Source organism: Dermacentor silvarum, chromosome 7 (genome assembly GCF_013339745.2).
Source record: "Dermacentor silvarum isolate Dsil-2018 chromosome 7, BIME_Dsil_1.4, whole genome shotgun sequence".
NCBI classification, from domain to species: domain Eukaryota; kingdom Metazoa; phylum Arthropoda; class Arachnida; order Ixodida; family Ixodidae; genus Dermacentor; species Dermacentor silvarum.
In genome coordinates this window covers 50,490,676-50,772,807 of record NC_051160.1, presented here as the reverse complement: position 1 = coordinate 50,772,807, position 282,132 = coordinate 50,490,676, and the positions used below count along the sequence as shown (strand labels likewise).

The 282,132-nt window shown below is 44.2% G+C and overlaps 5 protein-coding genes across 13 annotated transcripts; all 5 read left to right on the top strand.

The window, feature by feature from the left end:
* The first annotated feature begins 41,971 nt into the window (after positions 1-41,971).
* LOC119458016 (uncharacterized) lies at positions 41,972-252,500 on the top strand. Of its 6 annotated transcripts, none has more exons than XM_049670632.1 (13): positions 41,972-42,084; positions 44,662-44,751; positions 52,884-52,988; positions 56,156-56,257; positions 60,908-61,012; positions 62,746-62,847; positions 65,796-65,870; positions 66,195-66,296; positions 67,309-67,410; positions 70,397-70,471; positions 249,515-249,619; positions 250,705-250,806; positions 252,380-252,500. In XM_049670632.1, the coding sequence occupies exons 3-13, from the start codon at positions 52,946-52,948 to the stop codon at positions 252,406-252,408; spliced, it is 942 nt and encodes a 313-aa protein (XP_049526589.1). In that variant the 5' UTR covers positions 41,972-42,084; positions 44,662-44,751; positions 52,884-52,945; the 3' UTR covers positions 252,409-252,500. The 6 variants fall into 6 exon arrangements, with proteins under 6 accessions (XP_049526589.1, XP_049526588.1, XP_049526590.1 ...); XM_049670631.1 differs by having other exon boundaries at positions 66,192-66,296; XM_049670633.1 differs by lacking the exons at positions 249,515-249,619; positions 250,705-250,806; positions 252,380-252,500 and adding exons at positions 70,791-70,895; positions 73,574-73,675; positions 78,937-79,590 and having other exon boundaries at positions 66,192-66,296.
* On the top strand, positions 88,075-105,041 carry LOC119459515 (insoluble matrix shell protein 4-like). The gene is made up of 5 exons (XM_049670637.1): positions 88,075-88,183; positions 88,613-88,694; positions 93,913-94,329; positions 101,943-102,044; positions 104,766-105,041. Exons 2-5 carry the CDS (start codon positions 88,619-88,621, stop codon positions 104,864-104,866), a joined length of 696 nt encoding a protein of 231 aa, XP_049526594.1. The 5' UTR covers positions 88,075-88,183; positions 88,613-88,618; the 3' UTR covers positions 104,867-105,041.
* Positions 110,010-149,997, top strand: LOC119458014 (keratin-associated protein 10-4-like). Of its 3 annotated transcripts, none has more exons than XM_049670627.1 (14): positions 110,010-110,151; positions 111,964-112,052; positions 114,199-114,291; positions 117,405-117,506; positions 119,652-119,705; positions 121,411-121,503; positions 122,734-122,835; positions 133,063-133,128; positions 134,914-135,012; positions 136,622-136,723; positions 142,009-142,080; positions 142,696-142,779; positions 145,296-145,397; positions 149,858-149,997. In XM_049670627.1, exons 2-14 carry the CDS (start codon positions 111,971-111,973, stop codon positions 149,860-149,862), a joined length of 1,056 nt encoding a protein of 351 aa, XP_049526584.1. In that variant the 5' UTR covers positions 110,010-110,151; positions 111,964-111,970; the 3' UTR covers positions 149,863-149,997. The 3 variants fall into 3 exon arrangements, with proteins under 3 accessions (XP_049526584.1, XP_049526585.1, XP_037575731.1); XM_037719803.2 differs by lacking the exon at positions 110,010-110,151 and adding an exon at positions 111,426-111,507; XM_049670628.1 differs by lacking the exon at positions 133,063-133,128.
* LOC119459514 (kielin/chordin-like protein) lies at positions 155,644-200,510 on the top strand. 2 transcript variants are annotated; one of them, XM_049670630.1, is made up of 11 exons: positions 155,644-156,235; positions 157,304-157,392; positions 159,833-159,928; positions 163,789-163,890; positions 166,202-166,255; positions 169,332-169,424; positions 170,056-170,157; positions 175,221-175,286; positions 175,618-175,716; positions 189,862-189,957; positions 199,665-200,510. In XM_049670630.1, exons 1-11 carry the CDS (start codon positions 156,228-156,230, stop codon positions 199,739-199,741), a joined length of 882 nt encoding a protein of 293 aa, XP_049526587.1. In that variant the 5' UTR covers positions 155,644-156,227; the 3' UTR covers positions 199,742-200,510. The 2 variants fall into 2 exon arrangements, with proteins under 2 accessions (XP_049526587.1, XP_049526586.1); XM_049670629.1 differs by lacking the exons at positions 155,644-156,235; positions 166,202-166,255 and having other exon boundaries at positions 156,922-157,392.
* A 5,432-nt stretch (positions 252,501-257,932) lies between the features above and the next one.
* On the top strand, positions 257,933-277,757 carry LOC119458012 (uncharacterized). The gene is made up of 5 exons (XM_037719801.2): positions 257,933-258,073; positions 258,609-258,694; positions 259,402-259,551; positions 268,577-268,678; positions 277,650-277,757. Exons 2-5 carry the CDS (start codon positions 258,619-258,621, stop codon positions 277,688-277,690), a joined length of 369 nt encoding a protein of 122 aa, XP_037575729.1. The 5' UTR covers positions 257,933-258,073; positions 258,609-258,618; the 3' UTR covers positions 277,691-277,757.
* The last annotated feature ends 4,375 nt before the right edge of the window (positions 277,758-282,132 follow it).

Sequence of the window (282,132 nt, the reverse complement as noted above, 5' to 3'; positions counted from 1 at the left end):
TTGGAAAAGAACAGTGGATGCAAAGTCGCTCACGTCTTCGGGAGAAAGCACCAGGCTTGCGCATTTTCGATAACTTGACTGCGATGAACAAAAGGCTTTTATGGCTAGCGCAAACGAAGGGAAAAGAAATGAAGTACCGCTTCGTGTGGCAAAGGAATGGCCATGTTTTTGCACGAAAGAATAGTGGCGACAGCGTCATTCGAATTTGCCAGGAAAGTGATCTCGCGAACATGGTTTAATGTTACCGCTACACGTATTGTTTTGATAAGCTTTATTCCTTCCCATGGCGGTTTCATTCCTAAAGTCTTCTTATCTCGATGCTGTTTCTTTTCGTGATTTTGCTTTTGAGGAGAGTAAGCGCTCGAAATTCTTTTCCTTTTATCATTTAAACGTGCAAAGTTTACGGAACAAAGAGGACCAATTAAACACATTCTTTATGTCCTTAAGCTTTGAGTTTGATATTTTGGCCTTTACGGAAACTTGGTACAATACCGTCCAAGATGTAATCCAAATCGATGGTTACAAACCTGAATGCTTGAGCAGATGTAATAAGAAAGGGGGTGGGGTTGCTTTATACATAAAAAACGCTGTTCATTATGACGTAATGACTGAACACTGTTCTATGTCGCCCAACTACGAACTTCTTTTTGTCAGATGTAGAACTTTCGTAATTGGCGTTGTTTATAGGCCTCCGGCTGGCTCGTTGGTATAATTTTTCCGTAGATTTGAAACATTGCTTGATTCTCTATCGTCTATGATAATACCTGTTGTAATTTTGGGTGACTTTAACATTGATTTGTTGCAAGCTGGTAACACATCAGTTAATGAATTTGTCGACCTGTTATCAATGTATGGCTTTTCAAACAATATTGCTCTGCCTACTCGCGTCTCTGCATCTAGTGAAACCTTGATTGATTTGTGTCTGACTAACCATGATGAAAGTGACGTGAAAGCGGGAGTGCTTTTAAGTGTAGTCAGTGACCATTTACCTTTGTTCTGTTTCATTCCTAAGCGCATATTTCCAGAGGTTATCTCAGAACACTCGACAAAATCTACGCGAGTGATGACTAAGCGCGCAATAGATAATTTTCGTCAAAAAATTGCGTCTGTGAACTGGAATGAAATTTTAGATACAAAAAAATCAGATTCAAACCTTTTATACAACAGTTTTCTCGAGAAAATTATTGAAATTTACGAGTATTCGTTTCCTTTGGTAACTGTTAGAAAATTCAAGAAAGCCAGAAAACCGTGGATTACGCACGACCTTGTGAAAAGAATCAGGGCACGAGATAAGCTCTTCGGAAACTTTCTGAAATATAAGGACACAGAAATTTTTATACAATATAAAAAAAAGTCAGAAACCGGTTAAATGCCGACATAAAAAAGTCACGTGTTGATTACTATGCTAGCAAATTTACGGACATTCTTTATGACCCTAAAAAAACTTGGCGCACACTAAATGACCTATTGCGGTACACCAAGAACAGCATTCCCCAGGAACTTACGTACGGCGTCAAAGTGCTAAGTGGTAAATCCCTCGCTGAAGTGTTCAATCAGCAGTTCTTGTGCTTTGGATCTTTTGACTCGAAAGTTAGCAACAACTTTAAGGACTATATTAACACCAGTTTGCAGAATACTATGTACCTTCATCCTGTTACACCTGCAGAAATAGCACACATTATTAGCAATTTAAAGAACAGCTCCTCTTGTGGTTATGGTGGTATTAAAGTAGCACCAATTAAAGCAGTCGCGGATTTATTATGCAATGTTCTTTGTGACATAACAAACCTTGTGTTTTCTACAGGCATTTTTCCAGATAACATGAAAATTGCTAGGATTGTCGTCTTGCATAAAGGAGGCGTCACTGATTGCATCACTAATTACCGGCCGATATCCATACTTCCAGTTTTTTGAAAAATTATTGAAAAAGCTTTAAATTCTAGAATAACTGGATACCTGCAAAAGCATAACCTTATATCCCCGAATCAGCATGGCTTTCAAAGGGGTAAATCTACTGAAACTGCGCTACTTGAAATACGTGATAAAATTGTTGCCAATATAGAAAACCAACAATACACAATAGGCCTATTTTTAGACTTTAATAAAGCATTTGATTCAATTAAACATGACATACTTTTTTCTAAATTACCCTTTTATGGAATCAGAGGCATTGCGCTAGACTTACTGCGTAGCTATCTATCACACCGCTCCCAATTTGTCGAAATCAACAGCATAAAATCAGATTTAGCAGATATTAAGTACGGCGTCCCGCAGGGTTCAATTTTAGGTCCTACGATTTTCCTCCTTTATATCAACGATATCGTGGCAATACCAGAAACACCCGATATTGTATTATATGCCGACGATACAAATGTTTTCTTCTCCTCTGATAACATCTCTAGTCTAATTCCTCTTATTAACAACTGGTTAAATTCCCTTTCAATGTGGTTATCGGCAAATCAGCTCAGCCTAAATGTTAAAAAAACAAAGTATATTGTTTTTACTCCTATTAACAAGCCAGTTATGCTCGCATCTTCTTTGATATTTCAATCGCAACCACTTGAAAGGGTTTCCCAGTATAAGTTCTTGGGTGTACTCTTCCATGAAAATCTACGGTGGACGCATCACGTAAGTTATATTAAACGTAGCATAGCACAATCCATCGGTATGCTGAATAAGCATCGCACGTTATTACCTTTAAAACTTAAACGTCAGCTGTACTTTGCTACTATTCATTCCAGACTCCACTATTGTCTACTTATCTGGGGCGTCACTTCTAAAGCTAACTTGGAAACTCTATTCCGAATGCAGAAAAAATGTGTTCGTATTATTCATAACTTACCGATGTACGAACATGCCTCTGAATACTTTCACCAGGACGGTATTTTGAATATCAGTAGTCTATATAAACAAAAATTATCCGAAAAAGCATTTTTAGAATTCATAAGTAATCGTGAGAACTTTTTTTCTACATACACTAATACCACAACTAATTATTCCTTAAGAGCTAGGAACATTATTAAGGTAAAAACCAGAACAAATTACGGCAATCAACTTTTAGTGTGGCAAATTCCTAATTTACTTAATGATGAGCATGCTTTATTTAATATTATGCAAGATTCCTCAACCATTTCAGTATTCAGAATGAAATCGAAACTGTATTTTCTCACAATTGACTCACGTTTTTTTAAATTGATTTTCCTGCTTTCCAACTGATATGTTGTCATGTGCTGCAATACTTTTTTTTCCATTTGGCTTTGGCCTTTCTGTACCTAATTTTTCATTTGCATTATTTATATTTATTGTACTGTATTGACCTATTGAATGTTTAATTGCATCATTTGTATATGTACAAGTATGTATATATGTCTGTATTAGGTGTACATTTGTATCCATTTTTTTGCACTGTTATCTGCTGTGCTCGTGGCGCCAGGAGCCTAGTCAGGCGTGCATAGACTCGCCTTTTGCTCCGGCGCCATGACAATCTTGTATTGTCAAAATCATAATAAACTTCAAACTTCAAACTTCAAGTGCAGACCAATAAACAGTACAATGTTCTGGTAGCTACTGTGTGGCGTCACTTCAACAGCTACCAACCCAGCAGCATTCAGCGGCCGGCCGAAACACTAGAAAATAGGCTTAGAAAGCTTCGCTTTAAAATCACTACAGTGCAGAATATAAGTGAAATGAAAGAAAATATGCGTTGTGCACATAACACAATGTTGTGCGTATGTTAAAAGAGAACAACTGGATTTAAGAGTTTTTCATTCGCGTGTGAGTAAGACAGTGTTCCCAGCATATTGCCTGTTCATTTCATTGGATTTCAAAACTCCCTAATAAATACGGCTGGCCATTAATGCAAAGCATTGATCAGCAAAACTGTACATCTGCGTATTTTTCTATATTTCGGCAGAAACCTGAAAGGTGCACTTGGCTGACGAAGTGACGGATACCTGTACCCCTGGATCCACTGCACTCCGCATTGCTGTCATTATGAAGCCTGACAACAAGCCTGATTGTAAAATTACACTGGTATTTACACCTGTCGGAGGCCGCTGCTTACAGTGCAAGGCACTATTTGTTTCGAGCAGCTCTACAAAAGGGACAAGCCATCGTTTTATGCACTGGGCATTCTACTGTGAATTTGCCAATGGCAAATCTTACAAAATCGAAGCGTTCATAAACCAGGGCCACCTTGTGCCTTGCATGAGACCTGCTGGAAGAAACAAGCTTCCGTGTGACAAGGTGAGTGCGTTCGTTCCAAGAGTCGCATATCTGGGCAGTGTATATAAAAATGCCAGCATTTATGTACACGCGTTGTACAATTTCACATCTGTATCCAAGGTTGGCATACTCGATTAAGAGTGCACTAGCACCCCAAAAGAAGCGATTTCTTCCATCTGGCTGAGCTGTGCCCATTCTGTTCAGACGACACAATAATAGTAATAAACTTTACTGATCTCCAGAAGCAGGAGGGCAGGGATCAGGCGACGTATTTGTTCGGCGACGTCCTGCCAACGATGCTTTCCAGGTCAGCCGAGCCTTAGACTTTTTGAAGATTGGCTCCTTGATGGGACAATTATTTTTTTTCGGATTCAGACGTGGATTCCTGCATGCAAAGAAAAGCAATTTAGAAGTAGTGTTCACCCTTATTCGAGTGAATTTTCAATTCCTATTTCATTGCGATAGCAATTATATGGACACTCCAAAGCAGATTTGTGCCGTCGGCGTCGCCGTCGCCGTGAGGTTCCGTATGACGTCAATGGAGATGAAATCGTCGCCGCGCGCCACCGAACGCTGTATGTGCGAGTGAAAGGGCGCGAGGGACGCGCGCTTTCACGGGGAGTGAACGCACGGCGGAGAACAAACGCGCGTTCTGTGCCGTGCTCCCTTAAGGGCTGCAGAAGTAGGCGTCTCTTTCCTCCTTTACAATCACCATATATGTAGAGCAAACGCGCCTTCTTCTGACGCACGAAAGGCCGTGGGGGGGGGGGGGGGGGGGGAAGGGGGGCGACGTTTAGCTGCGGCACCAAGTGCCTATTTATATCAAAGGCTCCGGCAACAGTCACCAACGCTGCACGCGTTTTGAGCGAACTCGGGCAAAACGCCGACGGCGTCGACAACAGTTCTGCGTGTTGCCGGCGCTGCTGCATGTCCAAGTTTATACAGCTCATAAAGCTAATATCATTACTCCGTATAGCTCTCTACTAAGTTGCTATCGCAATTGATGCTTCACCTTTCAGGTGAAACTGCGACAACTTTTTCTTTCTCTTGGAGCACCCTCTCTTTCACAGAGTCACAGCAGAGCTTGTCTAGCTATTGAATAATTTATAATTATTTCAAAGCAATTGACTTCTTAGATTCCTACTACTTTCTGTGTTTTCTTATTGCTTGGATTCTTCCCCAAATATTTCAGTTGTTTTCTAGTTAGTGCTATACGCCTTCTTCTAATGGCGCCTGAATCTTGATCAATCGTCCATATTTAGTATAAGTCATCAACAGAGGGCAAACAAAGGAACAAGCAGCAGGCATCCGTGTTCTCTGATGCTTTGCGAAATCTTCGGAAATTCCTAAAGGCTCGGCTTCTTCTCTTGCGGCCATAGACACGGAGCCTTCCGCCAGCCCCCCTGGCCAAAAACCATCGCAGCAGTTCTCCACTAGTAAGACGACACATGGCTGTAGGCTGTGACGAGTGATGACTCTTTGGATATATTCATGTTTGGCGAAAGGTGTCAGAAAGAGAATAGTCAAGGCGAACATATTGGCCCCAGCGAGCACGGCTTCTCTGAAACGAAGGCATGAATGCCGGCCGCACGCCATCACCTTCGCGCAGGAGGAATAATCGAACAACCTCTGAATGTTGAACAAGCAAGCACGATCACGTTTCCTTTAAGGTATCGTGCCGAATGGGATTCAAAACATCCGGATAAATGCGCCAAAGAATGACTTTCAAATTAATGCTAACTATGGAAGTGTGTTCGGAAAACTGCAACAAATCGCAAACATTCGGTCCATGTTATTGGTCTAAAAAATGCTTCTCTAAACCCCTTCACATATTGTTCCAATGGGAACCTGTGATTTACCTGAATACATAAATAAATAAACTTTCCTGCTTCGAAGTCGGCAGCATTTTTTCTATGGACGATGCATTTTTCCTATGGCGCTGATAATTGACCGCAAAGCACCAGCTCCCTGACGTTATTATGTCTTAATACGCGTAGCATTATCAACAAAGAGCAAAATTAGAAAAACTTTTATTGCTCTACTCTCCACACATCATGGCGACCACAGAAACCTAGCTGAACCCCGGCATTCATGACTCTGAAGTCGTTCCAGTGGCTTATAGTCTCCTTAGCACAGAACGTGACGGTCGCGGTGGGGGCGTAACCCTAGTAATCAAAAACAGTATTTTATATCAAAAACACCAAGGCATAGCTGGTTATGAAAGTGTCTGAAATACCGTTAACGTGTGCGGCATGTCGGTTCTGATAGGTGGTGTGTACAGGCGATCTAACGCATCTGTCGAATACATGATGCAATTGCACGATTTCTTTCACACCAAGGTAAATGCCAGAACTAAGCGGACATTAACCGGCGATTTCAATCTTGCAGGAATAGACTGGGACAACATAACGTTTGGGACTAGGGAAAAGGAAAGCTGTGACCTATTGGTCAAAATAATGTTTCGCTTTTCATTAACGCGGTTTGTTAACCACCCAACATGACAGCAGGGAGACGCCGCGTCAGTCCTGGACCTGGCATTTGTGTCGAACACTGTCAAACCAGAAACTGGCACAGAAGATGGCATTTCTGGTGATAAAATGCTTTTACTGACCTTTTGTGGGTAACATCACAGGCGGGTCACAAAAACTATCCTTACATTGATTTGAAAGATTATAGAACAGGAGATGATGCCAGCATCATAGACTATTTAAATACTGTGTTTGAGGATTTCACAGTGCTGCCTTCATATGGTGTTAATAGTTTGTGAGCAAAATTTAAAGGTGCCATAAATCATAGTGAAGAATATTTTACTCCTACAATAGGTAAACGAACAAACAGAAAGACACCCTGGATCAACCGCAATATCATGCACTCGAAATGAAAATTAGAAAGGATGCGTAGAAAAAAAAACGATTGGCAATCGTGCCTCTGTCAGTTGCGCTAAAGTTAGAATTAAAAAAGGCGAGAGATAACTTTTTCTGCAATACTCTGACGAACTTCATGCACAATCAATCGCAAAAATTCTGGCGCTATCTGTCAAAACTTGAAAACCCAATACTGCAAACTGAAATCGCGGGATCTCTCACACATTATGCATACGCTATTGCTAACGCTTTCAACGCCCATTTCCAATCTCTGTTCATACGCTCAAGTCCAAGTGACGTTTCGTTTGCATCTGATTCAGGGATGCCCGCTGTCGTTATAACTGAGCCATGTATACTGAACCTGCTCTTGAACAATGACACAAAAAAACGCCTAGTCTCGATGATATTTCCAATGCTTTTCTAAAACTATGCGCTGCCCAACTAGCTCCGTTCTTACACAGGATTTTCACGGTGTCGCTTCAAGCAGCGACATTACCTTCAGACGCTCTTTGTAAAAGTAATGCCTATTCACAAAGGTGGCAATTGGTTGCACATAGACACATACCGACCGATTTCTCTAACAAGCTGCTGCTGCAAATTAATGGAGCACATTATTAACAAATCCATTAATGGTTACTTAGAAAGCAATAACCTGATTATTAACGAATTTATTATTACTTAGAAAGCAATAACCTGATATACACTAAACAGCATGGTTTCAGGAAGGGCCTTTCCACGACACAGCTATTGGAAACTTCTCATGACTTCGCAGAGAAGCTTAATTCCGGACTTCAAGGAGACGCCATATTCGTAGATCTCTCCAAAGCCTTCGATCGCGTACGTCACTGTGAACTGATTGAAAAACTTGAAATAATTGGCATTGAATCAAACACTGTTGCATGGATAGCGTCCTATCCCTCACTCAGATCGCAGTATGTATCTGTAAACAATGCTGAGTCTGAGAGCCTTGAGGTTTTTTTTTTTTTTTTTGTGTGGCACAGGGGCCTGTGCTGGGGCCATTGCTCTTTCTTGAGTACATCAACGACCTCCCATCATGCATTGAGCCTAAGGCAACAGTACGTCTTTTCGCAGGTGAATGTGTTGTCTACACAACTTCTTGGTCCCGGGACGATCAAATTAAACACCTCAATAAACAGCATTGCAAATTGGTGTGAAATGTGGGGAACGAAGTTCAACTTCAGTAAAACAGCATGCATCACTTTTACTAATAAAAAGGTACCTGACATATTTACTTACGATATCAGGGGTACAGCGATAATGAGATCAGATATTGTAAAATATTTGGGTGCGACATTCTCGAGCTCGCTCAAATGGGACACTCACATTCATAACACTTGTGCAAAGGCATTCAGGCAACTCAATTTCTTGCGTCGGAAATTGGCTACAGCACCATCCAATGTAAAAATTACCGGGGTGAAGAATCCTTGTTCAGACGATACTTGAGTATGCCAGTACTGTACAGTCTTATATAATTGATAAACTAGATAGAATACACCGCATGGCACTCCGTTTTATTTACTGCAGATACCCACCGTATGACAGCGACACTGTTCTACGTGATTAAGCAAACATCTCGACACTAATATCAGGACGGCGTATAGCTGTCATGAGGCTTCTTTTGCTTCGTTATCACGGCCGCATGATCATAGACAAAACAACGCACATCAGGCCATCTTTCCAACATTCTGAACGAACAAATCATGATAAGTGCACAAGACATTTATTTCCCTGCGCCATAGCAACACATTTAAATATTCATTTTTTTCCATCTGCAATTGAAACCTGGAACCATTTGCCAGAAGAAATTGCGCATGTTCACTCTGTCGAACAATTTGAAACCAAAACACGTGCACTTTTCTATGAGTAGGTCTGCTTGCGATTGTTATGCTGCGCAATTATTTTTTTATTGTTTCATCACCCAGTCTGCACTTTTCGCAGCTCTTCCCCCTTGCCTGTATTACCTGCCGTGCACTGTTTTTTTTTATCTGTTCGTTCTGTTTGCATCTCATTTATTTGCACTGTAATAATTACCGCATTTCATTGCTTTCTCCTGTTTTGGACCACAAGGCTTTATTTTATTTTTCTTGTGACCCACTCCTGTATGAGCCTGTGAAGGCTTGCAGTATTGCTAAGTAAAAAAAAATTCACAGTGAATGTAATTTATGATAATAATGTTCTGATTTCTAACGCCCGTTTGCCCCTTCATGAAGCCGACAAATGGTGGGCCTGTAATTAGCAATTGTGCGGACTTGATAGCACGCGCTGCGTGAAATTGGCTTTAAAGGAAGACTATGCCATCTCATGCGAACCAAAGTAGGCCTCTTGCAGCATTCTGCTCTGTCACGGATACCGCCACTTTAATGCCACCATTTCTCTAGCTTGAACTTGTCAAGGCCTCTAGAGTTCGTGCCGGAGTACGTTTACCTAGGTTAGCTAGGTCAATTACTCGCAGGGAACCCTGATCATGAGAAGAAAATGAGAAGAATGAGAGAAGACAGTTCAAAATTTCGCTAAACTCCATACGGCGGACATTACCAAATCCTGACTGCGAGCTTACCACTTTTTTTGAAACGAAAAGTCTACAATCATTGCATTCTACTGGTGCTAACAAATGGGGCGGAAACTTGGAGGTTAACAAAGATATTCGAGAACACACTAAGGACCACGCAAGCAGCGATGGAATGAAACACGTTAGGCGTAACCTTAAGAGACAGGAAGAGAGTGGTGTGGACCAGAAAGCAAACTGGGATAGCCGATATTCTCGTTAACATTAAGACAAAAATATGGAACTGGACAGGCCAGTTACACAGTGGGTGCCAAGAGAAGGGAAGTGCAGTCACAACCAGGTAATATGTCCCCGGTGCGCTGAACCACAGGCGGTCATACACTTACAGTGTTATTGTTGTAAAGCGCGGTAAATTTATTGACTATTAAGATGTCTTGTTCAAAGGTTCCTTACACAAAGGAGCTCGTGGTTTTAAATCAAATTGTGACAGAGAACTCCTCCAACAGGAACACAACAGAAACAGCCCATCATCGTCGTTACCAGGCGTCCTCAAGAAAGACGGCATCTGGAAAAGGCAGTACCTCCTCCGCCGCGATGCCTATTGGCTGCGAAGACATAACGTAGCATCATCTTCCGAGAACGTGCCGCTGGCATAGTCTAACGCTACGTTACTAGACTAGGTTCTGTTTTCAGACTTCTGTAACTGTGTGCCCCCCCCCCCCCTCCCCCTACAGCCCGGCGTGCGGACATTTCAGATCATTCTCGTGAAAGCAAAGCGAAGACACTTCGTGATTGCTATCCTGTAGTGCTTGGTACCGAAAACTGAGCTCCGATGGAAACAGGTCGTTACTCTTCATCATCAGCATCATCAGCCTATATTAATGTCCACTGCAGAACGAAGGCCTCTCCCTGCGATCTACAATTACCCCTGTCTAGCACTAGCTGATTCCAACTTGCACCTGCAAATTTATTAACTTCATAGCCCCACCTAATGTTCCGCCGTCCTCAGTGGCCCTTCCCTTCTCTTGGTGCCCGTTCTGTAACTCTAATGGTGCACCGGTTATCCATCCTACGCATTACATGGCCTGCCCAGCTCTATTTCTTGATCTTATTATCAATTAGAATATCGGCTATCCCTGCTTGCTCTCTGATCTAAACCGCTCTCTTCCTGACACTTACCGTTAGGCCTTGCATTTTTCGTTCCATCGCTCTTTGTGTGGTCCTTAACTTGTTCTCGATCTTCTTTGTGAACCGCTGGCGAGGCATGAAACGCGCCATCTTGCTTCGCCCGCAAGGCACCGGGAGATGGGGGAGGAGGGCTTCCTTTTCCGGCGGTGGCTGCCTATTGCGTGGCCGGGCTGGCTCTGTGTTGAAAGAAATCCGCGATACGCACAAAGTTTCGGCCCAGCGAGGGCTGATAGCTTCGTGTGTGCCGTGTTCTCCCCGCTTATTCCGCGATGAAGTGAGAGGCGACTCAAAGCTCGGTTCACTCGCTGCTGCTGCCGCTCTTGCTCACGCACGCGCTTTGACAGCGAGTGTCCGCGGTCATCGAGTGAGATGTGTTCATATCTGCCTGTGCGAGCAAGACACCATGCTTGTTTTTTTTAGTGATTAAGCGAATATTTACAAGTTTATACGGCCGATAAAACTAATATAAATAATTCGTATACCTATTTATTAAGTTGTCATTTGATGTAAAGGAGTACGATTATCCAGGTAAATTAGTCACAGGTGACCCTGATCAAGTTTAGAGAAGAATTAAATTGGGTTGGAGTGCATGCGGCAGGCATTACCAAATTATGACTGGAAGCTTACCACTGTCGTGGAAAATAAAATTGTATAATCATTGCATTCTAGCGGTGCTAACATAGGGAGCAGAAACATAGAGGTTAACAAAGATTAACAAGTTAAGGTCCGCGCAAAAAGCGATGCAACGAAAAATGTGAGGCCTAACGTTAAGAGACAGGAAGAGAGCGGTGTGGTTCACAGAGCAAACGGGGATAGCCGACATTCGAATTGACATTAAGAGGGGGAAATGGACCTGGCCAGGCCATGTAGTGCGTAGGGTAGATAACCGATGGACTACTAGAGTTACAGAACGGGTGCCCAAGCGAAGGGAAGCGCAGTCAAGCACAAGAGAAAACTATGTGCGGTGATGAAAGGAAATTTGCCGGCGCAAGTTGGAATCAGCTAGCACAATACAGGGTTAATTGAAGATTCGAGGGAGAGGCCTTCGTCCTGCAGTGGACATAAATACAGGCTGATGATGATGATAATGATGATGATGATGATGATGGATTTGCTATCGCTATCGATGCTTCGCCTTTCCGGCGAAAGTGAGATTTCTTTAATGCTGCCCACGCAACCATCCTCACTTTTTTGGTACCTACAGCCACCTAATTATTGCGTGCCTTACCATTTCAGGCATGGCGAATAACGCTGATGTGTCGTTGATAGCTCTCAATCAGTGTGATCTGTTCAAGTGATATAAGAATATCACACGTATCACGAACGACGGTTGCTGTAGACATAGCTCTCTGTATGACTCTTTACTTCAGAATGAACGATATACGACCTACTCATCAAGCACTTCTTCTTGCAGGTATTTTTGGGAGTCTTCAAACGCAGTTTCCAGGATGTCTCTAACGCCTTTGATGCCTTGAGTGAACTCAAACAGTATCATGTTGTAGAAAACAACTGCCAGACGTGGATTGTGGCTTTCCTTGAAGAGCTTAGAATTCCGGTTCCCGAAGAGGTCAGGACAATTGCCAAGACGGTAAGTAGTGCTGTGCTTGCAAAACACTGCTATAATGAAGAACTAGGCGAAGATCGTCAAGAGCGAGCTAGAGTGGACGAAATCAGAACGTTTAATTTCTCAGAAAATACTGCACTTAGCCTACGAACCACTAAACGAAACAATGTGTATTACAAGCACGCCTGCCTATCATCACGAGTCGGTTACTCGAATGCATAGGGGAAATGCAGGGGGGCCCTTGCCCCCCCTCCCCCCACTGTCAAGCGTGGGGGGGGGGGGCAAAGTATGCCATTTGCCTCTCCCCACTTTTTAAACCGTGCACTTTCGGCTACACGCTGGAAAGCCCAACAAAACTACAGCTGAAGCAAAATTTTCTTTCTTGATAGAGTGATCACCTCAGTAATGCAGTCCTCCGTTTCTTGAACGATGTTATACTACATGTTATTAGCCCAATAAGTTCGTAGCGCATCCTCTCTCCAGAGGATGCTGCTGTGATAGTAAACTTTTAATGCACATGCCTTCATGTCCCTGTGTTTCAAGGCCTCTGTTTAGGCACGTGTGCTTGTGGCCAATTCTGGCATCTGTTATATTTTGTAAATCGTATCATTCTTCCTCAATGCATTCTTTATTTTTATAGCACACCTAGTGAACCATCGTGAACCATAGCCATTGCCATGATCTTAATACATCTATACTTTATGCACTTTACAACGACAATTTTAGGCCCCTTTACAGCCACCCCTCATGTACTTCTCAGAATTCACCGCTCCACTGCAATTTCACAAACATGGCATGGCGCTCTTTGGACATACTTGGCCCTTGCGCCATTAAATACCATACATCATCATCTTCTACAGGGTGATAGCACTACACGAGACAGAGAGTTGTTGCTTATGCTAGTCGCGCATTAAAGGCTGCCGAAAATAACTACTCGATAACAGAGCAGGAATGCATCACAGTAGTTTGGGCCATACAAAAGTTTCAACCACATCTTTATGGACGCCACTTCACAGTCATAGCCGACCACCATGCCTTATGCTGGTTGTCGTCAATGAAAAATTTGTCTGGACGCCTTGGTCGCTGGGTGGTCTGATTACAAGAGTACGATTTTGACGTTGTCTACAAGTCTGGGAAAAAGCATCAAGATGCCGACGCTTTGTCTCGCTGCCCCCTGCCACTATTATCTTCCAGCACGTCTCTCCATTGCTCGCCACTTAATAGTGAGACTAAGTTTCCACTTACGTTATTACCTCTAGCGGTTAGTGACACGCCATCTTCTAATCGCGGAACTCAGTTCGCCTCGTGTCGACGTTCTGATCCCTACTGCAGCAGCACCATCCAACGCCTCCCGCAAGGGCACCTTGAGTATCAAGGTGATGGTGCTTGGCGCCACCACGGACCCTTAGCCCCCATACCGAAGCTGTCATCCGCACCATGGCGAAAGGTTTTGAGGTGAAGGGTAGAAACCATGAACGGTGGCGGTCGGGGCCATGGTCAAGCTCCGGCCGATGGGTTCTTCATCTGTGTACCAGGCAGCGAGCCCCGGGACCTTCCTGTGAATAAGACGGTGAAACACAGGTGACATTCTAGGAACCGTCGGCATATCCATATCGCATGAGTACTTATTCTTCCAAAAAACCCGATCGGTCCCTGAAAAGGGGCCGCACCGAAGACATGTTAGACAAAACTCGAACTCAATGTGATCACTTCACACGCTTCCTGATTATACACTCTCTAGTAGACAATGACTCCGTTGCTGCAATGTCCGTTTTTGTTATCACTAGGACCCTTGAGAAGCTGATAGGCAAAAACTATGAAGCAAAGAAACTGTCATCCGGTGATCTTCTTGTTGAAGTGTCAAAGAAAGATCATTCCGACATCCTCCTCAAGCAAAAGCAGTTCGCCCACTTACAGGTTGTCCGTTACCCCCCATCGCAGTCTAAACACAGTTCAAGGCGTCATATCAGAACGTGATCTGATCCGCGAAACGGACTCTTACCTCCTCGATGGCTTCAGAGATCAAGGTGTCATCGCCCTACGCCGCATCCCCATAAGGCGAAACGGTGAAGATGTAGTGACACCCCATATCGTCTTGACGTTTAATCGTTCCCGTCTACCAGACGCTGTGAAAGCAGAGTTCATTCACGGCAAAGTCCGCCCCTATGTCCCAAACCCGAGAAGATGCTTCAAGTGCCAAAAGTACGGACACGGATCTAACACATGTCGCGGAAAACTCACCTGTGCAAAGTGTGGTGCTCACGAGCATCCAACCGTAAGTTGCAGTGCCACTCAAACAGAATGTCCCAACTGTCATGGGCCGCACGCTGCGTACTCGCGAACCTGTGAAATGTTCCAAAACGAGAAAAAAGTTATTCAAATCAAGGTAACCGAAAACTTAACATTCCCTGAAGCCCGGAAGAAGCTCTCGCTTCTCTCCGCAAGATCCTACGTTGACGCAGCGCGCCGGGGGGCCGGCCGGCGTCTAGTTACGGTGGGCACGCAGTACAGCTTTGCTGATGCGCGCCTTTCTCGGCCCCCCAGCAAGCAGCCATCGGCTGCACCAACCTTCCAAGTTCCAGAGGTCAACTTCTCACACTCCTCTGGAACAACACAGACAACTGAGAGGGAGTCTACCCTTCTTGACAAACCCTCATCCGCTTCCGAGTCTCCGCCGGAAGCAATGGAAGTGACCCCGGGATCCTTGGTGTCTCCGACGCTGAGAGAGTCCCCCAAAGAGAGGCGGAGTTTTCTAGACCGCCTCAAACAGAAAAAACATCCGCCAGTCAAGCCGCCTAACAAAGGCGGTGACACTTGAATAACCCGTCCCCTTACACTCGCAAAAATGGCTGCTGAGAGCATTATACACTGGAACTGCCGAGGGCTACTGAGGAATCTGGATGACATATATGAAATACTTGCACACTACCAACCAAACATACTTTGCCTACAGGAAACACACTTAAACCCAACACGCACAAACTTTCTCAAAGAATATGCAGTATACCGGAAAGACAGGCAAGGCACTGCCCACTCATCGGGTGGCGTCGCTATTGTTGTGCAGAACACAATTCCCTGTCAGAGTATCACACTAGTTACCGATTTAGAGGCAGTGGCAATACGGGCTCTAACTTTTGGTAGAATAATACCTGTATGCTCCCTATATATTCCTCCGGACCATCACCTATCCGTCCAAGAATTTGAAAAACTTATTGACCAGCTCCCGGATCCATTCATGTTGGTTGGAGATTTCAATGCACACCACCCACTATGGGGATGTTCAAGAGTTGATTCCCGAGGTGCACTAATCGAAAAATTTCTATTGTCCTCCGGTTCCTGTATATTTAATAAAAAAGACCCAACATATTTTAATTTAGCACACAACTCATACACAGCAATAGACCTTGCTATTGGCTCTCCGGTGCTCTTGGCAACCACTGAGTGGGCTGTTATCGACAATCTGTACGGAAGAGACCATTTTCCTGTTTGCTTAAAACACACAGGAAACATAAATATGGTTGTAAATAATCATAGGAAATTTAAAGAACAGGCTGCTGATTGGAAGAAGTTCCGAGAACTCTCAAAACTGCCCAGTTCTCCAATCGTAGACCTAGGGATAGACGAATTACAATCCATGATCACTCTGCATATTATAGAAGCCGCACAGAAGTCAATCCCACAGACATCAAATAAGACACAAAACAAACGTAGGCCATGGTGGAATGCGGAGTGCAAGAATGCCCGTGAGAACCAAAACAAAGCATGGTCAAAATTCCGCAGGTATCCTACAGTTAACAATTTAATAGACTTCAAGCGTGCTAAAGCAAATGGCAGGCGTATCCGACGTGCATCCAAACAGGAAAGCTGGCGCTCATTCCTTTCCTCTGTAAACTCCTACACAGATACACATAAAGTGTACAACAGACTTAGAGCACTTCAAGGGCGCAGTGCTCACCCAGTGTCCCTGGTCAGCACTGCTGGTGATACACTGGAACACCAAGCAGATGCAATAGGAGCACATTTTGAATATATCTTCAGCTCAGCACATTATACAGACTCCTTCATGCGACACAAGCTAGCGGAGGAACGGAAACCTATCCGTGATAAAAGGCCATCCACAGGAGGGTACAATAGCCCTTTCACTGTGGAGGAATTGAAGGCGGCTCTGGGAACATGTGGCAAATCAGCAGCAGGCCCAGAGAGGATTACTTATGGCATGCTCAAGCACATACATGAACACACCCTTATAAGCATCCTCTTCCTGTTTAATAAGATATGGTCCTTTGGGCGCCTACCCAAAGCCTGGAAAGAGGCTGTTATCATACCAATCCTCAAACAAGGAAAGGAAGCCACGCTTGCAGCAAGTTACAGGCCCATTGCCTTGACTAGTTGCTTGTGCAAGGTGTTTGAAAAAATGATAAACCGCCGCCTCGTTTATTTCCTTGAATATAACGGCCTTCTTGACCAACGTCAAGCTGGATTCAGGTCTGGTCGGTCGACAACTGACCAGCTTGTAGCATTTGAATCTTATGTCAGGGATGCCTTTATCCATAAACAACATTGTCTTTCTGTATTCTTTGACCTGGAAAAAGCTTATGACACGACCTGGCGTTATGGCATTCTCCGTGATCTGCATTCTCTTGGAGTCTCGGGAAACATGCTCAATACTATAGAAAGCTACCTCTCCGAACGCACCTTCGTGGTTCGTCTTGGAAATGCTCTATCGAAGCGGTTCATGCAGGAGAATGGCGTTCCCCAAGGTGGCGTTCTCAGCTGCACGCTTTTCATAGTTAAAATGAACTCTCCAAGCAGTGTGTTGCCCAAAACTATCTCTTACTCTGTTTACGTTGACGATGTCCAGATCAGTTTCAAGTCCTGCAACTTGGCCATCTGTGAACGGCAAAGTTCAGTTGGGGGTAAATAAACTCTCAAGCTGGGCAGATGAAAATGGGTTTAAATTCAACTGTGGCAAAACCGTCTGTTTACCTTTTTCTCAGCAGCGTGGCATTAGGCCAGACCCCAACATCACACTGAACGGGCAGACCATAGCCGTTAAACAAGATCACAAATTCCTAGGCGTTGTGGTAGATAAAAAGCTCACCTTTGTTCCACATATAAAGCAGTTGCGATTGAAATGCTTGAAAGCATTGAACTTACTAAAGATCCTTTCCCATCAGTCATGGGGTACAGACCGTGACTGTCTACTGAACCTTCTTAATAGCGTTGTCCTATCACGTATTGACTATGGTTCGGTAGTGTACGAATCAGCATCAAAGTCTGCGCTAAAGATGCTTGACCCCGTGTACCACCTTGGGCTCCGTCTGGCCAATGGTGCTTTCAGAACTAGCCCAATAGCCAGCCTCTATGTTGAGGCGAACAGATGGTCACTGGAACGACGAAGGCAGTGCACAAGCATAGTGTACGCCACTAAGGTGCTCTCTCATGCAGAGCATCCATCTGGTGAACTCTTGCGTGACACAAGCAACACCCAATTGTCCTTGAGACGACCATCAGCAACGCCACCATATCCTGTTAGAGTCGCGTCACACATTGAAAGCCTGCAGATACCGGCCTCCAACCTCCAGGTGGTGTCCCACAAAGACGCCATTGCGCCCTGGGAAATACACGCTGTTCGCTGTGATATGTCATTTCTTGAGGTGGGCAAACATGGGCATCCGCTCGAAATAAATCAGCACTTTATGTACTTGCAGGCAAAATACAGGTGTGCAGAGTATTACACTGACGCCTCTAAGTCTTCAGCTGTCGCATGTGCCGCACATGGCCCTCAATTCTCCGAATCGAAAACAATGAACGAACATACAAGCATATTTACTGCAGAATGCTGTGGCATCCTCCTAGCCGTAAAGCACATCCTACAGAATAAACAACCACCCTCCATCATATATACAGACTCCCTCAGTGCAGTGACTGCGTTGTCATCCGGTAAAAAGCATAAAAATCCAATAACTAATTTCCTTCTAAAATGTCTCATGTCGGCTCACAAATCTAAACTTAAAATCACACTGTGCTGGGTACCGGGGCACTGCAACATAGCTGGAAATGAGGTAGCTGACAGACTTGCGCAGTCAGCTGCTCTCCGTAATTCTATTGACATAGATAATATACCCTACGAGGACCTCAGGCCACAGATTAGAAACAGAATCCGTAGGCAATGGCAAGAAGAATGGGATGGAGCAACTGAAAACAAACTGCACACAATAAAGCCATTAATAGGAAGATATGCTACCGAGAAACGCGACAGACATAAAGAGGTTGCACTATGCAGGCTTAGAATAGGACACACACATGCAACACATTCACATCTGCTAAACAGTTCTCCAGCACCGCACTGTCCAAAATGTGGTGATCGACTGTCCGTCATTCATGTTCTAATCATGTGCAAGAGGCTAGAACCAGATAGGAGACGTCACTTCCCAGAACTGTACAGAAACCAAATACCTCCGCACCCGTCCTTCTTTCTCGGCGACTACGAAATGTTTTCATTAAAAAGAGTTTTTAAGTTTTTAGCGAGTGTAGGCTTCCTACGTGCGATTTCCTATTTCCATTGAACTCAGCCTTGTCTCATTCCTGAGGAAATGGCTGAGATTTCTTATCTCACATGTCAGGCACTCCGCACTCCTTGTCCTGACAAGGACTGTTGCTGAGGCTGCCGTGACCTTGTAAATGTCGTACGCTTTGCCCATAATCATCAAATGTAATCCATTACTCAATTATTTTAGGCCCTATACACCACTGTTTCTTATCCTTCTCTTTTACTGCCTACTAACCTGAGTCGACCATCAACCTTGTGTTTGGCGCTCTTTGGCCTCAGTTGCCCTTGCGCCATAAAAATCTACCACTAACTAACTAACTAACCACTGACTGCAGCACCTAACAGAACGTGAAGTATTTGCTGCAGAGGAACAGTGGCGTCGACTGGCACTGTGAAGGTGAAACCATAGGGTATGGATGAAACAATGCAAGTGCTAGGTTTTCCTCTTTAGTGACAGACGGCACTGTGGTTCTGTTTCCGCTGTTTCTACGCTTAATACTTGGTAAATAAGTAGACGATGGGTATTCTGATTTGATCTGAATGAGACAAGCTATAATGGATCCAAATTAGGGAATTAAGTTATTGCCGCTCGAAATGCTTTGTTTGAATATTGACCGTTAACGAACGAGCAGTTTAGCAGAAAGACTGATGTATACCAGACACTCGTTTAACTAACATAGTGTGGATCTTCGCTAGGCCACCTTCATTTCGCAGAAAAAGACACAGACAGGAAACCAGTGAATAAACCTGTTTTAGAGCAGTAAGTGCAGTATAATTACTCGTAGACAATTTTATTACACAAATCTTACGCACGCAAACCTAAAGTGTGCGGGTTATAAGAAAGCATTCTACATTTCCGATATCCAAGAATTACGCAATAAACTTTGCGGATATACTTAAGTGCACCATGCTTACGTGGAAGCGATACATTCAGCAAGACGAGTTTCCGAGACTGACCGGCAGCGCATCAACGCTCAGTGCGTGACAATGTGAGGTAATCAAATTTGGTGAATTGCTCTTGCTTGTACATGCAGAGTGCGTAGAACGAATGCTGCAGGGTAAGCATGAATGCTACGTTAACACACGGCAAACTCAAACCAATTGAACAACTCCATCACATGCAATGCACACCACCGACACGGTCACTTTAAAGCAATCGGCTGCTTTAAGCACATGGAGGCCTATCGCTACCACCGAAGCGCTGAGCCATTTCGTGTTTTCCAACTCAAACCTTCCTCACCTCACCGTCAGAGCAGTCCCGTACACAAACGTATGCACATAATGCAGCACTTTTCTCACTCACAGGTCACAACCCAACAGCACAATTGATAGACAAGAAAGCTGGAACAGGACACAGAGACGCTGCGTCGAGCTCACGTCCACTCTGTTTACATTCATTGACCCGACGACCATGCTGCATGGAAACACTCTTTCGTTGCTTAATATATCTCGTGGAAGAGACGGCGTAGAAATCATCCCAGTGTTTTTGGTCATCGAAAGAAAGGCTTCCAGTTGGAGTGGGTGTGGCGAACGGACACTGAGGTACAAAATACCTTGCGGCGACTGACGGCCATGTTGACAGGGCCATTTGTTCCCCAGCATCCCTAGCCTCGGCAAGAACCTCACTGATTGATTAGTCGGAAGATGTCGCACAGGCCGATAACGTCGTAAAGGCCAATGTTTCTTTAATCAAGCAGTTTAAGCATACTATGTATCGCGACATCTGTTGCTAAAAATGTTGTCCAAAGTCTTGGTATATGTAGTTTTTTTTTTTGCAAAACTTGCATTGGTTCTTAGTCCCCCCGCGGCGATATCGCCTGTTCATTCTAAAAACCTTGTCACCCGAGTTTCGCAATATTGTGCATAGGAGGATGACCTTTTGAAGTGAAACTTACCGTCCAATATTTTTTTAAGCTGTTGGCTAGGTACAAAGCGGCGATGATCTAGCGAGCGTTTAATAACGTGTTAATAAATCGTTAATATGTTTGTTATTCATGCGAAAGTATTAGATGACCCATTACTCGACAATCCGCCAGCGTCGGCGCAACCGAAAGGTAGTACCAAAAATGGCCGATGCCGCCAACAGTAAATACACGTCAAAAATAATCATATATATTTCATATTTCTCAGGGAGTTCCCGCAAACGAAGCAAATGAATGGCTTTGAAAAGCAAATTTCTTACATTCGTCGGAACACGAAGTTGTAATACACAGATGATCTTGGGCTCAAAACAATTAAGAAGGACTAATGTGCAAAGTAAATATCGTCAAACGAAGGTGGAACTCGCTTCATGAGATTTTGCTAGGAAAGCAACACCATATCAGATCATTTTTTTCTCCTTGACTGACGGCAAGGTTGCGTTTAGTAAGAGGTAATTTTAGCTAAGAGCCTACCTTCTTTGTGCAATTCAAATACATATAAAACTCAGAAATTCTTTTGTTAGGCAGCCGGTGTACCTTTGTTGCATTTCAAAAACTAATATAGTAGGTTCAAAGCAAAAAAGCAAACATTTGCAATGAACGCTTGTGCAAATAGTTACGAAAAGTAGGCATGGCACATTTTAGAAAGTCCTAACTTTGCACAAGAACACACATCGTAGCTTTATAAGCAGCTTCTTTTAAAGTTGACACATGGGATATATGTGTTGAGAACTTGTGGAAGATGTGGAAGATATATGTGTTGTGAAGATGTGGAAGTATTTCCGAGTGTTTCGCGATCGCCCACACTAAAAATAAGTAATGTATTACTGACAGCAGTATGTTCTCTTAACTTTCCTGCTTATGCTGCAATACTATATTCCTTTTAGATAATTATTATATTGGTTTTGTTGGTGTGGTTAAAGGTAGTAAACCGGATGGTTCTACTTCATAAAAGATTTCGCGATTGTCAAGAAGTTTCCTTCAGTAGTACCTATATTTGGTATGCTTATTTTCGACAAACATCATTGAAATCGGTCCAGAGGTTGCCCAGAAAATTGATTTTTTTCGGTAGCGGTGCATCTTAAAACTATATCTCTCCAGCTAAAGCTACCTCTTAAAAGAATATTCTTGCTGCGAGCTTAAGAGACACGTAGACACTGAGTAGCCTAAATTGGCTTAATCTTACTCGTTTGTAGAGGTTCATGATCTGTCAAGTGCTTTCAACGCGCGAATATTTCATGCGCCCTTTGTGTTTGCGAAATGAGAAACATCACGTACTCAAACATCCCAAAAAATTTGAAAACTTTCTTTTCTAGGGTGGACCTGTCTCCCTGTGCGTATCTCTGCGTGCTAAAAGAATACATAAATATGTATTTGAATTTTTTTGTCCAAGAAGCTATTAGCTCATTCGATGCTTTTAGCATCCAATTAGCATCCTTTGCAGTCGAGATAATGGTGTATCTTTTATCTTATAGGCAACACTGATGACGACGACGACGACCGTGAAGACGGTGACGATCAAAATGACAAAGATAAAGAGCACAACAACAATAATAGTAATAACAACAAACGTGATAAAAACAGGAACGACGATAACAACAATGAGAATAAACTTGTGAAAAACTGTTCTACACTTCCATGCCAAAATTACAGGAAGACCTGTTGCATGGTGACATCGCAGGAATGCCACTGCAAATGTGGTGGTGAGTATTTCAACTTTTGAGTTAAGAGTGAATAGGAAAGTAAATTTAGAACGCTCTTGTAGTTGTGTGTTGAGCAATGTAGGCTCGCTTTTGGCGGAAAGTGTCAATATTGACTACTGCGCAAAGGTATTTTGTCATTATCTGTAGTGACAATATGCAATTTGCTCATAATTGCAATTACTTGTTCAAACAGCCAGCAGAAAAATAGTGGCAGAAAGATTAAGCTCATCGTCCCTTTTCTTCATCGCATTTTTTCTACCATTCGTCACATCTTCAGGAAATCCGTTTCTCTACTCGTTTTAGGTTCAAACACATTCTTGTTATAAAAGTTCAATATTTTTCCACAACAATGAGCTATGATGAAAAACTGCTGAGAAAACACCAGCCTTTTCCTACAAATGTATCTTATTTGTTTCTGTCCCCTTTTCTCTATTGTTACCGAGTTTCTTTAAGTCTATTGTATCGTAAATTTATATTCCTGATATTTTCTCTTAGCCAATATGTTTCTACGGAGGCGTGGTGCCCACGGCGATGTCAGATAGATACGATGCAGAAGACCCTTTATTTCCTTCATCATTTTGTCCTTACTAGAACAGGCTAACACTAGCACTGCTTTTTTTTTTCTTTTGAGTTTTATTATTATACTACACAGGGCAGGTGTTTTATTGCCGCGCTAAGTTTTAAAGAGGAATATTCATTGGAAAACAACTGTAAACAAACGTGCGCTTTCTTGACACGGTTAAGCTATAAATTATTGCTGGGCATTCTGCAGTGAAACTCTAGACATGTCCAGATATTGAATTAGCTTCAAACTTCATAAGCTGCATGCAACTGTTATGCATAGTTGTACAAAAAAATCACCAGCCCTTCCACTGTCGAGAAAATTGGGGTAAGGAATGCTTGTCGTGTGTGTACCTGACCTACTACTTTTCCTTCCCTTTCATACTACTCATCCTTCCCTTTCGTACTAATTGTCCTTCCCTTTCCTTCTAATTTTCCTTCCATTTCGTGCAACTTTTTCTTCGGTGAGATTGTAAGATTCTCTGCACGTCGCTGTTGTAGCTTGCGTTCGACGTGTCGAGTTTCATCAGTGGCGTGGTGAGCAGGATTCGCCCGCCATTGCCGCTTGCGATTCTTTGAAAATTATTTGCTTCAAAATTAAATCTGTCCATCTCCTAAGACATTGAATGAATGATACCCCCTTAGGCAATTGCTCATATTCTCATAAACATGGCCTTCCCTTTACGACGACAGAAGAGCAGTCAAATTCTAAGCTGGATTGACGAGCTGCAAGGGAGCCCGCTGGGGAAGTAGACAACGACGACAAATGCGCGTGCTGGGCACGAGCGCCACCAGAAGGGCGGCACCCATGGGCCTTCTGCGGAAGAAGACGACGATGCTCGAGCCTATGCTGCGGATGATAGTTTTCCGCATACGCCGACCCCGACACAAGGAAACCAATAAAACTTTGCATAATATTACTTGGAAACATATTTAACATCTTTCAGAAATACATGCATCAATAAATGGGCTACCTGAGATATTTTCTCTGGTTTATGCTGTGACGTACTGCATAAACCCTGTTCCTCCCCAACGCACGTGTTATACAGTCTTCCAGCAAGGTGGCTGAGCGGCGCTGGGATTCTTCTGAAGATTCTGATGCGTGTTACTTAATTGTAATACCAACCTCTAAACATAGAAGCTAACTTCACTAAAACTTTCCTCTTGTCATGCAGGGGAATTCAGGGATGTTCTAATTCTCGTTTCCTAATCGTTACAGCTCATACAGAACATGGACAATAAATATCGGCAACGTAAAGCATTAAGAGTTGGCAGTATCAGCCGCTGGGTGAAGGGTTCACAAAGATAGCAAGGCTCAGCCTGGTGCATTAGCTCCTCGAAGGGCACTGTTACTAAATGCGGGTGCCAGATGGTGCGAAACAGCAAGCACAGAAATTGTTGCTGAGCACGACGAACGGAGCCCTGGTCGCTACAAGAAATCTCACAATTCGGGCTCGATGAGCAGAACCGTTTTCACCGTTGAAGTAGTGCACCTTGGTGGCAGACGAGATGAGACTGCCGCAAAACCATCGGCGTTATTCATCACATTGTGAAATATTACGCAGCGGTAGCTGGACGGTAGCGTCCTCTCCTTCGCCCGACTTGCCGTTGGGCCCTTCTGGCGACCACTCTGCCAAGTCAGACGTTGGAGGCTATGAACAATCATCGCGCGAAGAGGATAGGGCAGATAGACTGACGCCGCCATCCAGCGACGCGAGCCGTGATGCTGTCTCGCGCCCACCACCTCATCCTGACTTTCGCGTCGTGCCCGCTTTGGAGCTCGCCAGGCAACATGACTCGGCTGCTGCTGCTCCGGCTGTGCTAGATTTTCGACAACCCGCACCACTGCCATCATCAAACGTCTCGTCGCACGTCGCACGTCATCGAACGTCGTCCGACGATGCCTTCCAGGCCGGCTCGAGGGCCACTCCCGTGCAAGGTCGTTGACCATGGTGAGACCGAGACTTCGGCCGGTGCGTGCCGGACCCTCTTCTAGACACACGGGCGGTGTCGCGCACAGCAATCTGCAGCTTCCGACGTCGACAGCGTGTCGGGCAAGACCAGACCAGTGCGTGACCAAGCTGAAACTACCAGAGCTCGCGTGTGCGTGAGTATGACGATCTAGCTTGTGGCTCGTCGTGTCCACCACTGACAGCACCCGGTCACCATTCGTTTGACACGGCTTGCGTGAACTGCTGCAGAGGCGTCTGCTTTCACCCTCTCTGTGCCGGTGTGCTGCGCACCGCTCGTCCGCAGCGCCATTCGCAGCCTCGTCCACCGGAGGGTTTGCTAGTCCCCTTCGCCTCCAACGGACTATCTACTTAAACTGACCGCGGACCCTTTCGAACCTCGCTCCTGTCATTTGCTCTATTGTCGTTCCGTCTGCGCGGGGGGCCCTGTAGCGCCCACCAACGCCACAGCGCGGAGCGCTGTGGTCGGCGCTGCAAACAGAAAAAAAACTACGGATGCTCGGTAGACCCAGTGTCGTTCTGAAATCGAGCCACGCTGGTCGTCGCAGCCGCCGCTCGGCTCGCCGCCGTCGCCCTTCTGAGTAGGGACGACGGCACGGATCGTTCACCGCCGTCACGTAATCCCACAAAGTAATTGAATTTCTCCAGGGAAAATGCGTCAGAAAATTCCTAGAGCATGGCTTACACTTTAGTATACGAATATACGAGAAAAAAATTCATACGAGGAAACTCAACAAAACCCCTTTTTAAATGCGGAGCACTTTAGGACCTCACCTGATTGTAGGTTCCACGTGCTCACGTTGCTCCTCCGCGCGCCAGTACCGATATCAGTCAAGGGAGGGCGCCACTAACCCACAAGCAGAAGATTCCATTCAAGTCCACTAGGGCGCGCCTCGAAACAGCTGCCAATCAGAGCACGCCAGCTCTTTCCCGCCATGTACGCCGAACAAGCAAGGCGTATGGAGCGTAAACGGGCGCTAGCCAGGCAGAGACAGCGACGCCGGCTGGCAAATCCGGAGGTGAAGGCGAAGCGAGCAGAAGCAGCACGTCTACGAAGGCAGGAATGTTCCGGTTTGGTGAAAGCTGAAGTTTCAGTGGCACGGAAACGCTGACAAGAAAACCCGGAGGCGAAGGCAAAGCTAGCGGAGGCGAAGCGTCAACGGAGGGCCGCAAAGCCTGAACTACGTAGGCAAGCAAGCACGGCTCAGCGTCACCCGAGGGCAAACCGGGAGGTTCAAGAACGCGAAGCCGAAAACCGAAGACAGCATCGTGAGCTACTTGACACAGGAGGTGCGGACGCCAAATTCACGCAGAACCTGTTGGATCGATCACAAGGACACAGATGCCAAGTGTGTGATAGAATTTGGTTCCACAATGCGTTAATGAAAGTGGGCAACATCTGAATCCTCAATCGATAGCGAACGCTATCGAGGTTAACGAATGGGTATACTTACTCTCGCAAGCGAGAAACGTTGCTGCAAAATAATTTGCAAGAACACGTGCAAAACACAAGAGAAACACAGGGGCCTGGCGTGCTTAGCACTTCATCAGATTTCACGTTAGAGTGAAACTGCCTTACATTTTTTTCTAAGTGCCGTTTTTCGGGCAGGACACCTCGAGAAATCCTGGCTAACTAGAGGCTAACACCTTCCCTGTGAAAGGGAAGTGCGTGTTTTGCGCCTTACACAAAATGCTATGACTCGTCAACTCACGGCAAAGCTAGTTTTTGTTTGTTACAGCACAAGTAAGGTTGACGCACAAGTAAGGTTGACGCTATAGGGAGAAGCAAAAGTCTATTTTAGGATGTCTTGTAAAAGACGTACCACCGTTTCTCTATCAACATTTTCCTGTTATATGGTTCTCATAGCTTGAAGTAGGGTCTAGCGTCCACTTCTTTTTTAGAAATTGCCTGATTGATATGACGCTAGAAAATCTCAATAAATCTAGTTGTGCGATTTTTTCTTGTAAGATTTATTTTAGTTTAGACCTGCGGTGAATTTTCTATATGCATTTTTGCTGGTATCTCATGAGGCTGGAGGCCATTAAGTTATTAATACCATTTGATGTATTTTAACAGTGGAGGTATTGTAGATCGAGGCTGCACCTTGCGTCTGTCCGCCGGAGTCACGCAGGGGCAGGTTCACAGAGCCAACGCTACGGGCACTACGTTCAATCAGAACGCAGTCATCAGGAAAAAAACAATTTCCAATTCCGATTTCCAATTTCTAACAATCAGCAAAAAATCTATAACAAACAATTCATGATAAGTCAAAGGGAAGCTCCTTACTTTTCGAAGCGAGATCAGGATGCCTTAGAACACATAGTTATAAAGCGAGGTACATCAAGGACGAAGACGCATGTGGTTTCTGTGGTAAAGCTGGAGAAGCGGTTGAACATGTTTTATTAGAATGTAAAGAAATCTACACAACTGCTGGTCTAGGCTCCTTTGACGTCCTTGAAGCCCTTGGGTTCAGGGATAGCAGGGCCAAAGTAAACATGTCCACTAGAGAGATTAGTAAGAGGCGGTTGGAGGTCTGGTGGCAGAAAAGTAGGGAGACCACAAACAACGAAGACGTACACAAACAGAGTTCCCAGTAATGGTTCAAAAAGGTTGATGCTTGGAATTCTTCGTATTTGTGTGTTTCTCAAAAATAAAGGTAGGACATTAGGCAAAATAATAACAAAAGCTTAGTGGCGCAACCCACCACCCCGTTACAAAGGGGACGCTCATAGAATCCATTTATCCATCCATACACGCGCCGGCGGAGGGGGAGCGCGCACCCTTTCTCGCCATGTATTCCGCTAGGCACGAGTGGCTGCGGGAGCTCGCCCGAGAGCGCCAGCACCGTCGCCGGGCGAATTCTACGTTTCGAGTACGGGAATCGGCAGCGAAACGACAGCGGCGGGAGGCTAATCGGGAGCGGCGCAAGAGAGAAGCTCAAGCCAGACGTAACCACCGGGAGACCGCTACCAACGAAGACCGTCGGCGGGAAGCGTACTTGGAGGAAAGCGAACCACGATTTGTCCCAGAAAGAGGCAGAACAAAGACGCAAGCGCCAAGCGATCCTTTTGAGAGACGGTGCTAGAGATTTCCTCGAGCGGGAGTTAGCGAACAATGTTTAGCAGTAGAAGTCAAAACATCACCCATGATTGCACGAGAACCTCTTGAAAACAAACATAATCACAGAAACTCACACACAATCACAGAAACCCAGAGTTAATCGCACAGAAACACAAGAGAACCACAGCTCCGCTGTTTCAGCAGATTTCACATTGGGTGGAACTGGGGTTACTTTTTGTGAAGAACGTTTAGGGAATTGATGCTGGTGTTCCTCTTGTGATAAACTTAATACACGAAGAATAGTTAGTTCCAGTCGTATTTGAATAATAATCCTCTTGCTAGAAGGTCTTGCTTGCAGGTTTAAGCCATGTCACAAGACTCATACATTGGATACAAGCATAATATACAGCACAAAGGCCGCATTTCTCCTTCGCATACTTTCAAGCGAGCTTTTTTATGTCACCCTTATCGCTTCAAGTAGTTTTCTATGTTGTTAGAAGGTGCACCCTCATTGGCCGCTTTTGAGCCGGGATAACTATAAGTGATTTCTGTCGTTAGCTCAGTCTAGTGCACTAGCCTTACGTCAGCAATGTCATGAAGGGCTGCCTGTTATTGATCATATCGTTTTTATCCCTTTTGCAGTTGGACCCGCTTTGCTGTGCCAGACCGTTTGGCTAAGTATATGTCACCTACCTAACACTACCAGTTGCGAAAACAAAGGAAAATTCGATGAGTGCACTTGCAGTGAGTCCAAACATATTCATTTTGATTTATAATTGCACGAAAGCGGCTGCATATATATGCTAATCGTTATTCTTGTGTAGCTAGAAATTCTTCTAGCCGTAACCCAACTGTGTTAGGTCTCATTTCGACGAGCAGGTGGGCTAGTATCTAAACCGCTTAGCCTTTTTGTTTCTGGAAACCTCCCTACTCCTATCCACGCGTTTTCTACACTGATCCCAGGATATTATTCTGATGAGAAGCGTTCAAGCAGCATCCGAAAGAAGCCAGTTTTTTGTTATACACTTCCAATTGTCCAGACACTAGAACCTCACGCGCACTTTTTGACTATGAAGTAGCGCTATGGTATGGCATGTTTTAGCACCTTTCTAGCGTTAGCGACCGTCTTTCGTGACGCCATTCGTCCTACGCCTACACTGCCAAGAGAACCAGCAGCAGAGAGTCGATGCTTGATGCGCCCTATTGTTTGTGTCATTGCCTAGCCACGGCTAAAACATTCGGTTGAAGAGATTTTATGATAAGCTCGAACTGCGCAAAGCAACAAAAAATGAATGGTACGCTAGCACGGGGTCGTCGAGGTCCACCAACTTGCTTTCGCAATATAAAAAACTAAACGGGCAGTATATCTGGAACCAGTGACTTCTCAAGATTAGTGGGTTTAACATAAAAGCGCGCAATTCTTATTGTTAGGACATTTGTGCTGAAGACCATCATTTATACGACAACTGACTGCATGTCCGAAAAAAAGAATGTGGCTCAAACTCAAAATAAAAAGCATACACTCAGAACTATGTTGTTTGTGGAAGAAAAATCTATCTGCACATGTACAACAGGTGAGTGACCAACGCAAACATTTGATAATTTCGCACAGATACCTACAGCCACTTGCATGCACAATCACTGACACTTTTAGTGCATAACAATGCACTTACGGTGTGTGGTTCCATAAATCCATTTCACAAACCATGCCCAAAACATTGGACAAAATTAGCAGAGCGAGTCATTGCAATGAATTTTTGTGCCTCCTTTAGCGCCCTAAAATCCCGCACCATGAACTGCAGCTGTAAACTACGGCATTGATAATCAACACCGTAATTTATAATATACACGGCAAATGCACGCACGAGTGTCGATGCGGAAATGTACGAAGATACATCCTCCCGGATTTTTAATTCATGTCGTGCGAACAACGTTCGTATGGCATTTGAGCGCGTTATAACGGTGAGAAGCGGCGAAATAACTGATAGTTTGCCATGTGCACAAAATACACTCCTTTGCCAGCATGATTCGCCACGCATTCCACTTCGGCAGGTCACAACCTACGAGGGTTACTTCGGCTGTCCTGTTAAAAAATAAAAATGACAAAACCATCTCAGGATCACTGTTGACGTTAGGGTGAATAGCATTGAAGCAATCTGAGGCATGCCGGATTGCCGTCCACGAAACACGTCATATATGAGGCGTTTGTAGTACAGGCTTTGTCATCTAGAGAGAAATGACGGAAGAATTTCTCTAGAATACGCAACCTCTTGGTACGTTCTGATGATGTCGACCAGCTTGGCCGTAGTCTGCGCCAGCACACGATCGCCATAATATGTAGCGAGAATGCGCGTAAACGCTCCCGGTAATTTTATCACCAAAATGGAAGCAAGCTCAAATTCCCAAAAGGCCGTCATGGCGTACCCTCAACTATATTGCAACGTGGGATCTTCAGGATTATGTTTGTTGTACTTTAGCTAATACAATGTGTGAAGTATACGAAAAAATGACGCAACCCTCCACAGCTTACAAACAAGCACTTGCTATCTAGCACTCAACATTTCATTCATATCGTTCAGCTTCTTTATGCACTAACTGTTGCACTGGCTAGTTTTACACAGATAAGGGTGATTACATGCGAAATCGGGCGCGTACATGGGCAACATAGAAACGCAATGTCTAAATTTTCTCCTAAAAAAGGTGAAACCAGTACCAGAGCTACCAGAGAAGATGTTAATCTGGTCGCCTTAAACGAGAATGCTTTGTCGGGAATTGTTTTTTGAATTGTAACTTTTGCAAACCGTTCCTTGTCACGTATAGATCCATCAAGGCTCAACTTAAAGCTGGCAAATCCTGAGAAATTGCAGCAAGTGTTCTCAGTACTCAAAAATGTCATTCCGAGCATTCCTGGCATTCCGAAACATTTTCCTGGTAAGGACGTGCTAAATAAATTTTTAATCCTTTATGTTTCGCTGTGTGCGTGTTTTCTATTATTTTCATTCCCTTAAGTGCCGTTATCACTTAAATGTACCAAGGCAGCGGAAGAAGTCACACCAAATGGTTGGAGGTGGGGTGGAAAGAATAATCAGGAACGGTAACATGAGGTTTGATTCATGTATTTATGATGCATATAATAAGGCAATACACAATGTGGTACAACCGATGTGTGAGTGATAATGTCAGTGCCTTTTTTGTGGGTCTGGGGCAATGACCATGCGCTAAGGAGCTAATAAAAACAAGGTGATTGTCCAGTCGACCTTCGTGCGGACGCAACAATAGGTGAGCTCCCGATTTAGTTCTCTACCCTGCATATGTGTATGCATGTCAACTTGTTTGTCTGCGTTCTACGAAGGTGAATATCGCCATTGGCATTATTGAACCAATTAGTACTCAAACTACTCTTCGAATGTGCAGTACCACGCCATATTGCTACGTGCTGTTCGAAGATGATATTTACATCTCGATGTAGTGGGACGTCGCCATAACCGGTATGTGGCTGATGTGAAGACGACGACGGGTCGTGTTTGATGTCGGCTGGTTTCCATGTTGGGCAGTGCTTGCTACACCTTGTAAATGATTTGCCTACTGTGCTTCCACGTAACATTTATTTGGTGGAGGTTACGGGTACTTCTTCCGAAGACGGAGCTTCGAAGCGGACGCCACCTCGAATCTACCACCATGCCGCCCGGTGATGGCACGTGGCCACCAGCTAGGCCTGCGATCACTACCCAGTTTGTCGCCCTCTCACAGCCCCGCGATTCCGGGACCTTTTGCGGGGCAAACAGCGTTGACGTTTATTATGGCTCAGTATGCATGATCGGGTCAGTAGACAGAATGGACATCCAACTATAATGCTAGTCAACGTCATATTTTACCTCGGTGGAACCTCTCGCGTCTGGTTTCGGACCCACGACGACGATTTCACCAGCTGGGACACGTTCAAGCAGCAGCTCCGCGACTTTTTCGGCAACCCCTTTGGTCGACAGCTTGCCGCCAAGAAACAACTGGTGGTACGTACCCAGACGTACGTATCCACTGAACCGTATTTGTCGTGCATACAGGACGTACTGGCCTTCTTTTTACAAGCTGACCAGAAGATGTGAGAGGCTGACACGATCGCCGAGATCTTGAAGGGTATCGCAGACGACGCGTTCAATCTACTCATCTTCACCAACGTGACCACCGTTGACAGTGTCATCAAAGAGTGCTGTCGTCTAGAGCAAGAGAAATACCGACGCATCTCGCCTTAGTTCGAGCATCTACCGAATACCGCTAAAACGTCGTCCAGCGAGGCAACTCTTTGTCCACAATCCTAATCAGACGTTGGAACGCGCCGTGTGCCGAGAACTCAAGGCCGCATATCCGGCTTCTATTAAACCCAAGGTATCCAAAACCTCGACGCCGGCTGTCTCCTTGATCTAGGCCGTTGTTCACTAAGGATTTGCGAACGTTAACCTCGTCTCTACTGTTTGCACCATGAACACTCCTGACGCCGTTCGATTCTCCGCTGACTGGCCTCGTCATGGACCGTATGCCCTTCATCGTTCCAGAAACACGTCTGAGCGGGGAACAGCCGACGATAAGCCGATATGTTTCCACTGCAGGCGAGCTGGGCGCATTGTCGCTATTGCCGCAGCCAGTGGCCATTTCACCCCACTAGCCCATTTCCCGCTTACTATGGTTCGTTCCGTACCGCCAGCCGCTATCCGCACCGCACCCAATCATCTGCACCTAATGTACCTGAGGAAGGTAGCCGCTACGCCAAGTCGCCCCCACCGCATTGCCGTCCATCTCGTTCACCGATTCACCTCTGCTCTCCGTCGCCGTTCTTTCAGCGTCGCATCTCAGCGGAAAGCTAGACTGCGCAGCTTCTGGAGGTGAAGCTGCCCTGTCGACGTCGACTCAAAATCCTCTGTTGCTCTTACGTGCCCATCAGAACATTCTTGAAGTCCACGCTGACGGCGTCCCTGTCACATCTTTTCTTGATACTGGAGTGCACGTCAGGGTCGTGACAGTCGGGCGCGCGTCACTGTCGTGACATGACACACCTAAGCCGTCTCCACCACCTCCGGGCAACAGGCCTTCGGCCTGGCCGCCCACCCGACCTTGAACGTTGGATTAATGGACCATATTATCGTTCGCTTATAGATATTTTGCATGATCGAGTCAAGTATGTTCATGCATTTTTGACATGCTTTGTATTATGCCTAAGGGCAAGGTATCGAAATTAAAAAAAGACACTATGCTGCTCAGTTAGCCCCTTTCCTATCAAATATATTCACGTTATCATTGGAAACAGCGGTGTTGGCTGCTGACTGGTTGTGCGCGAAACTTATACTTATCCATAAAAGTGGTAACAAACAGCTGATTGACACCTACAGACCCATATCTTTAACAAACACATTTTGTAAGTTATAGGAGCATATCATAAATAAAGCGCTCATGAATGACTTGGACAATAACAACTTGCTTTACCCCAACCAACGCGGTTTTCAAAGGGGGTTTTCGACCGCATCGCACTTCTACAAATTACTCATGACTGCGCTACAGCTACTCATTCCGACTGCAAACAGGTGCAATATTTATCGATTTCACTAAGGCATTCGACCGCGTCCTACACTCGTTACTCATAGAAAAACTATAATCATTTGGCGTTAATACAAAAATTGTATCTTGGATGGCAGCTTATTTCGCGATCCGCCTGCAGTATGTCAGCTTTCATAGTGCTGAATCTGACCGTGTTAAGGCGTTTTCTGGCGTACCACAGGGATGTGCACTAGGACCAACACGGTTCCTCATTTACGTTAACGACATTTATACTTGCATGGAAACAGGCGTTACAATGAGGCTCTTTGCATACGACTGTGTAATACCCTGGCTAATAAAGCGGAATAAAGCGGACGACATTGTTTTGGTGTTGTCGTCCATGCTTACAATGTACTATGCTTTTTGTTTTTTCTTCTTCATTGACATGGAGCCCTCTTTACCTCTTATGCCCTCTCCAGCATAGACCTGAATAGGCCTACAGTATTGAATGAATAAATAAAATAAATAAAGTCGTGTCTTCTCAGGCCCAAGCAAGAAATGGTCACAATTCTCTGGTTTTACGCCCCGAAATTCGGATCTGATCATCATACATGCCATTGTGTGCAACTCCGTAATAATTTTCTCTACCTGAGGTTCTTCAACCGGCATCGATTGCACGGTAGACAATCGTTTGTGGACTCCGCCCCCGTCAAAATACACCCACCATGGCGGAAATGGAAGCCGCGCCCTCGAGTTCAGCAGCACAATGCCAAATATAAGGGGCTACTACAGACTATTACAGGTGGCTTGTCAAATACATTTCACGTTTTGACGAGCCACTGATGCATCATATAAAGTCAGACGTCAACTTCAAGTACGAAACCACGCAGGTGAAAGCATTCCAACAGCCTTAACAAAGTCTTCATTCACCGGAGGTGCTCTCACACATCCACCAAGATGCCAATACCGGAATCAGATAAAGACGCAATAGCATACGATATAATAACTCGGCGCCATGCTTTTCTATAGAAAACATGTACATCAGTGGGTGATAGCTTACACTAGTTGGTCATGTCGAAAGCAGAAGCCAATTATGCTACCACTAAGAAATAAGGCCTTGCCGTCATCTGGACTACTGTGAAATTTTAGACATACCGACACCACACGCCCTTCCACCTCAGAAGCAACCATCACGCCTTGTGTTGGCTGGTAAAATGAGGACCCTACAAGCCACCTTGCAAGTTGCAGTGTGCGAGTCCAGGAGTTTGACATCAACATAATCTACAAGTACGAATGGATGCTCTCTCATGCCGACCGCCTCTCCCGCGTACATACTCACTTGCCACCGCATGATAAACAGTACGATGACGCTTTTCTAGGAACAACAAAAGCCGACGACATCGTTGAGCAGCAGCGAGCAGAACAGAGCTAAGAAGCCTTGTCGAGTACTTAGAACGCATGATCGACGTTGTGCCTAGAATGTCTTGGCAAGGACTGCCTTCAATTTTCTTAGAAGATCACGTCATTGTAAAGAAGGACATCTAGCCAGTCCAAGCCCAATATCATCTCGTGCTGCCTTCAGCTCTGAGGCCGGAAATGCGACACTTGCTTCAGTACAATAAATTGGATTCTCCCGCAAGCTTTCGTGTATTTAGAAGTGTTACTGATCGCGCCAGAACGCTGACGCTGCACATTATGGTAAGCCATGTGGAGACTGTCACCGACGCAAGACGCCACAAGCAAGGGCTGGGGGATGGCTACCAACAATGGAGCCTCATTGCCCACCGTTCCAGCAGATCGAAATAGACTTACTTGGACCGTTTACGTCGTCAGCATCTGTGAATAAGTGGATCATCATCGCTTCCGACTACCTTACCCTCTACACCGAAATAAACACTCTGCCTAAAGTTAGGGCAGTCAAAGTGACAAAATTCTTCATTGAGAATATCCTGCTGCGACATGGTGCCCCGGAAGTCCTCATCAGCGACAGAGGAACATCTTTGACCACGGAGCTTTGACCAAGTCAGTGGAGCACAACCACCTCGACGAATTATCTTACGGAACAGCTAAACAAGACCATCGACGACATGCTAGCAATGCACGTCGATGTCGGACACAAGACCTGGGATGCCGACCTTTGGTTTCAACACGGCAGTGAAAAAAAGGACGTAGGTGACGCCGTTTAAGCTAGTTGATGCAAGGAAGTCGTCGAAGCCACTCCACGCCATGCGGCCGCCCATCACCGACGAAGACCACTTCGACATCCTGTTTTATCTTCAGCTCACCAAAGAAGCTCAGCAGGTCGCCCGGCTGAGCATCAAGAACCAGCAAAGAGCGACAGCCAACCCAAGCTTGGGTAAAGCGACGTGAAATACGAGGTCTGTGTGTTTGGGTTGGGACCCCAATAAACCAACTTGTGTTTAAAGAAAATGTACTGCAACGTTACTTCGTACCAATAAAAATCTTCAGGCGTATTAATTCATTTGACTACAAATTTTCGCCAAACCCCAATTGCTATCTCTATCTCCTATCTGTACAATTGCTTACAATGCGCAATGAACCAGCCAATACGAATTTTATAATGATTAATTTGATCCAGCCGTTCTCTAACTTCGACATCGTTATTTAACACACGTCTGCCTCCTGCTTCATAAATTACGCAGAGTCACTGTTGGCAAATACCAGTTGCGTGGGTGAAACTGTGCAGTAAATTTAACGTTTGAATGCGGCGAAAGAAGGTGGGAAATCCACTTTCTTACGTGAAAATGACATGCGCAGGAATTTAAAAAGACAATTAGTAATATATAAATACTCGGCTGTGCCTTGAAATTGCTTGTGCCATGCTACTTAGACACTGAACTCTTAACATTAGACAAAAGGGCTCATTGTGTAGTATACCTGTTTCGTCGAATGCGACAGACATTTTCTAACTTCCGGGCTATGAATTGTACATTACTGTGTTGTACAGGACTTTTGTCAAACAAAGCGTTATAATTCCACTTTTTGTCAGACATCCAGAGCATCAGTCAGACGAAAGCGAGAAGCGCACGTAAGAATAAATTAATAATTTAGAGGGGCCGCGTTCCCTAAAAATTGCAACCGTTCATCATGTTGCGTATGTGTGCAGGATTCAGAATACTCTCGTCATACCTAGGCATAATTAATCGTTTCTATGCTGCCACAGTATCCAATTTTTCATTGTGCATTTTGTAATTGGTTTAGAGTGGCGGTAGAAATTTTATTTTCCTGACTGTTGAGGATAAGTATATAGGTTGGAGTGCGCACAGCACATACGTAAACATGTTTCAAGTACTTTGTTGAGACAGCCGTTGTCGTATTGCACGTGGGCTAGTAAATATTTTTTCGGCACCACTGCACTTGTCGCATGGTGATTGGCAGTCGGACAAGCCGCCTAGAAAAATTGAGTGCACATTCGGATGGCAGGTGTGATAGCCAGCTATCGCCAGCAGCATGCTCAAATGTAGAGATGAGCAAATTTTATTTTGGCGACTACGCATCTAAGGCGAATAGTCACAACATAATATCTAATATGATATCGAATATTACCGCACAGATGGGTATACTTGGAGATGAAATATTTACTTTGGAATAATTTTTTTACCACTCCTGTGAAACAAGTGCAAGAAAAGCTACCATACAATACAGAGGATCAGTTCTGAATATATGATCAATTTTGTTAGAAAAATTGGCTACTGCGTGAATAGCTTTCCGAAAGCACTAAATGGTTGATTGCTGAAAAAGAAGGAAGATGTAAAAAATCATGGTGTTAATGGACTTTTGTGCCGTAGACAAACGTGAAAGGGCCAGTTTGAGGGAACATGACAGGATGTAGAACAAAAATTAAAACTCCTGCATGATTTAAGTGCTAACATCCTAAGTGACAATTCGCCATCATCATCATCAGCCTATTCATGTCCACTGCAGGACGAAGGCCTCTCCCTCTGATATCCACTTACCCGTCTTGCGCTAGATAATTCCAACTAGCACCTGCAAATTTCCTAACTTCATCATCCCATCTGCTTTTCTTCCGACCTCGACTGCACTTTCCTTCTCTTGGTATCCATTCTGTAACCCTAATGGTCCACCGGTTATCCATCCTACGCATTACATGGCCTGCCCAGCTCCATTTCTTCCGCTTAATGTCAACTATATTATCGACTATCCCCGTTTGTTCTCTGACCCACACTGCTCTCTTCCTGTCTCTTAACGTTAGTCCTAAGATTTTTCGTTCCATCGCTCTTTGTGCGGTCCTTAACTTGTTCTCGAGCTTGTTTGTTAACCTCCAAGTTTCTGCCCCATATGTTAGCACGGGTGGAATGCAATTATTGTACACTTTTCTTTTCAACTACTGTGGTAAGCTCCCAGTCAAGATTTGGCAATGCCTGTCGTATGCCGTCCAACCCAGTTTTATTCTTGTGTAAATTTGTTTCTCATCATCAGGGTGCCTTGCAAGTAATTGACCTCCATAAACGTACTCCTTTACAGACTCAATAGGCAGATTGGCTATCATGAATTCTTGTTCCCTTGCGAGGCTATTGAACATTATTTTTTGTCTTCTGCATATTATTATTCAACCCCACTCTTACACTTTCTCGGTTAAGGTCCTCAATCATTTGCTGTAATTCTTCCCCGTTCTTGCTGAATAGGACAATGTCATCTGCAAATCGGAGGTTCCAGAGGTATTGCTGAGGTTGCTGAGGTATGCTGAGTTTGATCTCGAGCTTGTTTGTTAACCTCCAAGTTTCTGCCCCATATGTTAGCACGGGTGGAATGCAATTATTGTACACTTTTCTTTTCAACTACAGTGGTAAGCTCCCAGTCAGGATTTGGCAATGCCTGCCGTATGCCGTCCAACCCAGTTTTATTCTTGTGTAAATTTGTTTCTCATCATCAGGGTCCCTTGCAAGTAATTGACCTCCATAAACGTACTCCTTTACAGACTCAAGAGGCAGATTGGCGATCATGAATTCTTGTTCCCTTGCGAGGCTATTGAACATTATTTTTTGTCTTCTGCATATTTTTATTCAACCCCACTCTTACACTTTCTCGGTTAAGGTCCTCAATCATTTGCTCTAATTCTTCCCCGTTCTTGCTGAATAGGACAATGTCATCTGCAAATCGGAGGTTCCAGAGGTATTGCTGAGGTTGCTGAGGTATGCTGAGCTTGATCCTCACTCCTAAGCCTCCCCAGTCTAAGAGCTTGAATACTTCTTCTAAGCAGGCAGTAAATAGCATTCGAGAGATTGTGTCTACTTGACTGACCCGTTTCTTGATAGGTATCTTTCTATTTTTTCTTGTCGAGAACCAAAATTGCTGTGCAATCCTTGTAGATATTTGCCAATATATTCACGTATGCCTCCTGTACTCCTTGATCAGGCAATGCCTCGATGACTGCTGGTATCTCTACCTAATCAAATGATTTTCACCATCTATGAAAGCCATATAGAGAGTGACAAGTACTGGATAATAATGTAACCATCTGCCACAAAGCCCGAAGCAAAGAGCAAATTATTACTGCTGTTTCTGCATTGCTCACCAAATTAATGTTGTTGTTCATTCCTGATCAGTTGCGATACTTCATTTAGCGGAAGGGGCACCATTACAAGAGTTTATTATTTGGTATGTGCGAAATATTTTCTTGGTTGTTATTATGTGAGTATTCCGAATAGCTTCGTTTCAATTGCGAATAGTTAATGTGTAGCACTTGAGTGTTATCTGAAACTAGAAAATATTCGCCTACCCCTAGTAAATATCAGACAATGTCAACCTGGAAAGTGACTTTATCCAATGTCAATGTAGACTATGTCAGAACGACAGCACCAGATAACCTGGGCACATATGGTGAAAGACCACAAGGCGGGCGAGTTGGTTATGGTTCACTGTACGTAGCAAAGAAAGGCAAGAGCAAGCAGAACACGACAGCAGGGTGCTGACTAACAACTGATCTTTTATTTAGGAAGTTCACACACACATATATAGAAACCGAAGTCCAAAAAACCTGACATTCGCAGGACACGTGGTACGCATCGATAGGGTAGTTATTAGGACTGATATGTTGTATTGAATTGACTTGAATTTATTCTTCAACTTCAAAAACGTTGCGAGGATGACCAGGCAAGACGCTGCAAGTAGCAGATTGAGGGGAACCAGGCCACCTCATACACAGGACAGCTTCACAGCGGTTAAACAACAGTAGATGTTATACAGAATGCATAACCTTCATATTGAAGGGAAAAAAAACACAGTCAGAACTAATAAAGAAAGTATCGCGGAAACATTTCGCACAGCTTTAAGAAAAAAAAAGGCATAGTGATCGAACAATGAAAAAAAGAATAATAACATGAACTCACTGCGGCAGCAAATTCTATCACACAAATATATAGCGTAGCTTTATTGAAGGCAGGATGGAGATATTGAGACCACTTTTTTCTGTGTTGGATTTAACAGTGTCGGCAAACAAAACTGCAGCATTTGGTCGCCATAGTTCTGTGCATGTTAACATTCCAAGGTTCTAGTTAAATAGCGTAAATAGCGAAATGCTTTCTCGTGAAGGATTACCGATGGTTCACTTATGAATGTGGTCCTCCTTATGTTCATGTTGGATGCTTCTGCTATTTATCTTGCTATCTGGCTTTCATGCTTCAAGTTAATGCTTACGTTTGCACATATGTTGCAAGCATAAGGGCTATCGCCACAAGTTTTCTGGGGTATCATCAAAAGCATTATTGCAGTTTAACCCAAAAGACGAAGCATCAATTGCGATAGCAAATTTATAGAGAGCTATACGGAGTAAGGATAGTAGTTTGATCAGCTGTATAAACTTGGACATGCAGCAGCACCAGTAACGCGCAGATCTGTTGTCGACGCTGTCGGCGTTTTTCCCGCGTTCGCACCGAACGCGCGCAGCTTTGGTGACTGTGGCCGGTGCTTCTGGGGGCCGCTCGGAGGTTTTCCACGAGATCAGAACGGGACACTCGTCGAGCAGCGTCGGAAGTGTTTAGCACCTTCTCACCTCGCAACGTTTTTATATAATTACGCATTTGGTGCCGCAGCTAAACGTCGCCTCCCCTCCCTCTCTCCCGTAATGGCCTTTAACGCGGCGACAGAAGTCGCGTTTGCTCTCTATATATGGTGATTGTAAATGAGGAAAGAGACGCTTAATTCTGCAGCCCTTCAGGCAGCACGGCGCAGAACGCGCGTTTGCTCTCCGACGTGCGTTCGCTCCCAATGAAAGCGCATACATACAACGTCCGGAGCGCGGCGACGATTTCATCGCCGTTGACGTCATAAGGAACCTCACGGCGACGACGACACCGACGGCAGAAATCCGCATTGGAGTGCCCATATAATTGCTATCGCAATAAAACCATCGTACATGACTGCGCCAGCTGCGCTAGCGCATTCAGACTTTCAAACTTCATAGTAACTTTTTGGAAAATATTCTATTATGCATGGGATGTAGACGGCCGTCTGTGCTTCATATATTAGCCTATAATAAATATAGCGTCTGTGGAATGTAATTGCGAAGATACACTTTTCCTCGCTGATGAGGCGCGCTGCCTACAATTTAACGCGTGTTTTGTACAGGAGAATTTTGTTCGAGCACTTGTAAATCATTTTCACATGATGAGGTAAATGTTGTGCACAGGATTATCTATCGAATATTTTTGAAATATGACCTGGAAAACAAATGTTGACATTTGTTTATATTAATACCACATCGTTCATCTAATGACAGCCCTACAGGCATTTGAAATAAACAAACCAACAAGGAAGCCCCGAATGCCTTGCTACCTGAGCGCTCAGTAATATTGGCTGTATAATTTCGCTATTGCTCTGCAGAACGTTCAATAAGTACTCTCTGATGAAGTTAAGTACATGGTTTCGTTCCTTCGCACTAAAGATTTCCGTCGTGCTTCCTTCTGGTCATAATTATGTGCATAAAGGTTTCTGTTCAATTTTCACTAGCAGCATAGTCTACATGGCACAGAGACACGCAAAGAGCGACAGGAAGAAGGCTGGGACACACCACCTGAGTTTTCACAACAGCAATATGTCGGTTGACGCATTTCACATTGCTTGCTCCGATATTAAATGAAAGAGAACGTACGCTGGTACGTTATATAGAAGCATTATACAATATGCCTGTTTTCAAAGAAATGTCACATTCGTAGTTGAACGTGTACATGTACGAATCTACACTATTGTTCAGAGTATGACTACATGCCTTCATGCGCAACAGCTATTTGTCTTGCTTTCATGGCTGTATTCTACTTTCCTGTACACGGGACAATTGCACATACGTGCAGGTGATAAAAGTGCACGAGAAACTAGAACAGAACTTCGTGATCGGGTCCACGGCGTTGAAGAAAGTAACCTTTAAAGCGAAGTGAATCTACACAGGTAAGAAGTATGACCTTGTGGTTTTAGCCCCCACCTGGCAGCTATTTTAGGAGCAACTACTTTCGTAAGGTAGTTCGTAAGCACAATAGCTTGAAGTGTATTGAACAAATGCTCAGAATAATGCTTTATTACACACAGGTGCTGCGGCATCATTAAATAATGACACCGTTTTGCAGCGGAGAACATGGCGAATAGCGCAGACAGCATGGCACGAGCTATAAGGAAAGGGCAGACGCTTTTATAGTGAACTGGCACTTATTGCAGATTTTAAAGCAAAGTATTTATTGCATCTTGCCCTACGCTGAGAATATTGCTGCAAGTGTATCCTCGAGTAGAAAACTTGAGCTGGTGGTTATGTACCGCTGGGTGCGTTTCCAAATAGACAAATGTTTATTGGATGTTGTCTTGGTGACCAGAAAACTTCGGCCAAAGCGCTTTTTCGCGAACTACCTAACTGAAGCTTCTGTATCACTGCAAATATGTATTAGCCACTAGGTATGCGTGCGTTCAAGGTAAGGTGTGTACACTGAAAGATAAGCCGGCCAATGTCATCAGCAATTTTGTCGATATAGTGAAAGAAGAATTCTATACTGACGTGCAGTGCTCAGAGAAGCCACACTAACTTCATTCGAAGTAGTAAGAAACAGGACACACAGGCTACTTCTATAACTAGCGCTGAAGCTAGAAGGGCCTTCCAAGACGTGACCTAGTGAAAAGCAGCTGGAGAAGATGGAATAAAAGTCGATTTAATCAGATAGAGGAGATATCAGGCTTGAAAAGCTAGCGCTCCTTTATATGCAATGCCTTACGATATGAAGTGTACCAGAGAGCTGGAAGAGTGCCAACATTGTAATAATCCAAAAGAAGGGAAACGTTAAAGAACTGGAGAATTATAAGCCCATTGGCTTGCGTTTAGTATTGTACAAAAAATTCACAAAGACAATTTTCAGTCAAATTAAGGTAACACTTGACTTCAGTCAGCCAAGAGAACAGGCTGGCTTCAGGAAGAGATATTCCCCGATGGATCATCACCATGTCATTAATCAGGTAATCGAGAAATCTGCGGAGTACAATCAACCTCTCTATATGGTTTTCATAGATTCTGAAAAGGCATTTGATTCACTACAGATACCAGCAGTCATAGGGGCATTGCATAATCAAAGAGTACATGAGGCATACGTGAATATCTTGGCAAATATCTACAAGGATTGCACAGATACGTTGTTTCTCCACAAAATAAGTATAAAGTTACTTTTCAAGAAAGGGGTCATGCATGTTTAGAAGAAGTATTGAAGCGGTTAGTCAGGGAAGGCTTAGGAGAGTGAGGATCAATGGCGAATATCTCAGCGACTTGAGGTTTCCAGGTCACGTCCTGTTCGCAACCCTGGATTTGAATTGCAGCAAATGATTGAGGACCTTAACCGAGAAAGTGAAAGAGTGGGGTTGAAGAATAATATGCAGAAGACAAATGTAATGTTCAATCGCCTAGCGAAGGAAGAATTCAGGATCGCCAGCCGTCCCCCATAGTCTGTGCGGGAGTAAGTTTATCTAGGTCAATTCATAACAGGGGATCCTGATCGTTGAAAGGACATTTACCGAAGAATAAAAATAGGTTAGAGTACGTACGGCAGGCATTACCAAATCCTGACTGAAAGCTTACCCCTGGTGTTGAAAAGAAAAGAGCGAAATCATTACATTCTACCGGTGCTAACATAAGCTGCAGAAACTTAGAAGCTAGCAATGAAGCTAGAGAATAAGTTAAGGGTCACGCAAAATGTGAACGAACAAAAAATTTTTGTAACAACGTGGAGAGACAAGAAGAGAGCGGTGTGTATCGAGAACAAGTGGGGATTACCGATATTCGAGTTAACATAGAGAAAAATATGGAGCTGAGCAGGCCATGTAATGCGTAGGGCAGATAACCGGTGGACCATAAAGTTACAGAATGGGGGCCAAGGGAAAGGAAGCGCAGTCGAGGACGGTAGCAAACTAGGTGGTGTGATCACATTAGGAAATTAGCAGGCGCAAGTTAGAATCCGCTACCACCAAACAGGGTAATTGGAGATGTCAGCATGAGGAATTCGTCCTGAAGTAGACATAAAAATAGGCTGCTGTTGCTCATGATGATGATGATAATGAAGCCGAAAAGAATACAAAACTGTAATAATGTCCTGCTCCGCCGTATTTGCAAAAATTCTTCGACAAGTGACAGGGACCCTTTTCTAGACATTTATTTGGTTAAATTTTGTATTTAGCAATCGTTTGATGGTATGGAGGCTGTTCTCGAAATTCTGCATAGCAACGAAACTTCATAAAACGCAATTTATCAGTGCCGGGTGTAGTAGAAACTAACACAGTAATGTTTGAAGCCACTTTTGCGACTAAATTACGTTGGAAACCAGGGCAGCTTGATCGAATCTGGGACAATACCATAACGATTTGCGTTATACAAATAGTATTGGCTGACGTTGTTATAAGTCCGCTTAAGACACGTAGTTCTACTTGAATAAAACTTATTGACTTGAAGGTTCCCGCTAATCACATGCGAAAAATATGTGGGTCTCATGTTCTGTGCAGGAAAAAAATGCCAAGCAATTTATTGCATCTTCAGCATCGTGCTGATTGGTTTCGCTACGGCTGGTGTAACAGATCAAAATAATCAGACGGGTGCGTATACATCAAACCTCCACACATTGTGCCACATATACGCATGTTGTCGTTGGTGATATCTGCGCCTTGTGCCTCTCAATTTTAGGGTTTACTGCGCATGATATCTGGATAGCTGAAATACTTCTGTGGCCAAATTCAGGTTGCACGGCAATCGAAATTTGTCACAAAATTGAACGTGAATCAAATTACTACGCTTCTACGTTTCTAGATTGCCACCTCACAAAGAGCAAAATAACGAACTCACAAATCATGCGATAGAATGCGTTGACTATGTTGAATTGTGGGTTGACAGGAAAAGAACGAACTATGGGAATTCCTTTGATCAAGACAATGATAGAAAGAGAGAAAAAAAATTTATTGTCCCCACTTAGTCCAAGGAAATAAGGAAATACGAATGACTGCTAAAAATCTTGTAGGAATTTGTAGGAATGACTGTTAAAAGGCTTGTAAGATGTACAGTCTCGGCCACTATGAGCCGCAACATGGTGCCCATGTTCTAACGGGCCCCACGACTTCACGGTTGTGTTAACATACACATAATAGGAGAAAAAAATGCCGTTGCACTTACTAGTATTTACTATATTGAATTTTTAATATGTTAGTGTCATTGTACTGTACAGTCTCGGCCCTCTTTTGACATTCGCACCGTGTTGCAGCTAATATGCTTCATTTATTATAACTTTTAAAAACGTCACAGGCAGTCTCCTGGATAAGGACTTTCCATTGGCAAAATAGTATTATTTTTTTATCTTCAAACTTCAGTCTCCTGAATAAAGACTTTCTATTAGCAAAATAGTATTATGTTCTTATCTTCAAATTCTTTTATAGTGGTAATAAAACAAAGATTATATCAGAACTCATTGTACGATAAATGGAGATGTCAGCCCAATGAACACCTATGGAGCCAGGGTCGAAATTCAAGAGCGTCAGTGTTCCGTGCATTTGGTGCACGTTAAAAAAGCTAAAGTGGGAAAATAATTCTACGGTATGCCTCATAATCATATCGTTATTATGGCACGTAAAACCCCGCCTTTTATTTTTCACACTGAAGCAATATGACGACCCATCATATTGCCAGCGCAGAAACGCGTGATGTAGAAGGCGTGTATGCAGCCGAACTCCTCTCTCGCACTCACCAATGGATACACTGAGCGACCTAGCGGTGTCGCCGAGAATTCTGTGCGTGGCTGGTGTGAGTACACATCTTCGTTACATGATGTTATAACGTATATACGCGGGTTCAATTGGCCCTGTAATAAAAATTGTTTCATTGTTTCTTTTTTTAAATTGAGGAGAAGTACATAACCAGTGACCCATAAACAAAGATCCAAGTTGGCGTCAAAATGATTCATCGAAGATTCGCGCGTATTCAATGGCGCATACCTAATGACCTAAGTTGGCCCGAAAGACGTTCATTGAAGAGCAGTGCTAGCCCATAGACACATACTTCATTACCCAAGTGTACCTGAAAGATGTTCATTAAAGCGTGGTACATACCCAGGACCGTGTACCCAATGACTCAATTTGACGGGAAAAATTTTCATTCGTAAGCGTCACATGCACCGTGTCAGATACCCAGTGACATAAGCTAGATCGACGGTGGGTTTCGAACATGCTTCCCTCAGTACAGCAGCGCATTGCTGATTGATGGAAATTCCACCGGATATCCGAGTTGGTGGAAAAGCTGGTCACAGAAACAGGCAGCCATATAGACGCCTGAATGTGGGTGCAGTATGCTAAGAATGCTTTCGAAGTAAAATGGTGAAGAGAGATGTGGAATTGTATTATGCTGCAGTGCCCTACGGAGGAGCCAACGTTTTGAAAGGCAGTTTGTCTCATCGCGAACCACAGATAATTCTTTTGCAGTGTTCATAATATGGTTTCCTCAAAGAGAAAAAAGCAGAAGCAGTTTATTACATCGCTCATGCAAAGACTGAATAAAGAAAGTCGAAATGTTAAAAATGAGAAACTATTTGTGTAGTAGTACTTACGCCTTCCGCATATCTTAAACAAGAAAACAAAGCAGCAGTAAGCAACTTCCAGAAAAATAAGTACCATTGCGCGCAAGCAACACATAAAAATATCCACTTCCGAGAAAAAATATGTTACGAAAACGTTCTCATGAAATTTATTGCATCTTCCTATCATGAAAAGCATACAGCTACATGAGCGATTGTTATTTGGAAAATTTCAAAAAGTTTCAAGTTCCAAGAAAGTCAACTGCACACGAGGATGCCCTACAGGAATGTTGAATAAAGAGTCATCAACAACGTTATGTCTAGCACACATGAAAAACACCTATTGAGAGACTTCAAGAATATTCCGGATGCAGAACAAGGTCACAAACAATGAATCAAGTGACCCCTTACACTATGACATATAGACACCAAGAGAAAATTCGACAGTCTAAATTCAAAATACTTATGGTAAACACATCACAAATATTCGAACTTCCAGCTCATTTATTCTCAGAAATGTTTAAAATGCATGCGATGCGTTTTGAGCATTTTCTGCATCAGTGCAATTTTATTTCATGCCTTTCTGGCTGATAGATTTGTGCACGTAGCACTTGCAGTGAACACTGTTGCATAGTTCTGCCTGTAAAATGAAATTTAGTAGCAACATAAAATACACAGGTGCAGAACGTCAAACACAAATTTATATAAAAAATACATGGAAATCTTGCATTAGGTATTGAACAAATAATGAGTATCACCTGCATAAATTACGTAATGAATACAATGTAATGTCTTCTTGACCGAAAATTTAGCAGGTGTATAACTAGCAGTTAAGGACAACTGGAAAATGCAATCAAGGAAAAGTGATGCATTAAGAAAAAAAATCAGGAAACATTGTTTTTGAGGCGAATGCCTATTGTAATCTCTGTTATGACCACACAAAAGTACAAATGACTGTGCGCATCCTGATAATAGGCATATAATGGGTTCTAGAGCTCTCAATGGAATATTTTGATCATTCTATTTGATCCAAAAGTATGTAAAACGTCTCAACACACGGATAACAGCTAATCCTTGCTACACTAATTACTACCTCTCGAAGAGTAGGTCCTCTTAGCTGATTTCACACAAAGTTGGCATATCGGCGTTTTCATCAAGAAGTCTGTTCCGAGAGCTGATAAAATATGCGTTTAATGATAAAACATGTTCACTTGTACGCACAACTAGCACTGTTGTGTCTTTGCAAAATTATCTGGGCAGCAGGATACAGAACATTGGAATGGGAAGATGCTATTGTATGCCTTGTCTCTAAACAGGAGAAGAGTCATTTTTTGTGTCAAGCTACCGTTCTATTGCATTATCGAGCTGCCCATGTAAGCTATAGGAAAATATGACAAAGCGTTGATTATTACACTTTGTGAAACAAATTGCTGGACCCGCACAAGTGCGCATTTCGTGAAGGCCGATCCACGACCTTATCTCGTAAGGGTGATGCGTCAATTCGCGAGGCTTTTGTGTCTGCGTCTCTTCTTTTGCGTAGATGAAGGCTATGACAGCACTTGGAGTTATGTAATACGAGATCTCGCAGAAATAGGTATCCCTGGCAATATGCCTAGTATAATAGAGAGTTACTTATGAGAGTGTTCATTCCAGGCTAGAGTTTGCAATGCCCTCTCCTGGCCATTTCTGTAGGAAATTGGGGTACTGCAGGGTGGAATACTCAGCTGTACCATTTATATTGTAAAACTGTAATCTTTACGTTCATCCATTTCGCGAAGCATCATGTACACTGTCTATGTAAATGACTTGCAGTAAGGATTTCGGGTAGGTAGCCCTGCGACATGTGAACGACAAGTTAAACTTGCTCTAAAAAAGGTGTCTAAATGTGTCAATAAACGCGAATTTAAGATAAATACGAACAAATGCCCATGTATCCATTTCTCAAGGAAGGCGAGCTTGATCCGAGATCCCGACATTGAGCTAGATGAGTGCCACTAATGTTTGAGCAGAGGACACACATTATAATGCACATTTGGACACAAAACTAACATTTATAACATGCCTAAAGTAAGCTAAGAAAATAATATAATTAACTATGATCATTCGGTATATTTAGTCGCACACAACATGGGCTCGTGATTGGAAGTGTCCAAGGAAACTATGTAAGAGCCTGTACGTACACGATTAGATTATGGTGCCTTAGTGTATCAATCCGATCGGCCAAGCGCCCTAAAGAGGCTGGATCCCTCTCCCTATCTAGGCATCCGTCCGGCCACAGGCGCCTTCAGGACAAGCCCTGTGGCAAGCTATGGCAACCCTCGGCATAGAGGCGAATGAGCGGTCACTCTATCTGCAATGTTTATACTTAAGCTTCACATATTTCCTTAAAATGAATGCGCATTCCAAACATGCATACCATTCAATCATAAACGACATGACCAGTGCCACACCGTTTACTAATCGGCTGGCCGTGAGAGAAGCATTCTCACTGCGCGTAAGAAAGCTTAGTGAGGAAATGGGTGTTGCACTGCTTCAGCATAGCCTGGTGATCCTAGCGAAGGTATTACTGCCGTGGCCGTGCGAGGTTATAGAAGGTGGCACATCGTTTGTAGAGGTCACAAAACGCGCTCCAGAGATACATATTAGACTGGATTTCCTAGAAGTTCACTCCAAGTACTCTTGCACTGAGGTTTATACACTGATGCTTCTAGGGCACATACAGTCGTGTCTTATGCAGCAGTAGGCCCATCCTTATCGCAATCCGGTGTCCTCCTCCCGGAAAGAAGTATCTTAAGCTTGAAGTCCATGCACTATTGTCAGTTGTGAAACATATAAAATGAAAACTCTGAAAGAAAATATATTTACAGAATTCCTTAGCGTCATAGAAGGCTTAATATCAATCCGTAAACACTCAAATCCTGTATTTAGTGAGCTCTATTGCATTACTGTGCATAGTGTACATGCCTAACCAGCCTGTAAATATATCTGGGGGGCCCGGCGATAGAGGCATCGAAGGTAATGTGCTTGCAAACCCAACGGCCACGTTAAATGCATCGCAAGCTAGCAATCGTATACCACTACTGTCCCTGCCACAGATGTCAAAATTTTCGTACGAAAGAAAATGAGAAGCCACTGGCAACGATCGTGGGAGGATGAAACGATTCAAACGCGTCATTTAGAAAGCCATAGTTTGGTTTCTGGCCATTTACAAGGAGAACGTGACCAATTGATTTTCTATTCTGTGGACTCGGAATAGGACACACGTATGACACCCACAATTTTCTGCAGTGTGTTAAAGAACCACCAACATGTGGTAGATGTGGTGAGAGCCTCACCATCTTCCGTATGTTCCTGTAGTGTCGGGAAGCAGAAGATGAGAAAAATAAGCACTTCCCTTTAGCATACCACCAGCAAATCCCTCTTCATCCGGTAATGTTTTTTGCAGAACAATTTTTTGACACCGAATCAGTGCTGGTTCCTTGAATGTTGTTGTATTATATGTTATTAGTCCAAAAAACTTGTAGCGCATCCTCTCGCCAAAAGATGCTGAATTACATCCAGGCCTTTGAGTTGGGATTTGGTTTAATGGCTCAGTTAAGGCAGCAGCGCTTCTGACAATATATTTTTAGTATTAACATATTATTATTTTATATCGGCTTTCTGCAATCTCTCTCTCTTGTTCATAGCACGTTTAATTACACATTTCCCTATTCTTATTACACATAAAGCTTACACAATTACAGCCTCAGTACTAGGGCCCCTTTCAGCCACGTCACAACCACCTTTCGCTAATCATGACTGCATTGCAGACTCATTAACACTAGCCTGGTGTACACTGGCCATACTCGGCCCTTGAGCTACAAAACACCAAAAATGCATCATCATTGATGGTATACATTCAGTATTGCCCTGGATTTTCCGTTGTTCTCCTCACCCGCCCACACTGGTAAACAGTACTGGCATGGGGAAAAATTGCTACTCCCGTATAGCGAACTTAGCACAATATATGTATATGTCCAAGAAAGCGCCGCTAAGCCACGGCTACATATATTGCGATATTTTGACGCGAGTGCGTTAAGTCTTTCCCTACCATGCGGAAAATAGGTGTTTTTTGTATGTTACGCCAGATGTTTTTATTTCTGAAACAACTACTGCACTCAATATTTAATGTAATACATTAACAGAAAGCAAAATCAGTGCACTTTTCACGCATCAAAGTTTTAATAACGAGACGTGTGTAATAAATCAAGATTGTGCGATAAAGTTGAACAAAGCTTTAAAGACACGCTTCTGTTTACAAAGAAAAAAAATGTTACAAAAATTATGAGATATACAAAATGTGTTGCCGTCTATTAGGACACTATCTCCGAAAAAAATCGAAATTTTTCACTGAACAGGTACTTCGCTACAGAAATTTAACTGCAAGCATTACAGTTGGGCATGCCGGGATGCCGCCGCCGATGATCCGGGTTGGTTTGCGTCGTCGTCGCTTTCAGACTCAAAGTCCGGCAAAAAGTCAGTGTCCTCTGACTCGTTGCTATTCGATGTATCCATAAGATCAGTAGCAGAGGCAGAGGAATCGCGATATCTGCGATCTCTGGAAGCGCCCACGATGTTTCCGGAGCCGGGCATTTTTCCGTTCTGCTTTGGCGATCACGAAACTTCGAAGCGCATTTAAAAATCACCGCTTGCGGGAAAAAAGCGAACTGCGTAGAAAACAATAATACAGTTTCTCCTCTTTCACGTCCGATGGCACAGTGTGTCCGTGAGCGGCGCGGAATGTCTCGAAAGCGGCGTTTCACACCATCGATATCGAGCGGCCATTTTAACGTTCTTATTTGACGATCGCGAAACTTCGGAGAGCGTTTAAAAATCACCGCCTTGCGGCAAAAAAGCGAACTGCTTCGAAAACTAAAATATAGTTCTTCTCCTTCACGTCTGTCCGGGAGTGGCGCGGAAGGTCTTGAAAGCGGCGTTTCAATCCATCGATAGAGATCTAACCATGCCCAATGGGCGCGGTACGGAAAGAGTCAAGGGCCCCGTTTCGCACAAAATCTGGCATTGGCGTCATCTCGGTGTCGGCGTCCGCGGCCAAAAAATCATCCCGAACCACCCCGACTCTCCGCGTGGCGCAGAGGCGCTGGTGAAATAATGAATTTTTCAAAGTAAAATGCGTCAGAAAAATCCTAAAGTACGACTTTACCACGAAATACAGGTATGAAAGCGTCAGCATTGTAATTTGAATGTACGAGAAAACGTAATTCTGCAACCAGCCCATGCCGCAAATTCTAGGACGTCCACTGCAAGGCCTACTACCAATATCCTCCTAAGAACCAATGCATATTGCCTTCAACGTTTTTTCGAGATTAACTCAGAAGTGATTACCACGCCAGATATTTATTTTTGGTTTAAAGTGCGGTGCATGTGTAACTTTAAAGAAGCGGTTTGCTCATATCCTTGTCATCTACTTTGGAGAAATTTGACAATAAATTGATCGAGACCTCTGTGTTGTCCCGGCTGGCTGAAAGCAACCCTGAGGTGTGTTTCGAAATGACTGCGACTACGTGAAAATACCGGACACGGCAGCAAAATGGCAATGTCTACACGTAGTTCCATCTTCATCCATGCGTTTAAGCAATGAAATGCACTTTTTACTACAGCAAACATGACGATATTATGGAGATATCTTTTTCACTTACATGGAGACGCAGATTTTGGCATCTAACCATGGTAATTAAATATTAAAAATTGTTTTTCAAGTTCCTAACATTACAGTCGACAATAAAACCACCTTGAAGAGTGATTATGTCCCATAGTTGTGTCCGGGTTTCAGCAGGGTATTAGATCCGAAGGGCGAACCGGAAGAGAGAATGCACCGGGCAAGTGCCATGACAATATATTTTTCACTCTTGTTTCATTCTAAGACGTAAATTTACTGAATATTGAAATGTGTGATTATAAAATGCTATGATTCGTGATGCACTCACTACAAATTTGATGAAGCATTTTCTGCCTCATGGTTATATGGGTAAATATTTTTAACTAGTTTTGATTCTTTTTGACAGAGAGAAAACGAGAGGCTTGCGAATTTTCCAGCGCATTTGGTTTTTCTATGAACGTACGTATTCGAGGAAAATGAATGTTGTGTTTTCACATTTATTTAATTCACAGTGGGAACTCGTCGTCCTTCATGTTCCGTGCCGCCAACTTCATGCGACGTCAAAACCAGCAAAATGTGCTGTCTGCTGATGTACCCTGAGTGTCACTGCAAGTGTGGTAAGAATTAACCCGCACTTATTTGTCTCAACCTGCAGTTAATTCTCTAAATATCCTCGACTGAAGCTTCTTGTCTCGTCAAAAGTACATCTCGTAAGTCAGTAGCATATTTGCTGGCAAGATAAACAAAAATAAATAATTTCTCATTACATACAACAGACTTTACATATTGGAAATACGCAATCTCGCAAGACAGGAAAGATTTTACGTTTATTTTAGGGCAAGTAGGGCATAAAGCGCTCTAAGCATTAGCATGCAAAATCTCATTGTGGTGGGTTACTCTGCTCTTTTTTTAAATTATTTCGCTCGAGGCAGCTGCCGAATAAATTGTCAATAAATGTAGACGAAGGAAATCGAACGAGTTCTGTCACTGCTGTGGTAATTTTCAACCTATTTCTGTCTCTCAGCAGCTAAGCCTATAGAGGGTAAGGGCCGAGTAAAGGCTTACTGATAAGGTGCAGCAAAATTGAACTTCTCTGAAGAATAAGCTAAGGAGGCGGAACGCGGACACCCCCATCCCATTTATAGAAGTAGGCACACCTGTTCACATTTAAGCCGAATGCTTGCAAACCTGCCATCAGCACTACGTGAAATAAAAATATTACAGGGTTTCCGTATTTACTGAGGTACCCTCTGCAAATTTATACCACTGACCATGCAGGACTTCTTTGTTGCTGCGCCACTGACTTAAATATGTATCCCACTTGGAGGTGCACACCATGTCAGAGGGTAGCGGTGTGCTGTACACGATCTGTGACAATCACTAGATTTATTTTTCAGTAATTTTCACTAATCAAAAAAAAGCTTGTCATATCTATACAGTTTTATCTAGGTGGAGGAGACTCCCCTGCGTCGACTTATGATGCGCGATACGTTCACTTAACAATGTAATCTCTGAAATGTGTTCTGGTGCTCAAAGATTAGATGGAAATTCCGCGAACACGATGTTGCAAGGTAAACTGACGCATCCGCAGCGAACACCTGCATCCAGGAGGCCTAGCTCCTTTTTTTTTGTCTGTGAATTCTTTTTTTAAAGCGAAAATTTCTTTGCCGCTTCCTTCGACTTTTCCACTGCTGCAGCTGCTGCTGTCGCTGCCTTGCACGCCACGTCAGGAGGTTGTGTATGCGTGTGCACGTATACAAGGCAGGAGCGCAGAAGGGAGGAAAGTCGACGCGAGAAACCCATTGGGACCTTTCCATGGCGTCTCCACAATGCCCTCTAGACTATGCCTGGACGTTGACATACTACCCTATGGAGTGCTGTATATATCCGTAACCTCCTGCGAATGCATTGCAGAACCGGCACAACTTAGCTTTGCACTAACGTACAACAGTCGAGAGTGGAAATAGATATAATGGTAGAGAGGAGGTAGGGAGAGGAGGCAGAAAATGCGTAGTAATTTAGCAGTAGTTACAAAACGAGTAAATAACGGTCTTGCCACTCTACGCTCACGGGCCATGGTAGCTGGCATGCATCGGGGGGAGTGTGGGAAAAGGAAAAGGTGACGTCGTAAGAAGGCAAGGTAACTCTACTACTAGACACGGCAGCAGCTGCGGACAAAATGGATAAATTGGAATTCAAGGTATGGTGCGGTACGTTCCTGCTATTGCTGAAAACTAAACTTCGTTGAAGTATGCGAAGGGGAAAACTGACGCAGGCCGTGCAGACGCAAAGCCGTAGTGAAGCACCGCTGCGTAAAGACCACACTACGGAAGCAGACACATCGCAAAAAACACAGGGTTGCCCGTCGCGCTAGAGTAGTGGCTATGGTGTTGATCGAGGTCGAGGATTTGATCACAACAAGCAGCGGCCGCCTTTCAACGAGGGCTAATTATCAAAAACGCTCACGTGCTTGAATTTAGGTGCAGGTTAAGGAACCTAAATTGGTAAAATTAATCCGGAGTTGTCTACTACGGGGTGCCTCACCATCTGATTGTAGCATTGACATGTAAAGCCTCATATTTAAGCTAACGTATATAACTTCTGCCAAAATGCGATTCGCCATGCGAGAGGCATTGACAATGCTAACGTTCGTGGAATCGATGCGCAATAGAGTACAACAATGGCTCAAGCAAACAGGTCTTGCAGTGTGTTCTGCGTACTGCGCAGACAAACAGCAGTCGTACACAAAAGGTTACGTTAAACAGCACCTTACCGCTCTCGTATTGGACTACACGCAGAAGAACTTAAACATTCGCCGTAAACATCACCGCCAATTAGCGTCAGTCAACGCGAACAGCCTAGAAAACTTCGCTTACATCGATTGCCACACTGCGTGGGTTCCGCATGACTTTTTTATTCAAAATTTATTTATTTATTTATTTATTTATTTATTTATTTATTTATTTATTATACATACTTTTAAGGCCTTGTAAAAGATAATTAAGTAAAAAGAATAGAAACAGATACAACTGCACAATGATGACGAAGCATTCTAGAATCTCCACTCACTTTTTGTAGTTTCCTTCTCGTAAATTCACACTGACTGGACCACTTCGCCATTTTGTTAGTGTTCCTTGCTCTATATTTCTAAATGACGGAGAAATCGAGTACACAAAATATGTGACTCTGACACATCTATAGAATTTTAGCAGCATACCACCTACGATTTGCAGCATGACTTAATGGAACGGTATCCGCACGTTTTGCTGCATGCTGCCGTGGAAGAAATAATTCTTAGTGGAAGGTTTATCCTGATGGAGAGTTGTACTACAACATGTTTTGCAATGTGAAAGGTACGCGCAGTGGTAGCCTCGTGGCTATTTTTATGGGGCAGAAATGCAACAACATTCGCGTACTTAGATTCAGGTGCATGTTGAAATCCCTAGGTATTTTAGAACATTCCGTAGTCCCTGACTACGATGCGCCTTGTAATTAAAGGGAAGTTTTCACACCTAAAGTACAAGAATATAATTGTAACGTGATCGTTCCATACAAATAGGTAGAGGTAACCGTGATGTACCGGTGACTTGAGACTATACTCTTAACTATAATCACAGGGGTTTGCTGAACTTATGATAACTAACGTAATCGCTTACGTTATCGCGGTTTCAAAACAAAGTAATCGTGAAAGCATTTCTCTATAACGCATATTATGGCTGCAGTTATATGTATACACATGTAGACTTTAGAACACGTGGCAATTTTTTTTTTCACATTCTTACAGTGGCGTATCATGCAAGCTGCTCAGCGTCATGGGGAGATAAGTGCAAACCACCACGTGTCACTGATTGCGAGAGGACAGCTGGACAGCGAATTTGTCGTTGTGGTAAGCGCAATTCTTGTAGACCTTATAATGCGTGTGTTTTCGTTAACAATGAAGGAACACGAAGGAGAAAGAATGCAGCCTTTTGAACTGACTTTGTTGCTAAGAGCTTCAATATGGCAAGAAAATATGAAGGCCTAAACACCATTTTCTTTTCCTCTTCACTGATAAATCCCGACGCTGGTATGTCAGTGCGACATCATGGATTTGAAAAGCATTTCCTTGTATTTCAACTACTGTTGCATTGGAAAGTTTCTCCAAACTTGCAGAGTTCCCTCTATGCGTCTTCTGTTTATTCAAAAGACAATGGCATCTACTTTCATGGAAATATACTTAACTAGGTCCAGCTGACGCCATCAAATTTCTTGAGCTCACGGTTGGCTGATGAGAAAACTTCAAGGTGGCATTCCCACTCATATTTCGCTTTTGCGCCTCCTCTGGATTACTAAGCTTCATCTGACGGTGAGAGTGGCTTTCTTCGCATTGTTGAGGGTTATTTCACTATTACAGCACAAACAATTTTTTCTTCACTGCCTCTTAAAATTGTTCGTTACAAAAATTGCCTGTGGCGTAAGCAGCACAAATTTAATCATGAAAATTTACCAGTTGAAGAAGCGGATATTACTTTTACGAGAAATTATTCATTCAAAAATAAGTATATTACAAGATTTCACGAAATAACTTTCTTATTGCATTAGCGTAGATTTTACAACTTACGAAATTAAAAAAGTATTTCACAAGGTATGTCCAGTCGGAAGAAATAATAAATATAGCACCTTTTTGGAGATTAGCGAAGTCACATTTAGGGTAAATATGCCTGGTTTTTCAATTTACTATAAAAAAGGCCCCTTGTTGCACTGAAGCTCAGAAGTAATTGGAATATCAATGCATCTCGTTGCACAATTCGCGATTTTATTGATGATGTCTATATGGGAAAAAAAGGACAGTAAACGCCCCAATCGCCTTATGGTATTAGGGATTTATGCTTTCCCTTGTGGGGACGCATATATTGAAGGTGGTATCATCAAATAGCCTAAAAAATTTGAGGCTTCAAATCTTTTGAGGCTAGTACCTCCTAAGCAATGGCTCATACCCCTAAGCAATGGTCCATACTCCCGTAAACGCGGCCTACCCATTACGACGACAGAAGAGAAGTGAAATTCTACGCTGGCATGAAGAGCAGCAACGGAGCCACCTGTGGAAGAAGGCGATAACGAACGCGTGAGCAGTGGCATAAGCGCGTTCGCGGTTGCCTCGAGGGGCGCCAACGAGCAAGCTGTGGAAGAAGACGATGACGCTCGAACTATTACTAGTGATGCTAGTTAATCGCCATAATGTTGAGAAAGACCTGATGGTTAATTGGCCCTTTCCTTAACTAAACTTATGCTCCTTTATCATATCTCTTCTATACAACTCTTAACTTGAACCATTACCTCCTTTTACAGGGTTTTTCATTACTGTCACGGTTTTGAGGACACTTCAACTTCCGGTAGCCTGAGGCCCACTTCCGGTGTGCTCCTTGATAAACGTAATGTCGCTAGATGCTAACGCTATAAAAACAATACCTTCGAATTGGCACAACAAAAAAGGGACGGTTCGTGATCACAGACATAGCAAAGGATGCCTTCTCGAACTGTTTCGAGGAGTGCTTTCACGACAATTTCACCTTTAGACTGACAGTAAACAGCAAACGGCTCCTTGATTTACTTAACAGCCTGTGCGAAGACGCGCCTGCTTTGTATGCCTACAGTCACTCAAAACTCACGAAGTAAGCACCAATGTTTACCATACGAAAATCGTGCCACCATGATATATGTATTTTATTGCGATAGCAATTATATAGACAGTCTAGGCGAATTTTTTGCCGTCGCCGTCGCCGTGAGGTTTCGTATAAAGTCCTAGGGTGATATAACCCGTACCCCGCGGTTTTTACTATGTCGGCTGAACTGGCCAGCGCCATGGTCATGCCATCATCCTCATACACTTGTCGCCATCCCATTGTGCTGATATCGTCGTCGTCCCGCTGTCACCATACCGTCGTAATCCTTTAGGAACCGTCATCTCATTGTTATAACTCTTTCGTCATCATACCATCTTAGTCTTTCCATCGACGTCGTTCCTTCTCTTCATTGTGTCGCCGTCATACAGCCGCCGTCATGTGAATGGGCGTCCTAAACAAGTGAGTGCTATAGAAACGTGGGACAATATCGCCGTATATGGTATATAGCCAAAGCAACGGAATTCACACAATTACCACTACATATCTTAAATCAATGTGGCTACAGAAATAAAGTGTGTGGCTACACTGATGGAATGCTAATCACAGTACCATCGACAGTCATCGTGAGATGAGTATTGGTGCATTTTTTTGTGCGATGGTGACTGATAACATGTGAGCTTAGAAAATCAGGCACGCAGCTAATAAACCCACGCGTGCTACCAATACAATCAAGGCTGCCTGCCAGATTTGAGACCCTCGCTGATGAATGGACCAGGATAGCGGAAACATAGAGGCTTGATTTTATGTTAATAGCGGTCATATCAAGCCAGAAGGCAAAAGAGAGGCAGAATAAAGGGGAAAGGCCGGACGGTTAACTAGAGGGGAAGATTTTGTTTCGTACCCTACTTTGGGGAGAGAGCGGAGATAAGTAGTGATAGGAAAGTAGAGAGAGTGACCGAAAGAGAGCACAGATATACAATCACAGTCGGTCACTATCCCCGCCCACCATCACCGCATAGTACAGCAGCACTTAAAATCCGATGAACATCAATTCAAGCTACAGCCACTTCTCCAAGTGTGTTGTCCTTAAAAACGGCAACAGTGCCCTCGTAGCCCTCCGCTTGGATGGCTTGCGATGTTGGCATTCTGAAATAATTTCCTCTGGTAAAGCTATTTAATGAAAGCGCACTATCGCGATGGTGAATGGTGGTCTCTGCATATTGCAGCGAGAACAGACACAAAGAGCATGCTAAAGAGACTATTCGCCACCACAGTCATCACACGCAGCTTCGTCCGCCCATCCAATTCGGAAAGCAAAAGACTTCGTAACAGCCACTACTTGCCATATTCGGCAAAGTAGGTTAGGCTCGCGTCCTCAGAGGTAAGCTGGTTTGCGAAGGCGGGTTGCCTTGTAAACTTCGCGTGTTCCACATGCCGAACTTGAAATCCCGTGTCAGCATTCGAAGTATTCATTGATAACAGTATCCGCTGCTCTTTCGCCGCCTTGAAGAGCAGAACGAGCATCGTTATCGTCGCGTTGGTTACCTGAGACGCCGCAGTGACTTGGAAGCAGGCAAAGTAACTAATGAAAGAATAGGGGTAATTAGCTTCGGTTAAAAATTGAAATGTAGAAAAAAATTACGAGAGAGTGGTAATCAAGTGGACGAAAAGATAACTTGTCGATGGGGTCCGTACCTACCGTAATTCAACTACGCCTTCTTGTAAAGCGCTAAATATGAGCGGCTTTATGACGGCCGTTTTTTCATGAGTTCGGGCAAGTTTTGTGCGGCATATCTCAGTTCAGCACAATCGAAGACTGTGAAGTTACCAAAAAACACATTCACCTTTGTTGTTTTGTTCGCATGGACAATTCTGCAGAAGGAACTAATATTGAATATTTAAATTTGCTAGTGTATTAAGTTCCTCTTTCCGCATTCTTGTTATAGTCATGCTGCAGTTTGACACTTTCGATTGAACGTGCCTGACAATGTCCTTCGGCCAATTTACAAACTTATGCGTGTGTAAGAGACAGAGAAACAGAAAGGGTTTTCTCTTTGTAGCCTTTATGCTGCAGTCGAGGGGATAAGATTTTCACCTTAAACTTTCATTCACCTTGCAGGCTTTCGCACAACTGATTTTCCAAATTCAGCTTCCGTTGCTTAGAGTTTTCGATTAGTTGGGCCTTGCCCTGCGTTCTTCCTAGCCTTCGTCACTTTGCGATGTGCGACCGTCGGGGCAGGGCGTTGGTCACGGATTCGATTACTGAAATACGGCGCTTTTTTCTACTGCGAACAAAGAGAGAAGTAGAGCGATAGAGAAAAAAGTTATTGCAAGAGCAGATCTCGCAAGCAAATGATTGGGGCAACTTACCTATGAGGAAATGGCTTCGCGAAGACGTCTCATTAGTACAGCTATCTGTCAGCCTATGCCTATGTCACAATTCAAAGAACCATTTCTTAGCCACGGTATAATTGATTTTGACACTCTACCTAAGAAAATAACTTGCTCTCAACATTCTATACCACAGTCCAAAGACCGCAGCTGCAAAGCCTTCCACCAAGTTCTAGTACCGGGAGGCCAAACAGGAGCAGGGATTGCGGCAGGGCAAGTAGCGTAATTGTTTTCTTCAGTATTCTATAACAACCAGTTTCACACTGTTGTTTCAATATAACACACCGTTTTGCTGCATGCTAAGTTGAATTGTAAAATGTTGTTCCACAACTCTGAGACAATATGCAGTACAATCTGTTAGGCCACCACTGTATCATGTGTGTTACGCCGCCAAACAAAATAGTTACACTAGTTTTGCTCTTCACTTTATAGGGCACAGAAGAAACTCAGTTTGTTGCTCCTGTGCTAGATTTTTGACGTGCGTGAGACATTTCGGGAAATGAAATGAAGTTCTTGCATTTACACCCCAACTACAAACGCAGGAGGAATGAATCGTCGTTCATGTTCCCAGCCATCAGCTCCATGCGACGTGAAGACCACCAAGTTGTGCTGCTTGGTAATGTACCCTGAATGCCGCTGCAAGTGTGGTGAGTATTTTGTAGCACTTCTTAGTCTGTAACTGTAGTTAGTTCTGTAAATCTACCTGAATGAATCATAAGAAATCATTAAGGGGGAATCTTGTATCTCAACAGTGCCATTCCCTGAAATGTAGTTATTAATGAATGAATTCTGGGGATCAGCAACAACATGTCTAAAGCATTTCAAATGCTTCAAATCATGTGAAATATAATTCGATATTTGAATTAGGGTATTTAAGTACCAGGAAGAGTGACCTGAAGTAGTCAGGGCAGCACTGATAAATTCTTTGGCTACATGCAATGTGTATATATTCCTACATTTAAAATAACTCGTGCTTTCTTAAATTTAGGTGCCCTAAATTTATGAGGTTGTCTTGTAATCCTGTAAAACTTAAAAACATTTACTTCCCTTGCGCAGTTACGCATATGCTTGGAAGGGGGGAGGTGAGGCTCGCTGTTGAGTGCCTGATAATTGAGGGTGTACAAAGCCTATTATATAGAGGCGGCAAATGGACATCAGCCTCATCTATAGAACTAGAAAGGCTTCGGAAAATTCACACTATGTACTCGCACTCACGTGGCATGCATGACACCTACAAAAATAGCATTCTTATTACAACGTTTATTCGGTTATTACAGCCTCTCACTACTTTACTTTAGGAAAGGGATAATTCCTAAAATGACCAGATACAATTAATTGACCAGGATTTAAAGGTGAGCTGTTGCATTGCTAATTTTAGGTCTTTGATAGCAGCAGCGCATTGATTTATTGTGGGTAATGAAAATATCTTATAAAAGCTAGACAACAAAAAGTCACAGTTTCGCCCGAAAGGCGAAGCATCAATAGGGATAGCCAATTAGTAGAGAGTTATACGGAGTAAGGATAGTAGTTATATCGGCTGTATAAACTTGGACACATTCGTCTACTAACTGAATTAACTAAGCGTGGTGTCAAGCGTGGGTGTGTAGCATGGTGGGTAACAAGCGTGGTGTCAGCGCGCACAAGCAAACATCGATAGATCACACTCGATGACCGCAGCCAACCACTGTCAAAACGCTGGCGTGCACAAGCACGGCCGCCGCAGCGAGCGAAGGTTCGTGTGGTCTATCGCTTCAACGAAACTGAGTGGCGAAAGCACAGCGCATACAGAGGTCAGAGCCGTGTGGAGATCGCGTTCAAGATACGGTGCGCGCTACAGCCCGTACCGACGCAAAATACAAGTGCGCCGTTGTTGGCAGAGCAGAAGCTGCCCCCCCCCCTCCCTCCCGCATTGCCTTCCCACTTTCCTCCTTTGGCGTGGGAGACTGAGTCGCCAGTTCCCCTAGCGCCCGGTTGCAAGATATGCATTTGGTGCCGCAGCTACATCGCCGCCCTCCCCCCCTCCACCCTCACATACGCCCACGCCTTTGACGCGACGGAAGAAGAGGCGTTTGCTCTCCGCCGTGCGTTCGCTCTTCCGTGAAAGAGCGCGTCCCCCGAGCGCTTTCACTCACACTTGCGGCGTGCGGCGAGGATTTTATAGCCCTTGAACTTTATACGGAACCCCATGGCGGCGACGGCGACGCCGATGGCAGAAATCCGCTTGAAGTGTCCATATAATTGCTATCGCAATAAAATTATTCTTTGAAGAAACTGCGGAGCTTTACAAAACACTTTATGATGACTGGCATCAAGTGCAGATGGCTCAATTTGCTTAGAAACATGGTCAGGGCTAAAAAACTGTTTTTTTTCTTTTTTACAGTACGGCATCTCATACGCTGCTCAACTACATGGGGAGAGCAGTGTAGAGCACCAAGCGTCCTCAATTGCGATAATGATGCTGGCCAACGAGTTTGTCGTTGTGGTAAGCGTCGTGCTTTCAGAGCTTCTAGGGGTACAAGAAAATGTTCAATGCTCAGTAATCGTTATTACTAGTAATTTCCTAGAGGCCAGAATGCGAAACTGCATAAACACATTTCATATTCCGCGCAATATCTGTGCTCCCAAATGCTACTGCATCATCTATTGCACGTTTCTCATGGACCGACTCACGCTTTCTTTCTCGGTAGTAGTAATTAAATTGAAAAACCTTTACACGCTCCATACGTTGATGAATACCAAGAGGGCATAAGAACACTGTCCTTTCTTTGGAGAACAATATTCAATCAATCAAGCTTTATTTCCTTTTGAGAGAGGAGGAGGCGGGACTAAAAGCCGTGAGTACGGCTTGACAGAGGTCCCTGCCCCCTTATTTTGGCACTACAGCACGGGTGTCAATATTGCTATGTAGAGATGGACAATATTGCTATTTATTGCTATGTAGAGAGGAACAATATTGCTATGTAGAGAATAAATGAAAAAGCACCCGTCACAATATAGACAAAATTGAATTTTTTCAACATGTGTGATAGGGTTGCTTTAACCACACCGGTTGATCAATTTTAGGTTCTATGAAATTTTAAAAAATACCCTGTTTACAAATACCATAATTATATTCCCTGAGCTGAAAGATTAAGACTGGCGGACATTATTTGAACGAGCAATCGAGACGTGTGCTCAACTAATTAACAAAATCCAATATTTGTGTCTTGAATTTATGACTTTACGGCAGATATTGCAATTTACGAATTGAATTCGGCGAGTTAGAATTCATCAATTGCAATATGTGCAATAAAGTAGTTAATTAAGAAGTTAATGCGTGTATTTTGTTAATTATTTGGATATGTGTTTTGATTTGTCATGCCTAGTTATGTCCGCCCCTCTTCGAATAATCCAGCTCAAGCACAAGAATTCTGCGATATATATCGGCCACAGGCGATTTTTTTCCATAAAACTTGAAAATGATCACCCTATATAGGACACCGTTGTAAGCCTAAACAATGTTAGAGTACCTAGAGAACACTGAAAAACTTGATTAGCGGTAGGTGCATGGCGCTTTAAAGTACAATGCTTCTGTGGTTAACCCGCACCGTGCGGTCTGCAGAACGAGCCTTCCAGTCACTCCCACAGTCTTCATGTCCAATCAGCATTCCACACTGTCTTTACCGTGATAGACACACATGCATGCTTGATGCCACAGTGTGTCAAAAAGTGGTCATTCAGTAACTCGCACGGCGAGTGATACACACACACACACACACACACACACACACACACACACACACACACACACACACACACACACACACACACACATATATATATATATATATATATATATATATATAGTTATACACCAATACCACATGCTGTTTTAAAAATAACTTAGAAGAACGCAGTTGCTCTCCGCAAAATTCAACTATTGTCATTTCTCTGAACACAATCAAGCTATGTGCACGAAATATTCATAAATGCCTTAAAACATCGGGAGGCGCTGTCCGTTCGACTGGTGACACATAATGGTTCACAACGACATATAAATTGGCAGGTAATTGAGGTATTTGTCGTTGGGCATGGTCACTCGGCGATTGCGTTCTGCACTAACGGCTTCCTCGCAGTTTCCCCAAGTTTGCGCCTTTACCGCATGTCACAAAACACGGAAGACAAGCACAAAATAACTAATATAGCCGCAGTCGCAATGAATACAAGTTAATGAGATGCATTTAACACGCAACGCATGAGCTGCAACATTTTAGTGCTTCTGTTTGTGCGTATTTGCCTTCAGCTCTTGGGGTCTTGATTTAGGGCTGTCAAAGCAGGCTGAGGGTAACCTTAAGCAGACAGAAAGAAATAACAGTGCAGTACGTCTAATTTCGTGACTTAAGGATAGCAGCCTTCGTGTGCTTTAGCCCACGCGCTCCATTTTTAAAATGGGTCGCGACATCGTACTGTGTATGTGAGAAGGTACAACCTGCAAATAATTTTTTTACCGTGTAGAAAGCTACGTTTCAGATAACGTTGAGGTAAAGCAGCCTCTTGGATAAACTTTAAGTTTGAAGTGCGAGTGGACGTTCTCTACAGTGAAAGAAGGAAAATGAAAAAAAAAAGAAGCCTAGCGGCCCCATGCCACCTACTTCCCAATAGGTGGGTTTCCTTCCAAGAGGAAACCCACATCAGAGTGCCTACGTTTACATGTGCCAAGGCTTTCTTGAACAATAACTTGGCAGTGAGTGCTCGACTTGTGAAACATAACAAACGACAACAGTCTCCACTTATGGATAAAGAAAGTATTACAGCACTTTGTTGCATTCATCACACCATCCACGATGACTGGTGATGTCAACGGGACCACTATTGCACGCCGTTCACGGCTTCCTCAGGTGTGCGCCTGACGTCAGGAAGGTGTTAAAAGCCTGCACACCTAAATTGTACTGCGCCAATTGTTGCTGATGTTCCAGATGAAACAGTGCAATATTTATTCAGGATGGTTTCTATTTTTTGTTATCTTCCGCGGTTAATATCATGTATAGTAGTTCGATGTGTGCCCCTTGTTTGTGTTTAATGGTAGGAGCGCAAGACAGTTTTTCCGAGCAACCGCATCAGAATATTTAAGGCCCATTCACACTAGGTCGACACGACACCGATGTTGTACTTCCAACTGTTAGCGACAGTGTTTTCCTTCCTTTTAGCCGTTGACCACAGCGTTTTCAGTCCTGTAAACTGCTGTCGCCAACAGTTGGCAGACCAAAATCGATGTCGCGTCGGCTAGTGTGAATTAGCCATTATTAACTGCCTGGCCAAAGCTTAAACACAATTCCATTATCCATGAAGACATGCAGATGACACATTGTTGAAAACATTTTTTAGCAAAGGCGCGCTTAGTGTTTTAGATACAATAAAACAAACGCATTATCTTCCCGACTTGTACCGCAGTTCAAGTACCACAACTGCAAGCACTACCGCCAAGTACTAGTTTCGGTGGGACAACAGGAACAGGAAATGCACAGGGTGAGTTCTATTATTTATGTTTGCATCTTTATAGCCGAAACAAATGTGCAATGTTGTATTATTTAGCCATGTCGCTTGGCCGGACATATGATTATTCTTAAAATAAAAAATGTCATTAGTTGCAACAACCTTCACATAACACGAGCTGAAATATAACACGTTTTCTGGAATCATACGTTCAAAGACTTTGTACTAGTCCAATAGAGATTGTCCAGAATAAAACCCACTAAATCTTGTTAAGGTTGTTCTTTTTTTACTTGAATGAAAGCATCCGAGAGAAAGAATTCGACTGTTGTATTTTCGATTCGATTTCAAACACAGCAGGAACTACTGCACGCTCATGTTCCTCGCCGTCGACTCCATGCGACGTCACCACCAGCAAGCTGTGCTGCATGATTATGTACCCTCAGTGCCAGTGCAAGTGTGGTAAGCATTTCAGAGCACTTATTATAGCGGTAAATTCAGGGTAGCCATCAGGACAGCTCCATCAATGCACACGAGGGAGGGAGGGGTGAGGGGATTAGGCTCGCTAAAGGCTTAACATGGTAAGTGATGAAGGACCAGCATGGTTTTTTCTTTGCTGCTTTATTTGTTTTGTTTTGTCTTGGGGAAGAGGGCAGGGAGCGCGGAAACCATCTCGTGTCGGCAAGAGTAGATCTTGTATCTTGGTTGTATGAGTGCTTGTAGTGGAATGTGTAATAAAAATACTAATGATCACATGCTAGTGTAAAGCGTTGAAAAAACTTCTCTTAGTGGTGCGCAAAGATCAACAGAGTTGTTTTGTGCAGGTACCTATTATTTACCATCAGTCGAAAACTAACGCGCTTTTGAAGGAAAGTTTATTCCGTGCTTGTTTATAAGGTTATGGGCCATGGTCTGCTGAATTGTTTCACCGCTTGGTTTGCGTACGTAGTTGAAAATATTTTTTTTCTAAAACACACAGCAGGATACTGAAAGAGCTTATGTTACGACTATGGTATTTTTTAGGAGTTTACCATAGCTGGCACAGCTGTGGGTATGCGTAGGAAGGACGGAGGGCATACATTATGATAAAATGTTCACAATTGAACTCCTTCAAAGATGAAGCTGAAGTGGCAATAATCAAACACCCTTGTTCCACTTATAGAATTTTGCAAACACCTCGACAGTTACAGTGGGTCCTTGCTAGCCATCGGCATGCAATAGAAGTTCTCAAAGGGACATGTTTCCTTATTGACTTATGTGGGGCTCCGAAAATTTTACGACTGCTTTACAATATTTTGCGACTTCCGATGTGCACATTTCTTTAGGGCAGCGTTTGACTCTATACAATATATCTAACATGCACATAAAATAGTTTCACGCGTTTATTTTATGACACTGGATTAAGGGCAGATGGCTGAGTTTGATTAGAAACTTGGTTTGGAATAATAACTTTGCTTTCTTTACTATTTTACAGTACAGCATAAGATAAGCTGCTCAATTACATGGGGAGAGCAGTGTAAACCACCACGCGTCATCAAATGCGACGAGAATGCTGGCCAACGAGTCTGTCGTTGTGGTAAGCGCAGTGCTTTCAGAGCTTGAAGATGTATACGAATATGTTCAATGCTCACTAATCTTTATCACTAGCCATTTCTGAGAGTTCCGAACGAAAAACTGCTTGAAAATATTTCATATTCCGTCTAATATCTGCGTTCTGAAACGCGACAGCAAGATCTACTGCATGTTTCTCGCGGACGCTTTCACGCTTTGCTTTTTGGTGGTAGTAGTTAAATTCACAAACCTTTATACGCTCTCTGCGATCAGCACCAAGGGTAAACATCAGGACAAGAACGCTGTTGTATCTTTGGAGAGCGATAGAGACTGACAATGTTCTTATGTAGAGAGCAAATATGGAAAAGCACCTGTCCTAATATAGGCGTAACTTTATATCCTACAATATGTTCGATATGATTGCTGTTTTCATTTATGACACCGTTGTGAGCCTAAAAATATTAGAGTGCCTAGAGAATTCTGAAAAGTGAGGTTAGTGGCGGTTGCATGGTTTAAGCACGCGGCTTCATTGCTTAACCCGCACCGTGCGGTCGGCACAACGAGCCTTCGACCCACTCCACGGCTTTCAATTCCACTCAGCATTTCACCCTGCCTTTATCGTCATGGACACAATTGCATGCTTGGGGCCCTCAATATCAGTGTACCCAAAGTGGTCATTTTGTAACTCGCAGATTGAGTCACAAACACATATAAATAAAATGATACATCAAGAGCATTGGCTGTGTAAAAAATGACTTAAAAGAACGCAGTTACTCCCAGCAAAATTCAACTGTAGTCATTTCTCTGAACACAGGCAAGCTATCTGCCCACGATATCCATGAATGACGTAGAATAACCCGGCACGCTGTCTGTTCGACTGGTAACTAATTATTGATGTACGACATAAATATTGTCAGATCATCTTGTTCTTTTTTTATCGAGTATTGTCAATCAATGATTACGTTCGGCAAGAACGGCTTCTGTGCAGTTTCCCAAGTGGGCGCCTTGACCACGTGACACAAAACACATGAGACAAGCCCAGACACCCACAGAAAACCAACAAATATAGCCTCCCACGCAATGAACAGAAGTTAATGTAATGTATTTACCACACAACGCATGTGGTCAATTGTTTTAGCGTTTTCACTTGCGGGCATTTGATTTCAGTTGTTGGGTCTTGATTTAGGGCTTTGAAAGCAGACTGGCGGTTACCTTTAAGCAGAAACAAAGAAGCAACACTGCAGTACACGTAATTTCGTGAATAATAGATAGCAGCCCACGCGTACCAAAGTTTGGCTGACAGAAATCAAGATCTATGCCCAAGTTGGCGCTTATATATTGCAAGGGGGGAGGGGAATGCCAAAGGAATGGCAGGGGGGAGGTTAATGCGAAAATATAGTCGAAAGTTGTAAAGGGTGAAACGCTTGGTTGGTTTGTTTCGGTTCAGAGTAAACAATTTACCATTAAAAACAATGACGAGGGAAGAGTCCGTGAGTTGTAGCGCACTTTTCGCTCATCTGAGTGCTTTTCTTTAGCACTACGCTTAGCACAAGCACCTCGTCATTGCATAATACATATTGCCTTATGGCCGCTGTTTTCTACGTTTTCAATAAACATGTTGAATGATCTGGTTTTACTAGACAATACCAGTGTCTGATTATGACAAACCTCAGAGTTGTGAACTCCGGAACTATTTTGAACGCCGGTGGTTCAGTGACGTGCCTCTAAATGTAACTATAATATCGCTGGTGCACTTCACGCCCAAGGAAATATCGCCACCATGGCCAGTATAGAACCTTGCACCTCTGGCTGAGCTTCGTAATGACAAAACCACCAAGCGACCATGGCTGATGTTTTCGATGTTGTGTGGTTCCTCAAACGTTAGGATATCTCTGGAATCAGTAACTATTTGTTATTCCCAAGTCAGCTGCTTTTTTCACAATTTAAGTAACAAATAATTGATTAATCTGAATTTTGGGTAGCATATGTTCATCGGTAATTTTTCAAATGCAGTGCGAAAGTGTACTATCTATCGAAGAAGGTGCAACCTACAAAGAAATCTTGTACTGTGTACAAAGCTACTTTTCAGGTAGCGCAGAGACAGAGCAGCCTCAGTGCTAAATGTTAGGTTGCAAAAATAGACGTTTTTATAGTGAAAGCGGAAAGCAAAAGAAGCCTAGCGGCCCCATGCCACCAACTTCCCGATAGGTGGGTTTCCTTCCAAGAGGAAACCCACATCAGAGTGCCTACGTTTACATGTGCCAAGGCTTACATGAACAATAACTTGGCAGTGAGAGCTCGACTTGGGAAATATAAAAAAACGACAACAGTCTCCACTTATGGATAAAGAAAGTATTACAGCACTTTGTCGCATCCATCACACCATCCACGATGACTGGTGATGTCAACGGGACCACTATTGCACGCCGTTCACGGCTTCCTCAGGTGTGCGCCTGACGTCAGGAAGGTGTTAAATGCCTGTACACCTAAACTGTACTGCGCCAATTGTTGCTGATGTTCCAGATAAAACAGTGCGTTATTTATTCAGGATGGTTTCTATTTTTCGTTATCTTCCCTGGGTAATTTCATATATAGTAGTTCGATGTGTGCCTCTTTTTTGTGTTTAATGGTACGAGCGCAAGACAGTTTTTCCGAGCAACCGCATCAGACTATTTAGGGCCCATTCACACTAGGTCGAAACGACCCCGATTTTGGTCTGCCGAATGTTGGCAACAGTATTTTCCTTCCTTTAAGGCGTTGGCCACAGCGTTTTCAGTCCTGTAAACTGCTGTCGCCAACAGTTGGCAGACCAAAATCGATGTCGCGTCGGCTAGTGTGAATTAGCCATTACTAACTGCCTGGCCAAAGGTACGCAACGATTAAACACATTGCCGTTATCCAAGAAGCCATGCAGATGACATATTGTTGAAAACATTTTTTTAGCAAAGGCGCGCTTACTTTTTTAGATACAATTAAAAAAACACGCATTATCTTCCCGACTTGTACCGCAGTTCAAGTACCACAACTGCAAGCACTACCACCAAGTACTAGTTTCGGTGGGACAACAGGAACTGGAAATGCGCAGGGTGAGTTCCCGTATTTATTTTTGCATCTTTCTAGCCGAAACAAATGTGCAATGTTGCATTATTTAGCCATGTCACTTGCTAAGACATATGACTATTCTTACAATAAAAAATGTCATTGGTTGTAACAACCTTAACACAACACGAGCTGAAATATAACAACGGTTTCTGGAATGATATGTTCAACTACTTTGTGCTAGTCCTATAGAGATTGTCCAGAATAAAACCCACTCAATCTTCTTAAGGTTGTTTTTTTATGTGATTGAAAGCATCCGAGAGAAAGAATTCAACTGTTGTATTTTCGATTCGACTTCAAACGCAGCAAGAACTACTGCACGCTCATGTTCCTCGCCGTCGACTCCATGCGACGTCACCACCAGCAAGCTGTGCTGCATGGTTATGTACCCTCAGTGCCAGTGCAAGTGTGGTAAGCATTTTAGAGCACGTATTATAGCGGTGGATCCAGGCTAACCTTCCGGGCAGCTTCATCAATGCACACGGGGTAGTGAGGGGGTGGAGGGACTAGGCTTGCTGCCTACTTAATACGGTAAGTGATGGACGTCCAGCATGTTTTTTTTATGTTCTTTCTTTTTGTTTTGTCTTGCGGAAGAGAGCAACGAGCACGGGGACCATTTCGTGTCGGCGAGAGTAATTCTTGTATCTTGATTCTAGCAGTCCTTGCAGTAGAATTTGTAATAAAGTTACTCAGTATCAAAGACAAGTGTAAAGTATCGAAAATACTTGTCATCTTGGGATTTAAAAATCGGTGTATTTATTTTTTGCAAGTACCTATTAAGTCACCTCAGCAGAAAACTGACGCGCTTTTGAAGGAAAGTTATTCCAAGCTTGTTTATTATGTTATGGACCGTGGTCTGTTGAATTGTTTCACTGGTTGGTTTGTGTACGTAGCGGAATATATTGAAGTTTTTCTAAAATATGGCCAGGAAACCGTTTGAGCTTCTGTTACGACCATGTTACTTTTTTAAGAGTTTACCATAGCTGGAACAACTATGGATACGCGTAAGTAGGACAGAAGGCATACATTATCATAAAATATTCACAATTGAACTCCTTCAAAGATGAAGCTAAAGAGGTAGTAATCAAACACCCTTGTCCCACCTATAGGATTGGCAGATTCCTACACATTTCCACTGTGTCCTCGCTAGCATTAAGTATGCGCTAGACGTTCTTAAAAACAAGTTCATTTATTTGTTTATGTGGGGCTGCGAAAACTCTACAACTGCATTAGAAATTTATCCGACTTCCGATGTATACATTTCTTCAGGGCAGCGTTCTTTTGTGCAAAATATCTAACGTGCACCTAATAGTTTTACTCGTTGACTTCATTTGCCAGTAATGTCCAGTGATAGTACTGTAAACTTCCGAAAGCTACGCAGCTTGATGGGCAAAAATAGATGCTGCATATCCAACGTATCCTGCTGAAATCTACACAGGGTGTTTCAACTATTATGCACCATGATTTAAAAATATGCTAATGCCACGCAGCTAGACAGAACCAAAGTAAAGTTGTTTTCCGTCGCTTACAGATACCAGATTATTTCTTTCATTCCATGTAATTACCTAATTAGTTTTTCTCCTCATATATTTTAATGAGATTAGAAGTGTCAATGAGAAAATTGTAGAGCAACATGAAAAACTTTCAATAGATATTTCTGTGGCTTAATACGGGCTACATAAAACTGCTTTTGCGAGCGTGAAAGAAGCTTGCGAATACCAGAAAAACACGCAAATTGTGCTTGCGAAGTAGTGTGGGCCATCACTTGTAGATGACACCGCTGTCCCGCAGTCGGGTTTCTGCTATTCGGCGAGAACGCACGACCAACAGCAGCAGTAGCAGTCCGCACCCACGGTCAGGAAGGTAGGAGCAGGGCGGTTTCCAAAAAAGCTTCGCTTTAAGTTTTGTAAACAACCTAGCATGTAACACATGTCTCGGTTAAGCTTTACACTGATCTTAGAATTGAGTTTAAGGGATCAGCGGATCATGCGGTAACGCAACAAATATCATTTCGCAGGAACACTTCTACATCCGCTGTTTACCTCTTCTTGGGCAAAGCAAAAATTGTTCTTTCAAGGTTATTAAAGCCCGAAGGAAGAAAGGCGAGAGATGAATCCAGGATGATATCATTATCCTGTGTTTTTGCCATCTCCGACCCTTCACGCTTTATTAATTATGAAAGAAAACACCAACTAGCCCCTTGTGTCGTGCAATTATTTTCTTTGGTGTACGTTTTGTACAGGAGTGTAGGAAGAAAAGCCAAGTGGAGGAATAGTTGCACAATTTTAGCAGCACAGCTTCTACCGTTGGCGGTGTGATATGAGGAAACGTTGTGTCACAGTTTCGGCAAAGCCCTTCCTTAAAAATACGTTATTATTGCATAGTTTACTTCATGCAAGAAGGGCACCGCTACTTTTTCTCAAGGAAAGCGATAGTTTTAAAGGTAAGCAAAAAGAATGAGGTGTCCCGGATCTACTATTGAGTAGAGGCAGAGCTGATTTTCTTCTTTACCTTTTCGTAGCCGCAATCCACGACTCTTGTCTTTGCCTAAAATTCCCACAGAAACAATCTCGGGATTTTTGTCTCCATTATTGCGATAAGTATGCAAGCAATCCAGCGATAAACGTAATTGCCAGCGTCGAAACGTGTCATGCATTTCATGTATAATGCCTGCGCTACAGTTGGGCTCTAGTCTGGGCGGCGGACGCGCGAAGTGGCAGCTCTAGCAATAATTATCTCACTGCCTGGGGGCATCCATGGTACAGCGCTGAAGCATCGGGCTACTCGGTTTGAGGCTCCGCTGTGACGGTGGCTTGAATCCGCCGAACGCGGGTGAAATTTAACAAAATTAAGGTGAAGAACGACGAAAAAGAGTAGAGATAGACAGGACCAGTGTCACTGATGTAGGCTAAGAATGCAAATAGGAAATAAAGTAATCGCTGATAGAAGTCGTTGCAGCTTCCTGGAAAAGATAACTAAACTCAATATAGTAGCGAAACATTTTTACTCGTACAATTTCTGGCTGTCGACATAGATATAAAGTTGTGTAGTGTGATCTGCAGAAAATAATTTTATTTTTTCTCTTACAGTGCGGCACGCAACCAGCTGCTCAGTCGCGTGGAAAGGGCTGTGTAAACTTCCATACGCCGTCAAATGCGAGGAGACAGCTGGTCAAAGAATCTGTCGTTGTGGTAAGCACATTTGTCTTAAAAAAAGTTAAGTCAGCTGCACGCTTGTAAAATCTGATGAAACAGCAAAGCTCTGCATGCATGGATGTGTAGCATTGTACTTCCGAGAGAGAGTAAACGCATTTATGGAGGTGCAGAAAGCGCATCAATGCCCCCACTGATTGGTTGTCGACGTTAGAACAGTTGACAAAATTAAGACAATTTTGATGTGATTGCAATCGTGATGGTGGGTAAATGTTACACATGCTTTTCACGTGATGGTTAATGAGTGAATTTTGCAAATGAGACAATAAACAAAAAGAAAGGTGGATGTATCTATGGCATAGTGGGTATGACGCTCGCCTTCGGACCATGAGTACCCGTGTTCAAATCCTGCTTCTTGCTCTTTCTCTCTATTTGTGCTTCTATTTCTCTCTTTCTTTGTCGCTCTCATTTGCTCTTTTCCTCGGCCCTAGTAAGTTGGGTGGCAATCGTCAGTCCAGCACAATCATATGGTTCCCATAAATTCATGTTCTGCAAGCGTGGTTGTATAGCCTAGTGGCTATGACTCTCGCTTTCGGATCGTTGGTACCCGGGTTCGAATCCCGCCTCGCAAAGCAGGTTTGTTTTGTTTCCTTTATTTATCTCGCTCTCCTTCGCTCGAAAATGCGAACACCATCGCTCCGTGGGGATCAACCTCGACTTTAAACAGCTCCGCTGTTCAGAGGACGAAGTAATGTTTACGAGCTCTTACACCGCTAAAAAAACAAACCTAAACAAAATGGAGAGAAGAACTCAAAGCGAATGCATGAACAAGATATATACATGGCAACTCATGATAAAGGTACGATTATACTCTGTATAAAAAGCGGAATAAAAAGACTATGGATTCATTGTTCCTGCACCTCTACAAATTTTGTATTTTTTGTAACCTTTAACGAAGATTTACTTCAATACATAGAAATGCTTGACATTTTTGTCATGGAATCATCTGTACTGCATTATATTAGATTTTGTCGTACGTTATTAGTCCGTGTTTTCCTCCTCTTCTAGAAATATATTGACGTTGCATACAAAGTGATTGAAGTTTTCATAATAGTTGACACCAAACTTTGCTTTCAGTTTTGCAAAATGTTTTACCCTGCGTATAGCAATGCCATAAAATCAAACTATCCCTGTCTTTTTAGGAGATAGTTTGATTGAATTAAACGCATTTCTTCGTTGTTTTTTGAAGAAAAAAAGAAAACAAATTGCACAGTGCGTCCTTGCTCAGCAACCTAGATGATTTAGGTAGCAAACCAATTCGACAGTTATGGTATTTTTTCTTAAATTGAATTTTGGTTTTCTTCAAAATTATACGTTAAAATTTCCAATAACTCTGCGGCAAAGAGGATGGACTATTTGTTTTTTCTATTTATATTTCATAAATATTTGTTGTTCTTCTGCCTAAACTTGTGATTTACACTTTTTTAACTACATGAAAATTTCATTCTTTTCCATGTGACAGTGAGCTAGCAGTATAGATTTCTCGATTTGGCTTGTCAATCTGCGAGCAGCTTAGGTTGCAGCCTTTTCAGTCTCAGTTTGTCATTGAACCTGGCTCATACAATGCACAAGCAATGTGTTGGAAGACATTGTGAAAATCGCATGTGCTCCGCATCTTTGTGCGGTTAAAGTAAGCGCGCGGGTTGCCCTTTTCGGCGGTAGTATAGAAATTCAAATTTGAAAGTTTTACCGACTCACGGCATAACAATAGGCGTACAGCTGCAGAGTCTGGTGCCTAAGTACACTGTTGCACAAGTTCTCGGTTGCGGACCACTTGGTTGCTATTGAATAGGTAACACACAACGCAAAATAAAAGGACTGAATAAGAAAATGTGGCTCCAATCCACGCTGTAAATGTGGTTGGACACGGAAGCTGTAAACGATACCCACAACAATTACCATTGTGAGGTGCCTTGAATTCACACACGTGGCTCTACATAGAGTGAAACCAGAGACAAGTGATATGTACTTAACCACACCAGTTATTACTTCACCACGACATTATATTAACGCTGTCCTTCTGGCATCTTTACTGTGCGTGGTGTCATGAAGAACGTGGTGACATCACTACGTGATTTCTATGCTGTTGGGTACTTTGCCACTCGGAGTAGCTTACGCAACCGTAATCCGCTTTACCGGGAAACACACCCGGGAAAACGAACCCTATGAACGACACCCACAACCATTACCTATTGTGACGTCACTTGAATTCCCACACGTTGCTCTACAAAAAGTGAAACCAGAGACACTGCTTTCGCGAGGGTTTTGAATGATGTCAACCCCTTTTGAAGCAGTTGCAAACCTATTCTTCACCGGAACGCGTCGGAGGGTGTTCCCATTGTTCACATGCGCCTTATCATCCGACATACGGCTTTGATGCTTGTTTTGTGGTTTTTCCTTTGAAAAAGACTGCACAGCAGAGTTCTATATGCCTGATTGCAAAGGATATATGCTGTTTTTATTCAATTTTCAGCCTGGCGTTTCTTGCTTACGCTGACACGAAAATTTCCTTGGCTCGTAGAGGTATACAGGTTCGGTGTAGAATGAAACCAAGTGCATCATTCCTTAGCTCTGATACTTCTATTTTTGCCCCTTTGTTGTATTTATGCGCCGTACGTTACTTGTTAACGTGTTTCATTCCTGTTCTCACTCATCCCTAAACTGCAAAGTGATTTACATACAATTAACGAGGCATACTTACGTAGCTGGTATTGTTGTGCATGAGAGAACCACTTTGGCAGAATAGTAGTAACTGCACTATTCGACCATATTGCCTGAACTAAATTAGCCACGGCACTTTTACCATTTGGCTTGAGCTTTGAGTTTATTCAGTTACGCAGTTAAATTTTGTCAGGTTTTATATTGAATTTCCTTGACAGGCTGATTGACTCAAACAACAAACTAAAGAATCACTGCTTAGAGCATTTTCCAAGCACAACGTTTTTGCTCTGTACTGCTACACGGATTGAACGATAAGAGGCTACGTAGTAGTCTTCCTACCGTTACTTTTGCGTGGTCCATGTGGTCTAATCCGTGAAATGTGAAGCAGCCTACTGCTTGGAATATGCTTGTGAAATTGCCGGGCTCTAACTTCAGTTCAGAGTGCACTGCGATCTTGGAAGTGGAGTTTGAAGAGAATTTAGCGACCTGGTAAACAATTATGGCCCGATTTCTTCTTGCTTTTGAATTCCAAAGTATGCTTTTGTTGATGCGTTTGTTTTATTTCCCTCAAAAGAGAGATACTTTTAGCCAAGTATTAATAACTCGATAATCAATCGGAGCTGCTGGATACCCCACGGTGCTTTTTTTTTCATCTCGTGTGTAAACAACCTACTGTACGTTGCTCCCACGTAAGATGTACGTGTATTGCAATAGCATCTACATCGGAGAAGCTGGGATGTTTACGCGGAGAATAAAAGAACACAAGTGGGATTTAACAAACACGAAACATAAGTCCAACATGATAGCGGACCACGTGAAGGCATCGCGTAGACTAGGACAACACATTGATAAAAGCAAAAGAACCCGGCTACTCGACTTGTCATGGAATCGCTCCTGCTTGAGAGATCGCAAGATAATCTTAACAGGACCGAGAGCTTTATTCAGGCTACTTGCGGCAAATACTGGCTTATAAATAAAGATCGGCGTCTTCTCCAGCACGTGTGAGCCAGGAACCCGTAGGGGTTTCTAAATGCCTAATTGCATTTTTTACATGCCTAATATGTTCCCTTACCAGACATATTACCGTCAGACACTTGGCTATAAAAACTTTAGGAGTGATAGTGTCTTTGCGTGTATTTCTATTTTCGTGTCATGTGTTACCTTATCATATAGAAAGGAAGTTCCCTAAATAACACGGAAGAGCATGTAAAGATATGCATCTGTCACACACTCTTCTTTCTCGATTATTATGAAATTTATATTCATTGATACATTATTTCTTCGAATAATAATTTTATTTTCACGTTAAAAGATTTCATGTTTCTTTGACCATGGCCCCTAGCTCCCAACAAGCAACCTTATATGTACAACCATTTCTTTCTGGTCCGTTCTCCCCTATACCGTGTTCGCACGAACCATTTTGAGAAAACTAGGCACCAACAAACAACATGCCTTTATTGTGGGAGGAGACTGCTGTCAAAGTAAGTCAGCTCAGAGCTGAAGGAATCAGTTAAGTTCTTGGTCATTTTATACATTCTGTTGTAGATATGTCATACATACTTCTAAACAATTTGGAAGCCCCGTAATGTTCAACAAAGACAACCCAACCGCATTTTCACCCATAAAGCTACGCGTGGTTGACGTATAATACACATGTTTTACTAAAACTACAAATATAAAAGCTTTCTCACGTCCGATAGGTAACGTAGAACAGCATTTACGGCCCCTTGCCGATTACTTATTCATGAGTGGCACTTATATTGCTGCTGAAGGAAGTCGTGCCGTCATCAGGAAACTTAAATATTCGGCGTCATTCGAAATGAATAGGATCACCACCAACTTCTTCATAAACTCTTTCAACTCTGTCTAACACTGCTAAAACACTGCTTTAGAGATATGGAAACTTTGTTGAATGGAGATACAGCGGCTTTTTCCTTAATTTCTGAGCCATATCATGAAGCATATGTTGGAACGAAAAAAAAAATAGGCCGAGACCCTTGAGACTGCTTACGTGTGGGAATGTGAAAGCATCACAGTACTTTTGGTGAAACGTTTTCGATTGATGTTTTCCAGTGGGAGGCAGCGCGCTCATTTTTAGCACTCATGACGTGGCACCACCTTCTCCCCATTGGCTGTTCCGTGACGTGTCCAATGACGCACGCACTATGCCACACCTTTATCCAGCCAGATGGTTACTACGTCGTGTGTGCGATTACGCACGCACTAGGCACACCTCTAGTAAGTCAGGACACTGTAGCCGCCGTAGCATGGGGAGAAGCATGCTCGTCTAGCACCCGTGGGGCACGGGTTTGATTCCCACGAAGACCGAAATGTACTAAATTTTCGTTTCAAAGCCAATAGTTTATTGTGCTTACAGGAACTGAGAACTTTGACGTAAATCCGAGCTATTTTAACGCGTTTTTCCTGTTTGTACCTGTCGGCCATTTTTGGTACCATTGCTCGGTCACGCCGCCGCCTACAACGCCCAATTTTCGCACAAGGGGGCATAAAATGCTTTCGCTTTAAGAGAAAAACCTTCCTCTGTTCTGACATACATTTCCTTTTTTTTTACTCTGCAGTATTCTATCCCTCCGGATGATTGGATGACAATGGACGTTCGTGTGGACAAGACGAGGGCTACATACAATCCTTCATGTTAACATTTATATAACAATTCAACGCACGTTTGTCGTACCTCATTTATTACCCACAAAATACAATTGATAACACGTCTCTCGAATCTGTGTCAACGTACAAGCATGCTGGGGCTCATATATGTAGCATTCTTACTGGAAGGCTACAGTGAAAGCTGACATCGCATTGAGGTGCCTTCGAAAAGGCTTCTACATAGCGCTCTTATATACAATACCTACATCCGTCTATCACTTAAGTATGCATTATTCTCCAACGACCACTGTGGCGGCACAGTGAGAGAAGACCTACAAGCTGCGCAGAATCGTGGCACTCTCTTCACCATAATATAATACTATGACTACACAGACAGTTTTACCATGATAAATCGTAGATTAGTTTTCTACGAACAGCGCGACACATTCCTTTCATAAACTCTCCGACCAAAACGGTTTTACCATAAACTTTCCTACGCTGCGCAAAAGCACTGGTGCTTGCTATTGTCCCTGCTGCGCTGTTGGAGTAAAGCTAATAACTAAAACACTGGCACACATTTACGAAATTGCATTTGTGAATGCTCAATAAAGCTGCCACTGCTTCTCGGAATGCACATTTTACTTTCGTGCTCTCACCATTTCCACTAAAAAGAGGATCAACCAACTTTTTCTGATTATCTTCGTTTTACATCTGTTGTGCTGTAAAATATGTTGAATGTTTCATAGTTGCTATACTTTTCAATTATTAACAATTTTCGGTTTGTAATATTATATTCATCTCTGCTTAATTATGCTGTGAACGTGAAGGTTATATCAATAGTAATTGTACACACGAAATCACACTTGTCTAGCGTGGTCGATTGGCCAGCTGCGGGCTGTGCCAGCATCCGTAGCTCCTACCTCGCAGTAGCTGCAGGGTTCTCCGTATCTCCCTCCAATAGCCCAGGGGCATAGCATACGGCTATAACATGTGTGGTACTATGGCGTCATTGGAAAGGGCGTTTTCTCGCATTACTTGTGGCAAGTGCGGTCCAGTCTGTGCAATGTATCTCAGTCCACAAATGTTCCTTAGCCTGCTGCAGTGCATAAAAGTTTTTTGGCTACCGAAAACATTTTGTTCTTTATTACGCAGCATGCAGAAACTCTGCTTTCGCCTAATGTTTTAATACCGCGGCATTGCAGATAAATGCCACGATTAAAATTTGCAGTTTTCACTTCCGCCAAGTTATTGAAAACATTAAGAAGGTTTAGCGTTGTGCTGGAGACGTTTCAGGAATATAGCACAATGGAAAGCACCACCAATGGCGTTGACAGCACCACATCTCTATGTTGCACGAGATGAGACTGAATCAAATATATCAGAGCTATTTAGCCCCAAAGAAATAATAAGATTGATTTACCTTTTTGATGGTATGTTCTGCTCAGACAAGTGTCTTCACCGTGATCTGGTTTCTATCTACCGGCTCAGCAGGAATGCTAATGTGTGTGACGCTCAGCGCACGTACTAGCACGGTGAAGGAAGATCGCTGCCCTTGATCGGCAGCGCTCATTGAGCACAGCTTAATCCTGACTGCGCTTGGCTTCGCCAATTTTGCCGTCAAACGCACCGCGCGTTCCTGCAGACCATCAAAACTCTAATTCAGAAGGCGCGCATGCGCTTTTGATGTCAGAACAGCACCTCAGAAAGAAAGCCCCAGCGCGCCTCGACCGTATGTGTAATTTCTATCATTTCCATCGCTGTAAATGCGACTGTGTGAGGTTATTTTGGAGCGCAACTTTTAGGTGCCAGTTCCCGTCGGCACCCTCGCTGTAACCAAGTGAACGAGCACAGCGAAGGATGAAAGAGTGAATGCTGAGTGTCGCGGAAGATGAAGACGGCGATAGCAAAGAGAGTGCAAAGAGGAAAGCGGAGCAGGAGGATGCAGCAGAACCAAAAGATGGAAAGTGGAGGGGGAGGGTATATCGAAAGCGTGAGAAGAAAAATGTAATGCTGCACAAGACGGGCCTTGCTGCGGCGATGTCTACGAGATGGCGCCAGAGTAGTGTGCGTCGTCTGGAAGGTCTGCATGCAGCGGCTGCTGTCAATCATTCCCACGCGTCCCTCACATGCTGCCTCTCACGGTCTCCAGATTAGCGAGGCAGTCGCGCCACACTTCGCTCCATTTGCAACGTGCTGCACGAGATTGATTGCACGAGATCGCGAAATGAAAATAGATATAGAGCTGCACTCAAATTTCGCATTAGGGGGTATTGTAGTAATCGGTGAATTTTTTTGTGAGATTTTAAAGCATGAACATCGGTTATACTAAAGCTGCACTTCTTGCAGCTTTAGTATAACTTGGTATAACTTAGAATAACTTGCCCTTCGCAATATGTGCAGCTAAAATAAATTATTCCCCTTTTCACAAACATAAATGTAGACTAATACTTTTTGGAAAATTTTAACACACAAGCATTCTTTGGCAATTACCCCAGCCCCGTCATTTGAAAACAATGCCTTGTATCGGAACAAAAATCCGTAATTTTCATAACTAAGGCATTTAACACTTATATTACAGTGAATGTAGACGATTGGTAGTTTCTTAAGGAACAATTAAATTGATGTCAGAGAATACCCATAGGGGGGTGCATAGGGCTTCATTGAAAATGCATGGGGAAGCTGATATAGGGGTGGACCAAAGGAAATTTGAAGGTGGGTCAAGTTGAAATCTAGGATTGGGCCAACTTGAAATTTTGGGTCGGTGAACTTGAAATTTTCGGGTCGGCTAAATTGAACTGTAGGGTAGGCCAACTGAAATTCGCAGGTGGGCAAACATATTTTTTGGGGTGGCCAACTCAATCTTTGGGGATGGTCAAGTTAAAATTCGGATTGGCCAAATTGAAATCTATATGTGGGCCAACCTAAACTTGAGGTTGGGCCATACAAAATGAGGGTGGGCCAACATGAAATTTGGATATGTGCGAACAATAATTTGTGGGTGGGACAACCTAAATTTGAGTATGGGCTAACTTGAAATCCGGGGTAGGCTAACTTGTAATCTGAGGTTGGGTCAACTTAAATTATAGGTCAGCAAACTGAAATTTATGGGTGGTCCAACTAAAATTTGAGGTTGGCAAACTTTCTAGGTGTGGCCTAAATTGAAATTTGTGGGTGGGCTAACTTAAATTTATGCGTGAATCAATCTAAAAATTATAGGTGGGCGGCGGGCCCACTTGACACTCGAGGCTAGGCCAACTTAATTTGTGGGTGGGCCAACTTGAAATTTGAATGGGCCAATTTGAAATTTGGAGGTGCTGCAACATTTGTGGGTAGGCAACTTGAAATCTCGGGGTGGTCCAACGTAAATTCTAGGGTCAGTCTGCCCAAATTTGGTGGTGGGCCAACTTGAAATTTAGGGTTGACGAAATGAAATTTCGGGGTAAGCCAAATTAAAATTTGCAGTGGCCTAAATTCAATTTGTGGGTGGGCTAAGACAAAATTTTTGGGTGGGCCAATTTTATTATGGGGGTGAGCAACTTGAAATTGTGGTTTAGACAACTTTCTTTTGGGGGTGGGCCAACTGAAATTTGTGGATATGCTTACGCACACTAAGACAAATCCACTGGAGTGGCCGCATTCTTTTTCCATTGAAGTATACCTTATTCCAAATAAATTGTGTTTGCAGAATTCTTTATTTTTATTTCCCTTCTCCAAACATAAACAGTAAGTCATTTTGTTTCATCAGAATTATAGACTGCCCTCAGGCTCCGGTTTGTACTTGCGTCATCTGGCATCGTTTATGAAATATTCCAACAGACTACAAAATAATTACTTCTCAGCGCTGTTATTTGTTGGAACCTTTCTGGGTGGTCTTTAGTATTTTGACCTTGTCATGTTTTAACAAAGACAACGCATGGCTACAGATTTGCTTAGGTCGATCGTTATCTGCTTTTGCTCTGTTGGGTTTTGGCTGAAAGCGACTAAGGCAATTTTATGCTAAACACAACGTGACCCTTAAATTCAAATTCAAAGAAGTTATTAAAATATTGTTAGCTTATTCAGAAGGAAGAATTAGAGGAAACGGATCCTATACTTCGTTTCATACACAGCATTTAACGAAGACGATGACCTGCCGCTATTCAGCAAGACGACATTATGGAGGCTGTTGCATGACATCAGTGTCACTTTTGAAAACGAAAACGACAACGAGAGCTGGTGCTCATCGGATGCGACGACATAATCGCCTAGCGTTGGAGGGGCTTGAGAGCCATCAAGAGTTTCCGGAAGCAGGACAGGTATGCAGCACACTTTATAATTTTGCGAAGTGCACGTTGAGTTCTTTTGCCGTGTATTTTGGCACTCGGAAATAGAAAACAGAATGTTTATGCACTTGAATGGCGGCGATATAGCAGCATGTGCTTTACTTGGTGTTTTAATTGTTGCTTGCGCACTGGCGCGGGGACAAATTTTTGTGGCTATGCAGGTAAAGCTAGAACAGCGAGGTATCTGCTTCCATAAAACGCACTGTTCGAACATGCTCACGAGCGAGATACGCCGGCCCGCAAGCTGGCGTTTCTTTCTCGTAGTTTCAAGCGCAGAGCCACAGAAAGCTGTCCCCGGTAGTTTCAGGCGTTTTGTCGTTGTTAACAAAATTTCAGCTACGGTATAGAGAAATATTTTTATCCCATTTTGCCACAGGGCAATCATTTACCAGGATGAAACGTGTGTAAATGCCCGTTGTACCAAGTAGCAAGAATGGCAAGACAGCAAAGTGGCATCAACTAAGAACGCCTTCCTAAGGGGCCTAACAACGGGTCCAGCAGCGCTATCCGGAAAGGGAGGCCACCTGATCCTTGTGCACGCAGGAAGCAGTGACACTAGAATAATAACGGTGCAGCAGACTTCTTCAGCACCAGGAAAGGCAGTAATGTGGGCTACCATTCGGAGATGTACGGCACACACGTCGAACACGGGTTTACCACTATACTGCTGCCCCCTGCCAGTAGCGTCATTGCTATGGATAATGCGCCGTACCTTAGTGTCGCTCTAAAAAAAGTGCCCACAGCGTTGACATGAAAAGGTGACATACAAGCATTGGCTTAAGAGAATTGCTTGGATTTCAGATATCGTTCGTGCCGAACTGTTGGAACTTTCAAAGAGAGTGAGCGCGTCCTACGCTGGCAGTGTGTACCGTATAGACAATGTTGCTGCTCAACACGGTCATGAAGTGTTAAGACTCCCTCCATACCACTGTGAATTTAACCCAATCGAGAATCTATGGGGTGCCATTAAAGGCCACGTAGCCATGGCCTTTCACGCCTTCTTTCAGTCTTGCATCGAATCGGCCATTCAAGCTATGAGGATCAGCAGGTTAAGCTCCATTCGGCACCATGTGTAGTGACCATAGGTTAGTGAGGTCTAGGATTTGTCTCAAATTGAAGAGAGAAAGAGTACAATTAGTCAAGAGGAAACAGGCCAATCTAGACGCAGCAAGGGTAGAAGCAGACCAAGCAGGAAATTCAGCATAGTGGAAAGAAGAGGATCCTTACGCTTTTCGTCCGGCATATCAGCGACGTTGATGGTTGACATGGATGCGAGGGGCGTTGACACTGAAGCCACATCGGAAGGTATGGGTGATCGGGAAAGCGCATCGACGTCATTGTGCTTCCTGCCCGATCGGTAGACAACGCGGACGTCATATTCTTGTAAGCGAAGTGGCCATCGGCCGTGGAAACCTGACGGATCTTTCAACGAGGACAGACAGCAAAGGGCGTCGTGGTCGGTAACAATGTCAAAGGGGCGCCCAAAGAGGTTTGGACGAAATTTGACGAGAGCCCAAATAATGACCAAGCACTCCTTTTCTGTCGCATGGTAGTTGGCCTCGGCCTTTAAAGTGCGGCTCGCATATGCGACAATGTACTCGTCGTAGCCGTCTTTCCGTTGCACTAGGACTGCACCTAGTCCGATGCCGCTGGCGTCCATGTGTACCTCTGTGGGCGCTGTTGGATCATAGTGTCGAAGAATCGGTGGAGATGTAAGTAGGCGACGTAGTTGCTTGAAAGCTTCATAACACGAATTTGACCACGCGGAGATGCCGTTGCAAGCGATAAGCAAGTTGGTCAGTGGTGCGATGATAGTTGCAAAATTGTGCACAAAACGCCGAAAATAAGAGCAGAGCCCTATAAAGCTGCGGGGTGCCTTAAACGTAGTGGGTATCGGAAACTCTGCGACCGCGCGAAGCTTGGCTGAGTCGGGAAGCACGCCGTCCTTCAATACAACGTGCCCCAATAGTGTTAACTTGCGGGCAGCAAAACGGCACTTTTTATGTTGAGTTGGAGGTCGGCAGAGGTGAGGAAAGTCAGTATCCCACGCAAGCGAACGTGATGCGTCGGGACATCTGGCGAAAACACGACGATGTCATCAAGGTAGCACAGTCATGTTTTCCACTTGTAGTTATGAAGGATGGTGTCGTCGATTTGCATGTCGTCGATTTGCTCATTAATTATTTGTCGCTCGGCTGCCGACACGCGGTATGGCCACTGGCGTAATGGTGGATGGGAACTAGTGTGGACGTTCTGAGTGACGGTCCTCGTACATGCCAGGGATGGTTGGTCGCAATCAAACGACGAGCAAAAATTCTGAAGAAGCGCGAGGGCTTGCTGGCCGTACGGAGGTGGCAGATCGGCGTCCAAGAGAGATTCAATAACGTCTAGCGACGACTACGACGACGACGATGATGATGAGGTGCACAGCACGGGAGAAGTGAGGGCGTCGAGCTGATAACAGGCCGTGTCGTCGGAAGTATGGAGAATGTGAAGCGGGTCATGGGGCTGAATACGACCGAATGATTCTCCACGATGTAAGGTCACAGCGTATTAATGGTTACACACAAGCATTGCACCTAATCCAGATACAGTGTTCAGGACAGCAAACGGGAGAGGTAGAGCCTTGCGACATAGAAAAATAGGCGACGGTGTAAAAAGTACCTGAGCGTCTGGCACCGTGGAGCAAGGTATGGGCAGAAGAACCGACGTTTCGGGTAGTATATCAGTATCAGATACAACGATGAGCATGGCGCTTTACTCGCATAAGGGTCAGGCATCGGGGCATCGGAAAGCGGGAAAAGCGCTACTTCGGCCCGGGCACTGTCGATGATGGCACGATGGTGAGACAAGAAATCCCAGCGGAGAATGATGTCATGTGAACATGAAGACCGCGCGAAAATTCAGCAACATAGAAAAGGCCGTCAATGACCGCCCTTGCGTTACATTGAGCAAGCGGTGCTATATACTGTGCACTCGCAGTGCTCAGAAGCAAACCAGACAACGGCGTGGTGACCTTGTTGAGCTTACGACAAAACTTTTCGTCTGACAGAAACTGCTGACCCACTTCCTGGGGCTGCAGTTTGGGGTTCCTTCGACCAAAACGTCCAGTAAATTGTGTGGCGACTGTGCATCCCTTGTAGAAGTCGCGAAGCTGGCAGTTCGTGCCTGCGGAACTGCAGTAACTAGTTTCCCTCGCTAGGTGACTGGCAACGATGTAAGGGGGAACCGAGTGGTGACGCGGTGACGGAGAACAATGGTTGCCGAAAGGGCATCGAGGAGACGGCGAAAACTCTGGGTTGGGATGCATGGAAGGCCCGGTAGCATCGTGGGAATAGGCAAATCCAGGCGTTGCAACAGCAGAGTTAGCAGGTGGCACGCGACGATGGCAGAAGTGCGCGAAGTTGCATTTTTCATCTTTGCAGAACTTCGTTCGTTGACATGGAGCACCACGCGAACTGTTCAGCGACCGGGGGCGTGTGTTCCTGTCCGAAGTATTACAAGCCCTTGTCGCTGCATACAGCACTGTTCATCGCAAGTCTACCACCTACCATCCGCAAACGAACAGCTTGAGAGAGCGGTTCAACCGCACACTCGGTGACATGTTGACTATGTACGTGGCTTCGTATCAAAGTAACTGGGACACTATTTTGCCGTTCGTATAACATATGCCTATAACACGGCCACACAAGCTACCACTGGCTTTTCGTCATTTTTTCTGAAATATGGACGAGAGCCCTCGTGTACAATGGACATGCTGCTCCCATACCGACCCGACCCTTCTGAATGCACGTAGTGTCCGAAGCCGCCAAATACGCAGAGGACTGTAGGCAGCTCGCTCGTACCCTTGCCACTCAAGGTCGCCAAAAGCTGCGGAATGACAGTGGCGTGCCTACACCACGTTTTCCGACTGGTTCTCTTGTTTGGTTGTGGATCCCACCGCACAGCCCTGACCTTTCAACCAAACTTCTTGCACGCTATGATGGCCCCTACCGCGTCATAACCCGTACATCCACTGTCAACTACGTTGTCGAACCTGTGACGCCATCACACGACCTTAGACATCGTGGGCGTGACACGGTTCATGTCAGGCGACTTACGCCATACTATGACCCCCTGATCCTACCTACGCCGTAAGTCGCCAGGATGGCTCATCTTCTCTCCCGGGGGCCATTGTAGTGAATAAGAGGACGAAGAACCGCTGATGCGTCTGTCGCTGTGCGCGCGATCAGTGTTCGTAGACTACCAGTGCGACTTTAGTGTCTTGTAATAAATCGTCGTATTACAATGGTAACCTTCGTAGTTTGTGTTAGTTTCTCGTCCAATACCTTTACACCACGTTAGATTAGTACCCAAACCGGTTTGGAAGATTTCAAACGCTTTCTTAAAACGTAACCTTTAAAGCAATTTTTATTACCTTGATTGATAAGACGCCTTTATTTGTTTCTTCTTAGTTCTCTTTTATTCTCTTTCTGTGCACGCTTCTCTCTATATGCTGTACTGTATACATGACACTTGCATCAGCAATGAACATTTTTTCGGATGTCAGCGCCATGTGTGCCTTTCTTTCTTTGTACCAGTCGTCCACGCTGTGTTCGTTTCGTGAAGAATTACCAACTTGCTCAAGCGCGCACACTTCATTGCTAAATCATGCTGTCATTTCCTTTTGTTCTACTTTGTAACACAATCGTATATTAATTTATATGCTCCTGGTATCGATGGAGTAAGCAAGAAAAAAGTAGAACAATTGCGCTTTTTCCTCGCGTGTCTCACCAAAAGCACAGGACTTCGTTCACCCGCTGTGGGTAGGAAAGACAAATCACTGTCTACGACCCACGCAATATAGGCCCCACCAGCTGTTATTTGAGAGATACGTGCTTGTGTTGAACAGAGGAAGGTAAGGTATTTCGCTTCACATATTAATTTGCAGCTTACAAGCACTGCGGTTGCGCTTGTTTGGCCAGTTCCATAAAATGTATTTTTTGGAGTAGTAGCGATTTGTTAAAATTTATGAATTGCAGAAAAATTCCTACACCTAAATTGCGCAGCAAATACCAGTAGAGAAAACACTCCCACTTTTGGTAAATTACGGACTCTTTTATTGATAAGAAGAGGGTTCTATGTAGAAATGGTATAGGCCGAAAACAAATATTCAAAGTGCGGTCTTTGAGACAAGTTCTCGAAGACCCTAATAGTGCATTGTACCAAGCATGTATTAGCGTTTGGTTGCCATGTATCCTGGTAGGTGCTGTTACTACTCTATTTAAAACGTTTTTACGTCGACCCTCATCTAGGGAGAGTTTAATATATTTGGATATCTTTGCAGCCAACAATGACCAGAAAATATATTCTCTTACTTTCACTGTTGCTTGCGTATCTGGTAGTCGTCACCTCCGCCAAAAGAAAAGGTAAGCCTGAATTTTTTTCTTTACATATATTCCATCAATGCAGAGAGTATGTCCCATGTGCCTTGCGCCAAGTTATAAAAAATGAGTTTATGAGCACCGGCTATAAACAGCGGCGTGCAAATGCATGCATTTTAAGTGTTATTTTCAATATTGTTTTGCGCACATCCGGAATAAATTTTCTGTTACACCGAAGCTGTTAGCCTCCACTTGGTCGGCATTTTTTTCCGCGTCCATGGGCAAAAAATTGGAGGCCGCTTAAGCTTCGCCTTTAAGAGTGGAACGCGATATCGTTATCAGGCCCCCCTTCGCATCGCATTTTTCATTATGAGTAGGCTTCACTGCAACGCACAACTTAGGAAAGCCCGCTTACAAAAACCAAGCTTACACCGATCCCCTTAAAGTAGGCTTCACTTCTAAACACAAGTGAATTGTTGGGAAGACTTTTTTCCAGGGGCAATATAAACCGTCTTGTGTCAAAATGTGAAGGCCCTAGGACATTTTTTATCGTTTATTAATTGTTTCGCTGTTGCCCCGAGGAGCTCCCGTATCCGATACGCATTCGGCAGGCTAATTCGCAGTTTGACCTGCCGAGGAGGCGACAACCATCTGAATGGGGTTTTAACGCGATCGCGTTAAGGGCCCCGTTTCGCAGAAAATCCGGCGTCTGTGTCTGCGTACGGCAGTCCGCGGCCAAGAAAATCTCGCAGGCCCTCCGCGTGGCTCAGTGGCACTGGTGAACTAATTGAATTTCTCAAAGTAAAATGCATCAGAAAAATTGTGAAGTACGACTAACCACAACCTACAGACATGATTAGCGTCGGATTGTAATTTGAATAGATGAGAAAACATAATTTTGGTACGCGGAAACCAGAACAGAAACCCTTTTTCTAGCATTGATACAGCGGCGCGCACCAAGTCGGAGGTCCTTGCAAAAACGAGATCGAGATGGCACTCACCTCGGCAGCGGCGCACCCAGGCAAACGTACAGAAAAAGGGAAGCTGCAGTTGCCGGGAAGCGTGGCAAACAGCCAGGGATCTTTGAGTGCTATCGCGTTCCACTCTTAAAGGCGAAGATTAAAAGTGAGCGAGTGAAATAACTTTATTTAGGTCCAGAGAAGACGCAGGGGAGACCCCGTGTCCCCCGGCTAGTCCCACGTAGGGACCGCCAAGCCGAGCTTGACGGCCCGATCGCGGGCACTCTGGACGGCCAGGGTTTGGTCGTTGAGTTTGGGGCTGCCCAAAAGCTCAGCCCACCTATCCTCGCTGAAGGCGGAGCCGATGGCTTCACACTCCCACAACACATGGTTCAATGTTGCCGTTAGTCCACAGGCTGGGCAGTCCGCACTAGGATACCTTTCAGGGTATATAGCACCCTGCCTTATGCACCCTGCATAAGGCAGGGTGCGGGAAGGGGAATACCCATCTTGACAGATAGTAATGCTTGGTGATCGCATTATACGTCAGCAATGGTTCCCCGCGGATTAGGGGGACTGCGGAGGCGGCACGGTCAGTGAGTCCTCGCGCAGCCTCGTGCGCGCTCTCGTTAGGGTTAGAGGGAGAGCCCTCATTCGACCCCAAGTGAGCGGGAAACCAAATGAGAGAATGCGGAGAGATACTTTCAAGGTTTGGAGAATACGACGGGCCTGAGGGGAAACCATCTCGGTTTGGTAGGCCTTAATGGCCGCTTTGAAATCGCTATATATTGCCTCTCTGCGACCATCGAGCAGAGCCAGCGCGATTGCAACCTGTTCGGCTACCAAGGGCTTCGAAGTGTGTAATGTCGCGCAGCAAGTGATCCTGGAATTAGAGTCGACGATGGAGACTTAACAGGCCAAATTTTTCGCAAGTAACCTACCCGGCGCGCGCCGCAGATGTATGGTAGAAATGCTTGAAAAAGGGTTCGTGTTTGAGTTTTCTCCTAACAGAATTTTGTTTTCTCATACATTCAAATCACAATCCGATGCTATCATGTCTGTAGGTAGAAGTTAAGTCGTACTTTACAATTTTTCTGACAGATTTTACTTTGAGAAATTCAATTAGTTCACTAACGCCTCCGGGCAAGGCGGAGGAGGGCCTGCGAGGCCGCGGTGGCTCGGGAAGGTTTTCGTAGCTGTGGACAACGGCGCCCACGCACACGCCTACGCCGACACCGACACTAACGCCGGATTTTCTGTGACATGGAGTCCTTAACGCTGTCGCGTTAAACTGTGGTCCGATCACGGAGGTACTGCAATACCAGACCTGAACCACGGTGGAAGCGAAGCAGGTTAAGCAAACCACTAAGCAAAGTGAAGTGAAAAGTGCATACATTCATTGGAATACCGCATACAGCATGCAGAACAGGATTCGTCCAAATAAAGAAAGCATCCGAACCGCATATTTGATTACTAGCCCGCGAGAAATATTTGAGGGGCGTTCCATGCCACTTCTGAATGCAGGCGTCCGTGGCGTGGTGATTTCAATATCGGGAGGTCCTTGCAGTACCGGAGGTCCTGTGTTCGAATCCTGCCCACGAGCACATCTAATAATGTTTCTTTTTATATTAAGCAGTACTTTACAAAGTCACGAAGCCGTTTGAAGCTATAAGGACGAAGTTTAGGCAAATACATGTACTTCTCGAAAGTTACCATGCTGGCGTAACCGCCCCGATTGCAGTGCGCGTAGACACTCCCGTTGGACCACTGCTATGGGATAGGCTACGCAGAGTTAGGGCTCCCGACCAAGAACAGGGTACACAAAGCGATTATCACATCTACTATTGTAAAGTAAGAAAACATTTTATACACCGATCACCAGCTGCAGTGGTTTTGCGGCAGCGTCGCTGGACATCCATTTTCGACGGGCTGTGATGCCGAGGAAACTCTTTTTCGCAAAGTTGCCTCTCCTATTTTAGGGGATATTTGAAAATGGAAAATATTTGAAGCCAGGCCCGTAGCCAGGAATTTTTCTCACGGGGGGGGGGGGGGGGGGGAGGAGGTCGGCATTTGCCGAAGGCCTTGACTATGAAAGGAAAGCACCTATTTTTCAGTAAATAATTTCGGTCAAAATCGCGGTGTGTAAATTACGTGACCTTTTAAATACTATTTAATTGTAGGCTTAATATTTTTCGTTTTGAGCTGAAGCTGCCTAATAGTATAATATATTTATACGGACGATTCGCTCATTATATTTGACTAATAAAAAAATTGCGTACCTTGCACTGCAGGCGCAATGCTAAAGAGACAGCGGAGCTGATGGGCACCTAGTTATGTCTGGCCTTTCGGCTAGGCTAAGCACTATAGCAAGTCATCCCCTAGCATTTTCCGTAATTTATTGATTATTGATTGATTGTCGATTAGCAATTGATTGGCTATCGATTGGCTATCACAAGGTATTGGCTACGTATTTGGGCTAAGCTTAGCACTGCAAAGTAATCCCGAGCATTTCCCGAAATTTATTGATTGATTATCGATTACCTATTGATTGACTATCGCAAGGTATTGGCTACGTATTTGGGCTAGGCGAAGCACTACCAAGTCACCCACAGCGTTTTCAGGAATTTATTTGTTCTTTTATCGATTATCGGTTAGCTATTCATTGGCTATCGAGTGGGTTGAATAAAATTGGGTTGGAATGCATACGGTAGGCATTACCAAATCCTGACTGGCAGCTTACCACTGTCGTTGAACAGAAAAGTGTACAATCATTGTATTCTATCGGTGCTAACGTATGGGGCAGAAACTTGGAGGTTAACAAAGAAGCTCGAGAACAAGTTATGGACCGCAAAAAGAACTATGTAACGAAAAATGTTAGGCCTAACGTTAAGAGACGGGAAGAGAGCTATGTGGATCAAAGAGCATACGTGGATAGCCGATATTCTAGTTGACATTAAGAGGAAAAATGGAGCTGGGCAGGCCATGTAATGCGTAGGATGGATAACCGGTGGACCATTATATTTACAGAATGGATGCCAAGAGAAGGTAAGCGCAGTCGAGGAGTGCAGAAAACTAGGTGGGTTGAGGAAGTTAGGAAATTTGTAGGCGCAAGTTAGAATCACCTAGTGCAAGACAGGGGCAATTGGAGATCGCAGGGAGAGGCCTTCGTCCTGCAGTGGACATAGATATTGGCTGATGACGATTATGAAAGATGGTTTGAGGCGCATTATCAGACGGGCACATCGAGATATACTGGCGTCTGTGCTGTGTAAATCGCGGTGTCCCGACTCAAATTGCGCCGTAAAACCATGTTTCATAATTTTGAAGTGTCGCAGGCATTTTTTACAGGTGAAAGCGAAAGCCACGCAAAATATAGCATACCGCAGACGACCAAAAGTTGTGTTTAGGTTGTGCGTTAGAACGTAGCTTTATAGGAAATATAAAAGTAAGAATTGTAGATATCTTTGTCATCTAACTAATGAAAACAGTAGCATTATTCCAAAAGCTCCTTGGAGCAGCCATGGTTTTACGGCGCACGAAATGCTGTACTTTGAGGAGAAATAAGAGCGCTGCATTAAGCTGGGGCACTCACTTTACTTGATGCATGTTATTCTGTACAGGCAATTGGGTATACGTGCTTTTGATTTGCTAGATATCTTATTATATGTTATTCCAAAACGTTTTATGCGGCATTCCTCAGATAATTCCTTGCGAAACTTTTTTTGCTTGCTTTTACGGGTTTGGGGTGTCTGCCCGGCTGCATGGGCTGACAAACTGCAAAGCAGAGGAATATAGTTGTCGACGATAATTTAGGAAAATGAATATTAAATATTACCATAGCAACACTTGGTAAACAAAGGCGTGGCGCGCTTTTAATTGCTTCCGGTTAGGAACTCGCGGTATCACATTTCTTCGTTGCTTAAAAGTAGGAAATTTTACGTTGAATAAAATGTTGCTACTACACTAAAATTGGCGTACGTTGAGTCGTTAAGCTGGTTAACTAGGCTTAACTTTACCGCATTATCAAGCGTGTTTTGTTTTATCTAGTAAGCTTACCTTGCCACGAACATCTGATGGCTATAATTTTGTGAAAGCAAAGGCTTCACACTTTCTCTGTGCTGTAAAAAAGTTGTTGAAAAGTATAAAGAGCACTAATCCATTTTATTCGAATGCATTTCTGTGTTTTATACAAATGCAGAAATACGTGTTGAGATTTGCGCTCGGAGCAGGTGCTAAATCATTTAAATCGCTTGCATTAAATTTCGAGTCAAATCATGACCAGCAAGGGATCCTCTCTATTTCAGTTTACGACGACGACAACGATGACGATGATTACGAAGATGAAAACAGCTACAACAGGAAAAAACACAGGAACAAATACGACCATAGAAACAACAACAAAAACGAAGACGAGGACGATGATAACGGTGACTATAAAGGTCGAAACAGCTACAAGAGCAAGAAACACAGGAACAAATACGATGATGGAAACAACCACAAAAACGAAGACAGGGACGATGCTGACGGTGAATACAAAGATCGAAACAGCTACAAGGGGAAGAAATACAGGAACAAATACGATGAGCGAAACAACCACAAATACGAAGACAGGGAGGATGATGACGACAACAAAAAATATAATAACTGCCCTGTGCCTTTATGTAATAGAAACAAGAAACCTTGTTGCATGAAGACTTCCAGGAATTGTTACTGCAAATGTGGTGAGTGTTTCTGTATTATTGATAAAAGACAGTACCTGACCGCAACAACCGCAACACTTCAGGAAGTTTTGCAATGTCGTGTTTAGTAATACAGGACCGTACTTTAGATTAGTAATACCTATAACCTGTACTTGCATCTAGCACACAAATTGATTTTGCGAACGGGCAAAGAAGACCAGTGTTTTATTGTAATATAGGGACCTTTCTTTCACATAATGTTTAGTATTTTTAAACGCATTTATTACCTAATGTGTATAGAAGCTCATATAGTAAATCTACTAGCTAGTGATTACCTTGAATTTCCTGTGAATGAAGATCTTCATTCACACGCCCAGTGAAAAGCAAGGTCAGAGAAATTGAGTGCTTCTACACTTTGCATGAAGTCATCTTTCTTCCTTTGATGCTACAGTGATGTAACGCTCGCTAACAACATTTAGATCCGAAATAATTTATAATTTTCGCTGCTGGGCATTTTTAAACCTTAAAAATTATTCCCGACTCGCGCATCACAAGACATTGAACATTAGTTCGTTGTCTCACGACACGCCCAGAGTAAGCTAGCCATTAAACAGTCGCACTGCTGTTGCTCTTCAGAAAATCACCTAGTTTCCGTCTTTCTTCAATCTCTGCAATTTGCCCAGTGCCGGATGCTGTCCAGATGGCACTGCTGTCTTTCGCCTTTCCTCAAAATCTGCCGACGCCAGTCGCACGGGTTCCGAGTGAAACGAGATAATTTTATTGTGATAGCAAATGCATTGACGCTCCTGGGGAATTTCCGCTCTCATTGTCGAATTTCTGTCGTCGCCGTGATGTTCCATAAAGAAGTCGCAGTTTCGCCCGAAAGGTGAAACATCGATTGCGATAGCAAATTACCTGACACCCATAGGAAATAAGGATAGTACTTTTACTGGCCGTATCAACTTGTAAACATTCGCTAGCTAAGTATATTAACAAGCATGGTGTATAATGCCCCCCCCCCCCCCTCCCCTGGCGATGCCTCGCAACGCTAGGTGCCTCGCGTGTGACGGCGGAAGATGGTGCGCTTCCTGCTCGCTTTCCTCCATTTCGCGTGGGAGAGACTGAGCCGCAATCTTCGGCTCCCCTCGCACGCTTTCACTCGCGCATACCGTGTAGGGCGCGCGGTGATGGTGTTATCGCCCTTGGACTTTACACGGAACCTCACGGCGACGACGGCGGCTGCAGCAGAAATGCGCCTGGAGTGCCCATATAATTGCTATCGTAATTAAAGTCCAAGTGCGATAACATTGTGGCTGCGAACCGTGTGTTGTAGGTCCGAAAGACAGCCGAGAAGGAAGGCGGCTTAGTGCGGCGGCGTCTTGCATGCGCACCAAGGGGGTTGGGCGGATGAGCGCCGGCTCCTCGTGTGCGGAAGATAGGGCGGGGAGCGGAGACGTGAGCCTGCGCTAGAAGGGGAGCGGGGGGAAGGGAGAGGAGCAAGCAGATTGGCGCGCGTTTCTTATACTATACGGGGGCGGCTGTGGATGGCCCAGCTGAGACAGACAGACAGACAAAGAACTTTTATTCAGGTCCCGAGGAACTGCGTTTGGACGCAGTTCCTCAGGACCTGAATAAAAGTTCTTTGTCTGCCCAGCTGAGAACTTCTACGCACGACTTATCTTGGAGGTAATCTGCGGTGGTTACAAACGCTTCGCTCGCCTAGGAGTGGTGACTTCTTGTGCGCTGTGTTCCCCCGTGCCTACTTCGCGTTGATGCGGGAAGCAGCCCCAAAGGCAATTCGCTCGCCGCTCTCTGTTGCGCCAGTGTTGTCATAGTTATTGTTCACTGCCACTCAGTGAGATCTGCTCATGTGAGCCCACTCACGCGTGACTCCATGCTTGGTAACATAATTAGTAAGCGAATGTTCATTACAATTTTGCGACCAGCGAAACTACAAGTCCTGTGCCGTGTTGTTTTCTAACACCTTGCTATTACAATCAATGCTACGCTCTTCGGGCGAAACTGCGGCTGTTTCGGAACAGCAATAGACGCGCTCCTGATTATTACCTTCCTTGAATTCTACGCTTGCTCGAACCCCATAAGCAAAGCATTGCCCGATCTACGTTAACTTTCGAACGCATAAGTCCATGGCTGGTCTAAAGCACGCGCCTGCACAGACGCTAGACGCACGCTCCAGACGGGCCATGACACAGATGCACAGTTGCACAGCATGGGGTGATCACTTTTAACATTTACAAAATTTTCAAAAATTACCTGTGGCAGATAACATAATATTTGTCCTTGAGCTGGATTATTTGAAGGGGCGGACATTACTAACAGGAGAAATAGAAATACATATTCTACTACTTAACCAAAACTCTCTATTTACCGTCGTAATTCCTTTACGGCACATATTGCAATTTACGAATAGCAACGAGTGAGCTTGCAAGACGTAATCACTTGAAATGACTCTCCAGGGTAACACCAGTTTGGATATATTATTTCCCAAAATGTGGGACGAAATACATGGGCGTTCTAGTTATTTTTGTGCTTCAATACATGAAAGAACATTTTGTTAAACAAAGCTAATTGTAAGAACAGTGCATTTTTACGGCCAATTTCATGGCGCATTTGATGGGTGCGGTGGGGCAGTTTGATAGGGTGGGAGTGGCGGAGAAGGACGAATGTCAATAGTCACAATATGTGGCAGATTGAGAGTAACATGAGGGCAAATTCGACGGATATTTGCATTTCGACGGCGTTGAAGGTGTGGAATCCGTGTTTTATTAGTGGGTAGCTCACAGGAAAACATTCGCCAGACTCTCTGCAGTTGCCAAACATATCGTTCTTATAGCAATTATAAGCGCGATAAGCGTAATAAAATTCAATTCTGCTGGCTACATATTTAAGGAACAAAGAGCTGCTAAGAACAAGTCATTGGGCAGGACGTCTTTTGTCTCCGCCAAAAATATTTACACTTTTGGCAGCAGTTAATGATTTTTGTCGTGTACTCGTTTACCTGTAATCATATTATAGTAAATACAAAATGGAAACGTATTTGCTAAACAGTACAACAAGACGAAAGACTGAGCGCTGACTTACAAGGAAGTTTTTTGGCCACCAGAGCGCAATGTACTCACACTGTACGGCCAAAAAAGGACACCTAACGATATATATGAAAATAAAGATAAAATTTAAGGTAAAACGGTTAAATCAGCCTTAGAGTGTAGCTTTAGAGAGAATGCGCACTATTCAAGCTTGGTCAAGAACTAAGAAAATTAATTTCTTTTTTTTTACCTAGCAGATGAAGGCTAGTGACACATGTGGTAGCATCTCTCTTTACAAATATCATATAGTAAGTGCTCTTCTAGAAGCGTAAGGATGCCAGCAAATCACCTTTTGGTGCTTAAAGTGGCAGCTAACACTGTGCCCAGCGTTCAGTACCTTCCCCGATGGCTAGAACATTTTGGTGCTCAATTACGCAAGTTAGGACTGGTTCCCATAGCGTTACGGTGGCTGCGCGATCCACGTGATATCGAACATACAGTCGCCTGCGCTAAACAAAAGCTGCCTATTTGTCAGTGCCACAACAAGAATGATTTAGGTTAGGCGGTTATCTTGAGCGTAGAAAGCAATACAATCGCACGACGCTTTTTTTGCGATTATTTTTTGTGGACTTCCACAATTTCGCCCTTCAATAGAGACTCACTAAACAATATGTCAAAGCAAAGCTTGACTGCTGGTTTATCACAGAAAGTTTATTTTATACGCACCACCATGCCAGGCATATCTGAACAAAATTGTCGATAAAGTCTAATCCATGACCGCGGGTCCCAGTATGAAAAAAAAAAGATACTTCCATTATCTTCTCGCAGCAGCCGATGTCTCAGAAGCCTAGAATTGGCAAATTCGGAGAAGAGATCATCGCCCCTATGGACGGCAAAGTAGGAGCGTAAAGTTAATACCGCGCAAGAGCGCGTTATACCTTTGATACTGAGGAGCAACATACGGAAATACTTCCTTGTGACAAATTAACCTATATGTCTTCAAATTTTGAACGCGTCCAATAATTACCCTGCAAGAAATGCACTTAGGTCAGATAGCCAAATTGCTATGTGCGCTCCTACTCGTATGTCGGAAGCTTTGAATTCTGTCACCAGTAGAACCGATTATTTCGGTGTATGACTGGCTTGCTAGGAAGCATGACTTTTCGAGGACAAAATCACTTCATTGGCTTTGACTGCAAAAGAAATTACTTATTACGACGAGCGTAGACCTATACACTGAAGCGTCCACTTACTACGTCGCAGGCAATTTTGAGTCAGCTCCCATGCCATCTGTCACCACTGATAAGCTGAATTCATTCATCAAGGAGATGTTTGAATGGAGGCATTACCTTTCGGTAAAAACGAGTGCGAAATTTTCCGCAGCCGTGAACTCGTAATGCACCTCAGCAAGGTGGATGAACAGCATAACTATTCGCCATTGCTCCACCCACAAACAAATGGCCTTTCGGAGAACGTACCTGGCACTCCCGACTGGCACCTTTTATAGCAACTAATCTGTCAGCGACATTAAATACACGTTACATAAATAAAAAATAATGCGCGAGTAAGCAGACAGGGGAGGCTCGATTGACACAGCGAAAAAAAGTGCTGCAAAGATGGCGCTTCTTTGATGAGTTCTTGAAGCAGTACTTCCGAAACGGCCACAGCGTTAAAAAATCATTAAATTTATACTTGCCGTTAGACTACATTGTTAAAACTGACATAAATACAAAATGGCGCAATAAGTTTTATAGGATAATTTTTCTCACAGACCACTCAGAACAGCTACTTTGCCTTAGCGGCTATGGTGTTGCGCTGCTAAGCACTAGGTCGCGGGATCGAATCCCTGTCGCGGAGAGCGCATTTCGATGGAGGCAAAATGCAAGAACGCCCGCGTCCCGTTCATTGGGGGTACGTTACAGATCCCCTGGTGGTCAGAATTAAACCGGAGTCCCTTCCTGTGGCGTGCCTCATAATAAAATCGTGGTCTTGGCACGTAATACCCCAAGAATTCATTCAGAGCAGCTACATGCTGTGCCACAATGCGTTTCCAATGCGTAGGTTTGACATATATACGACGGCCCTTGACGCGTAGCACTCACTATATGTACTCTAAACATTAACGCAACAAACAATTTTATGACGTACGCCATCACACCACAATTGGAGTCAATGTCTTTATTTGCTGGTCCTGTGAATAACACGTGCTATCACACAACATCAATTTTGGCGTCGCAGTACAAAAGGGCAAGTATGGGCACTTGCCCCAGCAACTCCTACGTGACAGACCTGCTCAAAGTATGCATCGCAGAGACCTCAGTTACCGTGTTTCGGTTCACCCGCAAAGTCTACTTTTGTTATAATGAAGGAAGCTTTATCGTGGTCGACGTCACTGACCTGGTCTCGCAGCATTATTGTGGTGACGAGGTCCAACTACACGGCAGTACCAATTCATGGGAAAATAGCTTCTTGTGAGTTGCAAAGCACCGTTCTCCATTAATTAGCTGTTCGTGCAATCTCTCGTCTAAGCTACAATAAATGTAAAAAGAAAAGCAGCGTAAGTTTGTTGCCTCAAGAAGCGCCTATGACACCTGAACCGAAAGGAATCCCGGTTTTCCTTTGTCATACATAGCATGGCCAAGTATGAAGGAAACAGGTAGAGGCAGAGAACAGGACGTTTATAAAATGGATACTTGGATACTTGGTACAACAGCCAAATATTTCTGATAGGCTAATTCTTGGTTATTGATCTCATGTTTCGTGTGTGGAGCACATGCAAAACATGTACGCAACAAAACATCTGTTTGATTCCGGGAGTACAGCTAGCCTTTAATTTTTTTCATGGACTAGTGTCGGCGCACCAACTGTGCAATGTGGGTGGTGAATGAGTTATGTCAGCAACGCCAGAAAACGCGGGGTACTGGAGGAAAGCCAGCAGTACCAGAAGCAGTGACATCCGGGGCTGAGACGGGAGCAACAGCTGTAGGAGGCGCCTCACTGTAAGCAGCCTTCGGTCACTCAAGGGCGGTGCATCTGTCTATCTATCGGCGTCCACAATGTATGTAGGCGTGTGTCTCTACAACAAACCAAATGTTCCAAGGAAATGAGGGTGCAGAGCAGGCCGAGTGACATCACTCGTAGGTAGGGTATGTGGGCGCGGCCTCGGATAGGGCTTTAAATTACGGAACAGCTGCCAAAAACCGCACATATTCATGAGTGACTAGAAGCAGTAGAAGACAGTCCAAGGGATCAGAATTAATGGAGTGCCGTAGACGAACTCCACGCCCGAGACCCTATTTCTGACTTCAGAGTGCACCGGATACGCAGAAGGACAACATGCAGACGCTCTATCCATTTCGATGGCGCGCTATGAACAATCAGTGCTGACTTCGGGTGCGGGTGAAAACGATCCTATATGCAGTTGATCTGAGGGTGGCAATCGCTAGTTCCCGGTAGAGTCATGCCAAGCAAGTGGGGAAGCTCTGAGAAGAGCGCTGAGTACAGGTGCTATCCGTGGAGTGGTCATTCCGGTCGGGCATTGAAAATGGGCAACTGCAGTTCTGACAAAGGCCACCGGTATACGGTTGCAGCACAAATGTCGGGAAGCGGCGTTACTTCTAGCTACCAGGTAAAGCTGTCAATGCACCTGAACAGGTAACGAACGTTTTGACGTGGTGGTAGTGGCCTTATGATGTCAGTGAGGAGAATGTCGAACCAATTTCCAGGTTTGAGAAACTGCCAGATAAGAGGAATTTGGTACCAGTAGATTTTGGTACATTGGCCAGGTGCGCATGAATGCATCCAGTCGCGTACATCGGTGTTCAATACGGGGCCACATGTAGCGCGACGAAATAAGGCGCTGCGTGGCACGAACGCGAGAATGGACAAGCTGGTACTGTCCGGGTCAAGAGCGGTGGAGCTCATGTCGAAACCAAGACGTGGCGAGACGCCCGTTCGATTCCGGGAGTTATTCTTTCCTTTTTTTTGCTTCACGAGTAGCGCACGCCAGCTTCCACGCTTGCTGTCCCTGTGTCTAGGCCCGCATCCAGTCGGGTCACCCCTCATACCAACGGCGTTGCCGCTGCAATCTTTCAGAAAAATAGACAGATTTCCTAACGTTGTTTGAGCTAGGTTGTCATAATTGTACGTTTTTTCTTGTATCTTTTCATGTCCAAATGGCGTAGAATTACCTGTAACATTTAAGCCTCTTTTGTAGAAGAAATTAGAAGCATTTTCACAGGTCGTCTTGTCGGGATCAGTTTAAGAGCGCACGCATATTGAATACATGTTGCATTCTACATAATATGATTCTATCTCAAGGGTCATATTCGTAAAATTAGGTAGGATTGCCAGGTAGGAATCTCGGATGCAAATGTTATACCCAAAGAATTGGCTATTCTATTCATTAGCAAAATAACATGCAATCTTCTCCGGTGTTAAGTGGTGTCATCCATTAGAAGCTTTCCACCCAACACTGATTATTAAGAGAGATTACAGTAAACGGTTTGTGTCGTCAGGCCATTGCTAAATAAGGCACAAGCCTAATGTTTGCAATATACTGAAGGTCAATGAGATAATGAATAAAGAAGCTCTTTTTTCGTTTTGCAGTGTGGTCCGGTTTATTGTGTCAGTCCGTTTGGCCAAGAGTCTGCCGGCTGCCAATGATTGCAACATGCAAGAGAAAAGACGCATACGATATGTGCCATTGCGGTGAGTTCACGCTTCTTCATTATGGCTCGAAATTCTGTGACGAGGCCGCCTACAGCATGAGTGACGTGCAAATGGAGCCAACATAATACGAAGCTGCATTCTGCCCTAGTTACTGAATTGTAGAAGCAAAAGCAGTTTTGTGCGAGACACGCAGATAAGTGGCTTTCATCGTAACCGCATGGTTACAAAATGGCGCCTGAACTGAACCACTTAACAACTGAAGGGCCAGCTCTTGTCGTCAACTGGCACGCGCTGAGCGACGAGAGCTCAACTCCCTCCACCGTCAGTCTCCGCGGTGGCACGCAGTCGCGTCATGCTCGTCCCAGCCTAACATGTGCCACAGCACGCGAGGCGCGACTGCATTGAAAATTACACGAGTGCCGTCAGCAGAAGGTTCCATCTAAATCCCACATCTGAATCCCCCCTCCAAAACAGAAGAGAGAGAGAGAGCACCGGCCGATGCCTTAAAGAGACTGTGCATGGTCAGGCTTCATGTTGGGTACATGTGCTATACGACAAAATTACGTGGAACCTAGCAGGTATCCCGTTGCAGCCTCTGCGAACACTCGCGCAATCTAAAGCTAGCTGCTCATCTAGAGTAAGTCATGCGTCGAGCATGTGAAGGTGCCGCGTTTAGTCGTGATACGTTGAATACGCATGTTGGAGCACGGCTGGTCTGGAGCACGCCTCTCACGTTTGGAATGGAAACGCGCGCTCCAGAGAAGCCGTGGTTGGCGCGAACGGTGGGACAGATGAGTTGTGAAATCACACGATATGTATAGCGCGCTTTATGACGAAACGCGTGGCGCTTTCGGTTAATATGTTTGCTGCTCTGCTTTGCATAAAAAGCAGACTAATAACAACCCTGAGTTCAGTGATGCATCAGTGATAAAATAAAGCCGAGGAAATCGTTCAAGTATCGCATACTTTCTATGTTAACAAATTTTGAACGCGTCTTGTTGACTCATGCGTGTATGTCAATAACATTTCTGGACACTGCAACTTCAACCTAAACCGCATTTGTGAACTGCACAACTGCGTGTTTTGGCCACTGGCTGGGACGCGCCAAACGTAGCTCTAGCATTTCCTAACCACCTGCGTTAGCCCAGTTTACCGCCCGATAGTTCGGTTTCCCGTCATATTTACCGTCCTAAAATGTTCCGGTGTAGCCCGATTTACAAATTTTGAGATGTTGGGTTTTAGGTTGATTTCTACAGCGACGCTGTATACGGCTATCCCGGCAAATTTTCTACGTCCGTGCTTGTACACCATCGCTTCGACAAAGAAAATGTTTCGTCTCCAGAGGCAGTGTGATTTTGAGTTTCCGCGTAACGGAATTATGTTTTCTCGTATGTTGGAATTACAACCCGATGCTTGCAGGTTGTGTGTAAGTCGTACTTAACAAATTCTGTGACGCGCTTTGCATTGAGAAATTGAATTAGTTCAATAACGCAGTTGCGCCAGGTGGAGGGCTACAAGAATGAGGATATATGCTGCACTCCGGCACACCAGCGTGCCCGAGTGACGAACGTGTGCACGCGATGTATCTGTCCTTGATGAGCGGGCGCTCTGTCCGTTGCATGAGTCGCACAGCGTGTACTGCGACCGTAATCGTGAACGCGAGTTACGAGCGTGCATGCACGCCACGAACGTGCACCGCGACGTCGAAGCATCAACGGAAAGTGCGGGAACGAGGTCATGGCCGCTACACTGATCTCGACGGTGCGGCGCCTTGGGGTGGTGGCGCTTGTGTAACGTCGGCAATAGCTTCGCTGTACATACACTTTCACAGGGTTGAATGGAGGCGGAAATTTTTTTCGTTCTTCTAAGCAACAAAAGTGCTTTCTTTATTATTGTGCTCATATACCTTATATTACGACGTATAATGACTGATTTCGCCTAATTTTGCTAGGATACATTCAGTATTCCGATTGCGCGAAACGATGGGGGAAATGTTGTGGCTCAGCGTGGTTTTTCTTCACTGCCGCGTAACGTTCTAGAGCAAATTATATTTACCACATAAACTATTTTGTGGTCATTGGTATAAATGTAAACTTCTGCTTTTTTATCGTACCACTTCATGTACACTGCCTCTAGGAAACGCCCTGCTTTTGTAATTTTGAGCAGCACGCTACAGAAACAGCAAAAAGTATAAAGGAGCGCCCTAATTAATAAAGAAATAAAACAATAAATCGTTCCTGAATTGAGTGTGAGAAAAGCCTGTTTAGAATTTGCAATATTGCATCAAGTGTTGCTTTCCCTAAATTTTCCGTCTGAACACCTTATGTCCGTATCTATCATGAGTAATATTTGTCGCATTTTTGCAAGCGAAGTTTCAGTGTTCAAATGGAGATTAAATGTGAAGCCATCACTGTCGAAGTTTCACTGTGTGCTGACTGCCACCGATCGGTTTCCCGTCGGTCTCACCTTGTACACCTCCGAGGCGCCACGCTACCACTGCCACTGCAGCAAATCCTTCCTCAAGAAAACATTCTGCGATTCCCGGTAATCTGAAAGCGCGTCACTCCTTGTGCTCGGCAGCGGTCGGCTCGTGCGCTGCGTCACACCATGCCCTACCCACGTATAGTTCGAACATCTCCCAGAGATTCATGCCCAACGCTAAACATTGCTACCTCTTTAGGCAATTGGTTCTGCGGGCAAAACTGCGAAATGTTATAAGAAATGTTTCACTCTAGGATATATTTTTTCTTCGCCTCGCAGGTGCTGCAAAGGTTCAATTCCAGAGACAAATCCCGAGGACTTCCAGCGTCTATTCTCAATGTTCAAAGGCGTTGTCCCGAGCCTACCTGGGATTCCGCTAAATATTCTCGGCTAAGAAGGTTTATTGAGTAAATTTGCGTCCCTTCGTGGTTCCTTATATGCAGTGTTTTGCAGTGATTCACAAATATTTTGCATAGCGAGGAATTGCCCCGTCAAATGCATGAATAAACCCTTGTGTTTCAACCTAACCGTTGAAAACACCTTCAATGTTGAACCTAAAGAATGAGAGAGCGGCATCGTCATTAAAATAAGGAATAATCCCAGGAAGTAGTTGGCCATATTTACTGTATTGGCAGCGCGCAGAAGACAATGGCACATCGAAATATAAACACAAAAACAAGACACGGGATTTGCCGAGCGCTTGCCTTGTGTGCTCCTTTTTTCTATGCAGCACTGTCTGCTTTAGGTTACCGTCACAAATGTTGTTGTTCAACACGCCTTTCGCAATGCGACAACAGCTTTTCTTAGAAAATTACAGAGTGTGACCACGTAACCACGGGCATATGTATTCTTTGTAGAAAGAAATCATGTGTAGAATTTGTATTATTTGTAGCGTTTGTATTACTGCTAGAAAAGTTTTTATTCATCCGAGGATGAGTGTGAAGCTTGTGCGACGACTGTTACGTGGTCTGAAGATGACCACCGGATGATGACGACAACATCCTGACGTAAATGACGGAGATACAGACTCACAGACACCGAAAACCTAGTTTTGGGTTCCTCATAGCTATCGCAGTAAAGTGTTTCATTGCAATTGCAAAAATAAACAACAACCATATGTTACATGATTGCAAATTGTAGATATAAGGTGTCCTACAAATAAAGATACTGCTAATTATGCAACGAATCTACAACATCACAGTCCCCTTTTCATCTGCTTACTATAGGAACACCTATGGTCAGTGTTCACTCTATGCACTTAGGCACGAATTCATTCACAAATCAACCTTAACCTCACGCTATAAGGCGCACTTTTATAAGAGTACCAAAAAGAAAAGAATGAGAAAAGGCCAAGGTGCGTTTGAATAACCTGCCTTATTGAGTGAAAAAGTAGCTTTATATAAGGTGGCTTTGTCGTCATAAGGGAGGACCGTGGGAGCTAGGCTACGAGATTTTTTTTTTGGCCTCAGTCATTGACTCATTCAAATAAAAATGTTTGCCGCCACTCAAAACGATAATTATAAAAAGTGGAATGTAGAATAAAACCCGTTGTCGAACAGCAAGTGTAAATAACGATGAGTTTGTGCTGTTGTGCGTCCCTCGTCTGGCAACATGTGCCATCCTCTTCGTCTGTACGTGCGTGTGTTTGTGTGTGTCGGTGTGTTTGTTCGCGGTGCTGCATGGGTGTTGCGCCGCAGTTCATCGCAAGACAACCAGTAGTGTACTTTGTGTTATGGCTTGTTTTCCTTCTTTTTTTTTCTGTTAGAATGTTCTGTGTGCCGTGTGACTTGTCAAGAGGCCACCGGTATTTTGGGCTGGGGAGGAGGCGTTCAAGCGTAGCGAAATGCATGTGTGCAACCTTGGATGCTCTCCTTACGCAGCATGCGCGCGATAGTCTCATTCAACTCAGCAAGTGAGGAAGGCAGACGCGTTGTTTCTTCTTGCTATTGTTGACAGTCGGTTCCTATCTTTTCGTTCAGGACAAAAAGCAGAAAAATGGTGGCACGGGAGAACCGCAATCGTCTGGGCTCGCTGCGAGTGGTAGTATGGTGAGAATGTGCACTACATCTCGCTTCGAATAGCTGAACTTGCTCAGAAACTTGCCGTCGTTTTATACCTCGATATACATCGACGGTCTCTTAGCACAAGACGCCTGAGTACCAGCTGCCGGAGCGGCGCCATGCTCTCTGTTTCTGCTCGGCTTTCGCTTATAACCCGAGAAGGCCGATAGCTACCCTACACTCTACGCGGAGGCCTCATGAATTCGGCGCCCTGCGCCTTCCCATTAGTCTCTGCGAGTGACGGCGCCTGATATTCCTGTCACTGATTCTTTATTTACGAGGCTCAAACATGATCAACAATATTCGAACCAACCTCCTCATTTCTTCCTCCCTGATGGATACGTTTTCGGGGGTGGAATATTATTATATAAGTATGGTTGCGCTTCGGGAACGTCAGCTTCTCTGCCAAAGACGACGAAATTGATGGGCTCTGCAGTGATTACCCTTCTTGCGTTGGATAACTGATTGTGAGGATACGTGTACACTTCATGTATCCTGCCAGGGTACATTTACAAACGCTTCTTTTTAGAGACGATAAGTTAATGAAATGTTAGATTTCAGCAAAATATTTCTTTATGAAAATTATCACAGCACCAAAAGGTAAGGAGCGCAAAAGATAAGTATAACGTGGGTTTGTGGATGTGGGCCTTAGTCTTGTTGGGCTTACCGATGGTCGCTTCATGGCTCCTTAACTCGGAAAGAATGTTCCGTCATAATGAATAGGTGTTTTTCTGTGTGTCTCCTAAGGTTAATGAGTGCCACTAAGCACATATTGTACTCATTGTACCTTGCGAGAGCTAGATATCAGAAAAAATAAAGATCAAAGAAATTGTTAAAAATAAATTCGTTAAGCCCTTGTCGAACATCGACGTTATTATGTATCAAATGTCGGGCTGCTTCATCAAATTGCAGGCAAACTGCACCGTAAGACGGTAGAGCCAGAGGTTCAACTGCGGCAATGCGAATTTAGAGAAATGGCACGGGTAAACGCAATGCTGCGGAATAAGGAAGTGTCGGCTGGCGTCAAGAGAAACACAGTAGCACGAAACTAGAAAGGAAATCAGCAAAGTCCGCGTTGTGGGCTGCGAGTTGTTTCTATCATGTACGTCAGCGAGTGAAATTTTCGCTGCAAGCAAGTGTGCTCGGTGCCTCTAAAACATGTTTCAACAAGCTCTGCCCAAGAATTTGAAAGAAAGGCAAACAGATATAAAACTCGGTTGAACTCGTAAGCCAGTTCAATATAGCAGAGTCTTATACACACCTGATATGGGCCAATAGTTGACATCACTCAAGAAGGGTGTTTGGATCAGTGCGCCCAATTCTTTCTTTTGTTGCTGTGTAAATTTAATGACGCTATTTATTAACAGGCTGAAGCAAGCGAATATGCTTTCAAATGTCCTTAATAATTACGTACTTCCGCAAAAAGCCGATAGCGTCTGCCCATGCTCATCCGCGGCCGCACGCGTAGGAATTAAACATTGCTTATCGTTGCCGTATAGCCATCATATCTCGCTAATTTCAACAACTTTTGACCACTCAACTAGTCTCGGACCACGCGAACCTTAAGGTCACAGACCACACGCACGTCTGCCAGAGCGTGCTCACTGATGGCTCCTGCTCGTTAGACGCCTTGGCATATTTCGCTTCGTATTAAGCTATAGATCGCGCTTCAAAATGCATAAGTTGGATGTGGCTAATACCTGTCGGTAAAGCTGGTGCAGGAAAAAGCCCGTCCGCACCACATAGCACTGCCAAACTGGAGCATATGAGCGCGCATGGGCACTGAAGCCCTGTCGTGGGCGAAGCAATCTGCTGCATAGCATAGATGCAGCGGCCCACCGCGTTTGGCGCGTCATAGGCGCCAACATTGGCAATAGTGTCGTTTACGTGAACGCCCAAAATGAAATTTGAACTGCGCGCCACGGTGACATTCAGTAGGCGGAGAGTTGTGGGCACACCACGCTCCGCCGTAGTCTTCGGAGTGCAAGTCATTAAAAGAAGGAGCGGAAGCACCGCGAGCGGGATGTTTCATTGCCAATAACTCCACTTCTGCTGAAGGCATTGGGATACTTTTTTGTGGCAAAGTATTTCTGAAATAGTCTAAATTAACTTCAGATGCACTTCTCGACTTTCATAAAAAGTGGTTCAGGGCTCCTTTAAGATCAGTTGAGAATCAGGTGCCCTTTGACGGTCAACTCGACGTTTTGTCGAGAAGTTCATCGTATGCGCTACTCGCAAAAACAAAGTAGCGTTGTACAAGCTTCTGAAATTTCCACCAAAAGTTTGATATGGAGGTCACGTACAACATGGAACGAATGTGTCAGTTCTTGCCAGACTAATATTTAGATATTCACAAAAACTAATGATTACGTCATGCCTTGCAAGATGCATAAATCCTCCTCATGCAGCTCTGCGTCACAGTTTGAGAAACCAGTCGCTGTTGCACAAAACATTTAAAGTGTGGCATACTGTCGCACGATGGCGATATGTTACATGTCGCACAGTATAAGGCGCTTACTTCAGCGATCCTCTTTAAGTGCGAAGCACTTTAGTAGCCCGGGCTGTCGGTGTCGACGACTGTCGCGTGCGGTCTGTCGTGATCACGCTCAAAAACAAGTGTTCAAAACAGGGTAAAACAAGTGCAGAACTGACCAAAACAGGTTCAAAATAAACCAACATGACTCAGAATAATTTAAAAGACACGGATATTCAAGCATTAAGCGCAATAATTATCAGCAACTCGTTAAAATTGGTTACTAAATACCACACTGGTACCAGCGCAGCGCAAGAGAGGGCGCCACCACACTACACGCGCTCGATTGCTCCTCCCTCCAGCGCTACTGCAGCACCAGCGCATAACTGCTTCGCACTTCCCCAGGTTTCTCGTTGGTGGAGCTGCACTGGCGCTGGATTTGAACTACACCAGCGGTGGATGTGAGCAGAATTGGAGCTGCATTAATTTTTTGAAAGGGTTCTCGAATACGCCAATGCCATTATATGCAATTATAGTGCAGTATATTCTGTACCAAAAGCATCGTTGACGTGCTACCTCGAAGAAAATCAAAATTTGTTTTTAATTTTTGTTACGATAAGGCACAGGGTCTCTAACATAACATATTTGCGGCACGAATATGGAGTTTCTATTAGCTGGAATTTCAGAACGCCCGCCGGAAAACATTGCGTAGACATTCTGCAATAAATGTAAGGCAGCGATATCGTTTCTTCGTTCCAAGTGTTACACTTTGCTTTATGTGTTGCACTGCTTTCCCAGAGAAATGTTTTCAAATAATAATTTCTATTCGCAACTGCGTTGAAGCACGGACTGCGCCGCACAGGGTGCCGAAGACAATGTTCATGTCAGGAGACGTTGAGCTAAAAAGAAACCTTAAGAGAACACTTGAGTTTCAACGAGAACAATGCATGCGGGTTTTGCTGCAAGTGGCATTGCTCATCGCCGCAATATTTTTTAGAATTTTTTTAGAGTACTCTGCCTATCGTATACCCACCCGTGACGCATATTGCGCAGCTCTGGATATTCATGGGAAAGAACATTTTCTAGCTCTCTATTTGCATTTGTATTGTACAGTCGCAGGAGTGATCGACAGGTAAGATGTTTATCTGTTTTTAGCTGCCATCGTGGTGCTACATTTTGAGCGTTTATAGGCCTGTATATAATCAAGATTTACTTTGCATGATTCGATTCCTTTCATATACCGCCGGTACCACCACCCGCGATTGGTCTGTCCGGGTGATAACGTAGGCGGGATTCTCAAGCACACCAAGAAAGTGTGAAATAGAAAACGAGCTGAATTGGGTTTACGCTCGTTTATGAAGCGCAAGTGGCGGTATACCTGAAAACATTGATACTGTCCCCATCGCTCCGTAATGTACTAGCAAATATGCTTGTAATGATCTGGTTGGGATGTGAGTTTTAAACAGTGGGGGTCACAGCGCTTATACATGATGAGGGCGATGCTCATCTTACGTATTCCAGGGCAGCCTCACTCCTTACACGAACACTTAATTTTAATTAGCACGCTTGATATATTTCTGTCGGAGTCATGAGGGAGGTAGGCGCAAGTTGGCGCAAAATTTGCAGGCGCAAGTTGGAACACGATAGCGCAAGACAGGGGTAATTGGAGATCGCAGCGATTGGCCTTCGGCCTGCAGCGGAAAAATATATAAAAAATCAGCCTATATATAAAATATAGGCTGATGACGATGATATATTTCTGTAGGTGTTTATCAACCTCTGCTTTCCACTTTTTTTCCAAAGCAGATTCCAAGCAATTCTATATTCTCTAATCAAGCATTTATCGCATTTCATTAGCCATCTTCATAATACGATTGACATTGCGTACTTCTTTCATCCGACTGCCGCCGTGTACTGTAGGGCTTGATGGGCTTGTCTAGCTTTTACCCGTATGTTCTCCCCAAGTAAGAGCGCAAAATAAAGTCAAATCGATTCAAATCAACGTCGCTGACGTAGTTGTGCAGCAGTGTGTTCCCAATTCATCTACATCCGCAGAAACACGTGGCCTTTGCGTAAAAAGATATGCAGATTCCGCTTACTCTGGGAATCAAAGTTATGCAAAGCATTTTTTTAGGTAGCTGGCTATGGCATAGACGCTGTGGCAGCGCGCCTGGACGGGAGCTTCGAATATCTCAATGACTTCGCGCAGGCGTTCATTGTGTAGATCGGACGCACTGACGGTCAGAAAGAATGTGCGCTTTTCTAGCTGCTCGATGAGTGCGAACACGTTCCCCTTCCTCTGCCCCCATTATTACCACAGCAATACGCCATCCTGTAGCTGCTCAAGTAAACCTCCGAGAAACTCATTATCCTTTCTGCCGCAGGCGTCACGACCACGTGATCTTTTTTGGGTGATGGCAACTGGTCAATAAAAATTCCAAATCCGCCCCAAGGTTTGTGAGTGGTGGCGCTGGCTAACACTCCCAGGGTTAGTTGTGGTTGTAAAAACGTAAATACCCCAGAAAGTGGATGGGAAAACGGCTCCGCGGTAGCTCAATGGTGAGAGCATCGCACGCGTAATGCGAAGACGTGGGTTCGTTCCCCACCTGTGGACAGTTGTTTTTTCATCCATTTTCATTTCCAGTAATTTATAATTTCTTTATTTCAATTAGTAAGTACAAGTGATTTCCCCTATGTTGTCCTTGGTGTCATTGTTTGCTGGCTTCTTATGCTATAAGTAATAAAATCGGGCCCTCGGTTCCCTTTCTTCTCTTTCATTGTATATATATATATATATATATATATATATATATATATATATATATATTGCTTTTAGGAGCTCATTTAAAATGATATGCTTTAAACTACGCTATAAAACATTGGACTTATCTGAATATCATTAATAATCAAGTGATAACTGTGTGCGCCCAACGGGTCTTTACAGCGACACAATGCCTATGCATTCATGCTTGTTAAGACTACTGCTGCTCGGGTTCCTTGCAACTGTCGCAAGCTGTCAGAAAAGCATCAAAGGTATGTCTATTTTGTGCCTAATTGCAGCATGTTGTGGATCATCCTAACTGTGCCTTTTTCCTCATACTTACGGCACGTACTTTGTAGGACACCTTGATAAGCTAGAGAGATCCTTTGGCGAAGAGCTGGTGTGATTTTCAAGGTTGCTGCCTAATACGTAGAGGATGATTATTGGAGTTTATAGGCGCAAGGGCCAGTTGTTGCCAAAGAGCGCCATAATGCATAGAGCGAGCTCCTACACTGGGGAAGCGACGAAAGTGAATCTAGTTGTTTAGAGTTGAGAGCAATACAAGACACATTTTTGATTATGTGCAGGTATGAATATGTAGAAGTTCTGAAATTCTGTTTTGTGCACCCTTCAGGTCTCCGGCCGACGTTTCAGGGTCTTACCTTCCGAGAGAGTTGAGAGTTGTAGGTGGGACGTTTATTACGGAACGAGTTCTATGCCCTGATTGCTTCCGTAAAAGTTGCATACGGCGCTGCTGGCAATGCAGTTGGGGAATGAATAAGCATTCGTGAATGCAACGCCGAACCCCATGCGTGCAGGTTCATTGAGTCAGCGAGGTAGCAACACTATAGCTAAACGAAAGAAGGGTGGGAAATTTCATAAAACAAAGTATTTTTTGGCCATGTATAAGACACCGAGAGCTGCTGCTCTGTTAACATTACCATTATTGCTGAATGGAATTTCATAGCTTCTTCTTAACTATGGTTGTGTCATTAGAGCTCATTGACAAGTCCTACAGAGTGCATTACACATATCTCTACTTGCCTGTATCTTAAGGGTTATTTGCGTAACTGCTATTTTACAGGGCAGTTCCATTATGGCGAAAGGCTTAAATTCCACATCACATGGTGACTTTGAAAACGCAAGACAAGTAATATAAGGTTAATATTAGGCGCATGAACTCATGACCTTAGGTGTTAATTAGGGCAAAGATAATTGAGGACCAGTTATTTAAGGTAGCGTCAATTAAGGCACTCGAACCAATCACTTTTGGCGGGAGAAAACAAGTAATAAGAAGTCATAACACGCTAGAATGAGAATGGCAAGTGATTCAATTATTGTCTCTTGTGCGCGCAGGCTCTCGCCTTCACCCTCTTTGGCATGTTCTAAAGTGCCTGTCAATCCTTACACCACAGACAAATAGCCTGAAAAATGGCCAAAATTTAAAAAATAGCCTAAGGCAGTCAGCCTAATAGCCGCCCTTGAGCTTAAAAACACAAAGGGGTGGACATTACTGGCACGATAAATCAGAATGGTTATTCGAGTAATTACGTAGTTTAAATCATTACCTTACAGCAAATCTTGCAATTTTCAACTTGTATTGGAAGAGTTGCAAGGCATATCCACTAAGAAAACAATTTTGAGGGTCACACGAATTTCAAGTATACGCATGAAAGGAAGTGAACATGCACTAGTGTTCTACTTGCTTTCTTGACAAACTATGTTTTAGGCATTCAAGAACAAAATCAACTAGAACGACCACTTGTATCGTCTTAAAATTTGGGGTGAAACATGTTGAAAGAGGTTTCAACCGAAAAATTACTTCCGAGTGAATACGCCTTGTGAACTCACCATCTGTTATTTGTATATAGCAATATCTGGCCCATAGCACTATTAAAACAAGGCAATTAGGGAATGTTAATTAGGGAATAAGTAAGTTGCGTATTTTATTTATCGCGCAAGTAATGTCCACCTCTTTCGGTTATCCAGCTAAATGACTAGAAATATCCTATCTGCCACAGGCGATATTAGAAATTTTGTATGCTCTCAAAAAATAAAACACCCGGCATATTCTTTCCAACCTTCTTACACTCCTCGCACTTGAAACAGCAGACTCCTAGAAGCCCTGCTGAAAAAGCAGCTGTTTTACCGACAAAGAAATTTCAATGCGTCCAAATGTCGGCTTGAGGCTGCGGCACTTGACGTAGCTTGACGTAGATAAAACATTTTCTGAAAAATAGCTGTTGTATCTATAGCCTTCATACAGTTCCAATTCTTTCGTCTTTGATCCGATTCACGCTGGTATAGTTATTTCGCGATGACACACTCGAGCTAAGACAACCGTCAAGCAACTACTTTTACCTTCGTGTATTTTATTTGCTTCCACTTTTATGATGTGATTGTATATTTATTCCACAGACAAGCCTCCTTGTCCGCCCACGAGGTGCGTCCATGCAGCGGAACCGGATATCTGCTGTTTCAAAGGTGTACGTAAATGCACGTGCCACTGTGGTCAGTATTTCACGACTAATAATGTAGAATTACGTACTAAGGCACGTGATAAATGACCCAAATGGTGTTACCTATCCTATTGTGTATGATTTTTTATGTGCAGGAGTGTGTAAGGGGGGGGGGGGGTGTTAAACACCCCCCTGCTGACTTGTATGTCAAACATGTGGATGAACGCACGATCGCCATATTCACATTGAAATGGAATCAATTGTAGGATCGTTGACAAGAATAATGGTAGTTTTATTGATCAGCAATGCAGTGTGCCGCGTTTTGTAAGGAAACTTTTGCAAAATTTCGGAAGACCCTCTTTGTCGCAAAAATCTGTAGCCGGCTAATCAATGTATTTGCTACAACGGAAATCATCGGCTTCATCATCGACCTCACTGCGCTAATGCCTTCAATTGCGCCATTACAGAAGTAACTGTGATTTCTGGGAACTTGATGTATGAAAACATCGGGCAGGCACATGGGATTGTAGATATATGTATATATATATGTATATATATACATATAACCCGTGGACCATAAGAGTTACAGAACGGATACCAAGAGAAGGGAAGCGCAGTCGAGGACGGCAGAAAACTGGGTGGGGTGATGAAGTTGAGAAATTTGCAGGCGCATGTTGGAATCAGCTAGCGCAAGACAGGGGTAATTGGAGATCGCAGGGAGAGGCCTTCGTCCTGCAGTGGCCCTAAATATAGGCTTATTGTATATATATATATATATATATATATATATATATATATATGGTGTCGACGGGTACCATAGAATACTTAGATTGGGATGATTATGACGCCTCTACAGCTGAGAATGCGTGCCTCACAGGAGACCTTGCACACTGTGATTTATCGAACGTGACGTTTCTTTAACTCGTACATTTCTTGCATTTGCGTGCACACTGCGATGCCAATCCAGTACACACCACAAACTTCAAGCATTCTGTTAAATGCCTCCAAAATACACGTAGAAATACATGTCTTCCAGCACAACGGTTCGATGCTCTTACCAATATACCATATTCGCGCATAGGCTTCTCCAGCGCCAGTCGCACTTTTATATGTCTGCCGCATGTGTCAGGCGCCACTTTCTTGAATTGTTCCCTCGTGGGAACTGGCGGTTTGTGAAGCTTTGTTAGATTCAAATGCCTCCGGGATCGTCCCACATCTTTACAGAGCAATGCACATTGTGTCGGCACACATTTTTCACCGGAGCTACAAAGTTTGTGAGGTCTGCCTGTATTGCTATCGCATTAATAAAAAAGTCAATTGTAGGTCAGCGGCTGTGTGTCCACCTAATTCGCGTTTTCTACTCTTTCATCGCCCGACTTACCCCTAACAGTACATTACTCCTGCTCTTATTTCTAAGGGATTCATCAGATGGGCAGAAGGTGACATCTTATTGATCCCTCCTAGAGACGTTCTGGCGCTGCTGTTCCTAGTCAGTAGTGTCATGCTAAACGAGCCTTAGAGAACTCTACAACAGCTTATATCTTGGCTGAGGACCGGAGTTTTTCTGTCCGCAGAGCCGTCAATAAAACTAATTGAGTACCACACATCCTGCAAGAACTCTATTCAGATAAGCGATCACACATTAAAAATAGCAAACATAATTTACCAGTTTCCAGTCCCAGTTGTTTAAATAAGGTGAGACAGTTACATTACGCGAATCTGAATGACAAATGTGTGGCAAAAAGGCGGAAAACATTTCCATTTGGATTCTCGGCAATAAATCAAATGTATTACTCATAACTGACAATAATTCAGTGCGTTGTAGGCGGCCGGTGGTTCTTGAGACTTCCTAATTCGCAACCATGACAGTCTGAAATATGTCCACATATTAGGTCAGGGCCACTTTTAAACTACAGAAGGCAGTTTACACGCACTTGGCCGCAATCTTGAAAGACAATGCGCCGAGGCCGGTTCTCAGCGTAACGCGACGCATGGAGATTTGTATATTTTAAGCTAAAGCAAAATTAATCGGTGGCCCAAATCTAGACACTATGTAATTAGGATTGCTCAGATTAAGATTTCTGAGAGTTTTTTCTTTTGCCGGTGTAATATATTTCCTACAGAACGTTATGCCTCCTGTTGGAAATTTCAAACTCACGCGATCATCTCAGGGGCTTTTGTGTTAACATGATTCCCTTCACATTGATGAATAGAGGAGAAATTCTGTGCAATAGGTGAGACCTTACAGCACTAAGGTTTTTATTTCCAAAGTATTATCTAATCTAATCCTTGTTTCATTTTGTTGCAAGGCAACAAGTCCAACGCTCGTTTTCTTTTGACGCAAGACCACATATCAAGGCGTGAAATATTTGACTGCCAACTATGCAATAACAGTATTGAGACACGCGTTTTCTATTCACTGAAATGTACGCTCTTGCGGAACAATGATGCAAATGGGTATCCTAAATTTGCGTTTCGAAGCATAATAACGTAGATATAAAAATTTAGAAAGGCTCGGTTTTCAACATTCCCCTCAATGTTGCCTAGAAGCAAAGTACAGCGAAACACCATCAAAATTGGAGGACGCTTAAGCTTCGCCTGTAAGAGTGGAACGCGATAGCATTCAGAGATCCCTGGCTGCTTGTTGGGCTTTTGTCTCGTATATTCAAATTACATTCCGATGCTATCACGTCTGTAGGTTGGGGTTAAGTCGTACTTTAGGATTTTTCTGACCCATTTTACTTTGAGAAATTTAATTTTTGTTCAATAACGCCTTACGCTAAGCGAAGGGTCCACCCGCTCAGGGTGGTTCGGGATGATGTGGTTCAGCATGCTTATTTCCGCCAGACGCCGATGCTTGCGCCGACACCCACACCGACGCCAACGCTGGATTTTCTGAGACACGGGCCCTTTAACGCTGTCACTTTAAAATTATATACTGGGGTGCACTTGTAATGACGACCGACCAATGTGTGGTTGTATTTTTTTTCTGAATGTGGTTGTATTGCACCTTTCAACAGAGGAATTGACTTCAATTGTTCCATTAGGTGCCCGCCCATGCATGTTTTTATTTTAGCAATTGACGCGGAATTTCTTTTATTATTGAGCGTGGTACAGTTAGTATGATTAGTATTGTAAACACAAACAATATATTTTTTGTTGCAGCTAAATCTGCAAGGCACTGCACAAATGAGTCAACAAAACACTGTGGAAAGACAGGCATACCAGTTTGCGCCAAGGAAATAGGTAGAACGATCTGCCACTGTGGTGAGTGATTCGTTTTAAGGTGAAACAAACTTTTAAAAGAATCCCGTCACATCTGCCTACGGCACTTATCAACTACTGGGTAACCTGCTCTACGTTTATAAAAGTACCCAATACATAAGCTCTCACCTAGAAGGTTATATACTGTTTCTTCCAACTGCCCTTGATAGGTATAGGCGTATAACCATGAGCTATAAATAACAAGTATGCTTTTTTAAATGCCACCGCTAGCCATTGACATGTTGGCAGCCACCAACATCGCATGCAAATAGAAAGTATGCGCTGGAAGTTGCAGCATTCAAGAATTATCCAGTGTATGTACACGACAATTCTAAAGATTCAAATAATACTAGTAAGTGCAAGTAAGCGAGGAAAGCGTAAAATGAAGACGTGGGACCGTTGCCCACCTGCGGCGAGTTGTTCTATTATCCATTTTAATTTCCATTCATTTATCATTTCTTTAATTTAATTAGTAAGTGCAAGTAATTTCCCTAAGTTGTCCTTGGTGTCTTTGTTTGTTGGCTTCTTAAGTAAGATTATTAAAAATTGGGCCCCGCGCGCCGTCCTCTTTCTTCTCGTTCACGTACTAGCGTATTATGCCCCTGTAGTTTCGAGCGGAACGTGAACATCTATTATTCTGATCTCATTGAACACGTCCAGAATAAATTGATATCCATTTGCAAGCACCGCTTTTGCCGTTTTGGTGGCCATAGTTCAGCAATCTCAAATATACCTCAACTCACCTCTAAAATCACCTCTAAAATCTAAACGCATAAATTTGAACATCTGGTTCCGCTATAAGGAGGCCCATAGAATTATATTTTGTCCAAAGCTTTTTGATTATGTGCAGTTTTCCGTGTCGCAAACGCAAAATTGCAACCAAACAGAAATAACAGGCAGCCTCTCTCGTTTTCTACGTCGCCTTGTCTCGTTAGATAATGTCCTGTGGCTCACCTACAAAAAAAGCAACGCGAATAAATAAGTAATAAGTGATCCGCCAGTATTTCCATATTTAAGAGTTCATTTCTTGTGTTTTATATTCATGTATGTAGATAATAAGCTTGTATGAATAACGAACTTTTACGTACTCCTCCTCGTATTCTGTTCCCTTGTATGTTTCGTTTCCCCATATCACATTGTTTTCGCAACCACATTTGTCTTCTCTGTACACTTTGCCTCACTCATTACTTTTGAAGTGGACAAGTACGAAGGCTCTGTAGCTGTTTCTGGGCACTCTTATAAACATTTGTATGAGTGGTTGACAATTAAAACTCGTGATATATATTACTTTTATTATGTTGTTGTTATGTACCTGTTTATACTGATTGTCTTTATTTTACAGGACATTTTATCCTGTAACTGTCTGTCGTATTTGTATTACCTATTTATTATTTTGTTTTATTTTGTTCCTCTGTGCACTGTGTTTATACCTTCGATTGTTCCTGGGCAGAGAAAAGGATTCATTGATTAATATGTCTGGCAAGCAGTGGTTGTACGCTGCGAACAGTGTTCCAAACGGGATCATGCGCCCTCACACGAAATTTCTGCGAGGACTGTTCCTTCTGCATTCCAATTATGTTGGCAAACACATAACGGCGAATCTAGTAGCCTTCTCCAAAGTGGGCAGCCTGAAAACTAGAAGCTGTACGAGACATAAGCAGTCATTATTATTCCAATGCCAATGCATTTCCCGGCCTCGTTAACAACGGGTCAGCAATAAAACATTTGAAATGGAACTACGGTTAAAATCAGCAGGGCGCTGTCGATGTTGCCTCGCTGTGTAGTTACAGAATATTGACCACATGTTTCACAAATTATTTCTTGTCCAGCAAAACGAGTGGCCTTTTTGTGACCGCTGCTTTTCGTACAGAGAATGGGCGGGTAGAGATCGTGTACTTTAGCGTGGATGGGGAGGTATTTTGCCTATTTATTTCTGGCGTTAAGGTACACGTTGTAATGGTTTAGTTAGGTAGAGATTGTGGTAATGGTGTAACAGGTATTCTAGGCAAATAACATACTTATCACGATAAGGTATGCGACTAATGAGGTGCCTCACGTGGGAGTTCTTCCAGGAATAAATTCTGTAACAATATTTATCTTTCATTTCTTTCCTTTTCTGGACAACTTTATAACTTCAACACAACGAAGTAAATCGCGGACAACATAAGCCAGAGCTTCCACCCAAAAAACCCGGACGTCCAGGTAAGGCGAAAAGTAAAAAGTAACGTACCGATGTTGGACGCGCATGTATCGGCTTTGTACAGCTGCAGTGCACCAGGCGCCGTTATCTTCTTGCACTAGCAGATTGATTGAGACGCAAATGGTACATCAAAAACGCCAACGTTCACACGCTGTAATACTGAGAAGCATGCATTTTGAGTACAAGTCAGCTCTAACAAAAGCGTCGGCCACACATTTACCAACCTTGTGACACATCTGCGTAACTCAATTTATTAGATTTTTAAATTACTGAGACGTAAGCGAGCGCAGCTGTACAATATAGAAAATGAACAGCAACAATCTCACCTAATCTCTTCACTTTTAAAAGCTCCAGCGTAGGTAATGCTCACTAATATAATTTTTAAGTCGAATATGGTTTGTTTGAAGTGATGTCATTATCGTATTCGACAAAAATAATTTTATCGCAGTAGGTTTGCAACGTGGTACCGCCAAGTTCGTCGCACCGATCAGCGATTATTACAATTCTTGGTGGCCGACACCAGCGCGAAAAAGAATTGATAAAGGGAGAACATCCGTCAAAATTGCACCGAGTACAATTTTTTGTTTCTTTTTTTTTCTTTTTGTAGATATGGTGATGATTAGGAACTGTCGTCTGACTTTTTAAGCCCCGAAAAATTGCACACATTTGTGCGGAGCCGCAGATTGGCAAATCATTCATACAGCTTCAGCACGCAAGTAGAGAAAATAATATTCTGCAATAAAGCCCTAAATAGTTACTTTAGTGCAGACTTAATCATTAAGCAGCTGAGGTCGGGTAGTGGCCCAGTCTTGTTGCTTAGCAGAATTTTCTTTTACTGTGCTTGAAAGTGAAATACAGAAAATTATTACAAAACGCGATAATGAAGGTCGCATAAAAGGCAATTGTGTGATTATCACCACTTTAAAGATATGTGGCCTACAAGAGATATGCATACTGCAAGTACATTGCCACTCCAATGAACAGTTTCACATGATCGTGCTCTCTGTTGTTCAGGATGATCTTATCTGTAACGCTACTTTGTTGTGAAGCAGGTTTCGGATCCAGGGGCGCGATCTTGTACGCGTTCCAAAATGGAACGGGCGGCCTCCGTTCCATTTTGGAACGCGTACAAGATTGCGCCCCATACATCTTAAAAAGGCGTTCAGTTTACGGTTTCTCTTAAGCAGACAAAACTTCCCTATTTCTTGGCTCACATTATGCGACTGCAACTTATGTCCTGAAGATTCAGTCAGGCAATGAAATTAATGGACACTTATTTTAACCACCTTGACATTTAAATTTCCCGATCACGCGGCGCCCAAGTATTCCGTAAATCGCCTAGGAGCATATTTTGCGATATGCTCCATGTGAAAGTTGCGTCAGCTCCCACAATACCTCAGTTACACGTCCATAAAAACTCGCAAACTTGTAGGTTCAACTTAGTGCCGTAGAGAGCGGTATATGCAGGGCTCTTGTTTATTGCATCAAACAAAGCCAGAAAATGACTTATGAAGGACAACGAATTGAATAATACTTTTTTGTATAGCGTTGTTTTTCTGTGTGTGCTTTATGTGATAAAGAAATATGTAGAATATTGGTCACATATTGCTGCCGCTATGGGACATACTATCGGTGTCCTAAATGACTTCTTGAATGTTCCTAATATTATTCGGCAATGAGTGCCATGAATAAATTGGTCTCCCTCAGGCCAAACATCATGTAAAGCGACGAAATGCTACAATCCTGCAATGCCGCAGAACTGCTGCTTGATGAACAACGGCCAATGCTATTGCAACTGTGGTAAGTGTTATTTAGATCTGCTTTGTATTAAATATAGGCATGTTACTCGCCTAGTTGATACAATTTCACTATTCAGGAAATGCCACATGTCAATAACATAAGCCACTATGCTTGGCACTATGTTTATCCTCAGTATCTGAAGAATCGTTATAAGTTTGTTTTTCTGCATTTAGTTACATTTTCAGGTAACATGAAATAAATACACAATGGCCTTTTCGTATAATTTACTATAGTAAATAGAGTTTATAAGTTATCGACACACGCCACAGCAGTGTTTCAACGTTCCTATGTTTGCTCACTGAACACAGAAAATAGATATTCCTTTCTGTGAAAAAATATACCTATTCCTTGCTCTTCGTATGCTTATTATCCATGCAATAATCCTGCACGAAAGTGGAGGCGTCTTCTTGGGTTTGAAAGGTGGTTTTTTCACAGTGTCTTATTATGGAGAGTAGAGGAGAGAGAGAGATAGATACATTTAATGTAGTTGTCCTTATATTGGAAGTTTTTGCTCGACAAGTATGTTTTAAGCAGAAATGTCGGTTGTAACTGAACTTAGACATCGTAACAAGCGCTGATGGACGGGAACACAAAGAAGAGACAAGTAGGCTAGACGGGCGCTAGACATGAACTGAAAGTTTAATAACACTAACAGCAACATATATACCAGCGCAGAAACATACAAAAACAAAAATCATCAGGCAGAATTATCAGCGAAAGGAAATCATGCTTCGCTTTATACGTTTTTTCTTTTGCCTGCAAGGCCAGTGAAGGTGCGCTGACACATTTATTAGCTTCGGCACTGATACATAACGCTTCAAAGATCTCCCTTGCTTGCTGTGTCGAAATGCTGCGCAGGACCTGTGTGCCCTCAAAGTCCGGCTTGTATGAGGCGGCAGTTCACCGCCGACAGTGATCTGCCAAATGTCCGCCCCCCACCAATAAGTTAAGAGCTGTTAACTCATTCTTGGTTTTTGTATGTTTCTACGATCGTATATATGTCGCTGTTAGTGTTATTAAACTTTCAGTTGAAGTCTAGCGCACGTCCAGTCTAGTTGTCTCTTCTTTGTGTTCCCGTCCATCAGCGCTTGTTACGATGTCTAAGTTCGACAAGTATGAAGCTCCAATTTATAATACTTCGACGTATGTTCATTCTTTGATGAAAATTGGGCGTATTACGTTCATGGCAAGAATTGCCTAAAGTAGGATCATTTTAATTCTTTATTACAGTGGCGGCTAAAACCCTATGCAAGTCCGTATGGGCCCCGTCTTGTGGCGCAAAAGCCAAGCCAGATTGCACTGTTCAAGTGGAGAGAACCCTATGCAAATGCAGTGAGTCAAAATCTCGCAGTTACATTGGCCTCCTACTTGAAACAAGGTAAATTTTAACTGTGGTATCTTGGAATTTTAGTATTAGAGAGCCTTATATTGTTACTCGCCGTGGTTGCTTAGTGGCTGTGGTGTTCGGCTGCTAAGCACGAGGTCGCGGGATCGAATCCCGGCCACGGCGGCCGCATTTCGATGGGGGAGAAATGCGAAAACTCCCGTGAACTTAGATTTAGGTGCACGTTAAAGAACCCCAGGTGGTCCAAATTTCCGGAGTCCCCCACTACGGCGTGCCTCATAATCAGATAGTGGTTTTGGCACGTAAAACCCCATAATTTAATTTAATCTTTAGCCTTATATGGTTTATCAGTCATCTTTTATACAGCGCAGTGTCATCAATATCAGTTGTCGATATTCATTTGCAATGAGAATGCTGCAGCGATTGCCGCAGTTAAAGAACACAGACGAAGAGCTTGCGATTCATCAAGTTGTTTCACATATCTAATGTGCCGTCCGCAAGATATTACAAAGGCCCATAAAATATGCGCTGTATACCCTCCTCTGACGCGAACTCAAGCATGGGACATAATCGATATTTAAGTTGTTTTTATTGTCTACTGTTATGTTTTGAACTTGACACAACACGTTTTATAATTTAGATACCAGGGTCAGATGCCAAAAGCTGAGTCTCGCTGTCTCCACTATCTCCATCATCTCCTCATCTTCGCTATGGTAAAAAACTGCACTTCATTGTTAAACGCAGAGATGAAGATGAAACTACTTGTAGTAAATTGCCACGTTGCTGCGGCGCACAGTACTTTCACGCAATCTCAGTGATTCCGAAGCACACATGAAGATTGCTTTCAGCCAACTGGGGCGGCACAGACGTATAGAACAATTGAGTGTCGAATTTCTGGAAAGCCGACGATAAGAGTAAGAGTAAACCACTTCTTGACGGTTACACATGCATCGTACTTTATACCCAGAATGATTTTGTGTAACCACTTTTGAGTAACGTTCTGAAAAAAAGTTGAAGGCATTGTGTGATGTATTGTACAAGGGGTCTTTGGACGATATGTTGAACCTGGCTTTTCGTTTTCGCACTAACTTAACTACTTTTCTTTCGGAGCTATTTTACATTCGGCTCGCATACGAATATTCAAACGCAATTATGTTCAGCACAAACCGACATCGAGCCGCAATAATTCCACTCTATACGGAGGAGAGAACAAAATCTGCAAATAATTTATAGTAGCAAACTTTATATTGACACGTATACATGTTTATCTTTCACCGGTGGCCGCTTTTCCACCGGCTAACAAATGTTAAACGTCATCGCTCGGCGCAGGACGCGCCTGTATCGGAAGTTTCTAGAACGTTATCGATGCTTCTTTACCAGATGTCACGTAGTAGTGACGCTGAAGAAAACAGTCGTAAAACTGTGTACGAGGAAACTGGTTGTTTATTGGGCGAACCTGTGCCCACAAAAGCAAGGTACACTCAAAGCACAACGATAGCGGCGAACACAGTCGGCGATCGTCGAAAATCTGATCAACGGCAAAACGCGTCGGCTTTTATACCTGAGTCATCGAAGGTTCCAGAATAATCCCTGGTACGCGCGTGTCTTCCAAAAAGTTCTAGACCATTCGCGTCGCTCATACAATCAGATAACATAAGCGTCGGTGAAAACAGGCAATGGAAAGAAGCATCGATAACGTTCTAGAAACTTCCGATACAGGCGCGTCCTGCGCCGAGCGATAACGTTTAACATTTGTTAGCCGGTGGAAAAGCGGCCACCGGTGAAAGATAAACATGTATACGTGTCAATACCCTCCCTTTAAAAAGCATCGTCCCGATGCTACAAACAAATGTGAAAGCGAAAACAAAACCACGCGTAATAATGAAAAAAAAAAATAAAGTAACAAAGTACCTAAGTTCGTCAGCGGGCGTAGAAAGGCTTAAGACGCACCACATGGACGACTTCGGGTCGTGCGCGGCGCCGCTGTGATTGCGAAATGCCGTCTGGCACGACCTCATAGTCCAGTGCGCCAATACGTCGGATGATCTTATATGGTCCGAAATAGCGACGTAAGAGTTTCTCGCTAAGTCCTCGTCGGCGTATCGGAGTCCAGACCCAAACACGGTCTCCGGGCTGGTACTCGACGTAGCGTCGTCGAAGATTGTAGTGTCGGCTGTCGGTTCTATGCTGGTTCTTGATGCGCAGGCGGGCGAGCTGTCGACCTTCTTCGGCACGCTGCAAATAGGTGGCAACGTCGAGATTTTCTTCGTCAGCGACGTCTGGTAGCATGGCGTCAAGCGTCGTTGCCGGGTTCCTTCCGTAGACCAGGTTGAACGGCGCCATGTGCGTCGTTTCTTGCACGGCCGTGTTGTATGCGAAGGTCACGTACGGAAGGATGGCATCCCACATCTTGTGTTCGACGTCGACGTACATTGCCAGCATGTCGGCGATGGTCTTATTTAGGCGCTCGGTGAGGCCATTCGTCTGCGGGTGGTAGGCGGTGGTGCGGCGATGGCTTGTCTGGCTGTATCGCAGGATGGCTTGAGTTAGTTCAGCCGTGAAGGCCGTACCTCTGTCGGTGATGAGGACTTCCGGGGCACCGTGACGCAGGAGGATGTTCTCAACAAAGAATCGGGCTACCTCGGCGGCACTGCCTTTGGGCAAGGCTTTTGTTTCGGCGTAGCGGGTGAGGTAGTCCGTAGCTACGATGATCCATTTATTCCCAGACGTCGACGTCGGAAAAGGCCCCAGTAAGTCCATCCCGATCTGCTGGAACGGTCGGCGAGGTGGCTCGATCGGCTGTAGAAGCCCGGCTGGCCTTGTCGGCGGTGTTTTGCGTCGCTGACAGTCTCGGCATGTCCTTACGTAACTGGGCGACGTCAGCAGAGAGGCGAGGCCAGTAGTATGTTTCTTGTATCCTCGCGAGAGTGCGGGAAAAACCGAGGTGTCCAGCCGTTGGGTCGTCATGGAGAGCTTGCAGAACCTCTGGACGCAATGCTGAGGGTACCACGAGGAGGTAGTTGGCTCGGAGAGGCGAGAAGTTCTTCTTTAGGAGAATGTCGTTTTGCAAGAAGAACGACGCCAATCCTCGCCTGAACGCATTCGGCACAATGACGGTCTTGCCTTCCAAGTATTCTACAAGGCTCCTTAGTTCCGGGTCGGCTCGCTGTTGTTCGGCGAATTCGTCGGCACTGATGGGTCCCAAGAAAGTGTCGTCATCCTGGTCGTCTTGTGGCGGCGGTTCGACGGGGGCGCGAGACAAACAATCGGCGTCAGCGTGCTTTCGCCCGGATTTGTAAACGACGGTGATGTCGAATGCTTGAAGTCTCAGGCTCCATCGTGCGAGGCGACCTGAAGGATCCTTTAAGTTAGCTAGCCAACACAAGGCGTGGTGGTCGCTTACAACTTTAAAGGGTCTGCCATAGAGGTAGGGGCGAAACTTTGATGTAGCCCAGATGATGGCGAGGCACTCATTTTCTGTTGTGGAATAATTTGCTTCCGCCTTCGATAGCGACCGGCTAGCGTAACTTACAACCCTTTCTAGTCCGTCAGTCCTCTGCACAAGCACGGCGCCGAGTCCTACGCTGCTTGCGTCAGTGTGGACTTCGGTATCGGCATTTTCGTCGAAATGCGCAAGTATTGGCGGCGATTGCAGGCGTCGCTTAAGTTCTTCAAATGCTTCGACTTGCGGCGTCTCCCACTTGAACTCGACGTCAGCCTTCGTGAGATACGTCAGTGGCTCAGCGATCCGTGAAAAATTCTTGACGAAGCGCCTGTAATAGGCGCAAAGTCCAAGAAATCTACGCACTGCCTTCTTGTCAGCGGGCGGAGGAAAGTTGGAGATGGCCGCAGTTTTCTGAGGGTCGGGGCGCACTCCAGACTTGTTGATGACGTGGCCTAAAAACAAGAGCTCCTCATATGCGAAGCGGCACTTTTCTGGCTTCAACGTGAGTCCGGAGGTCTTGATTGCTTGAAGAACTGTTTCAAGGCGCCGGAGGTGTTCCTCGAAGTTTGAGGCAAACACAACGACGTCGTCCAAATAGACGAGGCAAGTCTGCCACTTCAAGCCTGCCAGTACTGTATCCATGACACGTTGGAAAGTGGCAGGCGCCGCGCAAAGACCAAACGGCATGACCTTGAACTCGAACAGTCCGTCTGGTGTTATAAACGCAGTCTTCTCCCGGTCCCTCTCGTCGACTTCGATTTGCCAGTAGCCGGTTTTGAGGTCCATCGACGAAAAATACTTTGCGTTGTAGAGTCGATCCAAGGCGTCGTCAATCCGTGGGAGGGGGTATACGTCCTTCTTCGTGATTTTGTTGAGGCGACGATAATCGACGCAGAAACGTAGGGTTCCATCCTTCTTCTTCACTAACACCACGGGGGACGCCCACGGACTCTTGGACGGCTGGATGATGTCGTCGCGTAGCATTTCGTCGACTTGTTGCCTTATGTCCTCGCGTTCGCGCGCCGAAACTCGGTACGGGCTCTGACGGAGTGGCCGGACATTTTCGTCGGTTATGATGCGGTGCTTGGCGACAGGGGTTTGTCGAACTTTTGACGACGACGAGAAGCAGTCCTCGTATTGCAGGAGCAGAGCCTTTAGTTGTTCTTTCTTGTGCCTGGGAAGGTTCTGATTGACGTCGAAAGTTGGTTCAGGTACTATAGTCGTCGTTGCAGGTACACTGGAATCCGTGAAGGCGAACGCACTGCTGGCTTGTACTATTTCGTCGATGTAGGCGACCGTGGTGCCTTTGTTAATGTGCTTGTATTCGGGGCTGAAGTTAGTGAGCATCACCCTTGCTTTCCCTGCACGTAGCTCAGCTATGCCTCTAGCGACGCAAATTTCACGGTCGAGCAGTAAGTGATGATCGCCCTCGATGACGCCCTCCATGTCTGCAGGCACTTCGGTACCGACGGAAATCATTACGCTTGAGCGAGGCGGAATGGTGACTTGTTCTTCAAGCACATTCAAGGCATGGTAACTTATGCTTGTATCCGGTGGTATCGCGTTGTGCGTTGAAAGCGTTATCGACTTGGACCTTAAGTCGATGACTGCGCCGTGTTGATTTAGAAAGTCCATGCCTAGGATGACGTCCCTGGAGCAGTGCTGCAGGATTACGAAGCTCGCCGGGTAAGTGCGGTTGTTTACCGTGACTCGCGCTGTGCAGATTCCAGTCGGCGTTATTAGGTGGCCTCCCGCTGTCCGGATATCGGGTCCTTGCCAGGCTGTTTTCACCTTCTTCAACTTGGCGGCGAACGGGCCACTGAAGACGGAATAGTCGGCTCCAGTGTCGACGAGAGCGGTGACGCTATGGCCATCGATGAGCACCTCTAGATCGGTAGACCGGCGTCTGGCGTTGCGGTTAATTCGTGGCGTCGGATCACGGCTGCGTCGGCTTGCTCTCCTGCTGCTACGTCGCGTCGGAAGGTCTTCTTTCGGCGGCGAAGTGTTGTCAAGGCTGTTGCTAGGCGGCGTGCTGATATCTCGTCGTGATGAATCGTGAATCGTCGTCGTCGGCGGCGTCGGAGGATCTTCGGCATTGCGTCGTACAGCAACCGCACCTCCATCGGTTGCTGCCTTTAGTTTCCCGGGTAAGGGCTGGGAGATCGGCCCCGGGTGGGACCGTTGTACTGACGGCGATGCGGCGAGATGTAGCGGCCTGGTGACGGCGAGCGTGAGGATCGTCGTGGTTGCCACTGGGCTCCGGCGAGGTAGTCGGCGATGTCGCGCGGTCGTTCACCTCGATCGGGACGCGGCGCGTTGACGGGGAACCCTCGTAGGCCCATCTCGCGGTATGGGCATCGGCGGTAGACATGGCCGGCTTCCCCGCAGTGATAGCAGAGCGGGCGGTGGTCGGGGGCGCGCCAAATGTCCGTCTTCCTCTGGTAGCTGCGCTGGGCGACGGGCGGGCGTGCTGGCGGCGGCGGCGGTGGACGACGGAACTGCGGCGTTACAGGGCCCTGGCGCGAGCGCGGAGGGGGGCCTTGACGACGGGCGACGGCGGCGTAGGTCAGCGCTTCCGGCTGGGGTTGCGGCGATTGTGGCTGCCCATCGGGAACTCCAAGTGAGCGCTGAACTTCGTCTTTGACGACGTCGGCAATAGATGCCACGTGAGGCTGCGACCTGGGAAAGAGCTTATGCAGCTCCTCGCGAACGACCGCTCTGATGGTCTCGCGCAGGTCGTCGGCGCCTAGCGCTTGAGCGTCGGCGCAGTTGGTCAGGGCACGGCGGTTGTATTGCCTGACGCGCATTTCAAGCGTCTTCTCGATCGTTGTAGCCTCGGAAAGAAATTCGGCGACAGTCTTGGGCGGGTTGCGCATCAATTCGGCGAATAGTTGGTCTTTGACACCCCGCATCAAGAACCGAACTTTCTTTTCTTCAGACATGTCGGGGTCGGCGTGGCGGAAGAGGCGAGTCATCTCCTCCGTGAAGATCGCGATGTTCTCGTTCGGCCATTGCACTCTGGTTTCTAAGAGAACCTCTGCCCTCTCCTTTCGTACGACACTCGTGAAGGTCCTCACGAAGTTTTCACGAAAAAGGTCCCACGTAACCAGGGTGGTCTCTCTGTTCTCAAACCAGGTCCGAGCAGCGTCATCCAACGAAAAATAGACATGGCGTAGCTTATCGTCGTCGCTCCATTTGTTGAACGTCGCGGTCCGCTCGTATGTCTCCAGCCAGGTTTCAGGGTCTTCAGCCGATGATCCACGGAAGGTCGGGGGCTCCCGAGATTGTTGCAGCAGGATGGGGGACGCTGGGGCTGCCATTGAGGTCATTGACTTGGCCTTGATCGCTGTGGTCTTCTCGGGAAGAAGTCCGTACTCCGGCAGAAGTCCTTGCTGCCTATGGCTAGCTCGCTGGTCCTTGGTGACGTTGGCGTTGTCCTCCGGTTTCGGGCTTGGATCGCGGCTTTGCGGGGGCGTTCGCTGCATGAACGCACTAGCACCTCCACCAGATGTCACGTAGTAGTGACGCTGAAGAAAACAGTCGTAAAACTGTGTACGAGGAAACTGGTTGTTTATTGGGCGAACCTGTGCCCACAAAAGCAAGGTACACTCAAAGCACAACGATAGCGGCGAACACAGTCGGCGATCGTCGAAAATCTGATCAACGGCAAAACGCGTCGGCTTTTATACCTGAGTCATCGAAGGTTCCAGAATAATCCCTGGTACGCGCGTGTCTTCCAGAAAGTTCTAGACCATTCGCGTCGCTCATACAATCAGATAACATAAGCGTCGGTGAAAACAGGCAATGGAAAGAAGCATCGATAACGTTCTAGAAACTTCCGATACAGGCGCGTCCTGCGCCGAGCGATAACGTTTAACATTTGTTAGCCGGTGGAAAAGCGGCCACCGGTGAAAGATAAACATGTATACGTGTCAATATGCTACATATTACAGCACTTCCAAAAGCACACTTCTAGGTCTGGCTAATCTTTACAAGTTGCCGCTCCAATGTCGTAATTCATGAATGGAAGGAACGCATTGATTCACCACGTTCAAAATTACACACAGTGGACTCTCTTGGAAACACTATGGTTAAGTTAGAGTTGAAGGTAATCCACAATAAAATAAATGTCATTTACTTGTAAATATCAGAGTTATAACACCAAGAAAGGAAGAGTGATATAGAAAAAAGGTAGGGAGGTTCACAAGATGCCAGATTTCTACACCTAGAATGTCACTTTTTAATCCATCAGCTGGGAGAAAACACAAGAAAGCAGGTTACTACATACCGTTGAGCGATTTGTGGTTTAGGGTATAAGTATTTTCCCCATGCTTTAATTAAAAAGATATTTACACTAGGAATATTACAAACGAGCGGTGAGTCACGCAGAATTATGATAACCTTACCTCGATGATGACGTTTATGAGAGAAATCACTACACACGAAGGGGACAGCAGTCACGGCGCAAGGAAGGCTCGGTTCGCTTCGCGCAATACATGGCTCAAACAGGTTGCAAATAGGTGCCTCACGGCACGGACAACGCTGTTTCCGACGGCCACAATAATTAGCGCTTCACATCTCGAGTTTAACTTTTTATTTTATTGTGATGACGATTTGCCTAAAGTCGTAAAGCTTGCTGTGTATGGTACGTGTCCTGTAAGACTGTGATGCATCTCAATTCAAATAGTGTCTTGCGTTATGTGTTATCATGTACGAAAAGATATGACCATAGCTGGTATACCTTTGTATTCATGATTTAAAAATATTTGGCCCAATTCCTGCATTTATTTCCTGCTCATTTATAGTTTTCAAGGGGCGGTACTGTTTGTTTAACCTCAGAATCTAGTTTATGAAACAAGGCTCATAAAGTCAATCATATCAACAAGAAGTATACACCGGAAATAACAGTTATACTTGTTCACAATAAAGTGAGACTAAAGAGAACACCTGTGCCAGGATAGCGTAGTAGTGGCGGATGGGATCCGTTCAAATCGACTTCAAAACGTCGAAAAGCGCAAATTCAGAGGCAAGGATACTACATGACGCCACTTAAGAGCCGCTTGTTTGTATGGCCGCCTTGATTCGACCTTAAGTCTGTAAGCCTGAATTGTTATTAAACGCAAGGTCAACATGCCTGCACTTCTTCAATCGTAGTTTTTTTTTGTCGGCGAGGTAGTTTCGAGCTTTTGCATCCTTTTTTTCGAATATCTAACTGGAGACTTGGCTCATTGCAGGCGTTTCGCGGTTTTTACGTCCGCATCAAAAGAAAATTTCACGCGTGTTACCTTCTGCCACAATCTACATGGTCAAGCTAAGAATACAACGCAATTAAATGAACTCAGGAACATCAGCTCCTGTCGAATTGAAATATTGTTCCACGCAGTTCATACATAAAAATTTGCCGCGTATCTGCGTGCTTCGCTGAAAATGTCGTCGAAAGACGATAGTCTTCTGCCGGCCGTACTACATGAGTGCTGGTCTGATCCGCGGCCACCCGTGATGCTGTTCTCGTACCATTTCCGTCCTGGCATGAAGGTTTGTTTGAACAGATTTCATTTTACCGCATTATTTCATCAAGCGGCCATTTATGTTTTGCCCTGCCTCAGACAGCGCTTCCTTTATGTTGAATCGGCCGCATCTGGCTGGCATTGATAAAATTGAGGAGGCGCTGCGTGAGACATGGACGCCATCTGGCAATACATCGGGAAACATGAGCTTGTGCAGAGGGTTTCCTTCCTCCATGGCAGAGGGCGCTCGTCGGCGCGCAGTCGGGGAATGTCGTTCGTCGGCGCGCATAGCATGGCATTTTCAGCGCAGCTTAAGAAACTAGGGTCTTTAGAGTTACGTATCTATGCATTTTCTATTAAAGGAACACACCTCCTAATACTTACCTAGTGATGTTGCGCCTCAGATATGCGTAATATTTACTTTGTGATCGATAACGTTCACAAGTATGAACAGCCGTACCAGTTTAAGTAGTGTGGGCGGTAAGCAAGTGGTCCAACTTTGGCCGGGTGGCTGAATCGGGTGACAGACAGACAAACAGACAGACAGACAGACCAACTTTTCAGCGTTTAAGTTCCCCAAGAAAGACTATCGTCTTTAAAAAACATACAGAATTCTGGCCTTACATTATGGGCATGAAAAAGGTAAAAATAACTGCATGACTATGCCGCGAGTAAATGCGCAAAGCTATGCTGTATATTCGTGCCACTCAGCTAATATAATTACCACCAATCGCCACCAGGTTCCGCCGTCGTGGGCAAAAACAGAAATACGACAGGTGGGTGTTACGTGTGTTCAAGGAGGCATTTGCGTGAGCCATCTTCAGAAGTGTTTATGATTCCAATCTACTTATGCCTCATTCATGCTTTGAGTTTATTCGGTTGAACGAAGCTTACAGAAAAAAAAATATTACCAGGTACTCGATCAGGGCTACAAACGAAGCTTGGGCTCCATGAGGACTCTGTATACTAATTTTATCAGATTACCTACATTGTTCTCGTGATTCTAATAACTGTTTTAAGAGTGGTTCGTCCCGCCTGCAGCGATGGCTCGTGCCTCACTCGAGTCGCTGTACTTCTTCACCTCGGAAACAGGCATCCACCGAGAGATGTAGTGTATTGTTCCTGCTATCCCCTTCACAAACCATGCACACAACTGCCAGCTTTTTTCAATAGATATTTTTCTTCATGCATTCATGGCCTTAGTTTTATACTTTGAGGTATACGCACGACCATCAGCTGATCTGGCACCTTTTTTTCCGCAGTTCCAAGCCAACATTTACCAGAACTTCCGCCTAATACTGGTACCGAAAAACCAGGAGGAGGAGGAGGTAATGAGCCGGGCACGAGCCACTTTTAATGCGCTTAGCATTCTTTATCTACTTCTGGCGTTTTGAGCCTATCTATCTATCTATCTATCTATCTATCTATCTATCTACATATCTATCCATCTATCTATCTATATACTTATCTACCCATCTATCTATCTATCTATCTATCTATCTATCTATCTATCTATCTATCTATCTATCTATCTATCTATACTCTTAAGCCTACACAATGATACAAGTTGCCTACTACCTTGGTCCACTAGGCTGGTTGTGCCCGTGGTCGAGATACCGGCGTGGTCGTTCTACCGTCGTCATTCCAGCTTCGTGATCTCTCAATTTGGCTGTCCCGTCTTTGTCACGCCCTCAATGCCGACCCAGTCCCATAACTTGTCTAAAGCTTGTGCCACTAGGTAAATGCTCCTGATCGTGGTGCCATGTTGTCCGTGCATCGTTATCATTGTAGCTTTGTCATCCGACTCTCGTCACGCCAAGTTCGTCATACAGTCGCAATGCATTCTTTGTCATACTACAGTCGTGAAGCCATCGTGGTAGCTCCATATTGTCATCGCTCCAACTTCGTCATCCGACTCTCCTAGTGGCATCGTTATCACACAATTGTCGTCACACAGTCATTGTCATACCACCTTATTCGTTCCATTGACGTTAATTCTTCGACATTCGATAGTAAGCAAGCTGTGTCATTGTATTGTGGTTATACCGCCGTTGTCACGCCAGCGTCTTCCTTGCATCGTCGCGAAACAGTCGCTACCATGCATTTGTTGCCATACCCTCGTCATCATGTCGTCGTGGACGTGCCATCGTTGTTACTAAGGCTTCGTCATTCGACTTTTGTTATGCGGCTGTCGTCATTTCATCGACGTCATTCCTTCTTAGTGATTCTATTGTAATCATGCTTTCGTCGTTCAGTCGGGATCATACGGCCGTTGTCACGACATTGTTTTCATTGTCTCACAGTTCAGACAGTCGCTATCATGCATCCGTCACCTTACCTTCGTCATCATACCTTCGTCATCATGCCATCGTGGTGGTGTCATTGCCCTCATTTCAGCTTCGTCCTCCGTTTGTCGTCATACTGTCGTCTTCACACCACCGTCGTCATAAGCTCGTCGTTGTTACACAGTCGTTATCATACCATCGTCAACCACATTCGTCGTCCTTATCGACGTCATTCCTTCTTTGACAATTCATTATCGGCTCCGCATCGTCGTCATCCCTTCATTCTCATGGGGGGCGTTGGCAAAGGGATCCCATAGCAAATTTGGACGATAGAAAGCGTGTCGCATATAGCCCAAGCAACGGCAACATCATTGTGACCACTACGCATGTTTAATAAATGCGACTTCAGAAATAAGGTGTGTCGCTAAATATCTCAAATGCTAATCTAATCATCATTGACAGTCATAGTGAGATGAGTCCTGCCTTAATTTTATTTTCCCTTTCCAATGACATCATACCACTAGTAATTATTGACACTTACACACCCACGTGTTGCTTTATTAGGAATTGTCATGTCAAAGACTTTTCTCAGTCGTATCTTTTTCGCGCAAACTGAGGTTCCGCTTTACGAGCCACTCAGTAATCACATAATACGCGCATTGGTCAATGTGGTATGCTTGCATTTCTTGCTAGTAAAATGCAAGTTACTTTCATTGGCGATCTCATAGAGCCCTTAAAAACGCAATAATTCTTGCTACACGAAGTTCTGCACGAGCGAGTGCATTCATATAAATATACTGGACATTGTTTTAATTCCTTTACACTCAGGTGCCATTACTCCTTCTTCATGTCCTTTGACTCAGTGCGCTGTGAAGTCAAGTAGAACCTGTTGCTTGCTGACCGACACGGGATGCAAGTGCGTATGTGGTATGTATTTGATGTCAATGCACAACTATGTTCTTCCTTATAAATATCTGAGCCTATCTAGATGGCTAATACATTACGTGTCCGAAACAAATAATTTTTTTTCAACAGCACTCAACATCTCTATTTCTACTACGCTATGCACGTAATAATTTGAACACACAGATTGTCGGTGATGTCATCTTCAACGTATTCAAAACATGTGCCGTAATTCAGAAGATAATCGCATATTTGAATTAGAGCATGAGTTTTTGTTTAACGTGAACTGAGCAGAAATCTGAGCATCCCGTTAAGGATCACTGCAGCCCTTCTTTCGCTCATGCAATAGTGGCGTTGCTAGCTGTTTTGGCTACCCGCGAGGTTCTATTTTGTTTGAAGAAAGATATCTGGTGGAGGTTGTTGAGGTGGTAATACAGCAGATTTTATTTTTAGAAAACAAGACAAATGTAATTGTCTGTTCAAATACTAAGCGTATGCCTGTCTAAGCTGCATGCTGATGGCTTAAAAATTAGCCTACACAAAAAGTCAAGTTCAGGCGGTGACACTGAAACGCCTATCCCACGTAACTGCACATAATGAATGAGGCTTATATTTCAACATACACACCATACCCTTGCGTTCTCACGTCCTGCATGAAATCTAATAAAAAGTGTGGTGCATCCGTGCATCTACCTATCGCTGTTTCTTTATTATAAGTGCGCCGTTGTAATACAAGTGCAGTGATTGTGAGTTATCTTTATATGTCATTTTTATTGGTTTAGCACTTGAGACACCAAATCAGGCTCCTTCCAACGTCTTAGACACCTGTCAGGCTGGCTAGCCTACATGTTTACTTCGGAAAAATACCCTCTAAATACCCTGTGGCGCGCATGTGGCTGCTGCACGAGTGATAGTTCAGTTTTCCTGGCCATCTATGCCAAGTGAACGACCCGACTCATGCGCGGCAGTCGTCTTGTGTGTTCTGCAATCAATATTTTGAGTGCATAATTTTACTCTCCAATGGCCGGAAGCTTTATCTTGATCTTTTATTCTTTTTTATTTTGTTTTGTGGTTTTCATGTTTATATCGCGTGGCAGTTTAATCGTACCTTCGGTGGATAGCTGGCCCATTCGGTGGGCTAGCTGAAGGGCTGGGCTGTATAAATTTATTCCGGGAGTTGGGATATTTTTTCGTTCGTGTCATCTGCAAGTTCTTTTTCAGTATCCTACTGCCGTAGATGAAATTACACAGAATCACCACGGCTTCCGCATGCGTATAAATGTTGCACTGCATCCTCTACTGCTTTCAGCACATTGCCAGAAATATGGAATGTTTCAACCTTCCCCCACGTTGCTCAAAAAGATATACTTACTGCACTGATCAATTTGTGAAAGAGATGTCTCTAGGCAAATAAAGCCTAAAAAATACGCAGTTTGCCAAAAACGAGGTGAGAATGGGATTGACAGGGCTGTGCTCCGATACTGACAGGGCACTGCTGTGAATCTGACCTTTGATCACACGCGTCAATTGCTCTATTTGACATGACTATGTCTTTTTTAGTTCTGAGGATGATGATCGAAGGTGTATGCATGCCGGCATGTGTGGTCGATGACTGCGTATCACTTTCTCACAGTAAAGCTCGAGGTAAGTTGCTCGACGACATGGAAAGAGATCTGCAAATCGCCCTATGTGATCAACTGCGAGAAGCGAAATGGCGAAAGAATGTGTCGATGTGGTAAGCACAAACTTTGGCTACCTACTAAAAATATACATTCTGGGCGAAGCTGAATATCGTAGTTTATAGCAGCAGAAAAAGAAAAAAAACGCAACACATATCATACGAGGGATGTACGTAAGGACACAAATGCACTCATGCCATTGCACTTTCATGAAACGCTGTGATAGCCAAAAGACAGTTTGGCATTGTACATCAGATAAAGAAATAAAACCGCCATAGATCTTAAGGGTGTTTAAAAACTGTTAGCTTAAAACAAGACATATAAGGGAGGTGCGGCTGGCACAATGCGTGTTCCGGACATGCATTTGGATGAAAATTCTGACGCCAGACCTCGGTTGGTGACAAGGATATCTTAGGTAAATCAAGACTGGCATTACAAATTTATTTACGAGTTTCCTTGCAGGATCTCTGCTCGGATACACTCCCCGTATCTGATCTCATTGCGCACTGTGCATTCTCACTAATGTTAGAAGACCTTTCATTTCTTTCTTTATAATGAAAACTTTTGATTAAGCAGTGCATCAGGGAGGTGAAGTTCTCGATTTGTGTTTCAGAAAAGACTTGAATTTGTTTGACTCGTTATTATCAAATTATGCTTTTTGCTCAAATGCCATCAACAAAATGTAGAAAAAATACAGAATATATTAAGCTGCTTACGTGTTTATCGAAAGAAATCGTCACACGTTTACGTTCAGGATGGAGCTCGAATATCACTTTTCACCTTCAAAACCTTGAGCTTTTAGATTCCTTTCGCAGGAACCTACAAAAGGGACTAGATATTTCGAGCTTTAGACATATTATTATGTATTCAAAGTTCTTCACAACACTGATACTATTACTTAGTGGCTTCCAGCAGAATTTACCTCTCCATCACACCTGCTAATTAAGCGCTCACACAATGTACAAAGTCTTTGGGTACGATTGTGTGTGCACCTCAGTAGTCGTGTCATTCGTTAAGCCGGTATACGCGCATGGAGTGCTCTTTCGAAGGATGGAAAAGAAACCCAATGCCGAGCTCAAGACACGCACGCGCCGCCAGTGGTTGCCTATTAGTCGTTACTGCATAAAATTATGGAGACATTTGATAGGGAAACCTCCACACGCCCCTCCTCTATGTTTGCGTTTTCTGTAGCTGATTTGAAGAAACGTATAGCAGTGTCGCCCTCTAAATTTCCAAACGTGAACCTGATGTTGCTGCTCAACAGCATGAACTTGCCAAGTTGAAATATTTTATGTCATTGAAGGGTAACTGTTCCTGGCGCTATGCCACGGTTTACTAGATAATGAGGGAGACCTTTTGGTTCACATAAAGAAACAACATACAATGCTAGCCCCGCAAAAATTTGTGTACCTGTAGTAGATTGAATCAAGTTTTGCCAATTGAGTCTTGAAGGTCGATACAACAAAAGCGTACCAGTGTTCTTGCCGTAAAATATTGCAAGTCCTTGCAGGAGAAACCTGCCGCGCGCATTCCCTAAACGTATCTTGACTTTCATCTTTTTTGTTACATTTCTTTTTGTGCTCATTGTTCATCATCATGCCGTGTGTTTTACTAGAACTTATGTCCCCACCAAGCGATCACCCGCGAACACGACCCAGATGTCACGCAAGCGAAAGCTTTCACATAACCGAAGGGTGCCACATCCTGTTATGATACTACTTTTCTTTCTCATGTTGTCTATGATAACTCAGCGCACGCGTTGGCCTCCTATATTAGCCTTTGAGTTTCGATGGATGCTTTCGCTGAAAAACGTCGCGCGCGGCACTCCGAGTTTATTTTGCTACGTAGTGCTAAACAGCGCTTTGATATGTAGGTTATACAGATCCAACGACGCCTGTTCAAGGATTCCTGTCCTCGCCTCTACAGATACGGCTATTGCGAATTACTGAAAATTATTGACTCGTCGTCCCATGAGTTCCCACAAGGACCACAGGGCTGCGTCAATCCTTGGCTTGAGATCATGATGCATTCTTCTGCATTGCAGCGAAAATATAACGATGTGCCTCATTCTCGGGAATAGAACGTTTTCTGGCGTAATGATGAGGCCCCACTTCGCAAGAAACACTGTATGTTCGAGGTGCTCATGAATACTGCACTTTATAGTCTTCTCACGACAAGCGTGTTGCTGCCGTCGGCGTGGGCAACAGTGCTTCAACTTGCAGAATTTCTGTAGTACATTATTGTGTAGGGAACGAATGGCTGTCAGTTTCTTATATCTACACTGTAATAGAAAAGGGCAGTAAAAACAAAGACGACAATAGTTCAGCGCTATCGAAAGCACGAGTACAAGATAGATTTTTAATTGGTATTGTAACCCCGGTCCTACCCTCACTGTCTCTGGTTTTGCAGCGCATCTATGATAGGTAAATAGACGGAATTTCTATGTCAATATGTCAATAAACATTAAGAAATATATGAGTACATTGCTTTATTCAAATGTTGTCCTTAGTTTTGTTCTGAAAACAATGTACTTGTAACATAATTAGCCTCTGTAGAAGTGTTTTGTCGTGATTTACTTTATTCAAGTCTAGACATCTGAGACATCATCATTAATGCCACTATCATGAATTGTTTCCTCTAAAGGCCCCAGTCGAGCACAACTTAGAGGGGGAGGAAATACAAAATAAAATTGTTAATACAGAAGTGTAAGGCGATAAAGGCAAACACTTTGAAAATATGACTAAAGATTTACAGAGCAGAATAACGTAAATAATATACACGTAATATATGCACATATGGCAAAATTACCCCTTGTAGGAAGTACTAACTAGATATCTGCATATTCTGACTTTCCTCTCAGTTTTCTGAGAGTTTATTACTGTCGACAATGACAGCAGGTAACAGTGACTAATCAAAGGCTACAGTTTGGTGGAGTACGCTCTGAACACATAAAAAGTTGACCAGCCGCTACATGTTATGAAACAGACGCACTAAGGCAATGCTTTGACGGTGAGTGAGAGAGGAGAGGTGCAAGGATAATATAATGGCACTTGCACTTTGGTAACACTTGTACTGCGAGGTTATGGAGTGCACTGCATAGTTTGAACAAGTTCGATTCAACTTCACTTGAGTCAATTAGATCTCGATGGGAGTTCCGATATTCGGAGATAGCCGATAGTCTAGTTGACATTAGGAGGAAAAAATGGAGCTGGGCAGGCTATGTAATGCGTAGGATGGATAACCGGTGCACCATTAGAGTTACAGAATGGATACCAAGAGAAGGGAAGCGAAGTCGAGGACGGCAGAAAACTAGGTGGGGTGATGAAGTTAGGAAATTTGTAGGCGCAAGTTGGAATCAGCTAGCCCTAGTCAGGGGCAATTGGAGATCGCAGCGAGAGGACTTCGTCCTGCAGTGGACATAAATATAGGCTGATGATGATGATGATGATGGTGATGATGATGGGAGTTCCAGATTGCCAAGGCGTGCTCCAATTTTTGTGGGAGTAAGCGTAATGTACGCCAATTTTTGAAAAGATGCAGGACAAAGGCAGAGACATCATTCGATGAAACTGAGTGCTTTTGAAGCATCAGACGAGACCTCAAGTATGTGATCTGGTGAGACTAGAGGGCTTGGGATGGTGACTTTAACATAAGGATTATGACTCAACATTTATCAATGGTATTGCGTTTAGGAGTATGTTGAATAAATTGCAGGGAGATTGCCGGCCACTTAAACATATGTACAATTTGCAACATTAAGCTGCATCATCCACCAGTTTTCTATTTTTTGTAAGTCGTCCCGTAATGCATCTTGGTTGTCAGTGGAAGATAGGCGACCATAAAAAACGCCGTCGTCTGCGAAAAGATAAAGCGTTGAGGAGATGTCTGGAATGCCATGTTTCTTTTATGAAATTTTTCTAAACCATTTGTTTTGACCGTGGCGCACTGGACTGAATTCGCGAGTTCCGTGTGAAACGAACACGAAGCCTGATATGTTGACACTTCGAATAGCAGTTGTGACAGTCTGCGTAAACTCAAAAGTGAGTGTCAGGTCAAGATAGTCCTTTTAAGGAGGTGAATGTGTTGTCAGGATATTCCAGTCGACCTCAAAGCATTTATTTCACATTGTGACAATGAATCGCGACTCTGATAAACTTGCAGTTTATCCTAACATCGTTCACCTATATTATATGCGCTGCATACCTAAGGCGTCTGTTATAAGATGTTCATTACTCTTTGTTCTGGTAACCCTGTGGCTTCAAGTCAACTTATCTTGTCACTGAATCTCTTCCTTGGCCGCTGTCTACGCAGTTGCTGTACGCGGTGCATAATGTGTTTATCATTCCGCTGCTTTATATGTCCACAGACATCATAATATTTTTTCTGCACTAGGTAGCCATATTTCGTCATCTTATTCATTACTCCAAAGCCACATATACTCTTGCTGTACTTAACTAAACTTAGTAAAATCAGTTTTCTAAGGTTATTCTTATCATTACCCTTTGCAAACACAAGCATTCCCTACGTGGTTGTGAGCTTGCTACCCAATATGAGGGTAGCTGCCATAACTGGAAAAGCAGTGTGATTATTTGTGATAACTTTAACGGCAAACTGCTCGATGTGAATTCACTGTGCTTATTACGTACTTAAACTTATTGTAATTATGCGGTAGTCTCGCTTGCTACAAATAGATCTTCATGACTACTTTGCATAAAGATACAGGTCCTCCCTCCACTAAGGCACTAAGTGTTATTCTACTCTATCAGCTCACCAATATGTTTAGTATTGAACTGCCTTTCTGCATTCACAATGCTCTTGCCCATAGCCGTTAAAGTGAAAAACACCTTGTTTTGATTAGAACAATTTCGCTTGGTATTTTGACGGGAAATATTATACTTACAATTCATCCTAATATAACAGAAATATACTGTTGAATGATTATTGGTGCGGGTGAATTAGATTTAATTTCAGATTTCACGAGAGCGGTCGCTAGAGCAGCAAGCCAGAAAGTAATTTCTCATCTCTTCTGTCTCTCCTCAATGAAAGCGTAACGCTCTCTATCAGTTATACAAAGCTCACTGTGAAAGTCAGCGGCGGCTTGCAACTGGTCTCAATTATCAAAATATCAACAGGGGGGCGCAGGCTACGGTAATATTTCCCAGTAAAAACTAATTAACTATCTTTAGAAGTTTTTGCAGGTGTGAATAGAGTAACACAGGAGAGGTCGCGTTGCGTTACAAATTGTTATTCTTCTATGCTTTCCCTTTCGTTGTTCTGCAACTTCAATCTAATCATTTGCTCTTTTGATGCTACCACTGCATTTATGCAACATTTATCCAAGTCAAACAGCCGCAATTACAACAAGGAAAGCCAGTTCAAGTAAATGAAGGTGGACTTCAAGGAATGAAGTTGGGTAAGTACCGAAGTCTTCTATTGGCCGCTATGGAAACCCTACATTGAAAGGGGTCCTGAAATAATCTCAGATGTAGACAAAAAAAGGAATGGCAAAGGTCCGAAAACCGCGCCTGAGCTTTCAGAGGGACGTAGGAACATTTTCAAGGAAGGGGCACCTTCCCCATAGTATTAATGTTATTGTCTATTATGTTAGGGAACTGAAACATTGATTGTCTCATTTTTTTAATGTACAAGGATCACATCAGATTTTGATGCCGTTTGTCACATTTTTACTATATTTCCATACGAAAACACGACGACACCATAGACTTCAGGAGGAGTTCCTTTCAACACCTAAATGCGTTACACACGAGTTGTTGAAAGGACAGCGGCCTTTTAAGTCAGGATTCGTAGTCGTTGTCACATGAAGCCATTTCCAATGTGTATCGTTCGCGACTATCTGACGCAAAGAAGCGGAACTCGGGAGTACACTACCTTGGTAATCGCAATGTAAATGAATGGTACACATATTTATGTTTAGTTAGAGTGCTAGAGTGACTACAATTTGTTGGTATCTTAGTTACATATTCTTTCTTACATGCATTCACTGTACACACTCACTTCTTCCTCACAGGCCATCAGTGCGTTATGAGTGGATGCCAGAATGGGCATAAGAAATGCTGTTTGATATCTGGTGTTGACTGCAAGTGTCTGTGCGGTAAGCATGCGCGGCCTCCAAGGAAGAGGGGCTGTCACTGCTTCTTTTGTGTTCTTTGCTTGCTTTATTTTTTAATTCGGCAAGATTCACCCTTCAAGCCAGCATGTCAAACATGACATGAATTCCACTTTATTTCAAGTTTCTTGCTCGAGAATGTTCTAATTGTGCATATTACTGCAGAAACCTAATGTCTTTTTTATATACGAAGTAGATTTCTTTTTGGAAACCAGTCAAACTTTGATGCGTATCAAGTTATTTGGTTCTCGAGCTCACAGGTATTACTTGGACCACAGTGCAGAGGTCAATGCTGGCTTTGGTTTGCCCATCCGTCCGTCCATCGATTTAGTTACCCTGACGGTGATCGTTGTCGTCGAAGACATCCATGCACCATAGTCAGGCGCGCCTCGTATTCCTCAATTTAGCTATCACATAGTGCCAAAAAAATAAACTTACTCCACCACGGCTACATTTCTTTTGTTGCAGAGAATCGCCGCACTAGCAGACTTATTTATACTGAAATAAATATTGCGCTCAACAAGAATACGCAAGAGAATATACCTGGTCAGCATAATGAAACAATAAATGAGTTCCTAATACTTCAGGATATGTAGTCGCTGATTCGTAGCTCTTTGTAATGCGCATTCAGATGAAAACACAAAGCGCACGATGCTCAACATTGTATAATAGAGCTGGCTTCTCTATGTTGTTTTAACACATCAGCTGGTAGACAGAAACGCTCCCAACACCTGTTGACGGCAACAAAATACGCAATCAAAACAAAGTTTATTAAAACCCCGCAATTTTCACATTGGATTGATACATGCTGGCCGATGTACTATCTCACAACATTAGTGTCGGGTAATTGGGAAATATATTCTACTTGCGAAAGCAGTGATGCTTGTGCATGTACTTAAGAGCCCAGAACACAGTACCTTTCCAGAAAAGGATGTTGCTGTGGGCATGCATGTTTCTCCTGAGGAGATGGCGGCGTGTTGGTGTGACATTCTTCGTCGTCATGGTTAGCCAAACGGGCATGCACAACGACACAAATAAAGACTATGTGACAATTATCACGGTGAGAAACAACGTTCCACTTAACCAGAATGGAGGTCGCCCCAGGAATAAGGTGCTTGGCGCAATGCAACATCGGAAGCTTGAACGAGATCAATGCAGGCAACAGTGTCACAACGACAACAATACAATTTATTTTGCTTAGCAGCTCACACCATTCTACGCTTCCAAGTGGCCGCTGTTTCAACAGTGCTGATGTACTTGTAGACAAACCTATATTCCCTTGCGTGAACCTCGTAGGTTGCACATCTTCGAATTGCTCGGAGCATGCGTTGTAGAATAAATGTTCTTTGAGGTGAATCACAGTGGTGGGACGCAATACGGCTCACCATTGAGGAAAAAGAACATTTTGACGCAGCAAGTTGTAGAAGGTTGTGTGCCTTCTATGCATGCCTGGTGCAAATACTTCGCTTACTACTATAAAACCACTTAATAACCGCAGCAATACTGACCATTCAACCACAGCGGCAAAATGTAATTACTTAAGAGGCAAGCAAATAATATGGTGGTTTCCACTGTGAGATAATTCTGTCCCAATAAATACGTTCAGAGAAACAGAAATCGCTGAAACCTCCTGTCTAGATTTAAAGTGGCGTCAATATAAATCCGACACCCAGAAAGTGCTAATTCATTTTTTACACTATCTACTCCACGCATATAAGACAGGCCTTATTATTAATATACTATATCTCGTAGGTGCCTTTGCAACTTACATATGGCATCACCTTTCTCACTGCCTGCTTATTTTCTCAACATCTACTCATGTTAATAAACTTAGCTGTATTTGGTTTAGTGTTTAGGTGCAGCTTACAAGTATTTAATGCCCTTACTTTTCTTCAACAAGTTTTGTCAACAGTTTGGAGCCATGGTTATGCTAACATCGCATCAAAATTTGATTTAAACTTTCGTAACTTCGACACAGTTCGGGTCAGATGCAAAATACAACATTCAAGCCAGCCTCGTCGTGGACAAGTCCTGTGAACAAGCGAAAATTAACATTGGTTCTGCATGCAATGTTCATCGCAGGAAATAAAAAGAGGCTTCTCTTTCTAAATAGTCAGCATTTTATTGAAAGGTGTGAACCTCAATTTCAATTTGCTACATTTACAATGCAATGAGAATTCAGTAAGTAAACGCAACAACAATCGCTGTTGTTGCGGAAGCCAAAAATAAAAATAAATATCAAATCGCGAATCACTTTGCCACAACTTTATGGCATCCTCATTCACTCTTCGTTTATTAGAATATTTGCGGAAATAATAAATGAAAAAAATAGGCATATTCAGATTTGTAAAATACCTTATGCAACATTTCGAGAAAGGATACTCGTGGTACTAATTGTACAAAATGTTACCGGCGTCCCCCACTACGGCGTGCCTCATAATCAGAAAGTGGTTTTGGCACGTGAAGCCCCATAATTTTTTTTATACTTTTTTTTCCTGCAGTACATCGATTAGTGCGGTGCTCAACCGCTCTGATAGGGTCTTGTACCGGCAAACAGGAACCTAGATGCGAAAATAAAGGCACCGAAGACGTTTGCACTTGCGGTGAGTCTAAGTTACAATTACTGGTGAACGCATTGTCAGAGTGCACGATTCATTACATTTTGCTTGCAGAGGGTTCCCTTTTAAGTGGCAGCGGAGCCGGCGTTCACGTGCTAAAATAAGTAATCTCTCTCTCTCTCTCTCTGTCTATATACACGTTTCCCTTCTTCCCTTTCATTACATAGCTAGGGTGTAGAATCCGCCAGCATTAATTCCTTCAGGTAGCATGTGTGGCTTTATTAACGAGTTGTCTTCACCCCTCCACCCAAAAATAAGTTCACGTAGCCGTGACGCGTGCGGCAGAAAGTATGTTCTACATCCGACGCCAAGGCTTGTGAATGGTGGCACTGGCTAACATTCCCCGCGTTAGCTCTAGTTGTAAAACAAATGCTTGAGAAAGTGCACGGATGCTTGGGCCACCGAATGCGGAAGTAAGCAAGCGGGTCGTTGATTCATGGCGCACCGTCCTATGTCAAGTTGTCGTCAAGAGTTTCATCAGCTTGACTAAAGAAAATGCAACAAAGATGCCGGCTTATCAAAGACATGAAGGTGTTGAGACCGCCCTACGTACAGTCCGACAGGCTTCGTTTGTTGTGAACTGACAGCACCGAATATAGGTTTGAGCTGGGTTTTATAATCGGCCCCTACATACAGTCTGCTAATGTATACGAGCTTTTACGGGTTTCTAATACTTTTTTGAATATCTACAGCATTCGCGTTCAAGATAAGCACTAAAACATGCTTTCTGTAGAAGTTTCTCCATGCGGATTATACAGCTTGTACAGAGTGTCCAAAAAAACACTGTTTTAAGCTCTTTTTGGCCAATGGGGGCTGCCTGCAGTCCAGAAAATATTAAATATGTCAGATTATTTTTTTCTGATTAATTTAAAACAAATGTTATGTTAATTTTCTGCAATCCACCGTGCGGTAAGGAGTCAGTGCTTGCACCTACATGAATGCAACTTTGTAGCGTTTGGTGTTCTCCTAATATGTTGCTACCTCCTTACTACTACTGTCACACTTGTAGCATGTTAATTTTCGGACATATTCCTGACAGTAGGGGTGCTTAGAGACAGAATAGTCTTTAGGAAATTTTTATTGTCCACCAAATTTGTGGCATGCTGAAAGAAAAACGAATATCTGCCCTCTCCCCTCCAGAACAACCACTAACTTCTTGTTACATTTATTTTTATATTTATGTATCACAACAGCCACAGCGCCCGTAGGCATTACAGCGGGGGGGGGGGGGGGGGGGTAGAACGCCCGCCTCGGCTGCGGGAGGCTGTGGGTTCGATTCCCACCGCCGCCGGGCACCCACTGGTTCAAAAGGGTACAAGCGTACCCCGGCCTGGCGTTCGGCTTCCTTCAGGGGTGATACGCTTGGGAAAGGAGCCTGCGCCCTGAATTCCCGTCGAAACCAACGTGAGCACGGAAACCTAGTGGAAATGGGTAGAGATGACCCTGGCCTGGTGCTCGGCTGTCGTGGGGGTCTACATCTCGAAAGAGGGCCCAATAGAGATTTCAGCTGTTGTCTCTGGGTGCCTCTTGTCCAACCACAGACGGCCTTGTAGACGAGCATCCGCCGCGGCTGTGGGAGGCAAGTGCTGCCGCCGGGTACCTACCGGTAAAATAGGTACAAGCGCGCTCCCGGCCTGGTGCTCGGCCATTGTGGGACCTCAACGCTTGGAAGGGGGTGTTTGACCTCAACCCGAAGGTGCCCCCACCTCAATAGGTGCTTGGGGCGCCACATGGGAAATGACCGCCATGGCAGCGGCCCAGACATTACTTTTTTTCCGTGCTCACGTTGGTTTCGACGGGAATTCAGGGCGCAGGCTCCTTTCCCAAGCGTATCACCCCTGAAGGAAGCCGAACGCCAGGCCGGGGTATGCTTGTACCCTTTTGAACCAGTGGGTGCCCGGCGGTGGTGGGAATCGAACCCACAGCCTCCCGCAGCCGAGGCGGGCGTTCTACCACTAGGCCACGGCTAGGGGAGAAGGACACGAAGAACCAATAAATAACGCAGGTAAAGCACATGTAACTGGTACAGTTTCATACTCGCACATGTACACAAAAACACCATCTTACTTCAGTGGGCGTATAGAGTTTGAAAATACATCGTTTGAGGGAATCATTGCTACATCGGATGGTAACTTGTTTCATTGGCCTATGGTTCTGAGAAGTTAATTACATTTTAAACGCTTTGGTATTGCAGACTATTTGATTAGACTTATTTTCATGGTCCAGCTGTAGGGAAACGTAACCTGGCTTGGAAAAATATTTCCCGGGGTCTATGCCTATTTGAGAGTAGAATATGCTGTGAAAGAGTTTATTTCTGAGATATTTCCTGCGTCGTAGATTTATGTCATAGAAATTATTTCTTGCGTCCCATAGCAACCTGAACGTATTTCTCGTTGAACACCATACGGTAACAAAAATTCTAGACGTGGTTAAGCATAGGTGAACCAGCTAAAAGATTTGCGCCTTTTTTGAACTATGTGTAATATTACTGTAGAAATGTCTGTGCTGAAATACAGGCCGGTGATGTGCAACTGTAATTCTATTTAACATATTGTCCACATTAAATGAACAAGTCCATGTTATACACAGCTTTTGTATTGTCTATGATAATTGGTGATCTGCTGAAAGCTGCATCAAATATGAACAGGATCAACAACAACATAATGTCAACGCCAGCAACAAAGAAGGTGACGTAATGTTGAAAAGGAGCTAAGTAACAAGATATCAGCCCACCTCTTCTAGCAGGAAAACATCGAGCGAAGTTATGCCATCACTGCGAAATTATTTATGCCTATATTACTTCAAAGAAAGCGGTGGTATAGATGGAGCAAAGGCAAGTTGTATTCAGGGGCAATGTTCTAGAGCGATAACTTCCCGTGATGCCTCATCTGCTAGATATTTCGCTTATCGTACATGGGATCAGTAATAGTGGACTTACAATAGCGTTGGTGGCACAGCGCCAGAAACGCAGCCAGTTTGAAGTGCATGCTTCGTTTATCGCGAGCGAGAAATACCGCGGATTATGCCCCACCACCAACGGGAGGGTTGGAGGTCCAACATTACTGGAACTAAAGTTCAGCGAAGCCGCGAGACGCAGAAGTTTCACGTGTCGTTGCCTGGTTGGCTCCACCGCTGGTGATGCGTGGAGGGCAGCACCATAAGATGATGTAGCCGGGAACACAGCTTTGTGTCACATGACCTAACTGTTTTCATTGATAAAGACGGGCATACGCTTCCATGCACAGAAGCAACTTCTACTCTTGCAGACGTAGTTCGAGAATGACGACGGCGATCACTTAGAAGAAACGCCAAATCGCGGAGTAGTTGGCAGGCAGGTTTGTTTTGAAAGCTTCGCTTTAGACTAAAAACACGTGAAGCACATGCAGCGCGAAAGAAAAATGGAAGGTTTGAAACAACAATGTTTTTTTTATATAAGTGCTCTTTGTCAGAGGTCAGCCGCCTACGCTAATAATGCACCTAACACACGACTGGCAAGCATGTGCTCTTAAGTACTTTGCTAGAGTGAAACTGTATTGCACGCGGGCACTTGTTGTCTTAGATTGCACGATAATAACCATTTCATTTGTGCAAGCAGCAGCAGTGGCAGAATTATTGCCCTGATATTGTAGATCAACTCAAGGCGCAGTTTTAATTTTAAGCGTTAATTTTTACACCAAGAACTTGTACTATGAATTTTATACATACTAAGAACAGGTATCTCTCTATTACTGAGCATGAAATAAAAATACTTCCTAAATATATGTGTTTCGAAAGTTCGAAGTGCTTGCTGGTTATGCATGAGTGCTTTTACAATTGCAGTTTCTGCGATTTCCCTGCCAGAGTACATCAAAACGTTCATTGTAGATATGCGTCAAGTGTCATTGCAGAGCTTATTGAAGTCATGTTTAAAGTTCTGAATGTAGAGTTTAAGGTTTGAGCTGGGTTAGTGGATTTATAATAAACTCACTAGATATTGCACAAGAAGAACCGATAGTATCAGCGCTGTACTGTCTGTTCCGGCATCAACTGTTGATATCGCTGTTTTATATTAAGTGCTTTTGTAGTTATTTCGGTTCCAGCTTTGTCATATTGCCTTTCGTGGTTTCTACATTATGTACCTTTACCACTGCTTTTAGCGTTTTGCTAACGTGGTGTTTTATTTCTTTATAACAATACATGTGATTGTAACGGATCATCTTTTATGGTGACAATGCTCTCTGCATTTTCGTTGAAGTATTCGACGGTCAACTTTTCGATGCCTGCGAGTTCAACAGATCAGCACTTTAATTGATCAGTACTTGACGTTGAGTTAGCACGCCCATCCAAAACAAGCTTGGCTGCAACAAAAGTGTCACAAGATCCACGCATCAGTGGTACAGGACACGCTTGTAGTATTTTTGTTGTCACAGCAGTTTTATTAAGAACATTTTTTGCGTATATTACAGTATGAAAAGATGACTCTAGCAGCATGAAGAAGAAGGAATGGGGCCGACCGTTCTTCAGACATCGCTGTGATACATATTAGCAACCATATCAAGAAGCGCTCGTTGAAACAGCTTCGGCAATAAACTATCTCTTAAACATGCACAGCTTCTTCTCGCTTTACTGGGGGGGGGGGGGGGGTTTGAAATTTTGTTCGTTGGCATGGAAGTGGCGACGCTCCACATCATCACCATCGTCAGACACTAGCTGGCGCGGCCGATGAAAAGGAGGTTTCAGACTAAATGTCGGCCAACGACTCCGCCACCTGCAGAAATTTTGTGGGTAATTTAGTTTTGCGCGTCTTCGTTTGTGGCTGCTTTCAAAATGGGGTTGGAGTTTATGTAATCTTATCCCAGGGAAAGTGGGCCTTCATATTCTTAAGCTTCACTCCGTCAGTAATAGAGCGTTCTCTTGTACCTTGCTCTAAAAATATGTAAATTGTCATTAAGTGGCTGCGGAAGGAAGCGCCACAGTAAAAACGTCTACAGTAAGCATTCACAACGCGCTTGGACATTTTCAGTGCACAGCTGGAAATAACTCACTTAGGAAAAAAGCCCCATGTAATTGAGTGCACAGCGACCAACAGATCAGAATTATGGGAAGTCGGTACTGTAGAAACCCGCCAGGTGGAGGAAGGTTCATGACAGGAAACATGATTATCCGCCTTTCTGTAGAATAAAGCTACAAAAAAATTCCTTACGCTCTTTTTTTCCACAGATAAAGTCTTGCTGCCGGCAGTGCAGAGGAAAGATAATTAAAACAGAATGAAAGGAACGCTAGAGCCAGTAGTGGCCCTACAGTATGTCATAGCAGTCTGCGAATACGGCGCGTCTCCTAATCAATTGTGCTTATGGCATGTTAATTCGATTTTACTGTGATAGCAGAAATGCGCTCGAAATCAGGTTTATCATGTCCATCCGTGCATTCCGTTAAGAAGTGGCGACCGTTGTCGTCCGCGACGCCATAGAACAGCATACGAGGTGTGTTAGAAATGTATCCGACCTTTGGCCGAAGAAAAAAGAAAACTGGCAAAACTGGAGCGTTGGAAACCTAATCACCCTCAAAGTTGTCTCCACCCACTTCTCCCAGTTGGGCTGCCATTGTTGGAAGCATTTCGAGAAGACCTCTTTTGGAATGAAGATTAGCTCAGCTGTCGTTGCAGCCATAATGCCCTCGCTTGTCTGAAATCGCGCTCATTTCAATTGCCTCTTGATTTTGGTCACTAACTTCAAGGAAAACAACCTTCGCCTCCTACAAGCAGACAAGGAAGGTGGCTTTGTTGTGTTACCAAGCCGGGTTTTTCGCGAAAAAGCTGTGCAAGCAATCGAGAAGAATTTCATCCCAGCAAAGGGCTACATAAATAAGGTAAAGGCGAAGGCCATAACCCTGTGTAAAGAGCTTCATCTCGAGAAATTAGCTAAAGCTGTTAATGCTTCTAAGCGTGCCTCCTTGTATGTGTTCTTTAGTGTTAAAACGCACAAGCCAGATATGCCTTTCAGGTGCATTGTTAGTGAGCGTGAGTGTTGGCAGCAAAACGTTAGCCGTTATTTACTAAAGCATCTTAGTGCACTGGATGTAGATGACCCGTTTACTGTGAAGAATTCAGCAGATGCAACGCAGTATTTGCAAAACCTGGAATCCGGTGGGTCTGCCTGCTCACTGGATGCCGAAGATTTGTTTTACTCAGTTCCACATGCAGAACTCTTTCCGATCGTCCGGGCCTGCATCGAACAAAATGGTGTTCTTGCTTTTGAGAGAGGTGCTGGCATATCTGTTGATAACGACGCTCTTTCCTGTCCCGATTTTTTTCCGTCCTTGGTTGCGTCTAAACACTACGGAATAACATGAACCAACTAGCCCAGCAACAAGTCCTGAGACGACTGTATGATGACGACATAATGGTGACGCTGGCCTGACAACGTTGAGAGGAGAAGAGGATGACGCCCAGTGTATAATGACCAAACTTGCACACGTTACAAAAAATAGCTCGATTACAGTTAAAATTACTTCGCACCAAAATATAACTGATAAGAGTTACGAATTACTGCTCCACGGAAGTAACTGAGGTATTACGCAAATATAATCGATCACATCTACGTTACTTTCATCGCGACTTGTAATAGTATTGCACATATAGCGTAAACATAAAGAGCATCCCTGGCATACTAAGCGCGTCCTCTGCAGCCCTTCTTACATGGCTCATTTTTGTGGTGAAGATGTCAACAGCGACACTGAAAACTAGCTCCGTTTTTACACTGGAGAGACGGTGGTCTTGTAGCTTGTATAAAAGTTTGTCTTTACTCAGCATCTGGGTGCTACGACATGCGCAGCACTTCAGTGTTGCTATGGCTTGAAGAAGACGCCACCGATTGGGCCACTGAAGAGAGAGAGAGAAAAAAAAAGGTAAAGGAAAGACAGGGCGGTTAACCAGAGATTATCTCCAGTTGGCTACCCTGTACCGGGGGAGGGGTAAAGGAAAGTGACAGGAGAAGGAGAAAGAAAAAAATAAGTAAAAAAGGTAAAAAGGGAAAGAAAAGAAAATCACACACACACAAAACAGAACTGTTTCTGTGGGCACTGTCACGCAGTCTGCGAAGGCGTTCTAGTGTTGCATAGTGTCAACGTTCCATCCTACGTCACACAGTGTAGAGTCACAATTTGTCACTCCGTCCGGTGTCTTTTAAGTAAGGCAGCAGTGCCTTCAGGGCGGCTCGCGCCGTTGTTTGTGTAGGCCAGTTTCCAAAGATGTTGTTTTCTGTTATTGGGCGTTTGTCCAGTTGATACATCGTGGCTGAGATAGCTGCTTTCTGAGGGTTGAAACCAGGGTACACACAAAGAAGGTGTGCGATTGTTTCGTTGCACCCGCATAATTCACAAAGTGGGCTATTAGCCATTCCGATAAGAAAGAAGTACGCATTTGAAAATGCTACTCCAAGCCATAGGCGGACTAGATGTGTGCGGTCCCATCGTGGACGGTCGAACGGATTACGGAGCTGTAAATTAGGTTCCAGGGCATGAAGGCGTGCACTTGTGAAATCAGAAGAATTACATTGAATCAATGTTAGCTCACGCGCAAGCGCGGAAAGTTTTTTCGCTGCGCCGGTTCTCGAAAGAGGAATGGCAACGCAGTTGACATCGTCATGGGCAGATGGGGCCACTGCGTCCGCTCGATCATTGCCATGTATGCCACAGTGACTAGGAAACCACTGATAAATTACAACGTGTCCTTCATCAAATATGCGATGGTGTACTTGTCTGATCTCTGCAATGAGCTGCTCATGTGATCCATGGCGCAGTACTGAGAGTAAACTCTGGAGGACTGCCTTGGAGTCACAGAAGATTGACCATGGACGGGGTGGTTCCCCCAGAATAAAATGAAGGGCCGCACGGAGGGCTACCAGTTCAGCAGCTGTCGTTGATGAGACATGTGACGTCTTCATCTGTATCTTGACGGATCTTGCAGGAATCTCCACCGCGGCAGGTGACCTTGTAGGTGTGACTGAGCTATCTACATAAACATGCACGCGTCCACTGTGAACCTCATGTAAAAGTCCTAATGTGGCCTGTTTCAGGACAAATGACACCATATGAGCTTTCTTCGTGATTCCCGGGATGGTAAGGCATCTGTCAGGTTTGTGCAGGCACCATAACGGTTAGGATGGTCTTGCTGCAGGTATGTAGTTTGATTGCAACGAGGTACGATTGGCAGCAGTTTAACGACTGAAAGTTGTGTGTGGCCTATCTGTATGTAAAGATGCAAGATGGTGGCAAGGTAGTCGGGCAACGTGGCAAATATGCGCCCTGAGAGCGTCGGTGGCTAAGTACGTTGATATTGAGTGACCTCGCGCTATGACAATCGTTGCCGCTGTAGACGCACACTTTGGAACACCGAGACGCGTCCTTAGGGCTTTAGCTTGTCGTCCCGGGAGTACACGCAGGTTGGTTTTGCAGGTGTTGCCTAGCACAGGGAGGCTCTTTCTTGCGAAACCGAGGAACAAGGCATTATAAAGCTGCAGCATTGACCGCACCGATGTGCCGCATTATATTCCACCGAGGAATTTGAGGAGGTGTGTTATGGTCGTTAACCTCTGCTTTACGTATGAAACGTGCACGCTCCTTGATAGGTCGCGGTCGATAATTACCCCTAAAAAGCGGTGTTTCCGTGCGTTTGCAATTGTTTGGCCATTGACACTTACAGAGTAAGGCCTCATTGCCTTCCGAGTGAATATAACAAGGCAGCATTTCTCTGAAGACAGCTCTAAGTTCTGTTTTCGTAAATACAATGATGTTAATTTACCTGCCTTTTGTAGCCTTGCTCGTACCGGCAGTTGTATTAGAGCAGACGCCCAGATGCAGATGTCGTCAGCATAGATTGATACGTACGCCAACGGTGTTGGGCAAGCATCTGACTAGGTCAATGAGCACTAAGTTGAACAGTGTCGGGCTCAATACCCCACCTTGTGGTACTCCGCGGAATGTTTGGTGGTGAGTCGTGGCGCCATCCTCGGTCATCACGAGGAAATGACTGTCGTTCAGATAGCTGCATAGCCACTGAAAAGTGCTGCCACCAATTCTGGCTTCAATCAGAACCTCTATATTGGCATAATGTGCTACGTTATCGTAGGCACCTTTTATGTCACTGAAAGCATCTAAAGATCGTGCGTAGGCTATATACTGGCATAAAGTCCTTAGTGGCCGTCGCTATCAATTAAGACATACCAAAATTAGTTCTATTAGTCGGCAAATTAGTCGGTGGAGCGTTAGCATCACGAAAGAAACATTGAGCTCCAGGGTTTGTCTGTCTGAACTGGCTGCTGCATGCCACATCTGAGGAACTCTAGTGCAGTTCCCGCCAAATTCGGGGCCCCATATATAAAGTCACCTAGAACAGCCTGTCTCGCTAATAAAGTAACAAATTTCATGTAGTTGTTAACTTAAAAATGAAATTGAATTGCAGAGATCACCACCGAGTGAAAAATGTATGTCTTAAGTTACATTGCCAAAATTGTTATAATAAACTAAATAATTACATGTAAAAACTTACATACAAGTTTGATGATTAAAATGTTTTGACGACGATTGCATCACGCCGTCTGTATGGCGAGAATGGCGTGACGATAACGGCGTAATGAAAGTCGAATGAAAAAATGTCGCAGTTTCACCCGAGAGGCGACATGCAGCAAGCAGCACCAGCCACGCGCAGAACTGTTGTCGACGCCGTCGACGTTTTGCCCACGTTCGCTCCGAAAGCGCGCAGAGTTGGTGATAGGGAGCCTACATGCAACGCCGTTTGCATGTAGGCTCCTTAGTTTGTGGCTCTTGCGGGTGCCTCTGGGGGCGGCTCGGAGGTTTTCTACGAGATCAGAACGGGGCACTCGTCAGGGCAGCGTCGGAAGTCTTTACGAATTTCTCGGCTCGCACCGTTTTTATATAAATACGCATTTGGTGCCGCAACTCTAAACGTCGCCTCCCCTCCCGCCCCCACGGCCTTTCGCGCGACGGAAGATGTTGCCTTCGCTATCCGCCGTGCGTTCGCTCCCTGTGAAAGCGCGCGTCCCTCGCGAGCTTTCACTCGCACATACAGCACACGGCGCGCGGCGACGATTTCATCGCCGTTGGACTTCATGGGGAACCTCACGGCGATGGCGACAACGATAGCAGAAATCCGCTTGGAGTGTCCATATAATTGCTATCGCAATAAAACCTGCAATGAGGATGATGTAATGACCCCGACAGCACCAGGACCTCGAGTAAGTACCTAGTGGGCCAAGGTATATTAGGACACTTGGGGAACTGGGTCAGCGTATGAGGCGTGACTATGACGGCATGACGACAGTCAAATCGCGAAGCAGGAATGACGACGATGGAAGAACCACGACGGCATAACGACCACGAGCAAATACCTAGTGGCCCAAGCTGGCGGACAACTTGGGCCACTCAGTCCGCGTGATGGGCAGGTAGGCGAAAACAGCTGAATTAGGCAAAAATGCTTATCACGTGAAAATTTGTATTGTGTATTTAGGTCATATCGCATATTTTGCCGCTCAAGATATTTCTGAGTGAGGAACTTTTCTAGGCTTCGATTTGTGTATACCTAATAATAGAACTTTCGATGTCCTTTGCGCAGCTGCATGAAAGTATAATAGCGGTCGCAGTAAGCGGAAGCACTCCTTCTTGCATCACAGGTACTTGTTTTCACCTGGGTATTGTCTTTGTTTTATTTTTTCTGTTGAATGCTCAATATGTGCACTCAGGGGCCAACTGGAATTAAAAACAGTCCTTCACCTTCACTCCCTAAGGCTGGAAGAAGAAACCGGTACTGTTGTAATAATCATGCCCACGTAAGGTGTACATTTGTTTTTAGCAGCCATCTTGCCGTTCATTTATGAGCGTATCTACACTGGTACAATATAATAATTTCTTTCAGTTGATTCTATTACTTTCATATGCTGCTGTGAATACGCACGGCTGTTTTACGCACCTTGTACTACATACGAAGCGTGAAACAGATAGTAATTTAGAACTGTTAACTGTGACTGTTAAAGCCGCGCCGACAGGACAGGCGCAAACAATGATTCTGCTCCCATATATCTTGTGTGTAATAGAGAAATTGTTTGTATTCATTTAGTCAGGATGTGGGTTTAATATGATCAATAGACATGTAGCCCATTTTATAATTATGCTTATCCTGTGCTCGGTTATTTATTGACTTTAACACTACCTACACGAACCATGACTTTTTATTTGAATAGTTTAGTATATTTATGGAAAACATTTCTCAACTTTATTTATTTGCTTCAGCAAGCAGTTTCTAAGCGCTTACACCTTATCTAGCAACAATGTTCTCGCTTTCCGGTAGTATATTGCAAACTAGGACATATATTGCGGATTTGGCTCATTCTGGCAAATACCTGGATAACTTTATTTTTGTTTGACCATGATATACTGTTTGCCAGGTTGACGGGCTCGGGAAGCTGTCCATTCTTCTTTTTTACCCCAGCTTTGCCCAAGTAAGAAGAAAGGTGAATTCAAGAAAAATTGCCATAGCTGACGTGTTTGGTCAGCAGCATTTGCGTAATTCTTCAGTATGAGCATATAACATTTTACTGTTGAGGAAAATGCTTTTTCTTATCCTCGGCAGGTATTTCTTCTAGCTATTTAGGTATTATGTGTGTCACTAATATTTGAAGCTCTAAGTAACTCATGGAGGTCCACGCTGAGTGTGACGCCAGAATTGATGCAGCAGGCACGAATATTCGTAATATGTTACAAGGCAAAAAGGAACTTTAATGTGCTTGTAAATACAATTACAATGACGTGATGCAATTTCCACTATCGCTTATTGTACTTTTTCCGAATATAATCGCTGACCACCCGAGAACTATATGCGCTCCGCGGTGTCCTTACAGCCGCACAATGCCTACAAATTCATACTTGTCACTCGTACTGCTGCTTGGGTTCCTAACAACTATCGTAAGCTGGGACAAAGGCCAAAAGGGTATGTATTTCTTTTGTCTTATCTGCGCTTTTTTTCATATTAGCGACATGTCCATTAAGCAGTACCTGGATAGCTATAGGGAGCTGCTGAGGTGAACATTTGGGGGTGTATTAAAATTTATCGCTTAGTACATAGTTAAATCTCCCATACTTGGGCAGTAGCTAATATGAATATACGTTTTAAGAGTGGAATAATATATTGGGAATAGTCATTAGGAATTTGAGCCAGAGTACGTAAACAAATTACATGTGGCAATGGAAACAGGAGAAATAAATTGCATATTAAAAGGAAATTCACAAGTCTTTCCAACTATACATAATATTAGTTTTAATAAAGCAGCTTTTCCATATGCAGAAATCGTGTTTGCCCCTTGTTTCATACGCTCTGGCGGATATAACATTAACGAATATGCTTAGGAAGCAAGTGCGTACTTAAAAACATTAGCATTGTAATTTATTTATTTCGTAAATGTTGCATTATTTAATACAATTTCAACGCAATCACATTCGACGAAATTTGTGTGCGGGTCAAATTATGGTCAAGTTTGAAAAGCAAAGTGCCATTTCCGCAATAAGAGGTGGGAGACTATAAAAGAAGATGAAGCTACGCTCCTGTAACTTATAGATGGTTACGTATAACACGACACACTCGAAAGTGAGAGCAGCTGATGGCAGCTTCGCTCCTGTTCTCGGCTGTCATAAATGAGACTGGTTTCATCTTGTCACCCGGATTTGGCTGCATCGAATAAGGTGACTGTCTTTGTGGTAAATCTAGCTCTCTCCTCTCAATGTGAAAATAGCTTACTGTTGCCTGAACTTGATGCCAGATATCTGGGGAATTGAAATGTATGAAAATCCTCAAACAAAACGGAATTGTATTTCAATAGCTTTTCTTAGGAGTTTTATTGATATCAATAGACTTACTAGTGAAGTGTTCTTCTGTATTTTTTTTTACATATACCACCGGTGCGAGACAGATTTTCACATCTCGCTCCGCCGTTTTGTTATCGTAAATTATAGTGCAGTATTGAGGACCTCTTACACTTAGCAGAAAACGATTCACAAAAGCGAGACAGTGAATAGAACGTGACCCTGAGCTAACGCATGAACATAAAATATTGTTTGAAAGAGAAATACCTAATTTTGAAGAAAATTTGTGAACACAAATGAGGTTAAGCTTGTTTCAGTTCGAGAAAGCGAGGCAGTGCCTCGTACGTCCCATTGAGGTAACTCATGAACACAACGTATTTCACACAATTTCAGAACATAAATAATATGAGGCTCGTTTCAATTAGCCGCATGGCCGCGAAATGAAACGAGACTCGTAAAATAATCGTCAGCCGAGTTTGGATTTAGTGCAAGACTCCAAGAGTTGAGTACTGCTAAAAAAGCCGCAGTATCGCCCTAAAGGCGAACCATCGATTTGTATAACAGATTAGTAGACAGCTACACGAAGTCAACGTAGTAATTTTATCGGCCGTGTAAACTTGAAAATATTCGCTTACTAACTAAATTAACAGGCATGGTTTCAGCGCGCGTACGCAAGCGTGAACACATCACACTCGACGACCGCGGACAATCGCTGTCAAAACTGTGGCGTGAGGAAACGCGGCAGCCGCAGCGAGCGAAGTGACCCTCGTGCTGTCTACCGCCTGTATGCTAACTGGGCGACGAGAACACCACATGCGCAAAGGTATGAGCCGCCTGCAGGTTGCTTTTAAAATAAGGCGCGCGCGACCGCGTGCAGCCGCGTCAAGTATGCAGTTGGTCCCGGAGCATAACGCCCCCCCCCCCCCTCCCGGCCACGTTGCCTCCTCGCTTCGCTCGCTGCACGCGCGAGATTGGGCCGTGATAGTCGGTTCCCCATGAGCGCGGTAGCGAAATATGCAATTGCTGTCGGAGAAGAGCAATTGCCATTTACAGCAAAATGACAGCAAAATTAGGTGGAAATTGAGCGACACGCTTCAAGAAATCATAACTCTCGTTATGACGGTTGATCTACATGTTTATATAAATGCCATAACTAGTTACCCATTTGTTTGTTTTCAAGATTTCTTTTTCATAGCTCTTACTATATATACTATCGCCTACCTACCTATATTTATCGCCCTTAGAGCCGGTGGTGCATTCGAAAGCCTGCAAAGAAACGCAGCCGTTTTAACACAATCAGATGTCAACTTGTCCTAACGTCTGCTCCAGGCCGACGCACATCTTGTTCTTCGATTTCGAATTGGCACTGCAAGAATTTCTGAAAAAAAAATGTTCTATGTTTACAATTCCTCCGCCATAATCAGTTTGTATCTGATGTTCCAATCACAGCAATAACTTTTGTTTTCCAAACATACACAGAAGCGATAAAAAGATACTTGCGATGGACTCAACAATTTTTGTGCATTTATTTATTGTCAGAATTACGATTCCCTTAAATACTTCTTTCCTAGGCAGACTGCCGTCGTGTCCTCCTCCGAAGTGCCAACACCCAGCACAACCAAATGGCTGCTGCTTCATACGGCAGAATAAATGCGTCTGCCACTGTGGTCAGTATTTTAAGCGTAACAAAGTTTAGTTACCTGAGAAATGCACACTAGAAATGATGAGCTCTGCATTGCTAACAAGCTTGGTCGTTGCCGCCGTATGTTTTATTTGCATTGTGGTGTACGTGGGGAAAGTAGGTATATGTGGAAAAATCTGCCCATGGAGCATCACAATAACGTCGACAAGGATAGTGGTCGATTTCGTCACATCTCTTGCAAGATCTACCCTTGTAAACAAAATTTTGACGTGTTAACAAGACCAACTCTGTCGGAAAAAGTCGTAGTCAGTTATTCGGAGCGATTACTTCTAGAAAGGGGACGGCTCTCGGCCGCTGTAGGGGATAGGGTGGAAACAGTTCTGAATAAGGACATTGTTGAATGAAGAAAATCTTGATGTCGGTGTTGGTTCTTTCGGCCTATGTGCAGGCTTGTATTTCTTCCTATGTTCATTCTCCATTCAAGCGCTCAAGCAGAAGCCGGTCGATATATCCTACACAAAGCTAAAGAGACCATTTAGACACCGTATATCTCAATGGCTTTCTGTGCTTCAGGGTTAGGCTGTATTACCGCTTCTACATTTGTAATTTGACTGCGTAGTAAGGGGTGGATGTAAGTGGAGGAAAGCCGCGCAGCTCCAAATGGCGCGTTATAAATCTGCTTTGAGTTATTCCTGACAGTAAGTGCGTGAAGCTCACCGCACACGTGCACGACCTAGGCGCTCCTAAAAACGGAGAGTGACAGCAAATGGCCTCTTACTACTGAACTCTACAGGACATGCATTAATCCAGCGGATGCTTATTGTGTGTCTAATTTGGGCGACCATGAAGCACTTGTACAAAGGGTTTCTTTGGAACTTGTGTTCTGCTTGCCCTTTGGTTACCACCCTTAAACTCGTTTATGGAGTAGGAGGTCAAAATGACTGATTGAGAAGGAGAAATGCAGGTGGCGCGTACGCGCTGCATTTTCTTGGAGTATAGATTCGAGAGGAAGGCCAAGCAGGCACCAGTCGTGTGTCGCCGAAAGGAGCAATACAGGCATGCAGAGTACATGCTGAGTGCACACCTCCTTGCCTTGTAGTATATAGTGCGTGTGGATATTGTTGTAAATATATTGCGTTAATTAAAAGAGAATCGCTATCTTTGGAGGCGACCGAGATCGACCCACCACCTGCAGTGAACACCAACCGACGTTCATGCAAGTTCACCGTCTCCACACGGGTGGGAGACGTAATCGGGAGAAGGCACTCACCTGTGTATTTTACTATGCGCATCGGGTACCACATTTCGCAATCGTAGCTTCAATGCTTTAGAACAATTGGAACTATGTAATGCGTGTGCGCAGGTATGATCATAACTTTGTTCACAAAACACCTCGTGGGTGTGTAAACCTGACCTTGTCGTTCAAGATGTGCACTCATATAGCTTGCATTTCATTTTTGCTGTCTCCTTTCATTTTTTTTTCGTGCGAAAGTAATGTAACAGTGCTATGCTACGAGACCCTTCTGTGCACATCTTTTTGTAAGGATTTTGGATCAGCGGGCTTGGCGACAAACTAGGGTGCACACCGTGTAGTCAATACCACCCTCCTGCACTATCACCTCTGTTCGCCCAGTCTGTGCCAGTATGTACCGGCATCCATATGAATTTGACATTTTTGTCATTCTCTTGTATTTCCGTTCATCATATTTCTCTACATAATGTTGCTCAGCGTAAACAGAAATCTATTGAACGCTAGCCACCACATATTTACTAACCTCGCATTGTCATGTTGTTATCGTTCGAACTAAGTCATGCCTGGTAATACAACTAGCCGCGAATCAACAAAATTGCTGATAATTTTACAAGAGATTGAAGTGGTGGGCAGATGGTAACATGTATTTGGTCCTCGGAGAGAGATGCTGTAGCTTAGCTATGTGAAGTCAAGGGTGCCATGCTAAACCCGCCTGACAGTATTCTGTAACGGCATCTCTTTAAGCTGAGCACTGGAATTTTCGCAGTCCGCCGAGCTGCGATAAAAATTAAGAAGAGCAACGCAAAGCGCACAAGAGTCTATGGAAAAAGAGGGGTAACATGTAAAAGATAGAAAACCTAATTTACACTTTCTGGCCAGATGATCTGTAAGAATAATAACACGTACATGTGAATGAGAGAAGTCAGACATAAATATTGAAAAAAAACGGCAGGTTTGGCAATGAAGCGCTTTTCTCACGAACCGCCAAACAGTAAATGTGTAGTAAGTGTCCATGCGGTTATTCGGGCTTCTCAATTCACCATCATCTTAAACATGGCTACATAATAACGAAACACTTCTGTGCCACTCAAGAGAGGAGCAATGAAATAGCCAGTGATCTCTAAATTATAGGTAGCGGGATCGAATCCCAACCGCGGCGGCCGCATCGCGATTGGGGCTAAATGCAAAAACACCCGTGTACCCTGCATTACATTACCCTCTTTTTTACATTATTTCATTTAATTTCTCGTTTTTTTCATTAGAGCACGAAGGCTTAGGGTCTGTTCAGTCGCCTTAGACGGCTAAATAGACAGCTAAGTGGACGGCAGCCATCTTAAGTCTCGTTCCAATTCTCACGAAGATGTCAAAGTAGACAGCATCGCGAAGACAGCTAGCATCGAAGTCAAGAACGATGCAGGCTACTTTCCTGTCTAAACAAGATGGCGACTAAGCGGGCTGATTAGAAACTCTACGGGAAGGTTGTCTGCGCACACAAAAACGTAGACACGCTTTTCTATACCCTTAATGTGAGTCATATCATGTTTTCAATAGGTTCGCAGGCGAAAATACTTAAAATACAGCACTAATCTGTGCTTTTCTCAACTTTCTTTTTGTCGCCGCGACGTGGCGTCACGTCGCATAAGCGTCTCCCAGACGGCTCGAAACGCGTTCCATTACTTGTCCTCGCAGCTGTCTTGGCTGCCTTCATAGACGTCAGAGTAGACTGTCTACGATGACGGAAAGAATTGGAACTCAGCCTTAGCCTCGGCGTGTTGTGACACGCCGTAGTGTTTTGAAAACTCAGGCACAGCCATTTGTATAATTCGCCGAAAATCGACAAATTATGCAAGCAGCATTGCTTACACTCGCAATTCTCACCTAAAAGTTTTGTTGTTTGTTCTTGTCGAGATCGGATACTTATTTGCAGATAGTAATTCCTGCACGCATTGTTGGACCAGAAAGTGTTAACGCGAACTCACGCATTGATTCGGTTACATTTTACAGGAAGTACTCATCTTAACACTGATGAATCTAGGAAAAACTGTCTTGGATATAAAGCGAGCACTGTGGAGTTCAAGATTTTCGTGCTGTTAATACCACTTGGCCGATTATGCTTGTTTTTAGTTCTTTTGTCACGCATTTCCGGGAGAACCGCGTTCATTGTTCATAGTCATCGCAGCACATGTTCAGCCGTGAACCACTGCTTTACATAATCTTACAGCAAAATGACATTAACAAATTTGATTGCCTGCTAATTATAAAGGGGTATAAGCATGTCATTTCTCGTCATTGAAATTAAAATTCTTGAAAATAATGACGAAATAGGTAGCCTCAATCAGGGCGCTTAAGTATAATAACTAAAATAAATAAAAAGATATATTCTTGCGCGTACTTGCAAAGACGACCGAACAACAGGCAGTTGAGAATTACAGCATTGTGTTTACGTTTTTCTTTTTGCGACTGTATTCTTGTGCCTTTCAACAGCGAAGTGCCTTTAATTCCTCCATTACGTGCCTACCCTATATTATTTTGTGTTCACGTGGCTTAGCCAAGTGAAATTGCGCTTACACCATGGCACAGCGAAGTTTATTGCTGTGGTAAACAGAAACAGTAGTATTTCTTATTTGTTTCAGTTAAATCTGCAAGCCACTGCACATTCGAATCAACGAAACTCTGCAGAAATGAGGGCATACCAGCTTGCACCAAGGAATTAGGTAAAACTGTCTGCCACTGTGGTAAGTGATACCGCTTTACCCTACAAGAGAAAAACTCAAAACAATTCTGTCAGTTCTACGTAAGGTACTTATTACTCAATGACGCACCTGCTCCACGTTTATCAAAGGACGTCGTACGCGAGGCAAGGAAGTGGGAAATTCTTGATTTTAAGAAAAGCAAAGATACATAGACACAATTGCAATGGAGGTGCCAAGATGAACTCAACAATGCGCTACAATGAACCACTTAACCTTGTGATGTACACGTACAGTCACCGTCACATTTAAACCGAACATGGGAGCGAGCGACCCGCGTGATCGTCAGCGCCATGAAGTGGCATGGGCTGGTATTGAATCGAGAGTTCGGCTGGGCACGCGATACTTGTCGAGAGCCTGTGTAACCAGTTGTCGCTCCGCTAATCCAGAGAGTGCTGGCGGGTGCCATTATTTCGCATTGCAACGCTTGTGTACGTGTCATTACTAGAATAGCAAGCCTCCCCGCTTGTGGCAATCTGACAGCCATTGTCTCCGTGATTATAACTGAAGGCACCAGCGTAACTACACCGTTTCCCTGTTCAAGCACGAAGCCGCGCAGTCGCATTCATCCCTAATCATTCGCCTTTTTTCCTGTCATCCGGCAGTAGTTACTCACACAGTGGCCTAGCACTGACGCAGCGTGTTCATACTACCTCAGCGAGAGACCACGCGTCCACCGGCAAATGTCATTGCGAAATGGAGATTCGCACACGTCACCCATCACTGGGTCAGTGAAGTGACAACAGGCTACATATGCTGTCGACAGGTATTGCATGCCCAGCGGAACTCTCGTCTTGATTTTAGCCTCTGCGGCTTCGTGGCGCTGACGGTCACACGAGCCGGTCGCTGCCGCATTCGGGTAAATGTGACGGTGGTATTACATTCAAGCAACAATCGTAAGTGCAAGAAACGAGGCACTTCCTCTCCTATCACTGCCACTTTGTCATTACCTAGGGAGCCTCAGAGTGCACCGACGAAGTGCTATGCGTAATTTCTCGACGAGCAGTCGTTTTACAGTAGATCAGCCTTGATGTCTGTCTAAATGCACAAATTAGAAGATCGCTATGACTTCCCTACCAGAGACGCTAAATATGAACACGCAATTGCAGGGATCCCCCAGAAAAGAGCCAGAACGCTGCTCGTAATTTCGCGATGTATGTCTCGGTGGTTTTCTCCTTTTTTGCATAAAAATATGCATCTGAATGGTACTGGGGAGCACAGGTGAGAACGTACGTTTATTGCCGGGAGCACTTTTGAGTGAAGCTTGACAGCTTGTCGCCATCAGTGCATTTCAAGACACGTTCATTGGCTAAGGTGTAGCAAGGTTGAGGCCCTCGAACAAAAGAATAACTCCCATTAAGAAAAACTTCACGTGACACCAATAGCCTTCCTTGTAGATGAGGCGGCGATAATGTAAGGGAAAATGTTTTGACCGTGATTGGCGGTCTAGGCAATTTGCACATCGTAAGGCGATAGCTCTTTGAGAGCAGGCCTTCGAAGATGCCTGCTAGAAACAAATCCTGCGGTTGCGCCACAAGGCAGCAGGGAGCGGAATGAAATTTATTGAGTGTTTTGTCGTGACTGCTCAGGCGTATATTATAAGTTTTTTTGCGATCTGTTTTATACGTCTATATAGAAAAGCATCGCCCCCTCTTGAAACTGAAAAAAAAAACAAGGTCAAAAACAAATATCTCGTCATTGCTAGTCCATTCTGCGGAGTCCCGAATGGGTGATGAGCCATAAAGTTTATTGAATAAGACTGCTGCAAAGAAACACAATGCCAGGACGTTTTGAATATTGCCTTCCAATGGAATTATAGTCTATTGGAATGAGGTTTTGCAAATTATTTCTGGTCTAGCAAAATGAGCGTCTCCATTATAACTGCTACATTTCGTGAAGGGTATGTATGGAACAGCGCTGGTTTTATCATTTATCTTGTTAAATGTTACCCACCAGTGGCTTTAAGCGTTGTTCATAAACTAAACATGTTTTACTTTGGAATTCTGCCACTCGCTCTCATGAAAGTATAGTTATAGTGAATTAAAGCTACTTCGCATGGAATTGATTTCCATATTTATTTGAAAAGTTCGAGTAAGAATGGTTGATTCATGCAGAGAACGTACTAATAATGTACCATGCCTGCTGCTACAAAGTTGAACACATCACAATGAAAGTATTCGTCTATTGCGGCGCCTCACATGCGAGAGTTAGCAGGCATTATTTTGACAACAGTATTTCGCTCCCGTTTTCTTGTTCTTCCTTTTCCGGCCATTGCTTTGACTTCCATGTCACCTAGTAAATCGTGCACAACACAAGCCGGAACTTCCACCCAAGAATCCCGGAAGTCCAGGTGAGGTTAAAGATGAAAATAGAAAGTACGAGCATTTCTTCTTAGACTTAAATCCTAGAGATGAAGAGCGCAAAATACTAGGAGGAAGCTGGAGAAATTATGCACGACTATTGTGTACAACGAAAAGAAAAGGACTTTCCAGGTTGTTCGAGAAGAGCGTGGAGTGTTCGTTCATGGACCACTGCAGTCAGTTTTGACTAGTGGATAGCATGTAGACGTAGGAGGCGCGTCCACTCGATCTGACGACATGCGAAGCGGTCATTTCACAATGCGTTCCTCCTCGTGATCGGTGTGCCTTCTGCCTGGAACCGGTTTCAAAAGTAGCTGACTATTGGGGCTTGAGTTAGGCGCCAGGTGCTGTGCTTTCAGCGCTGGGGTTACGCGTGCACTGCTAGGTCAGGGTGACACGCGCGTTGAGGCATCTCCATCGCTGTCATTGACACATGTTCGGTTCGTGGGTTCGCGAGGACGCAAGCTGGTAACCGCATAGGGTGCACTCGGTGGCGCAGGAGAAGCTGTCAGTTTACTTGTGTTTGCGAAATGGCTCCCAGTGATCCGTGGAGCGGGTCTCCGAAACGTCAGATGGTGGTGAATCGCCCACGCTGCTCCTCGCAGTCTCGGGGAGCTAGCACGACGTCGTGCAACGATGACGTCATGCTAGAACCCGGTGTTCTGGAGCTCAGGCGCGGAGTTATGGGGCTTACCAACTCCTACACTCACTGAAGGTATTTGAGGCGATGGGGGCACGATCGCGATGCAGACAGCCAGTTGATGTGCGCGGATGTCGAATGGCACATGCTCCGATGGTGCAGGAGTGGATGCTTCGAAGAAAGCAGCAGGAGTCCGAAGTCACCGTCGGAAGTGCACTGCATTTCCGACGCAGCCGTGCGGAACCTTCCACAGCAGGTCAGGTTGCTCCGTTTCTGGTCATCGTAATGCGTTAGGCTCGCAGATGGCATACCGGCAAGCAGCAAAGAATGGCAGTGAGAGGAGGGGGGGGGGGGGCAATAAAACCGAGCACTTGAATGGCTGGATGGCAACTCGGTTCTAGGTCAGGGCAGGCTCCCGCGCTAGAAATTAGCCGCTGACATCTTCAAGATGAAACTGGGTAAGCATTCGGCAGGTAAAAGTACTGAAAGTTGGGCGAGTTCGTAGCTATTCATCTTGAAAGTGCCGCGCGCACACAAGAAACGAGGACAATAAGGCAAAGGTAACAGACAGGGGCTGACTCGTAACTCAGTTCTTTTTTTTGTCTATTCCGCATGCGCTTGCACATGCTCACTTTAGTCAGACTGGGTAAATATATATATATATATGTGTGTGTGTGTGTGTGTGTGTGTACTTTCCCTACAAAAATGAGCTGAGTTGCGAGTCAGCGCCTGTCTGTTACCTTTGCCTTACTGCCCTCGTTTCTTGTGTGAGCGCTGCAGTTTCAAGATGATTCGGCAGGTAACCAATTTAGGTGACCGGAGGTTACCGGCCATCTACTTCTTATTGGAAGCGGTGACGATGTCCAACGGTGTTTGGCCCACGGAGCAGCATGGCGACTTTCTGGCCCAGTATAGTGGCGCTCTCTTTTCTAGCTATCACTGTCAATTATCATTTTATACGGCAATCAGTGCGAGCGTCCGCTACTGGGGCCGCTACAGCGTATATTGATACTGTAGCGAAGAAGACTGGCTCGCCGTACAGACGCACTATCATCATCGGCCCGCCGACGAAGATGTGCTCGCGCTCTCGGTGTCTGACGCTCGATTGAGACGGTCGCGTTTCTGAGTTGTCAATAAACCGCATTACATATTTGGTGGAGCTGTGCTGGGTACTACTTCCCCAACCCTGGAAGTATACGTAATCGGACACTGCTGGCCATCATGCCTGAAGACGCCAGCTAAACCACACCTCCGGCATCGCCAACATTGATTTGTCCTGGCTCAATGCCTCAATGCGATCCTCCCATCTTCAGCGGTTCCGACGAATACGACGTAAGAGATTGGCTCTTGTTATACGAGCGGGTGAGTACCCACAATAAATGGGACGATGCTGCGAAGCTCAGCTACGCGAACTTCTATCTCACGGGTATCGCTAGCGTTTGGTACCACAACCACGAATCCGACCTCAGCACCTGGTAAGATTTCCAGGGGCGCATTCTATAAAAAAATAGGGCATAATCCATCTTACGATGATAGACCACGTTATTGGATTTAGCAGTGAAGCAATGTCGAGACACCATGTTGCCACCAACGAAACGCGTCATGTATGAGTCGCGTAGGAATGCTGGCTACGTTTCTCGCGCTTTCTCCGAACACACGGCGCCATCTAACGATGTGGCAGGCTACCGCGAAATCTGCCGGTAGCCTCCGAGATCCAGAGCGCTCCGCTGCGTGCGAAGAAATAATATGTGCGCAGCTGGTGGAGCTAAAGCACGGGGCTCTTTAAAAAAACAGCAAAAGATGTTGTTTTATATTTCCGCACGGTACATATTCCTCTGTTTTTCATCATCTGCTTTCTCAATGGAACAATAATACCCTGGTGCGCCGAGATGCGCTGACGTCATTCGCCCTTGGCACCACTTGTTTCGTTATCGCGCAACGCTACTTCGAAAGTTGGTAATTTCTTTTTCCACTTTTTGTAAACATTTCACGTGCCACGCTAGCCAATGCACTATCGCTCTGCGAACAAAGCAGACAATGGAAAGCAGAAGGGCATATACATTGCTGCAATGGCGATACCTTCGACACTTTTTTCTCAAGAGTACCGATCGTTAGCGCCAGCCGTTCGACCGGGAGAGAGCTCCAGCCACGGGTTGCGTGTTGCAGCCCGTACAGCGACAGGTTTATACCGAGTGCTCTTGTTTGATGCTTCTGTGAAACCGAGTACTAACTTCTTGAAGGAAGGAATTTTATTATTGTACACGCCTACTGCTGTTTTAATGAATGTAATAGATGTAACGCGCAAATAACTAGGACTTTCTTAGAAAATGCGACCGCTATGCGACTCATTATAGATCACCTGAACGCTTTCTGCATGTTTCTAATTATTCCTCAATGATCGGTATTTCTAAATTTGTCTCTCTCAGGCCGGTCGTCTTGCGAATTGACAAAATGCTACAATCATGCACTGCCACTGAACTGCTGCTTGATGAGTAAAGGCCAATGCTATTGCCGCTGCGGTAAGTGCTATCAACATGTGTTGCAAAATTTACTGACCGTACTTGGACAAATAGCGCAGTCTCCGAAAGTAAGGAAGTATCACTGCAACATGATAAATCGCTGTACCTGACACATTGTAGCTCTTTAAATAGAACAATTTCTTCTGCGTGGCTAAGCCTTAGTGACTACGCGTTAAAACAGAAAACTATAATGTAAAACCTCATGGTCTGAATTGTTACAAGTTTTAAGACCTATTCAGAAAGCGATTAGAATAACAGAAAAAAAGGCATGCTTGATTCTTAGGCCATTTAGTGCGCTAAACAATTTTGGAGCTCCTTGCTTATGCCACAACGGCGTTAAAGTTCTGCGCATTTGATAATTGAACGCTAAAAGTTGTCATTGGCATCTATGAGGAACTGTAATTATTCATCACTGTTCTTATGGCTATTGTCAATCGAATGACCATGTACCTATGGGTAGGTATCGTCGCTGAGTTAAGGGATATCTGATCGCGCTTCTTCATTTACGAACATTGTGCTCTTACAATTATAAAGCTACAATTAATAGTACTTCCACAGATGTGCTTTCCATGATAAAATTGGATGTGTTGGAATGAAGACAATTCACGACAATCCATATTTCATGTTACAGTGGCGGCTAATACCCAATGCAAGTCCGAGTGGGCCTCGACTTGTGGCGCCAGAGCCACACCGGCTTGCACTGTTCAAGCGGGAAGAACGCTTTGCAAGTGCAGTGAGTCAAAGTGTTGCAGTTGCATAAGCTACATTAAGGACATGACCTACATGAAACATGCCTAAAATATCAGTGGTGTCATCTTATATTAGTAATCGGGAACAGTGTATCGTTTACAAGCGACCAGTGTTACAGCACATTGTCGTCAGTAAGGGTTCTCGAGGCATCTATGCAATGCCGCTACGGTGGACTCTTTAATGGTCTGTTTCACAATCATCGACAAATGAGAGTCGTAGATGCATACTCAAACGTCGGTAAATGCAGCACCAATAAACACCATCCCGAACTTTCTTTACAGTATAGGGAGGATTGCAAAATTCGCCCAATTCATTTACGGTAGCAAAATATATAATCTTCACATTGCGGGGCAGGCCAAATTCAATTTTTAGGTCTCTCTCACCATCACACAGAGCCACTTCAATATCCTAATTTAAGAATTTGAACACTGCAATAACTGCAATACGTTCAGATTGCTAGGAGTGCGCCGTCACGAAAAATGTGGCTCGTTTTTGACGGGAACAGAAAAGGTCTCAGTTTCGCCCGAAAGACGAAGCATCGATTGCGATAGCGAAATATTAGACAGCTATACGGAGTAAGCATATTACTTATATCTGCCGTATAAACTTGTAAACGTTCGTTTACTGCTTAAATTAACAAGCATAGTGTCACGCGCGCACAGGTAAACATGGACGCATCTCACTCGATTAGCGCGTAGACTCGCTGTAAGAACGCTGGCATGAGGAAGAGCGGCAGCAGCAGCGCACGAATTGACCTTCGTGCCGCCTCTCGCTTCTACGTGAACTAAGCGACGAGGACACATAGCACACGAAGCTATCAGCCCTCGGCCTGCCTAGACTCTGTCCCTTTTGCAGATCGCTTTAAAGACAGGGCCCGCTCGGCCACGCTCAACAGCGCCAAACCCAGCCGGAGCTGAAGTTTACGCCACTAACCCCAGTGCCTTGCGCACGATGGAATACGTTGCGTGACCTCCCCGCCTTCCTCCCCTGCGCGGGCGAGATCGAGTCACCATCCTCGGCTCACCTTTGCACGTATTCACTGCTTTCCCTCGCACTCAAGCATACTGCGCTTGCCATGAAGTCGTCGCACTTGGCCTTTACCGGAACATTACGGTGACGATGACGGCGGAAATGCGCCTGGAGTGTCCATATATTTGCTATCTCAAAAAAAATCACAGCATATCCACGGGGTGAATGATGATGAGTGGGCGAAGCTCCGGAGGGAATCATCGGATCTCCCGCTTAAGGGGACGCTAGCACAAACGCGTTAGAGACGTGCAGTACTCTCTAGTAAGGGGGAGCGGCCACAGCGCCTTACGCAGCCATATACACATGCCGGAACGTGCACCGCGTTTGCCGACGCCATCACATGACTGCTGAGAGAGTATACCCCCCGTATTCATAAACGCTCCTCGACTTGAACTTGACTTGCCACCGCCTTGGGCAGCGCGTTCGAAACGCGTTGAAGGTAAGGCGGAGAGGCCACAGCGTCTTACACCAGCTTCTTACACGGGCCGTAACGCGCTAGCACAAACACGTTAGAAACGCGCTAGAAACGCGGCCTTTCGTTAATGTTGGGTATTTATTGCCATCGTGGTGCTTGTGTCTATGTTTGCTTCGTGGCGTAGTGGGCTAACGCCGCGCGCTCGGAAGCGAGGGGTCCCTGGTTCGATTCCGCGCTACGGACACAACTTCGGAATTTTTTTTCTCATTTTTCTCAGACTGGTTACACACTACTACTACGACGAGGGACGAACGGGTGCCGCCTTAAGGAGCTTCGCCCCTAAAATAGCGGCAAGCTTCCGCATATACGTGCCCGGCGTCGTTGCCGTCAAGCGACAAGCAGCGGCGTGCTGGCCGAAACCATCTTCATTGTGTCGCCGCGGCAGCTACGTGACAGTCATTGAAATTTCTAGCTGTCTTGAGCCGCTGGCGCACGCTGTAGATAGGGCACGCTTTCGCCTCACTCGTACAGTTGTCAGTATCGGCTCATCTATTGGCTTCCTCGATGTCATCCCGGCCGACGGAGCGGCGGGCGAGGTGGACAGTGAGGCATGCTCGTTATCCGACCATCCACTTCCAGGTTACTATGACAACGGGCGGGCAAGGCATTATGCAAGGTGGGTGGCAGTGACAAAAATAGCGCTCGGACCAATTCGCTTGTCGGCAGAAAAAAACCTTGATGCTCTGCCAGAAAACTACCGAAAAGCAGTAGGCAGCAAGACGGCGTGCCACTAGGTCGTTCGTAGCCTTAGTGTGCTATGCGGAGTAAGATAAACAAGAGTGCCGACTCTATTATCTTGCATTGCATTTGGCCTGGCATCTAATGTCCCAGAGATAAAAGTCACACACTCTCGCTTCTTTATGGATTTCAAACGAAATCTCCTCTCTTTATTCCTCCCCTAGCCTTTGGTGTCAAATATGTGCGCCGCATGGTGGTCAAGTCATGAAACGAGCATGTCGAGAACGCCTTCAGCTTTCAAAATCATAGAGTTTCCTACAATAATCACTAGAGGTAACTTTGGCACTGCGATTGTTCAGCCAACATGAAATTGATGGGAAGTACATGGATTTGTCCGATCTTCGTGCTTGTGGATTCAGACGCTCCTGTGGCTTTGTTTATTGAGTTTCACCTGGGCCTAAACTTGAACGAAATTTATACTTTTTTTTAAGTTCACAGGGTATTAAGAGTCTGCAGGCACGCATACTCGCTGCTATTTGGCGTGGTTCCACTTGTACATGCACCCGTGGCGTGAGGGTTTCAACATCGAGCTTCTGAGCTAGAGGTGCTGCGTTCGAATCGTGCCATCGGATAATTTTAATAGCGTTTATTTATTCAATTATAAGCAGTACTTTCCTAAAAGAAATCAATTTGAAAAGTCACGAAGCCATTTTAAGCCCGAAGGACGAAGTTTAGGCCAATCCATGTACCATTATCATTGCCATTGTGGCTGAACTGCCCTGCTTGTGGTTGCTGTAGACTCTAGCTTCACAGTTCCCTCCAGTAGTTGTGTGAATCTCATGATCAAAATGTTATGTGTGCAGAAAGAGCGATTTTACCGATGTCACTGCTTCAAGTGGTATATAATTACTTCACGTTTTTCGATTGCGACAGCAACCAGTAAGGATGCAGTCAGCCTGGGCCTAAACTTGAACGAAATTTATACTTTTTTTTAAGTCCACAGGGTATTAAGAGTCTGCAGGCACGCATACTCGCTGCTATTTGGCGTGGTTCCACTAGTACATGCACCCGTGGCGTGGGAGTTTCAACATCGAGCTTCTGGGCTAGAGGTCCTGCGTTCGAATCGTGCCATCGGATAATTTTAATAGCGTTTATTTATTCAATTATAAGCAGTACTTTCCTAAAAGAAATCAATTTGAAAAGTCACGAAGCCATTTTAAGCCCGAAGGACGAAGTTTAGGCCAATCCATGTACCATTAATCATTGCCATTGTGGCTGAACTGCCCTGCTTGTGGTTGCTGTAGACTCTAGCTTCACAGTCTTCAGTAGTTGTGTGAATCTCATGATCAAAATGTTATGTGTGCAGAAAGAGCGACTTTACAGATGTCACTGCTTCAAGTGGTATATAATTACGGCACGTTTTTCGATTGCGACAGCAACCAGTAAGGATGCAGTCAGCCAAATTCCAAGCGTAAAAAGGTCGTCTGTCTCCGAAGTTAGTCAACGCAGTTCTACTAGCAGAGAAAGAGGCAATAACAGCGCACCGTTTGAGCGGAGTAGTAGCGCCATATGGACTCATGACGGTGCTTGCGGGCAGTAAGCCAATCTATAAGCAGAATTAAATATAAAATGCTCTTTAGCCTCGCAATATCTTTCTTTATCGTCACATTACGTCGTTCCTGGCGCTTTCGAAAGGAGTCACTCAACACGAAAGGGAGACCAGCGAAGGCAAAAAAAAAGCCTATGGTGCAGGCCAGTTGTCGGTAGGCGTCTGGCAGCTCGTATAATATCCTGCCATTGTGGCAGCCGCCAAACAAGAGCTTGCAATTCGCAAGTTTGAACAAGAAGTCAGTCACCTACGTTTTATTTATTCTTATGCTTACCTTTATTTTCGAATAGGATATAATGTTTGCTTACCCTCGGAATTTAGGCTACTTAAACATCAAGTGCTCCGTACTATTACGTCTCAAAGCGGAGATGGGCCTTCCTTGAGTTCTTCCCACGAGGCAGCCCTTTCATCAGTGCCCGCCCAGACGGCGACGGGGCCCGACTTAGAACGTGACGCGCGAGCAAAGAAGCTCTCCCATCAAGTGGACAACGACCAAGGGGATTCTGTCGACGCTGTAACCACTGTGAACGCCAGGCTTCCCGGGTCGCTGCTAGCTGACCGTCAGGGACATGCCACTAATTGATGCAAGGGGCCAACTTCGAGCACACACTTCGGTGGGAACTGCGTCGACCTCAGGTTACCAAATTGTCGCGTGGTTAGCATCTTATGCAGTGGCGATCGCGCAACATTGGAGGTGTAGTCCAGCGGAATAGTGCGACGTCATGGTCGTGGTATTACTTATCGATGGCCATAACAGAAACTATATTTCCCAGAAATCAATCGACATGGGAGGAAATGCGTGAAGAAGGCGTAAATAAATGCCGGAACCTATTGTAAACACTATTGCCACTCAGCCAACGTATTGGCTTGCAACCAGGTTCGACCACGATATGTTAAAAACGCCAACATGATAACCTGATTGTTGGTATTTAGGTCCAACGAGACACTTTCTTAAGCCAGTTGCATGTAGAAGTTTTAATGTGAACGGCTTGTGCTTCTCTCATTGAGTACTATCTGCAAAGTGTCGGGGCATGTTAGTTGTTACATAAAGAAAAAGAAAACAAATAGTGATTATCCAAAGCACACAATCAGCCTGAGCTTAACTTTCTTTAGAACTCTAGATGATACGTTTATCGAAATTTATAGATAGTTCTAGTACTGTTGTTTATTATTTCTTTGCAATGGTTTCTTTAGTTTGAACGTGCACCTGCGACCATTGCGACCTGCGACCTTATATAATCACTGTTATCCGCAGTACCAGGCCATCCACTACCAGCACTTGTGCCTAGTACTGGTTCTGGGAAACCAGGAGGAGCAGGAGGTATGCAGGGCAAGTGCCGCTGCTATTTTCCCTTCTTTATTAATATGCTTTAGACTGACAGGTGTGCTCGTTGGTTGATTAATAGTCCCAGCAAACAATTTAAGGAAGTCATAGGGTCTCATATTTAAGCCACTTAGCAATCCGACGACGCAGACATCACTAATTGTTCTGTGCTTGCAGTTCTGTCTAACAAGAGACAAGCACCTCTTATTTGTGAAGTCATACAGCCTTACACAAAATTCACTATTCCTCGAAGCAGAAGATTTATATGAGTGAATGCATTCATATAAATATACAAGGAATTGTAATTTCTTTACCGTTCATAACCCAGGTGGTATTCTTCCTTCTTCATGTCGTTTGACTCCCTGCCCGGCGGTGTCAAGCAAAAGCTGCTGCTTGGTGAAAGACCAGAAATGCCAGTGCGCATGCGGTAAGCATTTCAGAGTTTTAGTCGTAGTCGTAAATCCAGATGTCAATCCACAACTTCGAAAATATTTGCAAGCAAGTTTCGTTTTCAGGTAGCCATAATTTCATCTGTCTGAAAAAAAGATATGTTCATTATTCAAGCGCACTACACTACTCCGATTTAGCTGCTCTTTCCACGTAATAAATTTGAACGTAGAGATCGTTGGACATGTCGCGCTGAAATATGCAAAACACTTTTCATATTGCAGAAAAATACGCGTAGGCTAACGTAGTCGCGTGTGTTGTGCGTGTTGAAGAAGGTGTATGTGCACTAGTGCACACAAATGACGTAACGAAACACACGTTACATTTTTTCACGGATTAGAAAGCTTACATGCTTCACTCATAACAGTTCGGGGGGGGGGGGGGTGTCATCGTCTAACTGTGCAGTCGTGCTCGCGCCCTAGGTGTCTGAGCACTTATTTACAAAAACGACCTCCCTCCCCTTCCCCTTCTCCAACTAGTAGCGCTATAATTGCTTTGCGACATTCTTTTTCCGCCACCGCACTAGTAGATGCTTGCGGCTCCTGCGATTGCCTCAACATCTTGTGTCTGCGCTTCCCAGGAAGACGAGCATGTTGCACCGTGATCATCGGTCTGTGGGTATCGGTCTGTGTCGCTGTACGAGTCTCTTGAGCCATTTCTCAACTGTACGTGTTTTACACAGGGAGGCATAGCGAAGCAAGCGTGAAATTTCTGCTGCTAATTGCACACTTATGGTACGTTATAACTCCAAATGAACACTAGTTTGAGTATGATGCATTGTACCTGCTATGCCATAGTGAGCTCTCTCGACTCTGAAAAAGGAGATGAAAGTCTTGAGGCAAATGGTCAGGGATGGTTCGTCGCACAGGGAGACTGCCGCTAAGGTGCGACGCCGGCGTTCACATCGCTGGAGATCTTCCGAGGAAACCCACTGCTATTGCTAAGGATGCACCGCGTCCGCCCACAGTCCACACACTTCCACAGACAACTAGCAATACTAGCAGCGAGGATCCTACGCAGAAAGTCTCGAATGTCATTGCCTCACGCGAGGAGTGGCCTCCGTTGCCGAGGCTAGACCAACCAGCGGAGAAGCTACATGACGCACGCTCTCCGAATCATACTTCACCTTCGGACAGCAGCCACGAAGACGACAAACAAGTTGTCACCATGATAAGGGCCCTTATGAACATGTTCCGTGTTCTCCTGACGTCCATACACACTCCGGCGGCTCGAGGTGCGCTTCAGATACTGGATGCGCTGAATCCGGTACTGGCCAGTCTTGAGAAGCACCATGGCTGCTGCTCTGCACTCGTTCCTTAAACAAGTCAAGGAAGCGTTTATCTTGCAGTGGAATGCCCGTGGTCTTAAGTCCCGCATTTCGGACTTTCGTGCCTTTGTTTTTAAGAACAAATTTCCAATCATCGTTATTTGTGAGCCAAACATTGATAGCGCGATCCGTTTATCAGGATATGAAGCTTTCATGTCTGGCACCTGTAGCGACCGCAGCAAAGTCATCGTTTACATCAGATGTAATTTCACTTATGTGTTACACCCAGTGGCACCTAATGACGACAATCAGTACGTATGCTTGACCGTAAAATGCAAGAACGTCACACTCACACTCGTATACAGGTGCCTACATTTCACCTTCGAGCCGATTTAACAACGCAAGACTAAGTGCAATTTTAAAATCGACACCTGGACCATGGATTATTACCGGCGATTTCAATGCGCATCATCCGCTATGGGGAAGTTTAAAGATGGATTGCCGAGGACGACATGTACTAGCCTTCGCGTCGAACCATGCACTCTGCTGCCTAAATGATGGAAGTCCCACTTTTCTGCGGGGATTGACTTACAGCAGCTGCCTGGACTTAACTTTTGTTTCAAGATCCCTCAGTAGCAGTGTGAAATGGTTCCCGGACAACGAAACGCATGGTAGTGACCATGTTCCAACATATGTTAAGGTCGAAGGCATCGGCAAGTCACGCTGTACCACAGTTCAACGCATCTACTGGCCGAAATACACGCTCCTCATGGAGCAGACGTGTGAAAATTCTCAGAACTGTGTGCCTGGAAACATCGAGGAGCTAATTAATGACGCTGCTCAAAAGGCCACAAGCGTTTTTAGGCATACACCAAAATTTTGTGAATTCGAAGCGGAATTGGAACGCCTCCGAGCAATTCGCCGTCGCGCTGAACGACGCTACCGGCGCACCAAGTCCATCTACGACTTAAGGGAGTCGAGACGCATACAGAACAAGATCCAGCATCGGATCAACTTACTGCAGTCTCTAAGGTGGAAGAGTTTCTGTGATTCTCTTGACCCCCATAAACCCCTGTCATATATATGGAGGACGGTGCGCGGTCTTCGAACATCGCCGCAACAGCGCCACCCCTTCAAATGCCTGGCTCTCTACCAAGGTCGCCGAGAGATCGACGTAGCGGAGGACTTCTGTTTGAAGGTTGCCGGCCAACCGTCCTCGTTCACCGCGCATGATTCCTATGACGTTCCCATCTCGAGGGATTCTCGTATTGACAATCTGTTTTCGACCGAGGAGTTGCAAGCGGCATTGGCAGCATGCAGACGTTCCTCATCGCCTGGACCTGACGGGGTGACGTACGCAGCTCGTGCCAACCTCGGTCAAACAGCTCGGCAAGCTCTTCTGGACGTGTACAATAATTCGTGGCGTGAAGGAGTGGTTCCTGCTGTATGGAAGTCCAGCCGCCTTGTGCCTCTGCTCAAACCAGGCAAATCACCTCTAGACGTGGCGTCGTATCGTCCCATTGCTCTGGCCAGTTGTCTAGGAAAGGTGATGGAGAGGATGGTGCTTACACGTCTGGAGTGGTACTTAGAGCGATACGAGATATACCAGTGACGCTATGGCAGGCTTCCGACGCGGACGTTCTTCTATAGACAACGTCATAGATTTTGTCTCGTCGGTTCAGCACGAAAAAACCCTAAAGAGACTGTCAGCGGCGATGTTCCTGGACGTTAAAGGCGCTTATGACAACATAACTCATCGAGCCATCCTGGACGCTATGGGCGATGTTGGCCTGGGTGGCCTTGTTTTTCGATGGATTATCAGCTATTTGAAGGACAGGTCATTCTTTGTGCAAACAGAGGATGGTATGACATCGCAGCACAACACCTACCGTGGCGTACCGCAAGGTGGAGTCTTGAGCCCCACTCTATTTAATCTAGCGCTCATCGACCTAGTTCATTCCCTTCCGCAATCCGTCCACGTGTCGATCTATGCGGACGATATATGCATTTGGTCATCAGGAGTTACGCGTCCCCAGGTGCGCGCCAGACTCCAAAAAGCGGCCACAGTTACATCAGGTTATCTCCGAGCACGAGGTCTGGAGGTGTCATCGGAGAAGTGCTCCATGGTCGCTTTCACGCGCAAAGCAATGAGACCGTATGTTGTCAAAATTAATGGACAGCCAATCATCTACGAGAAGACGCACCGTTTTCTAGGAGTGACAATCGATCGAGACCTCTCCTGGAGTCCTCATATCTCCTACCTAAAAAAGAAGCTGACCATGGTAACCCATGTTCTCAGATTTCTCGCGGGAAAGTCATGGGGTGCATCTGTGAGGGCGATGCTCCAACTCTATAATGCACTCTTCCTGGGTCTCCTACGCTATAGCTTACCTGTACTGAGTGGGACCGGCTAAGACCAACCTCCGGGTCCTCCAGTCTGTGCAAGCTCAAGCTCTGAGAATATGTCTTGGCCTTCCCAGGTGTGCATCCACGGCAGCAACAATAGCCATCGCGCATGATCACCCCATCACTACGTACATTCAAGTCGATGCTTTAAGGATGCACATCCGGCACTTCGCCCGACTTCCATCGCATCATCTCGCCTCCCTTCCTGCCGCTCGACCCCGTTCAGCGTTTAGCAGGATTATTGCCGCCAGCCATGGAACATTACCGTCGAACTTCACGCCTGCAGCGGGACCATCTCTACCACTGTGGTGCCTGCATCCAATCCAAGCCCTTCTTGTAATTCCCGGTATCAGAAAGAAAACGGACATGTCGTCATTCGCCCTCAAACAAACCGTGCTTTCATTCATGCATGAAAAGCACAGAGAACGCACCCATGTTTACACGGACGGTTCTGTCTCCTCCAAAAGTTCAGCTGGAGCAGTGGTAATTCCCGTAAAATCTGTCACCATCCAATTCAAGACGTCTCACATTACATCATCAACGGCTGCAGAACTCGCAGCTATCCGTGCTGCTCTGGAATTTATTGGCCCCAAATCGTCACAGTCATGGTCCATCTTTTGTGACTCGAAGGCAGCTCTCCAGTGCCTGCTGTCCCCTTTCAACCACGGATCTAACGCACAATTAGTAGCAGACATCTGACTACTTACCATCACGCAACCGACAAGGGGCACAACATCATCTACCAGTGGATACCAGGTCACTGCGGAATTTCGGGGAATCACAGTGCGGATGACGCTGCCCGATCGGCCCACGATGGTGTCCCTATTGTATCCATACCACTGTCGAGAACAGACGCAGCCACAAAACTTCGTTCCCTCGCACGCGAGCTTACGCAGACTCTGTGGAACACCAGTGACTTCAGCAACGCACGCCTCCACAGATTGGATCCATGTCTGCAACTCCGTCTTCCACCAGGGTTACCACGAGCGGAAGCAACACTTCTGTACCGCCTGTGGCTCGGCGTCGCATTCACGAACGCCTATTCCTTCCGCATTGGAATGGCTGACAGCCCTGCTTGCGACAACTGTGGCCGCGAGGAGACAATCAAGCACCTACTCTGTGACTGTCCCCGCTACAATGTGGCAAGAAAAGTGCTCGCGACTGCGCTCGAAAAACTGGACAATCGCCCCCTCACAGAAGAAAAAGTTTTAGGACACTGGTGTAGACGGACTTCGGCACTCAAGGCCTTAAGGGCTCTGCTGAAGTTTTTAAAGGCTTGTGAATTGTGCGACCGGCTTTGAACGTTGTAGCGCGTAGGGTCGCGTTATTGCGCAAATTTTCTTACTTCAATGTTGTTGTTTTTTTTCTTCTATCATCTTTTATTCCCTTTGCCCCTTTCCCCAGTACAGGGTAGCAAGCCGGTATTCACACTGGCTAACCTCCTTGTCTTTCTTTCTCTCTCTCTCTCTCTCTCTCTCGACTCTGAACACTTCTGCTGGAATCGACAAATGTACTGCCGAGTTGCTGCTCTTTTAACGTCGACCAAGAAGTTAAATTAAGCTCCCATTCTGTCATGCCTTGCGCGACGATGGTGCCATCTGCGCAAGGGACACATGCGCGATAGAGTAATGGCTCCTTTCCTCTACATAACAATAGTAAGTGGCCTGTAATTTATCCACTCATTAAATAGCGTACACGCAAACGATCATACAGCTAGGTGGTATCTTACGGTCTAATTCTGCAATCGTGCTCGTTCCCTATTCGCAGTGGGCCAGCCGAGGTGAAATTTGTTGGGCGCGAATCGCATGCGTCTGTCTTGCTGCCCGAATTTCTTCCGGCCATTTTCAGACCTTACGTATGGAACGTGGGGGCACCATAGCCGAGTAAGCGAGAAATTTATGCAATGCATTTTAATCCTTATAATTACAGATACCGACCCATTTAAGTTCTAAAGCGAAGCTTTCTATGTCTCACTGATTCGACCATGAGTGCCAAAAACGCACTGCAGGAAAGCCAACTTACACAACGGAACTATCTGCGCACGCAATAGAACAATCTGCGCATCTGCGCTCACAATCGTAAAACACTGCAGTTTACATTAACAGTTGTACCGATAAGAACAATGGGGACTGCAACGCCACGCAACCCAGATGAACTGTATATATCTGCATTGCATTACGCGATTGATGAAATGGATTCCCGGCTGTCACCATGGGTGGGATGCGGGTGCAGCGCACGGCAGAAGAAGAGACTGTCGTACGCGAACGTAAGCGAGAGCGCAATCGTGCTGGTAAGATCCCGTGTATCTGCAGTGGCATGTCGTCCGTGAAAGTGTGCGTGCGTGCGTGTAATCAACGGCTACATGATCTAAAATAAAGGTTATGCAAGGTAACCAAATGCGTCTTCATTCAACTTCAACGTTCCAAAAATACAATCCAAAACAACCAATCAAATCACATATGTATCGCATCGGGTCGCGCAGCATTTCTTGGGTTCGTTTTGTGGTCGTTGGCTTTTAACTTTGACTTTGATTCAGTTTGCATGGGTTTTGAAAGCTTCAGGTTCAGTCATCTTTCTTTAAGAAAGGGGCTTTGACTTTTCTTGGCTTATACCATATTACAGTGTCACGTAGTAGTGACGCTGAAGTAAACAGTAGTAAAACTGTGTATGACGAAACTGGTTGTTTGTTGGGCGAACCTGTGCCCACAAAAGCAAGCTACACTCGAAGCACAACGAAAGCGGCGAACACAGTCGGCGGTCGTCGAAATCTGATCAGCGGCAAGACGCATCGGCTTTTATACCTGAGTCATCGAAGGTTCCAGATTAATCCCTGATGCCCGCGTGTCTTCCAGAAAGTTCCAGACAATTCGCGTCGGTCACACAATCAGATAACATAAGCGTCGGTGAAAACAGACAACCAAAAGAAGCATCGATAACTTCTAGAAACTTCCGATACAGGCGCGTCCTGCGCCGAGTGATAACGTTTAACATTTGTTAGCCGGTGGAAAGCGGCCACCGGTGAAAGATAAACATGTATACACGTCAATAGCAAGCGAACGTTCCCGAACGCGACAACTCCCGCTTGCATCGTTAAACATACTCGCAATGTAAGCCTTTACGAATGCCTAGCGAGAGGCAAATTGTTTGTTCTAATACGCAATACGGGCTGTGACCGTGGCGTGATCTTAGCACATCCCAAAGGCGTGATCTAGTAGTGGCTTCTTTCCTCTGCATAACGATACTAAAGTAATGTACGTGGGTTGCACGGTTGCAAGGATATAAGCGTTAACGTTATAAGATGTTTTCTTTAAATACTGTTTCAACGAGCGACCCCCTATGTTAACAAAACTGGAAGACCATTGACGTCAAAATCCTATATTTAAATTTGGCAACGTGGCTGTTACATAAACAGAGCAGAAATCTGAGTGTCCTCTCCCGGACGGCTGCTGTTTCTCTATCGATCAAGCAATGGTGGCATTTCCTAGCTGCTCTGACTAAAATACACATGTAAAATATACTTTGGATGGTGAAAATTTGGACTGTTTGACGGAGGTATAATCTCCGAGAGATAGATAAAGCGTTCTTTCAGCAGATTTAATTTTCTTAAAACGTTACATATAGTTGGCTCTGCAAATACTACACATTTAGCTGCACACTAAGGAAACTGACACTTACAAAAGTAGATTAGATGTCGGAACACCCTACTTGCACGCTTACCTTTGCTGAAAACTTTGAAAATATCTGTACTTGTTAGCAAAACCGCCCTAGTGCACTCTTTCATTAATTTCACACCTGCCGTGGTCGCTCGCGTAATGGCTTCAGTGTTGCGCTGCTAAGCCCTAGGGCGCGGGATTGAATCACGGCCGCCGAAGCTGCATTTCGATGGAGGTAAAATGCAAAACGCCCGTGTATCGTGTAATGAATGCACGTTATCGAAGTACAGGTGGTAAAATCTTTCCGAGGTGCAACCACTACGGCGTGCCGCCTGATCATATCTTAGTTTTGGCATGTAAAACCCTGGAATTTTTTTTCAGTATATTCATGATTGTTACAAGCTTGATTTGTGCGAAAGATACACCTCACAGATTATAAGGGTGCTCAGGCACGTCAACATTTTGGGAACGTACAAAGCAATAATGATTCATCCCGTAAGGGTATTCGCTAAGTAAATGTTCGACTGGGTCATATGATCACAGTAGGCTATGAATCTCGTCTGGTTACTTCAAGTGTATATATATATATACCGTCGCCACGTGCCGTGCGCTGTATGTGAAAGCTTGCGAGGGGGAGCCAGCGTTCGCGGCTCAATCACGACGTTTTACTTCGGCTGCAACTGCCTATGTGGCGGCTGCGTGCGGTCGCGTGGCCGTATCTTGAGAGCTATCTGCGTACCGCACTTACTGCATTGCAGCTTGCTCTGTAGCTTTAGGACATATTTATCTAGTTCCTAGACGTAGCAAATTAATTTTTAATTTTTACTTTTTGGTTAATTTGCTTTTGAAAATTGCCAAATATTGCAATCTTCTGTTGGAAACAGCCTGGTAACTACATGCTCAAGAAAGCTGAATTTTGGATAAAGTAGAGCTCAAGGAATTTCCATTTAGGACACAAAATTTCATTTGTGTAACTTTATTAGTTTTCCTAATAATGCGGCAGAAAATAAGCAATATTTAGAATTCTGGTTTTATTTTTGCCCAGTTTTGCGGGAAGGTAATAAAGCTGGGAAGCTGCGCTTTAAAACTAATAAAGTTACATGAATGAAATTTTGTGTCCTAAATGGAAATTCCTTGAACTCTACTTTATCCAAAATTTAGCTTCCTTGAGCATGTAGTTGCCGGGCTGTTTACAACAGAAGATTACAATATTTGGCAATTTTCAAAAGCAAATTAACCAAAAAGTAAAAATTAAAAATTAATTTGCTACGTCTAGGAACTAGATAAATATGTCCTAAAGCTACAGAGCAAGCCGCAATGCAGTAAGTGCGGTAGTTTCTTCTAAATATGGTCACAACTGAGACACAGTTCGCAAAAACCATGTATCTCATGCTTGTTCTTCAGCATTTATTTCTAAATCACATTAATCAATTTTCTTATATTATATATAGTTGGAATCTACAAGAATTAAGCTTGTTATGGTATATACCACAACTTTATATCCTAAGTAAAAGATCCGCCACGGTTACTCCAAAAGTACTGAAAGCGGGGGGCTCGTGCCGCCGGAGTGGGACCACCGCCTTAAGTGCGTCGGCTTACGCGTCGGCTTACCGTATCTTTGTGCGTGCTGTCTGTTCTCAGCGCTCAGTTTCCGTTGAAGCGATAGACAGCAACATCAAGTTCACTTCACTCGCTGCTGCGGCCGCGTTTCCACCCTCCAGCATTTTGACAGCGAGTGCCCGCGGTCATCGAGTGTAATGTGTTCATGTTTGCTGTGCACGCTGACGCCATGATTGCTGGTTTGTTGGCAAGCGAAGGTTTACAACTTCATACGGCCTATAAAAGTATTCTCCTTAATTCGTACGGCTCTCTGCTAATTTCCTATCGCCATCGATACTTCGCCTGTCGGGCGAAACTACGACTTTTTTCTTATCCTGCCTCTCGCTTTTTTACTACTGGCTGCGTTTAAATTGTTTAAGCTCGCTGATGTTTATAGATATAGCATCCTAGCGTCATCCAAATATAGCCTATGAGCCAATCGTATTTCAGGTCGATGTTCTTTTCACTGTAGCATGGCTCAGGCGCAATACTATGTGCAGCAAGCCTCACACTCTTTTATTCAGTATCATTTGGTGTAAGTATTGACAGGTACATGCGGGGCAGTCTACTACTCACAATAACGCAGCACATTTATTCCTGAGATGGCGCGGCCTCTTGCGAAACGTGGGAACCACGATGGCTGGGCTCCTGTCTCTTTGCTATTTTTTAGATATTACTGCTAGCTTCACATAACGTGTTTGACCTTGGTGATGGTTGACAGAATAACTGTGGAGCGTGCCACCAGCCTATTGTAGCAGCTAGATTGGCCAAGAAGTAACCATTCCGACTGGCATTCAATAGGTACACAGTTTAAATTGCCGGTGGATTGCAGCGCAGCATTTTTGCGGTTTATTTTTCTAATCGTCTTCGGTTTACCACAATGCACATACGAAATAACAGAATAGTCATCAATAAATATAGCACTGCATAAAGAAAACGTCGTTTCCATTTAAGCAAAACGCCAAATGGGGATGCGGTACAATTCCATATCATCCATTGATACGGGTTTACTAGGATACGGGTGCACTAGATCTCTCAACACTTTTATCTATAGGTGTAGGGAGCTGTGCACACATACACACACAAAAAACACCTTTAATGGTACAATTTTTCTTAGTGGGTACGTGCGGGAGCTTCATTTATTGACTAGAAAATTTGATCTGGCAGCGACACAACATAAGTACAGGAGGTGAGGCTGAAACACCCACTCCCAACCAGCTACACACATAAAACGTTCAACCTTTGCAAGTATTCACAATTTACATACACTCGCCTTCCCGCGTCCTGCAAGAAATATTCTAAAAAGGATAGTGCTTCTGGGGTCTGTTCAATTCCTCTTTTGTAATGACTTTAGCACTGCATAATGGTGCCCGATCTTGACCATTCCAAACTCACAGACACCACCCAGGCTGGCCTGGCACACATATTGATACGTAAATTATGATGTGCGAATAATCCATGATGCGCAAGAGGCTGTTCCCCACGTGAAGATTTCCTAAGAATGTGCACTAAGTACATGACTGGAAGTCGATGGGTAACTTTCTTTTGGTTGGTTATGTCCCATGTAGTTAAGCGCTTGCTTTTAATTAGTAATGGCAGGAACGTCTTGCGTGGTATTTTATTTCTTTATTTCTTTCGTTTCTTTAGCCAGTCTTGTTTCTTTCTGATCTTTGTCACTAAGATTATTTTGACGTTGGGTGTATAGCTTGCTTTCGGGAGGCCCAGATTTGCACTGGCAGAACTTTGGCAGAATCGCCCAATTTGGCAGAATCGCCAAATTGGACTCTCAGATTGAAAAATACGCTATCAAATTGAGGCCACAGCAATGGACTAAGGTTTGCGAAGGAGCGCATGGTCATCTTAGCACTAAAAAGACCTGGCAATTTCTCCGGCACCTGCTGGACCCCGCCACATCTAGGACGCATAATAACCACCAGATCAATAAACTGCTACATGAACATGCAGCGGACCTGCCGACAACGTTCAATAACTTGGCTTCCAAACATATGCCCCCTCCTACGCAAATCCCCATGCCCGACTATACTGGTGAACCCAATAAGGAACTTTGCAGCCCCATCACAGAAGCGGAGGTTCGACATGCCCTCAACCAAGTACGAACTACCACGGTACCAGGTCCTGACTCTGTGACAAGTAAGACGCTTCGCAACCTCGATGAGCAATTCATGCGCAAACTCATTACAACCACTGTCTCGAAGAGGGCAAGATGCCCCAACAATGGAAAGCAGCCAAGGTGATCTTCATTCCGAAGCCGAATAAGCCAATTCACATTGATAACTTCCGTCCCATCTGTCTCACCTCATGCATAGGGAAGATCTTGGAGCACGTAATCCACCTACGCCTTTCCAAATACATCGAAGATCATCGCTTGTTTCCCTCGGAAATGACTGGATTTCGCAAGTCTCTTTCTTGCCAGGATGTCATGCTAAGGCTCAAACAAGATATCATTGAACCGAGCGACGCACGTGACACAAAAGCGTTGCTCGGCCTCGACCTCAAGGGAGCCTTCAATAATGTGTCCCACTTGGCCATTCTACGCGAACTTAACAGTATAAACTGTGGAGAGCGAATCTACCGTTATATATGCAGCTTCCTCACGAAGCGCACTGCAACGCTCCAATTAGGCAGCGAACAATCAGGTCAGATACGTTTAGGAAGCACTGGTACGCCCCAAGGGGCAGTACTCTCCCCCCTCCTCTTCAATTTCGCTATGCGACCTTTAGCTTTCACTCTAAAGAAGATTCCGGACCTCCGATTCTCACTGTACGCGGACGATATTACGCTGTGGATGACCGGAGGTTCGGACGGGCACATCCAAGACACCCTCCAAGCAGCCATTGACCAGATCGAACAAGTAGGTCATGACTTGAACCTTAGGTGCTCCCCCACCAAATCAGAGCTTCACCTTCTGCCGCCCACGAGACGCTTCAGGACATCGCCCCCGAATATCGACCTCACAGTTGAAGGGCACTCCGTACCCCAGGTAGACAGGATAAGGGCGCTGGGACTTCACCTTCAAAGCAACCTAACAAATCAGCATACCTTGCAAGCACTACAAACAACAGTAGATAACACGCTACGCCTCATAGGAAGGATCTCCAATAAACACGGAGGGCTTCGAGAGAAGGAACTGATTCAGCTCATCCAAGCTTTTGTCCTAAGCAAGATCACCTTCGCACTACCATATCTCTCACTCTCTAGGAAGGAAGCGGACATTGTAAACTGCTTGATCCGCAAGATACACAAAGTCGCTCTTGGTGTTCCGATTAGAGCATCCACACAGAGGATGATGGCCACAGCCACAATTAACACCTTTGAAGAACTAACCTAAGCACATCTATCATCGCAATATCACCGACTCTCCACCGCTGGAGCTGGGCGTGAGATCCTGAGACAACTTCACTACGCCCCACCACTCAACGAGAACAAGCGACATCAACTTCCTCCAAACATGCACGGCCAATACCACATCCAACCCCTACCCAGAAACATGCACCCCGAATTTCACGTCGAACGCCGGAAACTTCGAGCCAAGGCGCTACAACGCAGCTATGGACAGGCAGAAGGAGTTTACTACGTGGACGCCGCAGGTTATGAAACTAAACATCGTTATGCTTTAGCGGTCGTAGACAAGCAGGGCGACACTGTTCGTTCAGCATCAGTCAGGACCACCTCAGCGGGCGACGCAGAAGAGGCCGCCATTGCACTCGCATCGGGGCTACCTGATTGTGATGTCATCAGTGACTCGAACACTGCTATCCGGAACTTCAGTAGCGGCTACATTACAAACCTCGCGCACTCTCTACTAGTCGCTCACCCGCTGAAAAACTACATCGCTCTCATCTGGACTCCAGCACATCAAGGACTACCAGGCAACGAAATGGCTCCTGCCGCTGCTCGAGGATTTACGGACCGAGTGAACGGAAATGTGGGCCTTACCCCAGAAGCCAATGACTCCCAACAACAGACCAATAAAGACGCACTCATCAACTTCCGTGAAATTTGCATACACTACAAACACCAACGCCTAACGTATCGACCTCTCCCTGTGTCGAGCACGCCCCAGAGAGAAATATTGTGGTGCCAACTACAAACTCGCACTTTTCTCACCCCACGCACTTTGCCCTTATTCTTTCCCGACACATACTCGACACCCAAGTGTCGCTTCTGCCCTGTCCAAACAGCAGATCTCTCCCATATAATGTGGAAATGCTCCATCAAATATCCCCCCCCCCGCAACCTCAAACCATTAATTAGTAGCGAGGAGCTGTGGGAGACTGCCCTGCGTAGCTCCGATCCCACCCTGCAGGACCGAGTCCTGAGGTGGGCTGAGGAGGTAGCGGACGCCTACCATGACGGGTAGGCGGACGTCTGGCAGCAGAAGGTGCTAAGACTGGAGCAGACAGGCCTCCCTCTCCCCCCCCGGCCCCTCCCCTTTCTTAAAAAGGGAAATAAAGGTTCATTCATTCATTAAAATGGTTCGCAGCGTTACCTGTAATTCTGAATATCGCTGCCAAGATGTGCACTTTGTATCAGAGGCACTAGCTATGCCAATACTACGTTTGGTGCAAAAGTTATGGTGTTTGAAAATTTGCGAAACTACGTGACGTGGCCTTACGCGACATTATGCAGCATGCTGCTCTCGTACAACAGCTTGAAGCTCAGCTGTGTCGCTGTGCGGCACACGGGATATGAATAAATAAATTCTTGAAGTTGCACAGATTGTTCGTTCATGCCAGCTGTAAGTTCATCTGCAGTATTACAATTATTTCCGTGGAGGAGAGTACACATCAGCCCTGGAGCTTCCACCTCTGCATAATATTTACCTTCACCATAAAATGCTTTCAGCGGATATTCAGAACTACGGACCATTTGAACTCTCCACCTCTCTGCGTTGAAACGACTTCTTACTGCACTGTTTACCTCTTGAAATAGACGTTGCAAGGAAAATGAAAACGTAACAAAATTCGTAGTTTTACAAACACGCAGGAAAAATGAGGTACGCAAAACACCAAGCACTAAATTTGTGACAATAAGCAGTCACAATAACCTATGATTAGGTTTTTGCTAACCGATGTCCTTAAGTGTATTTGACATGACTATGTGTTTTTGTCGTAACAATGAACAACTTTACATGCATGACTCAATTTGTGATCCATCATTATGTATACCTTCCTTACAGTGAAGATTCAGACGAGTTGCTCAGTCACGTGGATAGGGATCTGCAAGCCACCTTTTGTGGTCAAGTGCGAGAAGGCCGAACGAGTGTGCCATTGTGGTGAGTGCAAGCTTTTTCCAATAATAAAGAAGGAAAATGAGCGGTAGTATCGGCTGGTGGATTAGAGCAACGGAAACAAAAATAAGACGAGGACTCACATATAAAGCGCCAAAGATATTTCCACAAGCCACTATAGGCTTCCGAGACGTGCTCCTACGTGTATCAGAAAAGAGAAATAAACTGGCATTGGCGTTTTTGATTTATCTATTCTTGAAACGTTCAAAGATATTAGACAATTTGCGCTACACAAGGCACAAGTGACTCACACAAATTGTACCCATTACCATCCTGGATTTAGTGCTCACCACTTCGCCTGATCTTTTCCATCCTATATCGTACCTACCGGGGCTAAGCGATCACTTACTGCTTCATTTTTCTTTGAGCTGCACCGTGCCTCACCAGAGTAACCGCAAAAAATATATCTGTGACTATAAACACGCTATTTATGATGGTATTAACCATGAGCTTTCTGCATTTTTAGATGTTTACATGCCCAACTTTCATGATCGCTCCGTGAATACTAACTGGAATCCATTAAAAAAAAAAAAAGCTGCATCGCTCATAGAGTGAGTGAGTGAACTTTATTTGGTCCACGATAGACGCGAGTAAACTCGACGTCACCGGGCTAGGCCCACTCGGGAACCATCAGGTCAAACCTGACGGCCCTCTCGCGGGCCCTCTGGACTGCCAGGATTTGGGAGGTCTGATCTTGGGCCTTAATAAGCGTCATCATTTCCTCTTGGGTGAAAGGGGGTCCGGCAGAGGCGCAGCCCCACAGGACATGCTTGAAGTCCGCATAACCACCACACAGGGGGCAGTCCGGGCTTGGGAACCGTTCGGGGTACATTGTGTGCAGTGCCGCAGGGCTCGGGTAAGTGCTTGTTTGTAGAAGTCTGAGAGTGACTGCCTGGGCCCTGCACAGCGATGAGAGCTGCAGAGGCAGGAGTCTTCTTGATAGGTAATTGTGTTTGCAGATCTCGTTGTACGAGTAGAGAGGCTCGGGTCGCCCAGGAGAGGACGCATTACCTGGCGCACGGTCAGTCAAACCTCGCGCAGCCGAGTGTGCCTCCTCGTTGGGGTTGAGCGAGGCACCCTCAATATTTCCAAGGTGCGCAGGGAACCAGGCCAATGAGTGATTTTTGGGGTCTTTAGCGTTTTGGATGATACGTAGGGCCTGGGGAGCCACCATTCTCATCTGAAAGGCCCTGATAGCGGTCTTGGAGTCTGAATAAACCGTGTCATGTACACCGTCCGTCAATGCAAGAGCAATGGTAACCTGTTCTGAAACGCTGGAACTAGAAGTGCGGATAGTAGCGCAGCTGATAATTTTCGAATCATAGTCGATGACCACTGAGGAGAAGGCTTCTTCTTGAGCGTACGAAGCAGCGTCTACGAAGCATGTTCGATCCTTGTCCATCGCTCATAGAGAAATACGTTCCACGTATAGTCATCTCGACAAACTGGCAATCGCCATGGTTCAGTCAGTCCTTAAAGAGGCTGTGTAATATGAAAAAACGAATTTTTCGATCTGCAAAACTAACCGGTACTCAAGAACGTTGGACGGCTTATGAGGCTGTGGCTACCGAATACAAAAAACTCTTAAGCACGCCAAGGATTCATTTTTCAATACTAAATTACCATCTCTTTTAATTAATAACCCAAGGCAATTTTGGAGCGTCGTTAACAAAAAAGACAACTCAGCTATCACCCTAAAAGACTCAAGCGATCAACTAATCCCACTTGATCAGTGCGCAAGTGTCCTGAACTCTGTATTTGTTTCTGCTTTTTTCCAAAACTGTGTGTTCCGTAACCCCTACCTATCCCGGTAATGATTTTTACCAATGGACCCTATTGTCTTTGATATTGCTGGTATAGAAAAAATAATAGATAAACTAAAAGTTTCTTCATCATGTGGCGTTGATAATATACATTCCAAGTTTTTAATCACGACAAAAGTATACAGTGCTATAATACTTTCTAATCTATTCCAGCAATCTCTTGAGACAGCCTGCATTTCGGAAGACTGGAAGGTCGCGAGGGTGATTCCTTTGCACAAGTCTGGGGATAGCCATTCGCCACTTAATTATCGACCCATTTCACTTACGTGCATTCCATGTAAAATTATGGAACATGTCATTTACTCACACCTTGCATCATTCCTACAGTCAAACTCCTTTTTTACAGATCACCAGCATAGGTTTCGCAAGTCATTTTCCTGTGAAACTCAACTTACATCGTTTACACATGACCTAAATTCTATCCTTGACAGGGGTTCCATTGTTGACTATATTCCTAGATTTTTCAAAAGCGTTTGACAAGGTTTCTCATCAACTGCTCTTTTTGAAACTAATTAAACTTAACCTTGATCCTAACGTTCTTAAATGGCTGCGCTCTTTCCTCAGCGATCGTTCACAATTTATCACAGCTAATAAAACTTCCTCCTTCACTTCTGCAGTTGAATCGGGCGTGCCACAAGGCTCTGTGCTGGGACCATTGCTTTTTCTCATATATGAACGACTTACCTGATAGATTACGTTCATCAATTGTCCTTTTTGCAGACGATTGCGTCATATACCGCGAAATTAACAGTGACTCTGATGTAGGTCTTCTTCAGTCCGATATCAACCACGCTCTCGACTGGGCTAACATGTGGAACATGCAACTGAACACTAACAAATGCAAGTAAATGCGGGTTTCTCGCCGTAATACCACACTGCCTTCATATCTTCTCAATACTAGTAACCTTGAATCTGTGTCCTGTTACAATTATCTAGGCGTATTTATTTCTTCTAACCTTTCTTGGCAGTTGCATGTTGACCATATAACCAACAACGCTAATCGCATGCTGGGCTATACACGCCGCAATTTTTATCTTTCTTCAAGTTCTGTAAAATTACTTCTTTACAAATCATTAGTTAGTACTAAACTGGAATATGCTGCATCTGTCTGGGTCACCAGTCAAGAGACGCTCATATATTATCTTGAATCTGTCCAGAACCTGGCGGCTCGCTTCATTCTTTCCAATTATCACCGTAACTCCAGCGTCACTACTATCAGAACAAGCTTATCGTTACCTTTGCTATCACAACGTAGGAAAATATTCCGTCTATGCTTAGTCCATAAGATATATCATGACAACCCCAGCTTAACAATAAATTGATAACCCCCTCGTGTTACGTTTCAGCCCGCAACGACCATCGTCATAAGGTTGGTATTCCTTCATGCCACACCAATCATTTTTTCAATTCATTCATCCCCAGTACGTCAGTAAGTTGGAATCACCATCCCCGATCCGTCGTCGAAATATCTGATAGCGTTAAGTTCAAAGCTGCTTTAACAAACCTGCTCTTGTCATAAACATAATTGTAACGTTGTCAGCTTTTTATTTATTTGTCGCAATTTTTTTTTACCACACCAATCTTTTTAAAACGGGTGTTCTGTGTTTTGTAGGTGCATATTACTACTTCGAGCGTCATGTATTTCGTTTTTGTTTTTTGTTTGTTGCAAAATATTAATTCATGCTTTGTTTGTTGAGCTGGTTTTCTCTCCTTGTGCTGCGCGCTATTTATTGTTAATCTCATTTATTGTATTAATGTAACTTTATTTTTTCCTTTTTCCCCCGTGAACCTCAATTATGCTAAGTTTTATATAAATTTACTGCTGTTTCTTGTTTCCCACTTCTTGGAATGTAACTCACTCCCCTCTGTAATGCCCTCGGGCCTTGAGGGTACTGAAATAAATAAATAAATAAATAAAATAACGCTTTTGTAACAAAATTTCACATCAGCACAAATGCGTAGACGACATGGCTAGCTTAATCATAGTATCTTCTAATATTTCAAAAAGTTTTCTTGCAGCTCTATGTGCGAGCACGCACAACACTTTAAATATGCCATTGGTGGCCTGCAGATTCTGAAAATTGTCGGAACACCTAATATTTCCTTGCCTGAGATTCAGCTGTGTATCACAGCGTCAGATTCAAGATTTTCTTTGCAGATAAAAGTTGAAATCAATGTTTTTATTATGAATTGTCTTTTGTCGACAGTGGGAGTACGGAATGAGTAACAACTAAGCTCTTCTAAAATCGGGTAATGTTTTTTTTAACCAAAGAGAGCGCTGTACGCTTATGCTTGAATTGGAATGAAAATATTACTTCTTTCCTCCAAGACCTCAAGGTTCTTATTTTATTCTTCACACAAGGAGCGGCACATTGTTGAGAAATTTAGTACTTTAGATATATTGTTGCGACACTGATACCATTACATCGTGGCTTGAAGCAGCATTTACCTACGCATACCATGTAGTAAGCGCTCAGACAACGCGCAAGGAACCTTTCCTGCTGCATTGTGTAAGCAGCACAGGTGGCTGTGCCGATTGTTAAGCAGACACACACACACATAGCGCTCCTTCATAGGATGGAAAAAATATTGCCTAGTTCAGCACAGGCAAGCACCGCCAGCCATTGCCGATATATGAAGTCTTGTAGAAATATGAGTTTTAAAGCGTTATCAGGAACACCTATATTTTTGGGGTTGCTCCTAAATATTTGAATAAAAGGCGCAGCTTAGCTTAACTACATCGCCAAACGTGAATCAAGTAATGCTGCTCAGCAGCATGAATTTACGGTAAGTAGAAATATCGGATGACAATTACACGTTGCGCGCCTGCAAGCCTATTTAGTGCCTGCTGAACAAAATGGGCGATGATATTGTTTCCGCTAAGAAATGGGTAAGGGGTTATGCGCCAAAATTTTCCATATTGTGATAGTTTGAATTCATTTTCGCTAATTGGATCTCGAATGTCTTCGAAACCTGATGAGTGCTCTGGTTCAGAAATAGTGAAAGTCCTCACAGACGGAAGATGTGGTCAAAAAGGCCTACAATAAACGTATTTTGATTGTCAGCTTGTAGGGCAAAGCTTTTTTTTAATCTTTTTCCACTCTGGTGTGTGTTTCTAAACGCAATAAAGTTAATGCGAGCGCATTATGCGTGTATAGATTAAGGCTGAGTGAAAGTTGTTGCTCAATGTAAACGAAATTATATGTCCAATGGCTTGTTTTGAACCTGGTTCCAACAGTCAAAAGCCCGATGCTATAACTCTTAGTACACGTAGGAATGCCTAAAGAGCGCACTGAACCACCCCTAAAAATGTCGTTCCTGCATGCTAGCGCTTCGAGGCGGATGGCTCCGTTGCCTCGTGACATAAAGACAATTTACCAAAACAATGTGACCGGGCGCATGTTGTAGCTAACGATGAGACGCAACAGGAAGCTTTTTTCGCCAAAATTTGCGACGCGTCTCTCATCGTATTGTGTCCCCGTGGCCTACATGGTCCAACCACGCCATGTATTGTGATGCAATGTCTTTTATTGCTGAATAAAACTTATGCTTGGGTTGCACTGTCTACCATGGAGGCTGAGGAATGAGTTCGTTACTGAACTCCGATGCACGTTGAACTCCAATACTCCAATACTCCATTCTTTGGTTGCTTACTCAGGAGTGGACGCATGCGCCAATTTTCGCAGTGTGTGGGGATCTGCATATTTATTGTGTGTTTTTTTACTGCACTTCTAGTTTTTCATTGCCTTCTAATGTGTATTACTCAAATATATGTTCCCTTCACCCGGGCATCCAACAAGCATTAGCGAAACGTCAAGCAATTGAAATGTTTCTCTTGATTTTGGAACGTAACGCTTAAGGCACACTTCAATCGGTTGGACCTTTGTGAACAGAGAACGCGGTGCGTAGATCATGCGGTAGCAGTTATATTTCCGATGAATTAAACAACTGCCCGACCCTAGAACCGCTTCAAACTGAAAGTATTGATGATGCGCCGTTCCGCTCAACTGAGCAACCCTTCCAGCTAGAGAGTGAAGGAAACACACAGAGTCGCTTCCACGTAAGATGCACTGCCTGCAACTTCACTGATCTTGACTTGTGATTGCGGTTAAAACCTGCAATGAAGAATGCGGAGTACCGTCGCTGAATGTTTGCCGCTTAATAAAAAACAAGAACAAAAAGGGGCGGAAATTATGACGTAAATTTGTCTTTGTCCATCGGCTGCTGTATGCAAGAAAGCAGGGAAATAATGCGAGGGGGGGGGGGGGTGGACTGTAGTCTAAGGAAAAGCGCAGAGTGTCTTTATTAATATTGAAGGTAATACGCCTTCACAGCATATGAATGGCGCGTGATTTTAGTATTTTCTTGAGTTTAAAGTAATAAGTACATGTTGTATAAAACGTTTTCTTGTGCATTCTTGAAGTTCATCGCCTGAAGAATGCACCTGATGCCTGATGAATGGCGCTTGATTTTAGTGTTTTATTGAGTTTAAAGTAATAAGTACATGCTGTATAAAACGTTTTCTTGTGCATTATTGTAGTTCATCGCCTGAAGCAATGAACGTCAGCCAATGCTGAAAAAAGGCAAGTAATAATACTCCAGCCAACTTCTCTGGTAGCAGGAAGCTAATTCAGATATGTCATTACTGCCACATATATGAATATCTTCATATTCCTACGGAAAAAAAACGTATTTACGAAGCACTGGCAGTGCGACAAAATCAAAAGTTTTAGAATAGCATTCGCAACCAAACGTAAACGCATTACCTACGTAAAGAAACAATGTCGTCCTCACTGCGCATGCTCCGAACGTTATTTGGTATGTGTGGTTTATGTGCGCTATGGTAATGTACGTTATTTGGCGAGTTTAACGTTCGTAATGTTTACGGCCTCCATGGATCCCCCTTCAGCGTGAATTCTCGTGATGGGAACGCTCACACTCGCGTAAATTAAAATGTTCTTTCGCTTTCTCTAAGTTCACTTGAACCGTTAATTATGAGCACAAATCGGCTGCAATATCTGACACAGTTACGCGATTCCGGAGCCCGTGGGGTTAACGAGACGCGTCCGCATAGCAGTAACAGGATTGCTGTTAATGTCTTCTTAGCTTGGTACTTTTGGCATGAGGCACCAGACGGCACCCCCTCTTCAAACATATTCCTTGCGTATGCTTTGCCGGACGTTAAGCTAAATGTCTTGAACGGACGCGCATCGAAACGTCCCGCAAGTGTCCTTGCGTTTAAAGTGTGTAAGGCGACAAACGCTATTCTAAAGCTATCTAATATGGCTAGGGTTGAAATGTCAAAATTTTATTTTGTAAGTGCTCTTTGTCATAGTCTATCCGCCTTTCTTAATACGAAGTGTCTAAATCTACTTCGAATGTAGGTGCAAACAATCCAGTTCGTCGACTTAAAGATACGGCGGAATGGTGGATTCATAGAACGCCTTTCTGCAACCGCCATTCCGCGAAGCTTCGAACTACTTTTAGAACGCAGCGTTAAAAATGCGCACCGAGTGGCGTATCATACACGCATATCCTCCCGTCATCCCATGGGGGAGCTAGAAACCTGCACAAACAAGAGGGAGGAGTAGGTGCCGTAACGCCTTTCAATGCGCTCATGCACGCTCTGGAGGAAGGCGTGGCAGTTGTTATGGCAATCACAAGCACGCCGTGTCAGCAGGCTGCAATGAAACAGTCAATCTACGCGACGACAAACAGAGAACAAGCGCTGAAGCAAGGGAAGCATCTCTTTACCTATTCATGGTGCTTCTGCATGAGGTATCCTGACGAGAAACGCTAAACATGCTTCCATGTACGCTCTGCCTGATGTGTCTGTTACAGTAGTACTTGTAAATAAAGTTCGAGGGCGCAGTGGACGTACCTTTAGTAACAAGCTTCTTTTTGATATAATCATCATTAGGATTTGATAGCAGCTACTCTTCAGAACTGCTTTAAAGTAACAACTTTTAGTCCACACGAGCGCTTGTTTTCCTTGAGGAACAAAAATAAACGTTTCCTTTTTTTTCGTTCAAACCGCAACAGTGGCAAACTTGTTCTCCTCAGATTATGAACCTTCGTGGGATGAGTTTTTGGCCGTATACGAAGAATGGGAAAGGGAAGAAACTTTAACGGCGTACTTACAGCTGAGATATATGCTATAATTTAGGTGACATGAAGTAGCTACTAATCTACACTGAAATACTGAAAGATTCACTTTTCATATGCTACATACTTAATCAAACGGGTCCCTGCTGTGTAATCCAAAAAATTTCATAGAGCTTTTTTTTTTTCGTGCGAATTCTCTAACTGCTTATCACGGACGACTGCTATTGCCAATGCAGGTGCTGCAATTCCCTTGCCAATTTACGCAAAAAAAATTGTACTGAAGAGCAGCCTTAAGTTGTTTTATCCTGAGACATGTTGACGTGATGTTCATTGCACAGTATCTAAGTCTATTCTATCTAAGTCTATCTAAGTCTAGTCTAGTCTAGTCTATCTAAGTCTAGTCTAAGTCTATCTATTAAGTGAATTGAAGGTAGGTTAATTGATTTGAAACAAAGAAAGCAAAACGAGTAAGATGAATAGAAACAGGAAGCTGGAAGCTTGGGTTACAGCTATCGCACCGGCTTCGGTGTCTTCTGTTGATCATAGTGTTTATACCGCATGGTTTGGTGTTTGGCTTCCTTCCTTGTGATATCTGCTTTCTAAGGCAATGTTCATGATCAGTAAACGTTTTTAAGTTTTTGGTTAACTGGTGTTTTGTTCCTCTGTATTTCCTGTGATTGGAACGTTACGTTTTCAACGCTACAGTTGTTCCTGATATTCTATAAGAGTGTTGCACAGTAGAATTTTTGGTATTTCCATTTTAGCGAATCAGTAGCTAACTACATTTACAGTGGTGGGATTACGAACGCATTGAGTAAAATCTATGTTTTCTACCGAAGGTTTTGCAATGATGGTGCTACTGTGCCCATGAAAAAATACCACAAGTCACGTTAAATTTGTACGTATCCGTGTTGTCGCAGCTATTATGAGAGAAAAGTAATATACAGGGTGTTTCAGCGAACACTTTCAAAATTTATTCAAGGTTGCCTGTGGCAGATAGCGAAATTCTAGTTAATGACCTGGTCTACTCGAAGCAGCGGACATTACTTGCGCAAGAAATTGAAATGCATAATCTACAAGCTATTAAAATTCGCTAATTAAGATATTAGCTAATTACCTGATGTAATTACCATATTGTAATCTACAAATTGCAGCAGTGGAGTTCGCAAGGCGGATCCACTTGGAACGAATTTTCGGGATGACACCGCTTTCGAGATAATAATTCCCGAACTTTGCAAAGAAATGCATTGGCGTTCCAGTTAGTTTCTTAAGAAAACGTCGCTTTATGCATTGAAGCACAAAATTAACTGGAACGCCGATGCATTTCTCCGCAAAGTTCGGGATTAAACTGATGTCATCCCGAGAATTTGTTCCAAGTGGATCTGTCTTGTGAACTCCATGGCTACAATATTTTGATAACAATATGGACCATCAGATAATTAGTTAAAAACTGAATTAATAAATTTTTATTAATTAGTAGAATATGCATTTCAGTTTCTTGCGCAAGTAATGTCCGCCGCTTAGAGTAGACCGGCTCATTAACTTGAATCGGGCTATCTGTCACAGGTAAACTTTAAGAATTTTTGAAAGTGTTCGCTGAAACACCCTGTATATGTACATTACAGTACAAAGCGAAGAATAATCTGGCGCTTTGATGAAGCAAACTTGTGGCTTCAGACATTGTTGACACCATATACCGGTCATTTCAAGGCGAATTGGTAGTGCCAGATTCAGTAATAAACTTGTTTTCTTAAACATTTTCAGTATCTTCTCGTATTGTTGGCCAGTTGGAAGGTTTGTCTGTTGGCAAGGAGCAGCGACGCTCCGCATCTTCACCTTAGTCGAAAGCAAGCTGGTGCGGCCGATGAAGATGACGTTGTCAGGAATTGTACAGCAAAAATGTTGCCTGCATGTTGGAAAGTTCTCTTTCATTTTCAGGGTGCCTCTTCAAATCAGGGATAAAATAAATGGGAAGAGTTAAATCAAAGTGCTTTTCTTTTGTCATCCCGTGCAATACCTGGTACCAACTAGTAGCCCTGACATACGCATAGGTAAATTTCTTTCTTCGGAACGCAACGCCTGAAGAAGACACGCTTGTCGATGCGAAATGACAAACCACGAAGGTCATCAGCAAACAAACTCAGCACAGCGCACAATAAAGTGGGAAGCCTCGCTGACCAACGTCGACTTCCGGGACCAGCTCGATGTGGTCTTGAGAGCCCGCCGGGTAGCAGCGACTTCATGGTGTCCTAGGCTGAAGGCTCGACCCATGACTGAGGCTATCCGGTGGGGAGCAGTCCCGTGCAATATATAAACCAGTGAAGTTTCACTTTATCTCCCTTTTTCAGCATCATTCAAATGATGGCGTTATTGACGGATCTATATGAAGAAATTAAATTTTGTGCGGACTGGTATTTTGTATTTTAAGTTGTTTATCTTTACCACAATTGTAGTGATTCTTGCAAACATCAACCATAGCTTCAACGACACGTTTCAATGATGAATAAAACTATATGCAGCTGTGTGTATGCGTCTACGTTACATGCCAGTGGAAGAAACTCATTAACTTTTTTTTCGGTTTGTTTGCTGCAAGTCATTTGTACACTGACAGAAATGCTATGAGAAAAAAGAAAACCAGAATGGGCCATAGTTGAAATTCTGGACTCCTAATCTGCTGGAAGGTCGTTTTCGGGTGGCGCTACTATAACTTTGGTCTTGATAAATTTCTCGCAAATTATTTTTGAATTATAGCGATGGACGGCGGTGGATACCGGCGCACATAAAAACAACCAGGGCAGTGAGCCAAGACCTAAATCTTTAATTAAAGAGACCCAACGCAATATTGGCATCGAAAAGAAACGAAACTTTCAGGCTATGTTTAGATGTGCTGCATTCTGAAATAACGGAATATCACTCTCGAGGGGGCACCCAACGCCCATTAAATGTACAAATGCGTGACCTTGATTTCAATTCAGAAAAATGTAGGTTAAAAGGCAATGTTTCCATTTCATTGGTCTAATCCGTGTCTCTATTTATATAACTGGTAATTTCTAACAATTCCCGCAAGTGGAATATGTACAAAAGGTATATAATATACACAAGGTTTTCAGGGAGCCAACTATGAAGCGTACACGTCGAAGAGGCGGACAAAGCAACGAGGGCGATACGAGCACAAGTAGCCGTTGTATACGTTTGCGTGAGCTCCCGCTCATTTTCCTGCCAATGAGCGAGCGGGGATGCCTGCAAAATGCCCTCTTCTGGTGGTGCGTGGAGTAGTATTGTACGTATCGAAGGGGGGGGGGGGGGAGGAGATGCACAATTACGTCATCCGCGCGCAAGCAAGATGATGTTTATTTGCACACCAACGGTGCGACGTGGTAGAAGAGTAAGTGTGGTGTACGCTGCGAGTATTTATTAATTTGACGCCCTAGATTTTCATTGTGAAATCGCAAATTCTTGTGTTTTGTTATTTGCGAAGCTCAACGTTAAAGTCTCGGGTGAGGTGAGAGTCATCTTCTTGCTTATGTCGTGGTCATTACGCGGAAAAACTTCCACGAGAGCAACTGACTTAAAACGTAAAGCCCTTCGCATCGCCCATTCCCATCGCACCGCACTGACACTTTCATCATCCACACCCACGCTTGCCCCCAACATCTGTGATAAGCTTGAGCACGTCACTGTTCATTGTTTTTTTATTTAAATTTTTTTCTTGGCTCATTTATCGAGACTTCCATCTGACCCTACTGGGCGAGATGAACCTCTACGACACAAAACGTGGAACAGGTGCCAAGAAAAACCAGGTTTTAAAAGCTGCGCGACAGCAAAATTGTTAGCATATCTCAAATGCACATTGCAAGAGAGACACAATTTTTAGTCCTATATAGACGCGCTCATTGCGCGCAAAGTTTGGCTACGCCATTGCTGTAAGAGGAAAATGGAGAGGGATGACACGTCAGTCTTATTTTTTGACCAATTAATCGCTGTCGCAGTACACTGCTGCCTTCGCGTATGAATACTCATAATACACCATAGAAAGCTGTACTCAGAGGTGGGAGCCCTAGCTGTAAGAATAACATTGTCTCGGCAATCAAGCTAGGCCACTCCAGAGTCTGAGGTTCTTAATTTATTAGGAAATTCTGGTTCTGAGAAATACACCTACACTTCCAGAAGTCACGAGTATGCTTGACGTAGCTCCTCACCTCAGGAAGAATTCACTGTCATTCTAAGTAAATGTTTTCCATACCCGAAGGTTAGCGGGGGCGAGTGTAAGCTCTATTCTGTGTGCATCGCTAAAGCTCGATGTTAAAAAAAGACACTTTCGCCCAAAGGATCGACGAAGCAGTTGTAGCTATAGGAAGCTCTAGTGCGGTAATTGAAAACCTCCGACGGTTTTCTAACTGTAGGTGCCTGCAACACTAGACATGACGAAGCAAGGAAGGCAACTCCATCTGGGCAGAAGGAACGGCGCGCTGGCAGCTACCAGGCGCCTGAAAACGCTGGCTTGTTGATTGTCGCCAATGGCGTTGAAGGAGTCGTACGTATGTGCTGTGCCAGATGAGACCAACAGAAAACCGGTGGCTTTAGTCAGCGCCCAGGAAAATGCTACTGAACGTTAGTTTTATGGTTTCTTCTAAGACCAGAGGATACAGACAACAGCTGAAAATCAATTCTAAGGAGCTTACAGGTGTGCGCGTCCGCACAACGCGCACGCGAGTACGGGAAAGCAAAACACGGCCATAGCTTGGCCATCGAAGTGATAGAGGCGTGCCATTGGCGGTGCGCACAAATTTTGTCGTCCGTGCAGCCAAAGAAATCCGAGTCTTATAAGTAATCCTATATTTGTATGTCGCGCCGTGCTTTTAAATATTTTTTTCGTTGAATAGCTCGAACATTGTGATCAGGGACACACGGTATAATCGGGTGCCTCTTTTGAGAAAAGTACACGTTGTGTAGAAGGCACGTTTGGTTGAGCACGGCTTTGTTACATGCTGTATCTGCTGGTATGTGTAAATATATTAACAAGCATTTTTCTTTTGAATTGCTCATTCTAAGTAACCTTGATTCTGTGTAACACTCGTCTTAATGGTTCTTCGAGGTTTAGGATGTGTCGTTGTAATTTCTTTTATGGTTTGTCCAAGATTTTTTTTTTCGCTTGTGTTCTTGTTTTTATTTTACCATGCATTACCTGTGTAATGCGTCTACTGTCACTATTATTGATTTATTGTAACACCCCTGTGTAATGCCCAATGGGCCTTTAGGGTAATTGATTAAAATAATAAAGAAGTAAGCAAAAGAGGAAACATATGAACTAAAATATCATGATAACAACGCTAGGTAATTTGTTGTGTTACAAGACGTGTTATAACGTAATAGTTCAGCGGAAATCCGCGAGGTGGAGATAAGTAATTAAAGGGAAAGTGAGACATCCACCGAAATGTAGCAATTGCTACAATGGAAACCCAGCCGGGTTCCTCGAAAGAAAGCCTCGCAGTTGATGAAAAATTCGCCCCGGTCCGGGACTCGAACCCGGGACCACCGCCTTTCCGGGTCAGCCGCTCTACCATCTGAGCTAACCAGGCGGCTAGCAGATGGCAGGGCGAAGTCGAATTTGTCGACAACTCGAAGCAAAAGCAAGTGTATGACGTAATAGCTCAGCGCAAATCCGCTAGGTGGAGATAAGTTATTAAAGGGGAAGTGAGACATCCACCCAAATGTAGCAATTGCTACAATGGAAACCCAACCGGGTTCCTCGAAAGAAAGCCTCGCAGTTGAAGAAAAATTCGTCCTGGTCCGGGACTCGAACCCGGGACCACAGCCTTTCCGGGGCAACCGATCTACCATCTACTAGCTGTCGAGAAAATGGGGGTAAGTGAAGCTTGTCGTGCGTGTATCTGACCTTCGTGATTTTCTTTATTTCTCTCTATCTTTCTGTCCCTCTTTCTTTCTCTCTCTATTTCTTTCTTCCTCTTTCTCTCTCTCTCTCGCTCTTTATCTCTTTCTTTTTTGTCCCTGGTATGTGCCATTGAGCTTGAACCCTTTCCGCACTATCGCCAGGATCGGCCTACTTTTCAGCGTGACACCAACACCACCGCCGACACTTGATATCCTATAAAGCTTTGCTTAAAGAAGGCTGCGAAACACCACCTGAGAGTTCATAAGAACAACGTGTTAGTTCATGCATTTCACATTGTTCGTTCCGAGCATAAAAGAACACGTACACCCGGTACGTCATACCAACGCATTGTCCCATATTGTATTCGCAAAGAAATAACGCATTCACAGTTGAACTCACACATCCATGCATTTATTCTAGGGTTTAAGTAAGCGATTATACGCGTTCATGCGCACTAGCTATTTAATTTGACTGCAAGACTGCTTGCGCATTGCCTCAACACGTGAAAAGCGCAAACACTAGCAGTTGAGAAAACTGAAACTCAAGCTAGAACAGACCTTCGCCATCAGCGTTTCAGCGTTGGACAAGTAACCTGTAAACAAAAGTGAATCAAGCACAGGTAAGATGTATGACCTTGTCAATTTAGCCCCCAACACGTAGCCACTGTATGAGCAAACATTTAAAAAGTTCTTTTTTACTACATAAAATAGCGAGCAGTGTGTTGAATAGATCCACCAAATAATTTTTTATCACTTGTAGGCGCTGGAGCAACATGATTATTAATGCCAAATTTTCGTCGTTCTACATTGGAGAAAACTGTTATTGGCGCATACAGCAACACATGAATTACATGAACAGAGCAGATTCTTGGACGTCGAATTCATATTCACTGATGATTTTTGAAGCGACGTTATTGTTGCCTCTTTTCCCACATTTAGAAACTGGCTTCACTTGCCGTCTAGGCGACAGGGTATGTACAGGTACCTATGACAGGTACTTCACGCTGAAAAAAAAGAAGACAGAAGCGTGTCCGCCGGCGGAATTTGAACCCAAGCCCGCAAGCGCAGCAGCATGATGCTGTAGCTATTAGGAAACCCAATTTCCCCCCATTAATACATATTAGGACATCCAATCCACTTATACTTCTTTCATGGAAGCACCAATTAGCTGTTTCAGATCGTCGCAAAGTGTTGACCATGATGACGATTTCATACAATGTCACAAACTCACAAAGTGAAAACATGGGATAGGGGTAAGACGCCAGCTACACATATCGTGCCACCAACTAAGGCTTTGAGGTCATCACCACGTGTTCATCAGGTTGATAATAATTTTCATCTTGTGACAGATACCCACAAAAGGGAGTCGACCAAGAAGCGTGTCCACGTGTTGAATATGATGATAATACTCATGCAATTGCACGTATGCGCACAATTGGAGTTTGACTGAGAGAATATCGGGCCGCCACCAACTTGGTTCTTTGAGACGATCACTACTTGTTGATGATGATTATGATTTCCTTCTATTCTGCAGATCTCCAACGGGGGGAATTGGTCAAGAAGCGTGTGATCGTGTCGATAATACTGATGATGATTTCCACACTCTGGCACATACACAAAAAGTGTATGAAAAATCTATGTGAGCCCACTATGGGGGATCGGCTGATCGTGCCAACGACAACTATCTCTTTGAGGTTATCACCGCATGTTGGTGACTTTGACTTCCATACAGTGGCACATTCCCACAACCAGGGATTGACGCGGAAGTGGACAGTAGTATTGTGCCAACAATTAGCTCTTCAATGTGGTCGCCCCGTATTAAGGATGATTATAAAATTCTTATAATGCAACGTACACTCATGACAGGCGATAGCCCATAAAGCGGCCGGTGCATTTAAAATTATTAAAATTAGGGAAGAAATACAAGTTAACATAAAATTTGTATATTTGCGTAGCACGGGTGCAAGAGACCACACGCCTGTACCAGCTTCCTTTGCGCCAAAGACACATGAGCGAAATGGGAAAACTTATATTACTTCATTACTCGCTTCAGAAAACATTCAATTCACATAGATTCCAACCCGTTCGTTCGATTGGCATAATTTTTTTTCTTGTACGCGTCTCATGCGTAACTTTCAAAATTTGTCTACAGCAAGCGTATCCCTCCTTTGGATACACATTGCTCCCGTTGACGTTGCTCTTAGTAATGTTGAACAAAAACCAATTTGACCAGTGCAGAAGTTCTCTTTGTTTACTGAAAATGATGCCTTGTTTCTTTTATTGTCGTCATGATGTGTTCTTCCCACTTGGGAAGTTCATTAGTTTTGATTGTTTCAATTGGGGTGAGACTTTGAAAGGTGGTACGCATGAATTAAAATCACCAAGCTCATGAGCATGGTTGGGCTTTTAAAATTTTTCATACGGTATCAGTTATAGTTCAGCAGTCTATAGGCATTAAGAAACTTTCCTTTATTTTTATAATTTTAGTTTTTCAGTTTTTAGCAAATGAAGCTTTCTTGTCAGAACTATTAGATGCTGCATTTCCTATTAATTACAAACAAGGAAAAGGGTATGTTACAGAATTTAACCATCAAGATGTAGATTCTTCAAAAAAAGTAGTGCGAAATCTTTTTTTTCAAATTTTCCAAAGCGAAGCACCTACATTAACGTGACTCCCGTTACCTTGCGGATGTTGATTCTACATCCGAAGTTGTATGAGGCACTGCGTGACACATGCACAAAAGTTAGTTAACATACGCCCCGCAGGTTTTTATAAAAACTTACGAAAGTGTCCTAAAGTCCCTGAACGGGATGATATAAAGTCGTTGATTTTTAAAACATCCCTGTATTTACAGTCTTTTTCATTATTATCATTAGAATTTATCTCTTTCTGTGGTACCTTCAGTGCTGCTTTGCTATATCTGTGAGTTTGACGTTGCTATTGACGGCCATTTTTGTGCTAGTCTTTAGAATGACCTCATCAGCAAAACGAAACGGCACAAACTATGCCCTTTACAGACTGACGTACTCTAACTCTGAAGCGCTCGTGCGACCATCAACAAACCAAACAAGAGCGCGCTAGAACTAGAGACCTCCTTAATGACTAAGACGCACTACATTGAATAAAGCTGCAAAAGTAAAATCGAAAATTCCTCAAACACAAGAGGTATTTTTGTTATTTGATGAAGACTTCACACCAAATGTTGACTCTACCACGAGGCGTCCCACTTTATAGTCGACGAGACAACTAAAATGTGTCAAATAGGTATTTTAGAAGCGGCGTAGAGCCGCTTTTTGAAAGTTAAATAATTGGGCGTTATCAAAATTGCACCAAATCATAAGTTCGTTATTTCGGGCCAATAAAAGTGTAACTCCACCTGAAGGCCATGATTTCATTGGTTGTGGGCTGCCTGTAGCACCACGTATACAAGCCTTTAATTGAAGTCATGAAAGTATTCGGGATATAGGCAGATGTGTACTGGCCTCGCTTTTAGTATCTTCATTACTCGACACAAGTGATTCTTTCGTATCTAATCAAGTTTTTTTTCACCTTGGACGCAATGTTTGATGCAACCTTGCTGAAGAGGACAGGCAACACTAATACAGCAACGCTCTGCGACACTTCAATTATTCTTTTACGTAGCACAGGGACCCTTTTTTAGACATTTAGAGGCTAAAATTTCATTATTTAGCACACGCAGGGTGGTATGTGAGGTTGCGATTTAAATCCCATATAGGTAATACTTTTGCTGAAATGCCATAGTTCAAGCTAGGACTAGAACCTGAGACAATAATCTGTAACGTTTGTTGTAAGCCATGCTATGAAGGAACTCAAGCCATCCTGACTGAAAGTAGGACAGTATTACAATCTGTCAGGTTATGTAAACTAATAGTAGTGATCAAACAAACTGATTTAAAGGTCGTGCTTTCATATATATTATTCTGCATGAATTCACCTTTTTAATTTGAACGTTACCACTTACTAAATGCGAACCGTAAGTGCTTCTCCTGTTCTCTGCAGAAACCAACCAATGTCACGGAATTTGTTGTTCTTAAGTATCATGCTGCTTGGTTCTGTTATGACTATCGTAACCTATCAGAACAGTCAGTGGGGTAAGTATATATAAAGTGTGCACTTATTAGGCTTATATTTACGCATGTTGTGCTATATACTTCCCCGCTGATACCTCCCCATTTCCCTCCAAATCTTGGGGTTTAAAGTGCAAGATATCTGACCAATTCAAAAGCTTCAGCGGCAAAATTCAGGAGACACGGTAATTCATGATAACCGCAACATAGACCGTTGATCGAATTCCCATGGTTCAATGTTTCTAGATTGTCATCTAATAATGGGCCAAATAAAAAAAACGACATTGTAGAATAGAATGCATGAACTATTTCAAATTATTGTATTACAAAGAAACGAGAAGGATATCAAATAAAATCTATCCTTGGAGGAACGTACAAGAGAAAGCGAAAGAAACCTAATGAGCATAAGTACCCTTAGAAAATAAGAATGATTGTTATGGAACTCGTACCTATTAACAAATGGGCTACTAGGTAAATGACTTCTGTACAATCCTGCAAGGTGAACAGAAGTTCCTTCATAGCACCTTGATACAGTTGCAAGTGTAATGAACGGGAATATTTTCCGCCACCCGAATGGAGCAACATGCTACAAAGGCCACTCGTACAGGTTTCTCGGAAAGAAAGCTTCGTAGTTTAGGAAAATTTTGTCCTGGTCCGAGATCTGATCCATCCTCGCCCGGGAAAGGAGCGACAATTATGATTTAATGATATTGTGAAAGGACGCCACAGCGAGTTCTCAGGGTTAGAACTCTGCATTGGCAAACACTATCCTTAAATAGCGTTAACAAGATGGAAATTCCTACAGAACTCATTTTATCACGAATGAGGACCGCTTTGCGATATAGATTAAATATATGTGGTTAAACGCTGTGTTGCCACCGCAGACACGTGTCGTGTGTGAGGTGTACATGCAACCGGGCACCTCTCTCAAACTTTTTTCAGGACACACTATGCCAACTAGTCATGCGACCACGAATACTGCTCGTGGTGCGTCCATGAATACATATTCAGATATGGTTCTCAAAAGCTATATAACGTGGGTACGATTTGCCCTGTACAACATTCGTAGTATGTAGTCCCGGGCTGTCGTTAGAAGACCGCAAGTGTCACAGCAATGTCACACCAAGGAACCATAAAAAGCAATACCCATCGCCTAATGAATGAATGAATCAATCAATCAATCAATCAATCAATGATTTATTAGACATTAGGTAATAATACAGTTGGAAAGTAAATATAAAGCAGAAGGAGGTCCTAAATTAAAACCTCTCAGGGTCCGTTGCTTCTAAAAGTCGGGGTTGGAACTCAAGATCATGTTCCGAGGCAGTTTGTATTTGTTTCTCTAGGTCACTATATATGCTGAAATAGCATACCGTTAGTGCGGCATTATATTATGTCTGAAAATTAACCTCTAATCTATTAAATATCGGATATTAACTGAGTCAAACCAACAATCCACATGCTTTTTGACTGGGTTGATGAAATTCTTTGTAAAAAAGATTCCTTACGTATGTTATTCATTTATGAATTGATATATTAAAGTGCAGGTCGCTATTATTATATACTATGAAGAATATAATTGCGCTTTTACCAGAATTCCTGGACATACATTCCACAGGCATTGTGTCGACCAACAAGAACTTCCCGCCAACATATAATGCTTTCATGATTTGAACTTTCAAGCTTGCAAAATCTATTCTAATCAAGTGTTGAGGCACCAGTTACTTTCCCAGTTAAGTAATCATTCTGTTGCATGCAAATGGTCAGATACAGAAGATTTGTGGTACATGGTGTCTGCAGGTTTTAGCGTTGTCGAAGTACCTCGACTCCTGTCAACGATGTCTCAGATTTAGAGTTTTTTGTGGCCTAGTATTCGCTTATAGTAAATGACCACATTTTATGAATAATTATCACATCTCGGAAATAAAACAAAAGATTACCAGGAACTGCAACACTATGGGAAACCTTTGTCAGTGGAACAAAAAATGAACTATGTCAGACCTAGAAAGAAACTGAGCTGGTTCTTTTGATAGTGAGGCATTGCAAAGATTAGCATAATTTTATTGACATAATATGGCATTTAATAGCTTTACAAGCCGCATATAATGTGCCTTTTGTGGAGAAATGAAAGTGCAAATGGGCTACCTTATTTAAATAAAGCACTGATTTCGAAATTGATCCTAGTGTGGTTTCCCATTCAGATTATTTGGTAACTGGATAGAAGCAACCGACGTTTATATGAGTATATCATGTTTCTTGATCGCGAGATCAGTTAAATTGCGATAATATTCTTTTTGAGGCCTTGATTTGGAAAATCACTTTATCTTGGTGAGCGGTGTTATAACTGTTTTGGCACAATAATGTATAGCTTCAAAATTATGTGTCATATCCTCTTTGAGAACACTACAAGGATTTTCGTAATCTGTCTCAATCTGCCACAGGTCCTTTTGCGTCACATAATATAAATAGGTCATTTAAAACGGTCCACACGGATTGTGCTTGTCCATGTGGATACCCTCTCATCATTGTCTTTGGCGCGCCATCTTTTGTTAAATATGTGCACAGGCATTTTCTTACGTACGTAAATGTTGAAGTGTGGTTCAAGCTGGAATGCATAACAGATGAAACGTCTGATATTACTTATATACACAGTATGAAGAATTATCACCAGACTCGACTGTTAGGCATACTTTGGTATAAAAATATTGGTTACTCAAATAAAACTGCCAGGTTGCGTTAAAACAAAAGGTTGATGTGGAATGCAAACTGTGCTACAACATTACTGTTAAATTGTGCTCGACTCTGGTTGCGGCTGTAACCTCTCCTTGTCACTCATACCTAATTACTATAGTGTTACAGATTTATTTCCTATTCTGATAAAATTTGTTTGCTTTGTAAACCGCTCCTCTCCTTGTTCAGAAGATGATTGTACGAGGTTGATGCTTCATTCGTATTGCTGCTAAGAATCACATTCGAACAGAAGCACTGTGCTTTTCTCATACACAGCTTGGGCCATATTTAACCGACATGGCTATTGTTGAATCCTCAACTTATATAAGTAGTATATCTGATAGTAAACGCGTGCACATCTGCAGAAACTACACTAACTCTTAACAGGTACCACAGTGCAGTAATATGCATATCGGTGTCAAATGTGGTTAAAAAAGAAGTCTGGCGCACCTTGCATGTCATACATAGCAATTAACGGATTGCTACCAATGCGTGAAGCTGCTGTATAAGATCTTCGTCAATGCTTTGTTTGAATTATTTTATAGTCAATCGAAAGCCACCCAAGCTGCCACTTCCTCCCAAGAAGCCAGCAAGTTCAGGTGAGGCAATACATGAACATGTCCTCTGCTCACATAATGCAAGGGCCTTTGGGCGTTTCAGTACATAAGGCGCATATGTGTACAGTCTAAAATAAGCAAGGCAAGTGAGCGTTTTCAATACAAACATATTTTCTAAATAGTCGTTGTTACCATGACCTACTTTGCGAAAACTAGTTGATTTGAGTTTGATTGTCCTCACACATTGAGTATATTTATTTATTTATTTATTTACCCTCAAGGCCAAAGGCATTACAGAGGGGAGTGGGGAAAATACAAACAAATACAACAGCAAGATACAGTGAGTAATAATAACAATTTCGAACAGGCATGTACTTAAGTAATGGTTGTTAGTGCTTCGCGAAAACGTTGGTTATCAATGATTGATACAATGTCAGCAGGAAGGTGGTTCCACTGGATTGCTGTGCGCGGAAGGAAGGACTCAGAAAATGTTTTCGTTTTACAAAATGGAATACCTACCTTGTAGCGATGATCTATGCGATGGGATATATATTGCGGTGATAGAATAAGTATGTCGTGAAGAAAGGTATGGTAGTATATGTTATGGAATAAATTCAAGCGGCTAAACCTACGACGGGCTGCTAGAGACGGAAGCGAGAGGCTGGCTTTCATGGCTGTTATGCTAGCAGTGCGATTGTAGTTGGAGAGAATGAAACGAGTCGAGTTATTCTGAACAAGTTCCAGGGCAGTGATTAATTTTACATGCATAGGATCCCATACAGAAGCAGCATATTCAAGCTTTGGTCGTATTAACGTTTTGTAAAGTATTAGTTTAACTGAAGAAGTAACAGTGGAAAAGTTGCGACGTAAGTATCCTAGCATATGGTTAGCGTTGTTAATAATGTATTCTGTGTGCACTGTCCAATTTAAATTACATGATATATGAACACCTAGGTATTTGTAAGATGATACGGATTCTAATGGAACACTGTTCAACAGATAAATAGGAGAAGTGTTAGTGTTTCGGGCGACACGCATAACCTTGCATTTTTTGATATTTAGTTCCATTCGCCATGTTTTACACCAATTGGATATAGCCACGATGTCTGATTGAAGAATGTTAATATCCCTATCAGTATTAATTTCGCGAAAGATTACACAATCATCAGCGAAAAGAAAGATGTCAGAGGAAACAACGGAAGGCAGATCATTAATGTAAATTAAGAACAGAGGGGGTCCAAGCACGGACCCCTGAGGAACGCCAGAGTGTACGTCAGTAAACGATGAGTTGTGACCATTAGCACTAACAAATTGTAATCGGTTAAGAAGAAAGGATTCAATCCACTTAAAAAGGTTAGGATCAAGGTTAAGAAAACTTAGCTTGTGAAGTAGTAGCTGATGACACACTTTGTCGAATGCCTTCGAGAAGTCCATGAATATGCAGTCAGCGAAGGATGATTCATCAAGAATATGGTGCAATTTATGAGTGAAAGACAAGAGCTGAGTTTCACATGAATATGTTTTACGAAAACCATGTTGTGAAGACGAGAAAAATGCATTATCTTCGAGAAAACTAACTAATGACTTAAATATTACATGCTCAAGTAGTTTGCAGCATGTGCTAGTAAGTGAAATGGGGCGGTAATTAAGTGGTGAAGTTTTACTGCCGGACTTGTGAAGTGGAACCACCTTCCCAATCTTCCAATCTGTAGGAAGGCTAGATGTGTCAAGAGATTGCTGGAAAATTTTGGTTAGTATAATAGAACTATAGGCTGAAGTACTTTTCAAAAATTTAGTACATATACAATCATAACCAGGAGATGCACTTTTTTGAGTGAATCAATTAGTTTAGCAACACCTGATACATCAACAAAAACGGGATACATAAATGAAAAATCAACGTGGTACAGATTTGGTAGCTGCACGTTTGAAACAGGGCAGAAGTTTTGAACAAACACGTCGTTTAATGTTGTAGCACATAGGTTGCTAGGAACGTTATCACCGTTAAGGTTTTCAAGCGCTATGAATGAGTCGTGTGCTGGATTTATCAGACGCCAAAACTTTCCAACATTATCCTTCAGCAGAGATGGCAGAGTTGTTGTCATGAAGGTAATCTTAGCGGATTTGAGCGCTTGTACATAAGACTCAGAGGCTAACTGATAGGCTGCCCACCTGGAGTTAATGTTTGAGAGTTTAGCTAAGCGATAAAAGCGTTTCTTCCTGTTCGATAAACGCTTAAGGTTAGGATTGTACCAAGGGGCACGCGGGTTAGTGGCGATGCTCCGCTTTGGGATGTATTTATCTGTAAGTTGGCGCACTTTGTTTTTAAAAAGATCCCAGTTAGCTTCAACAGACCGGTCATCGAAACCTTCTAAGAAGAAGTCGAGAAACGTGGCTAGATCACTATTGATAGCCTGAAAGTTAGCTCTGTTGTAGTCTAGTATAATTTTGCTTACCTTCTCAGTTTTAGGATGTGGTGTCTTTAAGTGGAAATTAATAAGAACGTGATCACTGATTCCTGGTAAATGAACAGTGTCGGATACGAATTCTGGATTAGTTGTGAATAATAAATCAAGGGTATTTGCACCGTTAAGGCATACTCTGGTTGCATCTGTTATAAGCTGGGTTAGTGAGAATAAAGAACACATGTCCAAAAATTCCTGAGCCTGGACAGAGGGCGGTGACAGGTGCGGTGGCCCAGAGTCCCATATAATATTCGGAAAATTAAAGCCTCCCATCAAAAAAGAGGCGATGATGGGAAACGCATACGAATGAGATTAACGGCGTCGTGTAATTCATTACTAAATGAGGATGGGTAAGTGGGAGAGCGATAACACACTCCTAGGATTATTTTAAGATGACCGAGCGTAAGTGATGCAAAAGTAATTTCTAGGTCACTGTGAATAAGAATACTTGAAGATGGAATCTGTTTACTGATTGCGAGTAAGACGCCACCACCGCGTCTGGCTGTGCGGTCACATCGATAAATGGAATAATGATGCGCGTCATGAAAAATCTCGGAATCGTGAACATGCGCCGAAAGCCATGTTTCTGTTAGGGCAATTATATGAGCCGAGCATGTATCAATAGCAGAAGATAGTGAGGCATGCTTGTTGACAACACTTCTAACATTGGTGAACAAAATTGACACGCGATGTAAGGTTGAAAGGCCATCACCCCTCGCGCGTCCCTAAGTGGAGGCACGTGGCGGAGTGTCGTCGCCACCACCATTGCTGTTGCCACGGGTTACATCGCACACATGATCGACAGATGCGTCATACATAAAGCATTTGTCGTTTAGGAAAAGTTTGTTGTGCCGAAGCTTGAAATTTGGTTTTCCAGGCTGGTTATTTCCAAATTCCAAAAGCTTCTTTCGAGCATTACGGGTACCGGGTGAGAAGTCTTCGCTGATAGTGATATTTCTTGACTTAAACTGACCGCGCAGTGAGAAAATCTGTTCTCTCGCTTTGAAACTGTTCAAATTGGCAATAATAGGTCGGCATCTGTTGCCTGAAAAAACACCCAAGCGGTGCGCACGTTCTATGGCATCAGCAGAAAACGAGTCGACCACTTCTGCTATGGCTGAAAACAATTTGGATTCTGTTTGTTGCCAAGACTCCTTGGCATCAGTGATACCGCGAAATATTAGGTTATTGCGCCGTGACATGTCTTCCATTTCATCCAGACGCGACTGTATTAAATTACTATGGACAGTTTGTTTTTCGATTAATTCTTTTGTATTAGATAAATGTTCAGAAAATTGGTCAATTGTGTCGCATTTTTCTTCAAGTTCATTAAGTCTTTTGTGTATGTCGCCTATTTTAGATTCAATGACTTTCTGCCCATTCTTGATGGCTTTAATGTCGGTAGCTAATTCTGTCTGACTTTTTGAACTTTGCAATGTACGAGAATGCACGTCTTTGAGCAACTGGAACATAATTTTCATTTGGTCAGCTGGATCATCAGGTAGCGAATCAATGTCCCATGCCGCTGGTGAGCGTTTCGGAGGCCCCGGGTTCTGTTCAACATCCCCCGAAAGTAATAACAACATAGCAGTAGAGAAACATTCTCTAACAGTGTCGGACAAAACCCGGGGGCCCGGAAACAGTAACAAACATCTGTTGTCACTCCTTTTAGCGTGTAATGAATAGGACGTACACACCTGCACGATGCAAAAACGCAGCCTTTCAGCCATGCCCTTATCGCTGGATCCGTAGCCACTGATCGGCGAGCTTGCGTGCCACGCTTTTAAGTTCGTCAGCGGCGATGATGCATCCGTGGATGTGCTTGACTGCCCGTAGACGAGTTGCTCCGGAAGAACAAAATCGTGGTATGGCTGGAAGTAGACGTTGGCACACTTAACCTGTCCGATGGTGGTACTGCACGATACTGGAGGCGAGTAGGCCTGGCCACCAGATGCAAGGGACGACAACGGGGCAATTATGGTAAGCACGAACTGCACGATGCAAAAACGCAGCCTTTCAGCCATGCCCTTATCGCTGGATCCGTAGCCACTGATCGGCGAGCTTGCGTGCCACGCTTTTAAGTTCGTCAGCGGCGATGATGCATCCGTCGATGTGCTTGACTGCCCGTAGACGAGTTGCTCAGGAAGAACAAAATCGTGGCATGGCTGCACGATGCAAAAACGCAGCCTTTCAGCCATGCCCTTATCGCTGGATCCGTAGCCACTGATCGGCGAGCTTGCGTGCCACGCTTTTAAGTTCGTCAGCGGCGATGATGCATCCGTCGATGTGCTTGACTGCCCGTAGACGAGTTGCTCCGGAAGAACAAAATCGTGGTATGGCTGGAAGTAGACGTTGGCACACTTAACCTGTCCGATGGTGGTACTGCACGATACTGGAGGCGAGTAGGCCTGGCCACCAGATGCAAGGGACGACAACGGGGCAATTATGGTAAGCACGAACTGCACGATGCAAAAACGCAGCCTTTCAGCCATGCCCTTATCGCTGGATCCGTAGCCACTCCACGTAGACCCACCCATTTAAATACATTAGAAGTCATATTCTAACGAGTATTCTTTATTGCAATATCGGATATCAAAGTGGTCGACATATAAGTATTCATTTGCATTTTTCTATAAACTAAGCAACAATCTTACGGACTTAATTATATACAATAAAATTTATATGTCGAAATTATCATCAGAGGTTAGGTTCGTTGTCATGACCCCGTTCCAATAACTCACCTCTGTCATTCATAAATAATTGCGTTTTTTCCGTCATCTCTGTTTAGCCTTTCTCGCCTCGACTTGGGTTTTATGCAGTCTAGAAGAATTCACGAGGCGAAGATTTCTGTGTGCAGAGACATGAATTACCCGAAATGTCAAAAACTTCCGCGTCACAAGCGAGGAGTATTAACCAATTAGGTACTCATTTTGTCATTTCCATGGCAGTTTTGTTCCGGATGATCGATGTGTGCCAGTGCACTCTCTGGTTTCTTAATTGGGAAACGAGGTGGGCGTTACTGTGCCACATTCTTGGAATGCAATGTGATTAATATTTTATTGTTAACACACGAAGCAATTTGCCATTCTTTGCATAAAAATGACTCAATAGTTTACACGGTGGCAGTATAATTTGTTTTCTTCACAATGTTGTTATAACTTTTTGTTCGCCTATTCGACTAACAGCATGTTTTTACTTATAACTAGCAAAATTGTCTCTGAGTACTTATAAGTGTCTTTTTCTTGTAGACTTGTTGGACAGAGCGCAGGTGTACACGGAAGTGTTCACGTCCTTATGCAGCCCCTGCTCAGAAAATTTATCTCGTACCGGCAACACTCGAGCCGTGGTTGGGACTCAACGTCGTCACTGAATAGAATTCCGCTGTATTCTGCTTCTATTACTGTAGCTTTTTGCTTGATAATTGTTGGCAGGTAGCTCTTAGATGAAGTATATGGTATAGGTGAAGCAGCTGAACAGTGCAACCGCTGGTAAAGCTTATACAACGGTGCAGGGTTTCCATACTGACACTGCTTCAAATGAGGTCAACGCTCCCTAAGGGCGAATTTTAAGATGAGTGTTTAGTGTAATGCGATATAGCTTCCTAGTTACTGGAATTTATTACAGCGGCTGCTACTTTTTGTTAAGTTTAAAACATTTTTTTCTATATTCGTTGTGGGGAAGAGTTCTCTGCCGCTTTTGCAGGCGGACTTGTAGGAGAGGCCGGAATCACCAGCAACCACCTGCAAAAGAAGTTGCAATATTTCTTTACAATACAACAGATTCAACAAATAACTTTTGTCCTTCACTTGACTGACGCATCTTGCAATTGCAATATTGGAATGGAAAAAATAGAGAATTTATGTTTATTAAGCCCGGAAATTCTAAGAATGTCACCCCTTTTTAGACATTGGTTCCTAATTTCTACTACGAAGTGCGCTGACCTTAAAGTAAACAGCTTCTTAAAACCCTCTTTTCATGATAATATAAACAGATAGTCTACTGCGTTATAGTAGGTTTTAGGGGTAAATACAATATAACCTTAGAGCAATGATAGTCTACCGAAACGTGACTCAACGACCACTAAGCTTCGTTTTTGCAATAGCGACATGTGCAATAAAGTGAGTAACGCAGATAATCTATTATAATATTTTTCTAGTTACCAGGACACAGCAATTTATTATGCTACCAACGCCCAGCTCCTCGGGTAACCCTCTCGAATAACCAAAATTACATTCTAATCTCTCGGGGACATTCAAGAACCCTTAAAAGAACTCAAATACTTGGAGCACCGGTGCCACACGTCGGATGTCTCCGAGCAGACAGTGCTCTCTGTTCCGCGTTCGTCGTCACGCAATTGGCTATGTCCGTACCAATGCTCTATTGGTGTTACATAATATAGTGGAAAGAATAAGACATTTGCAATTCGCTGATTTCGGCATCTCAGTGAACAGCAAATTTGGAGCCATCTGCTTTGTCTTACCTTCATAATTTCTATAAGTCTCCATAGATTCAAGTACATTACGTTTTGAAGTATCCGTTGGTATTTACATCATCCACAATGTGTAATTTCTCGCATAAACGCGTGGCACTATATTCCAGACCTTGCATTAAAAGATCTGATTATAATGCTTCACTCACAGGTTTCAGGCATTATAACCAACATATTTTATTACAGACCATTTTTCTTTTTTTTTGCGTTTACCACAAAACTCTGGCTGACCTGATTAATCATAGTGTCCTTGTCAAGAGTAACCTGTCGCTAAGATAAATATGATACCTTGCCACCAGGCTGAGGCTTACTGTTTTTGCTATTGCTTTTTACGTCGTGTACGTCACCTTTTAATAAAAAGCCGCTGTCTCTGTGAACCTAAACAAGCCATATTAGTATATTTGTTTGCACTGTGCACTGTTGAACATGTTGTGCTCGTTTGTTTTCTTTCTCTAACCTTTCTCTCTGGCCTTCTCTTATGACTTATCTCTGTCTCCTTCTTGTCTGGTACAAGGTAACGTAGTGGACATATCCTCTAGTTTACTTTTCTGTCATTGGTTTGATTGTTCCTCTATATTTTATCTGTTTTCCGTTTACAACAAATATAAAGTACTATTTTGCTTCGATTGCCCTGGGATAGGAAATACAAAAGAATATTTTGCTAGTGTATACTGATTTTTATGGAAACTTGCCATTTTGAGGACAACATTGCTTCTACAGGTCACCGTAACTGTCCTCCAATGCGGTGTCTCAGTGCTCCAAATGATGAAGAATGCTGCTTCATAAAAAATGGCCAATGCAACTGCCACTGTGGTGAGTGTTTCACAACTAATATGCCTATGCCTTGGAGGCAACGCAATACTAAAAATTGACCTTATATGTTCTGAGACAGGTAATTGGGTTCAAGAAGGTCATGCTGCTCAGTTCAAGTATCGTCAGTTCAACCTGCTATAGTTTCGACATCAGTGAGAACACTGTTTGCGCACATCTACGTAGCATCACACATTTTGAAAGAACAATGCTCACGTTGACTCTACACCTTTCGATAGCATTTTTCGGTGATGCCTAGCACGACGAAAGTTACAATAGTGGCTGGATGCTCTATGGTAGTGGAAGAAGTACCATATCATATATATATATATATATATATATATATATATATATATATATATATATGTCGATATATATGTGATATATACATATATGTGATATATACGTATGATATATGTCGCGATACTGTAATACTACGATAGAACGATGCTAATAATAATAAGATACTGTATATATATATATATATATATATACAGTATCTTATTATTATTAGCATCGTTCTATCGTAGTATTACAGTATCGCGACGCACTGCAGACGACAAAACATTTCCACTCTTCTATACTACATATGTGCTAAACGCACTAATCCACTAGTTCGATCAGTGCGCCTTGGAACTTGGAACACCCTAAGAAAGTTTTCAAATGTAACATCCTTGCCACACTTGGGATGATGTTTAGCAGTAATATTGGTGTTCTAGTACGACTTTAATGAACGTCTTTGACGCTAAGTTGTATAACTAGGTATGTTCCGCTGGGAATGTCCTAGTCCAGATTGACGAAAAATATCCCTCACAATTATCCGATGCTGGGTGAAATCGAACACCTTGTCACAAAGGTTGCTCAAGGACCTTGGCCTTACAGTAAACATAGAGAAACGGCTGTAAAGAAACTCGCAACTGTTATAACAATAATGCTCTACGACCAACAGCACAAACTAACTGCATACAAAGCAGTCTGCACTCACAAGGCCAGATGTGTTGTGCATGCTTGCCACGCAACGTCCTCTTTGACCAGAATACCATAAAGATATTCTTTGCTAAGAGGGGTTTGGAACTTGTTGCAGCCCACAGTAAGGGAGGCTCAACAACTCTCACTGAGCGTGGCATCACAACGCCCAAGTAAGTTCCACTACGTTTATTGGCCAGACGAACTGACCCCTAGATATAAAAAGCGGTAAAGTACGCAAATTCTTTGCTTATGGGACGCCATGTGAACGTTTGCCCCAATGACCTCATGTTTGCCCACTGTGTTGCCTGCAGTACAAAACTACCCTTCGACCACCCGACCAAAGTTGCAACCTCACAACTCGGGAATGCAACCTTAGCTGTTTAATTGTGGTGAAGCACACGTGCTAACTCCAACTGCTCCAGCAAAAAGGAAGTCGACCGCCTCTACAATGACGCGGTGAAAAGCCAGAAAGGAGCAGGACACCCACAACGGCTTTCCCATGCAAAGCAGCCAGAATTGGCAAAACCAACAACTTGCCACGTCGAAACAGCAATCCCGCTTTCGGAATGCAGCGAGAAACCTCACTGACACCATAGAAAATAGTTATGTATGAGTCGCTTACCGCAATGATAGTCCTCGTGGGAGTCCAAAGCATTTCCATGAAAGACGCTAAATGAGAAGCCGCACATACCCTGCGCGTTTGTGGCGCAGCCTGCTAAGGCTTTGGGTTGCGGTCCTTGAGCAACCATTGTGACAAGGGGTTCGATTTCACTGAGCATCGGATAATTGTGAAGGGTATTTTTCGTTATTCTGGACTATATGACATTCACAGCGGAACATACCTAGTTACACAACTTGGCATCAAAGACGTTCATTAAAGAGCAGCACACACCTACTGACGTATTATTATCGATATGTAGAATGGGGCACACAGTGCCCCAATCTGGGATCAAAGAGGTTAATTGAACACCAGCACAGACCGAATGCGACATACACAGTGCACCAAGTCGGTGTCAAAAAATAGCGTAGCTTACACTGTTGGCGCAATGCTTAAGAGAAAGCGGAGCTAATGGGCACCTAGCTAGTCCTGGCTTTTGGGCTAGGCTGAAAGCTTGGGAGGGTCAGCAGACGATGGAGGCTCAATCTCGCTCACCTGAGGGAGGAAGACGGGGCAGAAGCGCACCATTTTCTGTCGCGTGCGAGGCAAGGAGAGGGGGACGCGAAGGAGAGGGGGGCGTTTTACTTCAGTGGTTGCTGCTTACGGTTACTTTCTTAACAGAACGTCGTTTTATGCTTGAAGCACAAAAGTAACTGGAACGCCTCCTCAAAGTTCGGGAATTCACAAGCCGAAGCTGGCGTCATCGTGAGAATTTTTGCAAATGAATCTGCATTGCGAACTCCATGGCTAGAGTTTCCAAATTGATATGTTGGCCATAAGGTAATTTTTGTGCAAGTAATCTCCGCCTCTTTGAGTAGACCAGCTAACGAACAGGAATTGTGCTATCTGCCACAGGCAACCTTTAAAAATTTTTGAAAGTATTTGCTGAAACACACGGCATATAGTTTTGTATGCGCTGTGCTTTCGACGTTTAGTTCGCGTTGAAGCTAGAGACAGCACCAAGGTCAATTCGCTCGCTGCTGCTGCAGCGCTTCCTCACCCCAGTGTTCTGACAGCTAGTTTCTGCGGTCATCAAGCGAGATGTTTTCATGTTTACCTGTGCGCGCGTGACACCGGGCTTGTGAATTTGATTCGTACGCGAATGCTTGAAAGTTTATACTAGCGATAAAACTAGCATGCTTACTTCGTTGAGCTGTCTACTAATTTGCAATCGCAATCGATGCTTCGCGTTTCGGGCGAAACTGGGACTTTTTTTATATTAGAAACTATTCTTACCAATTTTATTACAGCCTGGCACAGTGAATACACTTCCATTAGTAATAGGAACGGTAATATTTTTTATCGTTCTTTAGTTGAGAACCAAAGGCAGTGCTCAGCCGAATCAACTCAACGTTGTGGCCTGCAACATATACCCATTTGCTCAAACAAGTATGGTAAAACGACATGCCAATGTGGTAAGTCAGTGTTTTCAGCATTATTAGAAAACATTAAGGAATGCATGCGCTGCTTATTTGTTACCAGGTCCCTTGCTCTACTTTTTCTTAATGTAACCATTAGCGTAAATATTTTATCAATTTTATTACCTGAAAAAATGACACCTTGCATTACATTAAACCACTCAGACAGATCATGCAAGGTATAACCGTACTTTTTTCTGGTTCATTTAAGTATGCAAAGGCCACATCTCTAGCAATATTTTAATAATCTGTAATTATCATCAAGAGATGTCTGATCCATCCGAAGACTGGTATGATCATCCTAGGCATGGCAGTAACAATATGAAGAAAACACACAGGAACACACCGGAAAATAATGAAATTATAATGTAAAATGATATTATTTAGTGGCCATTTCATTGCTTTCGATAAATGCATGTCTCGAAAAACAATGTGCAAGAAGTATAAGTATGGTTGTATTTGCAGTCACGAGCTCGGTACGAGCAAACGATTAGAATGTATTGCCAATTCTGCAATGTAATGCTTTATTGGTCAGCATTCAGGGATTATTTGATTATCGAACACATAATTTTGCATTAGTTCATTTGAAATGCAATCCAAAACAGCCACACGTGCCCACGAAGAGGTCATGGCGAATACAAGACTCCATCGATAGTAAATATTTCGCACATCGTTAAATGACGGCTGTCTTTGATCAAACGCTTACAGATGCAGCTACTTGAAGTTGCGCTATAGGACCAGAACTGCGCACTTTGGTGAAAGTCAACACGCCGAAGAACACTATTCGCACAGGGTGTTATCAGAATCTTTAGGGCGTTTGCAAGATGTTTTACAAGTTTTCTGTATTGTTTCATTGCATAGGTCTTTTAATGTGCAAATTAACTTCGAAATGAGCAGTTAGCTTCCGCAGATAGGTCATGTTATGGCAACTACTGTTTTTCTGGTAAATCTTCACGCGTGTATGGAACGGTGGAAATATAGGTCAACTAGCTAGATTATGAAGGAAAACCACGCCTGCTGAGCAAATCGTGCATTGGTCCACCTTATTGTCCATTGTTAACCTCTATGAAAACATGGCCGCTATACAGGGCTCAATAAATTTCACAACTTTCTGTCATAATTTTTTAAATTCAAAGTGTTAATCATACTATGTTAATCTGGTGATGTAAAAAGAAATGTGGTCCAACAATGTAACTTATTAGTTATAACGTGCGATCACGCCGTCCAATAAATTTTCAATAATATCTAAGAATGGAGGGAACCATAGAAGTTTAAGCCATGTACGGGGTCAGTTGAAGCAGGGTTAGAATGGTACGCTTTATCGCGCTCTAGCGGTTCGGAACTCTGGTTTCGGACTAAATGACCCGTAACTACTATTGTGAACTGTGCACAGCATTCTCTGCGCATGCCGCAAATTGCAGTGTGGCAATAAATAGTGAGCGCGTAGCCTTTCGTCATGCATGCTTAACCAGAGGTCGTCGTTGGAAGCACGCGAGCATCCCAGCTACGTCAAACATACGAGGGATACAATTACACCACAAACAAGCCTGACGGCACCAATACGCTGCTGTCATTCCTGGCATTGAGTGTCTTATGCGGTGGCCGTCGATTCACTTTTCTCCGAGGTCTTCATAAATTACGGAGAAAACATGCCCTTAATAGTAATGACTGGAAGCCTCAATTTTTCGAAATATATTCACGGACATCAACAAATCGCACACATGGTCGAGCGGTGCCTCAAACTTTTCTATTTTACAGAAAGTATTTCACTGGTTTTTTTAATAGAAAATTTACATAGATTATGGGGCAAGTCGTTACTAACCACTATATGAAGACCCACAGGCGCTCAACAATTTTTGATAAACTTTCTAGTCATTGAAACCACTAATCGGAACAGCCAGCAAATCTGGTACCTACAATCGTGGTGCGAAACTCGTAGTTAGCCCCAAATTCATGAAATCAATTGTTGATACGAGATGTACTTCCCCAAATTCATCGCCATTTGTCCCATTTCAGAAAGGTTGTGATATTAAAAATTACACCAAATGTGCCGTATGCCGCCTTCAGTTACCATGAATGTCGCTTGGTAAAGTGTAAAGGTAAAATTATTGGCATTTTTTTCTCTTCGAGTTTGCTCCGCTCGCTATCTTCAAGCTGGATAAAAACAATCACTGTGTGCTGACAGATTCTTTTTTTAATGATTCTGACGGTTCACTAAGGTGGAGCCTCCGAGAACCCAGTTGAGGGACAATGCTGTTTGTTGAAAAACACACACAAACTTTTAATAAAGCTAAAATGAAAAGTAAGCCATAAAATAAACACTCGATGAAAAAGAGATTACGGCAAGAAACATACTTAGGGCTAGGATGGCGTTAATAACAGGCAAGTTCGTACAGGCAGCGGGTGTGAGTGCGCACTACAGTCTCGACGCGGCGAAACGGAGACGAGACGATGACAAATGCGGTGTCGGTCTCACCAAAAGGTCGGGGTGTTGGCCCGTTGAACGGGCGACCAGAGCTGCCGCGTTCTGGCGTGGAGAGAGAAGGGAGGTGGCTCGCCGGCATGGGCAGACGGCGGTGGCATTCTGGCCAGGAAGCTGGGCCTGGAACTCAGGCCCGTCGCCCGACTGCTCACGTTCTGCCCTCGGGCACAGAAGCTCGCCGGCCTGGGCAGCAGTTGATGATCGGGCAGAGTGGCGGCTTCCAGGAAGGCAGGCGGCTTGGCAGCACGGGCAGACGGCGGTGGCGTTCTGGCCAGGCAGCTGGGCCTGGAACTCGGGCCCGTAGCCCAACAGCTCACGTTCTGCCCACGGGCACAGAAGCTCGCCGGCCTCGGGCAGCAGTTGACGATCGGGCAGAGTGGCGATTCCCAGGAAGGCAGGCGGCTTGGCAGCATGGACAGACGGCGGTGGCGTTTTGGCCAGGCAGCTGGTCATGGAACTCGGGCCCGTAGCCCGACGGCTCACGTTCTGCCCAAGGGCGCAGACGCTCGCCGGCCTCGGGCAGCAGTTCACGAACGGATGGAGTGGCGACGCCCAGGAATGGGTTGGCAGGAGGCCCCGGTCGGGTGAAGTCCTGGTGGCTCGGGTCTGGAACCCGACGGCCCGTCTTCAACCACCAGTCCGGTGGCCGAGCTTCTCCTGGTGCCGCTTCTGGAACTCTCCGCCTTGTGCCAGCGTGCCTCGCTTTTCTGCCTCTCTGGCCGATTTGTCGTTTGCTCAATGGCTGCTTGAAGCTCCGTGTTATCTTGCAAATGGATGTCTTTCTTTTGTTATTTTTCTTCTTGCGCCGCGTGTTCACATGCAGTTCTTCGACGTTGTCGTCTTTCAATCCAGTACGGAATTCGCCTCGGCGCGCGCACTACATCTCGTCTGCTTCTTGTCGTCTCCAACCACCGCACCGCGTCGCGCACCACACATATATCACAGTCTCCAACCACCGCACCGTGTCGCGCACTACACATATTACAGTCTATAACCACCGCACCGTGTCGCGCACTAAACATCACACACTGTTAATGAAAACGTTTTACCTTGCTTATACCAAAAAGGACAGCAGATTCTACAGGCAATATAGGTATGTGGAGCAAAATAATGACACGTGCAGAAGTGGGAAGCAAGTAATTTTTGTAGTTTTTAAAGCAGGGCAACGGGTATCACAATACTCGGACATGAAATTTCATGGCATTATATGCCATAACAAAGGCATCATTGCACAACTTTCAGAAAAATGCAGAAGGGCAAAAAGGATAGTCTAGTTTATCTGAAATAACACACTTAATCTGACACAACCCTCATCCGGACGCACGGATACCGAAAGCCGTGGCTCGAATCCATCAATCAGCGGCACGCTGAACAAGTATTTTTTACTTTTATGGCATTATTTTTATTTCCTGACACGAAATCGGTGGAATGACCAAAACATTTATTTACCATCGAATTGCTTATTGAAGCCAATGTTTTGTTGGGATCGAGGTGCCTTCCCGCGTCTCGTCCCCAAGCTCGCGCGTTATGCTTAGATCGATCTCCGGGAACCGCCGGCGTAACGGAAACATGGCGGACACGGCAAGCGCGCCGGAGCGAATTTCCAGCGCAAACCGTGTTTCTCCTTCCCGGGATCGACATGCTGCGCGAGAACACGTCACCGGGATGCGCCCTCATTTGCCTCCCGAGTGGAGGCCCCCGGGCGCCCTCTCCACCCGAGACTCTCTTCCGCCGAGCGCCTCATCGCTGCGACAGATGCCCACAGGTTCGCAACGAGTTGGTTACGTGGGACCTTTGCTCTCGCGACTCGTCGTTATCGCGCTTGGTGGACCGCTACCCGGTTAGCCCTAGCGCAGCTGGCGCGCGTACTTGATCGGTCTTGCGGTGAGCCTTTGCCCGTAAGCGCCGTGACTGTCGTACGGTGCTGTATCTTGGGTGAATAAACCCGTGTCTGTTGGCGAACTGACTGCGGAGCCTTCTCTGTGCCGTGTCGGAGAGTCGACGAACCCTGCCGTAGCATCTTTGTGCGTTGCGGAGTGGAGGAGCGTCGTGCCCTTTCCTGACCGTCCCTCGCTAGGGGAGCCTCCTCCAAACCCATCTTCGTAGCTTCAAGGCAGTGTAGTAGGCTACATTCAGCGCCGAATAGGGAATTCAGGAAGGAGGAATGCGGATTACGCGCAGCATGTGTAGGAGAGCAGGAATTAACTACATCGAATGCGCGAGAAGTCGGGCTAGGAAGGACTTGCCGTCTTTCTTCTCTGAAGGCCTTGCCAGCTCTAAGCATTGAAGTCCTTGCCAGCGTTAGGCCCTCGCCTTTACAGGAGTAGAGTTGCAAAATGTAGTATATCCGTGACTAGCATTAGAACTATTTGATTTGTAAAGAATATTTATAGTAATTATATGAGATTAGCCTCCATATTCCAATTTGTGTCCTTATTACTACCTGAAAGAACGTGTTAGAAATCCATATAAAGGAGCTTCGCTGAACTGATATTACATCACAAAATATAGGGCATTAGCACCTTTTTATAAAGTTCAATTATTCCTTAAGTCAAGATTTGCATGTGTTCTCTTTGCGCGTATTTGAATTAATGAACGCCGAGCTAGATACAAGGCTTCTTTTTTTCTGGAAGAAGGAAATTTTCGGCATTATGGGTTTGAGTATGGCTAGTGCCAATGGATGCTCGGTCATTCAGGACAAGCACTAAGATTCATGATGTAGCAATCTCAAGGAATAAGTGCGGGATGCTGGTGTAACCTGTAGCCGCTTCCTATAACTCTACACAAAAGGCGACAGCTCATTTTCGTGTAAAAGAACGTAGCTTAATGTTGCCGTGTGTTCTACACTTCTTGATGAAGTTTACTCATCATTGATTGCGTGGATCGGTAGCAGATTAAGAATTTCCACCTCAGAATACTCCTCTCGAATCACTCCAATCCGTTAGCGGACCTAAAGGAGACGACGGTGACATTCAATTAAGAATTAGTGTAAATAGCACCGACATGAGTACTACATTTATTGAGATAGTGAAAATGCACTAATTTTGTAAAGCGCTCTATAGCAGAGAAATAGTAGTCATCATCTCGGCGAAGGAGGTTGAGAAAGGAGGCATCACTGGCTCAGTCTGCGTGAAAAATATCGTATTGATCATTTTGCTATGAAGTGTCCCCGTTGTTTGTTTACACTTTGCCCTGCATCTCGTCTGCGTTATTACACAGCCACTCGAGGGCAGAACAAGCCACCACTCCCTCACATGAAGCCACAAACTTCAGGTAAGGCAAAAAATCAGCATTGTTTTGTTGACATTCTACATGGGCCTTCGCTCGCTGGCAGTATGCAGGTGGGCGCAGTAATGTTTGCGCATAGGCAGTATTCTGAAGGGTGCTACAAAAGTAGCATCGATGACGAACTTGAAAGAGAAGGCTAACATTTTGATGCAGAATGCAATTTTCGAAGCGTAGAAGTACCACGCTCCTACTTCGCAAAAAAAAATGGTTTCTTGCGCTCTATTGTACGCTGTTTGTGCTGTTTGCATGGTACGCCGGGAGAGCTACACCCTGAACTAAATATACAGCGTCCCTCATGACCACTTGTGCTTAAAGCTTTGACATATTCGAAAGAATCTCGCAGTTGAACGTATAATACATTTTTGTTCACATTATATAGAAAAAAATGGGAAATATACGTCTGGTTCTATGACGCGCATACTACATATGTGTCACTATATATATACGTGTGTGGGCGTACGTTATATACATATGGGACGTTAGGTTCCCCATTATGCACCTCAACTTGACATTTATGCTTTGCTGATACATATCTTCTGTCGGCATTTTTTAGAACTTATAATCTTTTTAAAAATCACGTATGGCAGGCAGCAAAATTTTTGTCATTTTGCTGCATTACTCAATAAGGTGGATATTACTTCGGCATGAAGCCAGAATGAATAATTCATAAATGTTTTCTTGACATACTAAGCAGTCCTAGTGTAGGTAGAATAGTTACCAGCCAAGTGACAGCATCAAATATGACTAAATCTGTACTGTGCTAATAAATTTGTTGCTGACATGTTGAGCGTCACTCGAGTTGTTGAAGATGTCTTATACAAATGTAATAAAATGATTATAAAATAGCACTGGTTATTTCTTACATGTTGTATTGTAAACAAGTTGTGCCTTGGTTGATATTATTTATGTTAGTATTGAGACCTCGTGAATACTGAGCACTTCAATTTATTCAAAAGTGTATTGGACCTGTTTTGTTATACAATTTTTGATCCACTATTGACGCAGCGTAGGAATACATTTTAGTCTTGAATTGAAATCTATTGAAAATTGGCTGCTGAAAGTTATACAAAATGCACTGATATTCCTTCCGTTTATGCGCTGACGCGCATGGTTCATAGTCTATGTCCCTAACTTCGATAAATGCAAGTACACTGCACTTACAAACTTATCTAGGGTAATACCATTTTTGGGAATATGGGCCCTAGTGAGTGAGTGAGTGAGTGAAATAACTTTATTGAGGTCCAGATAAGACGCAGTGCATGATTTCTATTAAGCACGTACCAGTACCCAACGAGTGAGCAAGTGGTTCAACAAAGAAAAAAGAAATAAATAGAAGGAAATGGTATAGAAGCAACAAACAATAAACAAACGCACATGACCGCCACTGAGGTGAAACACGCTTTGTCTTTGGTATGGATTTATTTTTTGTTGTTTCTGTTGTGTAAGCAATAAGACGCGCACTTCATTTTCAGCTATATATTTGTTTCTACAAAATGTTGGTAACAACCTCGGTGCTGATAAGGGCGAAAGGCATACGTGTTTGGCAGATCACTTGTTTCTTGATATCTAGGGTGAGCCTTGCATGAGAAAAAATATAAGAGAAAGAACTACTGACTCTGTATTTGCTGACAAATCTGGGCTCTTTCGCTGTGATCATTCACTCATTTATTCGAATGGCTCTAAATCATAAGTGGATGAACGAACTTGCAGTTTGTACAATGTCATTACGCGGCACATACAAGTAGCATGGATCACACAACATGTACTCGAAGGAGCTAGTTGAGATTATTCTCGAATATTTTACATTATATAAGTATTCAACCTCGAATGAGAGCCTGGCAATATAAAAGGCAGGCTCGTATTTCAATTATGGGAGCCTTGGAAGTTGCATCTTCATATGTGCATGCAGCGAAGCTGTTAGCCTCTCGGTGGTCGTCGTTTTTCGTGTCCGTCCGTTACCAGAACTTATCATCATTAGCAATGGCTCATGCCACCTAAGCATGCAAAAAATGCAATGGGCCATCGCCCTCGTTATGCAGAGGCTGCAAGCGTTCACCAGCGTAAAGCGAACAGTACATACATTCACTGCAACCACACATACAACGTACAGAACAGGGTACGTTTCAATAAAGAACAGGCGAAAAAAAAAATCTGCAGAAACACTTAAGACTGCTTACGTAGGGGAAGGCGGAAGCATTATAATCGCTTAGGTGAAATCTTTTCAATTTATGTCTTCGATGTGCATTAAGTTTCCTTCTGCTGAATCGATGTGTATAGCTTCGTGTATACGTTGTCCACACATCCAAAACATTCTGACCATTTTGCTGCAGAACGACGGATTTTTTGGTGCTCCCTTGTTTGATTTCCGAGGCGTGCTTCCGTGCGGGACCACGTTTCACAGCTGCCGCTGAGGTAGACGCTTCGTGGAGCATCCCAGTAGACACAGCGCCGATGAAATCCGTGGAGCAAGTGACGCGCGGGAGGCAGCGACGTGATGTATGCACTAGGCACACCTCATTTTGTATCGATAATTTGACGTCGAGAGTGCATCGCAGTAGACAAAGCACCGATGAAACCCGAAGGGCAAGTGACGCGTGGGACGCAGGGACGGAAGCCGTCACGTGACGTGCGCAATGACGCACGCATAAGGCACAACATTATTCAACCTTTCCCTATTGCAAAAACCAGCGTCTTCCAGTGCCTTCCAGTGTAAAACCAGCGCGTTTTTTGACACTGGATCCCACTGGGGAGGCTGGCGCACGCTGGTAGTCACTGCGACACTGGTGAGATCTCTCGATAAGAGCTGGGTCACACTGGACGAGAGGCTGGTTTCACTGCTATGACGGTGGGGCGCACTAGTGTGCGCTGCACACAAGCTGGTTGGCGCTGGAGTTCGCTGGCTCACACTGGGGACTGCGCTGGTTTCGTTTGTGCCGCACTGCCGGAGTATAGGCGCTGTTGAATATTAAATGCTTGATAAATTTTATGGGCACGTCCTGTGCAAAAAACACACTCCTGTCCTAAATAGCGCTATAATTTCGAGTCATAAATGTCTGTTTCGTGTCGGCGGTGTGGCAGCTTGGAATAAAGATGTGAGAGCTGCCCATGCATATGCGACACTGAAGATCACTTTCGCTTGTTGCATTTCCCTTTTGACTGTGCGGATAGCTGTATTTGTGAACAAATTTATGCAAACGCAGATAACGCCTCGTTTTCTACTAGTTAGTACGGAATCGATGACAGCGAGTTGTCTCAGTGTTGTACAATCGACACGAAACCCAGAAGCTGTTCAGAACGCGTTCGAATGGACCTCAGGAAGCCTGCCGCTGATATATATTATCGCATCGACAACAAAACTGCGGTGATTCGTGCGCTTCCACTTTCCCTGGTGTACTAAAAATAATAGTTAAAAGGTTATGAAGCTCAAATACAAACATTTTCGCATTCGTCAGGTACCCACGCCGAGATCGCTCGCTTCCACCGAAGATTAGGCCTACCGTACCCGCCGAGTCCGTCTACACTCTATCGGCCAGTTAGGGCTGAGGAATCAACAAGTCTAACGAGGATAAATCACTCTGTAGTTCAGTTTTCCCGTCGGTGTTTTTAAACAGACCATTCTTTCGTGTCTACAGTGTCAGCACAACAAGCAATGAGCGCCGATATGACGCGTTATAAACATACCTATATGTGCTGTCACCGAAGGCTGCTAGCCGCATTAACCGACCGCTTCTCTGAAGGAAATATGTGACTAAACATGTGTGTCGATTAAAAAGCATTATCGAGCTATGCAAATGTTGCATTACCTTTGTGCGGTGAATAAGAAACAGCTGTCAAAATCGGCAGTAACAGCCCGTACAACATCCCGGATCGGCGGTTCATTTAAGGCTTTTTTCGTAGTTAATATACCAATTGCAAAAGCAAATCAGTGTTGCAGCAGTTCCAGGCATACTTACAATACGGAGAGCAACTTTTCGTTCTGACAGAGGTTTAAGTTTTAGTTGAAGGCGATATCGCATCTACCATGTCTGTGCAAGACGTCTGCGCAAAGCTCCAACTGCGTCTCCGCGTCAACATGGCAAAATATGAGTCGATAATCACGAATCGCCGTGGCGTTGCAGGACCATATCATGGATGCTACTGAAGTCTTAGATGCAACGGGTGACCTTCCAGGTGCTGTGGTGTCTGACGCCAACGCTGTCGACAAGGCATCGGGAAGTGAGTGCACAGTCGCGGTGATATCTGAAGACAAGGCAGAAAATGCAGATATGACGCTCCACTGTGTGATGGAAACGCCGACTGCTTCTGAGCCAATGGCGAGGGAACAAGATAACCTCAGTCGGGCTACTGCTGCAGAAACTTCGAAGACGGAACCGCCTAGTGCACAGCACCATCTTACAGCACGCACTGCAGACGAACATGTCTGCACCGAAATACCTGCAACTAAGCGGCCTGCATCGTGCAACACGGTTACGAGTGAAGAAAGTGACTCAACAAGCGGTCCTAGACAGTCACGTCGTCGGAGAACATCAAAGCATTCTGGGAAGTGCAGACGCTCGAGATCAAGAAGACCTGGAGTTGGTACGGGGGAGGATTCGCCTCCGCCTTCCCCGTCAGATCAACGCATGTAGTAATGAGGCATACCTTGTAGTCACCATGGCGCTGTCCCATCAACTTATTTTTGCAACGGTTAACGTATGTGGCCTCCGGTCCCGCCAGAAACAGGTGCAGCTACGCCGGTTGCTGTTCAGCAGACACTTTGACTTCGTAGCCGTTCAAGAAACGAAGATAGATAGCGATGAAGACACTGAGAAGGCTTTGAAGCCATTTCTCTCTGTATTTCATGTATTTGTGTCACATGCTGTGGGCCTTTCGGCGGGCTGCCTTTTCTTTCTCAGGAAGAGTTTACCATATTCTGCTGTCGCAATTATAGTTGACAGTGAGGGGCGATTTATACAATGCGATTTTATGTTGTATGGGTTTCCATGGCGCCTAATCAATGTATATGCCTTTAATGATGCACCGCGACGCATTAATCTTTTTGAGAACATAGCTACCTTACTTGACTGTGACCATAATGTTGTGTTCATGGGCGATTTCAATTGTGTGTGCAATCGAAATGACCGTACTGGGCCTAGTCGTAGTGATAGGAGTGCTGAAGTGTTGTCTCTTATAGTTGAGAAGCCTGGACTGATAGACACAGGGGCATCGAGTAGCCTACCCTCTTATACACATGCACAAGGAAGTACCCACACACGACTTCATCGCATTTATGTTTCATCGGTTCTTATATCGCCTGAAATGTCCTGTAAAGCAGAACCTGTTTCTTTTTCAGATCACTGCATTGTTACCACGCAGATTGGAAAAAACACTCGTTGAAATTTCAGACCGAACTGGGCGCTCTGTAAACTTATCTCTTCACTTGTGAATGATGGGGACTTCATTTCTCGTGTGCGGGTGGCACTCAAAACTTGTTTGGCTGCTGATATGCCTTTATTTGCCTCTTGGGAGCTTTTCAAACAAGGCGTTCGGTCAATCGCGATAGAAATCGGGTCTGTGATGTCGTTCTATAGAAAATTAGAAGAAAATACTTTACTGAAAAGTCTTAATAATCTCTATGATCTAGAATGTGAGGCACCTGGCTCTTATGTGGACGAAATTACTAAAGCTAAATGTGCACGTCAGGAATATGACGCAATACGCTCCAGAGGTGCCCGTGTTCGATCGCGTAATAATCGTACTTTACATTCTGAGGAACCCACACGTCAAACTTTACTTGATGAATACGACAATGCAAAAAGCAGGCTAGTACCAGATATTTATTCGAACGGGTCTCTGGTCTCTAATACAAAGGAAATAATGTCGGAATTTGAGTTTTACTACATGGCATTGTTAAGGCCCCTTCTGATAAACAAATGATAATGTGGTAAGACGCTTTGTATCCTTTGTAACCCCTTTAACTGAAGAAGAGTGTTCTGTCATTAGTGGTTCTTTCACTCAACAAGAAATAGCATTAGCTATTGACCAATTACCGATATCAAAGACGCCAGGTCCGGATGGCATTTCTGGCGAGTTTTATAAAGCCTTTAAATTCTTACTTTCTCCCGTGTTACTCAAGATTTTCAAACTTGCTTTTGATCTGGATACTCTTCCTCAGTCATTCCCTAGAAGCCACACAGTGTTCATTCCAAAATACACCGACAGAGAGAAATTGCGATCTGTTGAAGGCTACAGACCTATTACACTGTCTAATGTAGACTATAAAATTTTTGCAAATGTATTATCAAACAGACTGCAATTTGCAATGTCTATTCTTATTGGTTCTCACCAAACCTGCGGCCTGAAAGGCCGCTCAATACAAACAAACATACACATCGCCCGTACAGGGTTGGAACATTGTTGCAGTTCTTATGATCAGCTAGCAATGCTACAAGTAGACTTAGCTAAGGCTTCTGATAGGGTTCGTCATTCTTTTCTCTCTTCTCTTCTCGAGCATGCTAACGTAGGCTCCGTTATATTTAAAGCTGTGAAATTGTGTTATAATGATTGTTCAACTCGTTTGATTGTCAATGGTCACCTGTCCAAGCCTGTGTCAATTCATTTCTATGTGAAGCAAGGTTGTCCCTTGTCGCCCTTGCTTTTTGCCCTTTACTTGGAACCACTTTGTTTAAACGTTATTCACTCTACTAATATTCATGGTTTCAGTGTTTTTGGAACAGAGGTGAAAGTGCTGGCATATGCAGACGACCTCGCTTTCTTTTGCACGGACAAGCCCAGTATCACAAATGTGGTGTCTAAAATAGAGAAATTTGGAGCAATTTCTGGTGCACGAATGAACTGTGCTAAAAGTTTGGGGCTTTGGTTTGGCTCTTGGATCTTTAAACCGACATATTTTGCTGGTATTGAGTGGACTTGTCAACCACCAAAATACCTGGGCGTTACATTGGATGCATTTAAGTCAAGTGCACATTACTGGAGAGAACGTGTACCAACCCTAAGACGCTATGCCCAAATATTCGTTCCACATAATCTCTCAGTCTTTGGCAGAGCTAAACCGTGCAATTTATTTTTGGCAACAAAACTCTTCTATGTGCTGCAAATAATTCATTGTTCCAGGGTTTACATACAGCTGTTTCACCTAATATTTGCAACCTTTATTTGGTCATCATCTTATGAGCCCATGAGGCGTGACAATATTTTCAGACCGGTTAGTGCAGGCGGTCTTGGCCTGGTTCACCTTTATGTTAGACAATTAGTGTCTCGTTTCATCTTTTTTCGAGACTGTTCTCTTCCATTACTTCGGGCATTCTTGCAAGTTAATCTCGTCAATGTTTTACCAAATTTAGTAATTTTGACAAATGTTGCTTCACATCCATATTTGCAGGGATTCATGCGTGAAGTGTGCCTCTCAGTGGGTTTTTTCTTGCAGTGAGGTTCTCAAATGAGTACTTATTCTCTATCTCAAGGAAAAATCTGTATAAAGATCTAATTGATATGCTTTTTAAACCACCATTAAACCGATCGCTGTACATCGGCTTACCTGGAGATGACGTCCTTGCACGGGTCTGTAAAATGACTATTCCTCCTCACACTAAAACATTCTTCTTCAAAGTGCACACTGAAACGTTACCTGTTAAAACCTGGTTAAATAAGAAAGGAATCTTTGTATCTTCGATAAACTGTCGTCTCTGTAATGTACCGGAAACCATAGAACACTGTTTTATTGATTGCAAGGATGCCATATTGTTTTGGGACGTTCGCCAAAGGACTTTAAAAAAGGATCTTGATATAAATGCTTATACAATACGATATCTGATACCACCTCAATGTGACGATGTGCCTTTTGATATGCTCCTGCTTATGGCGTTGCACAGTTTAGGGAAACCTCGCATGCAAGACCAGAATGCAGAACCAATTCTATCTTCGAAGTCACATTTCATTCGGATGATTTCACAGCTGAAAGACTGGTATCCGTTGTTGAGGAAGTGTATCCTTTTGCCTCCCTTTTAGAGAACTCTTACTGTAATAATTGTACTGTGAAATGTTTGTTTTGTGCTTGCAGACGCGGCTGACTTTTTTGGCCGCTATGGAAATATCTTACGTATTCGTAATAAATACCATGGAAAAAAAATCGCCGTGGCGTAGTGGTAAGATACTGGGATAGGGATCTGTAGGTCGGAGGTTCGAATTCTCGTGTTTTTTTTTACTTTTTCTTTTTTTTATTCCATTACAACGTTCTCTGTTTCTTTCTGTATTCGAAAAAATATATAAGGTAGCCAGGCACCACGTATTTATCGCTCTAGGGCTGCATTTCGCAGCTGTACCCCAAGCCCAGCGCCTCCCAGTATGCCGCGCCATGCCAGCGTCCCAGCATCCAGCCGGCTACACTGGGCCCATCATCAGGCATGGCACTGGGCACTGGATACTGGGTTTTGCAGTTACCGTGGAGCTACCGTGGCGTCGGCGGCCAAAACAATCATAGCCGCGTCTTGGCCGCCGACGCCACGGGAGCTCGACGGCATGCATGTCTTATATTCGTAATAAATGTCATGAAAGAAAAAAAAAAGTCACCATGGCGTCGGGGAAGCCTGCTCGTCTCGTACCCGGAGGCCCGAGTTCTATTCGCACTCAGACCGAAATGTACTTTTCAATTAATTGGCTTTGTTTACAGAAACCTCCCTGACAAATGTGACGTCAATCAGATCATTTTTACGTGTTTTTACTGTTTACGCCGTCGGCCATTTTTGGTACCACGTTTTGTTCACGCCGCCGACGACAACGCCGGATTTTCACTTAATGGGGCATATAATGCTTTCGCATAAAAACTCGTCAGCCCTTCCACTCCATGAAGATGGTTACCCACGAAGCTGAAACGTGCGGCCCCGGTGTTTATAACTGGGCTAATCCCGACGGTTAATTAAGATAATTCTCAATTCTGAGGTTAGACACACGTTCGCCTGCGATGGAGAGAACAATGTCACTGATGGTATGCCCCCGCAGTCCGCCGTTGTCGCTTGCGTTCGATGTCTCGAGTTTGCTCGGTGGCGTGGTTAGAAGCATTTACACGCCATTGCCACTTGCGATTCTTTGAAGTTAAATTGCTTTAAAATAAGATCGGCCTGTTACGTAAGACAATGAATAGCTCATACCCACTTAAGCAATGGCCCATGCCCCCGTAAACGCCGCCTCCCTATTACGACGAGAGAAGACAAGGGAAATTCTACGTTGGAATAATTAGCGGCAACGCAGCCAGATGTGGAAGCAGACGACGACGACGAACGCGGGAGCAGTGGCACCAGCGCGTGCCGAGCACGAGCACGAGCCAATGAGCCAGCTGCGGAAGCAGATGACGACGCTCAAACCAATGCTGATGATAACTTTCTTTGCACAGGCGATTTCGCCTAGTCATATACGATATTACCTAGAAATACCAGCCTTGCTTTAAAAACGAGCATCTATCATCATTAGCAATGGCTCATACTGCCATTACCAAGCAAACATGCAATGGCTCATACCCTCGTAAGACAGAGGCTAGAAGTGCTCAGCAAAGTGAACCGAACAGTGCATACATTCATTGAAATCACCCATGCAACCCACAGAACAGCATACATTTCATAAATAACAAGCTCAAAACAAGCATCCAAATAATAAATTAAGCATTTCATACCCCATTCAGCAGTTGTACTGGTGGTTTTGCGACAGCTTCGCTGGACATCCAATTTCACAGGACCTGGATGGCGAGTCAATTTTTTTTATATATTTGATGTCATTGTTATACTATTTCGTTAATTTTGTGCACTTCACTGTCATCTGTGATGTTTTGTACGCTTGGGGGTAAATAAATAAATAAAAAAGAAATGCAGCTGTTTTATATATCAATAATTCGGCTTATTCAGGTATGGCGGACACAATATAAAGTCCTCTACTCTCGTAATGCCTCGTGCTTTCAACCAGCAAGTTTTATGTAACATGCTATTCAAGAAATTGAGCGAAGTTGAGCCAATATTTTTTATTATGCTTCAAAGAAGAATGCAAAAGAGAAATTATATGCTTATTTTTAAATAGAGCGTGATAAGATTGAAAGGAAGGTAATGAAAAATTGAGGTCTCTGCCTTTAGTCTTGCACCATGACAGAGCATAGCACGGTAGTACAGCCCGCAAGCCGCACCATCGGTTCCCCACAGATGTTCTAGTTGAAGGGTTAACTGGAGGATAACACACCAGAATCTTCTTTGAAGCTGTCCCAAATATAGGTGAGAATTGAAACGCGTGTGGCATCTCAACTTATTCATAGCTACGTCCATGGTTTTGGTGATCAAAGACATTAAAAAATTTAAAAAGGCCACTCAAACAAAACAAAAGCCAAGGCGAAGAAAAAGACTAGCATTTCTGGCACCACTTTACTACAACTGCCGCTGAATAACTAGAGCCGTGTGGACTAAGAAGTGTAGGCGCTAGAAGGTATGCGAGTAATTTCGATAGGTATAATTGTAACTAAAGAGTGTAAAAATTACTCGTCAACAATGTTTGAAACTTTCGTGAGCGTTTACCGAAATTTTATTTTTCGTCACTGTGCCAGTGGATGGCACAGCAGAAATTGCGTGCACTCTTTATTGCAAGAACAATATGAAGCAAATAGTGAGCTTATTGCCCAAATAATGAAAAAATCAAGCAAAGAAAGCGTTCAACATTGCCTTAACATTATGGTTATTTACAGCAAAAAAGCTCGGTACGGTGCAGGTTTCAGATAGACGCTCGTAGCGACGGCGATGTCACCGCACCAAGAAAAAAAAAGTACTTTCATTATATACCCAATGTCAGTTACTAGCCAAAGTTCACGGCAGTAAGTTTTACCTTTTTTTTCTATGCTTCTATAATTTTTATCGCATTCTTCCCTTCTCCAGTGCAGGGTTGCCAACAAAGCTGAGCATGCTTAATCATCTTGGCTTTCCCTTATTGCTTGTTATGTCTCTCACTTTTTTAAGGACCAATCGCCTAAAGTTAAGCTTTATTCGCATAGTCGGAGGGGATTTGCTGCTGTGGTTTTTGCAGAGGGCCTGCTTGGCAGGTTGATTGTCTGCGTGACCGCGGAGATTACCTAAGCTTTTTAGTGTCGTTTTACGAGCTTAGAGCTTATAATCGATTAGACACAGGAGTGGTGAACTAAAGACAGCACCATTAAATGGGCTAGCATCATGAAACGGCACTGGTTTCGTGGTGGGGCACTGGTCGGGGCACTGGTCGGACGCGTTGGAGAATCGGACACTTCTGCTATGCTTTCACTGGTGCCCTTATTTACAAATTTTTGGCAAATTTCCAATTCGTTTTATGAAAGGCGCTGTCGATACTCAAGTGCACCCAAGGAGGTTTATTTGAAAATAAAAGCTCTAAGTGTTTGCTTAAAATGTTACCTTTGTCTGCGTGTTAATATTATGATGTACCATAAAATTTGAAAATGCGTTAAGGCTTGAAAGAAGTCAAACGATACCTGCCGGGCCAAATTAACCATCTTCAAACAGCACGGAGTAGGAAGAAATCGCTTCGTCTATTCCGCGCTATTTCCTAACGTTAGTGCTTGCCTAAGGTAAGATGGCGGCGGTCAGGTTTCACTTTAGAGACGGCAGCTCGACTCCAGCATTTTTAAACCTCCTTGAGTGCACCAAAACTATGGGTCATGTACTGTAAACGAATGTGCAAGAAAAAGTACACAACCCCTAATTTTTTTTCTGCTACGACAAACTACCCGTAAATTGAGATAAATATAATTTATTTGAACGTTTCACTCCGGCTGTTTGTCCCACATAAATCACCGATTCTGCACGAGCTTTGCTTTCGCGCAGCTAGCCCGAAACCCTCTTACTCTATTCTGTGTCTATTCTCTCCACGCATTTGTGCAAGCTTTCGTCTTAAGCCTGTGTTCAATTTCCCCATTTTTGGCATCTAAATACGCTAATAATAACTACCGCTTATTCAACGCAGATGGTAAAACTAACTTCGCTTCAATCCACCAGGTGTTTTGGTGTCTCTTCCCGTTCTCCCATGGTATCCAATGCTGCATGACAAAATGGGCTGGCAGGCATGTTAGTTAAAAGTACCTGAAGCCAAAAGGCAACGTTATGGCGAAATCATAGGGAAAATTAACCGTTTATTGCACTTGACAGTTCTAGAAAAATACAAAAAATACTTTCTACACTTCAAACGTAAAAGCTGATAATTTCATCTTTGCTTTCACGGCTTCATCGTATGTTGGCTTCATGTAGTAGAAAAAGAAATCTGCCTCTCGATTCTATTATTCTCGTTCATGTGTTATGGTTGGAACGTTATAACGAAATACGCTTTCTTACAACTTAACTACGTAAGCCAGTGAACTGCGACTTTAAAGTTTCCAAATGCCGTGCTGACAGAATGAGTAAGGACTTGAAGAAACTCAAGCGGGCATAAAAATATTGATAAACTGGCTTTCTCTCTGCTTCTACTGATTGTTATCCTGTTTTTAGGTGGAAAACTTGCACTGTGCTTATTAAATTGCATCGGTATATCACATTTATACAGTATTTAGCTGTAGTCCCTCTCTCCCTTTAATCCTGTACGAGCTCAAAATAACGTTTCCTAGCACCCGATTACAAATACTTGCAACAAGTCGACGGCTCTAAAAATACGTGCCACAATGCCTTCGTTGTTGAACTTGTACAATTATGACATGTTTGAAAACAATGTCTTAGCCATAGTAATTAGACTTTTGGAAGAGTAGCTACAATAATGTCCCTGTCTAAACAACTAGCGCCGCCGATTCGAGGACATCCTCTGCAAAGTCCACCCCCAAGTACTGGTTACGGTGCGCAAACAGGAGCACAGAATGTACAGGGCAAGTGTCACAATTTTTGCTACCCTGTTTTCTGAAGGATAAGTTGTTCAGCGTTGCCCTAATTTAGGAGGTCAACCTGTTGGATGTTATTATGTATAATATCAAACGCAATGACTGAGAACACGCTACGATAAAAGATGTAAAGCCTTTTGTGCCTCGTGTTGATCATATCCCGAAATATTTTATACAAGTTTTGTTCTCAATTGGATAGAGTCGTTTATTCTTCTAACGCTATTTTGTGCGTGAACGGATACATTCGAGCAAAAATAATTGCAATTTTTGCATTTCGGCCACAATTTTAATTACAGTGGGAACTAATCGTCCATCGTGTTCTTTGCCACCAACTCCATGCGATGTGAAAAGCAGCAAATTGTGCTGCCTGGTGATGTACCCTAAGTGTCATTGCAAATGCGGTAAGTCTTTCACAAATCTTGTTAGTCTCAAACTGCAATTATTCCTGTACACGCCCTCTAAAGACACTTCTGGTTTCTGCAAGAATACATCTTGTACCTACAGACTGGTTTTAAGGTCAATACCAATCTGTAACAATGAATACTTCAGGAAGTAAACAACCTAGCAAAATTTTATTGTCTTTGTATACATTATTAGGGTATACTATTGCGTTAGATTTCGACATATGCATCCGCATTTTCCACACACTGCTTGAATCTTTTAGGAACCGACTACACGGCTCTTCGTAGCAACCAAACTGGGACATTTGCAAACACCTTGCGCATATTGTGTCCAAGATTGTTAAGATGCCTTGGTTTTAACTTGATACTTGCTCCTTAGCCCATCCCCAAAGGAAGAAGTCGCAGGGGAAAAAATCAGGGCTGCGTGCAGGCCACTCTGTCGGTCCCCGGCGGCCGATCCAACCGCCGGGGAAATTGCCATCAAACCATGCTCTCATATTAGTCATATTATTATAACATTCGTCAACACTATTACAAAACAGCCTCTGAAATCATAAATGGTAAACATCATATTAGTCAACAGTATTAGGTGCCAGTTGGAGCTGATGCTACTTTCTAGGGATATCTAAGTTAAAAATAGGTATTGACTTTACAACCACCCTGGAGATAGCACCACTCCTAGCACGGCAACTAATAAGAAAAACTTTCGTAATTAGCAACACCAAGTGTTAAAATTTAAAGTACTTGTTCTTAGCAAACTAAAAATAATTATTTACTTGATGCAGACTACCCGTTAGGCGATCCCGGCGTAAAATTGCAGCATCTCATAGTAGAATTGCACCTGCTTAAAAAAAAAAAAATAATTTGCCGGTGACACCTGCCAAATAAAATCTCATATATAAAGCCAAATGAAATTGAATTACGTTCTATTACAACTATGTTTATGTTAGAGACGTTACCGTCTTTGGCACTGCTATATCTATGCGTGAGAACGGCGTAGGGCAAGATTACTGATAAGAGCTTGAAAATTGAACTTCTAAATGTAATCTTAACAGGTTTCAAGTGAACATCCCCTGTCCGATTTGTAGAACTTGGCATACTTCTACATATTTACGCTGGACAACCGCACCACCATTTACGACTTCAAGTTCACCATTTCTAGTCTTGTTTGCTCTAGAGTACGAAATAGCGGAGGAAGCGAGTACACAAAATATGTGCCCTCCAGTCTTTTATTATTCACCGTCTACGGTTTGCAGCATGACACAATGGAAAATATTGCGAACATTTCTACTGTGTTGATAAAAACATTTGCTGCAGCGTTTAACTGGACGAACAATTGTGCCAGTAGATAATGTTTAGTAACCTGTAGCCTCTCTGTAGCCGAGTGCCTATGGCAGTTTGCTACTGAGATCTATGTCGTGGCTTTTATGCCGGTCACATCGGTCGCGTTTCTATAGGGCCAAATGCAAAGCGCTCATTTACTTATATTTAGATGCACGGCAAAAACCTGTGGTTGACAAAATTATTCCGGATCCGCAGCGGCGGGCCTCAAATGTATACCATAGATTTGGCACGTAAGACTCAAGAATTTAATTTTAATGTGATGGCTTCAACGTAAGCGTAGAATCGGAGGTGATAATGATGTATTGGTGAATTGAGGCTACGTTGATTACGCTGTTCACTGAGATTGAAATGGCCAAAGGCTTTCTTAACGAAAAGTATTTATGCCTGCGGGCATAAGCATAGACCTGTCAAGTTTGTAACAAATACAACCAATTTTTACGTCCTTACAGTGGCATATCATACAAGCTGCTCAGTGTCGTGGGGAGATGATTGTAAACCACCACACCTAATCGATTGCGAGAAGACAGCTGGAGAGCGAGTGTGTCGTTGTGGTAAGCGCTACCCCAATGAAATAGCTTGAATTTATAGCGTACTCCATCAAAACACGGTTTTATCTTATTCTTCAATAATAGCTTTGAAGATTAGAAGAAAACGACGAAGGTAAGAATTCCACTTCTTTCGAATTTCGCGCGAAAACTCAAGCGTCGCTCCATCAGAGGACGTCCCCGATTTCAATGTATTTTCTATCACTTGAGTCATTGTGGGCACGCAAAATTTTTCTAAACTTGCTAAGTTTCGTATTTGGGTCTTTTACGATACGGTAGCTTCAATCTCTATCGACAAAATGTTAATTAAACCCGATGAGACGCTGTCAAAATCTATGACGTCGGGGCTGGACAGTGCGGGAACTGCAAAGCGACGTCGCCACACTTTTGTTTTTATCACTTTTTGTGGATTACCAAGCCTCCTCTCTACGTATATTGGCTTTTACGTAATTGTACAACAATATTTTACTGTAATGTAATGTAATGCGTAGGATGGATAACCGGTGGACCATTAGGGTTACAGAATGGATACCAAGAGAAGGGAAGCGCCGTAGAGGTCGGCAGAAAACCAGATGGGATGATGAAGTTAGAAAATTTGCAGGCGCAAGTTGGAATACGCTAGCGCAAGACAGGGGTAATTGGAGATCGCAGGGAGAGGCCTTCGTCCTGCAGTGGACATAAAATATACGCTGATGATGATGATGAAGATTTTACTAATACAGCTCGAATTGTTTTCACTTTAATATCTCTTCACTAGAAGTAAAAAAAAAGAGACGAGCAATAACTTTGTGAGAATTGAAGATCACAAGATTATTTACAGTATTTCACTAATAAAATTTCTTTTGATTTAGCTTACATATTGTAATTTTGAAAATGAACCAAGTGATTCGACAATGCATATGTACATACAACAGATAATAAAATAGAACCAGTTTTGAGATAAGCGCCGTGAAACCTACGCTAAGTACGCCCTGTTTTTCGGCATACTTTGAAAAACAAAAACAAAAGAAACGAGCAAAACCCTTTTTTATGCACTGACGCTCTAAAGCAGCTAAACAGCAAATGCAAAACTAAACAAGGCGGAGCGCACCATTTTGATTCCACTCTTTATGATTGTAATAGCAGCGTTTCGGACCTGTCATAACCTGACTTGTCCATAGAGGTCATTCGAGCCTGCCTGTTAAAATGTCATATCACCATGATAAGGCTTCCACGATACGATAAGGCTTCCACAGAGACTGGAATCGAAGGGGAGACCAGCGACGGGGTAAATATGACGCTGTTGACAGCCTAAACGATGGTCTATACATGCATGCATTGTTTAGCTTTTTCGTTGATTGTTTTTCACCGAATAACCACGGTTACAGCGTTATTGCTCTGCGCAAGACGCGCCTTCATGTATTAAAACTTTCTAGGATACTGTCGACGATTCTACAGCGATAGAATCTGGTCTAACCAGAATACGTGCGTGATGCGAATGACGGTCTGCAATCGGCTGCGTATGAGAGTGCGATTGATTGTACGGGAATGTGCGATGAGTCATTCTTGTGCAGCCGATCTGCTGGTCACGCGTAGATGAGATTTCGACGATCGACCAATGTGCCCACCACTATCGTTGTGCTTTGAGTGGCACCTCGTTTTCTGAGAACTAGTTCGCCAATAAAAAAAAAAAACATAGTGTTGACATCATACAGACAATTATGCAGAGGGGCTGCTGCAATTGGCACTGCACCACGTGGCCGCATCGGTCAACCGCACGCCATCCTCACAAGTTCAAGCGAGCAATTTCACAGCAGACACTTTTATGATGGCTTGTTAGTATGTTTGCTCGATTGCCTAACGAATATTTCTCCGGATTCTCACTTTCTCTCCGGATTCTCTCATTTCGTTGCAGTTGTTTGCTTTTCATATACATTTACGTCTCTTGATAACGTACGTGTATTCGACATCCACGCATATTCCCATTATAAAAATGAATAGACTTGTAATGTTTCTATCATTGCATGCAGTGATGTTATTGCACTGCACGGTTGCAGCTTAGCAGTGCACTGACATTTGTTGCTCTAATTGTCTGCAAGTGTTTAGCAGGAAACATTTCGTTGCTTCGTTCGCAGTAGCAGTTCAAAAGACAAGCGCAGCCATTTTCTTTAGATAGAAGATGCGAGAGCCATGGATATTTTTTTTCTTCCCGTGCCTATAGGCACGCTTCCTTGCGATTCATAACAGAAATGACACGAATTTGGTGATATATACATTGCTAACGACAACCTACGACTTCAGCGCATGTTACTTTCCTGATTTGGACAATCTTATACCGGGAATATGCTTCAATAACGCTCAGCAAATTCATAATTTGAACGGTGTCTTCTATATAGCATTACCTTGCTAGCAGTTCTTCCTTGAGCTACGCAGTGATACCCATAGCTGATGCGGTAAGCTGTGATGATGTATTTAGTCTATTGAAATATTAACCATTCTTGTGCACTATTACGGGTTTGAGCGGGGCTCCGACTGCTTGTTCCCTAAAATCACCGGTCCTGAACGGTGAAATATCAAAATATATTACGACGGAGCAAACTGCATCCGGTTGCAATAATTACATCGCACAAAGATAATATGTTCTGCTTATTCCTGTAAAAACACTTTCCTGTTGAAATAAGTTCAGCCTACAACGCGGCATGCAGGCTCATGAAGCCATCGCCTCCAACAAGCGCCTTGAACCCAGCCATGACAGTGATAGACATACATAGAAACTTGATGAGACAGCGCGTTAAAATAGTTGCTATTCCGTAACTGCTACCAGGAGTCATGAGCAGTAATATTAAACTATAATATTACACCGAAAGTACATTCTGTGTGGAGTGCCAAGTAATAGACAGAATGCGATGTGACTGGTTTAGTTGGTTAATAGCTAGAGCGAGGATGAACAGCTCAAGTAAAACACGGGCAGAGCAAGGCAAAACGGAGCTTCGCCGAACTTCATACTGAGTTTTATTTTCGCACTTTATTTTCCATATACACACTACTGTGGATTGCACTGTCGTGTAACGTTCATATGTCGTTGCTTGGAGAAGAATATTCTGTCAGATGACTTAAGAAGGTTGCTAGTCTTCGTCTTCCAATCCAACAGTCAAGGAAGAATGGAAGCGTAGGTTTTACCTGCTCAGTTGAGGCGGCAAGTGCGGCTTCTCATCACAGTGGGGAAGGATTTCCTGAGAACCGGGACGTGTAGAATTGAAGATTTTTACACACATCCCACATCCACCAAATACTCATCCGAGCTCAAGTAGGACAAATGGCTGTTGCTGGTTTTGAGGTTTTGCCTTTGAGAAAAGGTGAAACTCCCGTCCAGAATTGGGTCTCTACAACTAATTGGTGACGTTGACTTATCGATAAGAGCCACAGAAGTGCTGTTCAACGGACCCAGATTTGTTGATCCACAGAGGCTCGGCGCTGCCGATATTACTGCGCTATTAAGATGGATTACATTACAGGTCAGTGAAGAGAAACTCTTAAGAAGTGAGGGAATAGACATTCTCTCGAGAGCCACGTACTATTTGGTGTTACGATGCACGAACTTGAAAAACAAAGAAACCTAAAACTGTCTTTCAAACAAAAAGGGCCGGTTTGTTATCATTAGCATGACAACACATGCCTTCTGAAGCTCCTTAAAGCAGTGCTACCCCGACCTCGAGTGACGGAGGTGACGGAAAACAACGCATGGTTTTTAGATTAACTGCTGCAGTGGAAACCACGGGACGTAGGCTGAAGATATGAGCGTGTTCAAAAACAGATCTGCCTCCGTATGCCTCTAATTTCTCAAAACTCGCTAAGCAATCTGTTGATCTTAAGTTGCAATGTTGGCCACGCGTTACAATCTACAAATGGTGACCATCACCTTCAGATATTGCACATTTTACAGCCCTGAAATGCAGCCTTAAACAATTAACGACGCGAATTGCTCCCAAGGAGTGTGAGTGGCCACATGCGAGACTATGCCTGAAAAAGTGTAAAGCGAGGATTCCTGCATAACCACGTCAAATGAAAATGTCGTAAGCAACTACATCGTGTCGATCGATATATTCTCGGTGTGAATCATAATCTGCAGGAGACTGTCATCAGCAGGGCTTTATACAGTTTGTTATCAGTTCATCACAAGGAAGTGGCCATGTGCAGACGCTTAAGCGTTGAGAAGGCGAAATCTGCAAAAAGCACCACCGGAAGAAATATGCGCAAAGCAAACAAAGTGTCACGTATCTGATCCCCTTAGCATATAGAGAAACCTATAGGTGAGGAGTGGACGATTGAATTTGGGCCCTTTTGTCAAGAGGCTACAGTGCCATCAGTGCCCGCAGCGACTAGTGAGATTGTTTATTAGTGATTCGGTGGTCATCGGTGCACTACTTGTCACTTTTGTGGTTGTTTTGTCGATTCACAAATTTTTCAATTTTGGGCTTTCTTTGGAAATTAAAACATATTTGTAATTTAACAGGGCCTTGTATATAAAAGTCTTTAATATCATTGTTATAGTGGGCTAGCCGCATTCACTGGTGTGCAATTTCTTGTACTGTAATATTTTTGCGGAGTACATATGAAACCTGATTTTAGTATTGTTGACTAGGACTAATTAAATTGATAACAGCCATTTTTGCTTATTTCTTGGTACTTTTGCGCGCTTTTCTCGCTATAGGCACAATCAGAGGCTTTCTTATCACCCACAAACGTTTTTCTTTGTTGTTTTGTTCGAATGGGCAATTGTACTGGAGGAACCAATAATGAACGCATACATTTATTGAGTTCCTCCATTTAAGGTTTTGGTATTCTCTTCCGGTACGTCAAAACATTAGCTTGAAGCCGCCTGATAATAATACTCGGATGTGTTGCCATACTTCGGTGTGTGAGAGAGGCAGAGAAAGACAGAAAGGAGTTTTAAAGCGAAGCTTCATATGGTTATGCGAAACGAAAAAGCGTCTGTCCGTCGCCTGTCCTCAGAAAACTGCCATCATCAGCCCTGGCTCGAGCGTCGTCCTCTTCATCCACAGCTTGCTCGTTGGCGCCCCTCGGAATGCGCTCGTACTCGTGCTCGGCGCGTGCTCCTGCCACTGCTCCCACGTTCGTCTTCGTTGTCTGGCTCCGATGCCGCTCGTCATTCCCGTGTAGGATTTCACTTTTATTCTGCCGTCGTAATGGGGAGGTCGTGTTAACGGCGCTATTTGGCATTGCTTAAGGGGGTATGAGCCATTAGTTTTCTTACGTGACGGACAGATTTAATTTTGAAGCAATTTAATTTCGAAGAATCGCCAGCGGCAATGGCGGGCGAAGGCTGCTACCCACGCCGCCGAGCAAACTCGAGATATTCAACGCAAACGACAACGATGGACTGCGGGCATACAGTCAGCGACGTCGTTCTCACCGTCGCAGCCTAACGTGTGTGTGACCTTATAATTGAGAAATGCTTTAATGAACCGTCGGGATTAAACCAGTCATAAACTCCGGGGCCGCACGTTTCAGCTTCGTTGGTTAACCATCTGTATACGGAGTGCTCGGACGGCGATTTATTTTTTTCTTTGTAGCTTTGGGCTGAAGTTCGGTGTTTAAGATATTCGGAATTCATGCACCTTCATTCAGCTTGGGGGCTTTCGCAGAACTGGTTTGGCAAATTCACTGTCCCTGTATATAGAGTCCTGCATTAGCTCGGCCTCGCCCTGCAAACTTCCTAGCCTCCTTCAATTTGCGATGTGCGACTGCCCTTGGAAGGTGTTGGTCCCGGGTTTTGATTCCTGAAACGGGACTTTTTTTAACTGTGAAGGAAAAACGGGATCGAATCCCGGCCACGGTGGCCACATTTCGATGGAGGCGAAATGCAAAAACACCCATGTGCTTGCGTTGTAGTGCACGTTAAAGAACCCCAGGTGGTCAAAATTAACCCGGAGCTCTCCACTACGGCGTGCCTCTTAATCACAACTGGTTTTGGCACGTAAAACCCCAGAAAGAAGAAGAAATGTAGGAAAATTTTATTGCAAGAGTTTTGCGAAGCACCCCATTGGGAATACTTACAAACTACAAGGCTACAGATTGACGAAGATGTCTCATAATACTGGGACCATTCAACCTATGCAGATATCACATTTCTAAAAATAGCTTCTTAGCAGTGTTACTTTTAACGTCATGGCTCCACCTACGAAATTAACCGTGTCGCACCAATCTATGCAGGAATCCAAAGACCACAACCACAAGGCGTTCCACCAAGTACTTCCGGAGGGCAAACAGGAACAGAGATCGCAGAGGGCAAGTGAGGCCTTTATTTTTTTCCGTGTGCTTTGTGACAGCCAGATTTTCTGTGCTGTTTTTTGACCATCTCGGTTTGCTGCACGTTAAATTATTGTATATAAACATCTTGACACCAAACACGGAAACAACATTGACGGAAGCCACTTAGGTTTCCACCCAATTATATGGGTAAATACTTACACCAGTCTTTCCCCACGCTTAGAGGGTACAGGACAAAATCAGTTTATTCTTGCACGCTTCCCTTTATGCGCACAAATACACTGGGGAAACGTTTCTGAGATTCTTGCGTTTGCATCGCCATTTCAAACACAGGAGGAACGAGTCATCGTTCATGTTCCTTGCCGTCAACCCCATGCGACGTCAAGACCACCAAGTTGTGCTGCTTCGTGATGTACCCTAATTGCCAATGCAAGTGTGGTAAGCATTTCAGAGTACTTATGAGCCTCAAGATGGAGCTATTTTACCAAAGCTACATAACGCAATAGTCTCGCATCACCAAGTGTACGTATGGTTTCTCAATAGCAGTATTCCTAGAAAGGTGGCAAGTTGTGAACGAATTACTGATCAGCAACGCCAAGTCCTAACTACTTGTAATATTTACAATTATAGGCTAATATTTATGAATGGCAAGTGCCTATAAGAGAAAATGAGGTGAACTATTCCGCGGTGACAGTGCTAAACTCTTCCAATTCAAGCATTGTGTACATATTCATATGAAATAACTTGAGCCACATTCAATTATCAATTTGGCACATGCGCGAATCGACCTGCTGCACCGAAACATTTCAAATAAATGTTCACAGTTGTCAGTAGCGCTTGTCCTGTCTGTCTAGTCTTACTTTTTCCTGTCTGTCACGCTTCGCTGTACTCAGATATGCATCACCAACTGGCCGAAAATTCTACTCTTCGGAAATTCAAACAAAGCTTCCATAAATTCTTGTGGTTTTCCTGTTAAATGGCAAAACATTACCGTTCTTGGCACTGCTACGCGTACGCGTGGAAGGGGGGACCTGAAACGAGAGTTTCAAAATTGAAATTTTCAAAAGAACATTCTAAGAAGGTGGCACACGCATATCTCTGTATTCTCTTTAAATCTTGACAGGCTTCCAAATCTCACATTGCGTACTCGCACTCACGAAGCATTTACTATAGACTTACCAAAATGTCATTCTTATTGCCACGTTTATCTCGAAGATATAACGTATTTCTATATGCGCTAAAAACTTAACGATTCCAAAAATAAGCGGGTGTACTTATTGAACCAGAATGTATAGGAAAGTTGAATGCTATGCTCATTATATATCTTTGACTGCAGCAGTGCGCTCATTTGTGGTGGCTAATAAAAGTGGTTGACAGAAACCTGCACATCGAGAACAGCTTTTTTTCCAGCAGATCAAGGAGCGTTAGAAAAGTTTCATACCACCTGTCAAAAGTCTAGATGTCTGAATTAGATTGGAAGTGTGGTATGTGTCAAATGAGTATTTTTTTTTACTTTCTCACAGTACCGCATCAGATAAGCTGCTCAATTTCGTGGGGAGACAAGTGCAAAGCGCCAAATTTTATGGATTGCGACAAAGATGCTGGTCAACGAGTGTGTCGTTGTGGTAAGCGCATTGCTTTCAGAGCTTGCAGGTGTATACGCAAACATTTAGTGCATCACTTTGTCACGGTTGCCGTTGCACGAGACATGAATTAGGACAAAGACACACAAAACACATTTATGGTATACCACATCGAAAAAAGTTCACGTCAAACCTATACACAACCGCAAGAATCGTTACACTGAGTTTGATGGATCCTTCTTAAAACGTCCTAATCACGTGCGATGTGGTTCTTACATGTCTGCTTCGATGTGCTTCTTGCGCATGGCCCGATGGAATGCTGGCGTCTCTGATGATGGTTGTTTCCACATAATCGGCCTGGCTTGTCTGCGCAATGTCGTCGGTGAGGTTATCCCCGTAGCATAGGACGGGGCCGTTGTCCTCGGACCAAGCCTTTGCTGGCGACCACGGTGCACAGCCGCGGGGCGTGGAGGATCAAGCCCGACTGGTGCAGGGCCACTGGTGTCCTCCTCCTGCTCAACTCTTCGATCTCGATGCCATTGGTTCACCGCCTTGTTGTTGTTGTCTTCGCCCAGTCTCCCCGCGGACTTCTTCCTTCTTTTCTTCTAGCGGGTTTTTTCCATTTGCCACCTCGCTCCTCCCAGGCCACGTCAGCTTCCTCCTCTTCCTTCTTCTCTTTTTCTTCTACTTCCGCTCGTGACACACTTACAGATTAAAACGCGAGGCTGTCTTACCTACTCATTTAATAATCAGTGCAGTCTCTGTGCTACCAAAGGCTGCAGCAAGGTATGCTGCGCATTTATCATTTACCCGTTCGCGATGTGTTTCTCTGCCGTATGTAGTTAAATTCTAAAACATTTACAAATTCTCTATGTTATATAGCACTAACAGTAAACGCGTGCATAAGAACAGCTGTTGCCTGTTTAAAGAGCCATTCAGAGTGACAATAATGGTTTGAAGAAACTGGTCAAGGGAGAGCATTCGTCACAACAGCGGAAGAAAATTATTTCTTCAACATGTTTCTGTGTTTGCTAAGAAATACAGCTGCTGCCCTAATGAAGACAAGTCCTGCTTGTTGAAATGTTGGCTTGGGGGACATTTTATAGTAAACTAGTGTTCATCACTTTAAGCGCACAGTTGTCCTACATGACACTGTTGCCAGCCTAAACGATGGTAGTGTGCCTTGAAAATACCCAGAACAGTGGTGAGCGCCACCCGCATGTCGTGGTCTCCAGAGTGAGCCATCCACACGTTCTAAAGCATTCACGTCCAATTAGAATTCCAAACTGCCATCATCGTAATGTGCACACATGCATGTTTCATGGCATTGTTGGACGAAAATTTTTTTCTTTCAGCAACTAATACGGATTCTTGGTTTATAGCGCGAAGGGACACAGACGATGACTAGCACAAGGCAGGACGAGCGCTACAGGAATAGCGCACATTCGTTCTTCTAGTCGTCGTCTGTGCCCCTTCGCGCTATAAACCAAGCACAGGATACCGTACGAACTCGTGCAACTGTCCATCCATTATCATCATTCGGAGAGTCATATACACAGATACGGTGAAAATACACCATAAATAATCCTCCATCAATTCGATGGCGTTTTTTCAGTCTCTGCAGCATCCAAGCCCTCCGGATGAGTGGCTCGGGAAAGTTCTCACGGTGCACAAGGCTGGAGCTACATACAATCACAACAAATAAAGTTTTGATTTGGAAATCGATGCCGTTTTCACTATGTAATTACCATTTCTACACCATAACATTGATACCGTATTCTTGAGTCAGCGTCATCCTAAAATTATTTGGTGCAGCAAATCTGCAGCACTATTTCTGAAACAGGAAAGCTAAACCTAAATACGCGCTGAAGCACCTTCGTGAAAACGTCAGTTAAATGTACTTTGCAGTAAAGTCTGTGCATTATTTTATATTTGTTACTGGGTCGAATTGTTTACTTGCAATTTTTTCTTTCTAACACAAAAGTCTGTTCCCCACTCCTCTACAAACGCGAATCGTGAAGGTAATATGACTAAAATATCTGTAAAAATGAATGGCCAATAGGCCTGCTTAAATTGCTGTCAGGTGACCAGTCTTGCTTATCAGGCTAATGTAATAATAAACATTCTCAGAAATTCACTTATTTTTTCCATTCCATTCACTGTCTGAGTAAAATCAGATTCTACCCTTCCATCGAGGGTATGAGTATTACTTTCCCACTTGGGCGTCTGAGACGCACTTCCATAGATGGCCTACGCAAGTGGAGAGTATAGCCACCAAGGGTGGCGGTGATAAGTTTACTGGAGGGTTCAGAGGGAAGGAAGCAGACGCAGATGAAGCTTGAAGACAATTTTTATTTTAAAGACGCTTTATAAGGGATGACATATACGATGCAAGGTGGAACTGGAAACATTATAGGGCGGCCCTAACTCGGCAGAGCTGACAGTATGTAGCACCTCAAGTTAAGCCCACAACGATTGGTCGGGGCAACGGGGCCCTTTTTTTCGGTCTATCAATGCCGTGCCGAAAACATTTAGAGTCCCATCAGCACTGAGTGGTTTTGAGGATTATCCGCCGGCACACCAATCATTAAACCTGCGCGAGGAACGTCCTGTATGTAGTCCGCTGGTTATTGAACCACTGAGCCTCATTTACGTGCATTTCTTTTACAATGGTTCAAACTCTTTACTCCTTTTCCTAAATAAACATACCAAAACTTCAACAGTGTAGAGGTTCTAAAACGCAAAGTGATCGCACCTTCAGCAAAATGTCCTACGAATACAGCATAAAGCATCAGAGCTAGAGCACAGCGGAAGCAACAAAACGCTAACAAGCAAGAAACACTTGTAAACTGAGGCGGCAGTTTCAATGAGATTTCTCAAAATCGTACACAGGCAAGACCTTAGGAACGCCCGCAAGTTGAGTGACTGCTAGTCATACGTCCCCTAATTCTATCATTGCAGCCCCTGTGGCACGCGCACATCTTGTCTGTAAATGGGGAGTAAAATTTCCCTAGTGGTCCATATCTGCTCAGCGCCGAACCCGCCGGCTCTCCGTAGTCTCCAAAAGGTTTCGTGCACTGGTAAAGAACGCGCCCCGCACAATTATGCATAAGTGTCAAATGATTCTTTGAGCGAAATGCAGCTCCACTAACGTGAAACCTGGGGATGTGCAAAGCATGCAGTGATGCACCGCTAGTGGGCTCATACTGCCTTAGGCAATGGCTCATAACCCTGTAAACACGGCCTCCCCATTACGAAGACAGAAGAAAAGTAAAATTCTACGCTGGAATGATGAGCGGCAACGCAGCCAGCTGTGGAAGACGACGATCAACGCGGGAGCAGTGGCACGAGCGCGTGCCGAGAGCGAGCACGAGCCGCTTACATACCGTGACTATACGACGACGGCGCCGACAGGCAGAGCGCATAAGGTGCTTCGCACCTAAATACAGTGACAGTACGCGTAGTGCAGAATGGCAACGGCGTATAAGCGTTCTGTGCTTATGAGACACATTGTTCGCCCACGTCAGAGAAGAGGTAAGCACAAACTTCTTGGCTTTGGCAGTCAAAGCGGCTGCATGAGCGATGTGCATGGCGCGGCACCGATTTTCTTCCTTCCGGAGGACTGCTTTGTTCACTAGTAGGAGCAGCTCCACGTCCTGTAGCCGTTCGCGCCGCGACGCGCCCTCCTCCCCCATCCGCATGTGCATCGTGCAATCCGATTCACAAGTTCTGCATCTGGTTACCGCCAGTCGCGTTCGTCCCGCTCACCTTTCCTGAACGCGCGCCGCCGAAAGATCTTTGGAACCATGCGTCGCGGACAACCAAGGTCGTAAACGCGGCGCTGCTGGCCCTGATTGCCGTTCCTCGTGGCGGGTATAGAATCAGCCACTGTCTTGTGCTGTGCGCCTGTATCGTCTCGGCGCCGTACACGGCGGTGTAGCACACGCCACTGAAAACCGATTGTCCAAATGTGTTTCGCCCGTCATGTAAGTACCACTTACAAGATGCGGCCTTTTTACCACTGCGCCGTTCACCTGGACTACCAAGCTGCGAAAAAGAAAATGAAAATACGTATCCCTAGGTTCTCGAGCCAAAACTAGACAAATAAATTGTGCTTTTCTTTAAGCAAGATGGCAGCCTGTTTCTCAGTTTTTATTGTAATAAGTGAGGTTGTGCAGTGAAATGTGGTGACAAAAGACCAAGCTATAAATGCCCCTATCGTTAGACACACAAGCGCGAACATGGAAGGTAATATATGTACTTGGGGCTTGCGAATACCGAATAGTACATTTCGTATTGAATACCTGAACGCCGAGTCAAATTTTAAAAAATCAAAATAATTTAATGCTTACAAATTTTGGTCAGAAAAGGCGCAGGTGTCATTTGCTATCGCTTAGCAGACGCTGCGGCGAAAGCCTTCTAAAGCCTACTATAATTCACCTTAATCCACCTTATTCCTCTCTATTACACCCTAATCCACCTTATTTCACCTTAATCCTCGTTCATCCACCCTAATCTAGCCTACTGCCCCTTATGCAGCTTATTACAATTATTAATCAATCATTACTTAACTTAGTTAAGTATTAGTCACCTCTTATACACGGCTGGACATGATTTGGTTCACTTCTCACCGTCCTTGGGTCACATGATATTTTCAATAATTCACAACGCAACCTTGAAACATACAGATCTAAGGTTTTCGCCTTAAATATACGGTGCTGCACATGCTCAGAAATCTCGTAACATGCACAACAAGAATGTATCAAGCCATCAATACCATAGATACATAGAAATCAAGATATACAGTACGGGGGCATCTATTTAGTATGCCAGCAAGTAAAGGTCTGTAAAATATTTTGTTCAATAAATAAAATTTCTGCTGTACAGAATCAGGTGTTGTTTTTTCACTCTCAAACTAATGAATGTTCTGTTGTACTGAATACGAATGAGGTTCTCATTTTAATAGTGGGCATGTGTTTTGCGGAAATCTTTTATTACATGTGGTGATAGCTTTGCTTTCCAGTTTTTCTCCAAAATACAAAAGGGCTAACCAGCTTTATGGCAGGTGGGTTATCGTAAGGCCATTGTGCGTCGCAGACGAAAGGGCTAAGCATCACGTGACTACATCACCGCTCCGCGCGTAGCCTTCGCGGACGGCAAAGAGCAGGCGCCGTCTGCGCCGTTTCCTTATTAGTCTCGGTATGATTTGCCTGCTGTCAAAGATCGTGACATCAGCAGGGTTACCTACATTCGCGCGACACTATCCCCCCCCCCCCCCCCGCCATTCCTTCATCCGCCGTCCGCGCAAATGCGTGCAACCGGCCATGACTTAGCCATGGCACTTTCGCGCCAGCCATGTAAACTCAAAGCTAGCCTTGTGACAAGTTGCTAGAAGCTGCAAGAGAAAAAAAAATCACGCAGCAGCTCCTGTGAGGGTTGTCTAAGTATGCCTAAGCATTGTGCCACTTGCTCATCTCGCCACCCGGTGTCATTATCAGTGTTATGGCACTTGATCTGGGCCGGTCTTTTGTAGCGATGCCTTTCCGATGCTAATGCCCTTTCGCGCTTTTCGCGCTTGGTCAGTGGTCAGAGCGACGGTCCGCTCATGTTATCAACGGCATGACCCGGCCGTGAGCGCTGGATAATAAGACTAGTGTAGAATAAAGCATGATGCATCACAACAAAATAACGGCCCTGAACACTAAAACGACCGCGCTGGGGTGACAAGAACTGCTGGGGACGGCGGTGCAAGGTGAATCGATGACGCACGTAAACTAGTGCAGGTGGCGGCGCCAGGTGCGCTGATAACGTTCCGATCATGATAAGTCGTTATCGCTCTTTAGCGCCTTACCCATCCGCGTCGAACCATTATGAACCATGGTCAGTCATACTCCGGCGGCCGCTGCATATGGCGATGCCACGCGGGCCGTAACTAAAAAGCGATCTGTGATGGGGACACAAAGCGCCGACTGCTTATGGCTGCCTGTGCGCTGTGTTCTCGCTGCTTAGGTCGCAGAGAGGCACGGGTCCCTATCTTGAAAACAATTTGCGGTGGTTGCAGTATGCGGCGAGTGCTGAGAGGTTCGTAGGCGGTGTGCTCCCGCCACGTAGTCCGCGTTGAAGCTTGAGGAAGCACGAAGGTGAATTAGCTCGCTTCGGCGGCCCCTATCTTGAAAGCAATCGGCAAACGTGACGAATGGTCGATGTTCCTCATTGCGTAAGCATACGCATTAAAAAAAAAAGATCTAAGTGCGTTCGTAGCTTTTGGAGCCGAACACCCAGCGGTTCTCTGCATTGCCGTCAATCCCTTCACACGTGAGCTGCGTGGAGGCCGAGAATAACAGGGCCGGTATTTTGTAGCGATGTCTTATGACTTATTCTTTACTTGTCTTATCATCCGCCGCTAAGGCTGGCTGATTCCTTTGATAACGCGAGCGGACCGTCGCTCTGACCACTGATAAAGCGCGATATGAGCGAAAATGCATTATCACCGGAACGGCATCGTTTCAAAATACCGGCCCAGAATGGTACGGTGGCGCCGGCGTTGGCACAATGACAACGGTGTGAACGCGCGTGGAACTCCCATATAAATGTCATCGCGAAAAATTATATTAGTCACTGGTCCCAGGGAAGTTGCGTGACTTTTAGGCGAATGCGTTAGATATGCGTAGACAAGGCAACATGTACGAGAATATGGGCACGAACGAAAGTAAAAAAAAAAAACACAGAGAAGAGACCCCTTTTACGGAAAACGTCATCAAGAACACGAGCGTAATAACTAAGAGCCAAACAAACGTAGATCTTGGAGCAGGCAACCTGGACGCTAACATTGCATCTTCCTCTAAAATATGTATGAATACGCAATAACTGGCCACTGGGCCACGCTTGTGTGCCTAACGCTCTTACAGGGAATTGTCTGAAACAAAAGAAGCCCAGTAAATTTGTGTCCTACTCACATTGCTGCCAGCTTTTCTGCGAAAACCGTCTGCTCGTCAAAATCTGTTGACATCAGTGCATGAGGAAAAAAAGGCATTGTAGTCACTAGATCCTGAATAGAATGGAAGATGGATGTCCAGTAGTGTCGAGAATAGAGAAAACAAATTCCCTGAACGCCTGGATTTTTCGCAAGGTCACCTAGTACATCTGGGCAAACGCACGCCATCTTTTGTTCCTAGCTGAAAAGACAATGAGAATGTAAACGAATGCCTTTCCCGTGACATAAATTTTAACTGATTTTGAAACAAATCCACCTCTCGGGACTGCTTTGAGGACGTGCTTCAGAATTTTAGCCACCCTGACGTTATCTGAGGTAAGAATTAGCTTTTAGGCCAATAGCCAGCCAATAATATGCGATTTGATGCCGCAAAATTTATTCAAATCTTTTAAGATATAGGCGCACAATTGAACGGCGTTGACATTTCGCAAGCAGGACCAAGCCGCGGCCACCTTTCATGCATATTTTTCACGCAGAAGTTCAATCTACTACTGAACAATTCATAGTCACTGCACAGTTCAATCATGCATGATGAGAAGGATTGAACTTCTATTATGGGACCTTGTCTTTCTGCCAGACCAATATGGCAAATAGGTGTATTGCAGTGGCATGTGCCGCACTAACCTATAAAGTTTTAGTCGAGCTGGAAAAAAAATATAGGACGTGTTTTCTTACTTCTCGCGCTAAAAATAAACAATTCAAATAGTTATTACATGACCTTTTGGTTACTTATATTCAAGTTGTTTAAAAAAATTGCATGTTTAGCAGATGCCTTATATCGTGTCAAACGTATTTAGTTTAGATCTCGCTGTTTTTATTGAAATATCAAATTATTATGGGCCGTTCACAGGTACAAAGCGATGACTTTGAGTTACATTTCGATCGTGCTTCTTGGATATTTTGCCTGCATGGCCACGTCGCAGAAAGGATATCAAGGTAAGTACGCATTAATTTTCAAGTAACGTATAGAAATGGGATTATAAGACATTTAGGAAAATGGCTTTGTGAACCAACACACCAGAAATATATCAAAGCACGGCATTGAGGTAGGCGAGAGAGAGCACTCGTGAGACATGTTTAGTAACAAAAACCCACACGGCGAGAATAACTGGTGTGAACACCAGTTTATTTTAAGCGATGTATGCGTCAAAAAAAAAAGACTTGATAGCGTGACTTCAGGAAAGATTTGTTTGCACAGTATATAAAACAGGCACGTCTACAATGTAATTTTTTACCAACTTTTGGGAAGGTTGCAGTAGCTATACACAAGAAGCTATGATCTTATTGAAGATTATTGATAGCCGTATACAAGTTGTCCAAGGCTTTTAGTATGCTTTAAGCTGACGGAGGTGTTTTCTTGAGCAGAGTGCGTAATGCGCTTATTCGTTCTCTCTACACACTGAGGACGTGTAGATCTTGCACATAGAAAATATGATCAGCAGATGCTTACACGAAGTTTCGCGCACACGTCTCGACCATTTATTATTTCTTGGTTTTATTATTAGCAAATATATACTTACTTTATAACGTCTATAAAATTATTGCAAAAAACTAATTTCTGCCGCTTTGCTATTTACTAATGCTCACTCCTTTACGCATTGTGAAATGCATATATTCTACAATGCCAAAATTTTCTTCTTTAGTGCCCCACTCTCTTCAACAAGACTGGCCAATACACCATCAACAGTACCCTCATCACCCTTATTTCCACCGTGCCTGTGAATCAACTGAGTGCCCGGAAGGATATAAAATATGCTGCCTCATAATTGGGCACAAATGTGGATGCAAATGTGGTGAGTATATCTTAGTTGTCGCGGTGCGTATTTTGCTCCAGGTCGGAGAAAATAAACTCCCGAGAAGATCCCCCACACCTCTTTTGTAAGCATACCTCATTATCGTTCATAACGTTTGAGATAAGTATATTTTGACGTTTCACCATATACCCCGCCCCTCAATTTGTTATAGAGAGATGTGCTGAGTGGAGAATAACGTTCAAATGGTGAAATAACTAAAGCCGGCGTTTGATTCAAACTTGCTAATTGGAAGTTTTTATGCTTCCGGCACTAATGTGTACCAATTCCTCACGTTTCTTATGGTGGAGAAGTGCTGACGTTTTCCACAACGGTTGCCTACTGGTATCATTGCGAAGTTATCAATTTACACGCAAGGAGTTATGATTTTTAGCCTCTATTCTATTGCAGATAGTTTGTGAAATAGAGTGGCGATTTGAGCTACTACAGCATTGATTTCATTCATCAGTAATTATCTAATACGACAGAATAACTTCTTGAGTGATTTGGCGTTTACTTAACATGATATTTGTAGTACAACAACTCTAAATAAAACATGACAGTGAGAGGCGAAATGAAAGCAAAGACGAGCGCTACACTCACAATTGTTTATTCTAAAACAATCATAACATGAGCCTTATTGACCACAAAAATGTTGTTTTATTTCGCAGTGCATTTATTACAAAAATGTACTCGGGTTATTTTCTTGAGGGCAACTGGGATTGTCACGCATCGCAAAATAAAATTCCATTGAGCAGTGCATGCAATATCTACCACAAACACTTCATAAAAAAATCCCAATGGGCACCAACGTGCAATCACGCCAACACGAAAGCTGCAGGCATTAGCTAAACTGTAATTTGTGTGGCTGATTTGCAAGCTATTCTTTGTATCGGCGTCACAGATTAGAACGCAATGACGCGCACCTTGCACCATTAAATCGTGATACGTAATATGACGTCTTGTTAACTTTCAATGTGAAATCAGCATAGGCAGACGTCGCCTACGTTGCTGGTATGAAAGATATATTCCAAAATGTGGAAATGTGGGCCGACCTCGATAGCAGTGCAGTCATAAAAAGTGAATACTGTTTCAGTGCGAGCAGATAAAGACGTAGACACGACGATGCGCTACGTTCCGCGGTATATTCTCGCAGAAATTATTAAATTTAAACACCGTGCACAACCGCACAACTCCCGGATATATGACATACTATTCCTTCCAGAAAGGCCGTATGATTGTCAGACATGTCCACAGACACTTAGCTAACACACATTTCACTATGCCGTCTGACATCTTGCTGCTCTATAATTTCACGACCATGTTAAGCATCCTCGCATCCAAACATAAGCCCCACCTACGCAAATCCCAATGCCCGACTCTGCTGGTGAACCAAATGAGGAACTTTGCAGCTCCATAACAGAAGCGGAAGTTGGACGTGCCCTCAACCAAGTGCGAACCACCACGGCACCCGGCCCGGACTCTGTGACTACTAAGACGCTTCGCAACCTCGATGAGCAATCCATACGCAAAATCACCGAGTATTACAACCACTGTCTCGAGGCGGGCTAGATACTCCAACAAAGGAAAGCACCCATTGTGATCTTCATTCCTAAGCCGAATAAGCCGATGCACATAGATAACCTCCGTTCAATCTCTCTCACCTCATGCATAGGGAAGATCAAGGAGCACGTAATACATACATACAAACATGTATGTTTGTATGTATTACCTCTCCAAATACATCGAACATAATCACTTGTTTCGCGCGGAAATTACTGGCTTTCGCTACTCTCTTTGTTATCAAGATGTCATGCTAAGGCTCAGACAACACATGGAACCGAGCGACGCACGTGACACAAAAGCGTTGCTCAGCCTCGACCTCAAGTAATCCTTCAATGATGTGTCCCACTTGACCATTCTATGCGAACTCAGGAGTGTAAACTGTGGAGGGCGAATCGACCGCTATATACGCAGCTTCATCACGAAGCGCGCTGCGACGCTCAAATTAGACAGCGAACAATCTGGTAAAATAGGTTTAGGAAGCACTCGCACACCCAAAGCGGCAGTACTCTCCCCCCTGCTCTTCAATTTGGCTCTGCACCCTTTAGCTTTCACAATCAAGAAGATTTAATCCATTCTAGGAAGGGCTGTGCACGGGTGATCCTCTTGCTTTAAGGTTTTCTGAAGAAGATTGCTGGCCTCCGATTCACACTTTACGTGGATGATATTACGCTGTGGATGACCTGAGGCTCTGACGGGAACACCCAAGACATCGTCCAAGCAGCTATTTACCAGATCTAACACGTAGGTCACGACTTGAATCTCAGGTGCTCCCCTGGCAAATCACAGCTTGTCCTTCTACCCCCCACGAGACGCCTCGAGGCGTCACCCCGGAATATCCAACTCACAGCTGAAGGGTACTCTATGCCCCAGGTAGACAGGATAAGGGTGCCAGGACTGCACCTCCAACGGAACCGAGCAAATCAACATACCTTGCAAGCACTACAAACAACAGCAGATAATAAGCTCCACCTCATAGAGAGGATCTCCAATAAACACTTAGGGATTCAAGAGAAGGAGCTAATAATTCAGCTCGCCCAGGCTTTTGTCTTAAGCAATATGACCTTCGTCCGACCATTTCTCTCACTCTCTCGGAAGGAAGAGGATACTGAAAGTGCTTGATCCGCATGATACACAGAGTCGCTCTTGGTGTTCCATTTAGAGCATCCACACAAAGGGTAATGGCCACAGCTACAATCAATACTCTTCAAGAATTAACCGAAGATTATCTATCGTCGCAATACCAGACTCACCTCCACTAAAGCTGGGCGTGAGATCATGAGACAACTTCACTACGCTCCACAAATCAACGAGAACAAGCGACGTCAACTTCCTTCGAACATACACGGTCAATACCACATCCAACGACCACCCAGAATCATGCGCCCTGAATTTTATGTCAAACGCCGAAAACTTCGAGCCAGCGTCCTACAACGCAGCTACGGACAAGCAGACGGAGTCTACTATGTGGACTATTTGGACTCGACGGGGGCGAAATGTGAAAACACCCGTGTACTTAGATATAGGTGCACGTTAAAGAACCCCAGGTGGTCCAAATTTCCGGAGTCCCCCACTACGGCGTGCCTTATAATCAGAACTGGTTTTGGCAAGTAAAACCCCATAATTTTCTACTATGTGGACTCTGCAGCCTACACCACTAACCAACGTTATGCTCTAGACTTTGAAGACAACCAGGGTAACGCTGTTCGTTCAGCCTCAATCAAGATTCCCTCGGAAGGCGACGCGGAAGAGGCCGCAATTGCACTCGAATCGGGACTACCTGATTGTGATGCCGTCATCAGTTACTCTAAAACTGCTATCCGGAACTTCAGTAGCGGCTACATTGCCAACCTCGTGCAATCTCTATACTTGACACTCGCCAACCAGAAAACAAGATCGCTCTTGTCTGGACTCCAGCGCATCAAGGACTCCAAGGTAACGAAATGACTCATGTAGCTGCTCGAGGATTCACGGACCGAGTGGCCGCAAATGTGGGCCCAACTTTAGAAGCCAATGACTCCCCCAAAAAACACTAATAAATAGGTATCCATCACATTCCATGAACTTTGTACACATTACAAACCCCAACGCCTAATGTATCCACCTCTCTCTGTGCCTAGCACGCGCCAGGAAGAAATATTTTGGCGCCAACTACAAACTCGCACTTATCTTACTCTGCGCACTTTGCACTTATTCTTTCCCGTCACATACCCGACAGCCAAGCGTCGCTTCCACCCTGTCCAGACAGATCTCTCCCATATCGTGTGGCAATGCCTCATCAAATCCCCCCTCCTGTATACTAAAACCATTAATTAGTAGCGATGAGCTGTGGGAGACTGTCCTGCACAGCTCCAATTCCGCCCTACAGGACCAAGTCCTGAGGTGGACTGAAGAGGTAAAACGCCCACCACGACTGGTAGACGGACGTCTAACCACAGATGGTGGTGACAAACGCCTGCTGGGACTGCAGCACAAAGACCTCCCTGTCCCCCGGCCCCTCCTGTTCCTTAAGAAGGGAAATAAAAGTTCATTCATTCATTCCCACAAGTTCTTATCTGTTTCTGGCACGAATATAGATCATTCATCATTAAAAATGGTGTGCGGGAGCACTCTTGAAAATGAAGAGACAGATGATCACGCCGGTGATTCCTTATTTTCAACTATGCTCTCTAAGTGGACATCTAGGACTCAACCCATTTTTTGTATGTTCTACCTTTTGAAATCGCACTTCATACACTGCTGCATCTACACTTTCAAAGAAATACTTTCGAAGCCTATCTGCACAACAAGGCACGCTTTTACGGCCAGGATTTGCCATTCGCCACACATTGCTCAGTTAATAGGGTGTTTAAAAATCTGCTCTTGCCAAAGTGCAATACAAGACGTGTCAACGAACTGACAGCTAATTTCATTCCCTCCCCTCGCTGCCTATCTTTGTGTACCCCTCTCCCATCTCCCCAGTGTAAGGGAGCCAACCGGACATTATTCTGGTCAACCTCTCTGCCTTTGCTTTTCTATTTCCTCCTCCTCCTCCTCCTCCTCCTCCTCCTCTGTAGTCTTGCCTTCACCCGACTAGCGATATTCTTAAGGCACTTTGCCGTTCTATGGAGGTAGGGCATAACCGCCGTATTTGGTCTAACTGACACCGGTTCAATTTGAGTATTTTTGTTGCGGGCACCTGTACGGGAACCCCCCAGGATACCTTCTGCTGCAGGTCTGTGGAAGTTAAAAATGTTTCCGTAAAATGCTAAAATGTCATCCATGTTCTTATACCAACACGTTGAACGCACCGCAGAGCTACCGTAAATATGGGTTGATGCAGAAAGCATTACAGTCTAACACAGCGTCTCGAAGTGGAAGCTGTCATCAGAAAAATAAAACCTAGTCATTGACATGCGATGGATGCCCCAGACGTTTCAAGCATGGACACTGGGACACGAAAGCGTGCCTGCTACCGTGGCGTATTGGTTAGAATAGCGCGTTGCTGTGCTTCAAGACAGTGGTTACGTCCCGCAGTCGGTCACGCATTTCTATACGATTATCGGTGGACTTCCCGAGCTTGGGAGGCAATACCAGGACATTTGAGGCTTGTTTAGTGTAGGCGAGTGCGTCACAATGGGCACAAAATCGTCACTTTGTAAGTTATGCATGGTAAAGAAGCGCCACCTTGGTAAATGAGAGTGTGCTCGCGGTCCCTCCTGACGCACGCCCGCCCTGCTCTGGAGGCATCCCCTTATAAGTAAACCATCGCACACATAGATAGATTGCGAATCTCAGTGCTGCCCAAGTTTTTTTTTATTGTGTAAGAAATTAATAAAAACTAGAGGCGGGTTCGCGCTGTCACGTATGACATCGCTGTTGCGGTGCTGTCGCTGTATCGACAACGCATGTGTCGGTCGTGCAGGGAGGGCGGAATGGTCTCCCAACAAAAAGAGCCTGTTTTACTGCAAGAACCACATAGCGAAGTGGACCTACGGTCAGCACTCAAATCAAATGGCTCAGTGGTGGAGCTGCTGCTGGCATAAGCGTTGTGGGCACGCATGCCATAGGTACACAAGTATCGTAGCAGTGCGGTTGTAATGTATGCATTGGTTTGACTGAAATAGACAGTATACGTCGAGGTAATGTGGCCCAATATGTATTTTGGCCATCACTTACGTGGCATGCACCATAACGTGCCAAGACTCCAAATCCACTGGCGGCGCTCCGCATTAGGCCAGCGTTGTGACACGCCTTGTACTGCCAGGGTGCGTTCTGCAAAGCAACCGTTGCTTTGCGTGTCGCGTCACGTTGGCATATTGCAACCCGCGTATAACTAAATATTTGCCTGTAGATATCGAGTACCACGTTAAATCTTGATATTTCTGTCAATCCTGCACCCTTCATGCAAAACTGCCAATTTCTTTTTACCGAAATTTGAAGATGCTGCACGTCCATTTGGATAATAAAGTAAGAGATTTTGAAAAAAAACTGTTATGTAATCTTCCTCACTCCATCACGTACGTAATATGAGTACTTGCTAGCAACACCAAATAGAGGGCCTGTGGGCCTGTTGTAGTACGCTAGCCAAATTATGTCCGCGATGAATCACAACATGAGCTAATACTGCCCAAGTCAGGAATTTGTGAAAAGATTGTCCTATAAAAGTTGGACAACCCTTACATTGCCGTTTATTAAAAAAACACGATATCCAGAACGACCAACGAAGCCTGTGCTACATTTTAGTTTGAAAAAAAAGCAATATTTGTTTGAATGTTTCCAGCAGCAACCACGTGCTAAACATGAAACTTTTCGGCTGCAATATCTTTTCCAAGGAACTTGCATAACTAGTAATTAAAAAACTGATTTATTTAGCAAATAGACGCTGAACGAATGGGATTTCTCTTAGATGATGCTAAGATAATGAAACCAAGGAAAGCAGAAAGAAACTTATTTGCAGTTTATTTTATTTTAGGCGTAAAATTGGTATACAACCCCCTCAATGTGGGAACCAATGCTATGCGAAGCATTTTGCAGGTGCAAGCAATGCAGCCTATTCAACAATGTTTGGGGTTCCACAAAGCGATACTAAGTGGACAAGCGTGTTCGTGTAAATTGAGTAGCTTTAGGGAAAATATATTATTGTGTGAATCGAACGTAAGCCGCCGAGCACAGTAGTTGGGTGCTCTAACCATTAGGTCAGGATTTTTGGAAGACTCGGCGCGTACATCCCCTGCCACTTTCTCGTGTTCTTTCCGTGGGACAGCTCGCACCTTTAGGCATCGTTTTAGACCGCACTATCTCCTGTAACGGCTCAAATTATGCAGTAATTTCGCTGTAGCAAATCATGCTACATAGAAATTGTGTGACGTTGATCAGAGTTCATCACACTTCATCATCGCCAAAGGTTATAAAGTTTTAACATTTCTTCACCGAAATACAAATGGGATAGTCGTTTTACCGTACATCACATGGAATAGCCATATATATGTATGATTCTATAACACGCAGTCGCTGATGACATGACAATCTGTGTTTCTCTTGTTTAGGCTCGTCCACCACCTATGTAGAACAAAGTCCCTATATAGTAAAAGTACCGCCATCTACTCCTACCTCCGCCTTCTCCTCTCCTAAAGTGCTTGTTTTTTTTCTTTACTTTTTGCTTGCGAAAGCAAGTTGACGGTGGCGCCCCAAGAAAGTCCACGTTGAAGCTTTCAGGCCGGGCGCGCACCGCCGCCGCCACGGGCGACAGCGGCTGCGCAGAGTGACTCTCAACATGGAGCTGAGGCGGAAAACACTACAATATATAAACAAGTGAAAACGTGCGCTATCATCGTCCTATCGGAGATACAGCAGAGAGAGAAGCGGCGTTGATCAACGGATGGCGATACTTTTCTTATATAGGGACTTTAATGTAGAACCCAATGAACGCCATGCCGTTGATTCGAGTTGAACGGCCGGCATAGAAATCATGCCATTGCCATCATACGATTGTTTACAACGTGGTTGTCATCCTGCTGATGTCATCACACACACATATACGCTCGTAAGCCACACACAGGACTACTCAATCCATAAGAGCACGTCGGTCCACCTGGTATAGATGGCTTGCACTGACGTCATTGTAGCCGCCATGTTGGTGCACCGACACGATGATAAGCTGGGTCCGTTACGTCACGTGAAAGCTTTCAGTAAGATGGATTGGACATAAGTGATCGTAGTTGCGATGTTGGTGCACCGATATGGTGATAAGGTGGGTGCGTGACGTCACGTGAAAGCTATCAATTGTCTGGGGAGCCCCAAAACAATGCTGGATAGCCAGGTACCTGCTAACCCGCCGCGGTTGCTCAGTGGCTATGGTGTTGGGCTGCTGAGCACGAGGTCGCGGGATCGAATCCCGGCCACGGCGGCCGCATTTCGATGGGGGCGAAATGCGAAAACACCCGTGTACTTAGATTTAGGTGCACGTTAAAGAACCCCAGGTGGTCAAAATTTCCGGAGTCCCCCACTACGGCGTGCCTCATAATCAGAACTGGTTTTGGCACGTAAAACCCCATAATTTAATTTTAATTCAGGTACCTGCTAAATACATCGCATAACGTATATTTCTAGGACCCGTGGGATGTGCCCAATTTTCGATGACTAAATATAAATAAATTGTCAAAGCACATTGATATTTTCCTGACTTGTGCGGCGTCGCCTGATTACGTGGTAAACGGTGCTCTAGTTTGACGTGGACATCTATGTGCCGTTAGCGTACTGTTAAAGCGATGATGAAAGTAGATGTATGTCAATTCGCTGGGCATATTATGTTGAGCAATTAGCGCAAGTATATATAACAATAATAGAACAAGGTGTAAATGCGTTTTTTTAAACAACATAGCTTTGACCGCGGTACGTTATTAATGATTGCTTCTCTGCACTACAGGTTATGAAGCTGCGATTCGAAGTATACGGCTCGGAAAATAACCCCTCCACTTCTAACTTTCCACTTCTCTACCCAGCCTCATTGCGAATCACAATTATCGTCATTTCTCTGATCGTGACGATCCAGCCAACAAGTTTGACCGGTGGAACCTAAACGCCGCTGTCAGCACGTCGTTTCCTTCGTATACATGAACGACGGCACGCAGTCTTAGTAACTGTCACTTCCTACAATTTGCTCATTACGCCCAACTTTGTCTTTAATGTCTTAATATTGCAATCATCCTTGGACGATGCTTCACGACTCAAAATCGCAGAGACAGTAGGGCTTCAATATCACATATCACAACAACTAACTCAAAGATTTCTATATCGAAGATATGATATTTTAGCTTGCATAGCGTGTCATTTTATTAGGCGATACCGTCCATGTTAATATGAGGAACGGAAGTTTGTTTCTGATGATGCTTTAAACAAGAAACCTTGTCTTTTATAGTTTCAAACTGTTTTTCGTCTTAAGAATCAAGAGTGTATGTGTTTCTGTATTTTTTTTATTTTTTAGTGCCAATATTCCACCACTGCAGCTACGCATGGGAAGATGAATGTCCAGTGCCACATCGCCCTAATTGCGCACATACAGACGCAGAAAACCTCTGCCACTGCGGTGAGTACACGCAGCATAGTGTTCGGAAAAGAAAACTGTAGGCACCTTACACAGTGGTGCCTACACTGTGTATACCCGAGAAAGGGAAAATGATAACGGCGGCGCGGTAGCCCACTTGGTAAGAGAATCGCACGCGTAATTCGAAGACGTGCGTTCATATCCCACCTGCGGCCAGTCCTTTTTTTCATCTATTTTCATGTCTATTTATCCATGATTTTTATATTTCGATTAAGAACTCAAAATAATCTCCCCTATATATGCTGTTCTTCGTGTGACTCGTAGTTCGCTTCGTTTCATTTGACTAATACATCGGGTGTTTCGGCGCACACTCTCAAACATTTTTAAAGCTTGCCTGTGACAGGTAGCACAATTCTAGTTGATGAGCTGGTCTACTCGAAGAGGCGGACATTACCTGCAGAAAAAATTGAAATGCATAATCGATAATTAACAAAAAATTACAAATTAGGTTTTTCACTAATTACCTTATGGCTCATTTTGCAATTTACAAATTCTCGCCGTGGAGTTCGCAAGACGGATCCACTTAGAATGAATTCTCAGGATGTCACCAGTGTCGAGATATTAATTCCCGAACTTTGCGGAGAAATACATTGGCGTTCCAGTTACTTTCTTAACGAAACGTTGTTTTATGCATGGAAGGACAAAAGTAACTGGAACGCCAATGCATTTCTTCGCAATGTTCCGGAATTAATAGCTTAAAATTGGTGTCATCCTGAGAATTCCCGAGAACTCCACGGCTACAATTTGTAAATTGCAATATGGGCCACAGGGAAAATTTTTGTTGATTAGTCGATTATGCATTTCAATTTTTTGTGCATGTAATGTCCGCCTCTTAGAGTACGCCAGCTCATGCGCTAGAATTGTGCTATCTGCCAACGGCAACCTTTAAAAAAAATTGAAAGTGTTCGCTGAAACACCCTCTAAATATCAACGAAACGGAGGGAGACCGAGGTGGCTGTTTCTCGTAAGCCACAACCATATCAAGCTGCAGTCGGTTGGTTTTATTTGGATGGGCTTATATATAAACTAAAAACACTGTCAGCCCTTCCACTGGGCTGCACTATGGTGGGAAGTACGTATTTCCCATTATTACTTTTAGGATGTTATGGTGTAATTGGTTATTTTTACTATAAAGAATGAGAAATATATATGCTCCGGTGGTTTTCATTTATATAGTGACCACAGGGACCATGGCCTTATGGTCGCTACGATACAGCGCCATAGGGTGTACGACAAAGGTTGGCACGTTCTTCATAAACACGTCACCAACGCCGCACGCGTTCGGTGCAAACGCGGGCAAAACGCTGTGGCCATCGACAACAGTTCTGCGCGTTGTTTGTGTGATCACACACAACCGCTGTCGAAACGCTGGCGTGAGCAAGCGCGCCAGCAGCAGCGAGCGAAGATTCATGCGGTCTATCGCTTCAACGGAAACTGGGCGCCGAAAGCACAGCGCTTACAAAGGTAGGAGCTGTGTTGCAGATCGCTTTCAAGATACGGTGCGCGCGGCCATCCCGGCGCCATGCAGAGTACAAGTTGCTCGCAAAGCAGAAGCCGCAACGCCTCCCTCCCGCGCTGCCTTCCCACTGTCCTGCTTTCGCATGGGAGATTGAGTCGCCAGTTCACCGTCGCTCGTTGCGTGGTTCCTCCGAATGAACGGCAGGCGGCCGGGCCACCGTGAGTCGTAAGGGCAACTGATAAGAGCGCTAGCGCGATGCCTACGTGATGGAACGGCTAAACGCCATGTCAACAATGTTAGGGAAGAGCCGGACGAGAGCCCAGGGAGAGTGGGCGGCACAGCCGGCAGATGCCGGCAGGGCTGCGCGCATGCGTCACAGTGGGAGAGCGGGCACGCACACGCATAGTCTAGGGTGCCTCCATGCCCTCCTCGCCCACCGCTCCCATTCCACTGGGAAGTCGAGTTAGCTCTCCGCCTTGCGTTCCCTCCCCGTGAAAGCGCACATCCCTCGCCCTCGCGCACTTTCACTCGCACATACAGTATACGGCCAATGAGAGTATTTTTCTACATCCGCACGTGAGCATCGAAGAGTGAGCCCTTAACAGCTTCGCTGTAAAGGGCTCGCCAGGTGCTCTGGCGTGCGGTCAGCTGTCTGTTTCTTTGCATTGACGCAGCCGTAAGTTCAATGCCCAGAGATCCTCATCGTTCGCATCCTAAAACGCAAGTACCCGACGCACATGCCGAGTTTGGCGTCGAAGCCTCATCCGTGTCTTCCTGGAGCGGAAGCGCTCATAGGGGCCTCCAGGATTTCTGTATGCTTACACAACAATGGAATGATATGTCCAGCAGCATTTATTCAGTCGTCGAATGCGCCACGCTTCCAAGGCAACCTCTGACTGCTGCAGCGAAGTTTCACTGGTTCGATGGCGACCCCGCCGCCTGGGTAGGTTCTGTAAACTCCTATGCCATCTGTCACGCTTGATCTGAAGACGTGAAACGTTCCATCTTAAAAGGGCTTTTGCATGGTATTTTTAAGGACATACCTTCTCGACTTGGGCAAGATGGAGTTCCCACGATATTCACTTCTTGCAGCTGAGTGCGCGCCAGCAAGGCCTGAATGATGACGCGGCTGTGTATATTCCTGAGAAGGTACGGCTGTGTGACCCATGTAACTTGACATGGCTCTCAGCGTTAACCAGACAATACGCGTACGTCATCGACGACATCTATGTCCGCATTCATGCTGCCATCTTCTCTGCGTTGCTTTTGGAAATTGTACCACTTGTTTTCTACCGCACGGCAGCGCACTTGCCAGATATGAGACCTCACCGTGCGAAAGATGATCCACTCGAGCCGGGCACTCCGGAGGTTTCGGGACGATGACGAGAAATTTTTTCCTTCGAACGCCTTGGCCACCCTATTCGAAAAACCACGCCTTCCGGTGCCTTTCAGTGTGAAACCAGCGCCTTTTTGACAATGGATCGCACTGGGGACGCTGGCGCTCGCTGGAAGTCACTGGGACAATGGTGCTCATAAGATCCGTCTAGCAACTCAATCAGTTCATTCTAAGACTGCCATGTGTAGGCCACCTAAATTAAAGACTCCAGAGGAACAGCAGTGAATAAAATTCTCGACCATGTGTGGTCTTTTATACAGCTTCGCTGGACATTCACGTGCGCAGGGCGGGATGGCGGGCTATTTTTTATGAGCCTGACCAACGGCCTGCACGACTACTGCACGTCCAACTTCATTGACGTAATTAAATATGAATAATGTCGCCAGGATCGGCTGATGAGGTTTGAGCCCCTCGCAATGTTAAAAATAATTTTAAACATGATATGGTTGACGAGAATGTGGCTGACGGCACAGTATGTATGCATGCAAGTTTGAAGGAGTGTTTATATGTATAATTATGTATTGCTTTCTTTGGGAAAAAATTAGTCCAATTTGTGTCTGCTAAGTGAAAGTGCCGACAATAAAAGAAAAAACCATTAAAAATCTGGGTCCAATCCACGCTGTGAAGGTCGTTGGACAGCGAAGCTGTAAACGACACCCATAACGATTACTCTTTTTGACGTCACTTGAATTCACACACGTAGCTCTACAAAGAGTGAAACCAGAGACAAGTGAAATGTACTTAACCACACCCTTTATTACTTCACAACATTATACTGCCGCTGTTCTTCGGGTGTCTTTACTTTCCGTGGTATACCCATGCGTGCGTGGAATGAACTGAATGAGTTGCTAGACATTGGTGGCATTACTACGTGATTTCTATGCTGTTGGGTACTTTTCCACTCAGAGTAGCTTACGCAACTCTAATCTTTACCGGGAAGCACAAGCGGGAGAAGGAACGTTTTTCGGATTATTCGCAGACGTCATTACCATACATTATACGGTTTGCACTTCACACGAAGGTTTTCAATGACGCCAACCCCTTTCAAAGCAGCTGGAAACCAACCTTTACCGGAACGCGTCGGAGGGTGTTCCCATTGTTCACACGCGCCTTATCATCCATTATGTGCTTTTGATGCTTGTTTTGTGGTTTTTCTTTTCAAAACGAGCGCTGAGCTGTATGCTGTATGCCTCATTTCAAAGGAGATATGCCGTTTGTATTTCATTTTTAGCTTGGCTTTTCTTGCTTACGCCGACACGAAAGTTTCCTTGGCTGATACAGGTATACAATTTCGCTGTAAAAGGGCGTGGCGTAGTGGTAAGGTACTGGGCTTGCGATCTGTAGGTGACGTGCTCTAATCCTAGTTGTGGTATTGTTCTTTCACTTTTTATTGCATCAAAAAGCTGCCTGTTGCTTTCTGTGTTAAAAAATACATACCGTAGCCATGGACCACATATTTCTCGCTCTAGACAACATTTCCCGCCACTACCCTGCACCCTGCGCCTCCCAGTATTACGCGCCTTGCTAGCGTCCCAGCATCGAGGGTGCCATACTGGGACTAGATACTGGCTTTGCAATAGGGCACTGCTCCATCAACTCTCAGAAAGATCCACAACAAATGTACGCCAAGGCTACAGGCCCACGTCAATGGCATTCGAGACTTCACTGTGCTGGTGCAGACCGGAGCTGAACATACGTAGGCAGAGTACTACCAGTAGGCGCCGGGGACATTCAAATCAATATTGCTGCGGAAAGCAAGCGTCTATGAATGCAGTTCCGGTCATCAAGGACTTGCCAGCCGACCTTACTCTAGGCGCGGATTATTTGTTCTCGAGAGACGTTCAGCTAACTACTGCAGATTATCAAGTCAAGCTCTGCTCACCTACCATCTGTCCTCCCTCGACGGGGGATCCTACATGCGAATCGGGCTGACGACAAGCTCCCCTCAACACCACAAACTTCAACGGCAGAGCACTGCGAATGTGAGCCTTCTATACGTACACTCTCACCTATTCTTGGATGGCACCAGGAGCTTTTCGCTGACACTACTGCTGAAGTCCCTCTAACTAGATTGCTTGTACATCGCATTAATCCCGATAGTAAACCGCCACTATGCGTACCAATAAGATGCTATGCCGAACACGAAATTGCACCTGTTACCGAACAAGGGCACGAAATGCTGGTGGCGGGCATTATCGGGCCACCTCGTAGCCCACTAGTCGCTCATGCAGAATTTGATAAAAGACATAACTGCATTCTGCGGCTTTGTGTCGACTACCGAGAACTGAGAAAGCATACTACGCCCGACTCTTACCTACTGTGAGGCATTGATCACGCGATCGACACAATATGGAAGTCTAGATACCTTTCGTCTCTAGATTATGCGTACGGGGTAATAGCAGATAAATGTCTCAGAAGATGACAAGTTCAAACAGCCTTTCGTACTCCTTCGAGGCTGTACGAATTCAATCTTATGCCTTTCGGGTTGCGCACGTCTTGAACACTTTCCAACGCACAATAACCCCTGTACATTGTCCACTAAAGATAAGGCACGCGTCTTATATTGACGATTTTCTATTCACGAGTACAACAGAGGAAGAACACCTGTGGAACCTAGACGCAGTGTTAGAAAGGCTGTATGATGCTGGTTTAGGACTAAACCGCTAGAAATGTAAGTTTGAGCTGACTTCTATTTGCTGTTGGGGTTACACTTCTAAGTATGGCGCTCAATTGCTCTGCGGAAGAGTATAAGTATATGTAGCGAACTATACGACACCGACTTGCGTGACACAACTCCAGTTGTTTCTTGTGATCGCTTCCTACTTACGAAAAGTTCATACAAATTTTGCTTCAACAGTGGCTCTCTTAACATACTTCTTTATGAAAGAAGCAGCGTTGATTGTGGTAAGCACAAAGCAAGTGCATTTCAAGCCCTGAAGCACCAAGTCACTCAATGTCCTGTCTTGACTCTTTTCAATGAAGAATGGTCAACACCCAGCCAGGTTGGCTTTGGGGACGTACTGGTGCAGCGCTATTCGCGTGGAACTGAACACATTGTCGCTTACGCTAGCCGAACTTTTGCTGCCACTGAGTGTAATTACCACTCTAACAAGCTGGAGTGTCTAGTGGTGGTCTGGAGTGTAGATAACAAGTTTAGACATTGCCGGTTTTGATGCAAGTTTACAATTGTAATAGATAATTCAGCGATCGCCTGATTGTTTTCAAAGCAGTCCCTAAACCACAAATGATCAACAAGCATTGGATCATTCGCCTACAAGAATACACCTACGAAGTGCGACCACGCGCGGGGGCTCTGAATCAAGTCGGTGACGCTCTTCAGAAGCCGACCACATTCAGAAGCCGCGAATTCCGGACCTACCTCTCAGCGGCAGTGCTGAGCCCCACTTTGCATCGGCCTGTCTTCCACAAGCCAGCGGTCTAACCAAAATGTCAGATATGACCATCCAAGCGCAGCTATCTCTGTATTGTAAAAAAAATTCGTCGGCCCTTCCCCTAGCGGGAACAAGGGGCATGCGAAGCTTGTCGTGCCCTCAAACTTGGGTGTCGCGTTCCCTGGTCTCGGGGTTCGCTGACCTTCGGTAAGACGTGCTTTTGACGTAGGATACCTGCCTGCCATAGTACCTGAGACTGGGCTTAAGCTACCTTGAAAGCAGGATCCGCACGGCAAACGCGAGCCTGTTCCCGGTGACGTTGATGGGGTTTCTTGTCGAAAGCGGCCAGTTCCGCCGCCGACCGATCAAAGCATGGCCTTCCCATCCGTTTGCCGAGCGTGCGATGAAAAGGAGACCCGACGCAACGCGCGCGAGGCTTTTTCCTTCCCTTGCTCTTCCTGCGGCGCGTGCGCCCTCCTGATTGGGTGCTTCAGTAACGTGTTACGGGCGCGCGCCTCGCGTGTTTCACCAGCCGTCTATTCTTAGCCTTTCCCGCCGTTTTCCTTCACTTGCGCGAGACAGCTTTTTTTTGTGGTCACATCTACAACGACACCGACACTTGTGAGGCAATACAAGCTTCGCTTGAAAAACAGCGCGGTGAAGCTGATTGGCACCACACCTACAAGGAGCTGCTTATGCGCCAAACCCTCATATCAGAGTTCTGCTGACAAGTGTGTACGGACAACTGCCCAAACTCAAAGAAACACTCAACGTAGGTAAGCGCGTAAGTGCAAGTCTCTGAAAAACACGGGAGATGCTTTTCAGCAACATCCCAGCCGAAGCTCGCAAGAGAGCTGCCCGCGCATAACAGATACAGAAGCACTATTGCGTCCGTCGGCATCGTCTAGCGACAGCATACGAAGTTGGAGGCGAGGTGTCGGTAAAGCGGGCAACGCAGACACGTGGTAAAAGCCGAAGTGCAAAATAATATGGACTTTTGAGATCACGGATCACCTGGGCCCGAACACTTGGCGTGTGAGCTGTACAACCTATGAAGGCAGCCTCGGGCAGACTCAGAAAAAACAAATTTGCTGCGCATGATTCCCGTCCGAAGAAAAGGGTTCCCTTTCAGAAGCGACAGCGCTGTGCTTGTTTCGGTTCGGAGAGTGTGAACGCGGTGTGGCCGAGTATGAAAGATCTGAATGAGGGAAGATGGGGAGGGATAAGTTGAAGTAATACAGTTGTTCTGGCGGATGCCTGCTGTCTGTTGCTTATATATATATATATATATATATATATATATATATATATATATATATACAAAGCAAAACGCTTTTTATGATCCAGCCTCTACCAAACCATGCTTGCTTTTACAAAGACGGGAACTGCCGTTCAGAGGCAATATTTACTTGCTTTTTATAGGCAGCACTTTTTCTGTATCACCTAAATAAAACTCATTATTTTTTTTCCGATCAGTCAATACTTTGTTCGTTGACGATCCCTAAAATAAAAAAATTCCCAAACAATATATTTGAATTGGGGTCAATTATCTCGCAATTCGCTAAGAGATTACTGCAAAACATGCATTCAAACAGTGCGCTTTCGCCGACAAGGCTGAATCAACCATTTTACCTGGCACGATGGTGCAGTTTTTAACAAATTTCTAGTTTCAAATCATTTAGAATCCACTGGGTTGCCAAATTTCTTATTCTGAGAGCTACCGTGTACCTAGCTACAAACAGCTCTTCAGTGTTTATTGCCTCGATTGTCATGTTGCAGTAATATTGACTAGTGGAATCTCATGCACCACGTTTTAGTCAATATTCCCTATTTTAGCAATTTATACACAATGCATAAAAAGGGTTCTCGTCGTGTGAAACTTTAGATGTTAGGCGCAATTTACTGAAGAGATCGGAGTGAATTTTTGACAGAACTTCCACAGAATTGAGAAAGTTCTATGATGCCTTGCTCATTCAATGCCTATATAGCGATACCGCACACAAGATTCCTTGAGTTTGATAGGGGTTCAAGCTTCGTGGAATGGTAGGCTGGCTCTCAAAGGGAATCTGAGCGAACACGTACATTCAGTTCATTCGACAGTTTGTTTGATCACGTAACTCCAAGGTTCACGATCATCTAAACTGCAGGAATGGTTCCACGCTTCCGGCGTCGTGCCTAAACGTTGGTGATATCTACATGAGGACATAGGCAATCCTGGAAAATCTGATTCCTAGTTATACTCACGCACTCCTTAACGTTGAAGCATTGCGAAACATGAGCGCCCGCTTTCTTCATTCATGAAAAGAATACAAAAACTGACAGCTTTATGTGTTATGCGCTCCCTACCTTACTTTTGCTGGATTGGCTCTTATCTTTGTAACCAAATAGAAACTGGAAAAGTGTAATGCATATGCTAAGACTTTGTAAATAACATAGTCTGGCTCGGTGCGGTGCGTTGCAAGAAATTAAACCGCAGATCATAAACAATCATAAGAATCTGATTTGATGTAATTGTCGGTTGCCTTTAGTGTACATTGTATTAGCGATTTTCTCAAATATTTTGCCTAAGACTGCACATACAAACAATACAACACAAAATTCTGATGTCGTTGTCTGCTTATAACAAGCTCAAAAACGTATGCACACATTCACTTTTATAATATGTATTTTGTCCTAAACGTGCTTTATTTTCGATTAAATTTGCAGATTTTGGTGGATTCTATGCAGTGCTGGGCATATCCAAGTAGAACGGCGTGGCTTTACGGTTGATGCACTATGACAACCTTACATTTCAGCGTTGAATGTATGCATAAAAAGTTCAGAAAACACCAAATAAACTTTTGTATTTTGGCTTTGTCGTCCTTTCACTATTTTGTATCTCGATAAATTATTTTGGTTTGATTAGCAGCAACTTGACAAAAGTAATAGAACAACGAAAAGCACTTTTTTTTCTTCTCAAGCGGCTGTAATACATGATATCCAATATTCTTGTGGGAATGTTTTAAGTAGCTCTTTACAGTTATGTATCAAATCGATCAATCACATTAATGGCCTGTTGAACATCTCAGTTATATTTTAAGTGCTGCGGTAGCCTATGTGTTAGCATTCCTAGGCCTCCATGGTGCCGATTCTATTGCTTATTTATGCCCCAGTGTGAATACACCAACAAATTCATCTCAAAGTTCATGAAAAGGCCTTCTTACTGGACCGCAACCAAAATTACTTTTTTAGTTGATGTCCCACAGGAATTTTAAAATTAATCTGCAACATATCTAACGTCATATATCTTGGGCATCCAATCTGTATAAATTATTTCTATTTGAGAAGAAAGACAGCGGGAAATCCTCGTTGGCGTAGCGGATTGCGCTCTTCAACCTCTAGGTGACCCTAAGGCCAATAACATTTTCTGTATACCTAAATTTAAAGCCGTAAAAATGTATGAATGAAGTCATCTAGACAAACGACAATATATCGTTATTATTAACGTGATATAAATGTTATAAACAGGGAGAAGGTGCCTCAAAGGCCCAGCCTTTCTGAGGCACCTTATCCCTGTTTATAACCTTTATGTCACGTGTGCTACTCCATCTGCCAGACCTCTTTTTTGATATTGTTATTATCTAGTTATTCTGCGCACGTAAAATAGGTCCTTCAGGTATAGCGGACAGAAAAAAGGGCCAGGTAGGGTATCTCACCTAGTCAACTACGTCTGTGCTGTCTCAGTTGGGTATGGTTTGTAACTGCTTCCCCACTTTTTGTCTCGTGCATATGTTGTAAGTAAACACCTTTATGAAGATCTCCCTCTAACATTTTGGAGGAGGTATCATGAAGGGGTAACGCCTTGGTGAAGTACACCGTGGAACTTGACAACAAACATCTGGTGGGCATTTCGACCATGTAAACTAAGAAACCCATTTTTCAGCTTCGGCTACCCTAAGACCGGTTGTCCTGGCCCAACTCTTGGATTCCCGCATTTTTTTGCCACCAATACCAGGGACTTCAAGGAGTAGCTGGTTGAGTACGATTGAACCAGCAAGAACAACCCGTCCGACAATTATGTTCGCTAGTGTCGTTATTTATCTTCAGAGAGTCGCATGTGTTTGGTTTCAGGCACGTATTTGGCTTCGGAATAGGGTACTGATTTAGGCGAGTCGGTATATGCATTGTATGAGGCCAGGTTTTGCGCACAGCACAGGGGACATGACAGATGACGACATAGACGCAAGCGCAAGCATGAAACTTAATTTTATTGCTGGGCAGGGTCAAGTTATACAGACATAAGATGACGTACATCCGGTAAGTGGTACGAAAAAAAAACCCTTTATGCAAGGAATTTTATTGTCTGTATCGGTAGCATGTGCATACCAAGAAAAAAACATTCATGCGCCCAATACAATGGGCCGAGAGAAGCGAGCACAGCAACGGGCGCTGTGATGGATCACCTATTTTTTTGTGTCAAACCAACTGTGGCAGCACTGACCGAGTTGATTCCCAGGCGAACAAGCTCTGCAGACTGAAGTGTTCTTTTTCTAGCTTGGCTGGGATTGTTCGCCATCGTCCCGCTATCGTCAAAAACGCAGGTTGACAACCGCAATGCCTGAAGTGAATTCCTTTGTACCCTTCTAGTGTCGTATGGACCTCGTAATCGTGCTCGCGAAGCTTATTGCTTAGTTGTCCCTTCGCTGTTTGACCCGCGCACTTTTTCTGCTCAAAACAATGATGTTGTGCCGAATAATTTGCGTTTTTGTTTTGCTTACTCCCGAACTACTTTACCAGCATCATTGCACGTCTTGCACAGTGTTATTAATGTGTGAGGCACTGAAAAGCCACCTACACTTCGGTGCGTTTGCAAAGTTTTTTCAGACGATGGGAATTGTAATCGTAGCTCGCTATCATGGCCTTCGTTCGGCTCTGCTTCTTTCTGCTATAGCTATTTGTCGGCTTAGTGGGGCGCGAATCACGCTTGGTGGCTTGCAGTACCAACTCGGCAAGAGATAAAATGAGCGAGGCAGAGCAACCGACTTTCTGAAGGCAGCCCATCTGCATCGGGAAGGTGTCTTGTACCGCGCGGACACACGATTTATGCAAGACCTTCAGGAACATAATTTTTTCACTGCCGAATTCACGCGATTGGAGAGGCTTGACGAGTAAGAGAACAGAGGAAGTCCCATAAGAAGGGTCTATGTCTATTGTGGAGGTTAAGCTGTTATTCTCAGTATCGCTTGCCTGCTGGACATACAAGTAACGTCCCATGAAGCCCCTTTTGTCCCACATGTCTTCGAAAGGGAAGTATGACATACATATTAGACGTGATATTCATATGAAAACACTCCGTCTTTGGTGATTACTAAACATGTGCTAAGTTGAGGCTAAAACAGAGTGGCGAATACCTGTTTAACTTTAATTCTATTCTGGTGTCACAAATTTCATCAATAATAGTTTTTTCATGGCTATATATGACACCAAATATTGTTTCACTAGAATCTATAATTTCTCCGAAAAAATTATTTCACACGAAATATCCTTAAGTTATTTAAACTACTTCGGTTCATGGACAAATGTCCCTTCTTCGCACGAGGAAAATGCAAGAAGGTTTCAAGTTTTCTCCAGAGTCCAGTCGTGTCTCTAAGCGGCAGCATTTGCTAACTCAGCGTCAAGCTGCTTTCGAGTAAAAAATACAAAATTGAGAAAGAGAGAGAGCGGGATAGAAATAACATGCTAATTTTATGAATCAAGCTTAGGAAAGGCAACACAATTTTAAAATGCATTGAGCTCGGGCCGCCTCTTGGGCACTCGATCGTGACCAGTCAAAGCTGATCCTAGAGGCTGGAGCTGGCAGTATTTTGCCCGACACTACTTATAGAAAAATGCCTCGAGTAAAGCGAGGCGTCAAATAAAGTTAGCTACCAACGTGGCTTAGTAAATACTGATAGCGTCCTGAATCAATCGGAAACGAAATCCTTCAGCTCGTTGCAACAATTAGTGGTGTCTAAATCCATGTCTGTGTGGCAGCTCTCACTAGACTTATTTACGCAGATCTGAGGGCCACTGTTGTGCTGGTTGCATGCGGCGGAAGTAATTTTGGAGCCGGAAATACGCGGTAAACCATCTGCACCATCTATAAGACACCTGCAGAACATCATCAAACTTATGGCTATGTTTTTGGCTACTTTTGGGTCACAAAAAATTTGAGTCTGGCTATTTTTGGACTACATTTTGAGATCATTTGGCTATTTTTTGTTGGGGCCTTCTGGCAACCCTAGCCACTTGACGTTTCTTGGAAAGACAATGGTGTCGTACCTGTAAGATACGCTGCCATTCTCTCACTGCCAGCACGGTGCGCATGCCTCTTTGACATGTCACAAGAAAGTCCAAATGGTAGAACGTAGAATTCATAATATCATTCTGGAGTTTGAAAACACCGCTCCTACATTTTCACCTTTCAGTCCATCGAGGTAAACATAAGGTCTCCTCGTGTTACGTTTCAGCAAGAGATGTGTGAAAGCATCTGCAGTGCTTCTCCTGGTGCCTCTAAATGTCACTAAATTGTTTTGCTAAGTTTGTTTGCTCGCCTTCATTTATGTGGCATGTTGCCCCTGAGTTTCATTTATGAGCACCGAATTGAGCAATATTGGAGCCACTCTAGCGCATGCCATATGTCCAAGCTGCAAAATGAGTAGCACGCCGGTACGCACACTTCTTAGAGGTGTTCGCAATTATGTGCTGGACACTCAAACGAATAGGTGTAATTATTTTAGCCTTCTTGTTTCATACGTACAATGCTGTCGTACTTTCAGCGCTTACGAAACTACAGCGCGTGTCTAAGACTTTTTGGCAGCGCGGCGTCTCTGTGGCGCTAAGTCACTGCGACGACGTCTATAGGCCGTGTTGCAGAGACGCGTAAATCACCGTCTTACCGAATCAAGACGGACGAATTCCCCTGCAGTGGCCGCGCGATCAAGGTTCTTCGAACTCACGACGTTAGTCGACGCATGGGGATGGTGATCTGCTGTGAGCTAAGACGTATCGCGACTCGCTGAATGACTTGTCGGGTATTTGCAAAAAAAAAAAATGCTTTCAACCTAACTCGTATGTTGATGCCTGGTAACTGGCATGTTGATGCATGTTAACGCTTAGGTGTCATGGTACAGGCAGTATTTGTATTCTTCGGGTTCGATATGCCATGAAA

Bases quoted from the DNA above. Each gene is read 5' to 3' on its own strand.
- LOC119458016 (XM_049670631.1), top strand. From the start codon at position 52,946: ATGTGCTGTCTGCTGATGTACCCTGAGTGTCACTGCAAGTGTG. The intron at 66,297-67,308 runs GTAAGCATTTCA...ACTATTTTACAG, and splicing joins TCAGTGCCAGTGCAAGTGTG to TACAGCATAAGATAAGCTGC. The intron at 250,807-252,379 runs GTAAGCGCATTG...GCGTTTTTTCAG, and splicing joins TCAACGAGTGTGTCGTTGTG to TCTCTGCAGCATCCAAGCCC.
- LOC119459515 (XM_049670637.1), top strand. From the start codon at position 88,619: ATGACCAGAAAATATATTCTCTTACTTTCACTGTTGCTTGCGTATCTG. The intron at 88,695-93,912 runs GTAAGCCTGAAT...TCTCTATTTCAG, and splicing joins CACCTCCGCCAAAAGAAAAG to TTTACGACGACGACAACGAT. The intron at 94,330-101,942 runs GTGAGTGTTTCT...TTCGTTTTGCAG, and splicing joins GAATTGTTACTGCAAATGTG to TGTGGTCCGGTTTATTGTGT.
- LOC119458014 (XM_049670627.1), top strand. From the start codon at position 111,971: ATGCCTATGCATTCATGCTTGTTAAGACTACTGCTGCTCGGGTTCCTT. The intron at 114,292-117,404 runs GTCAGTATTTCA...TTTTTGTTGCAG, and splicing joins TAAATGCACGTGCCACTGTG to CTAAATCTGCAAGGCACTGC. The intron at 136,724-142,008 runs GTAAGCACAAAC...CATTTATCCAAG, and splicing joins CGAAAGAATGTGTCGATGTG to TCAAACAGCCGCAATTACAA.
- LOC119459514 (XM_049670629.1), top strand. From the start codon at position 157,215: ATGCAATTTCCACTATCGCTTATTGTACTTTTTCCGAATATAATCGCT. The intron at 163,891-169,331 runs GTAAGTGATACC...TGTCTCTCTCAG, and splicing joins TAAAACTGTCTGCCACTGTG to GCCGGTCGTCTTGCGAATTG. The intron at 175,287-175,617 runs GTATGCAGGGCA...TTCATAACCCAG, and splicing joins GAAACCAGGAGGAGCAGGAG to GTGGTATTCTTCCTTCTTCA.
- LOC119458012 (XM_037719801.2), top strand. From the start codon at position 258,619: ATGACTTTGAGTTACATTTCGATCGTGCTTCTTGGATATTTTGCCTGC. The intron at 259,552-268,576 runs GTGAGTATATCT...TTTATTTTTTAG, and splicing joins CAAATGTGGATGCAAATGTG to TGCCAATATTCCACCACTGC. The intron at 268,679-277,649 runs GTGAGTACACGC...TTAAATTTGCAG, and splicing joins AGAAAACCTCTGCCACTGCG to ATTTTGGTGGATTCTATGCA.